The following is a 231,020-nucleotide window of genomic DNA, read 5'->3' as shown; positions in this document are numbered from 1 at the left end:
TTGTCACCATCTATTTCTTGATCTTTGACTGTGGAGATGCCAGATTCAAGTCGGCGCAAAAATAATGATGTTTCTGTAGGTGACAATTCTATAAATAACTTAATTGGCGATAGTCTGTATAAACATGTTGTATATTGACGCGACGCGAAATTACTTCGAGCACGGGAAAATATTTTCTCGACTGAAATAGTGATCAATTGAAGGCACGTCATTGGGATGCTACAGTCTCGTTCTGTGGTGGGATCTTCGAGCTGATGTTTAGTGTGGCAGAGAACACGTGACGTTATTTATCGCATATCAAAGAAATGAATCCGAGTGAAATATTTGGTTTGCCGAGAGAACACGTGGCAGGATCTCGCGTTAAGCTGGCATACATGTATATTCAAAGTTGATGATGTTTGGTTTTGGTCTGAAGTTATAGAACTCACAGCATTATTGTGAATGATATAGAAAGAGTAAGTCTCTTGCTAGATGGTTTTAAAAAAACGTGCGCATTTAAGCTTATAGTATAGTGTCTTTTTTTGCAAGTCTGGACGAGAAGTATTCTGGTCCTAAAACTACGCACACTATCAATATCGGTCCCTTTGGCATCTGTTTTAATTTACCGTCCCTAAGATCGGGTTGTGGGGATTCTGTTGGGATGTTGTTGACTTTAAACCTAAAGTCTAACGACAAATATATCAATATCTAATATTGAGATATCCCCTTTTTGATGAGCCAGTCAGCGAATAGGTTTTGTACCATTATGTAGAAACAGTATGTCGGTCATTTCCTGACTGAGCTTCGTTCTCCTTGAAATCATTATTTTTAATTATAAGACCGTCCATCGAACGACTGGAGACATTATTAAGGCTCTAGTTTAAGATCACGTCGATTTACTAGTGGTTTAACCAATGTAATATTTTATGCAATCAACTTTGAGTTAACAACTTAGCTCTTGCTAAAACCTCTTTCAGCAGCGGTGATTGTGTCTGCTTAATGTAAAGAAGTTCCAAAGTCACATCAATCCACGAAAGTTACTTTCATGATCGATCAAATGATTTCATGCTTTCTGTATCTTACATCTGCATGAAACGTACGTGCATCCCTGTGTGATCAGTCAAGGGATGTAACGCTGATACGAATGGCAAGATTTCATGACGTTATCTCACGACGTGAGTGAGTTTAGTTTTACGCCGCACTCAGCAATAATCCAGCTATATGGCGGTGGTCTGTAAGTAATCGAGTCTGGACTAGACAATCCAGTGATCAACAACATGAGCATCGATCTGCGCAATTGGGAACCGATGACATGTGTCAACCAAGTCAGCGAGCCTGACCACCCGATCCCGTTAGTCGTCGCCTCCTACCACAAGCATAGTCACCTTTTAAGGCAAGTATGGGTTGTTGAAGGCCTTTTCTACCCCGGACCTTCACGGGTCTCTCGGGACGTGTCAGCGTAACATGAATGACTGAGTATAGTTTACACCGCACTCATCAATATCCCAACTATAGCGACGATCTGTAAGTAATCATGTAGGGACCAGTTATCAACAGTGTAAGCGTCGATCGGTGCAACTGGGAACCGATAACACGAGTCAACCAAGTCAGCGAGCCTGACCACCCGATCCCGCCTCTTACGACAAGCATGGGTTACTGAAGGCAATATTTTAACCCGGACCCCAAACCATTAAAGGCCAAACATAAAAAAACAACCAGCGAATTTGTCGACCTGCAGGTGCAAAACTTTAATTTCGACGTCAGCGGACTCGTTGACTTCCATCTGGACGCTGGGGAAGAAATCGTAATTCATAGCTGAACCGCACTCTCCGACAGTTTCAGAGTCTTTGACTCGGCAATGTTGGACCATATCTTCATTGTCCTCGATGCAGGTATCTCAATACAAGGACGTATACCGCTCTACTGGATCTAATTCCTGCCTCTCGCAGACTGTTCCTGATTGTTTGGTCCCATCCCCTCCATCAGCCACATGTCCTGCGGTCATGGCGGCAGTTATTATATACATAGATGAACACCCGTATGTAGTGATCATGTGGAGGACAGTTGCCGCCACTTGTTCTTAAGGCGACCGCCAAGCATTTTTTTCGTGTAAGTCCGAGAGGTTGCAAAGTTTCATATTTAGATAGTATTGAGGACTTTTCCAGACTTTTTAGCAACAATCTGTATGCCCCTGGTCTTCTGTGACGCCTTGGTTGAACTGAGGCGGTTATTCCGACCGCACAAACAATATATGATGTTCTGGTGTTTTAATGAACAGCTTCTACAATTTAGTACAATCTCCAAGACGTCCTACAGCGACGGCGCAATTGAGCGTGTTCTGTCTCTGCATTCTGTCTCTGACGTTTTGACTTTTCATTCTGAGTGTTACGACATGTGATAGTCACAACGTTCCCGTCAATGTGCTCCTTTGAACTGCTTTTCTGTTATATACTGTACAAAAGTAGTTTAGGGACATTTGTAGATTTTGAAATTATGAATAATGATGTATTTATTCACTGCCATGCTTACAAAATATCAGCCATAAAAATACCAATATCCCTAACTTATTTTGTCCAGTATATTTTTGCGCCGCCTATATACATGTAAACCCCACTGCACATAGCGAAAACGTATGTGCTTTATGGCAACACTTCTACCAAGGGCGAGATAATAACCGTTTTAGCAAGTAACGTACATATGACTGATATCGTAAATCAGAAATATTGTGGTTGTATTAATTCTTTCATGGATACATAAAATCGGTATAAGAAGTTTTTGTGTTTCTTTGTTTGAAGAATATATGTTCGTAGTTACCGTTTATGAACGTGAACGACTTTTCTTATAACCAATCCGCTTCTCGAAAGTCAAAATGATCAGTCTACTGACACATATATTTCAGAGTGAGTGAATGAATTGTCTTTGTGTTCTGGTGCCAAGGGCACGATCCGTGATGACATGATGACAGGTCGGCGATTGTATACGTAATGGAACCCGGAGTATTGGACTCTTACTAACATCAGCTGTGCATTATTCCCTAGAAAAAAGAATATACCATCGACAATCCTAAAAGTGATTGTCCCATCTTACGTTCATTTTGGTTAATTTTGTTTACGAATGTAACTCAATTTTCGTTGTTGTGAACATCGTTTCAGTAGCACCTGGACGCGACAGGATGACAGCCTAATGTGATGCCAGCCGTTTATCATCTTGACGAAGCCTACGCGCACGGTATGTTACCGACAAACCTAAAAGAAGGGAAATCGGGATTTGAATCCACAACAATCGGCTTCTAGCACACCGTCCGAGGCGACAGAGCCGCCAGTGTACCCTCATCGTGTTATTAAGCTGACAAATGGCAACAAACAAACTTTATGATCCAGAAACTTAACTACAAAAGCAAACCGTGACCCGCTCTAAATGCCATGGAATAACAATAACGAATTTAAACAAACCAGCTGCGATAGAGACGCTTAACTGCCTCTTTAATGCATGTGCCATGGTTCATGTTTTGTCCCTTTCTCATGTGTTGACCCAAGAGGTGGCACTGTCACATCTCCGGAAACAAAGACAAGAGCATCGCATCTCAGTCACTCTCTTTAACGGAAGATGATGGCCTTGAATTGATTATTTGGGCCCCGATGTCCTACGCCGAGCAGATCTGGCAACACAGCTCATTATGAACTGGTGCTGTTATTATCTCTGCCCTTGTAAAGCTGTGATTCTGACGTCTTGCGGCAAAGAAAGCAACTGCCTTGTGCGCTCTCAAATCAAGGGGGTGAAAATTCCCTATTCAAATTTAAAGTGGACGTAAAATCGACGAAGGAGTGGGTCTTTGTTCTCAAGTAGTGTATTTTTTAATTGCAGTCGAGAACCCAGCAACGGAATTTAATAAGGAGACATTTTTTACAAGCATCTAGAACACTGGCTAACGAGATATGCGTCAATTGATGGCGTTATTTCCAATCCCTTAGCGTTTACTTTGTCAGTCTGATACAGAGTTGTGTAGTGAGCAAGTGGGTATGGCAGATTTAATAGTAATGAATGTCAGGATATATACATACACACCTGGTTCTCTATATCATTCATTCCCAAATTCTTTAAGTGCCAGTTGTTATTCCTTCGGGACAATCTCAGAAGTAATGTTGTTGTGGAACTTGTCCCAAGGTACACACTTAGCCTGGTGTTGTCCGAATCAGCCCAGGGGCCCACTCCGGGTCTTACAGCATGTCTAAAGCAACGAATGCTTGTCGTAAGAGGCGACGAGCGGGACTAGGTGTCATCGTATTCCAACTGCGACATTGGGTATTTTCACCATGCATTTCACCGCCTGCTCAAATGTGAACCAGTAAAATGAGAATATTTCTAAGTAAAGGAATAGGTTCGTCAAAACTTAGATTTCATAATAACATTTACTATCACGAGTATCCCAAATCTTATCTATGTTTCCATATCTATGTTTCCATATCTATGTTTCCATATCTATGTTTCCATATCTATGTTTCCATAACGTCATAAATCCTATCAATCTTTCCATTGAAAGTATCAATGTGTTAGTATCCTGAATCAGTTACTCCTGTTATTTCCGATTTTAGTGTCCCGAATCATATATCTGTGTATGACGTGTCTTCAAGCGTTCCCTGATTCACGAACTGTCAATTCACAGGATCAAATGTGGAAACAGGTCGACACTTAAAGATGTCAGAAATAGATGTTGGGTTCTGAAATGTTGATCGATTATAAACTTCATACATCAGTCAGTTTAACTACCCAATCAAAGACTTGTCAGATATATGTGGTAGGTTCTCAGATGTCCGATTAAAGAATTATCAGAGAACGTCAACTAGACCACGGGCCAATCCGATTCTTCAGTGTAGGACATCACCACCAACCGTGTAAGTGGAAAGAACGTGTGTGCAAGTGTTCAAGAAGCAGATGTAGGTAAATTCTCCTCCGACGTTCCAGGGTGAGGTTGTACACAGCTTCCTTAGCTCTAAGGTGATCGTAACTCTATACCTAAACACAAACTTACGGTGGCATAGCGCTAAGGTGATCGTAACTCCCATACCGTCACACAGACTTAGGATAGGCGTAGCGCTAAGAGTGATCGTAACTCCTATACTATCACATAGATTTACAACAGGCGTAGCGGTAAGTTGATCATAATTCTCATACCTGATAACAGACTTTCGATAGGCGTAGCGCTAGGGTAATCGCAACTCCCATATCTCTGACGTGTCGCTGTGGTGATCGTAACTCCCACACCATCACACTGACTTACGACAGCCCTAGCGCTATGGTAATCGTAACTCCATTACCATCACACACTGACTTACGACAGACGTAGCGCTATGGTGATCGTAACTCCATTACCATCACACTGACTTACGACAGACCTAGCGCTATGGTAATCGTAACTCCATTACCATCACACACTGACTTACGACAGACGTAGCGCTATGGTGATCGTAACTCTCATCAATAACATAACCTTACTACAGGCATAGTTGGCCTTGTACAACGGCACCCTGCAGGTCGTCCAGTCAAAACGCAGGGGAAAAATGTTCGACACCCATTGTGTCGGTTGCCATGTTACACTGCACCGGGGACTAGGTAATTATGAACGGGTTATCACGTAGTTAAGTAGTATATCATTGTTGATAAATGGGTCAGCGATGTTACATATAAACAGCCAGGGGAAGGAAAGTATTGTTACATGTTAATTGTACTAAGATCCATTAGACTGCAGTTGACTGCAAGTTACTATATTTACACTAGAGCTGAGTAATCAAAAGTAAACCTGGCTGGGAGGTTCGAGATCAGTCGGATTAGTCCAATTTAGGAAAACAAAATTCCAGAAGGATGTAATACATAAAGGGAACCTTCGTTGTACAACTAACCTGGATTTGACAAAAAATGTACAAACTTCATACTGAACTGAACTACTTTACAGGTGAGGACAAAACAATAACCGTAAGAACTAATTCACCACTGTATATCTATTTTTTGCATGTTCATTTCTAGCCTCTCCTGATATGGGTAGATGCTATCTTGTGTGCGACACTTTACCTGGTATCCATGGAGACCAAGGAAACTAGAACTCTGATATTACACTGGTCAGCTTAACGAGAAATACAGATCAACTGGGGGCATATCTTGTAAAGTCTTCTCCGTAATAAAGTGTGACAAACATTCTAACTAAAATAGATTCAAATAAATACCTCGAGCTCCTGATAACTATCAGTGTTGAAACGCGTTACCATTGAGAACCATATCGATTTCTAAGTTCTAAGTTACCTGGAGGAATTTCAATCGCTGATGAAAAACATTATTGAATCAATACATGAAACATTGCTGCCATATTTCAAAGTGATCATTGCCCAAAGACATTTCTGTGTACGTTCTTCGGTGAATGGTAGAACACTCTCCACAGTGTCATGTTGGACACCTTGAAGGGAATAGGGATTATCAAATTCACATGTTTCACAAGCTATGCTGAGAAACTCTCGCTTGGCTCGCAATGTCCCATCCCGCATCCTTTCCTCTGCCCCAGGCTTTACAGTACAGCTTAAAAAGGCAAGACTACTCACAGAGGAAATTGGCAAAATTATCCCTTTCATATTATGTCCTAAATAGAAATGCGTAATGACTCTGCAATTGGTTGGCATGGCAACCGAACTAAAATTTGATTGTCTGTGCCACGGCGCATAGTAATCATATCACTCTTTTCAATTTATTTCCTCTCAGAACAAAAGAATTATACTGGTTACAACCAAAATCTGGAATCGTTTTTTTTTTGTTTAAAAATTACGAAAAGGTCATGAGAGGTGTTCCGCATTAAAGACTAGTTGTCTGGGAGGTGTGACTAACACGAAACTGTCAGATCAAATTTGTGTGCGTTAATTCGCGTCAGAAACTGTTATAATTACCCGCTAAAAAGACCTTCTTGCTTCTATAAATACAATCAGGTTGTTCAAACCTCAAAAGCGTGGATATGAATATCATTTTAGACTAGAACCTAAGAATGGTATTGAAAGGCAACCATTTACTTTAGAATTGTTCTCACAATAACAATCAAAGTTCTGCTCCTATGAAGGCGGCTGTGAGCGACTGCAGCGTGAACGAACAATGGCTTGAGTGAAGCTGTCATGACACATAGTGACGTTGAGAGGGTTCACGTCTTTTAGCAGAATACGTTTCACAACGCAGTAGACCAGTATCTGTAGTGGTGAAGATGAAGAGTACTGCACTCTTCAAGTAAATAAAGAAAGGCATAAGCCATTTTTAGAATAATTTATTGCGTTGGTTTGAAAACAGTCCAGTTTCAAAGATGGAATGTAAACATTCATGCGTCGCCAGCACAACTTGACTTACAAGATGACATCAAACTCGGTACTCTGTATGGTAACCATAAGCAGCAAGTACTGGTCGGCACTGGCTCGATACCGTCTCGGCACATATACGCTGGGGCAGGTATCGCTTAGAAACGATGTTAGAAAGATATATACTTTTATAGATCCTACCCTAGTACTATGTAAAACCAAAGGATTGTGACGACGAAACCACCCCCTTCCTCAATCTAAATTAGATTTTACCACGTAAAATATTTTAATGCCCCGCCTAGGCTTCGAAATTAGGCCACGGATCGAAAGCCAAATGCTGTTCCCACAAAATGAGCCATAAATGGTCACAATCCCATCATTATTTCAAAAGGTGTACTCACCGACAACAGCTTATCCCGCAATTCCACGTCAAAATCATGTCAGCCAAAACTCACCTTTAAATTCTTTATTAATTCGAGCCACACTGACAGCACCTATGTTGGGCTAGATTCGACCGGCAGCAACATTCCACGGGTCTAAAAAGTTATTGCAACATCTACATATCATTTCCTTGAGAGTAAGTTGGCAGTTTGTTTCCAAAATCATCAGCAATCACACTCATCTTATCTCAAACCAGGGATGCGTTGCGCTGTCTCCACGACTATGACAATGCGTTGACGCAAGTGAGCAACCCGGATGTTGCGGTCTGGGCTTAGGTGGTAACTCTTGGATTCCCGCGCGATCTTGGGTGGAATTGGACTGCAGGAAACGACTCTAAAGGTGTAACAAAGTGCTCTGATGAACGTTAAAAGTTTGGGCAACTGCAGACTGCGACTCCCCTGCTTCAAGGCGGCCTATGGCGATGTTTCGATTTGCAACAATCGTGGCGTGATGACTTCCTCGTTTCCAGGCAAAACCGAATTACAACATTAAACACGACGTTTGCTTTGTTATACTGATCGACACTGCAAGAGTTACAGCCTACTTGCACGTGTATTTTGATTTGCATGTTTCCTTGATGACGCTTTGGTGAATATTTCTTAAAACGTTTAAAAAAAAGGGATAAGTTACAATTGCCGCATTTTTGTCTCTGACACTGTCTACAGTCATACAAAGGTGTTTCTAGCTTTGAAGAGTGTATGTGTTATTCTGGAATAATCAGTCAGACACAGGGATTTCCTATACTTCAGCACTATACGATATGTGTGCAGTTTCTTTAATGTACTACGATCAACTACGAAATAATTCGTGCAAATTTCCTCTTTAAAATAGAATGTTTACAATCATACGACGTGACGTTTTGGAAAGAAATAGTATATTTGTATCGTTTTTGACGCAGCTCAATGACTCAGATATCGTCAAAAGCACATATGCGTTTCTAGTTTTGAAGAGTGTATATGTTATTCAGGAATAATCAATCAGACACAGGGATTTCCTATACTTCAGCACTATACGATAAGTGTGCAGTTTCTCTAAGGTACTAGGATCAACTAACAAATAATTCGTGCAAATTTCCTCTTTAAAATTGAATGTTTCACCGTTAGGCTGCCATGGTCGACAACAGCAGCACTCATTTAGACACGGAGTTCAGTAAAGGCTACCTGTTTCATAGCGTTGTGAGTAATGCCACGTTTATATCTCTACCCACGAGCTGTGCAATTACATCCACCAGCACAATGTACCCCAACAAGCAAGATATCAGAATTACTGTCAGCAAAATGTTCACGGCCGTGTAAAGTCTCTGATCCAGTGTATGTACATATGTAACGAAATGTAACTGCTCAAGATTAATAAGCAGGCACAATGCACATATATAACTTAATTTGTTGTTTTCGTGTCTCCAGTTCTTGTGAACACATAGTAAAATGTAACTGCTCAAGGTTCACATGCACGTACAATACACATATTTGAGTTAATTGCCAGTTTTTTTGTATCCAGTTCTTGTGAACACATACTGAAATGTAACTGATAAAGTTTCATAAGCACGTACAATACACTGTTTGAGTTAATTTGCCATTTTCGTATAGCCAATTCTTGTGTACACGTATAATGAAATGTGACCGTACGGGCGAGCTGGCAAAAGACACAGACTAGTGATCCAGCGAGGTTTAAGTGTCAGGATCGAGTCTGCCTGTGACTGGGTGTATGAACCTTGGAGTCAACTTTGTGTGCAGACTCTTTCCATGTTGTCACAACCCCTAGTGTGCATTACACAACTCTGTGCACTTACAGAACCCACGAATCCGTTGGTATGTAACCAGATGGTGGCCACATGAATACGTGCAAACATCTAGTTGCGGGTACAGCAACGTGCAGTAAACTTGGACAAAGTACTGTGACTATGTGTCCCAGTCCACGCAGCACTAGTTGCGTGGACATGTTCGCTTTATACTTAATTATCCTAATTGTTCAGGGTTCATAAACACTTACGATACACATTAAAATTATATGAGCTAATTTGTCGTTTTCGTGTATATAGTTCTTGTGTATTCTGTTTATATGATATACATACTGCATGATGTGGTGTTAATTAATGCAATGTTTAGTGATTCTTTGTGGATAAATTTATGTTTTAACCAAGTCACCATTCCTGTTCCAGCATCATAAAACGTTAAATGTTCGAGAAATCCGGATATTGAAAACAACACTCAAGTCAGCCGTTGGTCGGCACAGTGTCTCCGGTGGAGAGGAGACTCCGGTCCGGTGGAGAGGAGACTCCGGTCAGATGGAGAGGAGACTCCGGTCAGGTGACTCCAGAGAGGAGACAAGACTCGTCCCGCTTGGTCATTAGACTAACGCAATGTATAACCTTGTCGCGGACTGCCCTGGGTGTGAATATCAATGACCAGTCCACCTGCAATAGCCAGTAGGTCTTAAACCAACAAGCATGCCAGTCACGTGTCTGACAAAGAGCCTACCAGCCACGTTGTATCGAACTGTACAGAGATAATGTTACTGCGTCACAAAGACTTAAAGACAAGATGGGCGGTGGTAGCCTAGTGGTTAAAGCGTTTGCCTGCCGTGATATTGCGACAATATTGCAAGAAGCGGCGTAAAATCATACTCAATCATTCAAGTGGACGTGTGAAATGTAGATAAACACGGGCAACAGAATCACGCACTGCTTTGTCTGCTAACATCTGAAAGGTACTCTCCTAGTATGGAGATCTACCTTCAGTTGTTGGCAATCTAACGCCTGTTTTTATATCGCAGTATCATTTATAGTTAAGATGAATATTTTAGATTTAAGTTTTAAATTTATATCTGTGATACTCTAGTTGTTTTACTGTCCTTCGCTGACAGGTTTTTAAAACCTACTTTCACTTGCTATAGATATATAATTTGATTTAGTCACAATATAGCTGAAACACTTGTGGTTACAATCTGAACCCTCTCACTGAAAGTACCTCTCAGTATAATGCTATTAAGGCAGATGCAATTTAATTACATCGATTTATCCCTAAAAGTCCTAGAAATCATATTCGATTTTTTTCAATAATTAATTGAAGGAGGATTTTCTTTAAAGACCAAGAGGAATCAAGCGATCAGAGAGAGAGAGAGAGAGAGAGAGAGAGAGAGAGAGAGAGAGAGAGAGAGAGAGAGAAACACTGTATTTGACATACATTTACATGTATCAGATAGCCTGATAAGACTGTGTCACATCACTTTTGAAATAAAGTTTTTACTTTGATTTCAGCAACCGCGCATGCACTGTTGGTGGAAATATCAGTATCCGTAATTAAAATGATTAAAAAGTTAAAAATTCAACTTTGTTCAAGTAATTATGTCGAGATAAATTTAGTTGCTCTCCAGTGGACTTTTAAGGACTTGGCTTTTGAGAGGAACATTTAATTTTTTTTTCATAAATATATGCATGAGACATCAACAAAGTGATTACAGTTTCATTAATATATTTATAGTTGGTGAGTGACTGTTTGCATGAGTTAGTGCGTGAGTCAGTGAGTCCAGTATTTTGGCTATTCATTTTAGAATCTTCGTTGGTTTTCAAACCCCCACAGAGAGTTATATAATCCGTTTATAGTGAGTTGTTTGGTTTCTTAACAACGAGGAAAGTTTTATGAAGAAACAACGCCTTTAATATCAGTTGTATATCCATAGAAAACACATCGCTGTTCAACACATCAACTTCTATATGCACTCACAGAAATGTCTGATTTTTATCAAGTGAGTGAGTGAGTTTAGTTTTACGCCGCACTCAGCAATATTCCACTATACGGCGGCGGTCTGTAAATAATCGACTGTGCACTAGACAATCAAGTGATCAACAACATGAGCATGTGTCAACCAAGTTAGCGAGCCTGACAACCCGATCCCGTTAGTCACCTGTTACGACAAGCATTGTCGCCTTTTATGGCAAGTTTGGGTTGCTAAAGGCCTATTCTAACCCGGGTAGACCTTCATGGGTCGATTTGTATCAAGTACAATTGTTCGTTCTGTATGTTTTTTTGTATCAGTGACGGTAGGGCTGAGACGGGTCCAAAGTTTCAACCCGGGTACCCCACCCCCGATACCCTACTCTACCCCAGTTCCCGTTATGTTAATTCCTGACATCAAATTTCTCAAAGAAATGGCAATATATTAGTCATCTCGAAGGTTACAATTTCGAGTTTTCCAATATCTTAATCATGTATCTTATTCAAAACGGTGACTGCATGGTCACATCTAACGCGTCAAAGACAAAACAACTTCACAATCATAGAAGAATAAGATGGTACTTTAATCTACAAGTCTCATGATCATAACGGGTCCCAGGTCTCTGGCATACCCATCCAAGGAGTGAGTGAGTTTGGTTTTACGCCGCTTTTAGCAATACACGTATTCCAGCGATATCACGGCGGGGGACACCAGAAAATGGGCCTAACACATTGTACCCATGTGGGGAATGGAACCCGGGTCTTCGGTGTGACGAGCCAACGCTTTTACCACTAGGCTACCCCACCGCTCGCTCCCTCACTCCGTGTGGAGGGACATTCCATATACAGTACAGACTGAGGCTACAGACGTGAAAAATGATACAGAACATGTACAGCTGACAACGCCATTACTGACATCATTGGGAAAACAACATTTTATTTTGACAATGTTATTTACGAGTGACCCGCGGCTGGAGTAAGTGATATTTTACTGCCGCTTGTTTGGGAGGTGCATCTTCTTTGTGATACCCACCTGCCTACTTTGTAATGTTATAAAACACTTATAAATATATTTGGTAACTGAAAATAGATGGCATTCATGTCACCATACGAACCTGTCACTGATAACTTTATATATGCATTTCTAGTAATTACCGCCATTCACAATAAAGGGACGTAACTCTACTAGGCTTAAGTGTATGAAGGATTTTATGTGTTTGTGAGGTTGGGTCACAGAGGTGCAGAAGTCGGATTGCCTTTCCTAGGACAGAAAACCTTTGGGTTGCAGATGACCAGTTCTGATCTTTACTCAGTGTGTATATACATGACACAGTGCTTATATTAGTGGCCCCGCCGTGACATTGCTGGAGTATTTCTAAAAGAGGCATAAAACTAAACTCATTCGCACACTCAATTGTAGGACCGTTTACTGAATAAGTCGTGGACGATAGTTCAGACATTCATTATGACGCTAGATCCATTTCGTTCCCATGTTTTTTCAGCGTGTGCTGATTGTATATGGTTTGGATATTATGTATTCAAGGATTCATTATTTGACAAAACGTGCCTTGCTCTCGCTGAAATTACGAACTGTGGGTTATTCGGAAACTCACTTATGTCAATAGCCTGAAATATTCGCTCGTTGCGATGATTATAACTGTGTTAGCTATTAGTCCTCACTCGAAGACACCAGCTCTGTCACAAAAATGGAGAAAATATCCATCCAATCGTGTAAACTCATCTTGTTTCACATCAATAACGTCATTACAAAGACGAGTAATGTTCCGTGTTTACATTGAAACCTCGTTAATCCAGACTATAATTTAACCGGGGGGTCAAATGCCCGGATTAACGAGAAATGGGGGAAATCGATATTTATTTGTATACAACAGTACATCGACATTCCGCTCCCTGAATATCTGTTTTTGAAAACCGGGATTTAACTGTGCACGACGCTTCCTGTAATCTAAAGATATTTTACGATGACATCTCTACCCAATAATTGCATTAAATAATCATTCAAACGTAAAAGGTCTGGTATAAAGATATACCTAATTGTAAACGTAAACGAACCTTTGTACACATTTGAGAGGGGTTATCTAGACACCGAGCACTTTTGCTTGCAGCATCCTGAAGCACGGTTTCTTAAACTGGATATCCCGACTTGGTGGCGATCCGCAACCACGCAACACGAGGACCAGCTCCCAACGGCATCGTGGCAAAGCACGCAGTTCTGTTAACTGTGTTTATCTTATCTGCAGGATTTGATTGCAGACTGTTGCAGAACTTGTCAGACCTTAGCACAGCAACTATCAATTTTCAGAACAGATTTGTATTTTTCTCTTTGGCAAAAAGCACGCATGACGTAGGCCTGCCACCCACCTGTCGGACGTGTCTTGGGGGCCGTATCAAAGAAAAAAGTGCTGCAGTTTTTGTCGGTAAGAATGAAAATCAGTTTCTGTGGCAACTCTATGCTTCGATTGATTTTTACCGCAACGAGAATTGATCTTTTAAAATGGATTAAGAGAAAATAAATATGTCCAGCGTAGAGTCATTTTGGCGAGTCTATGTAACACTTTAACGCAAGGAGCTATGTTACAGCTCAGTGTATTTCGCACGATATTGCTGATGAACGAGCTAATGGTCCAAATAAAGCAAACGCTTGCCCAGACAGCCCCCGACTTGTCAAAACCGGGCAAATTCTACATCTTGGACTGTCAACTGGACTGACAACAGTGACGACCATGTTGTACAGAAAGTAGTGTGTTTATCATGTTAACGGACAGTATGATGAAAGAGAGCTCCTAGACTTAATTCATTTTGAAACATCAGTAATATAGATTTCCCAGTATGTGTTAGACTTTGGATGTATTTGTATAAATGTATTTATTTAAATTCCATTAAACGCTATCAAACCCAGAACACCCTTAACATCATTGACAAAAAGTGATGGTCCATCTGCCATGATGTAACTCACCGACATGACTGACACTCAGCTTTCTCTGGACCATGGTTGTGTCTCAGAGCCCACACTGTTGTCTCCCCTTAGCTGAATTCTTCAAAGGTCACAAATGCGTAGGATGCAGACAACAGCTGTTTTTTTTCTGGGGTGAGGAAGCGTGTGCACGTTAAAAGTATTATTCCAGACCCGGGATCGCGGTACTCAGCTGAACGCGACAGGTGCTGGCCTGCTGGGTGGGGGGTTGAGTGATGATTGCTGTAACAGTGAGTTGAGTTTGTGGATGGGTGGTGAGTGAGTGAGTTGCACATCGTAAGTTTGTGGGTGGGTGGTGGGTGAGTGAGTAAGTTTGTGGGTGGGTAGGGAGTGAGCGAGCTTATAGACCTTGTTGCGCATCGTGAGTGAGTGAGGTTTTGGATGGGTGGGTGAGAGTGAGCTTAAAGACCTTGTTGCACATAGTAAGCTTATACACCTTGTTGCACATAGTGAGTGTGTGAGTGATTGAGTGGGTGGAAAGGGTGGGGGTGTATGAGTGTGAGTTAGAACAATGCACAGGCACGTACAGAGAGAGAGAGAGGGAGAGAGAGAGAGAGGGGGGGGAGGGAGGGAGAGAGAGAGAGAGAGAGACTGTCACTGTGTGCCTGCCACCCTCTCCGTTGTCTTTCATGTAGTGTCTGCCTGGAGTCCCGAAGTGTATATTGTGGCTGGTAAACATTAGACTGTTTATGTGTTTTCCATAGTAACAGATAACAAAACCTGTAACATTCAGGTTACAGGTAACGTCAAATGTTATAGGTAACATCAAAAGTAATCGAAGTGTGTGGAATCTGGGTCTTCGCCGTGATAAGGGAGCACTTCAAGCACTAATCTAGCCCCACCGAACAGGGTAACATCCAAGGTAACAGGTAACATTCAGATAACAGGTAACATTCAGATAACAGGTAACATTCAGATAACAGGTAACAGACAACAACAAAGGTAACAACTGAGTGGGTTTGGTTTTACGCCGTTTTAGCAATATTCCAGCAATATCACGGCGGGGGACACCAGAAAATGGACTTCACACATTGTAGCCATGTGGGGAATCGAACTCGGGTCTTCGGCGTGAGGAGCGAACGCTTTAGCTACTAGACTACGAAGGTAGCAAGTCACCTTGAGGCAACAGCTAGCAAGATAAGAGGTAATATCCAGGTAACAGGTAAAATCACAGGTAAGGTAATTAACAGATTACATAAAAGGTGAAAGGAAAGATCTAAGGTAACTGTAAACAGCCAAGTAACGTGCTGCCAATAACATATGCTGTGAATGACAAGCTAAAACACGTGTGCTGTTATCATGACACTTGTACATCCATGCAGAACAAGAAAGAAACAAACACTCAAACAAACAAAAGCAAGAACTCGTTAATGAGGACGATGACGGGGAGTGATGGGGCCACGTACCTAAGGATGAATGCTGCCGCCCAAACAATATAGTCCGGAATGTGTGGGGTCCGGAATGGAAGGGTTTGGACTGATGATATTTCCTGACGTTGCATGTGAATATGAGTCAACAGACTGACATATTGATGTATTGAATAGCACTTCCTTGTCAACAGTGCCATCACGCAAGCGTACACTCATCACTTTTGTCCAATGGAAATGGCAGAAAACATGTGAACATCAAGTAATATAATACTCAGTTCTTCCGTTAGGGTGCAGTGCCTGTCAGTCCATCAGGGGATTAATGTCGACCAGGTTTCAAAATAATTCAAGGGAATGCAATGTGTTTGTGAAACAAACATAGTTCCTCTTACAACTTCCAGGTACCTGATCTGTTTGTGTATATTCATATGTTCAACAGTGGGAGACAGGGTTCGATTCTGGGAGTGTGGGAAACGCAACTCAAGCGTCTAACGCCGTGATTGTTCGTTAATATTGCGTTGCGGCGTTAAAACAATACTCGACAAATTATTATGCATTTATCTGTTGTTTTATGCCGCACTATCAATATCGACACTGTGTCCGGACCAGGTAAACGAAGATAATTAAACCTTAAATGACGGGCAAAAAAATGTTTACATACATCTTTGATAATGTAAGGTAAGTAATGTTCAGATAAGGAATGTTTGGATAGCGTTTGTAATTAATAATACACATGCAGTTATAAAGTGTATAGTTTCTTTTGCACTTCAGTGTTAAACATGCCCAGATATGTTAAACATAACATAACAGTATATTCATCTATTTTCAGCAACTGTTTTGTATTTGTAATGTTAGCCACAGTCGGGGCCTCAGATAGGATCTTGGAGCGACGTGGTGCCACTTCCTTTCACCTCGATCACCAGGCAGACATTGTCGCCATATTGACACTGACAGGAAGGGGAAATAGCTAGGCCGCGTGTGTCCGTCCTCGGTCAGATGGTCAGGTTGTTTCAGCTGGACTATGTCGGATGTTGAACTATCTGACTACGTGCAGCACTTCCTCGGCGTTTCCGATACATGCACGTGCAGGCCAAACAACGACCGAAATAACTGAAACATAAATACACCTGTACTTGAAAATGTCACTACTGAGATGTAGCTGCGGCAGCTGGTATTTGCAACATTCTCTCCCGTATCTGCAGCAGGGAGCGCGCTCGGCACACAGAGTCGCCGGATGGCATGTTGGGTTAAACACAACTGTACAGGAGGCATACTGAGGTGTAGGGTAGTGTCAGATCGGTTGTCAGGTGTGGTCAAACGCCGGGAAGATAGAGTCAGACAAAGGGGTAAACCATGGAGGTTGAACATATTCAGTACTAGTGCCATATCGATTATCTAGTGTATTGTATCCCATATCTGTTGTGATAGATACCCTGGGTCCATTTACAGTTACAGCTCAATTCAAGCTTGAAAATTCATCAAATTTCTCCAGTGACTGACAGAAATCTCAGATTGAGATTCTGACGTCTCTTTCCACAGTGAAGTTTGGGTGGAGAAGGTTCGAGAGTATTTATCAGAATAGAATGTCAATACCAGACGCTGGATAACCGAGGTTGATGAAGATTAAACGTTAGTTGTACAGATAACATCACCCGTATGCATCGTTGAGTGTAGATATGGCATGTAGAGTAGAAGCCGCGGACAAACGTGGGGATAGGATATTTGTGATTGCACTTTCTGAGTACAGATTCTAGCACTGTTAAGGTCGCGGTGGCTGAGCAGGTTAGGCGACTGATTTAGTTGACTCTCAATTAGGTACTTGACTTTGAGGGAGTGGGTTCAAATCCCGGATGGGACACAACACAAATAAAGGACTGGAATCTGTACTTCACTAAGAAAGTGTAATAACAAATATGATATATGTTATATCCTAAACGTCATGGAAACTGGTTATTATAAAAATATAAGTGATCGTACAGAGTATGTTTTGATTATAACCCTCATATACATGTGACGTACAAAATATATACCCAAACACGAAGTGGTGCACTGGTGCCGACATTTTCCACTTTGGTAGATCCCAGCAGCACCAGTATCATGCCAAAAATTCATGAAGCTGGATTCAAACCAAAGATTTTTCAGATTCCCAAGAGCTCCACCTCCATAGTAGGCAGTTATTACATTACCCCCGGGGTGTAGTGCTAAGACCTGTGAAGGTCCGGGGTAGAATAGGCCTTCAGCAACCCATACTTGCTAAAAGGCAACTACGCTTGTCGTAAAAGGCGACTAACGGGATCAGGTGGTCAGGTTCGTCGTCAGTTGGTTGACACATGTCATAGGTTCCCAGTTGCGAAGATCGAGGTTCATGTTGTTGATCATTGGATTGTCTGGTCCTGACTCGATTATTTACAGATCGCCGCCATATAGCTGGAATATTGCTGGGTGCGGCGTAAACCTACACACACTCACGCATAGTGCTAAAGATGGGGTGTATATGGTGGTTGAATATATTGTAGAGAAATAGGTCAATATATTAAATATTATTATGTAGTCGTTTTATATGCACGATAAAACAGGTTATAATGGCGGAATTAGAGGTAGAGTGTAACGGGTCAATGTGACAGATACCAATCGTTTAATATCACGATCGGATATATAGGTTTAAATGGAGTGAGTATCGTTTTACACCGCTTTTAGTAATATTTCATTAATATCACGGAGTGGGACTCCAGAAATACACGTATTGTACCCATGTGGGGAACTGAACCCGGATCTTCGGCCTGACGAGCGGATGCCTTAACCATTAGGCTACCCCACCGCCCCCTTAAGAAGGCTGTGAGACATATGGGCAAAAGTGTGGGTAATATATACAGGAATAAAGTTTTTACCGGTTGTGTACGATTAATATGACGGCTCGGTATATATGGTAGACGCTGTGTTTGTATAATTATATACGGTAGAAAGATATACAGTGGAAGCTGTCTAAACCGGCACTCGTTGGGACTGAATACACAATCAGTTTAGACAGTGTGCTAGATTACAGAGCTGATGACAAATGTAAAAGTCACGGATGGGACTGTGATTTCATGCCGGTGTTGACAGCTTGCTGGATTGGACAGATGCCGATTTTGAGAGCTTCCACTGTATACAGGACAAGCGTTAAATGAGCTAGTTGAAGTGGGGTAGACGTGTGACGGCATGAAGCGATCTATCGAAAATACGGGATGATTGGACACATCGTTGAAGTTGAAATAGGGGCATAGATATGCTCTGTAGACGTTGATGTCGGAGTTTAAGCTGACTTTACGAGGGGGTGGGGGTGAAGATTTTAGCGATATGGACGATACTACGCAGAAGTCGGGTATAAGAGATACATTTTACAAGCATAAAGGTTCGTCTGAACAGGTAGAAGGATAACGCTAAGTGTTGATATATCGAGATCATAATAAGTGCATACGCCTCATCGCTTACCATGGAATGTGAAAATGTTACGTGCGGGTCAATGACAGGTCACGATCATGAGAGCCGGAGATGCCGGAGATAATTTGTCTAATTGTAAGAGCATGCAGTGAGTTGGTTACTCTAGGCAATAGGCCAGCTATCGCTCGCCCACCTGTGATTAGGCCAGGCAACCCACTGATTAATATTTCAGGCTGCCGCGTATGAGTGAGTGAGTGAGTGAGTGAGTGAGTGAGTGAGTGAGTGAGTGAGTGAGTGAGTGAGTGAGTGAGTGAGTGAGTGAGTGAGTGAGTGAGTGAGTGAGTGAGTGAGTGAGTGAGTGAGTGTAGCAATGCCCCAAGGTATCTATGATGTAAATCAAACACGGAACTTCCATCACTATGGGTGGAGACTTAACTACTGACCCCGGGGGTGGGGCGGGGGTGTAGGGGTGCGCACTCACCTTTGTAAAGTAATTTTGACAGTTTGTTATTGATCATTGACACTCCGGAGAAAAATGAAGTGTGCATCCCCCCATCCCCCAACCCTTCACACACACACACACACACACACACACACACACACACACACACACACACACACACACACACACACACACACACACACACACACACACACACACACACACACACACACACACACACACACACACACACACACACACACACGTACGTCACCATAATGTGCACCCCACCTTTCTCAAAAAGATGTCTCCGCCCCTGATTACTCGCATCTTGAGATTTGGTCAAACTGGAGATGACAACGGGATGAAAGTGTATTGTAGTCAGCGCGATCGACCCATTTCCTATACTTCCGGTCTGGTTGTCATGGTTTCTTTTGTCAAAGCTATAGATATACAGACCGACCCACGTACCCTATTTAATGTGACACGTCTGTTCAAATGTTTCCCTTCACGTACGATGCACTGGATTACTGCCGCCCTTAACGGGTATAGAAGACTGTGTTAAGTATGTGCAAACAGCACAGAGCACTGAGTCGGGTCGGTATCATCCTCATCAAGGTCATGGAGCCATTACTTGAGATGCATAAGTCACGTAATTTCGATTTTCGGCATGTTAGACTTATCTGTGTAACGTTTATCATTTATAGGGAGCGTTGACGGGACTATGGCAAAACAACATGTATCGAATAATCAAATGACGAAAATAGTCACATTATATGAGCATAAACAGCACGTGTAATCCTGAGACGGGAGCGTGAGTTTTGAGTGGATCGCGTAGGAGGGTGTTAACAATAAACCATTACATGTGACAGATTGGTGATATGGCACCATGGCCAACTTCCCACTGTTATATCGATCTCCTTCACATGTAATAAGATATATCTTCCCCATGGACATTCTTCCAACGGGAAGCAACACCCCAGGAAATATTATGCAGCAGAAACTGTTCACTGAAATAGTATTTCCACGGCGAGTTTCTGAAACATTTTTCCTGCGGAAACTAATTGTCCCGGAGACATGAATCACTTGCATGCATACTTTAGAATGTCTATATTTATCGACCGGTGGATTATCGGAAATTGTAATGGGAAAGTCCCCATTCTCATAAAGAGCCTGTGTTACGTCATCAAGCTGTTAAGGTCACAGTGACCTATCAGTAACCGATTCCATCTCTACATTAAAGTTTGGTTGTTGTATAAATCAACACTATTCCATCTTTATGACGACAGCTTGTAAATAATCGTCTCTGAAGCAGATAATCAGGTGATTGATTTGCTGCACGCCAATCTCCTCCGTCGGGATACGATGACGTTTTATCAGCCAGGTCATCAACTCTGATCAAAATGAATTTGGTCGCTTCTTACGACCATGGGCTTGTTGGAGACAAATTTCAACCCAGGACACGTCAACACGTTATAATGCACGTCGACAGGGCATTTGGACAATTCTAAACATGGGGACCAAATATATAGCACAGATCGTGGGGTTGTATGTGCCCAGAATTTAATTTGTCTTCCCATACGTGCCATTATTTCTAGGAGAGTGAAATGTGGAAGTGCTAGTCTGTCGTACAGACCCTGAAGTAAATATATCCAAGAAAGCCCACGCAAGTCTAGAAAATGTGGCAAGTCTAGATTTCCTTAGCTTCTGAAAATGAAGAAAGTCTCAGGGCTCCATTTTATTGTATTATTTTTTTTCACTATGAACGTGTTTTCAGTAAAATATGTTCATTTCAGAGACTAGTTGTTAGTCTATGGAAGTGCCTGTACAACTAACAACTCAAAGACTTCCAGTCACGTTAGGCAATAGTTAACCAAATAACCTCGATCTTCATGGGTCTTTATTTCTACAAAAACGCCATGTGCTTGCATCGAAAACCCATTTCGGTGTAATTTTAATTATCACAAAAGCCTGGCACGAACTGTTTGCGTGATGGACTGTGTTAATATGGGTGTCTCTTATCCGTGTGAAATCTTTATTTCATCCAGCGCCGTTATATCACGTACTTGGACACTGGTCAGCCGTGGGGTTATGAGACCTGCAACGGTCACCTGGCGTGACCGCGGAGCGCGTCCTTTGATCTCATTGTCTGATTTATGGTGTAAGATAAGACGGGTTCATGTTACCTAGGGTCATTCACTTAACGCCGACAAGGTACACGGGCAGGGATAGAGCTGTCGGGGTCGTGTTTCAAGGGGGTGGGGTAGAGGGGGCTTAATTTGATCTATCCCCTCATTGATCAATCTGGTTATAAAACTAAGGAGTTTATGCACTGACTGTAGCCTGACTGGGAAAGGTGCAAAGCTGTTAAGCCAGGAAGATCCAGTCATGACGTAACACCAATACCGTTAATTGATCGCAGATACTGGATTGTGAGCTACCACCATCATTCAATGACCGAACTTTGACACAACTATAAGGTTCTATAACAATGTAGGCGTGAACCTTGTCCGCAACGTGCGACTGATTATCCAGAATCATAAGTGTGACTTTTAATATATCATCAAATGTCATTACTTTACTCAGTCACACTTTTCTCCCATTACGTAAATATATCTTCCAGTCCAAAGCAAATCTGCAACGTTTTGGCAAGCCTAGAGTTCTTCAGTATCTAGGGTTCTCAAGTCCCCTTTCTAACTTATATTCAAGATATTTAACAAAAGCTATTCTCAAAATGTTTCATTTCGGAAACAAATACCATGACGGTAACAACGTTTGCCGATTCGGTTTGGGTCCATCAAGGATTATCAGCGTCTTCTTTTCTTCCTAGTTCCATGGAGACAGGAGGTGTATGATCATGGATTCTAACGTTCTTTTGTTGTTCCATCGCGCGTCTTAGCTTCTGTATAAATAGATATTCCAGCACAAACACGAGTAGTGGCACCAATATCATCAGTGGTACGGATTTACGGAATAAATACCGGTTACTTTCGGCAGCGACTGCTTATACATGTTGGTTACCCCTTCTCCCCATAACTTTGAGTGAGTTTAGTTTTATGCCGCACTCAGCAATATTCCAACTATATGGCGGCGGTCTGTAAATAATCGAGTCTGGACCAGACAATCCAGTGATCAACAACATGAGCATCGATCTGGGAACCGATGACATGTCAACGAAGTCAGCGAGCCTTACCACCCGATCCCGTTAGTCACCTCTTACGACAAGCATAGTCGCCTTTTATGGCAAGTATGGGTTGCTGAAGGCTTATTCTACCCTGGGACCTTCACCGGTACCCCACAACATTCCTCCCAATGATAATAAATAGTTTTACGCCGCATTTAGGCATATTCCAACCACATCATCGTAGCGGAGAACCGAGAGGTGATGAGTGGAATCAAACTTGTGCCCTCGGCTTGACGAGCGAATGCTTTAACCACTAGGCCACCGTGTACTCCAACTAGGACAAACTACTTGCAACATATGTCATATTTGGGATTTCACTTTCTTAGTAAAGTACAAATTCTAGCACTTTTGGGGTTGAGTCCCATCCGGGATTCGAACCTGCACCCTCAGAGTCAGGCACCTAATCGCCGGCACACAAAGTCAGCCGCCTAGCCCGCTCAGCCACCGCGACTTCCAAATCCTTGCACTTGTTAATATCCCGGATAGAGAATAACAGTGTACTGTAAATCGGAAGCAACTGATACTGCTCTTAACAACTGCGTATGATATGCGCAAATGAATACCCAGTCTTAACCAAGAAATATAACAAAGACGAATGGGTTGAAAAACATATCGGTAGTTTGTATTCCGATATAAAAGGATAAATTATCGTATTGCATGTCTTGGTCCGTTGTTACTACACATCGACTGACAACAGCTGTAACTTCGTATGTACCCACTTAAAATAGAAATAAACGAGACAAAAGAAAGGATTTCCCATAAGACTGTGTGACAATGGTAGCGTTATATGTGGACACGTGGAGGGCATGTCCTCACTTAAAATGACGTATCCATGGCGACATGATGTGGGGATGCAGCTCCTTATCTTGAGCTGTAACCAATGTCCCCAAGTTTGGTCACGTGAGGCACTGACGTCACCCTACTCAACGTCATGCTGCTAACGTTACCGGCATCCCAACATGGCGGCTTGTGTCGTTTGAGTTACCGACGTCCTCAGGCGATTTTAAAAATGCTTATTCTTCAACACATAAACATTAACAAGCAAACTCTGTACATTCAATGTATTAGCACCATCAAGGTTTATCAGTGCGCTAAATAAATTTTGATTGTATTCACGCGGAAGACTACTAATACGATGGGAGTGATCGTCAAGCAATCTACCTGCCGCCATGTCGTGACGCTGGTAACGCACATATGTCTATAGTAACGCACGTTACCGGCATCAGCTTAGGTACAGTGTGACATGCAACATGTGCGACATGCTGCGCTTACCTTTTCGCCAACACCTGGTGTCTGTCAGCACCCTATCTGTTATCACGTCGTGGCATTGTTAGACCCATATAACAGCCTGTCATGCTAAATAAGAGTAGTATTGATCATGGAAGTGTTCAAGTCCTATATTATATATGTTAACTTTTCGAAGATTCATGTGAAGGACGAGATATGGCACTAAAAGGACACTGAATATTTTTATTGCATTTTCCGGCTGTATACGTAAGTTTATCAATATGACACCACGATGCATACTTTCACCAGACGCACTGTACCGTGTCATGTTCTTATGTCTGATTACTCCCATCCTACCGCCCTCGTCACATTTGCCCTAGAAATATTTAATTATTTCTTATATGCAGCTAATGATTTTAAAGAATGATAATGAACTTTAATACAAAATGGAACTGAAAACATATAGGCGTGATTGTTATAGTTGATTATCATTCTTTAAAATCATTAGGCTGCATAAGAAATAATTAAATATTTCTAGGGTACATTTGTTTCAAAAGTGACGAGGGCGGTAGGGCTTTGTCAAAACGTTTTGATAAAATAAAGTGACGAGGGAGGCACACATTTATATTTTTCTCTCTCAGAAATACAGTTTTGGACGTTTTAGCAAGTGTTAAAGAGTTTTAGATTCAGTCACATTCGTACTTACAGACACTCATTCTTATAGTGGAAAAATGGATGATCGGGACGCGGCAAAGTCAAAATTGTTTTTAAATTGTAATAAAAAACTGTTACGCGCACAAATAAAAGTGACGCGCCGATGCCCGAGAAACATTTCACTGTTTTTGTTTAACCTTACATTATTCGCTTCGTTTAGGATGAGCAAAGTATGTTTTCTGTTAATTTCGAATACAACTTTCGATCGACAATTGAGGTATCTTAGCGCCAAAATGTTATCTATGGTTAAACGATGCATTATCCTTATGACAACACAACAATACAATACATTACAATACAACTAGATACAACCTCACAGATTACATCTCCTTCTCAAATATTCAGTGAGGTTGAGATTCTTGGCACGTTCCCATCCCCTTTCGACAATGATACAAGAAAGGGCATCGAAATGTCATACACATGAAATAAAGAACTAGTAATCCATAAAATTTGTTCGATATAGCTTTACAGGTTCACTATGAGAACATTCATTATAACTTAACATCTATGGAAAACAACAATCTAAACCTATGGTGTATACATGATTAGTTTCTGTACCCCACAACAAAGAGTGACAAGTGAGACAATAGAGAGCCCAGAACGTCATTAACTAGCGACTATCTACACCGCCCACTGTCAAGGTCAACACAGCCACGGAGGTCATCGTAACGCTGGGGAACGTCAAGCAGAAATTGTATAACTCGCCCGGCACAAATTACAAAACCAATATTTACTTATCTGAGGGCGACTGCATGCCAGATTTCCACATTCCTTCCTTCCATCTGAATTCTTTATCTCAGAAAACAAAGATTAGCTGACTCAACATTATTTAAGGATTATCTTATGACGTTGACTATGAAGCCGGTTGCTTCACCAGAGGGAAGGCCAGCTGTCGGTTGTCTGTTGTGAGGAGGCACTTGATCACCTGGGACACGGTACCTGTACGATGATGATCTACTGGCGCACCCACAACACTGTATCTGTACCAAGATGAGGTACAGAATTATCTTGGACAGGGTATCTGTACCAAGATGAGATACTGGATTATATGGAAGACTATGCTGTATTATATGGAAAACTATGTGAAAGAAAGATCACGTGAAAGATCAAGGGGCCGACGCGCTATCCATACCTAGGCATGGTATAAGCTTGTCGAAAGGGGCGACTAACGGGATCGGGTGGTCAGGTTCGCTGACTTGGTTGACACATGTCATCGGTTCCCAGTTACGCAGGTGGATGCTGTTGATCACTGGATTGTCTGGCCAAGATTATATACAGCTGGAATATTGCTGAGTGCGGCGTAAACGCGTATACTCACCTGCTCACTTACTCAGATAAATTGTTTATATACTTAGTTGTTATTTAGGAACACCTGCTTTTGATAAAAGTGTCATAATATTGTTAGTTTTCAAAAAGCAGCCCGATCTATGCTAGGGAGCATAGCTTGTGTCGAAATGGACTGATATATCTAATAATAATCTGCAATATATGTATCTATACCTGATAGGTAATATCTGACCAGTTTCCCCTCTGTGGTGGTAGTCGTGATAGGCCAAGTACATACAGTCAGTGTTGCACCAGCATATGTGTCAGTTGCGTGATGCAGTATGTTATAACGTCAGCTCTCCGTTTTATATCACTTTTATGTCACACCAGTTGTATTTCACCTGTACAACAACTGTCCCCGGGGTGTGTCATGGATGTATCGCTTAGCAGTGCTCATTGCAGCAGTGGAGCACTTTTTATAGATGGACAGCTTTATTGCAGTAGATCTGTGCAGATTCCATCACCGCTATCAAGCAAATGATAACGGCGTTAGGATCTACACCCAAACGTCGCATCTGGTGCAATAAAGAATTGGTCCATCCATAAAAAGTGCTCTTCATCATATCAGCTTCTAAATACCACTTAAAGATGTCTATTACAATGACCCGTGAAGGTCCCAGGGTAGGAGAGGCCTGCAGCAACCCATACTTGCCATAAAAGGCAACTACGTTTGTCGTAAAAGGCGACTAACGGGATCGGGTGGTCAGGTTCGTTGAGTTGGTTGACACATGTCATAGTTCCCAGTTGCGAAGATCGAGGTTCATGTTGTTGATCACTGAATTGTCTGGTCCTGACTCGATTATTTACAGATCGCCGCCATATAGCTGGAATATTGCTGAGTGCGGCGTAAAACTAAACGCACTCACTCGCGTTTATTACAGTACGTGAATGAGATGAGTTTAACGGCGCTACTTTCAAAGCTGATCATGACGTCGTAGTTATAGCAGTGTCCATCAACTAACACGTCAACAGATACACTGCAATGGGCATTACGCCAAATTGAATTTTAGTCCATAAATCGAAATGAAATATGGCCGCACCCACTCCAGGACTATTGTTTCCTTATGAGCTCATTGTAGCACTGGTATGGACACGTGTTGCTGAAAGACGTCGCTAATTTCATATTATTGCCTACTCTTTGTGTGTATAAATGATTTAACAATCAGAACGCGAAGTTATATTTGTTGACGTTATATTGATACAGGGTGAGTGCAATATACTTTGTTTATAAGGCTATGATATCCATTTCTTGTGTTCCCCGTCGTGATATTGCTGGAATTTTGCTAAAAGCGGCGTAAAACTGATCTCAACATAATAGGTTGCGTTTTTTTGGCCCATAATGCAGAACGAACTGCCAACTGTCAGTTCTGACAACACTTTTGTGAAGCCATTATCAACAGTTGGGAGAAGAGCGGTATCTGTTTGGTATGGATGTCCTGGTGAAGAACCTCGCCGGGTGACATCTTCAGCCTCCTTCAAACAGCACAACAGTGACCGTAAGTCACTAAGGTGACCTTAGTGCAATGTTAAAAAATGGGACTTAGGTTGACCTTAGTAAAGATTGTTTCGTGGAAGGAGTCCCAGGTCGTGAGGTCGAACATATGGACGCCTCCACTGTGGCCCCGGGTTCATCAGCACCAACGTACGTGACAGACCACTCAGACTTTCCTCCCATCAAGATGACTCACCATGATGTAATTGTGTGCACGCAACCCACCCACTCACCTGCAGGGTATGTTGTGCTGCCATGAGTGAGTTTATATTCACGGCTACGGTGCTTTTACCAATATTACATCAGTATCTGGGGACACCAGAAATGGGAACAGAACCAGGACCTTTGACGTGACGAGCGAAAGCTTTAACACGTTCTAGCAGACCTGGTCGAGTGCTTTGCAACAATGGATGTTTTCCTGAACGAAATGGTGTATTTGTTGTTTAACGTTAGTACTATTCCGCATACATGACCACGATGAAATAATCTAGTTAGGTAGCAGACAAACCGGTGATCGATGCTATGACCTACGTGGTCGATATTATGAGCATCCGGTCATGATCACAAGTTTGATAACCCACCGTCAAAGGTGTGACCATGCTTGACCACCCCAATCATTGTGTCGCCTCTTACGGCATACATAGATATATATATATATAGAAGGGGCGGATCTGCATCCATAGATTGGTGGGGAGTATTGGCAGACACACGCAGAAGGGGCGTATTGGCATATATAGGTGGAGGGGTGTGGATTGGCATACAGAGGCAGAAGGCGTGTATTGGGATATATAGGTGGAGGGGTATGGATTGGCATACAGAGGCAGAAGAGGTGTATTGGCATATATAGGTAAAGGGGTGCGGATTGGCATACAGAGGCAGGAGAGGTGTATTGGCATATATAGTTAGAGGGGTGCGGATTGGCATACAGAGGCAGAAGGGGTGTATTGGGATATATAGGTAAAGGGGTGTGGATTGGCATACAGAGGCAGGAGAGGTGTATTGGCATATATAGGTAAAGGGGTGCGGATTGGCATACAGAGGCAGAAGAGGTGTATTGGCATATATAGGTAGAGGGGTGCGGATTGGCATACAGAGGCAGAAGGGGTGTATTGGCATATATAGGTAGAGGGGTGTGGATTGGCATACAGAGGCAGGAGAGGTGTATTGGCATATATAGGTAAAGGGGTGCGGATTGGCATACAGAGACAGAAGAGGTGTATTGGCATATATAGGTAGAGGGGTGCGGATTGGCATACAGAGGCAGAAGGGGTGTATTGGCATATATAGGTAGAGGGGTGTGGATTGGCATACAGAGGCAGGAGAGGTGTATTGGCATATATAGGTAAAGGGGTGCGGATTGGCATACAGAGGCAGAAGAGGTGTATTGACATATATAGGTAGAGGGGTGCGGATTGGCAGAAGAGGTGTATTGGCACACATAGGTAAAGGGGTGCGGATTGGCATACAGAGGCAGAAGGGGTGTATTGGCATATAAAGGCACACAGGTTGGAGAAAACGTGTTTGCACTCAGAATCCGAGAAAGCACGGGATCAAACCGATAAGCGACAGAGAGGAAACGTGGCCAACTGCTCTGAATCACTGGTGCCAAACTAATCGCAAAATGGGCAAGAGGTATATCTGGTAACGGATATCTCACGGATAGATTTTAGTTTTTCATGAATATTACCAACATGATCTGAACACTTCGTCCCCCCAAAAACCGATTGGGTAGCCTAATAGTTAAGTCGTTCACTCGTCACCCCGTGAACCCGGGTTCGATTCCCCATATGGGTACAAAGTGTGAAGCCCATTTCTGGTGTCCATATATGTGTAAGATAACGGATCGTCCACGTACATACAGTGTGATATTACATCAGATCGACTGACAGAGAGGCTGCGAACACTTTGACATCAATTATATGGCAAACAAACGTATGTCTGGCTATACGTCCACGTGCCGTTTGCCGATATGTTTCGGTCGGAATAATTTAGCTTCACTGTTGAAAGACAGAACAGCTGCCATACTGTGGAATTAACATACAAGGTGATATAAGATTACCCAGCCTTGGACACTGACTCTAAGTAACGGGTATTCAATGGTCATGCATTTGATACGAGTGTCAGTGTTGTATTCAATGGTCATATATTTTATGCGGGTATCAGTGTTGTATTCAATGGTCATGCATTTTATACGGATGTCAGTGTTGTATTCAATGGTCATGCATGTTATACGGGTATCATTGTTGTATTCAGTGGTCATGCATTTTATCCGGGTATCAGTGTTGTTTTCAATGGTCATGCATTTTATACGGGTGTCAGTGTTGTATTCAATGGTCATGCATTTTATACGGGTATCAGTGTTGTATTCAATGGTAATGCATTTTATACGGGTATCAGTGTTGTATTCAGTGGTCATGCATTTGATACGGGTATCAGTGTTGTATTCAATGGTCATGCAATTGATACGGGTATCAGTGTTGTATTCAATGGTCATGCATTTGATACGGGTATCCGTGTTGTATTCAGTGGTCATGCATTTTATCCGGGTATCAGTGTTGTTTTCAATGGTCATGCATTTTATACGGGTGTCAGTGTTGTATTCAATGATCATGCATGTTATACGGGTATCATTGTTGTATTCAGTGGTCATGCATTTTATCCGGGTATCAGTGTTGTTTTCAATGGTCATGCATTTTATACGGGTGTCAGTGTTGTATTCAATGGTAATGCATTTTATACGGGTATCAGTGTTGTATTCAATGGTAATGCATTTTATACGGGTATCAGTGTTGTATTCAGTGGTCATGCATTTGATACGGGTATCCGTGTTCTATCTGACCCCTTGATTGAGTCATGTGTGTTTTCAGTCTACTCACGTTTTGATGGCGGTGTCGTAATGTATCAAAATCCAGATTTCAAGTGTATGCTACCTCTTGCCTGGCAGATGACATCCTAGTCGAAAACCCAAGGTTGATAACATGAGCAACTATTAAGGGCATTGAATTGCAGTGGTTGGCTACATTTGGAGAAGAGAGTCTTATGGATGTCGGGTTCTTTTTTCACGAGGAATACGTTTCGGAGTATAATGGTTACATTTGGTCGGGTCTTTTCTGACTCAGATTCTAATTACATGTACAGTTGAAAGTTAAAACGTTCTAGCTGTTACATCGAGAACGGGTGATGTAAATTAGTTTCTGGCGTTGTTAGTGCGTATGCATGAAGATAGCAAGGAATTCGATAAGCATGGATCAATGCAGACAAACGACCCTTGAATATTTCCCTGTTCTCGAGGGGGTCACTTACCCCATGAAGTCACCCTACAATGGCAGCCCCATGGGGCTAATTACCTAGTTCAACTTGAACTGACCTGGTCACAATGGGTCGTTAATTAAGTCTTATGGTCAGCTAATCTATGTGCAGGCATGGCCGCCGTAACCAAGGAGAGCACGTGGCTGACCGGTACAAGTAGAGTGGCCAGACTCGCATCACGGCTCGTGAACAACGGGATATATTCACCCAGCTGACACCGCGATAGAAGCTTCAAGGGTAGATATTGCATTTATTACCCTACCGTGCGTTATTTAAAGTGGTCGTCACGTGCATGAATTCTTGAGACTGTGTTGTTCTTCCTGTCTTACATCCGTGTTGATTCTGATAGAATTCATAGGCAAGGCCGTGATTTATTAAACCGGGTGCATGCGCATGTTAGTTGAATGTGTTTTAGTTTCAAGAATAGCGTCAGTGTGTGTTGGTGTGTGTGTGTGTGTGTGCGTGCGTGCGTGTGTGTGTGTGGGCGTGCGTGCGCACGTGCACGTGTGCTTGTGACCACAACACCAAATGGGTCCAATGCCATGATATGAATATGGGGCAAGTGAACGTGCCCCAGCCGTGGTCTCCGTTCTCACATGTACGAGATCTGTGAGAACGTTGCTGTTCATTAGGGCTGGGACGGGTGCCCGTCTCAACACCCGGGCCTGTTGTGATCAGACCCGTGAAGACCCGTGCAGATCGATGCTCATGATGTTATTCACTGGATTGTCTGGTCCACAATCGATTATTTACAGACCGGCGCCTCATAGCTGGAATATTGGTGAATGCGTTGTGATCACACACCCGTTGTGATGTCAAAAATAGGTTAATCAGTGAACTATAGTATTATTTCATGAGTTAAAGTGTGGGTTGTCTATGTGTCGGTGGACATAATTTACAATCACTTCTCTTGAAAATAATGAATGGATATAAGACATTGGAAAACTCGAAATTTTAGTTTCCGAGCTGAATAATATATTGCCATTTCTTGCAAATTGATATCAGGAAATAACCTAACGGGTATCAGGATAGGGTAGGGTAATAGGGGCTGGGGTCCCTGGATAGAAAATATGGACCCGCCCCAGCCCTTCTGATCAATGCTGCGTTCAAATAAATTTCATTGTTGTTCCTTGCGCAACGAACGCGTGAAAAAATGATACCTAAAATGGGATTAATATTGTTTCAGATTTGGCAATAGAATATTAGCGTAACATATGACTCTACGACATCACTATTCGCGGTCATAATATTGTGCACTTAACTGCATTTCCGAAGGTAGCATTCAGACGTTGGCCCAACGTTGGCAAACTGTGGGGCAAAACCATGCATTGCCAACTTTGTGTCAAAGTTTGAATACCACCTGGGACAGTGCATAAAATATAGCCCGTCCTACCGTCCTTGGCGGTCTACATTTGTGAAGGATGGCCATTTGGACGGGGGAAATGTTTGACTTGGTTTGAAAGAAGAGTTCTAGTTTGGGGGACTGGCTGTCTTTGTTCAGGACTGGCCACTTTTTGGTGCAGCCTGTCATTTATTATTAGACACGTTGTAAACATATTTGACTATTTTCTTAGAATGCATTGCACATTCATTGTGCGCGAGGATTCAAAGTAAGACCACGCTTTTTCTGTTCAAATTAAACGTGTAGTTAATCTGAAATCATGAAATCAAACCACGAAATTTCATCGTCATTTACGTCTTAACTATATTATTTCAAAACGATCGACCGAACGAGTGAAGTACCGGTGAATTAAATAGACTGGGCTCAGTACTTGTAACAATGAAATAAGTGCATGGAATCCATTGGTTTCACTTGGATATGATGCGTCTTTCTTTCTTTGTCGCAGGTCAACAAAATGTTTGGTTGTCGTGACCTCATGAATGAAGTTCTGTCTTGATTGTTGACGATAGGATATGAGAGTTACCCCCCTTCCTTACTCTTCTGCCCATGCGTCAGCTCTGCATTGATGTATTGCAGAAGAGAGGAAGGTTGGATGTACGGATCGTCTGTCGCGAGCTCGATCTTTGCCTTAAGTAAGTACATAGACTAACTCTTGATTAGTAAAGGTCACGACCAAAGGCTTTAGTTGACCGAGATGTAGTCATTAGCTGGTTTCACTGGGGTGTAAATCCGAGTAGAGGTTTTCAAGGGCGGATCGAGATCCGCTCAGCTGTTTTAGCCCCGCTGTTTGTTGCCGAGTTCGTTGGTTCGCTGGAGTTGAATCGGACAAAAATTCGATAAGATGACGTTGGTTATCATAATAATCTATGCGAGAATTCCGTAGACTGTTACATCATTGTTCTGTAATGGACGTAAAGACAGACGCTAAGTACTCTTTACGTCGAACCTCGCAAATCCGAACTGTTCGAGTAATGTAAAATCCCTTTCATTAGAGAATGTTATGAAGTTACCCTAAGACTGACCTGCTACACGGACAGTAAAGAATTTATTGACCAGCTCATACGACTGGCCTCGCACGAAGAAAAAACAGTATTACCCTCATGTTGAAATATATTTTGTTGACAGCATAACTCCAGCATACTACCAGTCATGTCATTATGTTGACACCATCTGTCAATTTGAGATTAGTGCGTTTTGACATACTCTCTTCATAGAGCTCATATGACTGTTTTAAATTCGTTGAAACTGTTGAATGACTAGGTATTCAGCATGTAGGTTGATGGTCATATGGGAATAGATGTGTCCTATTTTTCAAGTGTCATGTGATATATCAGATCATTTTGGTTATAAATAGATTTCATTGTTTGGCTTTGCCCGTGTACAACATGCACTGATGTTCTGTAGAGTTAGTGGTAAAAGTATTCTTTAACCATATACAAGGATCGTTTAATGTATCTGTTACGTGATATTATTTCCATGGTTGTGGCAGTTTTCAGAGATAGAAACTCTCAGGCCTGAACTTGAATGTATATCACATAACAAACTGCTTAAGCTTCCATAGTTAGACAGTCAGCTGAGGCATACCCACACCTCACTTTTTGGTGTGGGAATCTACTGAGTGGATTTCCTGTAAATGTGCAAATTCCATGGACACATGTCCTAGCTATGAAGGCTGGCATTTATAGCAATTAGCATACTGGTGTATATTACATTATATCACTGTGCCTGTTATTTACCACCTCCTGTGGTGACTGGCCAACCATTAACTTGAAGTGAAGTAGTTAGGGCTATTGCTTACTGATAACTTATCTCATTGATCTGGTCATACAATTTCATGGACATGTACAACTTAGATTTATGAGAGGGCTTAAATTACACTCTGCGCCAACAATTTTTCCAAACAGCACCAACCTTGAGCTGGACATAAGTTTCAGTAGATGTTAGTGTTATATGAACTGTTATCAGGTGAGCTGATTAGACCACATTGGATTAGTGGTGGAAGTCTTTGATTTATTAAACAGGTTGCCAAATAACATCTTGTTTTGCTATTTCAAACTCATATTTTCGAGCAAATTGAAGGTGTAACCATTCGTTTGTCTAGATCATTTAATCATATCGGCAGCAATTTATCTTTGCAGTAGCCAGAATACAGTTCCCTAATGATAGCAGTATGTGCAGGACTTTGGAATTTCAGCTAGTTTGATGAGGTTTTTCAAAGGTTACTTCATTCATATGCCTATATTGCTGTATCATGACTTTTGAACCCAGGTGATTCCCCATTGACATGGGAGTAGGGAAAAGTTTGTTTCTATTGTTACTAGTTGATTGTGTGGGATGTTACTGCTGATATCAACCAACTCACATGGCAAGTAGCTAACAGTTTGGTTGTAACCTACTGGTTGGTTGTGTTACTGTAACTGGTATGTGGGATGTTACTGTTGATATCATCCCACTGACATGACAAGTAGTTAACAGTTTGGTTGTCAGACTTAATGGTTGGTTGTGTTATTGTAATTGATATGTGGAATGTTACTGTTGATATCAACCAACTGACATGGCAAGTAGCTAACAGTTTGGTTGTGACTTACTGGGAGGTGGTGTAATTGTAACTGTTATGTGAAATGTTACCGTTGATATCAACCAACTGACATGGCAAGTAGTTAACAGTTTGGTTGTGACTTACTGGGAGGTGGTGTAATTCTAACTGTTATGTGAAATGTTACCGTTGATATCAACCAACTGACATGGCAAGTAGCTAACAGTTTGGTTGTGACTTACTGGGAGGTGGTGTAATTGTAACCGATATGTGGGATGTTACTGTTGATATCATCCAACTGACATGGCAAGTAGTGAACAGTTTGGTTGTCAGACTTAATGGTTGGTTGTGTTACTGTAACTGATGTCTTGGGTGTTGCTTTCCAATTTGTCATTTACTTGTTGATGAAGAGCTGAAAGTGTGCATGGTGAGGATTGATTCAAATGCGGATGTAGTGATTTGGCATCAGTGACTGGTATATTGTAGAACTATTATGGAGTGCTAGCTTGAAATGAAGTTTTGTAATTATTACTCTTTGAGCTTTCAGTAAGACAAAAGCTATGTCAATGCTGTCGTGTCCTTATTACCTTAGGCTGGGATTTATGTAGAAACAACTTTCAGACTGTGTAGTCATAACTTATACCTTTTTGAATAATATGCCTGCGAGATGAGTTTTTGTTATTTTACATTGGTGTCCTTCTCTAAGCTATTACAGACCATGATGAAACTAATATCCTATACTTGTATTTTCCTTATATCTGAATCCCAATATATTGCTTGTATTGGTAATAATTAACAACAGATTTTTGTATGAATTATTACTCCATGATATCAGTGTCAGCCTTTTCTTCATTAAGTATTGATAATAACTAATAATTGATTTTTTTACCATTGATTTTCTCCAATAATAAACATGCTAAATATATAATGTCCATGCTAGACTGTAATCAACATGATCAATCTCCATTATTAGTGGAAACAGATTTCACTGAGCCTTAAATGACAACAGTGAAGACAATTATGCATAAGGGACTCTGATTATCAATGACACCAGGTGTTCTGTGAAAGCATGTGCATATCGTACTCTACCCTAAATAATTCATTTTCCATAAAGTAATGTGTTGATTAAAACACAGTACTACAGCTGGACAGGGAATGCCTCCACTCCTGACAATATCCCATCCTGTCACCCACAAAACTATCTACAAAATATCAATTATATATAGGGGATTTACCCCCTGTATTTTATGGTCTCATACTCCTAATTTTCAGGGAACCTGGACTACAAGATGGGGATACCAGACACTTAACTGTTATTATTACACTATGTTTGAATATTGTTGCAGTTCAGTTACTGTTATTGTATTGTGTGTCATGATCACCACTGTAATTAAACTTCAAATCATATCATAACACCGCTAGTAGCAGACTCAGTGATAACTTCTTGTTACTTGAAATATATTTATAAAAAAAGTATGAGGACTTTTTCTGCGTCACAGTGGATGCGCTAATCTATTTTGTCGCATCTGTTGTCAATATTTCTGAGTATAGGATGCAAGAATTTGTTTCCAGTAAATCCCTGTATAAACTCACAATTATGGGACTTATTGTTCATAATTGAAGCCCCTTCATCAAGCAGTGCTAATTAGCAATCACTGAGTTTAGTAAAGCTTGTTATTATGCTAGTAGGTCAGTTGGCTGTCAGTGTCTGGTTGGCAAGTCAGTTGCTATGTTCCATGGGAATGGCTAGAGCATTCATTGATTTTCCCAGCCTTTTTGTTCTGATGCTCATGATTGATACAGTTAAGTAAATAAATTAGCTGTAGTATTGAAATATTTATATTTGATCTTATTTGGCTTTTTAAGGGAGATTAGTAGTTGGTGTCGCAGTACCTGAACGACTTTACTTTCCATACTGCCAAGCCCTCTCTGTAATGCTAAAGTTCTAGATGAAGCAAGTGTAGATTTCCTTAAGTACTGATAAATTTCTGAATCTCTGGTCTACCTGGGGCTCCTTTTCAATATGTATGGGTTTGTTTGTTTCTATAAAAAGTGTGTTTATCAAGAGACTAAGTTAGTCATGGAGATTTGTTTAAATGGATGTATTTAAGTTTGAAATAAGATATTTGGTGCAGTGTTTGGAGAAAGTCATGACAGGGAAATAGGTCTCGTCCAAGTTACAGATATAGGGATGCAATCCAAGGTGAAGTATGGCTTTCCTTGGTCTCCATAGGTCAAAAACTTTAAAGTGAGTGAGTTAAGTTTTGTGATGGTTTTGGCAATATTCCAGCTATATCACTGTGGGTGACAACAGAAATGGGCCCCACGCATTGTACCATTGTGGGGAATCAAATTCATGTCTTCAGTGTGCACCATGTCGAGCCAACACTTGAACCACTATTCTGACCCAGCTTTAAAGTCACAATGAAGGTCAGTTTGAGAAAAGTATGTTTCTTTGTTTAAAACTGACATTTTTGACAAGTCCCTATTTTCACTTTATTTCAGTTGTATTTTAACATGATATTTTCCTCATTGCCAGAAAAGGTCTGCTACATTTTGGCCATCTGCCTTAGGATGGAAATGGTAGTCAGTTGGGCCAGCAGGTCTTTATTAACATTTAAAAGCTACAATGCCACACCACCCTTCTCTTGAAATAAAATCATTCATTTGTGTCAGTAATACAATCAACCCTCAGGGAATCTTCCATATAATTTATTCCCCAAACAATTATGGATTTAGATTACAGTATTAAATTAAAAAGTTTGATTTAATTAACGCGATGTTGCTTTACATCAACTCTCTGGCCTTCTACATTATTTAAGTGAACCCCATAGAGTTATGTCCCTTTGAGCGCTCTTTATGAATATCCTACACACAACCTGTGATTGAAACCAGTTTGGGAAACACTGATACTGTGTCATTTTTCAGATTTTGATGCAAATTCTTGTGTCCTATACACATAAAATTTGACTGTGGCTGCAGTGAAATTTATCAGTGCATTCACAAGTACGCCGACAAAGTCCAAATACTTTTGTAAAAATTCCAATCAAGTAACTGTAAGTTATCACTGAGTTTGATACTAGCTGGGTTATGGTATTACAGCAATTTCATTGTTGAAACAATTAATATGTTGCTTGATACACAAAACAATATAAATATTAATGATAATGTTTAAGTGTCTGGGACCCCTATTTTGTTGTCCAGGACCCCTATTTTGTTGTCCAGGACCCCTATTTTGTTGTCCAGGACCCCTGGAAATTATAAGCACGCTTCCCAGGAACCCTCAAATACAGGACTCAAATTAGATCCCTGTTGATTGCAATTTGTTACTTTTCATACATGGCCAGTGTCCTCTGTATGGAATCTGTGTGCCTTGAAGTTTTGATTATCGAATTCAGGCAAGTGTTAAGAGAAAGTCTTTTGTTGCATCAGTATGAAGATATCGTGAGTGCATATGTCCCAGATATATAAAATATAGGCCAAAATATTGTCGGAAATGTGTGACATTGTGCCTTCTCCGAAACCATAAGTAGAATTGGAGCTGTGTTACTGGCATTGGGACAATTTCATCTCCAGTTTGCTGCATGCTAGGCTGCAAAATGGCCTCAGGACTTTCTGTGGTATCTCTGTACTTCAGACAGTGCTAATGTGAGAATCTACAGGCAGATTCACATGAACTTCTAAATAATATTCTAAAGGTACTAGTCATTATTGACTGGTTACTCTTCCTTTATAAAATTAATGACTGTAAGTGTCCATATATGGGTAAATGATTTGTGAAGGAAACCAACAATTCAGTATTCTATTCATACCTTATAAAGGCATTCATCCAGTTGCAGACTGTCAAGTAATTGCAGTTATGGAATGTGATCTTTTTTTATTTCCAATCAAATCTTTTCACATGCAGATTTCAGGAAAATATGATATAAAGTGAAAACTGATTAAAATTGGTGATTCAAGGATGAAATCCCACCGATTCCAAAGCCAACAGCCATTAAGTCTGTTTGCCATGTAATGTTTATCACAACAAGTGTAGAGGAGTGATATTTTTCATATCATAATCTTGTGCATTGACAGTAACTTATTGAATATGAATGGAAGTTAATGTAACTAAGGTTACAGACTGGTGTTGTCTGTTGTTACAATGACTCTCTGCTTCAAATGCATAGGTCCTCTGTGTCCACATTGACTAGTCAGTTCAATTGCATTCACATTGACTGTCCTGAAGTACCTCTAAGGCATTACCCATGTACTAGGTACACTGAGGTAAATTACATTGACTAGACAGCCAATATCCTGAGGAGTATTACATTTGACTAGCGGGCCAGTACACTGAAGTGTATTACAGTGCTAGACAGCCAATACACTGAGGTGTATTACATTGCTAGCCAGCCAATACCCTGAGGAGTATTACATTTGACTAGCCAGCCAATACACTGACGTGTATTACAGTGCTAGCCAGCCAATACACTGAGGTATATTTACATTGACTACCAAGCCAATACACAGAGGTGTATTACATTGACTAACCAGCCAATACACTGAGGTGTATTACATTGCTAGCTAGCCAATACACTGACGTGTATTACATTGCTAGCCAGCCAATACACTGAGGTGCATTACATTGCTATCCAGCCAGGTATATGACGTATATTTACATTGACTAGCCAGCCAATACACTAAGGTGTATTTCATTGTGAGCTAGCCAATACAATGAGGTGTATTATATTGCTAGCCAGCCAATACCCTGAGGTGTATTACATTGTTATCCAGCCAGGTATATGACATATATTTACATTGACTAGCCAACCAATACACTAAGGTGTATTACATTGTTAGCTAGCCAATACACTGACGTGTATTACATTGACTAGCCAGCCAATACACTGAGGTGTATTACATTGCTAGCTAGCCAATACACTGACGTGTATTACATTGCTAGCCAGCCAATACACTGAGGTGCATTACATTGCTATCCAGCCAGGTATATGACGTATGTTTACATTGACTAACCAGCCAATACACTAAGGTATATTACATTGTTAGCTAGCCAATACAGTGAGGTGTATTATATTGCTAGCCATCCAAATACCCTGAGGTGTATTACATTGTTATCCAACCAGGTATATGACGTATATTTACATTGACTAGCCAGCCAATACACTAAGGTGTATTACATTGACTAGCTAGCCAATACACTCACGTGTATTACATTGCTAGCCAGCCAATACACTGAGTGTATTTACATTGACTAGGCAGCCAATACACTAAGGTGTATTACATTGAGTGGCCAGCCAATACACTAAGATGTATTACATTGACTAGCTAGCCAATACAGAGTTTATTACATTGTTAGCAAGCCAATACACTGAGGCATGTTACATTTGACTAGCCAGCCAATACACAGAGGTGTATTTACATTGACTAGCCATCCAATACACTGTGATGGAACTGCATTGAATACCCTTGGTGAGATCTTGGATCTTGTATTGTGTGGACAGTGACTGAAGAACTAGTGTTTCATCCTGACAAACTTCTGGACCTTACACTACAGAGTGCCCATGTTTACTCTGGGCTACCATGGCGGTTGTCTGGACAGTGGATGTGGCCATTCTGTTCCGTGTTGAAAATGACACACTGCTAAGTCATGTTCTGCTTACAACACAAACCCTGAATCAGCAACACTGCCAAATACCCAGGATCCCAGGGGAGAACTTCACAGATTTGGGGTTTGTTTAGGGCATTGTTGGGATATCCTCTGAAGAGACCAAAGTATTTATTGCTATGAGGAAATCCCTGACAACACTGTGACTAATTTGATCTTGGTTCCCACTAGGAGTACAAGGATAAGAGGCTTTTCTGTAAGAGATACTGACTGGGTTCACAATAAAAGTATTTGCACGATCAGTGCGACTGGACTGAAGCCAGCTTTGGCTGTTAAGACACTGTGGAATTCCATTGATATGTGTCCTGAAGTATCCATTCTCAGACCATAACCAACACACAAACAAAACGATATTCATGGGTTGGTGGATATAGGTTAGAAATGGCTTTCTTTCATCATATTAACTGAGATGAGTCTGTTAACCGTTAAAGAATAATTCCTGATATGACTATTATGAGAACATCATCTTAAGTCTGATGTCATTTTGTTCACAAAACCAATTGTTCTGACAATAATTTTGCACTGGTCCATGAACAACAACTTCATAAGTTTGTTTATTTTGTTTGTAACTACTTTTCAGCACAATTGGGGCAGGGGGGTAGACTAGTGATTAAAGCATTCACTTGTCATGCCAGAGATGCATGTCTGATTTCCCTTATGGGCACAGGGTGTGTCAAACCCATTTCTGGTATCTCCCACCATGACAGATTTGGAAGGAATATTGCTAAAAAGCTGTGTAAACTATCCTCACTCACTCATCGCTTAAGTTTCAGTGATAAACTATTGATGACACAGAGTTCATATTGTTAATTATAAATACTTTCTATCACAAGCAACACAAATGAACTTCATGACATCTGAAACTAAAAATTGTACTTTTTCATGGAAGACGTTATTTTGTTGTGAAGTCCGACAAGGGAGAGGGCTGTTCCCCCCTCTGTTGTACACAACGCTGATTGCCTCATGGTTTTACTTTGAAGATAGCTTGTTGAGGATGTGATGATTGACAGCCTCAGACTGGGTACTTGAAGTAATTCTGTGAGAGGATTCCATCTTGTTTCAGACACTTGCATGACCTATTTCCTAATCAGTGTGATGCTAATGTTAGCACACCTCACTTGTTACAGATGTTTGTTCAAGGATTTCATTATCTGGCATGTATTCTTTCATTCATCACTGTAGACTTGTAACGGACAGCAAATAATGCAGGGTGTTACTGAATTCCGATTTATAGGATGCAGAAAAACATAAAGTACATCGATACAGACACACAATAATGCCCATTGTACCAAATTTGTGATGATTAATGTTTATTTTTTTATAATTAAGGTGATTATTTTATCGTTAATTTGATTTAGTAGATAACACCAAATAATTTATGGAATGTGAATTCCTGTGTTGTATGTGCATAAAAATTTACAATGGAGACAACATTATTTATTAGCATGTACACAAGGATGCAGAAAAAGTCCAGATTATACTTTTTATTAAAATTCCATCTAAGAAACAATAAGTTATCACCAAGTCTGCTACTAACAGGGTTATGGTATCATTTGCAATTAAACTGCTGTAACAGATGTGATGATCACACAATACAGCAGGGGTTAAAAAATCACATCGCCTGACACCCGAGACAAGTCAGTTTTCATTTCGGGCAATCAAATAACGGTATCTTACTTGTCCGTGTACTGATACATGATTTCCACTTATGGTTTCAAATTTGCAAATAATCTTGGATTTCATTTCATATCTGCTCATAATGAAGCTATTAAAGTTAGCACTAATAATAAAGTAGAGCTAGTACAGAGTGAAATTATCACTCTTCAGTAAATAGTCCAGTAAACATTAACATCACGCATTGTGTCATAAAATCAGGGTAAGTGGATAATTAGTCAGGACAAGTGACTTTCTTGAAGTCACTTGCCCAGTGGCAAGTAGCTTTTCGAAATAATTTTGAACCACTGTACAATAACAGTAACAGTAGCCCCCATTTTGTAGTACTACTAGGACCCCTGAAAAGTGAACCTTAAATACAGGACTCAAAAGTAAATCCCCGAAGACCATTTCATCACTTTGCAAAACCCTCATAGGACCACAGAAATTTCTAGCTCCTCTGGGGTTGAAGGGCAAAGTAAGCCCCTGAAATAATGGTTTGTTACCAGTATAGCAGTGAAAGGTGGAGGAGATGTACAGTCAAATGATAGTAATACTGTTAATAGGAGACGGTCTCGGACATGGGAGTGTGTCTCTGGAAAGGTTGTCTTGTAAGTTTGCTTGATCAGAAATAATGATTTGTTCAGGCTCAACATTTGTCAAAGGCTGAAGGACCAGCCAATAAAGTTCAAGAAAGGCAAGGAGATCACAGCTGACCAATTAGAAAGTGACTGTTTTGTTTGAATTTAGTGATAATATTTTTCTTATTTTTACTTATGTTATTGTCATATTCGCATTTTATTTTGATTACTCTTTTTTCCTAAAGTCAAAATATCTGATTTGTTGGTGGAATGGTGCAAAACTGAAAACTGAAATATGTTTTTTTAATTTGACAATGTTTTCAGTGAAATGCATTTCAGTATGCAGAACCTTAAAACATTATAGTGTAACACCGTTATAGGCAACAAATTTTGAACTCTTTTTAAAATTTGGAAATTTATCAACATATGTTGCTGACTTGGGGTTGAAAGTCAAAATACTATGACATCATTGAAAGAAATAACAGTCTAAGGTTTCTGGTGGGAAGACGGCACAATCAAGAAGATGGTTGTATGTTCACTGTAATGTAGAGATTGATAAGACAGTTGGTAAATGTAGATTCTGACATTCCAAACAATTATTGATTGTCAGTATCTCTAACTGATAAAGCAATTCCATATGTAAAGTTGCCTCTCCCAGTGTTCAGATGGTTCACCATTTGCATAAACAAGTTGTAATTAGCCAGCTGTGTGTGTGGCTCATGTAGATCTATGTTGTAGTCAGTAGTACGTCAAGTACCGTGTCATCACAGTGTTGGTGGTCTTCACTGTCACCAGCTGTTGCTTCAAGTTGTTTGTAAACAATATTCAGGGGAAACATATCAAATGATAAGTGTTTTATGGTCTGTGTTCATGATTAACCAGGGTCTGTGTTCATCATAAACTGGGGTGTGTGTTCATGATAAAAACAGGGTGTGATATTGTCCGGGTCTGTGTTCATGATAAGCTAGGTTCTGCAGGCACAAAACACGCTTAAAGGCACAATGTTACATATTTGCGACATTATTTTGACCTGTATTATATATGTTGGGCCACATGCACACTCTTAAGCCTCAGTTGATGTAATAAAAGACTTATGATCCCTTACGTCATGCATGTAATTGATAATTGAAACTTTGAAGTGAACAGTTTCCAAACGGAGAACACAAAAATTCTCCGTACATCGAAAACTGTGACGCATAGTCTTGCTGATATTTGCCAAACATGTTTCAATCACAAATTCTGCATAGGATATTCGTAAAGAGCCCTTCAAGAGGCTTAACTCTACGGCGTTCACTTGAAATAATGTTTGGACAGCAGAGGACATGAGAATGGAGTTTTTGCAACTTTTCATTTGATATTGTAATCTAAATATGTAAATTATTTAGGGAATTCACTATATGGTAGCTTCCCTGAGGGCTGATAGGCAGTATTACTGAGAGAAATGCATTATTCATTTTTAGAAAAGTATTGCGTTTTCTATACTTGTGCCTTTAACCACAGTGTTTCAACAAAGCTCCACAGTCATCATTAGTTTTAAACATTTCACTGACTTTTGAAACATCCATCATATATGTCAGAATAATGACAAATAGGTGCATGATGGCAGCAGGCGAAGTTAGTCAATAAAACCTAAATGATTCTACAGGACAGTCAGTGTAAATAGAATCTTTTTCAACTGACTATCGCCACCATTATTCTGACTGATTTTAAACAGAGTATGTTTTGAAGGTGGCAGTAGTTGTCCATTGATGGACAGCTGCCAGAGAGTGTTAAAGGGAAGATGATAGGATTACTTTTTCATCCCGGGCTCCACTGTATTTGTTCCGAGGGCGGGTTGAAGCCGGCTTTGTGGTGGCCAGTCGGGTGGGTTGACAGAGTGCGATGACCACAGTGCTATCCCTGGTCACTGATAGCCTTGTGTCAGTACCAGTTGCGTCTCTTTGTTCCTGTCCACTGGCTGACCGATAAATGCTTTGATTAACCCATCTCATTGTGACACTTCAGCGTGGTGAGTGACATGTGACAGGTTTGTGAGACAGTTTGTTTTTTCTGTATGACTGTAAATATGATCACAAGACTTTATGGCTATATAATCTCTGTATATACTCCCTTTGTAATATGTTTCTTCACATTGATTCGTCACAGCTTGATAACAGTATTAGCAGGGATAGGGAGAGGCAGGGGCCATGAACCATTTTGCACATTGAAATTAAAAATGGTCCAATAAGATTTTGAAGTTTACCATAGATACAAGGGCAGTAGCCCATTTTAAATTCAGAAAATGGCTAATAAAGCTGTAAATTGCCCATTGCAAGGTTCTCTATCCCAGTACCTCTGTTGACATCTACACAGTATAGCAAAGAAAGAGAATCACTTCCACAAACAGTCTTTAATCATGATCATGAATGTACTGTATTCTGTAAGAATTAACAATTCTTAACGCTTTCTATAAACAGTCTCATCATGTAAGAAACAATCTCCAAGATATGTCATATTTATAAATTCTAAATACATTTTATGGGTTACCATAGTTTCATCTCTCCTCATGATGCACTATATATATATGTGGAATGTTTCTGGGTATATGTGTATCTTTGTACCTCATGGTATGAGTTCACTCATCACGCCAAAGACCCACATTCAATTCCCCACATGGGTACAATGTGTGAAGCCCATTTTCTGGTGTCCCCCACCATGATGTTGCTGGAATATTGCTAAAAGTGGTGTTAAAGCTAAACTCGCTCACTCACTATATTTGTAGTGTACAGAATATTGCCACTGTTCTTTATGTAATGCTATGCAATAAATATCTTTTATCTTTTATACACCCATGTGATAAAGAAGCTGATATAGATGTGTTTTCCCCTAGTTGACTGTACAAAATTCTGAATGCTGCTTAAAGAACTTGCATTGATTCTGTCTGCTAGATGGCAGTGAGACATTTCAAGATTTCACAAACTATTGATATGACATTCTTTGTCATTGCTAAGTGACACTGTTGACATTATGGCTAGTGATGAGTCAGTGTTATGATTGGATCAACTGATCCGGAAATCATATAAAACTAAGCAACAGGTTTTCATATTGGTCTGATATCAGTGGCTGTGTTTAGATTCTCTTCAATTAATACCAACATGACAGATGACTGCTTCATTAAAAAGTCATAAAATCTAGTTAGTACGCAATAATTTGCCATGAATCCTTCAAACATCTACGTCTTTCAGTAAAATTTGTGAATAATTATGACACTCGTCTTTCCAGCAGAACCTTTCCTGTTTACAGTGCTAAAATGTTTTCTTTGACAACAAATGTTTGTGATTTGATGTTGGATGAGGTTAGTGTGAATTGAGATGTGTAACCATGGTAACTGGTGTTGCATGTATTACCTGTCTGTACACTATATGCAACTGCTTTGATCAACATGGTCAGTAGGTTGTGTGTTGTGTTACATGGACATGGGTGATTACAGTGATTACACAAAGATACTGCAGCCATCAAAGACTTGTGTAGAATAAGAACCCTGCTCATGGACATTATGACTTGTTATCTTGGGAGGGTCTCAATATAAGCTTGCCCTTCCCCTTGTTTAAGGATGTGAGTCAGTAGAGATTAGCAATAATTTTGGAAGCCATTTTGGCTGAGTGGGTTAGGTTCTTGACTTTGAGTGCTGGCGATTTAAGGTGCTTGTCTATCACAGTGTGGGTTCAAATCCTAGATGGGACTCAACCCAACAAACAAGAGAAACTGTACTTTTCTGCAGAAGTGTAATTACAAATGTAACATGTTACATCTGACCACTTTCTATCTGGAATTTTGTATTCAATAATGTTAACATTTTTTTACCTTCTTGAGAGAAGTTAAATTTGTTAAGTTTACACCTGATTACTTACTTAATGTTTTTTATTTACTGGCTTTTCATAAGTGGACCAAGTCGCAACATCAGACTCATATGCATGTAACACATTCAGCCTCTTGCCATCCTCCTGTTCTTGGCAGCTGGAGCAGCCAATACTCAGGTTGCCCTCCTACCTAGAGGTTAACACACCTAGAGAGTTCCTTCGTACAATGACTTGTATTTTATCTGTTACAGAACTGCATGCTAAGTATGTTTTGGCAGGAGTGTTTCTGCATACAGTGAGTTTTTATTTTATCTGTAACAGGTCTTCATGTTGGGCATTGCATTTTAAGTCTAATTCTAACCAACTCCACATGTTTGTGGAACTTCATTTATCTATGAAAGATAAGCCTTTTCACAGATACAAATATCATGGGGTTGTTATTTATGCACCATTGTAAAGTGTTAGGGAAAAGGTGGCAAGAATACTTCATGGAGCAAATGAGCAATATCAAGGGCAGTCATTTTTGAAGTTAAGAGTCACATAATATTTTCTTACAGGGATACAACTAAACCATTATCTAGCTTGAATGGGGTGGTTATGCAGTTGGATAGTCACACCAAATGTGTGAAGCCCGTTCCTGGTGTTCCCTGCTGTGATATTGATGGAATATTGCTAAAAGTGGCATAATAGACTCACTCACTCCCTCTGGTCGGAGTGGTGACAACCTGTATGGCCATGTCTTTCCAAGACTGACTGATAGTCACTAACCTTAGGATGCCTTTAACATTAATCACAACAAAACATAAGTTCGGGGGCCTAGGTTTTCGAAGTTCTCTTAGCGCTAAGAAAGTCGTAAGCGCCATACATTAACTTACGACTCTTTTAGCTGTAACAGAGCTTTGAGAATCAGGCTCACGACAGCTTGCTGGTGCTAGTGAAAATAAGTCTCACAAAGAAAAAAGGTAATTATTTCTAAAGCTGAATATGTTTTGGTCTAGTCGTACAGTTTTTGCGCTCTTAAAAAAGGTATACCAGCCAACAAGTGCTTGCTGTGCACAGGTTTCAAGCTGAGCATAAAAGATACAGCCTGTCTACATACGCCAGTGTTTGTATTACCAAGGTTCTTTTGTGGTCAGGCATTCATTTGTCAAGAGTATGTCACAATGTCCTCATTGTATTTCATGTTTTTAAGGCTGTTTGGACACACAGTCCTTGTCTCCCATGTTTGCCTCAGTATAAGGTTCTGTAACCATATCCGCTCAGTGTTGACTGTTCTCTGTTTGCAAGCTGTGATCCTGACAACAAATCTCAGGGAATAAACTAAATGGATAATGGTGATTGGTTGGCTGTAATGAGCTATGGCAATGTTGCCCCACCTCATGTAATATTACACTGGTTGATGGAATGTAAGATGTAACCAGAGTGGTTTGGATTATCTGCTTAATCATATTCATTGTGTTATGGTTGATGATAAATAATATGGTAATTGAAGAAAGATGCTGTTTGGTAAGAGACCAGGATCATTGTTTTTTGATAAACTTTGTTAATATCTTTGTTAGAACTAATTATGGTCTGAGTGGTTGTGATGACAGGGTCATGATGCCTTTGTAATATCTCACTGAAGGCTTGTTCCTGCTATTTGAAACCAAATAGTAACATGATTCTTGCATTCCTAATACTTTTTAAAACACTTGACATCAGCAAAGAGTGTGTTTGTTATTTATGATAATACATGGGTATGCAAGTTGTAACACAAGGGTCTTTATTGACCAACTGATGATTGCACTTCAGTATTTACATAACTGTGTGTGGTGATTTACAGTATCAGTCTGCAGTTTACCTCTTCCACTTAGACAGTTTTTATTACTCAAAGATTAAGAATACCATGTTTAGCTGTTGTGTAAAGTAGGTTGAAATGAGTTGTACATGTTTTCTCCTAGATTCAGATTTCATGCTAAGTAGAAAACTCAAGAGAAAAGTGATTTCTAAAGTGTAAAAAACATACTTTTTCTTAGTCTGCAACTAGACAAGCCTTCAAACGTGGCATTTCTTACCCTTTCTTATGCAAAGAAGCAAAGGTCCATTAAAACGAAACCCAACACATAGATTCATCAGTACATACGTGATCAGTCTTTGGAAACTTCTGGCAGTGCATGACACATTGTCATCATAGTGTGCTGCAATGATATGGAGCCAGGGATTTGAGCCAGTGATGTCCGAATGTTCTAATCATATATTCCAGCATTTTATTTCTTCAGATATGCACACACAGTGGTTTCTGTGTCCTACGTTTTTATACGTTTTCAGTAATCTCATCATTTTCTAATGCTTATGAGTGATTGTTTGTGTCAGATGTTCTGCATCGTTCAGTTTGCAATATGTTTACTAGCCATGTTTTCCACTGTAAATGAGGATACATTAATTTACAAATGTTTTGATGATTGTGTTTGAATTGAACCGTTATCCCATTCCTAACTCTCAGTATTGTGCGAAGGTGTCATTTAATGATTGGTACAGTGTAATACTAAAAGCAGTAAATTTATAGTGTTCTTAGATTGAGATCCTGCAACAGCAAACATCCAGTAGCCAAGTTCCATGTAAACACACAGTGTTTGCCTGGATCTGTTTCATGAACTGATAGTTAAAGAGGCATCATACTTCCTGGTCACTACGGTGTCGTTAACGTGTCTGGTTAAAGGGACAGTTTGTGAGTAAGTGAGTTATTTAGTGTCTCATCAGCAATATTTCAGCCATGTTGTGCTGAGCACAATATAGTTTATATCGATATGAAAATCAATAACGTTAGAATGTAAAAACCTGTCATAGAAGGACAGTAAAAATACCATCACATAGTATCACAGTTATATAAATGTAAAACTAGTACACTATTGTAAAATGAAATCACTATAGACAATTCGATATAAAAATGGGCTATTAATCACCAACATCCGAAGGTAGATCACCAGACTAGGGACCAAGGGGACTTATAAGGACAGTTTGTCTACAGTTCTGTGTTTATCAGTCAGTGAGAAGATGTCTCACCTAGACATCACATTTTGAGGCATGCATAATTCAGTTCTAACATCAAAAGAAAAGAGGTCAGTGCAGAGGTCACAGTGCAGAATAGACTAGGTTCAGTCTTGTGTTTTCTAGTAGGAAAACTGAATGTAAATCCAGTTTGTTTTTCTTATAGGTGAATTACAAAATGCCAGTTACCAGCTTCATTGGATTAGAAGACAATTTTCATTGAAGCCCAGATAACAATGTAAACCTGGCCTGTGTCATCATGAATTCATTTACTGTCCTTAGCCCAGAGTTCCTTGTGGCCTTGACGCCTCTGTTGCATCCGTGTGTCGTCCATTGTTGCTTAAAATTCTTCATCTTGTTTCATTTTGGACGTGTCGACACATTTAGATTAAGGCATACCTTGAAACATTTGTAACTTTAATTTATAAAATAACCTAATGCAGGAAAAAATTGTTTCCTATGGTATTTTTATCCTTTCAGAATAAGTATGTTTGTTTACAAACAAGAGATATGTCAGCTTGTGTGATAGGCCTGCAGCGACAATGGTGGTCACTGGAGCAGAAATGTCTCTCATGGAATAAGGCGAGCAGGGTAGAATAAGCTTGGGATGCGTATGCCATTGTTTACAAACAATGCTTCAGAGCGGTTGACTGTGCTGTCCTTTTAAAACCATCACCAACTTGCAAGCAAGATGGAAATGTATTCACTGCCAGTCTGTCATCATCACTGCAAGATGGCATCAGGAGGCTGAAGATAGTGTTAAAGATTAATAACTGTGAGTGCATTAAACAAGTGTGACAACTTGAAACAATCAACATTATTCTCAGGGAGTCTCCCTTGGTAAAGTGAATGCCTACATTATATATAATGCTCAGTTATGTTGATGCCACTATGGACTGTACACGTTAGTGTGAACACCTCAGTCATTCAGACCAACTTACAAGCATAGAACAACCAAACAATTGAATAGTTAAAGACCAAATAGAGACTGCATGATCTTTTTGATGTGCCCTGGAAGATCTGGGATAGAAGAGGTCTTCAGCAACCAATACTTGCGACAAAAGGCATCTATGCTTGTCGTAAGGGGCGACTAATGGGATCGGGTGGTTAGAGGCTCTCTCAGACTTGGTTGAAACATGTCTTCAGTTCCCAATTGTGCAGATCAGTGCTGTTGATCACTGGATTGTCTTGTCCAAACTGGATTATTTATTGACTGCCGGCATGTAGCTGGAATATTGCGAAGAGCTGCATAGAATTAAACTCACTCACACACATCTTCTTTGATGAGCTTTTTTGAAACGAATAAGGCCAGATAATGTAGAAACAAGTTTTTGGACAGACTGCTTAAGATGTCTCTGTATCATCATCTAGAGTGAGTGAGTGAGTTAAGTAACACCTGGTTGCTATTGAAGAATGTCACAGTGTCTTTATGGTGCAGCATATGAAATAAGGCCTGTCCAATCACCTGAGATGGGACAGATTTTTGATGGATGGTCTAAACGTATTGCTTGCCAGCCTGACGGTCTGGCAAAAATTTTAGATGTTCCATTCACCTAGGTAAATTGACCACACGTTGGTGTATGGTCTGGTTAATCCTTTCTGTGCAGATAACATTTTTGAAGATACCAGCTCTGATTGGGTTTTCTGTGTATTTCATACAGTGTTTTTACCAGTATCCCAGGAATGTCATTTCATGCGACATGACACATTCCACTCATATAGGGAACCGAAACCCTGTTCTTCAGCATGACGAGCAAACACTGACTTTAAATAAAGGCGGAAGTTTAAGAACAGTGTGTGTGGAAACAATGACTCATCTCTTTAATGCTGCTGCTGCTGAACTGCATGTATATCATTAAGTCGGGCCACTTGAGATGAGTGGAGCAGCCCGGACCTGGCCTGGTCTGCAAACCATGTGCAAGCCATGTGTGTAACAAGAGATTAATAACTGAGATTAAAGTGGAGTATAAGTCTGTCATACTCACACCTCTGTTAATCTATCAGTATACCTATACAGTTTACCCATGGAAGTGTCACAACACTGACAGAAACACCTCGGGTAGTGAAGTAGAACATATCTTGTATTGGATTAAGGAAATGGAAAGTAAAGTGTATGCACATTTGCGGCAACGGCTGAAATAGAATTGCTTTTTAGGATTAAGATATATGTGTGTTGCGTCCAGTTGACACTTGGTACAAATTATTTCCTTCCATTTTCAAGTTCAGCTTGTATATAATGAAACATTTGCATGCATTATTTGAGGAAATTATTGCAAGTAAGTTAAACTGAAACCTGCAAAAGGACGCAACCGCTATGTGCACCAGTGACAAGAACTTCTTGAGCCATCTCAAACTCTTTCCACCTCCTGGATCAAGTTGCAGGCTAGTTCCTCTCCCACCATCCTCGATATCTCCAGGGCATACATTCCGATACGTCTTCACTATACCCTGGGTGCATCTACAGTCAGCTGTGTATGCAGGGAAGTTGAGCTGTAACCAATCACAACTCACTTTTGCTTTTTGAATTATCTAACCGATTAAACTTGGCAACACAAACCATCCAAGGTCCTCTAGAAGAAGTAGGAGTTCTTGCATTTTTGAAGTTTCGGACAAGTCAATTCGCTTGTATGATTTCCCCTTCGCAGATGCGACCACTATCTTTGTTGACTCTGGCAAGTTTGGTTGTAATGGCGGCTAAGCTGATTGGCTACTGTGAGAATGCAGAGCCAGTAAAATTATAAGATAAAATTATTGGACCGACTCGTACATGCATCCAGGGCATTGTAGAGATTTAATTGGAACTTATACACTGGAGATATCAAGGATGCTCTTACAGTCCATGAATAGCATTATTTTCCCTAAAGTCTAGATTTCCCCAGAACCTCCTACCTCATTAGGGCTCCTTTTCAGTTTGAATGTGTTTGTATGTAATAGCGAAAACAATAGAGAAAATATTCAGGGACTAACTGTTAATCTCGTGACAGACTTATGATACTGTTAGGAGGAAGTGGAACTCCAAGTAGGTCAATGAGCTCAACTGCTGGTATGATCAGATCATGTTTACCTGGTGGATTGACCTACAGCTCACCTGTCCCAAGTTCCATGCTTGACTGCCTGCTGACTGACTGCCACATGTGTTTCACTGACTCCTATGCAGATGGCTGTTCATACGGAAGCGACATTACCTGGAGGGCTGTCCAAATCTGTTCGAAGCTCAAGAGAGTTTTAGATAGGATATTTTGTCTAGAGCATGTGATTCAGTGTTTTGATAAGCATATGAATGGAATGTTGTTTGTGACCAGTATGCTGGCTGAATGTGATGTGCAGGTATGTAAACATTGCAGGTATGTAAACATTGCAGGTGTGTAAACGTTGGAGGTATGTTAATAATCAGGTGGAGGGACTCCATAGTCCTTATTGTCTGTGTTCCTTGTGTGAAACAGAAAAATGTGGACGTTAGGCTAATCAGTAACATTATCAGTGATTTTTATCATCAATTTTGAGTTCAGTTACAAAATCAGTTGTGTCAGCATCTTATATTGATCAAATGTACAAAGGACTGTCTGTGTCTAGTTCCTACCCAATTAAGCACTAGTCAAGGGAACCTTTATGAAAAAAATGAACTAATTTTGCCATTGATTCAGGTGTGTTTCATTAAGAAGGTCTGCTTTGTATAGACATGATTCTGCAGGAAATAAGTGCTTGATGAGGAATCAGTTTTTTTTGTATATTTATGCATGAAATAAAACATAGTAGCTTGTTATTTGTAATTATAGGAAAGATTATTTGTGTTTTGGGCTATTTGTCTCAGCAGGTATCTAGGTAATTTCAAATATTCCATTTTATCATGTTTACTGAGTTAAAATTGGAAGCTAAAAATACTCAGAAAATCAATGTGTGTAAAAGATCCAGCTCTTTCTGCAATGAAATTAACGGTCAGATCGACAGCCGTGTACCTAAAAATCAATGACTTTCTTGACTCATATCTGGAATCATTGGAATAAATATCCTCAGGGTCTCCTTACGATCGTCTTTCTCAATCCAGTCATGAGCTTGTAGAGTCGGAGCATTAGTAAACATAATGGACATTTCCAGATCATCAGTGTTAGCTGTCGACATGATTTTCTGCATTTTGGTTTTATTATTTTTTATGGCTTGATTATTGGTTATTCCTCAGCGTTTTTCAGTTTTCCACCACCACGCCCAGATGGTCGTGGTTGTTGAATTGGCTGGGCTTTGTAACATGTATGAATCAGGGCAGATTGCGTGCATGCGTAATGGTCAGAGTGACACAATGTACCACTGCAGAGACTGTCCCTGTTCTCGGACATCATTTTGATCCGGAATGTCTTGTGGTATATGAGGTATGAGAGGTAGTTGGACAGGAACTTGGTATCCGACGATAGTTGACATGTTGCACCTACCATTGTGTGTGTACAGTCTGTGTTATGGGACTTGTTGGTTCAGGAAAGTGATAGATTGTCGTCAAATGTGTTGACTTTCTGCAGGTTTTTATTAGGACATACAAAATTTACGACTCTACTTATGATCAAGTTGATTGACTTACTTGCATACAGTATACTACCTTTGCTGTGTGGAAAGTGTGCATTGGATGTTCAGGGAGTCCATTACAAAACTAAGACCTATCCTAGACTGAGAGGGTTCCCAGGACGATACTGATCTTAGACTGATGGGGACCCAGGACAAGACCTGTCCCAGACAGAGAGGGGACCCAAGCCAAGACTAATTCCAAACTGAGACTAGTGAGAGGGGACCCAGCACACGGCTAATCCCAGACTGAGAAGGGACTCAGGACAATACTGATCTTCGAGTTTTGGAGACCGAGGACAATACTGATCTTAGACTAATCGAGACACGGAATAAGACTAATCCCAGACATAAGGGGAGACTGTATGTAAAGACTAATTCCAGACTGAGAGGCCGGAACCATCACAAGGCTAATCTTCGACAGAGAGGGGACCAATCACAGTACAGGACTAATCTTAGACAGGCAGGGGACCCATCACAAGACCAATACAATACTAAACAAATAAAAATACTTACATCATGTTGAGATTTTACTGGAGGATATGTTACATCACGTCAGTTGTCAGCTGATGCTGCTTTGTAACACCTGGTTGATATTGAAGAATGTCACAGTGTCTTTATGGTGCAGACAGATGCCCATGATATCAATCACTGGATTGTCTTATTCAGATTACATTGTTTACAGACTGTCAACATGTTATCTGCATATGTTGTTTGCTGAATGTGACCTTAGACATCAGAGAGACACACAGACATACAAGCAAACATTAGAGAATCTTTGAGAAGACTTGAAGTTGCTTCTGATTGTGGTATCTATCGCCAACGCATGTGGCTGTTGGTCTCAAATTTCGTATGTCATTAAAGGACTCTGTGATTGTTGCAATAACGATGTATGTGTATTGATATCGTCCACAATATATTGCTCATGTTCTTTAATCATCATTTTAATAACAGTACAATTTGGCCCATCCATCACCTTTCCCACACATTTTTGACATGTAGGACTTTGTTTACTGTGGTTATTGCCAGTATGGTTGTATGTAGAAACATTACATACAGAAGTGGCTGGTGTAGTGTATCACAGGAGTCCAATTCTAATCTCACATTTCACCACTCCAATTTGAATTGTGACGTGGAGATTGTGTCAACAAGAGGAAAATTTTTAACATTGCAATTTACAGTCAAAGTCCCATTTTCAAATTTTGTTATTGGAAATGTAATAGTAATGCCAATAGCCTGTCTTCATTAATATCAGCCTGTGCTGAATGGCTGCCTATTGAAGTGAGGTAAATTTGTCATTTATTGAGGACACCTGTGTTTTATAGGGATAACTTGTTCTTATTATTTGTAACGTTATAATTTAACTGATTATTGCCTAGTTAAAGAGACTTATGCAAGTTGACATGCTCCGTCATGAAACACAGGCATTATTTCTTTTCACTTTCAGCTTTCATCAAATTTTCCATTGTTTTCTGTACATTTATAACATGTTATTTTTGTGATTTCACTTTCATAGTAATGTACAGATTGTAGTATTTTTGTTTTGATTAGTCCTATCCAGGATTCGAAACCATGCCTCAGTCAGGCACCTAATCCCTAGCATATTAAAAAAGTTTAATCCCAATTAAAATGTACGCTATGACTGTCCACTTTCGAAATGGCTTTGTGTATTCATTTCTCAACATTTTTCCTTTTCACCTGCAGCTTGTATCAGTTTTTCATTGTTTTCCTGTACATTATACCTTTTCACCTGCAGCATGCAGAAGAGCTGGGATCGCATCTCATGGTGAGGTGTAAGACAAGGTGTCTTCTAGGGACAGTGAAGACCAGAGTCAGTCACAGCAGTACAAGGAAACAGGGAAGGTGAGGAGGAGGTGAGTGAGTTTAGTTTTATGCCGCACTCAGCAATATTCCAGCTATATGGCGGCAGTCTGTTAATAATCAACCCTGGACTAGACAGTCCAGTGATCAACAGCATGAGCATCAATCTGCGCCATTGGGAACCAATTACACTTGTCAACCAAGTCAGCAGTATGATACTTAGTTCCAGAAGAAAAGTGATAAAATGAATTGAAAAATATGTAATCCTAATGGCCTAGAACAGTGGTATAGACAGATAATCAGAGGTCTTACCAACATAATACTACTATTGATTTTCCGTCCTGTAAATATCGAAACACATTCACTTATGTTGTGCAGGTTTCTCTATCAGCAAAATGGAGGTGGATGTGTAGTTGAGGAGGTTGTTTACATTGTATTTCTTAATTCTGGGTTTCAAGGGCAAATGTCATTAATTTTTTTGTAATGCATAATTTTGTCTATTCAAGCACATAATTACAACAATCGAACAAATGTTATCACATTTTAGATTTTACTTAAAAATGATCAAATGCACAGAGGCACAATTATATGCTGGATACAGTGGTAAAATGCTTCTGAATTTAGAATGACTCACTTTAAACCTTTGCAGTTTTGCTAAGTAATTAATTGTTTTCAAGTTTGTCAGATAAGGGCACTTGGCCATTGGGGATCCTAAATAAGTCTGTGATTTTACCTAAGTGAAGAAGGCCTGGAGCCTGCATCAGACTTTCCACCCACGTCCAGATGACTCATTGTGATATATGTAGTTTCATTAAAACAAGCTCTCCCTCCCTACAACAAGGGGTAGCTTTGGTTTACAGGAGCAGTTGATGATCAATCAATTACAATCAAAGCTTTCTATCTAAGTGAAACCCTTCTTATAAATAGCATTGATTCAAGTAACCAAGCACAAGTTATTTGTCACAATAGTTAGCAGAACACAATGGTGTGAAGCCGTTCTTGTTATTAGAGGGACAGGAGAAAGCTCAGTGGTTAAGGCATTTGCTCATCATACCTAAGATCCAGGTTTGATTCTGTGTTTGGCTCCCTGTGTGTGAAGCTCATATCTGTTGTCCCATGTTGCAGTATTGCTAAAATATCAGCACATGCAACCAAAAAATCAAACATAATTAAAACAGATTTATCACTTATTCATGACATATAATATACATTGCTGCTTTTAAAAAAACAAATAAACACAATTATAAGAATAGAATCACGATTCAAAAGTGCAATATTTTGTACTTGGGCTTACTTCCCCCGAAAAGAAGACCTAGGGAGACCGAACCCAGTCATAGCGGGTGGATATGCACTCAAGTGTAACGAAGGCTTCCGATGGGCTGTTTCATTTTGCTGAGATGCTGAGGGTTCATTGTGTGTACAGAAAGATGATCTGTTTGATGGGCAGTTTAGAAGTATAGCCAGTCACAAGAAAGTAAGAATCTTCATGGATAACAACTTCTTTTTGTGTACTTGATGCATCGTTTCAGTATGGATTCATATACTGTTGTCAAACAAAATCATATACATGAAAAGAAGTCGTTATCTATGAAGAATGTATGTAGAGATGTTGGGTTTGGAAAATACATGTTCTCGGAATTTGCGCTCGATCCAATAAAAAATCATGTCAGTAGAGATGGTAAACTACTGCGTGGCTGGAATCATTCGTTCAAGTACAAAGCAGGACTTTAAACTGACAAGAGTTTGCACCAGTTTCCGTCAGATCCAGTCATCTGAAAAAAATGAATGTAGTTTGTTTGCAACCCACAGACATAAAAACATGTCATGTGTATCGCACGTGCCTACTTACATAATGTGGCAGACACGGGACTCGGGTGCACGAGTCATAAATCAACTTATTTTCTTTATGTCGTATATTCTGATAGGTGTTAAGTTCAAATTGTACATGGTCAATGATTGAAGCTGTGTATTGCATGTTGTCTTTAGCAGACAGGCAGACAGACATATAGGTGTCAATACACCAGACACTGAGCTTTCTCTGTGACAGAGACTGCTTACAACAATCAACAAGTTGTTTTACAAGTTGTTTTACGTATTTACTTGTTTGTGTACACAACCAAGATTAGACTACTGCTCACGACCTCAGACGCTGGGCATGCATACTGTTTCAAGCCCTGCGAACCTATTCACTATGCATGTGTTATGGACGCAGCGCAGCACAGCTGTTGAAACCAGTTTTCCCACCAGCGCTGGGGGGAATTTAGTGAAACGTTTGAACTCCGATTTCGCTGGCTTTTTTTTCATCGCGTTTTTTTTCAACTTTATAGGTTGAATTGGCATTTTTTATGATTTGTTTCGGTAAGTGTATACCGAAAGGCACCAGAATGTGCAAAGTTGTGTTTTACGTTGCATGTGACCTTTAAACTAACATTAAACTGCATTAAACTAACCATGCTCGCTCAATTGTTTTTAACATTAAACAAAAATGATAGGAAATTTGATTGTGGAAAATGTGATTGGTTCTTGATTGAATGAGTGAGTGAGTGAATTTAGTTTTATGCTACTCTCAACAATGTTCTAGCTATATGGCGGTGCTCTGTAAATAATCAAGTCTGGACAAGACAATCCAGTGATCAACAGCATGAACATCAATCTATGCATTTGGGATATGTTGACATGTGTCAACCAAGTTAGTGAGTCTGACCACCTGTTCCTGCTAGTTGCCTCTTATGACAAGTGTTGGTTACTGAACACCAATTCTATCCCAGATTTTTACTGAAACAGAAGTTACCCACTGAATTGGACCAGCTCATAACAACCCTAGGTTTAGGCTGCAACAGAGTCCTCACACAGGGAGATTAGTGGTCAGGTATGATAAGTCCTATACTTATGTGTCAGTCTCAGTAACACATCATGGATTCTGTGTCCTGAAAGATCATGCCCAGTTGACTATTGGAAACCATTAGACCGATTCAGTTCATATTTTGAATGAATGTTCGCTGAATGAACTCTATCCTCAGGTCAACATGGTCCCACCATAAGAGACACTTGTTGTCCATACAGACACATATTCATAAGCTTCACCTCTGAGATGTAGTTAATGAAGGATATGTGTTGTGCAGTGGGGATGTCTTTCAGTTTGCCGTGACCTTGTGAATAGAGCTGATTTAGAGCTGCTAGCATTTAGCAGCTGATTGTTCCCTTTAGAAAAGCTAGTGCTTTGAACTGATCTTCCTTGTAGAGATTCTTTGCAGAGTAGATACTCTGTTACACATACATGTCTCTCAGTAGGGATTCTGGATCTTAGCATTTTCACAGTACCTCATACTTGTTTTCTAGTAGAGATTCTGGATCTTAGCAGCTTGTGAGTACCTCATCGCCTCGTTGTTGGATTCTGGATCTTAGCAGTTTGTCAATACCATAAATCTTAGTGTTATGAATGTGCCCAAATTGCATCTTCATTCATTTTAAATGAAAGTAAGTTGCACACAGTAAAGTTGGATCTGGAATGAAACTCAGATTTGGTTTATGCTGAAAGTGGATTGCCATGATTGTCCAGTGAACGTCCGTCCATGTTTGAGTCCTGTGAAGGTTAGTCAAGCTGCTGAAGATGGGGACTTGCCTCTACCCATGCCACTCATAACACTATGGGGCTGTGTGATGTATTTTGTTAAGAAGTGCAATCTGTGCAGCTACAAATAAACACTGCTTGTGAAGATCCAGGTTTAGAATTTGTCTTTAGCTGCCCATGCCTGTTGTAAGAGGCGACTAACAGGACTGTGTTATCACTGACTTGGATGACACATGTCATCATATCCCAGTCATGTAGATCGATGCTCATGATGTTAAGTACAGCCATAGTGCTGGAGTATTGCTGCGTTAAACAGCAAACACATGCAAATTGTTTTCATGGTCCTTCATGTCTGATCTGTCTGAAGGTCATGTGAAGGTACTGTCCCAATTGTTTCATGATGCACGAAATGTTGCCAGTTCTGTAACTTGACGCTTCACTGACATAATCATTCTACATACTGGTGTTCATGGGGAAATGTATAGCAGCTGGCATGGATCTAGTCATGTGGTTAATGTCACTTGCAACTGTCAATGTGTCTAGCTATGTGAACTTAAGGATTTAATAAAGAAGTACCCCATGTGATTGCCCTTGTGGGTTAGTACATAGTCCGTATCTCCCTGAGGTCTAGTATCCAGTGCATATCTCATTGTGGGTTAACACCCAGTGCATATCTATCTCCCTGAGGTCAAGTACCCAGTGCATATCTCACGGCGGGCAAGTGCCCAGTGCATATCTCCCTGAGGGCCAGTACCCAGTGCATATTTCCCTGAGGGCCAATACCCAGTGCATATCTCCCTGAGGGCAAGTGCCCAGTGCGTATCTCACTGAGGGCCAGTGCCCAGTGCGTATCTCACTGAGGGCCAACAGTGCATCTCCATGCAGTCATATTACTGGGACATTGAAGCCCTCAGATTTCTGGTGTCCCCCACAGTCATATTTCTGGAAAGGTGGCTTAAAACTCAAACACAAACATTCAAGAGCATATGTTGCCCATACGTATATCCCGGTGGCAGAGAAAGATCCAGTATTAAGAAATTTGTTTGTGATTTATGAGGAATCAGGATCCTGTCTTTCATCATTTCTATAATAAGCACTAATTAAGTAAGTATGTAAGTGTGAAGGTGAGCTACAACATGGTTGTGTATTTCACACCAGACCGAATGCAAGGAACATTATCATCTCACACCAGGCACTAAGTGATATTATATCTGCCACATGTGAACTTTGATAGCTTGGTATATTGGTAAACATTTGCGGCATAATTAGGCTATCTGTGTGTAAATATCCATGTTTATATCATTTACCATCTTCTTGGATAAGTTGTTATCAACATTTTGGCTAACTGCTCTTGTATGCCTCTCAGGCCATCATTCTGGTGCTGGCTGGCAAGTTGATAATGGCTCGCAGGAGTCCATACTGTCTGCTGTAGCAACTTGTTTAGCAGAATGTTACAAGTCGAGGTGACGTGGGTCACTTAGTCTAGTGCTGATCATGAATGTAAGTACAATTAACTGCTGATATATTAATCAGTATTCAATCCATGTTTGATTCCAACACAGAGAGCACATCAATCCTCAGATATGGATGCCTCTATCAATAATTCTTTCCTTCAGTAACCGTCTTTCACCTGTGTATAATATGATGGAAGTCTGATGGATTTCTTGTCAATCTGACTTGCAGATGTAAGACAGTGGGACCAGATGGCTGTTTGATATAATAAGAAAATGAAGCGTTTAGTTTGTCAAAATTGATACCAGCTCTGTTGTGAATATTAACTGTGTCAACCCTGCCAGCTTGTGGCATGTTTGGACAGTGACTGGTGACCAGTATGATCTGTGGGAAGTGAGATTGTTTGCTTGAACATGTTGGTTTTTGGGTCCCTGGTCAAGTCAATCCAAGTCACACCTCAAAATGTTAAAGGATGGTACTTCGTGTTGCCCAGCCTGGTGCTGAATATGACCTGAAAGAACGACTTTTTGTTTGAAGGTATTTTACTGACTGGGTCTTGATATCCATGTTAAACTTTAACATCTGGTGGGATAACAGTTACACTGACATTATTCAAAATGCAAGCAAGCCTCAAATTCATACACACAATAGGACTCTCAAAGCCACTCACAGACAGATAGATGTAGACACAGACAGACTTGCTCCTGTTTGCTCCAGACTTGATCAGTGTTCACGAATAGCGTCTGACCCTCTGACAAATCTGGCAGATTCGCCAGTGGTCAGGTAGAAATCACCAACCCGCCAGCCCCAGAGTCTGACTCAATAATTTACAATGTCTTTGTGTGAAGTTGTTATTTGTGGCATGTGACACTTGTTTGCTGTTTATAAATGTTATGTTTGTTATCATATAATGTTAATAATTTCAATGCCAGTTATAAGAAATGTTAAATCTGAAATGTTTGTTTAACTTATTTCTGTGGGTCCTGTGAATTTTCGAGGGGTCAGACAGACATCTGAAACTTACAGGACCCAGTGTCCTCTTACTTTGAAAAACCATCATAAACACTGCTTGATTATTTAGAAACTGACACCATGTAGCTTGCATATTGCTGAGTGGAGCCTAAAACTAACTCACTCAATGACCTTTTGGAATTGATATTTCAGAGTTCAATGTTTCTGTCCACAGCTTGTGGTTCCAGTCTGTGTTCATACTGTACTTGTTCCTACCAGACCACCTGCATTCCTGTTGTTACTAGCCTAATGGTTGAAGTGTTTGCTTGTCACACTAAAGACCTGGGTTTGGTTCCGGACTGGTTGTGATGTATACAGCCCATTCTTCATGTTATACTTTCCCTGGTGCTATATGACTGGAATATTGTTTAGGGTTGAATAAAGCCACCTTTCATTGGGCACTAAAACATGGTTATCAGCTCAACACTTTTCATTGAAAAGGACAAAGATTTGGTTGAGATTTCCCATCTGTAAGAGCCCTCTCCCAAAATATTAACCTGATCAGAATTATGTGCTAACACAGTGGAACCATTTATATAGACAAGGAAAATGCAAACTGAGAGATGAAGCAGGGTTTTACGTATACATAAAACTACTGACTCAGTGTAAGTGTAAATGGCATTGGTTTACAATATGGTTTTACATATACAGAAAACTAGACTAAGTGTGATTGCCATGCTTATTGACATAGTGAAACAAGTGTACATTTTCACTGTAGTGTTAATTGGTATTGGACAGTTTGTTTGTTCCAGGGCTTTAGATTGGCGTACATACATTATAAATACTCGTGGGCTATAACGGTGGTAGGGCTGTCCTTGGCTGGTGTCAGTAATATAGGGCCCAAGGATCCATAATCCGTTATGAGAGCAGTAACAGTATACTTTTGTTGCTATATGATATGTCTAAATATGGTAGTGATATGAATCTTGGATACCTAGCACTGAATGCCATGATAAGCAGCTTTATTCCATTATCCCCATGACAAGAGCTCATTAAAGACTGATTTTGTAGTCTTGACCTAAAACAACAGGAAGACTTTTGGATATGCTGACATGAAACAGTTCCATGTTACAACTGCAGACATGCTGATACAGCAGTTTACAGTAATTAGTCACTTATTAGAATTGAACAAGTTAGAGGCCATCAATATTTTTTCTGAATATTTTGATAAAATTGAGTGTTCATTGTACCAAAAAGCACCACCCAAATATTCATTCAAACTTTATTTAATAGTATGTAGTCTTTTTACCCATTTTACTAAATGAAACGTGTCCTTTGTAATTGCACCTATGGACTGAGTTATTGGCAGTCATCTAAGTAGTCTCTGATATCATGTACTTCTGTTGAGATGGTGGGGAAGCTGTTTAAGCAGTGTCAGTCTTCCCATTCAAGACCTTGGATTCCCCTCATGGTGGTCCCGGACTCCACAAATATTACTGGACTCAAACTGAACAAGTAATACTCTGCCATTCACCACGTATGTGTTTAAGAACCAAGATCAGAACTGCGCTAGGTGCTCGTTATTGATAGTTAGGGACACTAGTTATGGATCCCTCAGAAAACAAACTCTGTTTCCAAGGAACATGAGTAGTGTAGAAAAATACTTCTGCTGTTGGGGATATATCATTTTCAAATGGATCACATATCCTATGTGCTGGTATCATTCCTAAACACTGGCTGATAATAACTGAGTGATCTAGCTCTGTTGGTTATTGGGTGATGAATTCATTCACTTCTAGTGTACTGCGTGTTCTGTACCAGCTTGATAACTTGTTATAGTGTACTAAGACAGGTTGACTGGACAGGTTGTGTAACATGACTAATGGTTGATGTGTTCATGCTTAGATGCTTCCACTGGTGCGTGTTTTAAAATTTACAGGGCAACATGATATGGCTGGAATATTGCTCACTGCTGTGTTGAACAACCTGTCTCTGACTCAACATTAGTGTTATGTGATGTCTATTTTGTGTTTTGCTTGTTTGTCTGCAGTATGACAGATATCTGTATGTAAATGAGTCTGGACCGAACAATCCACTGATGGACATCATTAGCCATCAGTGAAGTCTGACCAAGCCTGTCCACCTGATTAAGTTACCTTTCTCTATTGACTAGCAGGGGAATGAAGACCATTTCTAACCTGGATCCTGACAGCCATCCATTTTGTGGAAGTGGAGGAGGATACACTGACATCTGCTGTGACCTTCAGCTTCCCCTGGGTAATCAGGGATACTATACATCCCAGACTGGTTGTAAAAGGCGACTTATTGGATCCATTGGTTAGGCTCACTGGCTCTGCTGATTGCCTGTCATTGTACATCATATTAATCACTGGTTTATGCAACCCAGCCCATTTTTGTATGACCACCATCATATTAAAATTCTCTGATGAAATATTTTCATAGCATTTGTCTGTTTCAAGCTGCACAGGGACTGGCTGTGTTGGAGGAGTATGTAATTTCCTAGCCAGGACAAGATAGATGGGTTGTTTACACCAAATATTGAAACACAATATTGCCAAGATATAACCTTGGACCATCAATAATATAGCTCATACCAAATCGATTCAGGCCTCTGATTCTACCCACCATAACACCCTGGTCGATGAGGTATATTTGTAAACTCAGTGTAAATTACACATAGATGATTTAATGCTGCATTAAAAAGCAGAGATGTAGAATATTAGCCATGTGATGACTGCACAATGCCTTTAGTTATCACAGACATACACGCAGCTCTGTGAGAGTAGGTGTTCAAACAGATCAATAACCCTACACCTCAACCAGCTCAGGGAGACTGACTGTCTTTAGTGTAATTGATTAGGTACTCAGGCATCCGGATGTGGTTCTTCAGTAGGTATGCTGCTTTCAGGAAAGGGAAAACTAAGCAGGCAACAGGCATTATGTATGGCGTTTGCTTGAGCTGATTGCTAGAGAGTTATCAGTCGCCATGAGAATTCAGGTATTTTATCAGTAGGTGTATGTGGTCTTGATTCTGTGAAGAAGGCTCTCAGATCTGGTGCTGCTAGCATGTTGTGGACATTGTGGAATTAGCTGATTCACAGGAAGACTTGTATCAACATTGTATACATGACACTGGTGTGTGAGCAGTGATGGGTGATGAATCGGACATGATCTGAGTGTACTCTTCACTGGACCTGTGTACTATCCTGGACATATGTTTTCTTGTACTGGATGTGTGTACTGTCATGCAGAACATGTGTACTCTTATATTGGGTGAGGTCATCGTTGACAGTGGTAGCAGGGGTGCTATGGACATGGTGAGTTACAGTGTCGTATTTGTGGTCAGGTTGACGGCAGTATTTGCTGTTATGGACATGGTGAGTTACAGTGTCGCATTTGTGGTCAGGCTGACAGCAGTATTTGTCATTATTCCAATGATGTGTCATGTTTTGGTAGTGTGTTTTATTCTTGATTCTTCAAGCTGTTACAATGTTGAGGTTGAATGTAGGCTATCCGTGTTTCTTTCACTCTTGACAGCACATAGTAATCACCAGTCATGAGCAAGAGTTGTTGATAGTCATTATGTATTTAACTCATTAACTGCCTCTCGCAAGTATACTTGTAGCATCAATTTTAGTCAAATTTACCATGACGAGTTATCTCTTAGCAGCATCAGTGGTATTTTAAAATAAGTTTCACATGCTTGCAAAATGGGCACAAGAAACAAAGTCTCCTGGCATTCTTTGTTACTGCCAGGAGACGATTACTTCAAAGTACCACTGATGTAGCTACGAGATAACTCATAGTAGGAAATTTAGAGCAGACATTGATACTACAAGTATATGCTTGGTGTCAGTCAATGCATTAAGTATTTGCAATAGGAAAACAGTACTAATACTACTACTGGTACATGATTAATATATGCATGTTTCAGTACAGATTATCCAATGAACAATGTATGGCTGGTTAACGTAAATTGCATAAAATCGTTATCGATTCATAATATATTTTTATTTGCACACTCCCTTTCTTAATGTACACATAATGAATTGAAATGAGTGAAGAGATTTAGAAACAGCCGCAAGTATATCTTTAGAATTTTGATAAATGTGAAACAGTGCTTGAACTCTCCTTCATGTGGCATCTTTGGAATGTCACATTTGAAGTGCTGTAGGGTGTGGTTCTGTTAATACATAATGACTGACATGATTGTGGTATTCATGGACACCACTGTTGTTCCTGATGATAGTGGACCAGTTATGAGTTAATCCTCAGTGGGGAGTCCAGGTGAGAATACTAGTCACCTGCAACCTCATGATAGGCTATAGTTGTTGTTTACTGGTAATCAGATGGATGGGGTGGTCTGGCTCTGTGACGTTGATTGCTGGTCCCATCATTAGACCCCATCATGGATTGTGTCAGTTATCTTGGTTAAAGTTTGAATTTCAGAAATTTTGTGTATGTGATTGTTTGATATTATTATTAAGACCACAGTATTGGGGATACTGTGGTGTATACATCATTAATAGCACTTGTCAGTCAAAATACTCAAGATGTCTGAATTTCAAACAAATATGTTAACTCGTGTTGAAGCTGTGACATAACTTTAAGCAGAAATGGCTAAATACAGCACTTCATCTGATTGAGTCAGAGCCACAGATAAATTTTTGGGTAATAGAGTTACTTATTTCTTTGTGTTCATCTCCAGTGGGTATTCTAATTTTCCTTTGAGTTATCAAATAAACTGTACTCAGCTCACTCAAACTCAAATGGGTATTTTGCTGTTTTCCATTAATTGCAAAAATGAAATATAATTTAAATGTTGGTTTACTTGTCGGTTATTTATATAGGATCAGTAAGATGAAAAACTATCAGAAAAACTACAAGTTACCAAGTTCATATGTTGAAATAGAAGGTCTTAATATACCACAGTTATTTGGTCTACCCTCCATGCTTTGTGTGTTTGCAAGTAAGATTAGATTGAGGATCCAGGTCTTGAGACCTCTGCTAGTCAACCAGGATCTTAGGTGTGAAAAGCAACCTCCTTAACCACTAGGCTTTCTCACGGCCTCATTAATAATGAGCATACATGTATTTCTAGAGTTATTTATACAACTATCGTAGCTGCAATGGGATCAAACCAACTTTAAGGCTTCATTATCGTATAGATAAATGTAACAGAAATGAATAAATTATTGCCAGCAATGTAATTTTTTGTAATTTTTATCCACACAGTGGCTCTTCAAACCAAGGGGAAGTAACTCTAACCTGAATTGTTTCCTTGCTGATCCAACACACAGGCAGTTTAAAATTCACCTGATAATGTTTTATTTCTCACTAATTGCAACTGCAATAATGTTAATGTCGTTGATACTATTGATATTGCTATTGGCATTTCAAAATTCCTATTGATATAGACCTGTTGGAGGGCTACCCTTTACAATATATTGTGGTCGTAATGCATAATATCGCACCAGCATATTTGAGTATACTTTAACAGCAGTTAATGGGCAGCTGATGTGCTCGGCTGTTGCTAGTGTAGTGGAACATGTTTGCAAGGTGGAAATGTATCAAGTTACAAAAGAAATCAATTTCTCAAGGGAAACAACCTCTGTCTAGCTGTTGTTTGGTGAAATACATTTACTTTCCAATGACACACAGTTTCAGCTATTGCATGACAGTGTCACACATATGATGTAGGATAGGGCCCGATGGAATTTGGGTTTAAAGCAGAAATATTATATTGTATTTTGTTGTCATGGCAATACATGATGTCAGTAATGTACATTTGGAATTTTTCATTTTGGTGAAATACCTTCGAATAATTACTTAGTTTGAACATAAATTGGCATAAATAATGTTCACGGTCTGTAACTGACAACACCTGCACTCTTTACACAGGGTAGGTTTAACACATCATTGATTTTTTTAATAAGTAAATTAATTGACTGGTTCTGCATGAGTTTTGATTGACATATCAACTGAAACCAGAATACTGAAATTCTTTACCTTGAAATATTAAAATATATTTCCAATTAAGGATCCCAAATATAGGATCCTTACAGCATACACACTGGTTTTATGACTGTTTCAGTTGAGTACATTTCTGATGCTATTCTGGAGTAGTTTTGGTATATAATAATGCACACACAATTTGACCTCAGTACTCCTTGCTTTTTACAAAATGAGGTGAAACATGAGTGTTCATGATGCATACCACAGCTGTGACCTGCACAATGAACAGTGTGAGTTGTAATTACAGCGTGTCAGCAATGACCACACAATAGCCAGTGGATCATATTTGCAGACTGAGTTACAAGGAAACCAAGATAAGGGCTCTGGTCAAGTGTATGACCATGTGTCCTCAGATTAGTGTTACTCAAGTGTATCAGTGTTAATGGGAAAGCTGTTGATATCCTAAAGCAATGTTGGCCATTCTAATTCTATAAGTAAATAATCACTGGTGAAATTGAATTCGCAAGGAGAACATAAACATATTTGTTGTAGGGGTATTCATGGGAACAGCTATTGAAACCCTGAGTCAATGCTGTTCAGTTTCATTGTAAAAGCGAATAATTGCTCCCACAAGAGAGATATTTCTCTGGATCAAAAAAGCAATGTCCTTCAAGTTTTTAGTTTGCCCTTTTTGCTAGGAGTTAATATAATTGATCAACTGGACGTCATGAGCAATTTGAATGATCACATTTTGGTTGTTAACGGACAATTTTTGCTGGAAATAGATATAACTGACCCACCTGAATGTGTGAGAATATGGGCACTCACATTTCTGGCTGTTAACAGTCAGATGTTGTGACTACCTGTTACAGACAGGTATTCACAAACTCTGCAGGGTATTTGCTTGTCTCACAAAAATGGGAGTTCCTCAGTTTTAGTTGTCAGGGTCCTAGATGACTGTATGAGGGTCCTATGAAGTAACAGTGTGGTACATTGTACCTTTTGTTAATTTCTCCAGACCTTGGAATAAACCATTGATTATGTTGACTGAAGGATGAAATGATGCAGGTAACTGCTCTGAAGGAAACCCAAAACTTACCTAAGTCATAGATACCTTGTGGGTACAGTGAATAATGTGTGCCCCTCAGGAAGCATTGAATTTTTTTCCTGCATCCCTTCTGTATATTTGTGCGTACTGGACCCACATTTGCATGTCACATAAACCTGTACTCTGCTGACCTGTGCCACAAATGTGTAGATGTCCCAGCAACAAATGCTGTAAGAAGTGACCTGAGTGACAGTCGGGACAGGGACTGTTTTGGTTGCATTTCATCTAAACTGCATGGTTTCAGTCACAGACTGATCATGACTACTGTTTGACTGATCACATTTCCTGGTGTCAGAGCTGTATATCGTGTCAGGACTGGTTTGTCTGGTCCAGACTTTGTGATTATGACTGATTATGATTTCTGTCTGAGTGATCACATTTCCTGGTGTCAGAGCTGTATATCATGTCAGAGCTGTATCATTGAAGTACTGGTTTTGTTTTCTCCAGACTTAGTGATTATTACCACTTGTGATTACTGTCTCTTACTGATTCCTTATCCTAGAGTCAGAAGACTCAGAAATGTATCAAGTTAGTACAGGTTGGTGTGGTCGAGACAATTATTTAAAGACTCACATGTCATATATATGGAAGATTTGCTGATTTTAGTGTTGAGCAACGAATAGAAGAACTCGTCATGATAGCTGACTGGTAAGAGAAAGGTGGTTTATCTGTGTATTTGTCAGAACTATGACAGAGAGATTTGTGTAAAGAGATTTGGACCAGACAAACCATTGATTACTTATTGTGCTTACCATTACTTTGGCTCTTTAGGGGTTAATTCCTGGCACCAAGCTGCCAGTTCTGGTCATCAGATTCCGATGGTAGTTTATCAACACAGTAATATCAGTTTTCTGCTTTGTCTATGACAGATTCTGTTATTTACAGAGAGTTGTCAAACAGATGGAAAGCATTTAGTGAGTCATTAAATAACATTAAATAAAAGCCAGTACCTTGTCTGAAATGTCTGTTTTCTCCCTTAGGTATGATGTCTTCTACCCTGGTGGAGACAGTTTCTATCAACTATGAAGACTTCAATGACAGTTTCCTCACCTGTGGCACGTGCCTGTGCATGTATGACTCTGTTGAACACAACCCTAAGCTCCTGCCCTGTTCTCACACTGTATGTAAAGGCTGCCTAGAACGTATTATAGCTGCGCAGACCCTGGACACAGGGTCCTTCAGATGTCCAATATGTCGAGAGACCATCACCCTGCCCCAGGGTGGTGTGGGGGCATTTCCAGCCAGCTTCTTGGTCAACCAGTTGCTTGATCTTATGGCAAGCCAGAGACGCGATGTCATACCAAAATGTTCAGTCCATTCCAACCAGGAGTTACTATTCTGTGAAACGTGTGATATTGTTTTCTGTGTGCGCTGTACGGAAGGAAACCATAACGGACGTGGTGCAAGTGAACATACTGTAATTCCATTTGCTATTGCTATAAAGAGAATGTCGGAGATACTTTTATACAAGGCACACCTGTGCATCAAGAACCTGAACAATGCATATGAGAATGTGTCCCAGGAACTGCGGAGACTGGAGTTGTCAGTTGACAAGACCCTTGACCAGATCAATAGGTCATTCCAGGATGTGATGGCCGTTGTTGATAAGCGTCGACATGAGTGCCTGCAGTGGGTCCGCAAAATCCGTGAGGAGAAGAAAAAGATCTTGAATGAACAGTTGGAACTCATTCAGCAGGAGAAGGAGAAGGTGCAGTTGGAGTGTGATGGTCTGCAGTACCAGGTGGAAGTACGCAACATTACCAAGAAGATTGGAGACCTTAACGAGAAACTGGATACGACAAGTACTCTGGCTGAACCTCGTGAAAACTCCTTTCTGAAATATGAGCACAAGCATAATGACGCACTCAAGGAAATTTCCAAAGCTGTTGCCACCTTTGGCAGGATTAAAGTCAGCACCACCTTCCCAGCACTGTCGTCAGCGAAGTTCAAAGAAGCTACGACACATCTTCGCTCAGGGGTCAAGATCATAACAGTGGATTACCATGGCAACCCCCGAACAGGTGGTAGCGATCCTGTGATAGCAGAAATGCGCACAGACAAAGGTGATCTTGTCGACACCAAGGTGACGGACAATGAGGATGGCACATATGGTATTCAGTTTATACCACCAAAATCTGGTAAACTGAAGCTCTGTGTCAGCATATTTAATCGGCCAATCAAAGATAGTCCATTTTCTATTGATGTCAGTGATCATATAAATCCATTGTGGAAATTCGGATCTCGTGGCACAGGGAACACAAATCTTGTTCAGCCTGTGAGAATCTCAGCAGATCAGACAGGAACAATATATGCTCTTGACACGGGTAACAGTCGGGTTACTGTTCTCAATGCTGAAGGTGAGTTCCTGCGACACATTGGACCAGCAGGTCTGGAGAACCAGAGTGCCACAGGTCTTTGTCTAATGCCAGACTCTAACCTTGCCGTCATCAACTGGAGAACAAAATGTGTGTCCATCCTTGGCAATGAAGGTGAACTAATTAAGAAGTTCACAGCACAGGAGTTTGTGGAACCAATTGACATTGCCGTCAACAGTAAGGGTAACATCATCGTGGCAGACAGTGGTGCTGGAAAGGTGTTTATCTTTGATCCATCCGGCATCCTTCTGACCACCTTTGGTAGTCGTGGTGACCGGGATGGACAATTCAAGCTGATATCATCAGTAGCAGTTGGCAAGTGTGATGAAATTCTAGTCACTGATCACAGAATCCAAATCTTCACTAAAGACGGTAAATTTTCCCGCCGATTGTCTGACTCTGGAAAGGGTCAGTACGGAGGCATAACAGTGGACGCAGGTGGCTACATCCTTGCCACCAAGACAGAGAAGGGGAAGAGTCTCGTCCATGTGTTGAATTCCAGTGGCAAGCTGCAGTTCTGTATCGACAGCATTGAGGACAAGTTGAAGCGGCCAAGTGGGCTGGCAACACTTCCCGACTTCCATGTCATTGTCGCTGATTTGGGCAATGACTGTGTTAAGAAGTATAGATACAAATAGGTAGGTCACTTTTTCCAGTGCGGGCAATCAGATGTTTCAGTTTGTGTTGCTTGGTTTTACATAATATAAAATATGTTGTTCAAAACAGAAGAAAAGATATATACACAGTAACATTATATAGGACAAGAATATGGATGGCACCTTCTTATTGCTGTGTAGCACAATGTGTTACCTCTTCAGGGGAATTTCATGTACAGTTAACATTGGCCTTTTATACCACATAGGTTACAAGCCATGATGTGGGCCTATCACTGAGACATAAAATTATCATATATATTATGGCGACTCAGATGGAATAAGAAATGCCTGTCCAAACGATTTTGTTGTTTTTAATCTATACCATGAATAAAAAGTTAAGCGCCACCCAGAATATTTTGCAAAAATATAGATTGGCACATAGGAAATTTTTCAGAAATAACAAACTATCATAATTTGGTTTTGTAATTTTAGTCTAAAAAACAAGGCTGTAATGGAAATCATCTTTCACTTTCAACAGGATGCATACGTATGTGGTCATATGATTGTCACTTTTAACAAGTGAAACCTAAATTTTAATAGTCTTTTGTTAGGGTTAAGAATTTACTGTGACAAACAATGTAAGAAATCCCTTGAGAACCAGCAAAACAGAACAAAGACAAGTCATAAACGTTCAAATTCTGTATTATTATGCAATGAGAGCAAGGTATACAAAGTCACAATTCAATAGTCACAATATCGATTTCAAATTCAATACAAGTGAGGCAAAATCTAAGGCAATGGGTCACAAAATATAATATAGTGAACTCACCAAAGTCTTAGTGCAAGAGAGAATGAACTATACAGAATTTAAACAGTGATCGGTCTGACAGCAGATAATGTAGATTCAGGCGTTGACAGATTTTGATGATCAAGTGTTGGCAGTGATGTATATCCTTCAGTTATGTGAATGTGTGTCACCCTCAAAACGGCAACCAGCCTTTTTATATATATACTCAGTCATTTCCCGAAAATTTCGGGCACTTACGACCATCGCCAACACTGTAGAAAGCCCTCAAATAAGTCTCCCGGAAGTAAACACAGAAAACTAAGAGCAGATAATTTCCGAAAAACCAGAATCCTAAAAGTGCTGAAAATCTATTAAACAAAATGTGACTCATCATATTTAATATTCAAAACACTAAACATTGTAACCCAATAATAATTATTACTGAATTAATAACAAAATATACAGAAAATACACACTCGTAATACTTTTACACAAGCACAAGAGGAATAGTTATTTTGATTGAAAAAGCATTGTGATCATATCAGATATGTAACCATATTTCCTTTAATTGTAAATACAAGTGATCATGGCATCCCTAAAACAGTTACCAGATGAACCTTCTCTAAATATTGATTGGACTTCCCAATTAGTTCAGCCTAACATTTCCACAGCTTCATGTTGTAGTTTTGAATAGGTTGGCGCTTAACTTTTTATTCTTGGTATATTTGGAGTCAAATCTGTAACTAATAAATACAAATGGTGACTCATTTTCATGTTGTTATTAGACATGTCACAAGAATTGGTTTAGAAATTATTTAAGTTAATACAGGTCAGACAATAATAAACGTATGAAACAATGCCACAGTAATATTTTGAAGCACTATTCAAGTCAGATGGCCATTGATACAGCAGGGATGGGTTGTGGAAAGAAATGTGCCTGGTCAAAGGGAGGTAACCCAGCTCAACTTAAATGGATCATTCATAGATTTGTAAGCTGTTGAAGAGTCGTAAAATCATTAAACCCTTCAAAATGCATGAAAATGATTTTAAACTAAATGTACCTTTTCCACTGTTTATTCAATTTAATATTCATTTGCATTTTTTTCAGATATATGCAGGGTCTCCAGGAGGAGATGAGTACCAAACCAAAGGAAAAACTTGTGTTAATATGAAGAAATTTAATATATTTGTGTTATATTGTGCGTATTCTTATTGATGTTTTAGAATGAGTTTTGTGAGTCAATCATTGTTGGCTAGAGATGCTGTAGTTCCGCAGAGAAAACGGTATGAGCTTGGACTCACAGCATGAAATTTCTGTGTGCGACTGCAGGAGACACTGTGACACTGTACCACAGGATGTAGGATATGTGCTACTACTGGCTGTACGATACATGCTACTACAGGCTGTAGGATACATGCTGCTACTAGCTGTAGGGTACATGCCGCAAACATGCTACTCGCTACATGACCATAGAAGCTGAACACACACAAGACTGCATGTGAAAGGAGTTTGATGTCAAGATTATTCACCAGTATAGAAACACACTTAGTGTCTGGGCTTCATAGTAGGTCCTGTAAGTTAGCATCACACAAGCTGGATAGACATGTCTTAGGTCATAGTGGGAATTTTTGCTGAATCAGTAAACCATGTCACGCAGAAATTGACATGTCAGGCTGAGTGTTCCACTGTTTTTCATGACGTCTTTGTACTCACCTGCATTTGTAACATTGGCAGAATTTTATGACTATTGTTTCACCATTAATGAAAACAGGTTTATTAGATAACTACATGTATTTCAGTGTCCAGCAAGTAGGAATGTAATGACCTCAGCAGTAACACAAGCAACAGTCACATTGGATATCCTAGCGTAAGGAGACATCACATTGATGCAGAGAAGCAGAGTGATAGTCATATGTACTTTGTAATGTTAGAATTAGTCCATATATATATATGGCCTGCAATGACACCTTCATGATGTATGACAGCCATGCAGCTTTACTGTCTTCAGTGTGTTCAAGTTTGTCCATAGATCAACAGTCTCTTAATACATAATATGTATTCAGTCATCTCTTGATCATTCTTAGGTTTCATACAGTTTTCAAAATGGAATAGTCTTTCAGTCTATCTGTTCCATCTTCTTGTCTAGAGATAATCATTCTTGAAATGGTACATGCCTGTAGTTGTCTAGAAACATTCTTCTTGCAATCATTAGATGAATGTATTGTACTGAATTCCTTTTCAACTTGTGTTCCCTGACTAACAGGTGGAACTGTCACACATCAAATAATAGAGTCACAGTACCAGTATGATCAGTGTATTTTGAAGAAGTGTTATGTTTTTTGTTTTTTTAAGGATATATCTTTTTTCTAATATCTCCCGAAGACTTCTTTACTTTTTCCTTCCAGTCTCTCTTACATCCAACTTGGCCCACAATACTACCTGCTCATGTTCATAATTTGATTCCAATGCTTTCATAAATAGAGCTATAAGACACTAAGGTAACAGTGATCATGGTGGGACCGGGTACCAACATGGAAGGGAAATATGATATACTGAATGATTAATGGTTTAGGTTGTATACATGTGTTGTTTTGAAGTTGAGTTTCAGCTCAAGATGTTTAGCTACGTGTATGTGGCTTGTAACTAGACTGTCAGACCCACGAGGGATGTGCATCCTGTGTGTGTCATATCATAAACACCTGATAGGGGATCAGACACATAAGGTGTCTGAATAACGGGGGGGTGTACATCGTCTCTCAGCTCTTCACCTTATAATGGTAAATAGATTGAACAGAGGATAATCCTTAATAAGGTTAATGAGATGATGCACATTCAGTACTAGGAAGGATACATAGAGTCAACTTCTTGTTAGTTAAGCTTCTTCCATCCTTCTGAGATTGCCCCCTCTGCAGGTGTCTCTGAGGAACCTTTAAGGACCAAACGTTATGCAATTGGTGTTGAGTTATGTACCTGAAGTGCTCCTTTAGCTTTGTTATAGTTTCGATATGCATGCATAATCCTAGATTTCATCCTGATGCTGGTTTGGGCTGAAGCTGTGTGTTATACTGTGGTATGTTCTTATGTCTGCATCCTCACACTGACATTGTGTACACTGGTTCAGTAGGCACTACCCATATAGATGTACACACCTGTTGTCACATGTAGAAGCGAGCACCTGCTGTCACATGTATCTGCAAACTCATGTAACAGCAAGCACCTGTTGTGACATGTAGCAGCAAACATCTGTTGTCACATGTAACAGCATGCACCTGTTGTGACATGTAGCAGCAAACATCTGTTGTCTCATGTAACAGCAAGCACCAGTTCTTGTCCTTTAATACTTCTGTAATAATCCTTATTTTGAAAGTTTTGTTTTGAGTATATACTACAACTCATGGAGATACAGTTATGGATAACATAATGAACTGGCATGTATATCCTTACTTATGTTTAGGTGCCATCTATAGATGATAAGACAACCCACAGCGATGTGACCATCCCAGAAATATTTTCACTGAACACATCTGTTAACATTTGCATTCATTGTTTCTATATTGTTCCTATACTTACTTTGATTAGTATATCTTTGTAAGATAATCTTTTGAAATATATATGCTGTGAGTGATTGATCATTGAAGTTTTTCATTTGCAGCCGATTTTAGTTTGACAGTGTATTAGTATTACACTAGAACCTGTTAACCATCTAGGTACTAGAGATATTGCACAGGGTGTGATTAGAGAAGTAACGATCAGGAATGTGTTCTGTTGGTTAATGACAGCAAGTCCAATGAGAATGACTAGAGTAAGGGTATCACGTGCAATGTTTTACTGTTCGCATTCAGTCTGGATGTCAGTCTGTGACATAATACCTGACCTTCCTGTTATATAAACTGTGCATACATTAACAGGCCTAACACACAGGCTTCTGGACATAAACATACAGTAAAGTTTACATGTAACAATAGGTTAAAGAAAATCATAAATGCTCATATTTGGTTAACCTGAACTTGATAAGTTCTTAGGCCAGATCAATTCTATTTCTTGTTTTACAGATTTTTGTTCTCAGAAAACCTCAAGACATGATGGAATACAAAAATAAGAAGAATCACCAGTCAAAAGAATTATTTCTTTCAAGTTGTAAAAGCATTTTACTTTTGACTTTTTATGAAGTGTACATGGGGAAAAAAACAATCTTAAAGTTTCATGTAAGTTTACATATCCTGGAAAATAAAAACATTAGAACCTTTCTTTTTTTAGGGGGGAAATTAATTCTTTTTTCTTTTCTTATTCTTAAAAAAATATGACCGGTGGATCTGTGAAACAAGAAAAGAAATTGGTCTGGAAATAGCAGTTTTTATTCATAAGTGTACATGTTCAGTGATCACCATTTGGTATGTCTTAGCTGTCTGTGAATTGGCCTTAAGTGATTGTCTTAACGATCACACTGTATTATGACTTAGAATTTTATCAGAGACAAGATCACATGAACAAATGTTGATGCCTGAAAAGCTTTTATATTTAAAGTTCCTTCTGTGATGTAGTTGCCTGTATGATGTATAGCTGGGCCGTCATGTATGTGTGCCATCTGTATGTACGTGTGCCATCTGCTAAGGATGTGCTGATGCAGATGACTGACTGGTTGAACAGGTGGGCACGCAAATTTTTGTTGAAGCTGGGCTCTTCATACAGCAAATATGCCATGGAGATTTAGGCCAAGAATTCCCACTAGTATTGGACTGAAGAATCACTTGTCTTTTACACTTTGACAAATGTTTTTGTCTTCACATGCTTTGAGGTTTTATTTCTATAGATATATGTAGCAAAATGAGCTATGGTTTACTGTCTTCTCATATTGAGAACTCTCATTGAAATCCAAATGTGTGTTATTTACAGCATGTCATCACTGTGCACCTTGATCCACTGTTACGTTCCTTGACATAAATCTCCAATCATTTGTATAAAAGCATGTGAACTAGATGGCCCCAATAGCTTTGAATGTTAGGTTGTGCAGGGACACGAGGTAGGGTAGTAGGTGATACTGTCAGAGAGGACAGGAAGGGACGGAAGGGATGACATTCAACCTGGTCCACTATTGGTGGTTTACTATGCATATGGTTAATGACAATCTTTCAACTGGTGATTTGTAGACCAGTCTGTTCTGGCAGAGGTAGTTTGGCAAGGTCGTAAACCAAGTGGGGATTTATGTAGGATTCTAAATTGTTTGTCAGTTCAGACACAAACAACGAAAGTTGTTATTTCTTTACTTATGAGGTCTTTTAACATCATGCTTTCAAATTCCATGAAAAGGATGATGCAAAACTAAGCACAAAGCCTTGATACTGGAAGAGATGGCACCTCAGCGAAGTCGGATATTAATAAAGACTGTGGTTCCATGAGTTAATGACCCTGGCTGACCTGACCGTGATCTCTCAGGCCTAGATAAATCCCTGACATGTTGGTAGAGTATATTTGGTGCCAGAACTGTGTATATTAATACCATTCTTTTGTCTACTTGGCATATTCAGGTAATGAACATCACATGACTTGTGTTACAGAATATGTTTTCAAATCATTGTTCAGTTAAAATGTTAAGACACGACCCAAACAAGTAATGGCTAGACAAGTAATCAGTTTTTATTTGAAACCATGTGTTGTTTTGTTACAATAGTTCAGTGAAAAATGTCCTTTGAACTGCCAGTACCCTACCTGTCTTGCTGACCAGCACAGTATTCTTGTAGGTTACAAACTATATATGTTTTATGTTGAATTTAGTTAAGGGCAGGTGCTTGCTACCTGTTGTTTCTTACACACTCATTTTATTAACGTGTATTTGTCCTACTTCCTTCAATTCATATTAGGGCGATTAAGTTGCATGGGCATTAGATTCAGCATTTATAGTGCTTAGTCAACATTAGCTTCAGGTAAGATACAGTGTAATGTAGATCCACAGTGTCATGTTTCACTCAACTTAACTCAACTCCTTCAAGTCCCAGAACAATTCAGTCTACGGCTGTAGCCAGACAGAGAATTGTATTGGTTTACATCTGATACTGGAACTATGATCAGCTCCACGATCTGAAACTGAAATCTGGATCCCTTACTATCACCTGGTTGTGATCACCTAGTCATGAGATCTGAGATTTGATCTGGTGATGATCCATGGTCCTTCAGTAAAGTAGCTGTCCTGAAACATTCACCAGCAAGTGTCTGTGGCCTGTCTCATGGTTAGGTTTCCTTCTTGTGACTCTAGGTCTAGATCCACAGAACATGTAACATTACAACCTGTCATAATTCTGTAGTTTATTGTAGGCTTATGAATGTTGTAGGGCTACAAACATCTTGTGGATAGGGACACTGGTTTCTCACATAAAACCCTTCTCTCACGCTGACTTCAGGAAATGTTTGTGATTACAGCAGTCTAAGTAAACTTAGTCTCTGTGTATTTCATTACACTCCACCACTGAGTCTAACAAAACCTAGTAGAAGTTCACGTCAGGTAACCTTTGGGTGACCAATGACCGTCCAATCAAACGTGAGACGGTTAAATACATTTAACCAATCAGACAACAGCAACTATTTAGGGATCAGAGGGACTTTCAAAATATTCAGGTCACAGACACTGATCTCTCCTCATACGAAAAGCCACATGTGACACAGATATTTGATCTGCAGTATATACGCTTTGGGGTTTCTGTTGAAATGGTTACCATTAGCTAACATTTCTGCAAGATGACATCCTTGAATATTGCCAAAAAAAACTAGTTTCAGCGACTGTTTACTCACCGTTGTCATGGCTGTATGTATGCCCTGGGTACGAACCTTTTCAATATAAAAAGTTCAAAAGGTATGTGCGAATGTCCATTTTTGGGATTTGGTAAGGTGTGTTCTGATTGGTCAGTCTCAAAGGTTACCTGATGTGACCTCCCATAAGGTCTTGTTAGACTCAGTGGTGGAGTGTAACGAAAAGTACTGAGGATAAGTTTACTTAGACTGTGATTTACAGTTTCATGTAAATTTAGAAAGATATTCCAGCTTTTATGAAAAAGAATCTTTTAATTTTTTTCTTGTGAGCATTATGAATAAAATGCTATTAGGCAGGAATGTTTTACTTATACATAAATTATGTACCAAGAGTATATTACAAATCCTACCTTGCCATCACTTTTATAGCAGTACTTAGTTATGCTAGAAAATTAAAAAACAAAATGTGATATAGTGGAGTTTCAAGTCATTATTCAGTTTGACTCTTCTCATCCTTGATTTGCAGGTCAAATTAAGTGCCATAGATTCCATTGTGTTTTCAGGAACTGACTACTTCGTGGTATGGTGAAGTCCAGCTGTTACTTGACCATTACATATCACCTATAGAATACAATGTCCACTATTTGCATAGTTGAATATTTGTCATTTGTACATTGTCTTTGAGATGATCCTATGTACAGCAGAACCCTGTTTATTTTATACAGTACCTGATCCAGTGTAAATATCTGGATAATGAGATCATTTCCTGGAAAAGTGGGTATTTATGTCAGTGCATCACAGGTTCTGCAGGACTGACAGGGTTTTGTTGTATTTTTGTGTATAACTTGTTTAGCTGTAGATGTGTTTCTTGTTAAAACAGAAGTATGCAGACTGTGTGTTAAGAGTTGTCTTTTCCTCTACAAAAACATCATGTCCATCAGTGATGTGCTCTATGGTTACAGTGGCATCTGTACACAGACTTACTGCCCTTGGCCTTCTCAGGCTTTTTTATTCTTTCCTAGTATGATTCCTAGTCTCTCAACACAGCAGACATTCCCCAGGATATTATCAATGAAATATGTGTCAGTCTGTGTTTGATTATCCACTCTAACGTGTAGATTCTGAATTGAGTATAAATAACTATTTAGAAAAGATGTTTTAAAGTTGAACAAAAAACATGACCAGCTTAGTGGTTTATAATTCCTAATTTTTTTGCAATAGTGTTTTAATGCTACTTCCTGCCCCTTTGGATTATGGGAAATAACCTTTCGACATGATAATCTGTCATAATGTTTTAAATGCATGAAAAGACAAGTACTGGCACACAATCTGACTCTTCTGTTTGGGAAGTGTTTTAATCAACTGAATGATGCAAAATTGTTTATATTTATCTGCATATATCTTTTGTGATGTAGATGATGCATGTGTTGTGTACATGTTTAATATACCAGATGTTTTAATGTAGGCACTGTCAGCATCCTTCTACAAGTGCTATCTGGGGGTATACTTGTCATAATCTGCACCAAGTAGCGTGTGAAATCTGCATGGGATTTGATGTTCACCGAGTAGGATTGTTTCCACCTGTTAGCCTATTTGATAGTCACATTGGTGATTTTTGTTGCTTTTCTTATCAAGATCTTACTGATGGACCTTTTAATCCTTTCCCAAATAAGAACCACACAACTTGATGACATTCATGCTTTTGACAAATGTGGACTGAAGCAGGAGACTGGAGAGGCTGTGTACATTCAAATGCAGCGTCATGTTGGATAGTTCTTGTATATACAACATTCTCTATACAGGTGACCTATTATAATTGCTAATTTTCTCATGATACCTTTTTATGAAGATATTCTAGTCTGCAGTATTAACTAGTCAAAAATCTGTTTTTCTTTTAATTGCAACAAATGTCTAATTCCTCAACAATGGGCTGTTTCTAAGCAATTTTGCTTGCTTTTCAGATCACAAGTTATAGCATTGGCACTGCGTCCTAATGTACCTTTGCGACCATCAGCACATAAGAATGTCCTATCAGTCAAATTCCCGCAGCATTTGCTCATACTAAAACATTATTCTGTGAGATGGGACATTTTGTGGACAGATAATGGTTTTCTTGCATGAAACTCAGCCCCAATGATCTAGCGCTAATGGTTCTTATGTTCCTAAATTGTTGAAAGATGCTAAGCTATGCACTCATCATTGCTTGCTTCCTTCGCCATGGCACCTCTTCAGTTCTCGGCTTCCATGTTCATGCTGGGTCCTTGTAGGTCTCCCTCCCACTGGTCCCTTCTCCAGCCCTTGTGGCTTTTTTCTACCCTTGAGGCCCTTCTGTGGCCCTTGCAGCCCTTCTCTAGGCCTTGTGCCAGTTTTGTTTTTCAAATTCCATGGAAACTAGGAGCAGGTAACTCTCATTACATTGCAACAGGTGTTCATATTGGCTGAATACAAAAGCAAAATTTTGAACAAGATATTTTGTGTCTTGATACGCAATTTTGGAAAATATTTTTTCCCGTGACATCTGGAGTATTATGCCAGTATACTTTATGTCATTTATGATTTTATAACAACTTTTGCCAAATATGTCAGTTTTTAGATTTACTAGGTCTGATTCCAAGGTGTGAAAAGTGTTTTACTGGATTGCATACTGCATGCTTGATTTTTAAGGACAATCTCTTTCTCAAATGATATGCACCAAATTCTGTGTCGTTTTAATGAAAACATTCTCAAGAAATAATATATGAGAAGAAATTATTCATATTATTTATGAATCAGTGGTTGCCAGCTTGCTGTCTGACAAAGATCTGATCATACCTGTCATTATTTAATGCTTTGTCCTTCATTGCCAATGTTGTTAATTTATTGAATACTACATTTTAATATAAGAATTAAAATCTTTTGTTCCATTGTATGTCTTTGTGTTTTTCTCATCATTCCAGGTCCCATGGTAAGAAAACTACACAGTGGCTTGCTGCTGCTGCTGCTGTTGATGAGGGCACACTAGATGGGTGGGTAGATGGGACAGGTTCTTGCTTGTAGGGATGTTTGAGATGGATGTTCAGGCTGAGAAGGGTGTTCTGGTTTTGATGTAGGTGCAGATCAGGTTCTGCTTGGAAGGTTTGTAGCACTAATGGGTGAGTTTAGGCTGGAAGACGTGTTCACACTCACTGGGGTGTCTATGCTCAGATGGGTGTTTAGGCTCCAGGGGATGTTCATCTTCAGATGGATGTTCAGGACCTGATGAGATGGTCAGTCTCAGAGCATCTTCTGTTTGTTGTATTCAGGTTAGAGAATTGAGAACTGATTTTTTGCATTACAGGACTCAATTTTTGCCAGTCTTATGAGATCTGCAAAATACTTCTAGTCTGTGCTATCATGTTCAGGACAATTTGGTGGTCTCTGACCAGCAGACTAGCATGAATTTGTGAAGACATAGGATCCCAAACTGTGCAGCTATTAGTAGTAGAATCACAAAGCAGAAACCTCATCACACCGGTTTTCAGATAAAACCCACTGTCATGAAAACACTGTATGGTGAAATGTGGCCAACGAAAAAAGAAACGAAAACCATGTTTTAAACCGCAGGGTCATCGTGGCAGCCCATGGGAACAACTACATAGCTTGTTGCCTAGGATTGTCTGGATTGTCTGAATCAAGTACGATTATCAAGCTGTTTTGCCATAACGATTTTATGGCCGAGAGTGGCAATAAATAACAGTTCCGTGGATGTTTCAGGTATCCATGCACACCATGTCTGACCATAGGAGCAAGAACCACTACCCCACCTCCCCGTATTTATAAAGAAATCCAATACATTATTAGTTATGATACACGAATAAGACAATTTCAACGAGGCATCATGAAATACGTATATTTGGTTCTGCGAAATACGTGTACAGGTGGCTGTTAATGTGAAATTCCGTTAAACCGGAAACCGACAATCTGGACAGAACTTAGTGACAAGTACTATATGACAGTGCTTACAATTTACAAATACACAAATCCAAAGCTATGATACTGTATAATGATCTGTAGATATTTGGCTACACAGTGAAGACAGTCCGGATACAGGAGGTTAGACAGTCCAGGAACGTCTGTTATGGTGACATTCACTTTCACACAAGATCGGGCTGGATGTTATCTAGTCTTACCCGAACATTGTATTGTCATCAGTGCGCAGTGTTCAAGAGTTTCTACTGACGTCCAAGAGTATGCAGCAATTAAACAAAATATATCCATGTAACAACTGTACACTATCTCCATCTTTTCTCACCTTGAGTATTGCCGCTGATCATATTAATGTGGTGTGGTTTCGTGAAAAACTCCGTATTTCTGTTATGCTCATAATGGTCTTCTAGTCCATGATAAAAAGGTACTGTGTGTCATTTCTTAGGTTTCTAAGCGTAAGAATCAATGATATTATTTAGCGTGGAAGAAAATTTGGATACAAGAATGTCTTGCATTTTGAGAGGTCCAGACAGCTAAATAAACTTAATAACGAAAATGTGTTCACGAGCAAACTAGGAGAAAGATGCCGTGCCAACCAATTTTAAAGAAGAAATGTGACAAACACGACTTGCCTTGGGGAAATCCTTCTCGACAATACTGAAGACATATTTGGTAAACTATATACTCTGGAGAATCTTATGTATGCCCAACATCTATAAGTCATGAAAAAAATTCGATTTCTCAATTAAAATCGTTACGATATGATGTGGAGCATACACACAACCAGGAACATTCCACACACCATTTACAAAATAAATTATATAATTTATAATATGTGTGGGACATCGATGATAAAAATTATGTTGTACAAGTTTTTGCATTGAAAAAATACATTTTATACGTGTAGATAAATATACCATTGGAGAATAGCGTTTCGATGGGTAAACATTGTTTCATTAAATATATCCTTATCATGGATCATCAATGATCAAATGGAGGTGTACTTTTTTTCAAGCAAACAAGCTGTTATACGAAACAAACATAAAGACCGTGGCCTATTTGTAAACTCCTCAGGAGAATACCACAGAAAGGTATCGTCATTTTATTTAGGAACGCGAAGGCAGCGTCTAATACTATTGTGTTTATGTCTTAGATAAACTTGTTCATTATATAAGGGATATATCGAGGATATTATATGAGTGTCCATGTTATACTATGTTTACGACATGAGTGCCTAAATGTTGGCATTTCTCGAGCGAGAGCAAGAGCGAGTGATATACCGATATTTAGGTACGAGTGTCGTAAACACAGTATGTTGTGGGCACGGATATAATATTCAAGCTAGCTATTTTCGAACGTTCGTAGCGCTACGAACTTCTTAATCCCATTCTGAAACATTGGCTACCATCAAAGTTAAGAATTCCTAGGGCTACGAACGTTTCGGGAATGAGGACCCTGTTCATCAAAGAACTTGCTAAATTGAGGAAAATAAACCCAAATCTACTTTCAAACATGGGCTGACTACCCGCCGTCGCCGCATGTAGAACGAATGTTCAGAGAAGAACCGTGACGCCATGGCATTGTTCATGACGCTTCGCCACCATGACAAAGTGATATTTTGCATCGTATGAAAAATATGTACTCCTCGTAGGTAATAATAACAATCGTGTAACACCATTTTTATTAAAAGAATTAATGATTAGATTCTAGACCTTTCGTCAGTCTATTTATATGAGTATGCTTATTCAAAAATATATAGAGGATACTAAACGGCCTTCCGTGTAATACGATTTTTATTAAAAGAATTAATGATTAGATTCTAGACCTTTCGTCAGTCTATTTATATGAGTATGCTTATTCAAAAATATATAGAGGATACTAAACGACCTTCCGTGTAATACCATTTTTATTAAAAGAATTAATGATTAGATTCTAGACCTTTCGTCAGTCTATTTATATGAGTATGCTTATTCAAAAATATATAGAGGATACTAAACGACCTTCCGTGTAATACCATTTTTATTAAAAGAATTAATGATTAGATTCTAGACCTTTCGTCAGTCTATTTATATGAGTATGCTTATTCAAAAATATATAGAGGATACTAAACGGCCTTCCGTGTAATACTATTTTTATTAAAAGAATTAATGATTAGATTCTAGACCTTTCGTCAGTCTATTTATATGAGTATGCTTATTCATAAATATATAGAGGATACTAAACGGCCTTCCGTGTAATACGATTTTTATTGAAAGAATTAATGATTAGATTCTAGACCTTTCGTCAGTCTATTTATTTGAGTATACTTATTCATAAATATATAGAGGATACTAAACGGCCTTCCGTGTAATACGATTTTTATTAAACGAATTAATGAATTGATTCTAGACCTTTCGTCAGTCTATTTATATGAGTATGCTTATTCAAAAATATATAGAGGATACTAAACGGCCTTCCGTGTAATACGATTTTTATTAAAAGAATTAATGATTAGATTCTAGACCTTTCGTCAGTCTATTTATATGAGCATGCTTATTCAAAAATATATAGAGGATACTAAACGGCCTTCCGTGTAATACCATTTTATTAAACGAATTAATGATTTGATTCTAGACCTTTCGTCAGTCTATTTATATGAGTATGCTTATTCAAAAATATATAGAGGATACTAAACGGCCTTCCGTGTAATACGATTTTTATTAAACGAATTAATGAATTGATTCTAGACCTTTCGTCAGTCTATTTATATGAGTATGCTTATTCATAAATATATAGAGGATACTAAACGGCCTTCCGTTTAATACTATTTTTATTAAAAGAATTAATGATTAGATTCTAGACCTTTCGTCAGTCTATTTATTTGAGTATGCTTATTCATAAATATATAGAGGATACTAAACGGCCTTCCGTGTAATACGATTTTTATTAAACGAATTAATGAATTGATTCTAGACCTTTCGTCAGTCTATTTATATGAGTATGCTTATTCATAAATATATAGAGGATACTAAATGACCTTCCGTGTAATACCATTTTTATTAAACGAATTAATGAATTGATTCTAGACCTTTCACGAGTTTTTTTATATGAGTATGCTTATTCAAAAATATATAAAAATATCCTTGATTTGTGAATTACTTTCATTTTAGGTATAAGTACATATACACGAAAATCACAACTAGAACATGAAATACATCTGTGAAGAAAACATACCATCGTTTCTCATCGGAGATTATTTATGTTGAATGTAAGTGAACAAGGTATGCCGTCCATCCTAAACAAAGTTTCGAAATTGAAAGACCAATGTTATCACAGTGCAATATAGATATTTGTGAGTTTCCTTATAGACATCTGTTTGATCCTCGTCCGTTGATAAATCAACTTTGCTGAGAAGACTATTTCACCTTACAACGGACTAGTATTGATGTGTGTTAATATTTCCAAGAAGAAAAAGCAACGAATCAACGTGTCACTATGACCTCAGATCACGTGATCTCAACAATGCCCAATAACACCGCCGTTATGGGAGTTACGGTTTTCAACGGTTTGGGCTACAAATGTTGACTTTAGAAAATATACTTTCTTCTACAATCTACGTGTTTTACATGATTTATAAATAATTGGATTTCATATTTTTACTGTATATCTCCTTTCAGCAACACATCGCCCCCTGTTGTGATCAACGTTTTGATCCATCTTGGTAATCAATAGGTACCATACCTGCTCTCCTCACTTCTGACTATTCGTGACAACAAATGCAAAGGGACTCTTTTTGTCTCGAAATCGATTGTTCTCACATGCGATGGGAAATAACATATCTGTACATATGCACATGCAGTTATACGCGTAAAGTACACATTTCTTCTCCACGACTAAGTACAGTTACTGGATTGAGCAGTCGTCGCCTATCTTTTTTCCATCTGAAAAAAAGTCCGCAAAAACATTACAAGTACATACAGTGAAACAAAGACAAGGAACAGACCATTGTTAAAGGTAAAATAATTTCAAATCATTATCGCGCTTTCGTAACAAAATGACTTTAAATAACTTATTACAGTGCAACATGCAACACTGTCCATCAGTTTAAGGGTAAATAGCATAAGAAGATCGGCCTCAACCTTAGAAGCACTTGTCTGATGTCAGTATTGTACAGCTTGCGTGATTTGGTCTGTGCCTCTGTGCATATGCAACTGGGAAATAACATGAGATAAGGTGATTTCTATAAGAATCGTACAAACAGACCCCAGACTTGCTACTGTGACTGAGACAGCCGGGTATTATTATAGGAGATTTATATAGCGCACATATCAATGCAACTAGTGCTTGCTCAAGGCGCTGGTAGTTTTTCCCTCTATCATTGGAGGCCAATCTCAACGTCACATCGTATTTTCAATCTCAACTCCCGAGGGAGTATACAAGGTATGTAACCGTATTCCCGGTATATCACTGCATGGCTGCTAATTCTGCTAACGTGGGAGAAAGGCCCGAAGTCATGCAGGTTGCGCACCTGAACGACGTTTGTGGGTTCCATTTTACATCACTTCAGCAGTATTTCAACAATATTACAGCAGACGACACCAGAAATTGGCTTCACACATTGCACCGATGCCGGCACCGGTCTTGGGCTTGACCAGCAAACGCTTTAACCACTAGGCTACCGCACTGCCCACAGTCCCACTGATTCAGTGCTGATACAAGGGCTTGACGTAATGTCTTAGGGCTGCACGGTACAATACGCTATTTAAACGATACGTATTGCAATATTGTTTCTGAGAATCGGTATATTGGGTAAAGAATAAATATGAAGTTTCTGTGATAATCTTTATAGTTTCAATTTACATAAATTTTTATCCATAGCAAATGTTTTCCTTTATCGTTCAATGTCAAGACTGCATATTGTAATACTATACGTTGTACAAAAAGGAAAATAGTGTCAATGACCATGCAACCTAATTTTGAGACTGCTGTTATCAGAAACATAACATATATGTTTAGGGACTTAGTTTAGGATGTAGAAAATAGGACAGACATGAACAATTAGTACCACACTCTGTCAAACACTTAAGGCAACAAATATGTCGCAATACGTATCGTGATACAGGTACCTGCATCGCAATATATTGCAATACAATTTTGTTGCCAACACACAGTCCTACAATATTTTCACCTGACTGACCGGCGAGAGATACTGGTGATACAGCGATGATGACCAATATGACATACTGGTGATAAAATTATGGTGACCATCGTGAGATACTGGTGATACAACGATGGTGACCATCGTGAGATACTGGTGATACAATGATGGTGGCCAGCGTGAGATACTGGTGATACAGTCTAAGTAAACTTAGGCTCAGCATTGTACAATGCACTGCTATACTGAGTCCACACTGAGTCTACTGAGTCTAACAAACCCCAGTAGTTGATCGACCTATGACCGTCCAATCAAGTGCGAGATAGCCGAGCGGATTTAACCAATCAGACAACGGCGACTTTTTAGGGCACAGCGGGATTCCGCCAATCCCAAATTCCCGACATTGACACTGATCTCTCATCAAACGTAAATCCGCATGAAACACATATATTTGACCTAGAGTATAATTATACAGTTAGCGTTTTGTTATGGCATGGTTACCATTAGGTAATATTTCCGAAAGTTGATATCCCTGAATATTGACCAACATGGTATTTTCAACGACTGTCTACTCAGTGTTGTGTCGAGCTCAGAGTACATCACTCTGAAGGGAACGTGCGGAAAATAGCTTTCAGAAACATTTGGAGTTTAAATTTTTTTCGAGGTAGAAGTTCAAAAGGTATGTGCGAATGTCAACTATCGTCATTTGGTAAACTGTGTTCTGATTGGCCAACTGAAAGGGTTCTGCTAGGGTTTGTTAGACTCAGTATAGCAGAGTAACGAATAATTCTGAGTCTAAGTTTACTTTGACCGCTGATGATAATGAGTATGATGTTCCAAAGTCCCCTCACCTTCTCCGACTCTTCTGTTGACGTCCCTGCCACAGATGCCACACTGACGCACAGACTTGCAGCAGCGCGGACAGGTGTCCTTGTGTCCACATGGCAGGTAGATAGCAGAGGCTCTCACGTTCTGACACTTGGAGCACAGCAACAATTGGCCACGGGAACTGGTGGGGCGTCCTGACTCTCTGGAGGTGTTAGTAATTCACGATGAATAAAAACAATCGCTGCAAGATATCATATTCGTGACACTCCGTACTGAAAAACCAAACTTCGCACAGATTGCAACCTAAGAACAATAAAAACATCATTGCTTTATAAAACTTGACATGAATTCCTGATCTTGCATACAATAATTCCTGCACGACTTGTGCAACCCACCTTGACTTTCGGAAAGACGCTACCGCCTCCTTTATCCTGTCACTCCGGCAAACATCGGATGGCGTCATGTTGTTATGGTTACGAATATCCGGGTTAGCTCTGTGTTCGATGAGGTAGGTGGCGATTCGCACTCTTGATTCCTCGTCCATGCGGGGAAGTTGACCAATGAGCAATCGCAGCTGGATGAACATAAAGTATTGTTATTGTCAATGTGAATGTGTCCCTTTCATAATGTCAGTATAGCACCCAGAGACGTTTAAGTGTTCAATGATGCTGCACGAAGCGAAACCCAGAGATGCTGCAGGAGAAGTCTGGGCAGTCTCTTCACATACAACCAGGACAGGAGGACAATGTGTTACCGATCCTTTAGATCAGTCGAAAACCAGACAATATATGAATGTTCCCTCTAAGGCAAATGTACGCATGATCACAGACACAATCATTCCTGCCTACCATCAGTCCTCCAGTCTGTCCCATCATTACGATATGGAGAGGGGTGTCGCCATCTTTGTCTTGGGCATTTACCTCGGCGCCTGAAAGACAAATTATACTTCAGACTATTACACGGCAGTTGACTGAATCTGCCTCTGTCGTTGTCAGATATGAAAACGTCTCTTACGCATATCACTAAAGGAGTGATTGCCTGTCGGTATAACGTTGAAGTGTAGGTAGTTATCTAGCCTGCCATGATACCTTCATCCTTGATATCTGCAGGTTATAAGTTCCGATGAATCTCCACTATACCCTGGATGCATCTACGGGTAAATTTATTACCTCCCTGGCTCCGCATTCTGACAGTAACCAGTCAGCTAAGCCGCCGTTACAACTGAGTTTGTCGGTGTCAACAAAGACAGCGGCCATAGCTGAGAAGGTTTGATCGCGGTGCGACTCAGATTTGGGGGAAATCATACAGACGGAATGATAGGTTCGAAACTTTAAAAATATGCATGCAAGAACTCCTACCTCTTTCAGTGAGAGAACCTCTGCGTGGTTTTGTTCCCAAGTTTAATCGGTTAGACAGTTTAAAAAGCGAAAGAGAGTTGTGATTGGTTCGCTCAACTTCCCAGCGTAGACACCTGACTGGATTAAAAGTCAGCCAAGGGAGGTAACAAGTTGATGCATCCAGGGTATAGTGAAGACTTATCGTAGAGTATGCCATGGAGATATTGAGGATGTGACACATTGGGTATGGTTTGAATTTCAGTGTTACTCGAAATAAGAGTTTTGGTTTGGAAGAACTGAACTCGTGTTCATTACATGCACCGTCGTAAAGTTGACGGTGTGCGTAGATGGATACGTCTCTCTGGTGTATAACGAGACCTCATGGTACAAGTTGGTGTCGAATAAGCTCACTTTCTCACTTATGTATATACACATATTCCTCACCATTGTCCACAAGGGTCCTGACAGGGTCGAAGTTGGCCTTCTGACAAGCCAGGTGTAGGGGTGTTTGTCGTAACCCGGTCGTTGCTCTCAAGTCAGCCTTGTACTGAGGACAAGAGGGTAGAGCTGCCTTATCAAGGCCACAACGGCCAAGGTCAAGGTTAAACTTTCAAAACGTATTTGTTGGAACTTCTCCAAATGTGATTTACTTCTACCCACACAGATTTTCCTTCAGATTTTTATTTGTATCACATACTTCCGTACTTTTCTGAGTGAACGGTGGTCTTGTGACGGTCAAGTCCAGGGTCATCACTATTTGATAGTGCTTCATAAATAGATGCTAATGATTTAGTTCTAAGAGTAAAATGTGTTTTCCTGCAGAGATGTGCGGGATAACTGTACTGTGGGACGTATTTCGATGGTTCTATAGCCGCAAGTTTGGTTACATATAGAGAGAAACCAAATCATTTTAGATAGTTGACGTTTCACTTACCCAAGACTCCACGCATCACCAATTAAGTCTAGAAGGTCATATTTTATTCATAGTCGTTTGTCAGATCCTATGAGAGTCTTGGCGCAGATAAGTGACATAAGATGTTTTGTTTGGTGTGTAAGGCCGCATTCAGCAATATTCCAGCTATATGGCGGCGGTCTGTAAATAATAGAGTCTGGATCAGACAGTCCAGTGATCAACAGCGTGGGCATCGATCTGGGCCCACTTGCACAAAGCAATCTTAGCGCTACGACTGTCTTACGCCTATGTTGAAGAATGTGAGTTACAATCATTGTAGCACTAAGATCGCTTTGTGCAAGTCAGCCCTGGGCAACTGGGATAAAATGACATGAGTCTACCAAGTCAACGAGCCTGACCACCCAATCCTGTTAGTCGCCTCTTACGACAAGTACTTCACGGGTCAATATAAGTAGGAGATGATGATAATAAGGCCTGTTATTGAATGTGCATTCGATGTTATTTACCTTGATGAGAACTTTGATGACATCTGTATTGTCATTGAACGCGGCCAGATGGAGAGCCGTCCAACCATCCTCTTTGGCAGCGTTTATAACCTGTCTGTTCTTCAGGATAATCTTCTCTACGATGCTGAAATACATATGACGAAATATGTCAGTGTACCTTCTGTTTTACCTGTTATCGTGCAAATTTGTTGTTAAATGTTGGTGTTGTGAGAAATATGAGAAACACTCCAGTCGCTTTGTACTGAGGGTTGAATGCGAATTTTTCTCATGCGAACACTCACTGAAGCGGGGTGTTTGTCGCGCACCTCAATCATACACCCAGTGGTCTGTTCTCATCAATAAGTTGCGCAGACTGTTGGGTAGTTAGGCAGTATTGTACTTATTCGTGTGAAACTAAAATGATATTGATTTGAAAACTATGGTTTTTTTAAGATTTAAAATGAATATTACACATTAGTTTGAAATCTACCACATTATCTCTGATAGTCAACTAACTGTTGCCATTTTTATAATATCATATTTATGAATACATACTTTCTGGGAATGCATTCTCTTACCTGCCTCCTGTACAATGTGGACAACAAAACACCTTCACTACCAAGCATTTACTCTGAGGTAAGCCTTTTGTCGACGTTCCCGGGGCTTTCTAGGTTAAACCTATTGTTGTACTATATTTTTAGACACATCATCACTTTGGGAGCGTTAATTGTAAGGTTGTTAGCAAGAAATCATGTGTTTTATTGCTATTTGTGATTGCTTGGTAAATGTTATTTTTAAAAGTGACATAGGGTCGTGTGTTGAAATGCAACACCCACCCTCCCTCAAAAGACCAACAAACATAACAAAAAAATCCCCCAAAAACATACCCCCCCCAAAAAAAAAGAAAAAAATAATAATAAAAAATAAATAATAATAAAATGAAAAATAAAAAATAAATTTAAATAAAATAAAAATAAAATAAAATAAAATAAAGAAGCAAAGCCAAAAACAAACAAAACAAAACAAAACAACAGCAACAGAAAACAAAACAAACAAAACAAAACAAGAACAAAAAAAACAACCCAACAACACCAAAACAAAACAAGAACAAAAATAGCGCAAACTGTTTTGAATTGATGTCTTTAACGCAGATAAACAGAATGAAACAAATGAAGAACGGTGTGTATTTTGTCAATATGCACAAGCAACAGAAATATTCTGACCACACTGTCACATCTATAAACGTCAGACAAACAGAAAATTAAAAGAATCGATACAATTGCTCAATGATATTTAAATTATATTAAGAATTGTATATTCCTTCCTCGTGGAGGACGACTTCCTCGTGTGCATTCAACAAGGTCTACAATGCTAAACTGTATGCATGTATTCGGCCTATGTGTTGTGCAGCATATGTATGTACTGCTTGACAAGTAATGCAACATATGTCATATTTGGGATTTCACTTTCTTGGTAAAGTACAAATTCTAGTACTTTTTCTGGTTGAGTCCAATCCGGGACTCGAACCCGCACCCTCAGAGTCAAGCACCTAATCGCCAGGCGGAGCAAGTGATTTGATAAAATGCACTTGGTTAAACCCATGCAATGCATGCTGACCGTGGCATGAAATCTATACCGGTACTGTTTATCACGTGTCTCGTAGTGCGATTTAGTTCAGCAAGACACCATCACGACAGGATTCGCACGAGGAAATTGAACTTTTAAATGTTTAGACGACAACCTGTTTCCCTCTTGTTTCATATGGAATGTTCTTGGGAGCGTTCCCATATATGCAAATTGGGGTCATTTGTCAGATCGTGGCTCATCTAAAACTTGTCAAACAGTACAAGCCAGTGATTGTATTGTTTCTGTCTTCAGCTAGGAAGTACATATGAATGCAAGGAAACAGTAACAGCTGAGGGACATGGCTAAACCGAGGTTAAACAAATGAACATCGGATACCGTTCATGCTCCCTCATCGCCGCCATGTGGATCGGCATGAATCCTTTAGCGTTTTTGATTCGGACGTCAACTCTTGGGGATGACAATATGGCGACCACCGCTTCCAGACTGCCTCTCTCTACCGCGTCATGGAGCGCTGTGTCTCCGCTCATATCCTGTAATATGGCAACAAAATTAGACATAGTCACAGCCACATCTGTTCATTACATCTTGATTTAATCCATATGATTCAACTGTACTTAGTGTGCACATGTTATCCAAGAAACCATAGGATTGCACACTTCATTATGCAGGCCCAAACCTCCATGCATATTGTTCCAGCGTCAAGTATACGCTCCTACGCTACATTACAGACTACGAGCTAATAAGCTATAAGTGTAGACAAACACCTTGGCATTGACGTCACAATTCTTGGCTATGAGCAGTGTCATGATCCTTGCTTGTCCGCTGTAGGCAGCAATGTGGATAGGAGATCGGCCTTTAGCGTTGGAGATGTTTACGTCGACTCCTGCGTTGATGAGGAACTCAGCGACAGCTTCGTTTGATCTGGTAACAGCACAAGTCACTATATACCATGAAACTATCATGAAACTACCCGCAATCAACTCTCTCTCTCTCTCTCTCACTCGCTCTGTGTGCATACACACACACACACACACACACACACACACACACACACACACACACACACACACACACACACACACACACACACACACATATATATATATATATATATATATATATGCATTCACTTTTGTAAGCAGTGCACTGTCATGTTGCAATTTGAACAAAAGTCAGTGGGCATGTCACACATGAGCCATGACATAACCTACTTGCAGAAAGCCAACACCAGGGCTGTGATATAACCTACTTGCGAATAGCCAACACCGGGGCTGTTATACAACCTACTTGCCAGTAACCAACACAAGGACTGTGATATAACCTACTTGCCAATAGCCAACACCAGGGCTGTGGTATGAGCTACTTGCCAGTAACCTACACAAGGACTGTGATATAACCTACTTGCCAATAGCCAACACCAGGGCTGTGATATGAGCTACTTGCCAGTAACCTACACAAGTACTGTGATATAACCTACTTGCTAATAGCCAACACCAGCGCTGTGTCCCCATCTTTGTCCCTGCTGTTTTTCTGAGCCCCGTGCTGGACGAGGAGCCTGGCGATGTCCAGTTTGTTCTCGTGAGCTGCCACCTGTAGAGGGGGGATGCCGTTGTGGGAGGTGTTCACCTAGTTGGGGATGATGAAGTGTCAGTTGCCAGTTTTAGAGTTACAGCAAGCCAGCATTGTGTGCTGATGACACGACTTAAGGTTACAAGTACATGTATGCGGATGTCCAGTACCCTGCTCATTTAGCCGGGGGTATCAAGTCATTACAATCACCCCTGATTAAAACAGCTGATTTAAGGCCGCATCGGAGCGAATGCTGCTATGTTTATCGTAAAATACCTATTTCATTTCCGTGTGATTAGGAAAAATAATATTAATGTACACGGTTACAATGGTATACACAGGTGCATTGCAATGATCACTTCAGTTACTATGACATGCATAGCTTGTTACTTCCTGTTTCGAAATGCATTATAATATTCCTACCAGATCGGAGTCCCTCTGGATGAGATTCCTCACAGCGCCGATATCACCTTCCACGATGGCTTTAAAGAATACGGCTGGCCCTGCAGCCTGCTCCCTGGCGTCTTTTAGAGCTTCTAACAGCGCCAAGCCAGCGATGAAGTTTCCGAATCCTCCCCCAAGTTCTGCAGAACAGTTGTTTACACCAGAGTGTCGACCTACTGACTTAGTATTATAAGTGGAAGCTGTCTAATCCGGCACTCGTTGGAACTGAAAAATGATCCGGTTTCGACAGCATGCCGGATTGTAGAGCTGATGATAAATGTAAAAGCCACGAACTCAACTTGAATTTTATGCCAGCGTTGACAACTTGCCGGATTGGACTGATGCCGGTTTTGACAGCTTCCACTGTATGTACATTATTTACGCCTTACGGATCATGGCAACCTCCATAAACTGCATTTCATAAACATACAAACAAATAAATATTTCATGTTAAATGTGCCATATGCAGAAACGTGCATTACTTACAGATTAACAGATCGCAATGTACAGGAATATTATAACTTTAATCCTGTTTGTTTGTCCTTTCTCGGGGATTGTTTCAAGTTAACTTCATGTCTGACGATTCGTCATATCTGATTGTTCATTGTAGTTCATATGACTAAACTAGTTCGGTTACGCTGACCTACGCTGTGATCTGGTGAACCAACATATATAGTATGAACTCTGATCAGAGCCAGATCAGAATTGATCTTCAGCACACCCATGTGATTCGACTAACGGATTCCGGTGGTCAGGCTCGCAAACTTGGATGACACATGTTATCGTATCCCAGTTGCGTAGATCGATGCTCATGCTGTTGATCACTGTATTGTCGGTTACTGGGTAATTAACGGTGTTAAACATGCGACCCACAAATCTGCAGTGTGACATCCTTATGTGACCTCCGTCCAAAGTCCGATAACTCTCATACAGCTTACCACATAAATGCTATCAGTGTTCGGTGAACGTTTGTTTTTTTTTGGCTTACGCAATCTTAAAAGTGCCTCATCGACACCAACATCATCATCGTCGTCATCGCTGCTGTCACCGTCATCATCATCATCTTCATCCTCGTCAACTTCTCCATCATCCAGTTTACAGCAGCATGGATTAAAGAGATACACTCTGGTACCAAATTTGACAGCAACGTCTCCATCAGAGTCGATCTTGACAATACGACCTCGCCGACCAAGCACCTGTCGGATGAATGTATAATACAATACATTAATCTCAGTTGTACAGTCCACAGTGTATATTGTATTACCTTCTTGTAATAGGCAATATTACACCACCTCAAGTCTCGATGCTTACATCTACTTAATTCAGTCAGTCCAAAAGACTATATCCATTCCTGTAAACTGAACTGTAATGATTGTTACACATCACAGACGACAAAATGGCGGTTTTAGTGACAACCAACTACATGGTCCATGTGGATATACTTAAGGTGTCTAGCACCGCCTTTAGAGGTAACTCCCTTATTCAAACTCCCTCCCTCACTCACTCACTCACTTATCCAATACCCACTCATTCACCCACTCACTCACTCGGCGTGTCCTTACCTTCTTCATGTCATCAAGCCATCCGCCATGATCCTCCTGGAGGTTCCTGGCCTTGTCTTCGTCATCAATGATCCTCACAACGTTGCCAAGAGACAGTTCCGGGACCTGCCACCAGACATGCACATGAGTTGGCGTTCTCAGTAACTGATGGCTGAATCGCCATTGCAGATATCACACACCTATAACTTGTAGAGGAGAACCATGTGCAAGTGTTGGACCCCAGCTAATGACAGTGTGACAGTGCAGTGAATCCAGGCCACCCGGCCCTACTGTGTGGTTGTGACCAACAGCTTCAGGTACGCAGGGAGACAGTTGCAAGCAGTGCCACTGTGGTCTTTGATCTGGTCTGTCTCACAGTGCATCACCCTATTTCCCCATACCACTTATTGCATTGACCCGTGAAGATCCAGGATTGAACTGGTCTTCAGCAACCCATGCTTGACGCAGGAGGCGGCTGACAGAATCGGGTGGTCAGGCTTGCTGACTTGGTTAACACATGTCACCGTATCCCAAGGTCGTAGATCGATGCTCATGCTATTGATCACTGGATTGTTTGGTCGAGACTCAATTATTCACAGACCACCGCCATGTTGATGGGATGTTCCTGAGTGCGGCGTAAAAATACTAACCTTGCTCGCTCGCTCACTCACTCACTCACTTTCTGCATTACTAGAGCCCTAAGTGAAGCAAATATTCCTGAGATTCTGAATCTTCTTACTTGGGTTTAAATTTTCCATTTAAAATGAATTAATTCTTTCTATACACATGTAATCAGAGACTAAGCAGTAGTCTATGTTTGGCATACTTTTCTGAGAGCACTTGGCACAATTCTCCACTTCTGACTGTCAAACTCCACAGTAGCATCCCCCGTCTGGGAGAATCCGCGCACCGTACCCGTCTTGCCAATAAGCTGCAAATAAACGAAATTTAACATTCCATATCTGTAATATTGCATGTACGGCAGAAATTATACTAGTCCGTGGCGTCAGGCAACTAACAGACACAATTTGTTCTCCTAAGTGTGTTGTACTGAAAGGGCAGGGCATGTTAACCCGTACCAAAAATGGTCTCGGTGATTCATTCTGACAATATCAACCGTTCGTTTATATGGGATCCGAGAGGGAACATAGCTGCAGTGTCGCACTCACAAAAAAAAAAAAAAAAAAAAAAAAATGCGACATAACGATACCGCGACAATGTCCCTTCTGGGGTTCCATATATTTGCCTCTTACTGTTTCGTAGGATAATGAAGACTGGCTTTTCTCTGGCTTTGACTCTTTAATTTATCTTGGTTCAGGAAAGGTTCACCATATTATACAGTCTAAGCCATTAGTAAGTACTGTGTATCTTGTTACAGTTTAGAATGACACGTGTCCTTAACACGTGTCTCTAACACGATACGTTATTTTGTTCCAATCTCGGCTTCTCATTAGGTATTCATCGAACGTTATCAATGGAAGCATATTAGTGTCAGTCTAAAGTTCTTTTATCATCTCTGTAGTTAACACAATGTTTGTTTTTAGGTGAATGTATCGGGATGTTCTCGGTCGACATTTTGGACCGCAGAACAACAGAGGGATTAAGAATCTAATTAAGCACCCCCTGGTACATATGCAACGATAGGTTTTCAACACGTACATGAAACGTCTCGGGGTAATCACGATGGAAAAACAGGAGTTTCTCTTACCCGTCAGATACTTTGACTCAAAAACCCAAACTGATTGTAACCCATGTTGATTTTATTATGATAGTATCTCGTTTAACAGTTATCTGATAACTTCAACCTGTTATCTTGCTGATTAAGTGAAACATTGCACATTTTGCTTTTGGTTAAAAAAAGTATCTGATATAGGCTATCAGGTGTCGAGACTTCCCTGATGTGGATACCGAAGTGGCTGAATGGGCTAGATTGCCGTCTTGGTGCCTCATGCTGAGATTCGGGGTTTAAATCCCGGATATGTTTCAACCCGCCACAGTGCTACTATTAGTACAAACACCTTTATGTGTAAGGTGGTCTCGAACTCCCGGTTGTCTCGTACTCCCGGTTGTCTCGAACTTCCGACAGTCTAGAACTTCTAGTTGTTTTGAACTTCCAGTAGTCTCGAACTTCCGATTGTTTCGAAGTAAAACATTCTGTTTCTTCTTTCATATTAATCATTTACATTTGTGTCGAACCCCGAGTTAATCGAAGTATTTTTGCAGTGAATAGGTAACTATCATGAACTGCACGTGCATTTCCCTTTATGACCCTGCCAACACTGCCGCTGTTACAGGTTATTGGCTCACTCCCTCTGCAAGCAGTCTGCGTTCTGCTGTTTATTTTGTTGACAGTTACACAGACAGATTCTTTTATACAAATGCATAAAGTCGGTGATTTACAATATGATTAGGTTGTCTGACAAACCATCCACTTGCAATTTTTTAGATCGATTGGATCATTTGATGAAGAGATATTTACAAAAAACCGAGTCCACATGCATATCATGCCAAACAATAGGACATTCTTAGAGCCATCCGTGGAAATTCAGAGTTATCTTTCCTTCATACTGGTGCTAGACTATTTTCATCTCCATGCCCGTTTGCGCTTACACGGGGCCCAGTCGTAAACATGGCCACAAGGAGTACGAGACGCCATCCGGCTTGCGGAATGACACGAGTATAATTACGAATGGAATGCCGACCTGTACACCAACTGCCTGCCCACCAGTGCACACTCCTCACACCGTCTGTCCATCACCTACCCGTGCCATGCCCGCCGACCAGCTCCCTGCAGCTTTCTGCAGCTCTTTCAGCGCCGCCTCGTCCAGTTCGATACACACCTTGTCCCCCTCCTTGATGCCAGAGTCTGTGTTGCTGATGGCACCGGTAAACGCCGCTGATGTTGCATCTGTTGAAAACGTTAGGCAATATTTGAACAAACAGATATATTCTACTTTCTGTACGCGGACACAATCCACCAGACAAATAATGAATTCCTGATTAATTGGATGAACTCTTCCGGAATACCTGGTACTTTAACAAAACTGTCAACACAATCAGGTCCAAACGTACGGTCCTGTAATGTCCAGCAATATCACAGCGAGTCCCCATCCGGAAATGGGCTTCACACATTGTATCCATGTGGTGATTCAAACCCGGGTCTACGGCATGACAAGCGAACGCTTTAACCAGTAGGCCACCCTACCGCCCCCAGACATGAACAATATTGATTATGCAGCTCCATAGAAGTGAAAGACATCCCCATTAATATTTAAATGACTCATGCTAATTTGCCACAGCCGTGAGTGTTACAACATGTCCCTTTCAGTCGAGGGTGTTCTTTCACATTTTCTAGTGGTATATACTAGTATTCCAGTCTGGTTGAGTCAGTTGTCCATGTATCCAAACAAGCATGGACGATCCCATTGCCTTACCCAGTAGTGGTAGGTGTTTTGGGTAATAGTCTGGTCCCGGAGCCTCCTCCGTGTACTTTAGGTCCACCAGGCCTTTGTACCCCAGGTGATGCGAGTTGGTATGTCCCGTTGCCCAGGCAACCTCCACAACACTGCGGGCCGAGAGAGTTGTCGGTGTGCTCAGTGACGTCACATGACCTTTACTTCCAGGTCCTCCTGAAGAGAACTGTTCTAGGTGAGTGATTGTGGTGGTAAGGGACACTTAGTGAGTGAGTGAGTGAGTGAGTGTGGTGTTACGGGCCTTTTAGTGAGTGAGTGATTGTGGTGTCAGGTGACTCTTAGTGAGTGATTGTGGTGTTAAGGGAGTCTTGGTGAGTGATTGTGGTGTTAAGGAACTCAGAGGGCCAACAAACCAGTGACCAACAGCATGAGCATCGATCTGCGCAGTTGGGAATGGATGACATGTGTCAACCAAGTCAGCGTACCTGACCACCCGATCTCGTTAGTCGCCTCTTTCGACAAGCATGCATATGAGTGATTGTGGTGTTAAGGGACTCTTAGTGAGTGAGTGTGGTGTTAAGGGACTCTTGGTGAGTGATTGTGGTGTTAAGGGACTCTTAGTGAGTGATTGTGGTGTTAAGGGACTCTTAGTGAGTGAGTGTGGTGTTAAGGGACTCTTAGTGAGTGAGTGTGCTGTTAAGGAACTCTTAGTGAGTGAGTGTGCTGTTAAGGGACTGGTATTGAGTGAGTGTGCTGTTAAGGGACTCTTAGTGAGTGAGTGTGGTGTTAAGGGACTCTTAGTGAGTGATTGTGGTGTTAAGGGACTCTTAGTGAGTGAGTGTGGTGTTAAGGGACTGGTATTGAGTGAGTGTGCTGTTAAGGGACTCTTAGTGAGTGATTGTGGTGTTAAGGGACTCTTAGTGAGTGATTGTGGTGTTAAGGGACTCTTAGTGAGTGAGTGTGGTGTTAAGGGACTGGTATTGAGTGAGTGTGCTGTTAAGGGACTCTTAGTGAGTGATTGTGGTGTTAAGGGACTCTTAGTGAGTGATTGTGGTGTTAAGGGACTCTTAGTGAGTGAGTGTGGTGTTAAGGGACTGGTATTGAGTGAGTGTGCTGTTAAGGGACTCTTAGTGAGTGTGGTGTTATGGGACTGTATTTAATACAGCTTAGGCCTACCCACTTTGGCACTGGAACCGGAAGTGAGCAACTATTTTACAAGGTCAAGTCCAGGGAATACATCTCGGATATCCATGGAAACACTCCTTAGATCCTAAACCCCAATACTGCAGTAATCCAGTTTATGAGTGGAAAGCTGAACTTAAAGTAAGGACATAAGGGTAAATATGTTCTGGGTGCCGTTGTACATTTTAGCGCTAGTGAGATCGTAACTCCCACACCATAGCATGTAGACTTACGACTGGCGTAGCGCTTAGGTCATTGTAACTCCCATATCATAGCATACCAGACTTGCGACTGGCGTGGCGCTGGGGAGATCGCAACTTCCATTCCACAGCATACAAACTTACAACTGGCGTAGCGCCAAAGTGATCGTAACTCCGATACCTTAACATACAGACCTACGACTGGCGTAGCGCTGAGGTGGTCGTAATTCTAATACTGTAACATAAGTTAATATCAATGTATGGCACTTACGACTATCTTAGAGCTAAGAGACCTTCGAAAATCTAGACCCACACTTACGACTGGAGTAGCGCTTATGCCATCGTAAACCTTATACCATACATACTTACGACTGGTGTAGCGCTAAGGTGATCGGAATCCCATACTATAACATACAGACTTTCGACTGGCGTAGTGCAATGGTGACCTTAACTTCCGTACCTTAATATAGATTTACACTGCACCCCGGTCATCAACTCTTATCTCCACTCTCGTTATGTTACAAAGGTTGGTATTGTGTGGTGTTTTCCGCTGTCTGTTAAAATCTGTTGAAATTCAACGAAGGGCCATAACATTGTGTAGTATTTTTTTTGTTTTGTATGGTGTCGCCACTGCTAATATATGTTTCACTACCTTCAGCCTTGTACAGCCATTGCAATTGTTAAGCAGCATTATTTTTATTGATGTCTCAATGTCAAGTCAAGTCAAAGGAGTTTATTTGTAACGAGCCCAAGGGCCCATACACAAGATATACCATATATATAGATCTAGAGCTGTTATTCAAAGTAGAAGTACAGCTTTGAGAAAATTCATTTATCAGCAGATTTTTAAACAACTGTACAAATGAAAATTCATCACGAACTAATCCAGATATACCCAAAGCCATGAGAAAACAGAGTATATTTTATGTACGATACCTAACTCTTTTTACCAATGTCATCAAAATATCTTAACATATTATACGCTTTCCTGGGCAGTCTATCATCGCTCATTCTTTTTGTTGCCGGGTATGTATCAGATTTTCATTTTCTTTGTTGTTCGATGCCACATTGAATTCTTTATCTAGTCGAGGTTCATGGCTGTGTTTGTCTGAGAAAAGGAATTTCCCCCAACAATGGTACAGCGAATGATGATAATAACATAAATGGCTGGAATGAATGAGTGAGTGAGTTAAGTTTTACGCCACTTTTAGCAATATTCCAGCAATATCACGGCGGGGGACACCAAAAAATGGGCTTCACACATTGTTCCCATGTGGGGAATCGAACACGGGTCTGCGGCGTGAAGAGCGAACGCGTGAACCACTAGGCTACCCCACCGCCCCTAAATGGCTGGAATATTGCCTCATACGGGGTAATCCTCACCTGTAGTGCTAAATATTTCACAACTTTATTAGTAATGGTGGGCACAGAAACAGTGGTAGCAGACTGTCACTGAGCGGAGCTTGAGCCTGTAAGTGACAGAGGTGTGGTGTGTGGTGTTAAGTGGCTCTTTATGAGTGGGTGTAGTGTTAAGTAACTCTTAGAGAGTGAGTGCTGAGGGACTCTTAGTGGGTGGTTGTGGTGTTGGGGTGTTGAGTGAGTGAGTGAGTGAGTGAGTAAGTGAGGTGTGGTTTGTGGTGTCAAGTGACTCATAGTGGGTGTGGTGTTAAGGGACTCATAGTGAACGAATGAGTGAGAGTGAGTGAGTGTCATTTAACTTCAAAACAACATTCGGCTATTATCACTACCGATACCCCAGTCCCAAATCTCGACGACATTACACAAAGCAATAAATCAATCACAAGCCCATAAAACATTTTGAAAGCTTCTGTGAGGACCTGTATGTTATAAGCGTGATCAGATGAGCGATACACGAGTTACCTCTGTTCCGTTCTGCACATATACTCTTAAAAAAGAAACGCATATGTCTCCCTACCGTCTTGGTTGTCAAATCTCCAGTCCTTGCCCCGAACCACTGTTGCCCCGGGGAAGATGCCCATAGCCCGGGCCTTCATACACTGGTTGCGTTTACCCACGGGCACTCTGTGGAAAATCACAAACATCTCAAATTACTTGCTATGAAAAGATTTAAAGTGATTGAACACACTGATTGTATTTCCCATTATCAACGGGGCAAACCTAAAACCTCGCACTATGTAGAATTACTTGTAACAGGACAGGCAGGTCGTGGGTTCGAACTACCCCCATGTGTGAAGCATGGTTTGTCTGTGCCATACTAATACGCGTCGAAATCGTCTGTGCGGGTTAGTTCATGAACTGCGGTATTATCCCGATACACTCATACAAATAGAATGACGTTCAGGTCACTTAACATATCAAAGGTGAAGGTTGAAGGATTCTGCCGTCCTGTCTTGACTATGTTATATGTCCTTCAGTAAGAGTGAGTGAGTTTAATCTTACGCTGCATTCAGCAATATTCCAGCTATATGGCAGCGGTCTGTAAATAATCGAGTCTGGACCAGACAATCCAGTGATCAACAGCATAAACATCGATCTCCGCAACTGGGAACCGATGACATTTGTCAACCAAGTCAGCGAGCCTGACCACCCGATCCTGTTAGTCGCCTCTTACGACAAGCATAGTGGCCTTTTATGACAAGCATGGGTTGTTGGAGCTCTATTTTATCCCGGACCTTCACAGGTTTCCTTCAGTGAGAGGGGCGGTGGATTAGCCTCGTGATTAAAGCGTTGGCTTTGATTCCATATATTGACACAACATGTGAAGCCATTTCTGGTGTCCCCGCAGTGATATCACTGGAACGTTGCTACAGCAAATCATACTAACTCACTCCTTCTCGACGCTATGTGGTACTTACGCCTGTGCGCCGACAGAGTCGATACGTAGAAATGGATGAGTCAGGTCGTGTTTGTCTGTGACGTAACACACGGAACAAAGGTCGACGTCATCACAAACTGAGCATTTCCAGCGGATACCCACAATGCCATTCTCTGTGCAGGCGTCACAGATCTTGGTGTGGCGGACACCTGCAATTAAAGAGGATTGACCAGTGGTGGTACATGACGAAAAAGATAAACACTTTTATGATGGCATTGATATCTTGGATAAGAAAATTCGCAGCTAATCATTTATACATACTACCCATCTAAAGTTTAGACACACTTAAAGCACTCAGTATAGTATACTCACTGTGTGTGTGCGCGTGTGCGTTCTTGCGTGTGTGTGCGTGCGTATTTGTCTGTACGGTTACCTCGAAGATGAATTTCTCCACAAACATGGGGTAACCAACTGCAAACCTTATGCGGATGAATTGCACGAGGATCATAAATTATATTGATGGAGAGCATGGACAATTATCTTCCGGCACGCCATGTGTTTCCTGTGTCTGTGTGTTTTTTTTGCGGTGGCCAAACCTATATTTTGATAGTATTGAGGGTTTGCCCTACATTCATGGTAATCTTCAGCAAAATTCATGGATGAGCCCTGGCTTCTTAAATAATGGGAGCTACGCCTCGATCGTGAAGGTGAACAGCTGCGCTTTGGTGTAAAGTTCGGTTGTGAATTCACCAAATTTCACTGAGTTTCCCTATTACTTAACTTCCGACAAAAATCTTTCCAACGTTACGAATGTCTTTTACAATAAATCAGTTCATATGTAAACAGTACCTTTAAAAAGCGTGGAACAATTTGCACAGTCTAGCTTAGAACAGTTGCCTGAAGAAAGAGGCTACATTTCCTCGACTGAGTCTAACCCTTTTGATAAGTAGCATATGAAACAAACAATTCACATTTAGAATCCGACAGTGTGGTACAAGTACCACATCCACTGACTGTCTCCATCCTTGTGAACGGACGTGTTAAACATGTTCCTGAAAATATGTTCCGGAAGTATTGTGTCGATGGTTTTATCAGTAACCGCCCGGAAATCGGTTTCCGGATTTATAATGTTCGCTGTACGGAAAGACACATCAATATGTGTGATAATGCAGGTGCTCACCAACAGTGGCGTTGTCAAAAATACGCAAGTCATGTTTTCCGTTTTGTCCAATTTTACAGTTGACCTCATTGCCATTATCCCACACAACCTTAGCAGTACTGTTACTTCCATACTGCACTACGGTGCCCACGTGACCATCTCCTCCATCCTGCTCCCCGTGCAGCCAGTCAGGACCTCGGATCACCCGGATACCAGCTGCCATTGGTCTGTTGTGAAATACAGTTACCAATCAGTGGTTGATAATTGCAAAATAGTGCTAAAAAGGTATGCAGCATCTTTGAATATTGTTTTAAAGAAAGAAAAGCATAAATATATTAATGAGACTGACGTTCAGTGATCGAGGAAAAAAACATACCTGCGCCTTGAGCAAGCACTAATTGCGTGGATATGTGCGCTACATATAAATATTTGATATATAGATGTCGCAGGCATAAAAATAGAGTTGAAGTAAAGCCACGTCAGTTCTGTTTATAGTAACAGCTATATTAATAGCATTCCAAGAACTATCATGAACCAGAATATTCAAACTGAGTTTTATTTGACCTCACCAACTAATCGGAAGTGAGTGGATTAGTTCGGATTATCTCCCTTTACTGAATCTTTAGTATCAACGCGAATATAAGATTCGGTCAGAGTAAAATGACCCAAGTAAAATGGTCACGAGTTATGTCTCTTTCATTCTCCCCATGGTGATGACAAACAACAGGAATGCAGTCTGAAGTATTGCAGTCACTGAACCACATCATTATGGTATGGAGTATAACCGGTTCCTGTCGTGTCCAAGGGAGGCAAGTCAGTAAACTGTCCATTCCATGGACTTTGAGCTGATTCAGCAGTGACGTATATATGATATATGTGTTACAATCAGTCATGTTGTGAAATGATTGAAACTTTTAGTCAGTTCATGAAATGACTGAAATCTCCCTGTGAAATGTGGCCCTGTGAATTACACCATCTGACTGAAATGGTTGTTCGTTGGTGATACTGGTTCTCGTATCGACCCCCGAGAATTCAACACTTCAGACACCATCAGTAAAGCCTCCCTACATCTAAGCACCAGTGTGAGTAAGTCAATATATTGTTTTAATGTCCTGTTTCATAATTATTTTAGTGAAGAAATCAAACCTTTGAGGCTCGGAAACGAACAAGACCACCCGTATTACCAAGACTACAGTCGTATGCATATAAAACCTACAGTGAATTCATACTCGAATCTGTCTCGGGTTACGATAACATACCTTTAGGTATGACGTTCTCATGTAGATGATTTACCTTAATAGGAACTTGGCACAAATAGATAATAACGATTGTAAGGACGCATAATTAATGGGTCGCATAACTAATGGGGTTCCACTACACCGCTTACCTGCACTAAACCGGAACTGAAATCAATAGCTAAGAAAACCATACGAAATAAGCATGTATAACCTGTGTGTCTTTACCGATCACTGGAGTGCAGGTTGAATGGTTACAAGATGTCTATGACCCGTGTATAGCACTAAAGTGTCTCTGTTCTGAGACTCCACATACCTTCTGGTTTGCACTGCTTACCATACCCTGCCCCTGTATCAGTTATTGACTACTGTGTGGCAGGTGCCCCAATCATCTTTTCGCTGACTGGAGCCTATTAATAGGATTTGCAGGACCTATTTTGATCCTGTGAACAATGTATTTTTGTCGTAACGACCTTGTTCTGACTGTGTAGTTTTAAGGACCGAATCGCTGCATGTTCTCGGGCGTCTTGTGCTACACCGTAATGTGGCTTTGCTATTAACCCCCAGTCCCCGGAATTGGGTGCAACGGTGCGCACTCCGCGGCCCTCTCTCCTTTCGTTCTGACAGATTTTTATGACCAATGAAAATGGGTTCAGATGAAGTGTGCGAAACAAACCCACAACCTCCGACAAAGGGGTTTCCTAAGCCGACAATGATGAATCAGGCGGCCACATTATATAACCACGGGGAGAGTGTTTCAGCGGGTTCGTAGACCCGACATTGATGAATTTTTTATTGTCATCAGCTTACAATCACCATTTACGTTGGATGTGAAATGCACAAATGCAAGTTCTAAACATAACCACAAAAACAGATAATCACATTTTTTTTCTTTAATTATGTCTAATAATAGCTTGAACAGAAATGGACCCGTTAAGGTCCCGGGGTAGAATAGGCCTTCAGCAACCCACGTTTGTCATAAAAGGCGACTGTGCTTGTCGTAAGAGGCGACTAACGGGTGGTCTGGCTCGCTGACTTGGTTGACACATGTCATCGGTTCCCAATTGTGCAGATCGATGCTCATGTTGTTGGTCACTGGATTGTCTGGTCCAAACCCGATTATTTACAGACCATCGCCATATAGCTGGAATATTGATGAGTTCGGCGTAAAACTAAACTCACTCACTTGAACAGAAATACATGAAGCTAACCATGTTTTTTGTATATCTGATATCCAGTCGTCAATGTCAACCAATTCTCAACGCTGCGTACAGCCATGCAGATATGGGGCAGCATTTCAGTACTCTCACGATGTGGGCATATGCTCATTCTATCAACCACTATAATGCAGGGAACACACTTAACGCTTTAGGGCACTGAGATGGGTTTTACGCCGCTCTTAGCAATATTCCAGCAAAATCACCACTGGGTACCTAGAAATGGGCTTCAGGCATTGTACCCATGTGGGGATTAGAACCCAGGTCTTCCACGTGACGCCTTAACCAACAGGCTACCCGAGCACCCCTTAGGTTTCCGTGACATATCTGTAACATTATTCACTGACTAAAGCAACACTCGTTCATTGATTCACCTGTGCATTCAGGTGAACGTGTCCTTGAAGAAGCTGGTAATTCAGGGTACTGAGACCAACAACAACAACACGAGTTCTCACACGTACACAGTATCTGTTCTTCTGTACTAAATGATCATAAATACGTTTATATCATGAAAAGGCTAATGAATAAAAACGTGACATGAAGTATATGTCACCTACGACACCATTTTTTAAAGTGAAAATTGAACAGTTCGTCCTCACTGGATTCTAACGATCAATGCGTAAGTATTGTTCATTAATCACCAACTTTAGAAAAAAGATGACACACTCCATGTTGATTTAACATGACTGTGTACTCACCTCTGAAGTAATATCCAAACGAATGATCAAAAGAGGCGATCAACGCTGAAGGTGACGGTTATGGACTGGACAGTGTTTGTGTTTCAACATTCAACAAATCATGCCCTTGATCAACTGGCAACATGTCAGGTCGAATCGCTGAAACCCTAGTTTCGTTTTAACAAGGAAGTATAAGACGATGTTCCCGGTCAAGGTACAAAGACATACCTATATCACACGACTCTAGGCAGTGTTGAAAGGTAGGTTTTTCAATGATCATATCCACGGTCCACATGTGATTGTAATAGTTTGTAATTGTTCCTTACACCAGCATATTGTTATTGTTGAGAAGTGCGCTAATTCCTTTCATACAAATCCTTTTTTATTCAACAGCGCTGGACGAATAATATTTGTTTCGCAGTTTGAAAAGTAATACTGTGCACATTAGATGACGTCATGGCTCTGCATGCTGTATCTGAATAGACGCAAGAATGCATTTTGTATGTCACACTCGAATACGTCCATCTCGACTCAAAATGCCATTTTAAACCACACTGGTAAAACACATGCTTTGTTTTAGTAACTGTAAGTAGTTGCATTGATTTCCTCTCCTACGGGGATTTCCTATCTCCTTTTCCCAGGGATTCAGTATAGTGGATACAAATATCATGTTATCATTGCGTGAAGCGTTCTTTATATATTTGCACTTCTTTCATAAGGATCGTTTCATAATTTTCTTCCCTTGTGTTAGGTGTCCCCCTACTGTGTGTCCCTCCACTGTGGATCAGGCAGATGTTAAAACAAGGGGATTAAGCTATAGTCTGTGCCAAGAACGAAAACACTTGTTCAGTTTCTAGTGTATTTGACCGTATTACATTTGAACAGAGTACAAGATATTTGAGTGAGTGAGTGAGTTTAGTTTTACGCTACACTCAGCAATATTCCCGCTATATGGCGGCGGTCTGTAAATAGTCGAGTCTGGACCAGACAATCCAGTGACCAACAACATGAGCATCGATCTGCGCAACTGGGAACCGATGACATGTGTCAACCAAGTCAGCGAGCCAGACCACCCGAGCCCGTTAGTCGCCTCTTACGACAAGCACAGTCGCTTTTTATAGCAAGCATGGGTTGCTGAAGCCCTATTCTACCCCGAGACCTTCACGGGTTTACATGATAATTGAACATTGGTACCTGCATTTAACTGATAACTTCATAGTTGTATATATTTCTGTATTCAGGATGTAATTTTTATGAGGCCACGATGTTGATGTTGATTGTTGCAGGACATCTTGCAGGACATCTTGCAGTACAGCATCTCCAGTCAATACGTGCACCCTTACTGGTACTTTTCCTTAATCGATGACCATCATAAATCAAATGTTCACCTCCTTGACCATTAGGTACGAACTGGATATTAACTTGAGTGTTAACCATGGCTGTGATACTGACTGAAGTCATTGCTTCCTTACATGTATCCCGGTTGGATTAAATATTGCAGATGGCCAATTTACTGTGACAGTTGATTTCGGCTCACCAATGAGCCTTGTGACTCGTGAACGGTATTCGCGCACCACCAGAAACCTACTATACCTAATCTGTTGTTTTACGCCTGACTGCTCTTTATTGTTTTTTAAAACAGTTCGCACTCTCTTTGATAGGCATTCTAGATGCTGAGTAGATGAAGAATGAGGACTATGATTTATGGATATACAACTTCTTTTATTCAGTGAGTGCGACGTTTCAACATAGATACTAATGTCGTTGTCAAGCAAATGGTACAGGGTAGGTGTTGGTGTAGGATGTTGTTGGTGAGGGTCAGGATGTTGTTGGTGAGGGTCAGGAAGTCTGAAGTGTCAAACGACAGCAGCTCTTCCTCTGTCGGTTGGGGCGAGAGTGATTTTAGGGTCCATTCTGAGTTGCCTCAGGATCTCCCTTTCTGCCTTGATTAAGTTATCATTAGCATTGGTTGGTTTATTTTTACACAGTATGTCCGCAATTTGGTGTCTGAGGTATTCTACCTTTCCACAAGGTGCTAGTTGTTGTAGGCCTTTCTCAACTTGGGCAATGAACAAACCATTGTTTTGGCGGAGGGTGGAAACAAATTTGAGGCCTTTGGACAGGGCTGTGAACTCTTGACTGGTCAGGCTTCTGCTGCTGAGGTTGATTGCCGTTCTCATGATGTAGTTATTTCTGGATGGTTTGCTCTTGGGTTTGGGAGGGGGCATCATCTTGGTAAGTTTGGTGATGTGATTTTTCTTGAGATTGGTATCCAGTCTTTGATTTGCGGCTGTCTGGAGGTTGCGTAGCTTGTTGAAGGTGTCAGTAGGGAGTGATGACCTGAGTTGTTCTTGGTGATGGGCTATGGAGTTGAGGGTTAGGGCTTTCATCTTACGGTGGTGCTGAATTCTTTCTTTGACAAGGAGGTGGGCGGCCTTTTGGAGGATTTTGTTGGTGAGGTGATCGGGCTTCTCAATTGGAGGCCTTTGGGAATGATGCGTAGGTCCCGGCATCTCATGAGAAAGATGAGGTGGTTTCTGGAGTGGATGGACTTCTTCTCAAGGTTCGCACTCTGCCAGTAAACCTTGTGTTATGGCACACAGCTTGTGTTTTCGTAACAAGTCAACACCTTTGTTACCCTACTTTTCGCAACGAAAAAGTCAAATCTGTAGGATTAGAATTCCCGGCTTTACATTCAGTCAACTCACACTAACCCCCGGACCTATTCCCATGGTTCTCGCAATTCAGTATACTTCGCACATACGATGACTGACACAACGCCTCGCACAACTGCATTCACAAGAACACACACTGTCACACACAACATACAGACACGCTCGCGCGAACACACACACTCACACTGACACACCCAATGACGCGCACGGTGACATGTGCATCAAGGATAACAGGCGCAGGTTGCTAGGATAGGAAGATGGAGTTTGCTCACTATTGAGAAGAGAGGGGGAGGGGTGCATTTTCATAACTAATTCGTTCAGTATTTGTCAAAAATGTATGGCGGCAGAATGAAGCAGCTAGGTAATTATTTCCTGTATGGCATTCACCCGTGAAGATCCGGGTTGTAATAGGTCTTCATTAACCTGTGTTTGTCGTAGGAGGCGACTAACGGGATCTGGTGGTCAGTTCGACTTGCTGTCCTTGTTGAACATGTCATCGTATCCTATACTAGGCACATGAAGTACTGTGTATGAAAAATATAACATCTAAATTCATCAAACCTGCGTAGACACATGACGATTTAAACTCAGAGATTAGTGACATGTACCCAAGATGCATGCACGTGCCACGTTTTATGACGTCAGTGGTTTCGTCCTGCCCTTGCGATCGTTCTAAAAATTAAACGGCTATTGAAACGCATAGCATGCCGCAACGTCATGAGGCCATTGGAATGGTCCGTGGGGGAATGTCTCAACGACAAGCGGCTGCACATTTCCACTGCCACCGGAACACCATCTCTGCACTGGTGAGACGCTACCAGAACACAAATAACGCCATCGATCGGCCATGTTCTGGATGTCCACGTATCACAACGCAAAGACAGGACAGAAGTTTAAAGGGGACCTATCTTGGCCACAGGCTTCAGACTGCAGTGATGACTGCCCGGACCATCCCAGTATTCACCCCAATACAGTTCGACAACTTTTACGTCATCACAGGATCAGACCACAACGTCCCGCCATACGACCTATCCTGACACAACGTCATCGACAAGCTCGCCGAATGTGGTGCCGAAACATATCCGCAGACCCTTGTTTTGGTGGAGAAATGTTGTTTTTAAAGATCAGTCCAGGTTTAGCATTTCTCACAGTGATGGGCATCAACGTGGCCATAGACGCGTGGGAGAACGTTATGCACAGGCCTGTGTCTTGGAGAGGAATCGCTTTGGTGGTGAATTCGTGATGATTTGGGGTGGAAAAACAACTCGCGAAAGAACTCCTTTGGTGATTGTTCATTGCAGCTTAACTGTTGTGGGCCACGGGGAAGGGACTCTTCGACCTGAGGCAATTCATTTTCTGCAACGGCATGGGTTAACATTCCAACAGGACAATGCCCACCCCCATACGGTATGGGTTGGTATGGATTTCTCGCAACACCACAACGTTGACTTACTTCCTTGGCCTGCAAATTCACCGGGTCTTTCCCCGACAGAGCATGTTTGGGACGAGATGGATCGATGTCTATGTCAATTTCCTCATCCACCAGATAACGTCCTTGACTTTTTAACACAGCCCTTCCTTGCACATTTGACAGGCTCTATGTGTGGTCGATACACTGCCCTTCTCAATGGCGATGGTGGACATACTCGTTATTGAGCTTGTGACATGTTTGACCCCTGTCCCGCTTGTGAACTCGTGACGTCATTATGATTGACTTTTCAATTGAAATTCTCCCGACTTGTTGTGGTCTCATGATCCCTCCATTACAGTTTATATGTAAGTTTGACATTGTTATCGTACTTATCAGTTGGGAATATATTTTGACAATGCACAGTTTCTTTATGTGTCTAGTATAACTGCGTAGATTGACGGCCATGCATTTAATCACCGGATTGTCTTGTTCAGTCTCGATCACGTACAGACCGCCGCCACATAGCCGAAATATTGCTGGGAGCGGCGTTACACAGCGAACAATCAATCAATCTCTATAATATCCCGGGTATTCACACTTCGTGTCCTACTTGTGTGTTCTTGGAATCCCGTTATAGATATGTCACTGCTATAAATAACACCGACGTGGCTACATGTGACGTCACGTGGTTTCGATTATACTTAACTCATACAGTGACTGCACGAAGGTAAACCTTTAAATTTACTTCAAATCAGGTCCACGTTTCCAGCTGAGTCTACACCGACTCGTTACACACGAGTGGGTTTCTGGTAATGAATATCTACTGTCAGATTATATCATGATATATGTGGTGAACAGAGAGACTTGTCATTGCGAGGATTAAAGATTTCTTTGAAAAATATACATAAAACTATTGAGAGGACCCCCGACTTGAAACCCTTCACAGTTTAAATATATTGTACTATGAAGCGTTTCAAGTCCAAGGTCATCTCAAAATATTTATATTTTTTTTAAAAAAGTGTTTAATCCTCGCAATGAAACTAGGGCCTGTGAACGCCAGAGGTTGAGCAGTCGCCACACATCATGTGTCCACGGGTCAGAACATACTTCCAGGACCGTAGGTAGACCGGGTAGTTGAATTCTTTTACAGATTACTTTTTGTGTGCATCAAAGAATTGATATACAACTCTTTTAAAGTGCATAGTTAGTGCCATCTTAAAGTAAAGTTAAAGCCCTGGTCTCCCGTGCTATCAGATATCGACATTTCGGGCACAATGCTAAAATGCTAGCTTTGCAAAAGGAGGGTTACTTCATTTTTACTGGGATGAGAAAACTGACAGAAGTATAAGTTAAATGCATAGTGAACTTGCGTAGCAGGAACAGACTATATAAGTTGTAGTTATGGGAGATACCAAAACCGGATGCAATGTACGGCTAACCCGGTGCAAACTACCGTTAGCTGGGATCTCGTCTAAGTACTTTGACACCAGCTGTTCAGAGTCACGGAAACTGCCCATGTATATGTCGTAAAACTGTCAAGCGTGGATGGTTATATTGCAACTGTCATGTTTCCACCAAGATGTGAATTGAATCGAAGCAGTGTGGTGCTTAAAGCTTTAGGTAATAGCGTCAAAGAATCAGGTTCAACAGATGGGTGCACTCGGTGTACAGTTTCCTGCGCGAGGGGCATATCTTTTTCGGCGTGTTTAAACCTGCTACAGGCATTTTTTATATAACATGGGCATTCCATTCAGACACCAAGATTCCGGACCTGTTTTAACATGTTATGATGACTGCTAGGCAGGGCAGCATGAAGTAACATGTGTTTGGTATGTCACAACTGGGGATCAAACCGCCTCTCCCCGGACAGGCGCTCTGTTTACTACACCACCAAGGATTAGTGTAGAAAGATCAAAATAGAATTCAGTGTCTGACGTTCGTTTCTTCTTCTGCGATACCTTCTCCCTTCATTGAATCACGTGCTGTTGACAATAATGAATTCGACATTTTTAAGTGGTGTTGCGTCTAGTTTTGTGCCGCTCTCACCTGGATTCCGTCGGTATCCCAGCGGTTGACATTACCTGCACTGTCAGGAAAGGAAGTAACTTGCACCAAATGCAATACATGACTCTATAGACGAGGCTCAATCTGTGATATTTTTATCGATTCAGAAATATAGTCAGACTCAGGTGTTTCAAACTTCGATTAAGCGGTTTGACTGTATGTGGATGTTTGTTTGAATGAAAAAAATTTATTAAATCAGACTGGCACACATTTTCATACAATGAGACGAGTTTACGGGTCAAATTCCTTTTTTGTATGTATGTTCATGAACATTTGGAAAGTCATTTGTGTGGTGAAACGAGTCCCATTTATCGTAGATAACCCAGTCAGTACTATTTCAACGTGAAATACCAAGGATACAGTACACATTGCTCCTGCCAGTTGTCCCACCAGCGTTCGAAATAATCGCCAGCCCGGAGGCCCAACGCTGGTCGTTATTGTATCAGACCGGCACTTCTGCAGGCTTGGGTATCTGCAGGCTTGGGTAGATTATCTGTCTTTCTTCACAACTGGAATCTTTCCCTTGTTTGTTTCCCTTTAATCAAGTTCAGGAATCATCCATAATTCATCACACAACGATAACTTACAGTTTCACTTTCTGGTACTTCAGCGCTATGCATGTCAAAACCACTCTTTCATAAATAAAACCGTCTCTTTGCGTCAGAGTATTCGCTAACTGATTTTGTAAAAAACAGAGTCGAAATGTGTACAGTGAAGTGGTTTTATTGGTTGGACTTTAAAAAAATGGGCCTGCAGATTTTATTCTGGGCCTGCAGATTTTAAAGCCTGAAGATAGCAGCAGACCCTGATGGCCAACCGGTATTTTAAACGCAGGTTGGAACCCCAGTCTAAGTAAACTTAGTCTCAGTGTATTTCGTTACACTACACCACTGAGTCTAACAAAACCTAGTAGAAGGTCGCGTCAGGTAACCTTTGAGCAATCAATGACAGTCCAGTCAAATGCGAGACGGTTAAATTGATTTAACCAATCTGACAACGGCTACTATTTAGGGATCGGAGGGACTTTCAAAATATTCAGGTCACCGACACTGATATCTCCACAAACAAAAATCAGCATATAACACAGTTATTTGACCTGCAGTATATACACTTTGGGGTTTCAGTTGACATGGTTACCATTAGCTGATATTTCCACAAGATAACATCCTTGAATATTGTCAAAACACTATTTTCAGCGACTGTTCACTCACCGTTGTCATGGCAGTACGTACGCCGTGTGCATCACCCGGAAGCGATCGTACGTTAAATAGCATTCGGAATCGTTCGGGTACGAACCTTTTCGAGATAAAAAGTTCATAAGGGATGTACGAATGTGCACTTTCGCGATTTGGTAAGCGGTGTTCTGATTGGTCAATCTCAAAGGTTACCTGACGCTACCTTCCATAATGTTTTGTAAGACTCAGTGGTGAAGTGTAACGAAAAGTACTGAGGATAAGTTTACTTAGATTGGTTGGAACCCCTGAGTCGTGGTGTACTTCCACTCCGTGTTTATGTTTGGTACTGTAGCTGAGGAAAACTTGCCAGAAGTGTGTGAACTATCACTGCTAAACCAGTTTATGGAATATGCCAAAAACCCAGCCAGGCATCAGGGCTGGTAACTTCAAAATGTTACCACGTGCAGGTAACTTCAAAATGTTACCATGTACAGGTAACTTCAAAATACCCTAGAAAAGGGAACATCTAAATTTTGTATCAGGCCATCGGGCTGGCTAACTTTAATTTAGATCGTTCGTCTAGTTAGCCCGTCTCCGGCGGTCGGACGGGACTTATTTCATACAGTGGTTAAATAGTGATGAAGCTATATTATTACGGATGGTTTCCAGGTTTCTGGAAACCAAGTCATTTTTGTAGTGTATCCGTTCTAAGCCGGATTTGTGCTGACGTCATGGGTATTTTCAACAGACCACATACACCTAAATGTTATTTCATTGCATCATCTCTAGTAGCTGTGGTTGATATATCGAAGTATTCCCCCGTTCAGTATAGCTTATTGGTGCATTGTTCAGTTGAGTAGTGTCCATTTGTCTTGACGGTGTAATCATGATGCTGAACACAGGACAGATGCTGTCATCAATGTTGTTTTATTTTACTGGTAGTCAGTAGTTTTAGAGTCCTCAAAAGTTGCGTCCCTAGGTAACGTCAGAAACCAATGACTGTAGATTCAAATCCCGATTATAATCTTTAATTTTTCCCTCGGCATATATATTCCTATTATCTGATTTGTCCAGATGCCGCATCCTTGTCCTGGTATACGCGTCGTGAGAGGACCCGGATGGAGCGGCAAGGACCAAGATGGCGGCGATGGTCATGTGGGTACTGTCCTGAATGTGGACTCGACCAAGGGTCGCGTGACAGTATTGTGGGACACTGGCAGAGAGTTTCAGTACAACGCAGGATACAATGACAAGTTTGATCTGCTTATATTTGACTCAGGACCAACAGGTGACTCGTAAATTCATGATTGAAATTTTGGGTTTTCAAATCGCTGATCTGTATGTGCAAAGGGATCGATATTTCCTCACCGAATGTTTGTTCATGAAGAGGAACATTTTGGACGACAATCCACCAACTGGCCTAAATATCATTGGATCCCGTTTCAGAAAGCTCTCGGAAGCCAAAGATCTCGTAACTTTTCTCGTAGCATTCGTTCCTCCAATACCGTAACACAGGTACGAATGCTACGAGAATAGTTACGAGATCTAAGACTTACGAGAGCTTGGTGAAACGGGGCCCTGTTTGGGTTTAACAGTTTGTTCCTCAGTTTAGACGCTTTTAACGATTTTACGAATTTAAATTGATAACAAAGGACAATTTGAATTTGGATTTTTTATTAAGATCGCAAACTTGTAAATTCCGTAAGTGGAAACACGTATGTTTATACTCACAAAATGGGGATATCATAGCGACCTCACCTTAGGAACTGTATCAGGTTGTACAGTGATGTACATTACTGTATTGGAGGACCGTAGACGGACACACTGTAAGCTCCATACGTGCACACCGTGCTAGGAGTTTCCATTCTTTACCATGACTCAGGTACTGATGTACAAGCTGAGGCTCATTCGTGACCAACTCGTGCTATTAAGGGGCAAGCCGAATAGTGACGAGTCTTCTTGGAGGTTACGGAAAGGGGCGAGTGGTGATGAATCACAGGATAGACTGGTACTCTGCCTATGCTACGCTCAGCATGCTGGTTACACTTGAAGTGCAGCGATAGCGCAGCGCGGAATAGGGCAGGGGAACCAGTCTAAATCACAGGCAAACTGTAGCGCAAATGGGTTGCTCAGCATAGAGAAAATGACCAATCTTCTTACATGCGAGCGAAGCGAGCAAAGGTTGGCAACGTACTTCATCGCTTCAGTTCGAAAAATAGTTTTCATGTCAAAATAAAATATCGCCACCATAAAAAGTATACACATGTTTCTTCGCGTGGTTGTGCTCTCACATTTCCAACCCCATGTTGAACAATTACTCACGTGAAATATTTTATATTCAACATTTTAAGCGCAACTCGTGGTAGATCAGACCGTTCTTCGCCTCCATTCCCCCTTCCAGCTTCCAACACCGAAGCCACACTTCACACACGGTGACTGCTTCCTGTTGTTTTGTAATATAATTATTCATCTGATGAATTTTCAGCTGTTCAACACAAGGGTGTCATTTGTGACAAGTGTTGGGAGGGCGATTTTGCAGGCATTCGTTGGAAGTGTTCCAAATGTACAGACTACGACCTTTGCACTTTGTGCTACATGGCAGACAGGCATGACGTCACACACGCTTTTCTGCGCATCCTCACAAGCACGTCGCCAGTGTAAGTTACTGTTAAAGGGATCTTTAACTGTCTAGGTTGTGCATATCTCATTCTACTGAGCATTTAACTATTGTCATTTCTGATTTTGAAAGGTTAACCAACGTCTTTGGTGGATAAGTTGAAGATCAAAACATACATCCCAAACGTTTAGCAGATTCTGAAGATCCATATATACGAATTACACAATTCGATTTTGTCAAATATAATACATTAATTTTAGCATTTAATCTTGGTGTGGAGTTGCTGAATCATTTTCCATAATCTCAGAGTAAGACTGGACAAAATGTTTCTCGGGCACATTTCTTTTTGAACCATGAGGCTGAAAATAAGGAAGACAAAAGTCTCATTAAACTGACTAACGTGGACTGGTTAAACGGACAGTTCCTGTTTAAATCATCAGGTAAAATGATACATCCCTGTGTAGTATGTACATCTCTATCTTGCAGAATGCAGGTTCCGCCAAGATCAGGCACGGCGCGAACCCAAGCTAAAGGCATGTTCAAGGGTGCCACCGTCATCCGGGGTCTTCACTGGCGATACGGTGACCAGGATGGTAAATAGCGACGTTTCTGAGGTTGTGTTAGATAGTTCCGTTTGGTCTATTTCTAGTTTATGATCCATCCTCAATCATAGGCAAACTGTAGCGCAAATGGGGTTGCGCAACATGTGGCGCTTAAAACTTTGAATAAAATATATTTCACGTGAGTAATTATTTCATATGGGATTGGAAATCTGAGAGCACAACCTAGTGAAGAAATGGGTGTGTACCTTTAATGGTGGCGATATTATATTTTTTGAACCGACGCGAGGGAAGTATGTTGCCGACTGAAGTTTTTGAACCGAAGCAAGGGAAGTATGTCGCTCGCATATAAGAAGACTGTTTATAGTCTCTGTTCTGCGCAACCCCTTTTGCGCCGCAGTGTGCCTGTGCCTCAAGACACAATCGAATGACTGGAAACACTGACATGATTGTGTAAGGAAACATGGAATGGACTGTTTGGCGACATAAGTGTATGGAAAGTTATCGTGAAGTTATCGGGATTGTGTTCTACCACTATCCAAGGTATTATCATACATCGTCTTTCTCCCCCACCACCAACTGCCCCTACTACTGCTGCTGTTACTGTTCCTGCTACTGCTACTACTACTGCTGCTGCTGTTGATGCTGCTACTACCCCTAACCGAGTTATTGTCAGAAATCGCCTTTCTCCTCTTCCTCTCCCCCTCCTCCTGCTACAGCTCCTACTACTCATACATTTACCACTATCCAAGGACTGGTATTATCATACATCGTCTTTCCACCTACTACTACTACTACTACTACTACTGCTGCTGCTGCTGCTGCTGCTGCTGCTGCTGCTGCTGCTGCTGCTGCTGCTACTGCTACTGCTACTGTTACTGTTACTGCGACTCGAGCTGCTGCTCTACTGCTACTGCTACTCCTGCTGCTCCTACTACTACTACTACTACTACTAGAACTACCACTACTGCTGCTACTATTATTACTACTGTTGCTACTGCGTCTGCTATTGCTGGGGATGGTACTACAACTATCGTCCCTTGTATCTCTGTTTCTGGTAGCTATCAACTGATTGTGATAAGGCATACACCACAAGATAAAGAAGTAGCCGAACCAATGTCACTACACTTCAGGTGGGGACGGAACGGTGGGCGAGATCGTCCAGTTGGACACCTTCCCTGGAGGCTTTGTCCGAGGAGCGGTCAATGTCCGGTGGTCAAAGTCTCAGAACAAGCTATGTAGCTACAGGGTAGGAGCGGATGGACAGGTTGCCCTTACTATGATCGACGAATCAGATGGATGGAAATACTACAAAGAACATTTACCCGTCCTGGGTGAGTATTCGGGCCAGAAATTCGATATTTATTCTTGAACTGATAACACACACACATGTTTCGCTCGTCCTTAAAGTGTTGACTATGAATTGTCTTATTTCACCAAAACGTGGATTTGCAACAAACTTGAAGAATCCATTTACTGATACCCCCTTTCATCACATGTTCGATATCGACGTTAGCACCTACGCTCAATCGTCGCTCTCATTGTAATAAAGAAGTCGTTCATCCATACATTACTATTCTATCTCAACCCATTCACTTGCCCTGAAGTCCTGTGCCTAGACTTTCGGAGCTCTCGTAGCGCTAAGATAGTCGTAAGTGCCATACTGTTACGAGTGTGTACTTTCTGTATATTTATGTTATTAATTCGGTAATAATTATTATTGGGTCACAATATTTCGTGTTTTGAATATTAAATATGATGGGTCACATTTCGTTTTAATATCTGGTCAACACTTGTAGCATTCTGGTTTTCCGGAATTTATCTGCTCCTAGTTTTCGATGTTTACTTCCGGGAGACTTATTCTGGGCATTCTAAAGTGTTGACGATGTTCATTTGTGCCCGAACTTTCGGGAAATGACTTTGTAAATATATATAAGGGCTGGTTGCCGTGTAGAGGGTGACACTCATACTCATTCACATTACTGCCAACGCTTGAAATCCTGTCAACGTCTGAATCTACATTATCTGCTGTCGCACCGATCGCTGTGTTGACATTCTGCCATAGCTGTTCTCTCTCACACCAAGACTTTGGTGAGTTTGCTATATTGTATATTGTGACCCATTGACTTAGATTTTGTTTCTCTTGAATTGTATCTGATATCTGCATTGTTATATTGACTTGTGACTTTGTGTATCTTGCTCTCGTTGCATAATAATAATAGAATTTGAACGTAAACAACTTGTCTTTCTACTGTTTTGCTGGTTTACAAGGGGATTTCTTAAACTGTTGTCACGGTAAATTCTTAACCGTAACAATACATTAACATTAACTTACGACCATCTTAGCGCTAAGAGAGCTTCGAAAATCTTGGCCCTGACCATGATGATAAGATAGGTTAGGATTATGGCGATTCCAGACGTACTGCATCCTGAGACTGTGCTCTTCCAAAAGGGGGATAAGGTTCGAGTCCATGTTGATCTGGAGACTTTCACCAACGTCCACAGGGATCACGTCGGCTACAGAGATGACATGAAGAGGGTATATATGTTGTCAGGATGCGCTGGCTCCTGTCATATTTTGTTTAATGTAACAATGCTTTGTGAATTGGATTCGTCTCCAGTTTGTCAACATACCATCAACTTTCTCAATTATGTGTGTCACTGGCTTTCCACCTTGAAAATGAGACTATATATGGACTAAATAGTAAACGTCCACATTTGTCCTGGTGAAATTGGTACTGTGATTACCTGTGCTTACCACTTCTGTTGAGGAGTGGCACCATAAGAACCTACTGCAATGAATATGGATGGCAATATTAATGAATCTTTAAATTCAGTTATCTCCCCTGTACACAGTGCCTGGATGACGTGGGTACAATTGTTCGCCCCTCCAAAGAAGGAAAGGCGTATGTTCGTGTGCAGTACGAAGATGAGGAGATATGGGCTGTGATGTCCAACTCCATCAGTAAGGTAATTCATATTTACACACTCAGTCTAACTAAGTTGTTTTGGGCCGCAGCCAGCTATAATGCCCAGACTATAGAGCCCGGACAGGCCATATCAGGACGAACAGTAACACACATCTCCATTCGTGACCAACTAGTGTATTTCCGGGACAAGCCGAATTGTGGTCTTCTTGGAGGTTATGGAAAGGGGCGAGTACTAGTGGTGACGAATAACACACCTCGAGAGGGCCACACTCAGGCAGATCATTCGTTGTACCCACCCGATCCTCTTAAGCAGCTTTTTGAGAAAGGAGGGATGCTTCATATTGAGAGAACCCGCCTATGCTTAGGCGTTCTTGTGGAGTGTGTACTGGATGGTCGGCGTCAGGAGGCGGGGCAGGCTTTAAAATGTCTAAATCTAGATCGAAAGTGTGCTTAATGACATACACTAGGAGCACAGATTTAGAGACTTAATTGTGAATGAATGATGTTAGGTGAAGAATTGTTTTGGTATTTGTCAGGTGCATTCATTTGAAGTTGGGGACATCGTGAGGATCACGTCCAATTACAACGCGGCGGTGCAGCTTCAGGTTGGGCATGGTGGCTGGACGGACCAGATGGAGGACGTATGTTCTTAGAGTTAAAATCCTAAGAAAACATTTTGTCGGTTTTACAGACCTGAGCAGATGCTGTTTGTGTTTAATCCTCACACTGACATGCAGTGAGTGAATTTAGTTCTACGCCGCTCTTAGCAATATTCCTGCAATGTCACGGCAGGGGACACCAGAAAATGTGCTTCACTCATTGTACCCATGTGGGGAATCGAACCCGGGTCCTCGGCGTGACAAGCGAATGCTTTAACCATTGAGTTACCCCACCACCCCATTGACATGCAGACTTTATATCAAACGCCCATATAAAGTTCAAATAGTATCATTTGTTTCAAATAGTCTTGTTTCAGATAAATTGAGGAGATATATGCTGAAACAGATGTAATCACGGATTGCAATATCACTAACACAAGTGTTGCTTATCATCATCAGAGCCTTGGCAAACAAGGGGAGGTAATTTCCATCGATAGTGATTGTGATCTGAAGGTCAAGGTCGACGGCCGGACCTGGGTCTTCAATCCAGTGATCTGTACCTTCCTGGACAAGAAAGCTCCAGTGGTCAGTCCGTCCAGCTCTGTCAGCGAAGCAACAACAACAGCGCAAACATCCTCTAAGCGGGCAACATCCACAGGTGGTGGAGGTATTATGACAGGGGAGATTCAACTTTACGCTACTGTGCAGTTTTATACTGTCTGTATTAGTAGAGTCTGGAACAGTCAAATCGATGGTCCATATCCCTGACAAACAATTGGCGGACTGACTGGGTATGGTTTTACAACCGCTTTTTGTTACTGTAATATACCAGCGACATCATGGCAGGGAACACCAGAAATGGGCTTCACACGTTGTCAGTTTATAGACATCGCGACATCTGTTTGGTTGGCTCTTGAAGTGCCATTCTGACCAAAGGGAAAAAATAAACACCTGACACACACAACACACAGACGCGCGCGCGCGCACGCACGCACACACACACAGACACACACACACACACACACAGACACAGACGCACACATACACATACATATGTTTGTGTTTCTTCAGACATAGGCGACCTCCTGGCCAAACTGCGAGTCTCCATGTCTCAAACGTCCTCCAAACAACTCATCGCAGCTGTCAGAGACGGGGATGGGGAAAGAGTCAAAGCACTCGTCCGGTCTCTGGACAAATCCAAGGTATCATCATATACCATCTTTCGTTTAACTCAAAATACTAGGGAATCCCAAGAAAACCAGTTACCTACCTCCTGCCTAATGAGTTCCTTAGCATGGTATGTTTATATCGATGCGGCTTAAAACACAACTCTGTCATTGATGTTTTAGATTGATGACGACACGGAGGGAGTGACTGCTTTGCACACGGCTTGCTTCTGGGGTCACCTGCAGATTGTGAGGTCACTTCTGAGTGCCGGAAGTGATAAGAATCGGGTCAGCAAAGATGGCAGTACTCCTCTGCACTATGCTGTGTCGAGGTGATACAATCGGAATGGCCACACTTATGTATCTGCTTGTAACGTTGTACAGGATGCCCATGTAACATGCGGGGGAGAAGGTGGGGTTCTGAGGTTTTCTGTTTCATTGAGGGAAAGGGGGTTTCTGCATGTGCTTGTTTAGCGAATGGATCAGATTATCCAGCGATTTATATGGATTTCAAGTGGACAATCAGCTGTTATACAGTGGAAGCTGCCAAAACCGGCATCTGACAATTCCGGCAAGGTGACAACACCAGCATAAAATCTCAATCGCGTCTGTGACTTGAACATTTATCATCAGCTCTACAATACGTCACGTTGTCTAGAGTGGATTTTTTCTTCATTCCCGATGAGTGCCGGTTTAGACAGCTGCCACTGTTCTTTTATCCGTGTCTGTCATCCAATAAATCAGATCAACGAAAGAGGAACTTGAGGTTTTTGGATCTTGACGAATGTGAGTGAACATGAAAAAAACCCTTCACGTATTGTAATAAAATTGTTTACACGCAAGTGCGCGTTCGTGTACGAACGCGCAGATATAAGATGTAACCCGCACAGTTGGGTGTGGGAAGGTGATCCTGTTCCCCATTCAGGTGTCTGGTGTATCTGAGCGAGGTAGCTACTTGTAAACACATATAACATGATTCACGACCTGACAAATGACCCCAATTTGCATACTTGGGAACGCCCCACAGAAACTTGAAACTAGAGGGAGACAAGTTGTCTGATAAATATCGAGAAGTTCATTTTCCCCGTGTGTTTCACGCATGAATTGTTATAGCACACTCGATTTGGGAACAGGTACAATCCCAACGAATTGACTCAACACAATATATCCATATCCATTTCACGAAGCAAATGACATTTTTCTGGGGTTTTTTAAAAAACAAAATTGCTGAATATCTAAAATGCTTGTCAATGCCCCAATCATCTATTTGTCTTCGTCTTTGTCTGCGGTGTTGTTTTAATGGGTAAAGTTGACTTTTCGTCTGCTAAATATTAAATAGATAATAACTACATATAGTTAATTGTGTTTCATTTAACTTTTTAATATGTTAAAAGTTATCTGTTACTGAATGGTGGTGGCTAAGGGGGAAATATTTTTATCCCATAATATTTTGTTCCTATTTCTCTGTACGGACTGATTTTCGTCCATAATTCCGCTAGTGATCGACCGAGAATACATGTCTTGGAAATTCATGTAACCGGTTCCAGAGAAATGGTTAGTATTCAAACAATATTTCCAAATTTCTGTCATATTTTTATTATGGTCACCAAAATTGTGTACAGAAAACTGAAAATACCTTTTGACATTGATAAGTCAGTGAGAAATATCTTTGTACACAAATTTGTCTGTATTTCTTTATTGCACGCAAGTATTGCAAACGCTTGGAAACAATGTCTTTACGTTCCATTAAAAGTTTACGGTTTGACTGCGTTTTTCGCCACCTAAACCGCATGTCTTTGAGATTTTTTTCAAAAACTTTCCTTAGAACCCTTGTAGTTCAACTGGCACTTTGCCATATCATACATCGTATCCAGAGTGGGTAGTTGTTTTTTTCACGCCATATAAACTTTGAACAAATTGACGGACTGCACACCGGTCGAAATCATCAAGTTTGTAACTGCAAGTTTTCAATTCGTTGTACCGCCTCTCTTGTCACAAATGCGTTTAGTGCGCAGGATCATCTAATATGTGTCTAGCAGTATATTGTCTGAGCTATGGACCAGTGTCTGAGCGGGTATGAGCGTCTCATTTGGATATCACAATCAATAAACACACGTGTCGTTTTAGAATGCAGTAATCTTTTATGGCATGTTTACAGTTACAATATACTGTAAGGTTATTTATTGAACACCGTTTATCGCCCGTTGCCACAGGGACCATACAGATGTAGTGGAAGCGCTGGTCAAAGCAAAGGCCGACCTTGACATAAAAAACAGCAAGGCCATGACCCCGCTACACCTGGCCGTGTTCAAGGAGGTTCCAAGTCCATCCTGTGCCACTATCCTTATCAAACATGGGAGTGATCCCAACACCCAGGTACACGGTGGGCTGAGTGCAAGAAGTAGTTTTCGGATCTATAAACCCAATGGAAGGGTTGCACAGCCATGGTTGATGTCAATCCTGTTCTCGATATAACTGGAAGGCGTAATATTATTTTTTATTTCTTGAAAAAGAAAACAGAAGTGGTTGTATTTGTTATTCGCAGATATGCTGCATGAAACTTGGGTATTCATGACTCTTGAATGACAATATTGTCCATCTCCTTATATATTATGTGATGAAAAATAACGTAGTTTACTAATGCCACGTTGTCTTGAATTCTCAGGACGAGGAGGGAGACACACCTCTCCATGACGCCATCACCAGTCAGGACAAGGACCTAGTGAAGGTCCTCCTTCAGAGTCGGAACATCAACCTCCAGCTGTGGAACACCCAGGGCCTCAATCCATTCCACCAGGCTTGCCTCAGTTTGTCTGGGGACATAGAGTAAGTGAGCTTAACGTATTGTGGCAACGTCTTTGATCTGGCTTGTCCATGTCTCCCTCAGAGCGTAGAGTAAGTTGGGGCGATGTAAGGACTAAGCGTCTTCCACAGGCTGTCATTTGTCCTTCTTGGAATATAAAATAATGACTGTTCTGGAGATGTGCCGAAAATGACCTTCAGAGCCGGAACATCAACCTCCAGCTGTGGAACACCCAGGGCCTCAACCCATTCCACCAGGGTTGCCTGGAGGTGTGTCGATAATGACACAATATGATTCTGTTGATGTCATATTGTGTGGAGACGATATGATCGTTTTGTTAGCAGACAAAAAACACCTATACATGTTTCTGTAACGAGTGAAACCTAACGGGGAGGATTTTCTCAGATTTCTCGTGATTATTGAGAATTATTGATTATTGATCATTGCTGCTACGTCATGCACAGAACCCAATAAGCTTTCACATGGAGTACCAAGCTGACTTCTATTTTCCAGAGTCCCTCGTCAGATGATTCAGAGGGACGCTGCTGTAGTGAACTCAACGATACGTCGGGGACAACTCTCTCCACTCCATATTGCTGTCTTGAATGAATTTGTCGGACTTGCCGGTCTTCTCATAAGTGTAAGATACATCTTCATTGGCGTGAATACCACTACATTTATTTTGCAGCGTGTCGGTTAAATGTAGAACTATATACTGACAAACAAACAGATCAAAGGATCAGAAAAAGGTAAACAAGAAGACATTGATCTTTGTTTACATACATGAATTTGCATCCGTTACAGTTTATCAGTGCATTTCCACTTGTATTGAAAATATCTGCGAACAATGCATATCAGAAAAATAACATTTTTTATATATATTATATCTGAAACTCAAGCATGTGCATGCTTTTACTTACAGGATTGTCTAGTCCAGACTGGAGTATTTACAGATCGTTGCCTGTAGCTGAAATATTGAGTCCGGCGTAAGACTTGACTCACTCACTTACTGAAACTCAAGCGTTCAGGGATAACAAAGTCAATGAATATCCTTGTCACTTATTCTCTTACACTACCGTAATCAAATTTCATAATTCCAGGCTAACGCCAAAGTGAATGCCCGTGACGAGAATGGTAAAGCTCCTCTTCACTTAGCGGTACATCGGGGAAACATGGAACTTGTGGAACTTCTCATTGAATCGAGTATGGTGTTGCATATAAATATACTTACATAAACATACAGAAATAGAAATGTGAATGAAGACACTATGAAACATGGTTGCATTATGTTGTGTATGTAGATGGCTGCAGTTACAAATATCACAGTTTACAGAAGTCCGTTTCGGATCATTTGGGAGCCCTCGTTATATTACCATTGTAAATCCACACTGATGGCAGTGTGATTATATGCCGTTATTGAGTCCTAGACAAGCCATCTCAAACAGTTATAGACAGGTGTATTTGCACTTCTACTGGGTGGTAGGTTAGTACAGTGCTTAAAGCGTACCAACCTCAGATCCGGTTTGATTCCCAATGTAAACAATGATTTCCAACTAAGTTTGGATTCCCGAAAATATTGAACCCCGCAATAAGTTTTGTTTTGCACGTAAGTTTTGATTTCCGACGTAAATATTGAATCCAAACGTTAGTTTTTATTCCCGAAACACGTTTTGATTAAGTAAGTACTGAAGTCCGACGTTAAGTACTGACTCTCATCGTAAGTATTGACTCTCATCGTAAGTATTGACTCTCGTCGTAAGTACTGAATTCTGACGAAAATATTGACTCTCATCGTAAGTATTGACTCTCAACGTAAGTATTGGATTCTGGCGAAAATATTGGCTCTCATCGTAAGTATTGACTCTCATCGTAAGTATTGACTCTCATCGTAAGTATTGACTCTCAACGTAAGTATTGGATTCTGGCGAAAATATTGTCTCCCATCGTAAGTATTGACTCTCAACGTAAGTACTGAATTCTGACGAAAATATTGACTCTGATCGTAAGTATTGACTCTCATCGTAAGTATTGGATTCTGGCGAAAGTATTGATTCATCGTAAATTTTGACTCTCAGCGTAAGTATTGGCTCATCGTAAGTATTGGCTCTTCGTAAGCATTGACTCTCAACATAAGTATTGACTCTCATCGAAAGTACTGATTCCCAATATACGTACGCTTGCAATGATGTGAGTTGTAGGTTAGGAAAAGAGGCAAACAACTGTGCGTGTCATTCAGATAACTGAGACTTCCCTATGTAGACGCCGACATAAACATCCGCGACAACGACGGAAACACACCACTGCACGCCGCCCACATGGACGATCAGATAGCTGGGTTGGTGAGTACAAGTTGTATTTCCATTTCCTAATGATTCAATACTGTGATGACACACTCATACCCACGAAGATCCGGCATTCAGAAGCCTCGGGGTCAGGCTCGCTGACTTAGTTGACTCATACCCAGATCGATGTTCATGAGGTCAATCACTGGTTTTGCTTTTCCATTTTCTATTATTTACAGACCACCGTCATATAGCTTGAATATGTATTAGTGATGCATACAACAATAAAATTGTATTCATTACAACATTTGGGGCGGTGGGCTAGCTTAGTTTCGGCCTTGTCCCGGGTTCGAGTCCCCACATGGGTATGATGTGAGAAACCTTTTTTCCGCGTTCCCTACCGTGATATTGTCGGAACATTGCTGAAAGCGACGTAACACCATACCCACTCATCCATTTACACTCCGTTGGTAACGGATATACGTAGCTCCACGAGTATTCTGTGCATAATCGGCGAAACCAATTGCTAAAGACCAGGTGCAGAGAAACAGCTAAAACTCACGTCTAACCCAATTCCCCTGTTACCTTGGCTATTGCTCTGCTATCCAAACCACCAATAGACCTTGTGTCAAAAAATATAATAAATCACACACTGACTTTCTACTGTAGAAATAATTGTCGCCGTCGTTGCAAACGTCACGCACCCAGCATGCCGTTGCTGATGTGACAGATAGATTGGAACGCTATGAGACTAATTTCTGTTGACGCACAGCCCAGATCCAACTTATAGAGTCGCGGCCTTGGCTTGAATTTAGTAGCATTACTCATTAAAAGATTGCGTCAAAGATAATTTTACTCAAGCCCAAACGATTCTCACAGAAACTCACAGAGATTGGTTGACTGGGTGGGTGCAGAGTTTGTTGGTCGTATGGACCATGTTTACTCAGTGTTAGAGGTGTGTTTTGGTTACGGTGGCGTTGAGGATGTCGGGATATTGTCATGGAAAAGCTGGACGTGATGCGGGTCCCACACATTATAACGTTGGTTGGTTTGTTGTTTAACGCCGTATTCAGCAATATCACGTCGTACTCAACAACATAACATCGTGCTCAGCAATGAAACGTGTTCCGCAGTATAACCGTACTCCTCAATATAACGTGGTACTAAGCAAGAAAACGTCGTAACCAGCAATATAACGTCGTAATCACCAATATAACATGGTACTTAGCAATATAACTTCGTAACCAGCAATATAACGTGGTACTAAGCAATAAAACGTCGTAACCAGCAATATAACGTGGTAATCACCAATATAACCTGATACTTAGCAATATAACGTGGTACTCAATAATATAACACATGACGCTATTTTTAAAGAGTGGATCACGTGATGAGGACGCGGCGGTTGCAATCCGATGCCACCTGGCGGAGAACGGAGGGATCGTCAATTTGAAGAATAACGACGGCAAGACGCCACTGGATCTCGTGAAAAACAAAGAAGTCCGAGTCATGCTAGAAAGGTAGAGCTCATAACTTCATATTTGCGGTCCAGTTGTTTATGGGGCCTTTAAATCATCGTATTTGTCCTACACGTGCAGCTAAAACCTTCCCCGCGGAATCAATAAGATCAATAAGGCATCCTGAAATAGGCAGGGGTGATTATATACCTTGAAACCAACGTGGAGATTTGCCTCCCTTTCTTTACAAGTATTCGCTAATTCTTCCCGTTTATTATCATTGGACAGTCCAGTCTTGGCCACAGGTGTCACTGAAATGCAAAACAGTACTGACCCGCTTGCTTTGACCACACCCACGTTTTGTGAGAATATATATTGTCGTCATCCATTTGTGTCAAGATCGTTTAGCTGAGAGTCAAAATCGGGTTTCAAATGACTTGCAGAAATACGACTAAAGAATTGGTAGGTGTCATGAGCGGTGCCAGAAAGTACACTCATCCATGATCATCTTCACATTAACTGTTTAATCGATTGCATGCGTTGGTAGTGCAGCGATTGGCAAAGCAGGTGGTTGGGGTACACCAAAGCATTCGACCTTGTAATGATGTATTGTACTGGAAACATTTCGAGTAGGGGGTCATCTCTAAAACAAAAAAGAAAGAAAATCCTCGTAAAGGCACGATGGACAGACCTGGAAGATGTGTCATCTTTCACGTATGAAAATACAGACCATGTCAGTCATACATATTTTTATGGTCGGTAACCTTGAATGTTTCAAAATTACTTTAAAAACCCGTGGAAAAAATAAGAACGGACAACACGAACATATCATTATTATCCCCAAAATAAAATTAATCACTGCCTTGGTCTCATCTGTATCCTCTACGCACTGATGTCTCTTTGAATATGTCCATTATGCCGAACAAGCAAATGCCACATGCTGTTTTAGCTAATTTTTGGGGTACTGGGGTGTTGGGGTAGTGCCTTTTAAGGTTATGGGTACGACCTTTGGGAATTGTCGATTCCAGGTTGCGCGAACTGCCTGCTTAATTTTAGATCAGGGTTATTAGGCGTGGAATACAACGAAGGAAGGTGACTAAAGACAGTTTCTCTTTTAAGAAGTTGCCCTTTATGATCTATGTGAATAATAATGATCGAACTATAGAGCTGGAAGCATAAGAGGAAACAAATGTAAATTTAACATACATGTATTTCTTTTTACAAATATTACACATAGCTTTAAAATCTGGTATCTGTATTTTGTCCGTGCTTATGAGAAAGGCTAAAGACTGTTCACTGACGTTACTGCTTGTTCAGCTTGACCTCAGCTAATCTACATATGCATGACCCGGGAGGTCAAATGGCACACACGGCAGGTCGAGGTAATTTCATTAAAATCAGGGAGCAGCGGCTGTTATTAATGTTGCGTTCGTGCGAAGCATGCGTACATCGGAAACATTAAACCATCTGTAGCTTGCTTTTTTAAAGAAGGTTAGGACATTGCTGGTGATTTATCGACACTGAGATGTCAAGAAACCTTGTCTCGGTTATTCGGACGTGTTGACAACCCGCTGACAAAGGTACACCCCTTCACAACAGTAGACCCAACCAGTTGTGACATGTTCACGCGATGCATTTGTATTCCCTTGATCAGGTCAAGCTGTAGTTTGTAACCACATTCATGTCCAACCCTCTGTTATGCATACATTGTAAAACGTATGTAAATGAATGTACAGTATGGTTCAAAATTATTGAGAATAGCTAAAGCATTTCATATTATTAAACGAGAACAAATCAGATAAAATTGAATGTATTGTGAAAGTGAACTGACCTTTTCATGTTGTGTAGGTAACAATTTAATATTTTATCAAGTCTCCTTGAGCTTCACGGCACAGTCTAAGACGGGTAGGCATACTTCCTATCAGAGAGGTTAGTGTTTCGTGAGTTATGCTGTCACAGTATCGGACCACTTCTCTCTTCATGTCTTCAATTTCTGTCAACCCCTTTTGATTCACACATTCCTTCATCATCCCCCAAATGTTCTCAATGGGATTAAGTCAGGACTATATGCAGGAAATGGTAATGCAGTCACATTTTTCTCCTGAAACCACTGCTTGGCATGTTTTGCGGTGTGTTTAGGATCATTATCTTGCTGCAAAATCCAGTCATTTCCATAAAACACATGTGCACTTGGAAGAAGAAAATTATCTAATATGTTAGTGTAGCGTTGACTTGTCAGATTGCCCTCAAACACACACAGCGGGGTCGTTCCTAATAAGGATATCCCTCCCCATACATGAAACTTTGGGCTGTATTTAGGTCGTTGATACAACGGTGCTGATGCAGACTTTGTCCATATTTTCACATTATTGGGATATACCCATATTGAGCTTTCATCAGTAAAAATCACATTTTCCCAGTCAAAGTTTTCATGTGCCAAACACCACTCAACACGCCTGTCTTTATGTTCTTGTTTCATGAGAGGAGAAGGAATTCCAGTCTTTTTCTCCCATCCAAGATCAATCAAATTTCTTCTAACTGTAGATTTTGATACATCTGTTGATCCCCTTTCTATCATTTCATACCTGATGTTGGAGATGCTTGCCCTTTGCTTTTTAGACGCTAAAATTCCCAGCCGGACGCGATGTGAGAAGTCCAATTTTCTGGGTCTCCCTGCTCCTTTCTGGTGCCCAAAATCCTTTCCCTCTTTAAAATTCTTCCTAATCCTATACACAGTAGAAAGAGGAGTTCCTGTTCTCTCTGCCAATGTATTTACATCATCAATTCCTTGATTACACAACTCAAAAATCAACCTTCTTTTATCTTCAGCAGACATTGTTGACAGTGCTGAGGAAAATGACGTCTGCTACAAATTCAGGGGAGGTAACTCTAATTGTACTATACTCAGTAGGCCAAGATGAGTTACCTCCCTTATACCATTACTTAGTTTTAAGTATCAGTGAATCAGTTGAGGTGTTAGGATAGCTCAAAGTAAGAAGAAACATTCTCAATAATTATGAACCAGACTATATATAAGCTCAGGGGCTTCAGTCGAAAAGAATCGCTTGCATGATTGACTCTTATAACGCTGAAACAAAATGTGTTCATGCATATAAGTAAACACAACAACATGATGTCTTACTGTTCGTCATCACAGGCTGGCCAGAAAACCAAGACCCATGTTGTCAAAGACAAGACAACCGCCCGCCCACTGGATCAACATGGGTACCGACACCATGAAGTTGGTTGCCGTCACAGCTTCTGACCCCACAACGGCCAATGAGCACCGGACAGTGACGAAACGGATGCAGGACACACTGTACAACAAAACTATTGTGTCTGTCCACCGTATCCAGAACATCAAGCTGTGGGAGCAGTATGCTGTGTGAGTTGTAGTTGTCATCCATGTTGGCTTCAAATTGTACTCTTGTTCATTTGACTCCATTCAGTTCAGTTTTGTCTAGATGTAGGTACAGCTCCATTAACTATAGGTACACCGCTCACAGCCTGGGCAATTTTTGACCTTTCATTTCTCACATCTGTTCACTGAGTGTCAGTTTTGTCCATTAGCTATATGTACACCGCTCACACCCTAAACAGTTTCTGTTCTTTAGCAATTCTCATTTCTGTTCATCATGCGTCAGTTTTGCCCAATAGCTATGGGTACGCCGCTCACACCCTAGGCAGTTTTTGTCCTTCTTTCGCGATCCTCACTTCTGTTCACCTTCTGTCAATTTTGTCCGTTAGCTGTAGGTACGACACTCACAACCTAGGCAGTTTCTGCCGTTCTTTGCCGATCCACATTTTTTAGATCTGACTAGGTGTCAAAGACGTGTGATCACGGCGAGGAAAGCTGTGATCATCTGCGATCTGCATAAGTTTGCTCTGATCACTATGACTGGTGTAGTTGTGATGACCTTGAGGATCGTGGCTGGGAAAGCATCTGAAATGAAATCCATATTTTTCGTAGCTGTTTGTCTAATTAAATCATCTTAAAATTCAGAGCCAAAGCTGGTATGGAGGAACAGTACGGCAAGGGGCAGGCAAATGAGCTGACTCTCTTCCATGGAACTACCCCCGATTCCGCCAAGCTCATCCCCATTCAAAACATAGACTTCCGTCTATCGGGACGTCGGGTTGGGGCGTTGTACGGACAGGGGGCGTATTTTGCAGTCGATGCCAAGTACTCCGACAACTACACGAAGGAGGACGATCGGAGACACCGTTTCATGTTCATGGCCAAGGTTCTGGTCGGGAGAACAAGGAAGGGGGCCAGAGACATGACACGCCCTCCCGTGTATGACTTGAGTGACAAGACCAAACTTGCTGACTCAACTTGCGATGACGAACTGAGACCCAGGGTCTATGTGATATTCACTGACAGACAGATTTATCCCGAATACCTTGTCGAATACGCATAATCCATCTAAATCAAGATCCTCTCAGTGGCCTACTTGTCGCACGTGTTCAATACCTTGGCCTTTCTTATCACTATGTGTTATCAATTTGCAGTCACAATACTATGACATCGCTACACTCTACGTCTAATTATAGGATCGTTTTCACAAATGTTCATATTTCAATGGAAACAAACGAAGAGTGTTTTTCATGATGATGAAACGAATCTCACCCTAGTGTCGTCTGACATTAAATATCTCAACACTCGTTAATGAATTTAAAAAAATACCTGTATCAGCACATGAAGATATATTTGATATCACGCGGGTGAGATTTTCTATGTATTACTGTCTTCGTATTGTCATACTGTTATTGCTTACTTGAAATACAAAATTCCTTGATAGATTGCAGTATGTTTGTAATAATAAACTAAACTCACTCACTCTGCAGTTCCTGTCGGGCATTGCTGAAGCAGGAGCAGTGAGCAGACGACAACAAAATTCAGGCGCGTAGCAAACCATTTTGATCATGTAAGCCCGAAAGTCTGCAAAATTTCAAAGTTTTACTTAGATTGTATTGAGTGCTTGCCCAGCCTTTCTAGCAACAAGCCCGGACTTTTTTCTTAAAATGGTAGCTAGGGTCAGGTGGTCAGGCTCACTGACTTGGTTGACACGAGTCATCGGTTCCCAATTGCGCAGATCGATGCTCATGTTGTTGGTCACTGGATTGTCTGGATTGTCCAGACTCGACTATTTACAGCTGGAGTATAGCTGTATGCGGCGTAAAACTAGACACACTCACTGTCTGGTACGCAGATCAACAGGGTCCACATATTGACCTCTCAAACAGGAAACCATGAACAGACACCAGGAGGATCAAGCAATCATCAAACCTAAAAACAAAACTAATAAAAAACAAAACTAATAAAAAAAAATATATAAAAATATTTACGAACTGATCCAACCAAGTGAAGCTCATGTTACCTGGAATGCAATTTATTCCTGGCACGGGTGTGTAGTAATTATTATGATGAGAATACGCAGCGCCGATGGTCCAACTGATCCTCGAATAGTCCGATGTGTGTCGGAATTCTCCCGTAAGCCATGTTGCTCATGCCATTGTCAGCCAACACAGTGTCACCTCTGCCTAGACGAACCCACCAGGGCCAACTTGCACATAGCAATCTTAGGGCTAACACTATCGTAAGCCTATGTTGGAGAATGGGAGTTACAATCATTGCAGCCCTAATTACAATCATTGTGCAAGTGACCCGTGAAGGTCCCGGAGTAGGATAGGCCTTCAGCAACCCATGCTTGCCATAAAAGGTGACTATGCTAACGGGATCGGGTGGTCAGACTCACTGACTTGGTTGACACATGTCATCGGTTCCCAATTGCGCAGATCGATGCTCATGTTGTTGGTCACTGGATTGTCTGGTCCAGACTCGAATATTTACAGACCGCCGCCATATAGCTGGAATATTGCTGAGTGCGGCGTAAAACTAAACTCACTCACTCACTTTGTACAAGTGGACCCCGTAGTACAGACCCTGAAGCAAATTTATCCAAGAAAGCCCATGCAAGTCTAGAATATGTGGCAAGTCTAGATTCCCCTAGCTTCTGGAAAATGGAGAAAGCCTCAGGGCTCCATTTCATTGTATTACTGTTTTTACTATGAACTTTTTTCAGGAAAATATGTTCATTTCAGAGACTAGTTGTTAGTCTCACCCACCAGGAACTTGAGAAAGTGTGGACCTTCAGCACTCTGGCCGGTTGAATAACTAAGATGTATCTTAAGGGAGTGCACTCCTAATGTAAGCCGAGAGGCACCAAGTACAACAAAGGCACCAGGTACAACTGGAGGACCAACAGCATGGTACAGAGGCGGTATATCGTAAGCGAGGTTCGAAAAGTTACCATGTTTTATGTTTTTTTAGCGACAAAAAGGCACAACATTCAGTTATATGATCAGTATTGTTATTGGTGGTAGCCTTGTTGTGTTGTATTGGGGAGGATGCTTACTATTCAATACATCTTGTTAGCAACAGTTTCATCAACGTGTTGAGTCACTTGTCATTATTAATGTGCGCGTTTTTTTCCAGCCAAACACATAATTGCACAACCATGAACAGCTGGAGGAGAGCGTTATGTAATTGTTCACCGATCTTGAGCACCAGTCCTCCTGGCGTAATGGCCCCTCCTGGGGTAATAATGACTGAATTTGCTCAGTTTTACTTCCAACGGCGATAAAGTGCGTGTCGCTTTTGGAGGTGTAATTGTCAGGTCAATGTAATTTTCACGCCCAACAGAGAAATACACTTTTTCGAATTGCTATGAGCAGTTAAATGGTATCATTTGAATTTCAAACAAGTTTTCAGATTTGTTATTAGATTATTTATGATTCCGCCATTTCTGATTCCAGCCTCGCCATGTATGACCACGTACGTTTGCAACACCTGCGAGGTTGTTTGAGAATGGAAAAACGTGTGCACTGTTAGATAGCGTTAGCTGTGAAAACCAACCCCGGCCTACGGTTATAATTGTGTGCTGGCGATTAGGTGCCTGACTCTGAGGGTGCGAGATCCCGGATGGACCTCAGCCAAAAAATTACTAGAATTTGTACTTTACTAAGAAAGTGATATCCCAAATATGAGACATGTTGCATTTAACCACTTTCTAAATGACATTGTGTAATCATCCGGTCATAATTATTTTAAAACTTCTGCATGATAAGTAGTTTGTATCTGTCTGGAGCATGGATGAAAGACACTTTTGTTATATCAGCTTGAAATACTATCCAGTTGCTTTTTTTTGTTGTTGTTCAGAAATCGCCATAAAAGGCGACTCAGCTTGTCGTAAGAGGCGACTAACGGGATCGGGTGGTCAGACTCGCTGACTTGGCTGACACATGTCATCGGTTCCCAATTGCGCAGATCGATGCTCATGTTGTTGATCACTGGATTGTCTGGTCCAGACTCGATTATTTACAGCTGGAGTATAGCTGTATGCGGCGTAAAACTAGACACACTCACTGTCTGGTACGCAGATCAACAGGGTCCATATAGCTGTAATATTGCTGAGTGCGGCGTAAAACTAAACTCACTCACTCAGAAATCGTGGCGCATGTATAAACAAACCAGTGGTTAATAATATGAGCAACAATGTTGAACATGACAACCCAGTCCAGTGAAGTCGACTCCTGGCTTGTTTGACATGCCTTCATGATTGTTTTAATTGACTTCGTTTTGTCCACAGTCAGTTTAATATGTTCTGTGGTTAATGTCCCTTTGACAATATTCCATGTTAATACATAATGTTTTAACAACAAATCCCCCTCACGTGTCTCTTTCCAAACCTATATTGATAACCTGAAGAGTGAGTGAGAGTGTATTCGGGTTTTTGTCTTGGCTAATAAATGAGCACTTGAGAATTTATTTAATTGTGAAGAATAACAAGCCAGTATTAAATATACAAGTGTGTTTCGAACGGACACGGTGAGGGGGTGTGACTTTACGCTCATTTAGCAATATAGCAGCAATATCACAATGGGGACACCAGAAGTGGGTTCACACATTGTACCCAAATGGGGAATCGAACCCGGGTGTTCGGTGCGACGAGCGAAAACTTCAAGCACTATGCTACCCTACGGTCATCGAACAGACATATCACCAGAGTGAGAGATATGGTAACCCGACATTGCCCCTGTAATATGTGTAGCGAACGTCGATTGTAAACTAAATAAAACATTCAATTTGAGAAACAAATTACCATATATGGTAATATATACTGAATATAGATGTGAAAATTCTAAATTTACATTATGATAAATATTTTGAAAATAAAAATTTTCTCGACGTAAAATGCATCTCTAACATTATGCAAAAGTAATTAGTTATTTGGCCTATCCCGAGTAGGTGATGTAAAACAGCTACTGACAGTTTATTCCCTGTATTCACGTGCATGCGTTACCGACAAGGCTGGTCTTTAATGTCACATCAATTGATGATGGTGATTAAAACAACGCCATGTGATTACTCAGGCTGGTCAGGCATACTCACGCATCGAAATGCCACGAGCGTCACGCGCAATCAACTTAAAAATATGTAATTAAATTGTATGTATATATACACCGGAGCGCTTTACTAACCAGAGGAGTAAAAAATCTCGTGGAACTCGCGCAGCAAGATGAGAGTCATTCTTATTGTGTTACTGGCTGTGGCAGGTAAGCGGGTTTTATTTATTTAATGTACATTTATGGGTGAGTGAATGAGTTTAGTTTTACGCCGCACTCAGCAATATTCCATGTATATGGTGGCGGTCTGTAAATAATCGAGTCTGGACAAGACAATCCAGTGATCAACAACATGAGCATCGATCTGCGCAATTGGGAACCGATGACATATGTCAACCAAGTCAGCGAGACTGACCACCCGATCCCGTTAGTCGCCTCTTACGACAAGTTGAGTGGCCTTTTATGGCAAGCATGGGTTGCTGAAAGCCTATTCTACCCCCGGACCTTCACGGGTCCGTTGCATGGTGTTCTTGCAGATCATGTTGATCATCGTAATACAACCACCTATACTTACTGTGGTGTAGGGACCCGTGGACTTTCAGTAACCCACGCTTGCCATAAAAGGCGACTATGCTTGTCGTAAGGGGCGACTAACGGGATCGGGTGGTCAGGCTCGCTGACTTGGTTGACACATGTCGTCGGTTCCCGATTGTGCAGATCGATCCTCATGTTGTTGGTCACTGGATTGTTTGGTCCAGACTCGATTATTTACAGACCGCCGCCACTATAGCTGGAATATTGCTGAGTATGGCGTAAAACTAAACTCACTCACTCACTACTGTGGTGTAGTGGACTATTTTTAAACATTATAAATCCATTTCCTTCATGCTGTTCTGTCATTCACTCCTCGTAGATGGGTGTTTACATCAGTGTGTAGTACCGTCTTTGGGACAAAATGTCCCATCGTGTATTAAGGTACGTGTATTCATATTATTTATATTGAGATGCCCTCCGCAGTGCAGTGGACACAGCACAAGCCCGATGGGCGGAATAGTTAGAGGTTTGATTCCGCGCACGAGTCACATAAGGGTAAGATTAAGACACAACAATAGTTGGCACATACTGGCCGCAGTATTACATACATAAGCAATTAGGACATTTCTAACATTACAAATATGCCGTCGACTGTAGTGAGGTGCCGTACAGTTGTCAGAAAACACATGATGTATGAAAATCCACAACAATACTACAGCACGACTTTCATTATTACCAGTCGGAACATCCCGATAATGCTTGCGTTTTTTTAATGTAGAGAAATACTCTGCTTGTACCGAGAAAACAAAAGCTTGAAATATTTACTACCTGATACGACCTCTTTAGTAGAAATGTCTGATCTTCAGGTGGAAGGGTGAGAGTCAGATTCTGTTTAGAGTGTACATTCCTGACAGCTAACTCATCCTCGTTGTTGCAGGGGTATTTGGGTCTTGTCCTTATGGCCATGAAGCTGTGTGGGAGGTTCAGAATTGCATGGAGCCGATGGAGAGGCTGGCGTACACAGGTGGAGATAATGTCGACTTCAGCACAGGCTGCAGGTACGTCTTCGCCGTTAATCGATAACGCCGGTTTAAACAATACCCAGTCTTGATTATCTTCAGATGGCCCCTTCAGGATTCTGGCAGTAATTGACCAAGTACTTGGCGTAAGAACCTAATAAAGACAGGGTGATTTGGTTATGCATGTCATCGCACCCTAATCGATGCTCATGATGTCAATCACTAAACGGTCTGCTACAAAATGCACCGTCATTCGGCTGGAGAAGCTTCCAACAGACCAAACTGTAGACAAGTAATTTGTATCATAACGCGTCATTGTACAGTAGGGGCTGTGGGATAGCCGAGCGGTTAAAGCGTTCGTTCTTCATGCCGAAGACCCGGGTTCGATCTCCCACATGGGTGCAAAACCCTTCCTATGCTTGGAAACCCGTTCTAAGGCGTCCGCCACGCACCTTGTAATGAATATGGACACTGTCATCATATTGCTCGAACATAGATCTCACCAGCATTTCCGTTGTAACTGATTCATTGTTTAGTTTAAAATACTGACATCAAACTGTTCTTCATTACTTGTTTATTTTCTGTAGAACACTGTGAGACCCATTTTCCGGTGTTCCCCCGCCGTGATATCGCTGGAATATTGCTAAAAGCGGCGTAAAACCAAACTCACTCACTGTAGAACACGTCTCTTTGAATTTCTTTCTAAGACGAAGGACTAATTAACATTTGTCTAAAAAGTGCAAAATGTAGACACTGGATTATAGATGCTTACTGCAAAACCTTGGACGACACAGGAGACAGTCTGGACAAGTAGATCATCAATGTTGGTGTTTACTTACATATCTGGAATGTTTGCATCAGGGAGAACGTGTAAATGTCTCCAGTACCTTGATATTACAGGGCAGCAATGACGATGATCAACTGTATGGACACACTGAAGCACAACTGCCGCCGTAACCCTCACATACAAAGTATTGTCGGCAACTTCCAGTATATGAGAAACCATCTATACAACATGTGTAAGTATATATGTATATAGGCCCGTTATATGTCACATTGCCATCTTGCCTAGCTAATGGTGGGAACGCAGCTACAATGGATACAATGCACCCCCGCCCTCAAACATACCCCACCCCCACCTCCACCCCCAGTTCTGTGTAGAGATGATTTGTCAGTTCAGTGGAAGAAATCTAAACCTCGAAAATGGTGAAAGTTCAATACATTATATATATAAATAAAAGTTCCATACATTTTATAAATAACGTGATTGGGCCTAGTTAACATGTTATTTGGGGGCAAATAATTTGCCAGTAAAGTACAGATTCTAGTTTTTAGTTTTGAAAAGTACTAAACGAGATTCGGACTCTCTCTTCACAGAGAAATTGTAATCCTAACATAACGTGTTCTGACTTTCTAAACAGCATTGTGTATTCATTGATATGTTTGAACTATCTACTGGTGTGTGTGTGTGTGTGTGTGTGTGTGTGTGAGAGAGAGAGAGAGAGAGAGAGAGAGAGAGAGAGAGACATAGGCTTTCTCCATGGCGTCTAGTCTACGGGGCTCGGTAACATGTTATCTGCTTGTCGTCATAATCATTGATTTGTCCTGGTCAGACTAGTCATGTTGCTGGGATATCGCTGATATTGCTAATACAACAGACAGCAATCCCAACCAGTTCCAGTCAATGAATTCAAGTGAATGCTCAGTAAATTTATATTTGAATACAGGTGTTGGTCGTAGGCGCTCACTCCCAGACAATACCAACGTCATCGATATCTTTAAACAACACATGCATCACATGAAACGGCGTCGTGCTGACAGCAAATGAACAACAAGGTGAGTTTTAGGGCTGAGACAGGTAACCTGGACACACGGAACGGGTTGGTAATCAGTTGGACAGGTTCTCACTGGGATACGGTGAAAACGGACCCCAGCGAAAATGAACCCCAAAAATCGAGAAAACGGCCACCGCGCATGAGAGAACGGCCTTCGAATCCAAACAAAACGGCCTCTGTGCCTAGACAAAACGGCCAACATAGATGCATAAAAAAGGAGATTATATGATTACATATATCCTAAATAATAGCGATTTACTACATTGCTGATAAGCTTTAAAAACTGATTGTTTTTAGTTTCGATCTCCACAGCGGTTTAACCTTTGAAGATTGATTGGATGTTTCGATAGTCACAATGAACAAAGCAGTTTCATTGATTGTTTGCTTTACAGGCAGAATTAGTTTATGATAGAGAAGAAAGATAATATAGTACTGTTTATATTGCCGAGCGGGTTAGTAGTACTAATTCAAACTTTAGTTCTTGTTTAGTGTAAAATATTTGAATATAATTTCTACTTTTAAAGCCAGAGACTACCCGAAAAGGGTATTTCACTATGGTACCCGTCTCAATACCCGGACCTGTTATGGTCATTTGACTGGTGGATTAAACAATGTTATGTGCTATTCTTTCATGATTAGAGGATTTTGTTGTCTTTGCTGATTTACACATAATTTACAGCCACCCTTTTAAAATAAAATAATTGGTTTCAGATATTTGAATTTTAGCCTGCGAGCTGAATAATATATTGCCATTTCTTGCAAATGTGTTGTCAGGAATTAACACACGAAATACCCGGGTGGGGTAGGGTAATAAGGGGTGGGGTACCCGGGTAGAAAATATGGACCCGTCCCAGCCCTAGTGACGTCAGATTATGATAATTTACAAAAATATCCATGAGCTGACGACCCGCCAGCATGTGATTGCTTATTGCGACACTGAGACTAACAAACGGCTGTGGTGCTTTAACAAACATAGTGTGTGATTCTTCCATGTTTACTTCCAGATGAGGGAACCCTGCTTGAGTGCTCAGTTATCGTGTAAATCACAAGAGAAGTTTATGGTTTTACAGAATAAATTTTTACACATACCGATTTTCGTATTGTGGTGTGTTACGTTGGGATTGTTGAGCATTACAGATGCAATGGATGAAGTTAATGCTCTGCTGACCTTCAAACCAGTGAAATAATGTGTGAGTGTGCTGGGGTTCATGTCCCTTTCTGCAATATTCCAGCTATATCACGGTGGGAGACACCTGAAATGTTGTACACATCATAAAGAAGAGATAGACATGAGAGTGGATTTAGGTCTCCAGAATCTGATACATGAAAGATGTTGGCTGTCCTACTCATACACAAACTGGTTGTCCCAGTGATACACAAAGAGTTTGTTCCACTCACATACAAACAGGTTGTTCCATTTACACACAAACTGTGTGATACGCACACACACACATACAAACAAATTGTTCCACTCACACAGATTGTACGACTCACGCGCACACCGAGAATTCTGCTCACACACAGTTTGTTACGCTCACACACAAACAGATTGTTAAACTTACACACACAGATTGTTCCACTCATACACAAACTCATTATTCCTCTCACGCGCAAAGTCATACTCACATACTCAGTGTTTCACTCACACACAAACTGAGTGTTCCAGTCACACACAAACATATTGTTCCATTCACACACAAACTGAGTGTTCCACATACACACTAACAGATTGTTCCACTCACAAATAGATTGTTTCACTCACACACAAACAGATCGTCGAACTCACACACAACTGTCTTTCCCACTCACACACAAACTATCTCCCTGACAGAGAAATTGCTGTCCCACCTAAAGTTTGACCGTGTGCAAGGACAACAATTTCCCATGACAACAACCACGTTGGTCACTTAACGTTCATGATGGGCAGCCACTGCAGACCTTGCACGTACGGACTGTGTTTACGACATAATGGCTAATGTCAGTCAGTAGTGCCTTACACCTGACGCCTGGGAAACTCGGCATCAAGGTCGCACATGACATACATTTACAATACTGCTAACATGCCATAGTCACATTGACTGGATGTAATGATTCTGGCAACCCAGTGTCATTTCATATTAAAAAAGGACACGGCGTAAAGACTAGCCTAGTTCTTGTTGAACTGCGAACAGGTGGGTTTTGGTTTGGTACCGAGAAAAAGTAAGTGAAAATATCGTGGAGTCTGTTTGTCTCTGTGTGGCATTACCATGTGCTTACTAATGTGTTAGTAACAGTAATTGTTTTGCTTATATGGCGTTCATATCCAGATACGTTGCCTGCTCAAGACTCTGAGTACGTTACTATCCCCGTTAAGAGGACACAATCCTACTTACCGATACGTTTTCAACCCCCCGGGATCATACAGGCATGCTGTCTGTGATGATCCTCACAGAATTATGTGTACTTTCAAAGGACGTGTATACCGCACAGTACTTGTGTCTACCTTTGTTAAGTATGTGTCCTATTTGATATAGGTATATGCAATTTTATCATTGTACAACATAATTACACATGTCTAGCCGCATGTCTATAAGACATGGGTCTTTAACATCTGGGTGTCTTGGAAGATGTTGACGTACTTTTTTCTCTCTCTCACTCTCTCTCTCTCTCCACCCAACACACACACACACACACACACACACACACTCACTCACACTGACCCATCCCCATGGATGCTACCTGTATCGTTAACTATTCCACCGGAAAAAGATACCAAGACGAAATGACTGATATCACAACACGTCAAACCTCCGTGGTTAAAAAGGAAGGTGAATTATAATAGCAGGTGTAAGGGCAACATGAACAGAATATGCATGGAAGTGTGTTGATCCGCGGTTCAGCGTCGCTTCAAATACTATACTAACGAGCTGAAAAGACGATACCAAGTCTAAATCATTAAGGAGGGGGTGTCAGAAGAAAATCACATGACATTTGCTTTTACCTTTCTTATATTGTTCCGAACATCTGAAGATATGATAACTGTGTATGTGCTCACAACTTTATTGCCCTCGGTGTTGCCTTGTTACACCCCAATCCTGGCGTCTGAGGTGCGGCAGTTATCGTTGCGGTGTTAAGCCCCAGCCTGAAGCATCAAACCCATGTCTATGAGGTTTCAGCTTAGTACAAGGGTGAAACAAATTGGCAGAGGTTGCTATATACCATGATCGGTGACTTAGTCACGGCAATGCTTCAGCCCCACCATGACGTCATAACAAGCACATCTAGAAATGCCGTCACTGATGACGTGTCCGCGTATCCAAGTGGCACTGGACGTTGACCATTACTTCAGTCATTGTTTTTTTCTGGTCCAGACAGTGAATGTTTTCAGTCTTACAGCTGGAATACCTGTGAGTGCGGAGTTAAGCCAAGAGCAGACCAACTCAGACAGTACAAGGTCACCATTATTGCACAGTTCTGCAGCAGGAGGATGCAGCTCCTGCTTTTGGTCGCACTAGTCCCATTGGTGGCTGGACACTTCCAATACACCGAATATCCCAGGTAGCACCACAGGAATCAATCTCAGACCTTCACTACTACGACACGAACTTTACCATGCATGTAATCGTTCCAGAAAGTATAACCTTTGTCCATCCAGTATGTAAAATGCATTTGGGAAGATTAGGAATATTGAGTGAATGAGCTTAGTTTTACGCCGCACTCAGCAACATTCCAGGAAAATGGCGGCGGTCTGTAAATTATCGAGAGATCAGGAATACTACTCATTAACCCCAAGGGAGTTGACGACTAGTCAGAACTTGTCCCATGGAACAGTTTATTACTGTGAAAGACTTCTTAATGATCGCTTCATTAGTCTCACTGATTGGTTGGAGCAGCGGGTATCGTTCCTGATCAAATATTGATTTGTCTGATCCAAACCCGAACCTGTACAGGTCACCGTCACACAAATGAATTTGTGTCTAAATACCCATTACCTGGAGTTTATCCCGTATTCGTCTTTGTTTACGGTAATATATGTATGAACGTTTCAGTGCTGGGGGTGACTTTGACGTGGATGAAGGAGGGTCTTCCATGGCAGATGAGGAAAACTACTGGCCTCCCGAGAGGAATCAGTATGACACAAGACGAGTGAAACAATCCATTCAGGGAGCTGGGCCTTTGTCTAGGTCACCATGGTTGATGTCCTTGGTCCGTGGTATTTCCACAAATCTCAATGGGATGCCCATGTTGAACTTGAAGTTGTCTGGCCAGGTCAACATTGCTCATACTGTGAAGAAAATAGGGATGTTTAGACCACCGTTTGGCAATCATGGCGGTTCTAGATGGATGAATCGGGGAATGGGTGGTCCGTTGGCCAAGGTCATTTGGTTTCACTACATGATGGACATTCACAAAAAGTTGGATGACTTGTTGGACGCCAGAAAGGACAAAATGGACGCACGTTACAACGACTACAATGCCGATGACAATGACGATGACAGCTACGAGGATGAGGATGACGACGAGGATGAGGATGACAGTGACGACTGGGAGGATACTCTGGACGATGAAGAGGACAGTCCGAAAGGAGAACGAATTAAGCCTTCCTCCTCCATCTGTCCCTTTTGGATCACAAAACAGTTTCTGAAACTCTGCAAGTGCTCAGTTATCAATAGGAAAATGCAAAGGTAACGATTTCTTGTATGTTGATACATGAGCTGTCCATTCTACAGGGGTTCAAATCTCTGGACAATAATTTTAAAAGTAAGAATCTAGACTTTTACAAAAGGGCGATCCACAAGCCACAAGCCATGAGCCACGAGCTTTGTCCTTCGTCTGATGTAAGCTGCACGCTCGTACGTCCGAGTATTCGTTTGCTTCACGCAAATCATGCCTTTGCATGAATCGTTAGTGAGAAATATCTGCGTATGTAATCCAAAGTGATAGCAGAACGTGATATCAGAACGTGATATCAGAACGTGATATCAGAAGCGTATTGACGATGATACCATGGGAGAATGATAGGCCGTCTTTAAATATTATAAGCCATTAGACATGCGAAGGTAGATATGAACCTAAATCCTACATAACCCGGAGTTCGAATCATCCATTGCACCAGTAGCCAGACTACACATACCATAAAGAAAAAAAGAAAGCTATTTACAAAATAAAAAATAGGGGATATTCCATTTTGCGAACATAATTAGCCCATGCCAATGCATATGAGAAAATGTAATTATATGTGTCTACACAGATGAAACATTTCTCATGGAATTGAATAAACTGACACATTTCCCTTAATGTCTCTTTATCACCCTTTTGCTTATTGTCTTCATCGTTACTTTTGCATTTTATCAATCTTGCAAATCCAATATCCCCTTCTCTCTTTCAATAGTATATGTTTCAAGTTTTGCAAGCTTTACGACAAATCGCAGTGATATAAATGTGTATTTACATGTTCTTTCTAGTGTGCTCGGGTACTCGCTACAGCCTCTCTCCGACGACCAAATGAAGGTGTTTAACAACACTCCTGGCTTAAAGGAATTAATGTCTGGTAACGCCCATGGTTTTATGACGGAAGTCAGGGGGTCAGGTCCTAATGGATACCGGAAGTTGTTCTTTGCTGGGATGATCACATCATTGTGTAGACAAGCCAAGTCCTTCGTCGGCTCCACTGACCAGCTCGAGGCTGTTGTGATGACCAAACCTGTCGCTACAGGTCAGTCTCGACATACTTCCCAAGGCTTTTCTGTGTATGGATCGCGGGGTTCTGCATCAGGCACACTGTAAGTGGTGAGTCCGAGGCTGCCAGTGTGGGCATTGTGATGTACATTCACGAAATAGTTGACTAAAGATAGGTCTAAACAGCTGCAACTGGACGTTTGTTCTGATTTTACTCAGCCATGCAATCAACAAGAATAACAATGCCAAACGTTTATGTTTTTTTATTTTGCTACTGTTCAACTCGGTGTAAGGTAACTCACTGCACATTATCCCACACGTGGGTACAATGTGTGAAGCCCATTTCAAGTGTCCCCCATCGTGATATTGCTGGAATAGCGCTAAATGCAGCGTAAAGCTAAACTCACTCTCATTTACCTACACATTAGGTGTCCTCCGGTGCATTTTCATCTCGAATATCTATTATACAGGAAATGAGTATACAATGTTCCCATGTGGGGAATCAAACCCTCCACCACTCCCCCGATCTCTGCAGGAGCCCTTCCCCACGAACAACCCAGAACATTGCGTGTGGGTGGTTTGTTGGTTTGAATTAGGAATATCATGTTCACTGTAGTCCTCCAAACATTACAATAATTGACATTCAGCAATATTCCAACCCCTATTTAGTCTGGACAAGACAATGAAGAGAGTGTCATCAGCTTTCATCTCTTCCTAGCTGCCTAGATGATGACAGTCACCGAGCGTGCTTGGTCGACAGGCTGACGACCTGTAGACCACCGTCATAAGTGAATGCTCAGCAAAGGAGCAGATAGATGATGGTGATGCTATAACTGAAGTGAGTGAGTGAGTGAGTCAGTAAGATATTCCAGCAATATCACGGCGAGGGACAAAAGAAATAGGATTCACGCATTGTACCAATGTGGGGAATCGAACCCGAGTCTTTGGCTTAACGAGTGAAGGTTTTAACTGCTAGGCTATCTCACAGTCTCTTAACACAAGGTAGATAATTCCGTCCAAGAGTATCGTCATGATGCTCTACCCCGTTGAGGAGCGGTGCAGCCAGCAATTACTTAATAAACCTGGGTGCCTATTCTCGAAAGTGTCCCAGCTAAGACAGATCCTAACTAGTTAGGACAGGCGTTATGACATCCTACTGTCAAGGTAAGACCCGTTCTCGAAACGATCTTATCCTTGTCCTGAGTTGAGTAACAGATCCTTGCTAGGATAGCGAGCTCTTCAGTAGATGAGACAGACAAAAAACCTTCACTAAGTTCACCTAAATATTATCTATAATTCAGTGCATGAAAAACTCATATGTAAGGGCAGCCACGATCCTGTTTACAAGAGAAATGGTGAGACTAGAAATCGAAGTAAAAGGTTTGAAGTAGTAAAATTCAGTTTTGGGTGGACGTACTTGATCTAGAAGAAATTGTAATCAACTATATTTATAATCAAAATTCATACATTGCATCCAGAAAAATAGAGTGAACTCTTACCCGAATAGATCTAAAGTATTTTATCAGATCTAAGTATTGTTACCAGTTAACATATTCGATATTTTCATCATATCAAATTCATTTATTAAACTAGGACATAACATTTGTAGTCAGATTTTGAAAGTCTGCCAAAAGGAGAATTAAGACGTGTAAGAAATATTTTCACTTGATTTTCTTAATAATCATCATGACTTGAACTTTCATTATACGTCATCTCACAAAGTGAAAATTCACTTAGGAAATAAACAGAAGTTACTTCCCTTATCGAGTTGGCCTTGACATTGACATTTCAGAGGAATGTGACAATAGGTAAGAATAAAAATACATATCGTTTGTAGATCTAAAGAATATGTGTATTGCAACAAGTAAGTCTTATTCACTACAGATAAATTTATGATATAAACTCAAAAAAGCTTCTTAACTCATAAAAACTGCGTGCTGTTGCAAATTCACCTGTAATAAAGTTTTCACAACGTCAACATTGGTGAACAAACAATCAAGTTCCACACCAAGCTGATTTCCACTGAGATGGACTTAGGAAAGGTCAGAACCTATCCTAGTATTTCTCCTTTGTTGGGATATCCTAGCGCTAGCATATTGTTTTGAGAATAAGGTAGGACACCAATCCTAGACCCTAGGATCAAAGTTAGAATATCCTAGGGCTAGGATCCTTTCGAGAATAGGGGCCCTGACCGTTGGTTAAGATCTGGGTCTTCGGTGTGACCAGTGGGCTACCCTAGGCTACTGGACTACTGCATGGTCGTAGTGGCTTGTAGCCTGGGCTTGTGGCGACTTTCGGTTCAGACACGTGTGATCGTAAACGTCATCCCCTGACTGGTGGAACATTGCACGGTCATATGTGCTGTCAAGGGTGACTTGTTGTTTCTCCTGCCTGCCTGTTGCTGTGTCATACATTTGGCCAGTGACGTCATGCACAACGGGATCCTCTCCTCCCACTGGTATGTAGTGATAGCCGGGATCAGCGTCGCATCTGAGAGCCTGGGACGTCTGTCTCTCCCGTCGTGGGGTGACGGCAGCGTACACAACATCCGGCTTCGTCCTCACGTCGCCAGATTCACGGTCGTCGCCAGCAACTGCGTCAAAAGTCCCCAAACGCAGTCGTTTCGTCTTGTTTCTGAAACCAGTCAGGATTCACTATGCATTTATCTGTTTATGCACAAACTTTCGTTATAAATGAATCATGAACATTCAACTTTTAAGAAAATTTTAGCAACATCGCCATGCTATTATCCGATTTGAGGAACGATACTAAAATATGGCCTGGCTGAATGAGTGGGTAATACTACCTTCACAGAAAAAACCCGAGCAATTCACAATTTAAAAAGTATGATTGTTTCTGATGTTTCTGATGTAACGACCCACTCATATACACTCGACCCTAATGACAGATTCGTAAAATAATCCATTCTGGACCAGACAATCCTTTGACTGATATGATGAGAATCAACCCACACAAATAAAATCAGATAACATGTATCCTCACAGTTCAGACATGCCCACGTTGCCCTAGACCAGTACTGTCTCGAAGGTAGTCAAGTGGTTAAAGCGTTCGCTCGTCATCCTGAACACTCGGATTCGATTTCTCACACGTGTTCAATGTGTGATGAAGCCCATTTCTGGTGTACCCCGCCGTGACATAGCTGGAATATTGCTAAAAGCGGGGTATAACTCTGCTCACTCACTTACTGTACCTCCTCGAACAATTACAACACGTCATTATGGGTTCGAATTCCTTTAAGTTACAAATCGATTATTTCCTTTGGTTCGTCAGCACCATGTCTGTTCTCGTGGGTTTAAGCAACATATTATGTCTGAGAACGGAAGCAAACACCATTGTGCGAAACGCGGCTGATGTCGGGAAGCGCACGTAAAAGCTCCACAGCAGCACCTCAGGATCTGCCGCATCCGTGACCAACTCGTGTTATTTCCGTGACAGGCCTAATACATCGTCTTGCAAGTTACGGAAAGGGGCGAGTGGTGACGAATGCTCCTGCTGTACCATTCGTCAGCACTCGTCCCTTTCGCAACCTTCTTTCGGCTTGTCATGTCAGAACGAGTTGTCATGAAAGCTGCCGAACCAAAAATTCGTAATTACTCGTGTCATTCCGGCATGCCGGAATAGGTCATGGAAAGGGACGGTACGAATGTCTTCTTGTAGGTCACGGAAAGAGACGAGTAGTTACGATGCCGCCGTACGTCGGATATTAGCGCAGGCGCAACAGACCGAAAGAACCAGGCTGTACAATGTTAACGGCAATGGACACCCAACTCGCCACAGACAATAGTAATAGCATTTGTGTTATCTCTTAGAACAATAACCAAACTTCTGTCGTTATTACCTTCGACACAGAATAATTACAACCCCGACTACGGTCAGGGCAGCTACAACAGCAACTCCGGAAGTGACGGGAATCACGACTGAAACATAACAGACGTTGACTCAGTTGAATAAGGCACATGCTTAGTGGTGACGCGGAGCGTCTTACAGTCACAAGAGTCGGATTATATGGGAAGCATGACCACTCAAATCAGTATATAAACGCAGTATTAGTTATCCTAAATCATCGGTGGCAACAGGTGCTGAGGGGGAGCCTCGTTAAAGCACCAGTTCGTCAAGCCGAAGACCCGGGCTCGAACTCACTCACTCATCAGTGGTACCGAAACAAACACGGGAATATGTGACGCAAATATCATCAAAGGAATAACTGTGGCAATGTCTGTGAGGATCAGATAAGGTCCCTTGAACTCATCTGCAGTGCATGGCGATGGGAATTGATCTAGGTAAATCCTGGGATCGGCACGTCCTCATTTCACTGGGTACCATTGATTAATTAAGGATCCATTTATTTAACTGTCATGGATATTTTGCCTTTTGATTCTGTTTCGGCAGACAATTCTGACAGACGTTTTGTTTGACGTTTCCAGCTTACTACAACTCGGAGATATGGTTGACTGGATACATGAGACCAGACATGTGACTGTGACTACAAACACTGATTTCAAAAAGGCAGTGGATATATCATCGAAATAGTATATCAAATTGATATGCAATTTGAAAATGATATTCTCCACCGTTCATAAAGTATGGCTGTGGGTGGGAGTAGGAAGTGATGATGAAAAAAATGCACCAAGCAGCCCCCACCGCTGACCCCGCCCTTCCCGTACCTGTAAACAAAACTGATGACCATACCTCCTTAGAATAAAATGGGTGACACAAGCACCTGTACACTCAAAATTCATCACCCACACTTACCCCTAGCAATAAGCTAGGAACGGCCCCTAAGAACAGAAATTGTGTCCTTACTGTTATCGGTGACAATCGAGGTTGTAGTTTGGACCGCTGGTTTGGTCGAGGTTCTGGCTGTAGCGTCTGTCATTGGCTTCGCTTGTACACTAATCTCTGATGCCCTCGTGGACGACGATGTTGGTGCCGATGTCACTTCTTTGGCTAGTGTTGCTGTTTCATTTTTGACAGTTGTTTGTGTCTTGGCTGGAGTTGTTTTCCGAGTGGTTGTAGATGTGATGGTAAAGGTGGGTGGGGATGTGGTAGTGGAGGTGGAAGGGGATGTGGTAGTGGAGGTGGATGGGGATGTGGTAGTGGAGGTAGATGGGGATGTGGTAGTGGAGGTGGATGGGGATGTGGTAGTGGAGGTAGGTGGGGATGTGGTTGTAGACGTTGGTATTTCCTGAACTGTTGCTGTTGTTCTCCGGTGTAGGGAATCTGCTGTAAGCGAAAAAGACGTGTTTGAAGTATATATAGCTTCTATCGTTAATTACCATCGTATCAACATTTTTCACAGATTTCTTCGTGCTGGAAAGTGGCAAAGAGGATGACCTCCCTAATTTTCCAACGGTAACGGACAGACATATCAATGTAGACTTTTTTTTATGAAACTTTGCTGTGACATTCACATTTACCATACTTACCTGAACTTGTGTGGCATATTGTGAAATGTTTTGTTGTACAGTCCGCGTAATTCCATGTTCCATAGTTATCTTCCGGGGGGCTTGTAATGACACAGTGCCCCCTTGGAGAGTTTTCACCTTCACCCAGTTCTCTGAAGAAATCAGGAAGCCCCAGGTTGTTTCCTAAAAACACAGTAATTGTTTGACGTTTGGTGCGAGATACAGATCTGAACTCTGTTTCATAAAGCTCTCGTAGCGCCACGACATCGCAAGTCAACGTTACAGTATAGGAGGTACGTAAGAATGCTACGAGGAAATTACGAGGTCTTAGCATTTCGAGGCCTTGACCTCGCGAAAGATTTGTGAAACGGGGCCCCGGTCTATACATTCTGTAATGCCGACCTCAACATGGAGTATCACAGACAAATTTATAAAAATCCCAAAAACAAAACCGTAAATTGTACATTTTTAAAGACCTTGGTCGGTTTTCAGTTGCTATCGTGTTATTGCTTACCTGATACCCATCTGTACTTATTGTCTTGTCGACGAAGACCTATCCATGCGTCTGAGGAAATCTTGGCTGTCAGTGTCAGATTGTCAACATGCCTCTGTGTTTCTACATCCTCTATCACAACAAGGGACCAGCCTTTACCCAGGGTTTCACAGAAGGTTTTCGACTCTTCCCACGTCCGGGCCACTCGAGACAGTAGGAAACAACCCTCGTCTCTGAATACTGCTGTTTCCGTATCAGGCCTGGGGAACGGTTTGCAAGACGTTGACTTGTCTGAAATAGACAGCACATGATTCTCTGAGTACAGTGTAACATATGGTAGCTGATTCGGTCGGAATCAGACAACACAATCATGATTCTCTGAGTACAATGTAACGTGGTGGGTGATTCGGTCAGAAAGAGACAGTACATGATTCTCTATACATGATTCTGAGTACAATGTGACATATGGTGGCTGATTCGGTCTGAAATAGACAGCACATGATTCTCTACGTATATGTACAAAGTAGCAGCTTTCGACTCTAATTATTTTAGTGAGCAATGGCTCAAACAGCGAGCTAACAGATAAACCCTTGACTACACCACGCCCCTCATGTACCATAACATATCTACATATCTGAAACTTACAGGAAGCAAGATACTGAATCACACTGGCAAACAAATATCTTCCGTTTAGAACTGCTGAGCTCTTTGTCAAGTGACAACTGAGGGTACACGTAGTTCATGCTACAGTTGATGGCACGGCGTGTTGACAGTCCATCCATGTATAATTTTACTCATTAATAAATGTTGTGTGGAAACTATCATATTTCGACATCTTACCACCGTCCATTATTAGGTATCTTTGTATATTTTACATTCATTTTCAGTTGTCTGAATCAACCCCAGTCTGAATGGAATCACAAGAAAACCGGGTTCAAACCAAAACACCCTAATACGGTAAGGTCAGTGACGTCATTCCATTATCCCATGAGGTAATTGTGACGTAGTGTGTATCTTGTTTTTGTTAGCAACGGAGAAATAGGTCTGCATTTTTCAGTATTTTTAGTCAATTCACGTCCCGTTGTGATCAGCTCAACCTATGTACAGCATCCAGAGTATACATAAAATACAAGATAGGACAGCGCGACTGACGGCACTGAGACCATGTAGCTTGAACTACCCCTCCTCGTGTAATGGACGATGTAAGATCCTTACCAGCTACAGATCCGTCCATCAACAGGAGTACCAAGATGGGGTAGAACGCAGATTGGTGAAAATACACGGATATCAGAGACATATTTCACCACCAGTAATGGCGACAGCAAGTGTCCCATTAGGAAGTAAAATGCGAAACAGTTCTAGCATTGTGAGCAACACATACATTATTTCTGAATCATAAGTGTGCGTGCTTCGCTTTGTCGTTCCGTTTGCTATTTCTGAATTCGAATACTGTATGTCACGACTTGAGATAACATCATCACAGGAGATATATTTTTGTTCACGATTTTCATCCATGAAATGACATTGGGAGGCCAAAGTGTAATATGGCCGAACGTGAACAAATCGCATGACATGAGAGTCAAAAAGATGAATCAACCATTAAAGTTTATGCCTTGTGACATCATATCGTGACGTCATAGCCAATTCCTGGCATATATATCGGTTACTATGACCCAATATGGCGACATTTGGTCGAATGCACGTCCCCACAAAATCAGGCCGACAAAATGTATCGATAACAAAATACTGTCTGACCCTGGTCCTATTTGTTATAGAAGGGTTACACTAGTGGGGGAGCCGACCAACATATCACAGTTGGACATAACAGCTAACAATCCACGCCAGCGTTCACAACCACATCTTCTAAAATATTCAACGCCCAACAACCGACATACCACGCTCACACCTATGCAAACATTACACTCTGTATCCTCCCCGACATCCACTTCCGCTCTCGCATCCACGCCAACAATTACCTTCACATATGTTATCTCCCAATTGACAGACACCCATTTGACAGACACCCATTTGACAGACACTTAGAGGGGAGGTTTATTAGGATAACACCTTCGATATAATAGAACGGTCCACTGTTTTGAGATTAGAGCCTGAAACGGTTTTATTACTGAGAAATCTGATTGTTTTTGGAATTAAGTGATGACCTGTTTTTACTTTCAATTACTGTCGAATATGAAAATGCTCCATTCATTTTAGATGTCTTTTGACAATCTTTATAGTATGATGATGCCGACTTCTGTCAGACGAGAACGTTATACCGAAAGTCACCAACAATCAAAATTGAAATTAATGTCTTCTTCTTGTGTTTTTATTTGGACTATTCCATTATAATATGTAGGTAGTAGCTAAGCTGTTCATTGAACCATGAATATTGTTTAAGGCAGACTGCCTGTCTGCGTAATGGGAGCACACCCCAACTACTACTATTCTCTGTCTCTCACACTCTCTTCCGTTGTATCATTCCCTCTCTCCTACTCTTCCGCTCTCCCTCCCTCCTCTCTCTGTCTCTCTGTCACTTTGTCACACACACTTACCACCCCACCCCCCACCCACACCCACACACACACATACACAAACACACCTCCACCCCTTCCTGTCACTCTTTCACTCACTCACTCCCGGTCACTCTCTCCCTCACTCTGTCACTCCCTCCCACTCTCCTCCCACTCCTACAGATCTATGGCCTAGCTGTACGCCAGTCACTCTGTATGATGACCTTCCGTGTGTATAGAAACTTCAGCGTTCCAGTTTATGTTTCCGGTTCATTGTTAAACCAGGAAGTAAATGATCGTTATTACACGATGCTCCACACGCACCGTGGTGGCTAGTTTGCAGTCGACTGGGCCATCCAAACAGGTGGTTGATATTAGCACGACTAACAGCCACAAATACAAGGTGTCTACCAAATCCCAAGGAAACTGAACATCTTACCGAATCCATTCGTCCAGCCTATTAGTCTAATACGATCCATGGAGCATGTGGCGCTGAGATTGTGGATGTGTTTCGCTTTTTTGTGCATTCAAGAAGCAGCATATTGTTATGCTTGACTACGAAAAAAATATTCGCTTTTAAAAACAGATATGTTGTTAGGAAACAATCGGAGAAGACCTCATCCGCCCATACAGTGACTCCACGTGTGACGAGTGGTACACAGATATAATAACCTACAGGGTGATTGTTAGACATGGTTTCTTTTCCCGGAATAACCACATTTGAGGCTTTTGTTTGCTACCAGGTTTTACTTTCTGTCAGTAAGACCTATTTCTCAGTTTTACTTTCTGTCAGTAAGACCTATTTCTCAGTTTTACTTTCTGTCAGTAAGACCTATTTCTCGGTTTTACTTTCTGTCAGTAAGACGTTTTTGCCAGTTTTACTCTCAGTAAGTATGACTTCTACCCAGCTTTAACTTTCTCTTATATCTATATTAACACCAACATTTAAGCTCTGAAGAGATGTGAATGTTTGAACTCATTTGAAAAATGTTCCAAGTTCATTTTCAATGTTCAAATGTTTTCCCAAGCAGGACTGGATCCGCATTTTGCAGATTACTTACCGCCGGGTCGACGTAATTGCAGGGGTTGAATTAATTATTATAATAGTTAAGCCTAGTGTCATTAAATTGATTTTACTAGCTCTTCAGTTATGATTTTATTACTTTTACTGGATATTTATATAGCGCACATACCCATGCAACTATTGCGCTGGTATTTGTTTCCCTCAATCATTGGATATCCGTCTCAGCGTCACATCGTATTTATCAATCTCAATTCCCTGGGGAGTATACAACTCTTGCTGCCACCAGCTCTCTCATCCTATGGAGGTAACCCATTCACAGCTGGGTGAACTGGGACACATAGTCACAGTACTTTGTCCAAATTTACTGCACGTTGCTGTACCCGCAACTAGACGTTTGCACGTATTCATGTGGCCACCATCTGGTCATATACCAACGGACTCGTGAGTTCTTTTAAGTCCACAGGGTTGTGTACTGTACACTAGGGGTTGTGACAACATGGAAAGAGTCTTCACACAAAGGTGACTGCATGGCGCTTTGTTCTTTTAAGTCCACAGGGTTGTGTACTGTACACTAGGGGTTGTGACAACATGGAAAGAGTCTTCACACAAAGGTGACTGCATGGCGCTTTGTTCTTTTAAGTCCACAGGGTTGTGTACTGTACACTAGGGGTTGTGACAACATGGAAAGAGTCTTCACACAAAGGTGACTGCATGGCGCTTTGTTCTTTTAAGTCCACAGGGTTGTGTACTGTACACTAGGGGTTGTGACAACATGGAAAGAGTCTTCACACAAAGGTGACTGCATGGCGCTTTAGCCAGCTCGCCCACCGCTCCCTGTTATGTAGTTTCATTACACGATCATCTAATTACCCATCATTGACAGTTTATATGTATAATAAAGCACTCCTCCTAGGTTATGGTTAGGAAAGTAAGCCCTCGATCTTACTTCGAGCAGAGACCATAACAAAAATAATTTTATGGTCCCTGCTTCGAGCGCTCTCGATCTTACTTCTCCCCACCCTCCGGTCCTGGGTCTTCCTTTCCCAACCATAACCCCGTAGTCGTGCTTTATCCTACATATAAACCCAGTTGTCTGGATATTTGCATGGGAAGGGGCCTTAATTTTGTGAGAATTAACAAGCATAATTAGGAAATACAAGCGACCATCCTCGGTACACCAAGATAGTTCACACACTTGATCAATTCACTCCCGTAGTGACGTCATCATCTCGTTTGTTTATTCCAGTAGCCTTGAGCAGACTTTTCTCATGTTGTAGTTTTCTAGTTTTAAAAAAAAAGACAAGTCCCAAATCACAAGAGACATTTAGATCAAAATATGAAATCTTTATTTAAAGCAGAGTCCATTGCAGGTCGGTGTATATAGCGTGTATTGACCAGCTGTGATGTACAGCATCGCTCACGGATGTTACTCCAACACTTCGTGTTCTTCAGGGCAAGGTCGTAAATAGGTCTCTACATCTCCACCCTTATTAAAACAAATAAATAAAACTTTAAGAAAATCGAAAAAATCCATTTCAAGTAAGACGATATTTTATTTTTCTGGTGTTTGATGGAGCACTGACTGAATCACACGACTGGCGTACATGGGTGAAAACAATAATATGTCAACAACGGTTTTCAGATGTTACGACTGAAACAAGGAGTTCATATTCTAAAAATAATACAACAGGGACCTGAGAAACATTATCCGGGCGTGAGACACACTGTTAGGGCATGAGACTGAGTCTGCTGTCGGGGCATGAGGCAAGCTGTGAGGGCGTGAGATACACTGTCGGGCATGAGACACACTGTTAGGGCATGAGACCGAGTCTGCTGTCGGGACATGAGGCACAGTCCACTGTCGGGGCTTGAAACACACTGTAAGGGCATGAGATACACTGTCGGGCTTGAGACACACTGTGAGGCATGAGACTGAGTCTTTTGTCGGGCTATGAGACACAGTCCACTGACGGGTCATGACAGACATTCCATTGTCGGGGCATGTGACACACTGTCGGGGCATGTGACACACTGTTAGGGCATGAGACACGCCCTCATCACTTTCAGGAGCAATGGTAGAAATTTCGTATAAGGATAACATATAGGGCGAACCATTGAACGCCCTAGATCCTATCACAGTCAACGAAAACAACCCCATCTCAGGGTGGGGCGCGAGTGTGTTACCTCTGTCCTTAATGTAATGTTGGAAACAAAAGCCGACACTTCAATACCACAACTGTCTCCTTTAGACATACCTGTACTTGCTGACCTGCATCTTCGTTCAGCAAAGCTTAAACAATAATACCAATATTAAAAAGGCTGTTATCTCAATCTTATGGTAATCACTAAGTTTTGAAATCAGGTACCAGATTTGAAGGTCCGAATCTTGGATTGAAATGTTTCGATGATTTTTAACTTGAAAATTCTTACAGAAGATGATCATCAAAACATTTCACTTAGTATATTGTGACAACACAGTCACTTTCAGTATCAAATGAAAGAAATACAAGGTCGTAATAATCAGCAAATCACCATTTTCTCAAGTTGTATACAAATTTAGAAACGTTTCTGATAGTCTTGGTTGATACAAACGTACAAGTTAAACAATGTTTACCTCGATTTGCACTACACTTCCATGCAATACAAACACCAACCACCATGACTAGCGCTGCAACCAGTGCCACAATGACAACGGATATGAGACTGAGACATATGCCACGTTGTGCTGTAGTTGTCGCAGACATGTCTGGAGGTTACAAGCCATAAAGAAGAATAGAAGAATGATAGGAATACAACACAAAGGTAAGGTGAAGGATAATCTGCCCCCCCCCCCCCCCCCTCTACACACACAGTTCGATGGTACCTGATACAAATACATGGGTGACACAAGCATCTGTACTCGCAACATTCACCACCCACACCCACGCCCACCACTAGCTACTGACTAGGAACGGTCCCTAAGATCGATCAGAAATTGTGTCCTTACTGTTATCGGTGACAATCACAGGACAAGTCAGGACACCTGGTTTGGTCGAGGTTCTGGCTGTAGAGTCTCTCATTGGCCTCTCTTGTATACTACTCTTTGATGCCCTCGTGGACGACGATGTTGGTGCTGATATCACTTCTTTGGCTAGTGTTGCTGTTGTTTGTGTCTTGGCTGGAGTTGTTCTTCGAGCGGTTGTAGATCTGGTTGGGGATGTGGTTGTAGATGTTGCTGTTTTCTGAACTGCTGTTGTTGTTCTCCGGTGTAGGGAACCTGTTGTAAGCAACAAAGACATCTTTGAAGTATATATTATAGCTTCTATCGTTAATTACCATCGTATCAACATTTTTCACAGATTTCTTCGTGCTGGAAAGTGGCAAAGAGGATGACCTCCCTAATTTTCCAACGGTAACAGACAGACATATCAATGTAGACTTTTTTTTATGAAACTTTGCTGTGACATTCACATTTACCATACTTACCTGAACTTGTGTGGCATATTGTGAAATGTTTTGTTGTACAGTCCGCGTAATTCCATGTTCCATAGTTATCTTCCGGGGGGCTTGTAATGACACAGTGCCCCCTTGGAGAGTTTTCACCTTCACCCAGTTCTCTGAAGAAATCAGGAAGCCCCAGGTTGTTTCCTAAAAACACAGTAATTGTTTGACGTTTGGTGCGAGATACAGATCTGAACTCTGTTTCATAAAGCTCTCGTAGCGCCACGACATCGCAAGTCAACGTTACAGTATAGGAGGTACGTAAGAATGCTACGAGGAAATTACGAGGTCTTAGCATTTCGAGGCCTTGACCTCGCGAAAGATTTGTGAAACGGGGCCCCGGTCTATATATTCTGTAATGCCGACCTCAACATGGCGTATCACAGACAAATTTATAAAAATCCCAAAAACAAAACCGTAAATTGTACATTTTTAAAGACCTTGGTCGGTTTTCAGTTGCTATCGTGTTATTGCTTACCTGATACCCATCTGTACTTATTGTCTTGTCGACGAAGACCTATCCATGCGTCTGAGGAAATCTTGGCTGTCAGTGTCAGATTGTCAACATGCCTCTGTGTTTCTACATCCTCTATCACAACAAGGGACCAGCCTTTACCCAGGGTTTCACAGAAGGTTTTCGACTCTTCCCACGTCCGGGCCACTCGAGACAGTAGGAAACAACCCTCGTCTCTGAATACTGCTGTTTCCGTATCAGGCCTGGGGAACGGTTTGCAAGACGTTGACTTGTCTGAAATAGACAGCACATGATTCTCTGAGTACAGTGTAACATATGGTAGCTGATTCGGTCGGAATCAGACAACACAATCATGATTCTCTGAGTACAATGTAACGTGGTGGGTGATTCGGTCAGAAAGAGACAGTACATGATTCTCTATACATGATTCTGAGTACAATGTGACATATGGTGGCTGATTCGGTCTGAAATAGACAGCACATGATTCTCTACGTATATGTACAAAGTAGCAGCTTTCGACTCTAATTATTTTAGTGAGCAATGGCTCAAACAGCGAGCTAACAGATAAACCCTTGACTACACCACGCCCCTCATGTACCATAACATATCTACATATCTGAAACTTACAGGAAGCAAGATACTGAATCACACTGGCAAACAAATATCTTCCGTTTAGAACTGCTGAGCTCTTTGTCAAGTGACAACTGAGGGTACACGTAGTTCATGCTACAGTTGATGGCACGGCGTGTTGACAGTCCATCCATGTATAATTTTACTCATTAATAAATGTTGTGTGGAAACTATCATATTTCGACATCTTACCACCGTCCATTATTAGGTATCTTTGTATATTTTACATTCATTTTCAGTTGTCTGAATCAACCCCAGTCTGAATGGAATCACAAGAAAACCGGGTTCAAACCAAAACACCCTAATACGGTAAGGTCAGTGACGTCATTCCATTATCCCATGAGGTAATTGTGACGTAGTGTGTATCTTGTTTTTGTTAGCAACGGAGAAATAGGTCTGCATTTTTCAGTATTTTTAGTCAATTCACGTCCCGTTGTGATCAGCTCAACCTATGTACAGCATCCAGAGTATACATAAAATACAAGATAGGACAGCGCGACTGACGGCACTGAGACCATGTAGCTTGAACTACCCCTCCTCGTGTAATGGACGATGTAAGATCCTTACCAGCTACAGATCCGTCCATCAACAGGAGTACCAAGATGGGGTAGAACGCAGATTGGTGAAAATACACGGATATCAGAGACATATTTCACCACCAGTAATGGCGACAGCAAGTGTCCCATTAGGAAGTAAAATGCGAAACAGTTCTAGCATTGTGAGCAACACATACATTATTTCTGAATCATAAGTGTGCGTGCTTCGCTTTGTCGTTCCGTTTGCTATTTCTGAATTCGAATACTGTATGTCACGACTTGAGATAACATCATCACAGGAGATATATTTTTGTTCACGATTTTCATCCATGAAATGACATTGGGAGGCCAAAGTGTAATATGGCCGAACGTGAACAAATCGCATGACATGAGAGTCAAAAAGATGAATCAACCATTAAAGTTTATGCCTTGTGACATCATATCGTGACGTCATAGCCAATTCCTGGCATATATATCGGTTACTATGACCCAATATGGCGACATTTGGTCGAATGCACGTCCCCACAAAATCAGGCCGACAAAATGTATCGATAACAAAATACTGTCTGACCCTGGTCCTATTTGTTATAGAAGGGTTACACTAGTGGGGGAGCCGACCAACATATCACAGTTGGACATAACAGCTAACAATCCACGCCAGCGTTCACAACCACATCTTCTAAAATATTCAACGCCCAACAACCGACATACCACGCTCACACCTATGCAAACATTACACTCTGTATCCTCCCCGACATCCACTTCCGCTCTCGCATCCACGCCAACAATTACCTTCACATATGTTATCTCCCAATTGACAGACACCCATTTGACAGACACCCATTTGACAGACACTTAGAGGGGAGGTTTATTAGGATAACACCTTCGATATAATAGAACGGTCCACTGTTTTGAGATTAGAGCCTGAAACGGTTTTATTACTGAGAAATCTGATTGTTTTTGGAATTAAGTGATGACCTGTTTTTACTTTCAATTACTGTCGAATATGAAAATGCTCCATTCATTTTAGATGTCTTTTGACAATCTTTATAGTATGATGATGCCGACTTCTGTCAGACGAGAACGTTATACCGAAAGTCACCAACAATCAAAATTGAAATTAATGTCTTCTTCTTGTGTTTTTATTTGGACTATTCCATTATAATATGTAGGTAGTAGCTAAGCTGTTCATTGAACCATGAATATTGTTTAAGGCAGACTGCCTGTCTGCGTAATGGGAGCACACCCCAACTACTACTATTCTCTGTCTCTCACACTCTCTTCCGTTGTATCATTCCCTCTCTCCTACTCTTCCGCTCTCCCTCCCTCCTCTCTCTGTCTCTCTGTCACTTTGTCACACACACTTACCACCCCACCCCCCACCCACACCCACACACACACATACACAAACACACCTCCACCCCTTCCTGTCACTCTTTCACTCACTCACTCCCGGTCACTCTCTCCCTCACTCTGTCACTCCCTCCCACTCTCCTCCCACTCCTACAGATCTATGGCCTAGCTGTACGCCAGTCACTCTGTATGATGACCTTCCGTGTGTATAGAAACTTCAGCGTTCCAGTTTATGTTTCCGGTTCATTGTTAAACCAGGAAGTAAATGATCGTTATTACACGATGCTCCACACGCACCGTGGTGGCTAGTTTGCAGTCGACTGGGCCATCCAAACAGGTGGTTGATATTAGCACGACTAACAGCCACAAATACAAGGTGTCTACCAAATCCCAAGGAAACTGAACATCTTACCGAATCCATTCGTCCAGCCTATTAGTCTAATACGATCCATGGAGCATGTGGCGCTGAGATTGTGGATGTGTTTCGCTTTTTTGTGCATTCAAGAAGCAGCATATTGTTATGCTTGACTACGAAAAAAATATTCGCTTTTAAAAACAGATATGTTGTTAGGAAACAATCGGAGAAGACCTCATCCGCCCATACAGTGACTCCACGTGTGACGAGTGGTACACAGATATAATAACCTACAGGGTGATTGTTAGACATGGTTTCTTTTCCCGGAATAACCACATTTGAGGCTTTTGTTTGCTACCAGGTTTTACTTTCTGTCAGTAAGACCTATTTCTCAGTTTTACTTTCTGTCAGTAAGACCTATTTCTCAGTTTTACTTTCTGTCAGTAAGACCTATTTCTCGGTTTTACTTTCTGTCAGTAAGACGTTTTTGCCAGTTTTACTCTCAGTAAGTATGACTTCTACCCAGCTTTAACTTTCTCTTATATCTATATTAACACCAACATTTAAGCTCTGAAGAGATGTGAATGTTTGAACTCATTTGAAAAATGTTCCAAGTTCATTTTCAATGTTCAAATGTTTTCCCAAGCAGGACTGGATCCGCATTTTGCAGATTACTTACCGCCGGGTCGACGTAATTGCAGGGGTTGAATTAATTATTATAATAGTTAAGCCTAGTGTCATTAAATTGATTTTACTAGCTCTTCAGTTATGATTTTATTACTTGTACTGGATATTTATATAGCGCACATACCCATGCAACTATTGCGCTGGTATTTGTTTCCCTCAATCATTGGATATCCGTCTCAGCGTCACATCGTATTTATCAATCTCAATTCCCTGGGGAGTATACAACTCTTGCTGCCACCAGCTCTCTCATCCTATGGAGGTAACCCATTCACAGCTGGGTGAACTGGGACACATAGTCACAGTACTTTGTCCAAATTTACTGCACGTTGCTGTACCCGCAACTAGACGTTTGCACGTATTCATGTGGCCACCATCTGGTCATATACCAACGGACTCGTGAGTTCTTTTAAGTCCACAGGGTTGTGTACTGTACACTAGGGGTTGTGACAACATGGAAAGAGTCTTCACACAAAGGTGACTGCATGGCGCTTTGTTCTTTTAAGTCCACAGGGTTGTGTACTGTACACTAGGGGTTGTGACAACATGGAAAGAGTCTTCACACAAAGGTGACTGCATGGCGCTTTGTTCTTTTAAGTCCACAGGGTTGTGTACTGTACACTAGGGGTTGTGACAACATGGAAAGAGTCTTCACACAAAGGTGACTGCATGGCGCTTTAGCCAGCTCGCCCACCGCTCCCTGTTATGTAGTTTCATTACACGATCATCTAATTACCCATCATTGACAGTTTATATGTATAATAAAGCACTCCTCCTAGGTTATGGTTAGGAAAGTAAGCCCTCGATCTTACTTCGAGCAGAGACCATAACAAAAATAATTTTATGGTCCCTGCTTCGAGCGCTCTCGATCTTACTTCTCCCCACCCTCCGGTCCTGGGTCTTCCTTTCCCAACCATAACCCCGTAGTCGTGCTTTATCCTACATATAAACCCAGTTGTCTGGATATTTGCATGGGAAGGGGCCTTAATTTTGTGAGAATTAACAAGCATAATTAGGAAATACAAGCGACCATCCTCGGTACACCAAGATAATTCACACACTTGATCAATTCACTCCCGTAGTGACGTCATCATCTCGTTTGTTTATTCCAGTAGCCTTGAGCAGACTTTTCTCATGTTGTAGTTTTCTAGTTTTAAAAAAAAAGACAAGTCCCAAATCACAAGAGACATTTAGATCAAAATATGAAATCTTTATTTAAAGCAGAGTCCATTGCAGGTCGGTGTATATAGCGTGTATTGACCAGCTGTGATGTACAGCATCGCTCACGGATGTTACTCCAACACTTCGTGTTCTTCAGGGCAAGGTCGTAAATAGGTCTCTACATCTCCACCCTTATTAAAACAAATAAATAAAACTTTAAGAAAATCGAAAAAATCCATTTCAAGTAAGACGATATTTTATTTTTCTGGTGTTTGATGGAGCACTGACTGAATCACACGACTGGCGTACATGGGTGAAAACAATAATATGTCAACAACGGTTTTCAGATGTTACGACTGAAACAAGGAAGTTCATATTCTAAAAATAATACAACAGGGACCTGAGAAACATTATCCGGGCGTGAGACACACTGTTAGGGCATGAGACTGAGTCTGCTGTCGGGGCATGAGGCAAGCTGTGAGGGCGTGAGATACACTGTCGGGCATGAGACACACTGTTAGGGCATGAGACCGAGTCTGCTGTCGGGACATGAGGCACAGTCCACTGTCGGGGCTTGAAACACACTGTGAGGGCATGAGATACACTGTCGGGCTTGAGACACACTGTGAGGCATGAGACTGAGTCTTTTGTCGGGCTATGAGACACAGTCCACTGACGGGTCATGACAGACATTCCATTGTCGGGGCATGTGACACACTGTCGGGGCATGTGACACACTGTTAGGGCATGAGACACGCCCTCATCACTTTCAGGAGCAATGGTAGAAATTTCGTATAAGGATAACATATAGGGCGAACCATTGAACGCCCTAGATCCTATCACAGTCAACGAAAACAACCCCATCTCAGGGTGGGGCGCGAGTGTGTTACCTCTGTCCCTAATGTAATGTTGGAAACAAAAGCCGACACTTCAATACCACAACTGTCTCCTTTAGACATACCTGTACTTGCTGACCTGCATCTTCGTTCAGCAAAGCTTAAACAATAATACCAATATTAAAAAGGCTGTTATCTCAATCTTATGGTAATCACTAAGTTTTGAAATCAGGTACCAGATTTGAAGGTCCGAATCTTGGATTGAAATGTTTCGATGATTTTTAACTTGAAAATTCTTACAGAAGATGATCATCAAAACATTTCACTTAGTATATTGTGACAACACAGTCACTTTCAGTATCAAATGAAAGAAATACAAGGTCGTAATAATCAGCAAATCACCATTTTCTCAAGTTGTATACAAATTTAGAAACGTTTCTGATAGTCTTGGTTGATACAAACGTACAAGTTAAACAATGTTTACCTCGATTTGCACTACACTTCCATGCAATACAAACACCAACCACCATGACTAGCGCTGCAACCAGTGCCACAATGACAACGGATATGAGACTGAGACATATGCCACGTTGTGCTGTAGTTGTCGCAGACATGTCTGGAGGTTACAAGCCATAAAGAAGAATAGAAGAATGATAGGAATACAACACAAAGGTAAGGTGAAGGATAATCTGCCCCCCCCCCCCCCCCCCCCTCTACACACACAGTTCGATGGTACCTGATACAAATACATGGGTGACACAAGCATCTGTACTCGCAACATTCACCACCCACACCCACGCCCACCACTAGCTACTGACTAGGAACGGTCCCTAAGATCGATCAGAAATTGTGTCCTTACTGTTATCGGTGACAATCACAGGACAAGTCAGGACACCTGGTTTGGTCGAGGTTCTGGCTGTAGAGTCTCTCATTGGCCTCTCTTGTATACTACTCTTTGATGCCCTCGTGGACGACGATGTTGGTGCTGATATCACTTCTTTGGCTAGTGTTGCTGTTGTTTGTGTCTTGGCTGGAGTTGTTCTTCGAGCGGTTGTAGATCTGGTTGGGGATGTGGTTGTAGATGTTGCTGTTTTCTGAACTGCTGTTGTTGTTCTCCGGTGTAGGGAACCTGTTGTAAGCAACAAAGACATCTTTGAAGTATATATTATAGCTTCTATCGTTAATTACCATCGTATCAACATTTTTCACAGATTTCTTCGTGCTGGAAAGTGGCAAAGAGGATGACCTCCCTAATTTTCCAACGGTAACAGACAGACATATCAATGTAGACTTTTTTTTATGAAACTTTGATGTGACATTCACATTTACCATACTTACCTGAATTTGTGTGGCATATTGTGAAATGTTTTGTTGTACAGTCCGCGTAATTCCATGTTCCATAGTTATCTTCCGGGGGGCTTGTAATGACACAGTGCCCCCTTGGACAGTTTTCACCTTCACCCAGTTCTCTGAAGAAATCAGGATGCCCCAGGTTGTTTCCTAAAAACACAGTAATTGTTTGACGTTTGGTGCCAGAAACAGATCTGAACTCTGTTTCATAAAGCTCCCGTAGCGCCACGACATCGCAAGTCAACGTTACTGTATAGGAGGTACATGAGAATGCTACGAGGAAATTACGAGGTCTTAGCATTTCGAGGCCTTGACCTCGCGAGAGATTTGTGAAGCGGGGCCCCGGTCTATACATTCTGTAATGCCGACTTCAACATGGCGTATCACAGACAAACTTATAAAAAACCCAAAAACAAAACCGTAAATTGTACATTTTATAAAGACCTTGGTCGGTTTTCAGTTGCTATCGTGTTATTGCTTACCTGATACCCATCTGTACTTATTGTCTTGTCGACGAAGACCTATCCATGCGTCTGAGGAAATCTTGGCTGTCAGTGTCAGATTGTCAACATGCCTCTGTGTTTCTACATCCTCTATCACAACAAGGGACCAGCCTTTACCCAGGGTTTCACAGAAGGTTTTCGACTCTTCCCACGTCCGGGCCACTCGAGACAGTAGGAAACAACCCTCGTCTCTGAATACTATTGTTTCCGTAACATCCCTGGAGAGCTGTTTGCAAGACGTCGACTTGTCTGAAATAGACAACATAAGATTGTCTGAGTACATTGTAACATATGGTAGCTGATTCGGTCTGAAATAGACAGCACATGATTCTCTGAGTATAATGTGACATATGGTGGCTGATTCCGTCTGAAATAGACGGCACATGATTCTCTGAGTACAATGTGACATGTGGTGGCAGATTCCGTCTGAAATAGACAGCACATGATTCTCTGAGTACAGTGTAACATATGGTGGCTGATTCGGCCAGAAATAGACAGCACATGATTCTCTGAGTACAGTGAAACATATGATAGCTAATTCGGTCTGAAATAGACAGCACATGATTCTCTGAGTACAATGTGATATATTGTGGCTGATTCGGTCAGAAGTAGACAGCACATGATTCTCTGAGTACAATGTGACATATGGTGGCTGATTCGGTTTAAAATAGACAGGTCATGATTCTCTGAGTACAATGTACTAGCTTTCGACTCTAATTCTTTGTTAGTAATGGCTCAAACACTTAGTCGGGTATATCAAGTGTTGTCAGCAACGAAGTATACGACGGGCGAACAGACATTCAGATTTAGAGACAGGTAGATAGACAGACAGACAGGCAGAGAGACAGAGGCTTTCGGTGTGGCGAGCTAACAGATACACATCTGACCACATCATGCTCCTCATGTACAACATATCTACATTAGTTTTCAAGCTGAAACTATTACAGGAAACAAGATACTGAATCACACTGAATCACAACAAATATCTTCCGTTGAGAACTGCTGAGCACATTGTCAAGTGACAACTGAGGGTACACGTAGTTCATGCTACAGTTGATGGCACGGCGTGTTGACAATTCATCCTTGTATACTCTTACTCACTAATAAATGTTGTGTGGAAACTATCATCTGTCGAAATTTTACCACCGTCCATTATTAGTTATCTCTGTATATTTTACATTATTACCACCATTTTACTATAAGCTGTCTGAATTAACCCCAGTCGTAAAACAAAGGTGTCCGATGAGTCTGTTAATTTTCTCTTATGCTCAGCGATGATAAACAGTAAGGTCCGTAGTTTAAAGACAATAGAGGGTCTCAAGATCAATAATGAAATTATGAAAGGGATGTATTTTTACTGACGATTCGGCACCTATACTTAAAAATACAACGTCGGTTTCCAATGCGATAAAGCTTCATAAATAGAAAATCGATTTACAGGAATAAATAGCAATGTGAATTAAACTGTCATTATGGCATTCGGTGAAGATGGGGAAGAAAAACATTCTACCGAGACTGGAGGGCTTAGTGAGGTTGAAAAATTTAAACATTTAGGAACAGTTTTAAAAAAACATGACATATTAGGATACTAGAGTAACATAAATTCAAACGTGGATAAACTATTAAAACGCCTTGACAACTGAAAACTTGGAAACCTAACTACTTATGGCAGAACTTTATTAACAAAATAAGAGGGAATCTCCAGGCTTATGTATCATTAACTTGTTTAATCATCCCTCAAGAGCACTTGAAAAAGATTAACAGACGTTTATTTAAGTTAACATGGAACAGGTCAGAAAACAGATGCTAAAAGATAAGAGTGAAGGGGAACAAACTCTTTAGACTTATTATTAATGGATAAATCACTTATACATGTATGGATTTCTAGGAATTTTAAGAAAAGTAGCTTTTGGAAATGTATTATTGAAAACATTTTCAATAAATTGAGTTCTCTGTAAGTTTTGCTACAATGCGCTTTTAATGTGAAAAAATGAAGTTCAGATTGTCCATATTTTATGAGAAGGTTTTACAGTGTTGGAAACGGCTGTTTTCCAAAGAAGAGAAGGATGCATACGATGCTGTTGTGTGAAATAACAAACAGATTTTATGTGATTTAATAAAGTCTCAGGAATATTGAATGTGAAAATGCAGGAATAATCTTTATAAGACAGTTAGTTGATGGACACGGCGTCCTTTAACCCAATCTAACTTAAATCTCAAATTTTACATTTTGACTTCTATAAGAGATTATATGAACATCATAAGAGATGCTGTTATGCTATTAAGAGATTTGTAGGTGAAAATGCTTACAACAAAATTCCTCCCGGCCCACGCTACCAGAGTACCCCTTAATTAACAGCATTCCTGTAAATGAGACACCAATAAAATCTAAGTTTTGGTACAGTTTGTTGCAACAGAAATCACTTAGGAAATCGCTTAGGACATCTCTTGATGTTGCAAAAGACAAAGGAGACCTCTTGTAGTTTACCGTTGGACGAGCTGGCTAAAGCGCCAGGCTAGTGATCCAGCGATCGAGCCCACCAGTGAGCGAGTGTAAAAACCTTGGAGTCACCTTTGTGTGCAGAATCTTTCCGTATTGTGACAACCCCTAATGTTTATATAAACCTCAGTGTTTGTAAGTGCAATGTGTCAAATACAATCCCAACGCTCAAAGCTTTTAAACGGAAATTTCTCAAACAGCTAAAAGTGATAAATCGTAGTACTCATAAATATGAAAGGATAATGTTAACCACTTACGGCTTTTTTTTAATATAAAAACTTGCATTCATAGTATGTTGTACGAAACTAGGTCCGTGGTGCAAGATAAAAGGATCCTTACCCGCTACAGATCCATGTCTCAACAGGAGCACCAAGATGGGGTACAACGCAGATTGGTGAAAATACACGGGTGTCATTGGCATGTTCCACCATTAGCTAAGACGACAGCAAATGTCCCATTAGGAAGGAATATGCGATTCAGTTCTAGCATTGTGAACAAAAGATAAATAATTTTTGAATCATCAGTGGGCGTGCCTCACTTTGTCGTTCCGTTTGCTATTTCTGAATTTGAGTGAGTGAGTTTAGTTTTACGCCGCACTCAGCAATATTCCACCTATATGGCGGCGGTCTGTGAATAATCGAGTCTGGACCAGACAATCCAGTTACCAACAACATGAGCATCGACCTGCGCAATTGGGAACCGATGACATGTGTCAAGCAAATCAGCGAGCCTGACCACCCGATCCCGTTAGTCGCCTCTTACGACAAGCATAGTCGCTGATTATTTTCAGACCGCTGCCATATAGCTGGAATATTACTGAGTACGGCGTAAAACTAAGCGCACCCACTATGTATTATAATATCCCCGTTTCGTCTATCTTTGACCTTTTATGGCAACTATGAACGCTGCAGGCGCTGTTTCAGATGTCCTGTTTAAAACTGTAGAGATTTCTCACCCACATCCGGAGTTAACCAAACGCAGGATCGGTAGGAAGACGAGGATGCCGACTTAACAGGGGACTATCTCGTGGTTTCGTGTCTTGTGCAGTTCCACACATGGGCGTAAGCCACGTGATATTTCCAGTCTACTTCCCAACTTGGTACTGTGCACCTGACATATCACGTGACTTTCTGGTCAAGCTGACCATTACCCGCGTCATGGTCCTGGTCTTCTTCGTTATCCCAACTAAAGTAAAGCCTGATATGTCTCCAGAGTAGACAATTTGACACAATGTACTGCTACGTGCACGCATGCTGGCTCACACACGCACACGCACACGCACACGCACACGCACACGCACACGCACGCGCGGTCACACGTGCATTTATACATGTGTGTGTGTGCGTGTGCGTGCGTGCGTGTGTGTGCGACAGGGAATGTGTGAAACCGAGTTCATGAATTGCCTAAAAGAATCATTGATCTCGTGAAATCGCTGCATGTGACCCCCCGCAATTTCATGCATTCCATCTTGTCCCAGTAAATGAATTTTGTGCACATAAACTCGGTACTCGGATTATAAATTTGGTGTTCTCTTTTTCAACAAAGGCTGGCAGGTGCTTCATGAAATTCAGTAATTTCACGTAATTCCTTGAAATGTTAGGAAATACACGAAATCCCTTAGAGTCACAGTGATTTCACGAAATCACGGATTATTTTAGGGATTACGTGAAGTTCCGTGTTTCACACGTTCCCGGTAGTGTATACACACACTTACATGCATGTGTATATACACACAAGGATATACGTGTATGTCTGTGTGCCTATGCATACTGTTTTGGTAAAAGATTATGCTTGGGTTGTTTTGAGTTAAATATTTTTTTGTGGGAACAGGTCAAAATGGCCACACGACAAAATGGCCACACTGACCCTAGTCAAAATGGCCACACAAAAAAGTCAAAATGGCCACACAAAAAAGTCAAAATGGCCATATATCTTTTTTTAAAAAAAATAACTATAAAAAATAATAAGATAACGTATGGCCATTTTGACTTTTTGGTGTGGCCATTTTGACTTTTTGGTGTAGCCATTTTGACTAGGGGTTTGTGGCCATTTTGCCCTTTTTGTGGCCATTTTGACTTGGAAGATTTGTGGCCATTTTGACATGTGGCCATTTTGACTAGGACCCTTTTTTGTTGTTTTAATTTATTCTAACACTCATGCGTTAAAATGCTTGACTGCATGATGGTCGTATGTTATATTTTGTACTTTCACACCTGAAAGCATTTCAGCGTGTCAACGTTAGAATGAAAAACCAAAACAATAGCAGAACTGATACATTTTACAAACCTTGAACACAGTTAAATGAGTTGAGTTTCCTGACTGTACTCAATAATGACACATCAAGGCTGAACGTCTCAAAATAAGGCTGATCACATGTTACACACTGGGTGACATTAAAACGCAAGGAACTGTTGTCAGTTAATGGAGAAAGTGTGGTTACCAAGATGTTTCGATGCTAGAATACAGCTCTCGTCACGCTGGGTAGTACATCTATATAATTTATGCATAAATTAATAACATAATTCCATGACCTGGTTCAAACTTCCTGCTCGGTTTGACATAACTGACTCACTCAGGATCTAACTAGAAGCATGCCGCTCAACAGGAAACTGTGTTTATTCAGGGATTATGTACAATCTGTTTGAGTCTTCCTGGTGGCCTCGCCAACACATCAGTCACTTGACGCTGGTCTGTATGTAAACGAGTGTGGACTAGACAGTCCAGTGATTGACATCTTTGCTAACTGATCAGTTGAAATACGATAACATATAATCAACACAGTAGGTGATCGATTATTTCAGTCTCGTCGTAAGACACAACCGAGTCTGCGAGCATGAGCACCCTATCTTGTTAGTTACCAAGAACAGCCTGCCGCAGACTAAGTGTCGCGGGGCATATGAGATAGTGACAGTTTACACAACAACACTTTACCGTATGTACCATCGATTGCATGTCGACTTACAAATTCATGAAATAAGTTAACCTCCCAATAATCTCGCACAACACAAGTCATATCATTGTCGATGGATATCACTAGATATGTCTCGTCAGCGCAACACAATTCATCATTAAACAACGAATAAACTCACACGTTTTATATTCTTTTATTCACTACAAATGAAAGACTTGTGGCTGTTCTTAGCGGAACGACAAAGTCATTCTCTAAAAACGCGTTGTTAATTAATACCGAGCAAAGTTGTCAAAAAGTCGTCTGCTTCACTCTCGCCCGCCAACAAAACCACAGACAGAATAAGGAACTCTCGAAGTTTCCCGACGTCAACAAAGACATGCCGAATCATTAGGTTGCCGTCAAATACTTCTAGGTGATGGTGTGACCACGCACAGATTTCCACGGTACCCCTCAGTTCGTGCTAAATATGTTGTTTGTGAGTGCGAAGCGAGCCTTGTGGAAGCCTGCGCGTATTACATCGGGCGGTTCGACACCTACCTCGATTCCAGGATAGGAGATGAGTTTGGAAACTCAACAATTCTTACTAGTTGTAGTAAATGATTGATAACCAAACGTATTTGCATGGAACAACTTGTAGCATGACGATTTCTTCCTCGGAAACGATCGAGGTTGTGGTCGAAATGACAATACTACTGTAAGTTGTATTATATTGACACCTACCTCGCTTCCATGAGTGAAATTACTATGTTCAAACAAATGTCATGCGGAATCCTATTGTCTACCAATCAAACACTTGTTTTACTACCAGTAGAAAGTAGTTTAGCTTTTGTAAATCGGTGAAAACAATCCTAAACAGCATTTATACTCGGACTGGCGGATGTTCGCGACAGGGCGCCGCCATATTTTTAAAATCGTGGCGTCACGGTCTAAGCTCAGTTTGAGAATCAGTTGTATTGTGATTTGTTTTCATTAAGTTAAATGATCAAAACTACTCCCTACTCGTCGTTATATATGTTTTTTAAATCAAGACCAAAAAGTTTTTGCCATGACACCGCTTGTAACAGAACGATAAATAACCACCATGACAACAGACGATTTGAAGAATCGTCTGTGAAAACAAGTTGTATCTCGGAAAGTAAGAAAGCAGGTGAAAAAAACTAAATATCAGTAGATTGTCAAAACATAAATCTTTCATTTTTCAAAACAGTTGTCACGATTGCAGTTTCAGACAAACCTATGAACAAGATAATCTACCTCGGAAATATACATGAATACTACAGCAACCTACATTTTCTCGCCGATGTGAGGAAATGGTCTAATAAAATTAACAGAAGTGGCCTCCAACAACCCTGTGACACTTCCTCTGTAATTGTCAGACGATTTGAGACAGAGGCCAGGAAGGGTCTGCCAGTAAATAAAACTGGCAAAATGGATCACCAGTAGTTAAAAGAGGCCATCCTCACAAATGTTTTGGTGATTAAGTATTGGAACTCTTTTGTCGGAGACTCACACAACAGTAGTCAACTCTTGGAAGAGATCGTCCAAAAATTCCTGAAAGTCAGGTCACATGCGATGGCAAGAAAACTGGAGAGAGCGGCATGTAAAACTTGAAAGCTAAGAGGGCGCCAAGGAAGGAGTCAAGATCTCATTGTGGTTCACTCGAGGACTAAAATACGACTTAAAACATTGCTTTGTTCCATTACTTTCTGTTTATGTGACAATTGTGATACAGCGTTCGAAATGTTGGCCAGCCCAGAGACCCAGCGCCATATCTGTCCCGCATTTTTTCTGATACCAGCAAGCCCTTTTGGCCTTCAGTAAGTTTTCTCTTATGTCTCTTCAAACAGAATCTGGCCCATAATTTGTTTTCTTTGTTAACGTTCATGAATCAGCTCTGATCCGTCATGTTACGGTAACTGACAGTTTCAGTTTCTAATATTTCAGTGCTCGACGCACATATATATAGGAATGTCAACACAGGTCTTTAACAAATGTAAACATCAGAGTGCGTCATACGCTTTGCTAATGGATTTTGTAGAAACTGTGAAACTCTTTACTTTGAAGTCTATTTTGTTTTTATTGGTTTGAGTTAACAAATGGGCCTGCATATTTCATTCAGGGCCTGCAGATTTTAAGGATTTCAGGTGACACCAGGCCCTGATGACCAAATGGCAAACTAAGGTACTACAAACACTGTTATGTTATGTATGTTTGGAATGATCTGTTAAACAATTAAAATGTCTCATTATGTTTCAAAGCTTTTCTGTTTGTGTTGAATACTTATGAGTTCCCCTTGCCTTTTCCTCTCAATTTCAAATTTTACAATAAATGAATTATAGGAAGAATTATACGTGAATAATGGAAGAATTAATGATACACCAGGGCCACCCTCCCCAAAAACTTTAAAGAACACAAAACTATCAGTAGAACATGACTTAACATCACTTGTCCTTTTTATTTAAAAATCTTCTTTGAGACATTTATTTTACACTATCATTTAATTCAGATATCCGGAATCCAAAAAATCCCAAAAGAATCCCCCAAAAGCAGAAAATTTAGATCTATCACAAAGTGTTGAAAAGGCTTTTCCAGTTTTGTCAAATGCTAAGATCTACAATAGTTCTAGAACTATAACATTAAAACATCACAGGCCTCCATTGTGTGTCAGATCAAGTATGTCATATCTCACGCTCCGCAAATACTAAAATTATTATTATTTTTTAAAAAAAAAATGATGAACACATCATTATTACAAGCAGACTACTTTCACCTAATGGTATATTTCCCTCATAAAAATTAGAGGTGTTTGTGAAAGAAGTTTTCAGAATAATAACTAGAAAATATTAATACTCAAATATTGCCTTGTAATACAGCGCCTTGTATTTTCATGATGGACCAGATCAGATCGGGGATATGTCACATTTTTCACACAAATCAAATACACCCTGCCAATTTTGTTTTGAATTATAAAATTATCATTATTACTTGCAAAAATTTTTCGTCAGATGGTATGCTCCCCGAATAAAAGTACTAAGCTGCCGCCATATTGACCCCACTGGTCACGTGACGAGCCCATCGAGGCATACGTCGAGGGTTCTTTCGAGGAGTGACTGCTCCCCTTGAAGAGTTTCCCCGATTCAGGTTATGTTCTATGATATAATGTACTGTGAAGCGTTTCAAATCGGGGGTCATCTCAAGATGTTCATATTAAAACAAAAATCTTTAATCCTCGCAATGACACGAGCGCATGTGATCAGTGGGCCACTCTGTGGAAGGTATATGGAACATAACCCTAGAGACTGTTTTCGTGGAGGTGGGATTAGTTTTCTTTAGGTTTAAGTGTTCGCTTGTCACGCTGAAGACCCGGGTTAGATTCCCCCCATGGGTGCAATGTGTGAAACCCATTTCTGGGGTCACCCGCCGTGATAGTTGCTGAAAAAAGCGGCGTAAAACTATATTCACCCACTCAGCTCAGACCGTTTTCAGTCATGTCATATGTCTCTTAATCCAACGCTAGTGGTGGTCAGATCCGATATTGACAGTGTTAATGTTACACTACCCGTCTTTTAGAGCGTAACCATCTATCTCATGTTGGGAGGCTTTATCAATGAATGTGTTATGTTAAAACATTAAACTTATGAATGAACAATTAATGTGTATAGTATTTTTCAATTAGATAACATTTACATCACTTTATATGTAAATCTATGTTACATTGTTAAATGGAATGCATAGCATGAAGAAAATCACACTTGAAAAATGATTCATCCAAAGCGGTGTTCGTCTTGTTCGTCTTGTTCGTCTTGTTCTTTTTTTTTTTTTTTTTTTTTGAATGTTCAGTTTATCAGTGGTGACAGTTCCGGTGCGCAATGAGAAATGCATACTCGACTTGTTTAGTAGGTTCCAGGTGCCCTCTTAATTGTTTTTAGTCAGATGTTGAGTCAGCTTATGTGGCTGCTGAAATGAATCTTGCATGTGTGCTCCATGACCAGGCCTCGGTGGATAATTAGTTTATTAAAAACAATTGTGTCCGTGTAAGTGTGTTCAGAATACTAACGTTTGTGGTAAATAAATGCTCCCTCGACGGATGTCATTTCTAGTGCAATAACCCCTCCCTGTCTACTTCCGTTCACTGGCACGAGAAGTTTGCCGGCATAATATTTGGGAGTTAAAAGTTGTCAAGTAGTAGATTTAGAATGGAAACTTGGGTCTCCGTTGCTGGATTAGGTGGAGGTGGTGTTCTCGCTGCAGCGTGTGCCTACAAAGTACTTAGGTGTGGTTTGTTTTGAAATTGACCACAAAAGCATGCCTGGTTATCGAATTTCCCGCCGCGGTGTCAAGTTCAGTGGTGGGGTCTCCACGAGACTGGTCACTGGGTTCTCGAATACGCTCTCTTACGGACTCTCAGTTCAACAGCTTCATGCCCTTATTTGCCCCCAAATTTCCAATATTTGCTGAAAATGTGAAGAATTTTTGCGAGTAGTACTGTGTGTACACTTTGTTTGCACGAGGAACTTTCAACTGCCCTAAGTTTGAAGCATATAGATACACTATGCTAACTTTACGTTTCCCCATATTTATGTTTAAGAAATGCAGAAAAAAACTATACTGCTGATCTACTGCATCTGGGCATTTACAATTTTCTATTTGTAATCTGCTCTTTAGAAAATGTGGGTTGTGGTGTAGCCCACAGGGGCTTGTAACGCTGAAAACTGCCATCAACATAAATATTGTCCCTAATGGGGTATTACTACTATGAAAAAGGGGTAGCCTTGGTGGTTAAAGCTTTTTCTTAGAAAGAGTTCTGCCCGTATCCCACTCTTTTTACATAGGATATTTCCACCTTCCCCTGTATAATATTCCAACACTGAAATAAGTTCATTGGTTGTTTTTTTACCGGTTCTTGTTTATTGAATGTATATTTAGAGTAAGGTATGCATGCCAGTTTGTAATTTAGCTTTTTGACTGGGGTTGGGCGTACAGGCAGAACTCTACCATTTGCTTGTCACCCTGAAGACCATGGTTCAGTGCCCAACAAGTGTACAATGTGTGAAGCCTACAGGGCGTGCAGTTTAATATGTGGCATGTCCACCATGTTTGGTGATACATACACATTGATGGCATACAGTTGTTAACTTCAAGATGGTTGCACGATATTGCCTGCCATTCTGCCTGGAGAGCTGCTTCAAGCTGGGCCAATTTGACTGATGCGGCGTCCCTGGCATACTCAGATGCTCAACTGAGGACCTGTCAGGGGACTTACAGGGCTTGTCCAATGTCTCCATGTCTTCTCCTCGGAGATCGGTCGGAAATTCTGGTCTGTTTATTCTAGTCAGTGGAGCCAAGATGGTATGCAAAATTTCGTCAGCAGATAACTAACCAGTCAAGTGTGCAGTAATGATGACCAGATCGAATTGTCTGTCATGTGATACAAACTGCCCCATACCATGACACTACCACCCCATACCATGACACTACCACCCCATACCATGACACTACCACCCCATACTGATCATGGTCAATAATTGCCGACAAGTGAAGGTCCTGGGGTAGAATAGGCCTTCAGCAAACCATACTTGCTATTAAAGGCAACTGTGCTTGTCATAAGAGGTGACTAATGGGATTGGATGGTCAGGCTCGCCGACATGGTTGACACATATCATCGGTTCCCAACTGCGCAGATGGATGCTCATGTTGTTGGTCACTGGATTGTCTGGTCCAGCCTCGATTATTTGCAGACTAATAGTAATGCGGCGTAATAGTTCTTTGCGATACTGCCTTGGGGACATTTTCAGCATGTGTTAATCTGAGTTGCATTAGTGATTGAGTTCCCCGATAGGTGGACAGTTTACCGTCAGTGTGCATGAGGATCATGTGCTGTCGTGTGGAATTTCCGTGTGATTAGATGTTGAGTTCAGCTGCAATGTCACGGTATTGCACACATCCTCCACAGTTTTTGCTGCATTCAAATTCTTAATTCCCTAATTTTTTGTCGGTAGTTCATACTGGCCTTTAGTTAAACAAAATATAGAACAGTGTAACCCATGCTTGTCAGATGGTGACACCAGCAGCTGCAACAGCTTCAGATAAATTTGAGTGAGGTTTAATTTGAGCAGGGTTTAAGCCACTTTTAGTAAATTGGCAGTGTACCAGAAATATCGTGGGGACTCCAGAGATTGACTTCACACAGTGCCCCTGTGTGGAGAAATGAACCTGGGCCTTGATAGAAATAACAATGGTTGTCTTTGATATTGTAGACAGTTCTATTACTTGTATTTATGAAATTGAGAATTATGGTTGTATTTAAAATAGTCACAGTACTGATAGAGAAGTAGAGCACATTAGCCATAAAGACAGCAAGGATAGATGTTTTCAGACAGTGAATACAAGTTTTACATATAGTATGATGGAAGTAAGTCGTACAATACACAAAACATGTCCTGTGACAGGTATACTGATAGTCGTTCCAATTCTCAGTTTGTCAGCTCTCTTGTTCATCAGTTCAGGTTTTCAATCTCCATTCTTTTTTGTTTTGCCAGACCACGCTTCCCAGTGCGTGTCAACTGCTGGTTCTGCAACTCCGACACGGTGGTGCCATATGGGAACCGTAACTGCTGGGACTGTCCGAGCTGTGATCAGTACAATGGCTTTGATAAAGTAGGTGACGAACAGTATATTTGTGTCTTTATCCTTATTGATCATTGGAATATAAACAATCTGATCTTGCAGATGTATCACAAAATATCTTTTTGTCCCCCATCACCACATACACACACATGAAAGTAGATTTGTTCAAAATTAATAATCCCTACTTCCCTTAAAATCGTCTTCACACCTGCCATCCCACCTGTGAAGATCAGGGCTAGGATTGACCTTAAGTCATCGTATCCCAATTACCTAAAGCTATGTTCATGCCGTTGATCCCTCATTTCTGATGTCCCATGCTGTGATATTGCTGGAATATTGCTATAAACTGTGTTAAACCAAAGTCACTCACTCACTGTTGACTCCTTGATTATCTGGTCTAGACTCGGGTATTTACAGACAATATAGCCATTGAACCCAGTTGACCTGTGAAGGTCCAGGGTAGAATAGTCCTTCAGCAACCCATGCTTGCGGTAAAAAGCGACTATGCTTGTCGTAAGAGGCGACTAATGGGATTGGGTGGTCAGGCTGGCTGACTGGGATGATTCATGCCATCGGTTCCCAGTTGTGCAGATCAATGCTTATGCTGTTGATCATGGCATTGTCTGGCCCAGACTTGATTATTTACAGACCATTGCCATATAGCTGGAATATTGTTGAGTGCAGCGTAAAACTAAAGTCCCTCGCTCACTCACTGACTCCAACCCAGCCAGTGAATCATTGAACTAACTCTGTTGTTGCAGACAGGGGACTACAACAAAGACATTCCTGCCCAGCACATGCTGGAACTGAATCATGGCATTGGTTGTCGCCCCGAGGAGTATCTTGGCAGCTCCTCAGCTCTCTGTAATGGATGTGAAGAGAACCAGCTCCTAAAGGTCAAACAGCTGGCCAGCTTTGTGCCCATGAATGAGGTAGGTGAGAGCCTAGTTTTGATGAAGATACATTGGCCAGCTCTGTGCTCATGAAGAAGGTATGTGAGAGTCTAGGGTTGGTTAGATACATTGGCCAGCTTTGTGCCCATGATTGAGGTAGGTGAGAGCCTAGTTTTGGGAACATACATTGACCAGCTTTGTGCACATGAATCAGGTATGTGTGAGTCTAGGGTTGGGAAGATTCATTGATATGGGGTAGTCAAATCCTCTGTTTCTGACACGGTGTTCATTGTGCTCATTTCCTCAGGATCAAGGTCATGTCTGTCACAATATAAAGATGTTTTATTGTGTGTCCTCGTGATGATTCTGGGCTGGGACACCGTCAGAGTCTTAGCTGAACTAAACCAACAGTCAGGTTCATTAAGTAATGACCTGCTGCACCATAGCTCAACAGGGTAGAGCGTCATGATGTCACTCTTAGATTGTATTATCTACATTGTGTGAAGGGACTGCGAGATAGCTAAGCAGTTAAGGCATTCCCTTGTTAAGCCAAAGAAACATTTTTTTTTCTGTATTGCATCTGAATACTCCCTCAACAAAGACCTGCATGTGGAAACAATGAAATGATGCTAAACTAGTCACCAGTCATGTATTGTGTGTCCAGGACAACTATGACGCTGAGATTGATGCCTACAAGGACCACCTGGAGAGGGTGTATGAACTCTGTGACCCCTGCAAGATGGTTGTGGAGCATGAGTTGATGAAGCAGGATGATGCTCTCCGGACCAAGCTAGACTCCAATACATCATCCACTTCCAGCACATCACAACAGTCTCCTTTGGTGGGTAGTTGAAAAGGCATCAGTTTGGTAAACAACAGTAAGTGTATTTGGCTGAGCCCTCAAAACCAGTCTTGTTTAGTCCAGTTGACCTGAGAGAAAGGCAGATGTGCTTGTCAGGTGTCTATCAGACAGATTTTTGGGACGCTAGTTCCTGCATTCTAAATGATTGAAAATTAACAATGGATGCAACAATATTTATTAGTGCGTCCACAGGAATGCAATATTACAACATGATATTTATTTGTCTGGGACACATGTAGCTCAGCTTCAACTTCAACCTGTGGTGCATTTGACATCAGCTTTAAAGCACTTGCATTTGTTGGTTGCACACTGTTTGCCACTCTTAGAACAGGTTGGAAAACCATTGAAACTGATTTTTAGTTAGTCTGCCAAATAAATCGACTAGTTCTTCAGTAATTTGTATATTGACTGACATTTTCAGGCAATGTGCAAATTGACTGAGTGAATCAGGCAGATGCACAGAATTTGGCTTTCAAAGTGAGTGAGTGAGTGAGTTTAGTTTTACGCCGCACTCAGCAATATTACAGCTATGTGGCGGCGGTCTGTAAATAATCGAGTCTGGACCAGACAATCCAGTGATCAACAACATGAGCATCGATCAATTGGGAACCGATGACATGTGTCAGCCAAGTCAGCGAGCCTGACCACCCGATCCCGTTAGTCGCCTCTTACGACAAGCTGAGTCGCCTTTTATGGCAAGCATGGGTTGCTGAAGGCCTATTCTACCCCGGAACCTTCACAGGTCTTGGCTTTCAAAGCATAGACAACATGTTGTGCTTTCCTCACTGATAAGTGGGTGTGGTTGATTGATGCTGTGTTTGTACCAACCAACCAATTCCATTTTTTGGCGATATTTGATTGTTTGAATGGCCTCTATGTGACATTTCCACCATAGACCATTCTGGATAGTTCTTTAACTGTACATTTCTTCAACATTTCTGGAATTGTTGAAGTGCCTGTGAAGGTGCGGGTTAGAATAGGTCTTCATGGGTTACTTGCAAGAGTCGAGACAAGTGAAGGTCCAGGGTAGAATAGCAAGCCATGCTTGCCATAAAAGGCAACTATGCTTGTCCTAAGAGGCTACTAATGGGATGAGGTTATCAGACTCGATGACTTCTTTGACATGTCATTAGTTCTTAGTTGTGCAGATCAATGCTCATGTTGTTGATCACTGGATTGTCTGGTTCAGACTCTATTGTTTACAGACTGCCGCCTTATAGCTGGAATGTTGCTGAGTGCGGCGTAAAACTAAACTCACTCACTGAATTGTTCAAGAGGATTGTTAAGACAGTAAGAGGATTGATTCACTAAATCTTCTAAATAAAGTAAGTGTTCCCTTATGGCATCAAAGATGACGGGTACATGTGTACGTCAAGGGGCATAACCCTGCTAGAACTAGGCAATTGTTTGATTAGAGGAACTCCAACTTACATTTATCACTGAATTTAACACAGCTCTCTTACATTTCTAGAAAGGCGTGTCGGATCTGTCCTCTCCAGCACACTGCACTGCGGGTGATCTCCTGGGTTTGACCTCTCTGGTGTGTTCGTGTTTGGTGCTGGCCTACAGCCTGGCCCAGTATGTGTGGCTGTCAGATGTGTGGCTTCTGCTGACCTTCGTAGAGATCATGCGGCCATATCAGCAGGCTGTCCATTACACTGGCCTCTGTCTGTGCCTCATGTCCAAGATACTTATTGGGAAGGACAGGTACGTAATTGCTGCTTGTCGTGACTACATAGAATTCTACCCTTGGTGATTCTGGTTAAGGACAGGTTCCTGGCTTCAGTGGACGAAATATGGCCTGTCTGACCACCCGAGACAGCTAACTTTTGCAAATGACCGGCCCAGTGGTCTGGTGAAAATTTTAGATAACATGTTCCATATATAGTCAAATCTGATCGTTATATACTTATTATATTAGTCTGCTCACAGCTACATTACCACTGGTCCACACATCGTTGCGGACCCATATTGTGAAGTACAATTGGCTGTTCTATCTTGTTAGTGGTCTTTTTGGTGTCCAAAGCCTACATGCAAATAGGAAATATTCTGAAATGAATCTTTTTCCATTTATAACCCCTATGAAATGTTATGTAAATTAGTCTTAAGGCTTTGTCTTGTCAATATGCTAACTCTGCTGTGACAGTCCTCACTCTCTCTGTGCTCAGATGTCTCATTCCAGAAGCCAGTCTTGCATGTTCTTTTCTTGTCCTTAGGTAATTTCTTCAGGGTTACCCCTAGACATTTATTTGGGCCTTGGGTTGATTCTCTGAATTTTTGTGAGGGAGTCGGAATAAAAAGTTTGCAAAGATAATCAATTTTTTACTAATGATTCCTTTTTCTTTCAGGTATATGCCTTTAAGTCTGAATTCTAAAGAGTTATCATTTGTACTTTCAAATCAGTTTGACATCAGAAATCAATTTAGTTACATTTATTGCCTGTAGCAGTGAATTATGTGGTTTTGATTAGTGATTTTATTGCATCAGAAGCAATGCTGTGTTTGTATTGTATGTGTATTTTCACTTTACATTGTGTCATATGCGCAGGTTTTCCGCATTAAGGGGAACCCTGTGTCTTCTGGGTTTATTACAGTGCTATCAATGTTTACTTTCTGTACACTTTTACTTGACTGATAACAGTGGATGATTTGCCGTGAGAAATCTATTTGATACTGACTTTAACACTTTCATATAAAAGGGGCAATTTGAATTTTGAGTCCTATCTTTGAACTGGTTACTGATTAGTGTTAGTTATGGTTTCCACGGTTACGATTCCTGTGTTTCAGACTGTTCCTCGTGGATGTTATGGTGAGCATCACCTGGATATTATGTGCGGCAGCCGTGACAAGGGACATAACTCTGTGGTCACCTGGGCTGGCTGTTGACTGCAAGGTACTGACGTTCTTGTTTGGTGTCAACTTGGTACTGTCTGTGGTCAGCTGTATTATCACTAGGAAGAGGACAAACGCCACAACACAGACATTCAGGAGGTGAGTTGTAGAACCAGTCTCGGTTAAATAGCCTTCTGTGCTTCCTGCGTCTGTCTCAAAAGTAGTGTTGTTGAGAACAGAAGCCTGGAAGAGTTTATGGCATTAAGGTTAGAACACCCTCACAGCTCTATGGAAGTGATGTAACAGGAGAGAACTTTCTCATGGGTCTGTAGAAATCTTGTAATCATGAAAGGGACAAATAGGGACTATTCCCTGTACCTTTGACAAGGCTTAATGTGTACATATTGGTCTATAGTAATTTTCAAAAGGTCGGGTTCAAACCCCCCTGAACAACCACGTCTTGGATCCAGTAATGTTGTCATTGGTTTTTGCTGTTAGATCAGTGTTTCAGGTTAGAGAGTGTATGCCGCGATGTGAATATTATTCCATCTGTCTAATCTGTATGCAGGCTTTCGCTGGACAAAAGCACAGGCAGCTATCAGAGTGAGACTGAAACGGTTGCCATATCCTCTGTCAGCACCAGTCGAAGGGCACGACCTGACCCTGAACCTGAGTCAGAGGTCAAGGAAGAGCAGTTGGATGACCTTGACCTTGAAATGGAAGCATTCTCCCTTGGGTCAAAACCGACTCAGATGAAGAGGAGTGATTCAGGTGGAGAAATCATAAGCTTGGCTTATTACCTACTTCTGGGAGAAGTCAACATTTTATGAATGCTTCCCTAGGAATGTTAACTCTTTTGTTATGTGACACTGTCTTGGACTCAGAATGTCCACAAGTGCACAGACATTATGGATATCTGCTTATTTATTGCATACACAACATTTCAGGACTTTCCCCTTGTCTATTCATCATTCACCAGCCAAAGGGGAAAGGAAAAGCCCAGCAACATTGTGTATATAACAAAGCTGACATCCACATTATTTTGTCTGATACCACAATCGGTTGTCACAGTGAGGTTAGTGTCTGGAAATAGGAAATACATTTTCTCCCTTTGCTTGTTTAAAATTGTAACAATTAATTGTGTTCAAAGAACATTTTGTAAATGATTCAGAAATTGCTATTGCTAAGCCAGGTTGCTAAATCTGGTGTTTGTTCTTACAGTACTAATATCAGTGTACCATTCCATAATAGTTTTAATGTCTCCGCATTGAGTATCAGTTTGCAACTAAGTACTAAGTACTGTAAGAAAGTCTAACATACATGCTTATTATAAAAATCCGTCAGTGCCTATTGGACAGTGCTGTAGTTAGGTGAAAGTTTGTGTGTTTGGTTAGTCGTATCTCTTTCATCTTATATCTTGGGGTGTCTGTCTTCAAGGCTGCCTGGATCCATATATTCCTTGTCACCAAATTTCACTCTCTGTTTCATGTTACCATAGACAAGCAGAATTTTTTCCATATCTCTGCTCATTCTTTCTTGGTTCTCCCTTCTCCTATTGATGGTTACTTTGAAACTTGAATTCCTTTGAAATGGGAAATCACTCACCCGTGAGTTACCTCCCTTGTTGCACGGAATCTGTTCCACAGGGCTTGAGGTGAGTGATTGAGAGATTGGTGAGAGCTGGGCTCAAGTCACAGTTTTGGCGGGATAAGGGAGGCAAGGGGTCAGTGATTTTACGTTTCTCCAGGGAACTAAGGGATTCAAGTTTCCATGTCAGCTGTTTTATGTGCTTTTCCAAGCACCTTTCTTGTCAGGTTGATGATCCGGGTTTACTTAGTGAAAATAGATGTGGTGCAGTATTTATGATGACGTGTGTATTAGTTTTACCATTGAGGACCACAGTAAGAGTTCATTGTCACTCGGTGTCACTATGTAATATGTTACATGACCTATATAGCACACACGGTATGAGCTCCGCATAATTTCAGCCAGACACACAGCTGGTTAGATGTAAAACATTCAGCCAAAACCTACCTGGCCATAAGGTAAAGTTTGACAGTCGATGTAGTTTATCATTCAGTTGGAATTCAACATATGTCATATTTGGGATTTCACTTCCTCAGTAAAGTACAAATTCTAGTACCTTTTTGGTTGAGTCCCATTCGGGATTCGAACCCGCACCCTCAGAGTCAGGCACCTAGTCGCCAGCACACAAAGTCAGCCACCTAACCCGCTCAGCCACCGCAACTTCCACTAAATTGAAAGTCGGACAACTGGTAGTCTAGACTGTGTACTTTGTTTACCCCTCTGATAAGTGTGAATTGGCACGGCTCCCACAACCGAAAGCTATGATTACACGATGCCATTTAGGAGGAAGTGATTTCCCACTGAGGAAGTGAAATCCCAAATATGACATATGTTGCATTTGACCACTTCCTAAATGGCATCGTGTAATCAGTTGGAATTCATTCATTTTTATGAGTGAATTGATAATGATCGATTACCCTGAATTTGATAAGTATCTTCATATACATCTCTAAATCTTAACCCAATCTGTCTTCGGCAGTCAGGCAAGCAGTTACTTCAAATGCTGTTGTAGAGTTCTGGATTGTGCACACCAGACACCTTAGGTTTGAATCGTGGTCTGTTGAGACCCGTGAAGGTCCCGGGGTAGAATAGGACTTCAGCAACTCTTGCTTGCCATAGAAGGCGACTCAGCTTGTCGTAAGAGGCGACTAACGGGATTGGGTGGTCAGGCTCGCTGACTTGCTTGACACATGTCATCGATTCCCAATTGCGCAGATGGATGCTCATGTTGTTGATCACTGGATTGTCTGGTCCAGACTCGATTATTTACAGACCGCCGCCATGTAGCTGGCATATTGCTGAGTGCGGCATAGAACTCAACTCACTCACTCACTCCTGGTCTTTTGCAGATGTATTTCCAGGTGTTTCAGCACAATACACATCCTCGTGGTTTTTTTAAGAGTAGAAGATCTTTGTGACTTTGGATATGTGTTCCACATTGAATCGACTTGCCATAGTATTGCCGGATTATTGTTCAAACTGGCATTGAAACCAATCTGAATCACAACCCCACCTGCAGATTTATTTCTGTAATAGAGAATGCAAAATAGAAAATGTGCATTAAAATATAAACATTCCTTCGGTTCAGGTATGTTTTCCATGACGGGTAGCCAGGCCAGCTTTACTTCATTGAGTGCCATCCCTCGTCCATTGCTGGGTCCATCAAGGCCGCTGATCAGCCCTGCTAGACTACGTGTGACGTCCTCCACACCCACAGGTAGGACAGTAACTCCCGGAGGTGTTGGGGTATGGTGGCTGCATGAGACAAGAGAAGGTCCTGGTAGAATAGGCCTTCAGCAGCCTATGCTTGCCATAAGAGGCAACTAACAGGATTGGGTGATGACGCTTGCTGACTTGTTTGGTATATGTCAGTTACCAGTTGTGCAGATCTATGCACATGCTGTTGATTACTGGATTGTCTGGTCCAGACTTGATTATTTACAAACTGCTGCCATATAGCTGGAATATTGCTCAGTGTGGCGTAAAGCTATGTAAACTCACTCACTCACTGGTTTTGCATGACATCCTCTAAGTGAGTAGCTCCGTGTGTGTGTGTGTGTGTCTGTCTGTGTCTGTGTCTGTCTGTGTGTGTCTCTTGAAATGACATAAAAGGTTCACGTGACACTTCTATTGTATTTAGTTTTATATGGCATTGACTGTGGACATTTTCTCATCAACACCCTCTTCATAAACCTTGTATTTGTGAGAACAATGGAATGATGTGGTGGTGTATGGTTCTGCTCACAGAGCACAGTCACAAATCAGTTGATAGCTGAAGTTGATCAATGTTGAGTGACGACTCCTTGGATGGGTGACACAGTTTGGTAGCTTGACTCCTGAGAGTTTCTAGGACTACAGACTTGTCCCACAAGGAAGCACAGAGGATACATGTGGTCTTACCTTGAAAAATGGGTACCAGGTGGGATAAGTCAAGTGACTTAACCAACAAGCAGCAGAGGTTATCGCGGTTAATAGTATTCTGCGTTATTGATTGTTAGAACTAGGAGCACTATGGTCACAATGCTTGTGTACTAGATGTTTAGATGGAGTAGGCTTGTTGCCAGTAGTCTCACCTATGAAATATGTGTCTTCAGTAATGTTTCATTCTGTTTCTGGTAGACATCTTTAATCAAACTACATCAAGTGGACCCATCCTTCACACGAACCCTGCCTTTGATTCAAGAAACCGACAGTCTCTGCAGTTTCCAAGGCTCCAGAATCAAGCCCGGAACAATCCCTTTCTGGAACAGAGTCTCACGACAGAGAGATTGTCTCTCTTCAACTCTCAAATCTCATCTAATACAGTATCACAACATCCGTGGCAGACAAAAAGGGACAGTGAGGCAAACTCTACAAGACAGTTTGATGTCAGTGTGTCTGAGCAGAGCACGTTACAAACCTCACCACTCAGGAACAGCTCTCTGTGGCAGCACGCCAAGTTTGGCCAGACTCACTTGTCCCCAGATAAACTGTCCCAGTGTAAATTCTCATCCAAAAAACCTGAGGCTTCTCCCAAGCAGAGCCTTCAGACAGACATTTGTAGAGGCTTGACCCGTCCAAGTACACCCATAAGGAAGTCGCTATGGCAACACAACATCATGCAGGAGTTGGACAATCAGATGACTGTCCCAGTGATAGAGAACAATGTGTTTCAGAGGACTTCTACAGGGCCAGTTGTGCCCAGTGCTACAAAAAAGAGCACGGAATCATGTATGTTGACGTCCAGCACATTGATGTCATCGCTGGATGATGACCACCTGAGGCGGAGACATGTGCAATCAGTTGAGGAGGATACTAGTCAGGTGAAGGAGAATTCCACCAAGTCATCTGATTGTCTGGTTGACAGCACTGTCATCATTAAACCCAGCAGGCCAAGCAGTGAGTATAGAAGCAAGATGTCATTGGTCGGGAACTGGGGGGAATAGTCTTCAGTGTTCCGCTGTTCAAAACAACCTTAGCTAAGATAACCTTAAACACTATGGTTAGAGTTACGATCACCTTAAGAAAAAGATGGACCCATTGCACAAAACAACCTTCGGGCAACCTTAACTCGGACTCCAACTTTAGTCGTACGCTTAACTAAGACTAAACTTTGCAGCGCAGGAGTAATGGAAGCGTCATTAGCTACCACATGAATTCAGCATGTCTGGTTTACTCGTTCTGTCTCTGTACACTCCTGCTTCCTCAAATGTGTCTTAATCTCGTATAGAATAAAAGCAGCCTCCAAATTTCCTTCCCAACCTTAGGGACGCTATGGTTGGGTCAGACCAACCTTAGTTATCAACCTTAACTTAAGGTTAAGCTTAGTTAAGGTGGTTTGGTGCAACAGGAGGCTAACCTTAGTAAAGGTCTAAGGTTGTAATGTATGACATTAGGTTGACCTTAAGAGATAAGGTTGTTTTGAACAACGGAGCACGAGACACTATGTTGTGATTTCACTGAGGTTGAATAGATTCCCTAGAATGTGCCGCTTCAGGCTGTCGATCCACGTCTTGTTGTCTAGCCGAACGACATATGAAGAAGCAGGTTAGAATTGGTCGTAAGCAACCCGTTTGTTGTAACAGGCGACTATTGGGGTGGGTTAGTCAGTTGTATTGACTCAGTAGAGTCATGTCATGGTATCAAAATTGTGTAGGTTGATGCTCATACTGTATATCACAGGATTATCATGTTCAGATTTGATTATTTACATACCACTGCAAAATAGCTGAAATGTTGAGTTTGTGTGGCATATAAATGAACTCTCACTGTATAGTCCAGACTCGGAGTAAAAGTTTTGTTACACCACTGATGATGTCATGCAGATGTAGTCTTTCATATGTGAACTAGACTTGGTACATCATATAGTTCCAATATCGTATATTGGTTTGGTTGATAAATGAATCTAACACACTGTGTAATCCGACAATTTTTCCATGTCCCAGTGAGTGAAGGATTCTACACTTTATGTTGTACCTATGTCTTTGTGATGCCTACCTTACTCTCCTTTACAGATCTGAAGATGCTGGGACTTGGCGCCATCCTGTTTGCTAGTGTTTTGGGAAATGCTGTTTTGGTAGTGTACTTGTGCAGCAAGAGTTAAAGGAAATAAAAGTGTACATTGAAATATGATTGCTGTTAGACAGCCCCTATTCTCTGCTGCTCAGGGTTGTTGGTTGGGTTGGAATGTGTACTTGTGCTGCAGGAGTTGAAGGAAACAGCAGTATAATTGTATCTTTTATAGCAGAGAACAGCAACCATTCTCTGCTGCTCAGTGTGGTTGGGCTGGGTGTACTTGTGTTGCAAGAGTTGAAGGAAACAGAAATATAACTGGATATTTGATAGCAGAAGGCAGCACCCTTTCTTTGCTGCTCAGGATGGTTGGCCTGGAATGGTGTACTTGTGTAGAAGAAGTGAAGGAAACAGCAGTATATATGGATATTTGACAGCAGAAGACAGGCACCCATTCCCTGCTGCTCAGGATGGTTGGGCTGGAATGGTGTACTTGTGTAGAAGTGAAGGAAACAACACGGTATATTGATATTTGATGAAATACTGTCTCTGCTACTTAGGATGGTGGTGCTTGAACATGGTGTACTGGTGTGGCAAGATTTGAAGGAAACCACAGTGTATATTGATATTTGATAGCAGAGAACAGCACCCATTCTCTTATGCTCAGAGTGGTTGGGCTGGAATTATTCTAGTCAATGTTCCTGACCATGTTCGACCAGAATGTTGGCTCTATTTTGAATAAACATATACTTAATGAGGGATACCTTCCTTAGGTCTTGATGTTAGGAAAAAGAGCTAGATGTTGTTTAAAACACAATTATTGACAATATTTCTAGCGACAACATAAACCAAATGGCAGACACATGTTTTGTTTTCTTCTCTATTATAATGTTGATCAGAACTAATCATGTTATTATTGTTTCGTTTTAACAGCGTTGATAAATTACTATTCTGATGACCATTCTGTTGATGATTCCTACTTTTCTCATTGGTCATTACCATGGCTACAAGACTGCATTTTTTGTCGGTTTGGTCTGTGTTCCTTAAATACGTCTTTAGTCAGATTAGTCATATGATTGATGTGAGAATATGTTCAGTCTTCACGCATGGCATGGGTCACACAGGCCTTAGTCAACCAATTAAAAAAGGTGTGACATTTGTTGACCCTATCACGTTGACAGTAGTTGTAATTTAAATTAACAGCAATACATTCAGTCTTCACACATGGTGTGCGTCACACTGACCTTTGGAAAACAGTTATGAAAGGTGTGACATTTGTTCACCTTATCACGCTGTCATTAATTGTAATTTTATTTTACAAGTAACGTTATTTTTTAAAATATCAATGCTATCACCATAAGAAAAGGTGTGAGGAATGAAGTATCATTTGAGATGTTGCTGTAGCAACCCAGAATTCTGTGATATTGCTGACAAGTTTGTGTCCTACATTCCTTTCCCTGACAAGACCTTGGTGTGGAGGTCACAGTGTTACCATTACTACATATTACTGGAAATAAGTTGAATTTTGAACACAAAAAAAGCAGCCTGTAGTAGTGGTATTTTGATCAAATGAAATAATCGAAGAAAGGTTGCACTGAGCAAACAGTAATCGAACATGCACGATTTTGTGACAACTGTTTTCAGTTTTGAAACACTTGAAAATGGAACATATCTTGAAGTTGTCAGGGACTTAGAAAACTTATCATAGTAAGTGAAAATGCTTGACTCAATATTTCTTGAAGACTCCAGGAACTTAAATGTAGCACAATGCATCATGTTACACATACTTGCAGTAATAACCTGATTTGGAAAATCCGAAAAATGACACTAATGATATTTTTTTATTGTTTGTTGTTAATGAAGCAATCGTCAATTGTGTGATTTCAACCAGTTCCCAAGACCTGAAGGGTGACCGGCTCTTCTATGTCTTACTCTTTGATCAATTTTTATTTTGACTAGTCAGGAAACGATATCGTATCGGTTTGTGTGAACTAACAGGAGAAAACGACTTTTGTCAGTGAAGATGTCAAATTTACAATTAAACATGAGACAAGATCATTTACATTATCAGTAGGGGATCGACTTATCTGTAGTAATATGTGGTGAATGTGTTGCTTTAGGCCAGTGTTTCCATGAACGAAAGGTCATAATGCAAAAGATCTTGTCATAAGGTTCTCTCATGGTGTTGTAAATCGCATTGGTTTCAAATGTCTGTAGATGTTATTTTTATATAAAATGAAAAATTTAATGCTAAATATGAGGTTCTCTCATGGTGTTGTAAATTGCATTGGTTTCAAATGTCTGTGGATGTTAATTGTTTTTTTTATATAAAATGAAAAATTTAATGCTAAATAGTTTTGATTAATGTGTGAAATGATCAAATGATTCTTAATTTGTATGGCTGAAATGCAACAGTAGTAGGTGGAAAATGTTTTCTTGCTGTGACCTGAAATCAGTCGCCATGAGAACTGTATCTACTGTAAAGGACACAGAGTTCTGATGTAAAATTATTTCATAAAAATACAATTAATACAAACAGAAGTTAAACATAATTTACCTTGAAATGTTTAACTGAGATCCAGTTAACTTAATCCATACCAATTTTGTAGAATATTACCAAATGATCAAAATGTAATATGTTTAACATTAAACTTTTTTGCAATAACAGGGTATGTCATATTGTAATTCCTAAGGCAGAGGCCATCTCAGGGAGTCCCGTTGTGAAAGAGAGATATCACTGTATTTGGCTTGGTTATTTTGTAATGTGCAAGAATGTATGTGAATTGTATTGTGTTTGAATCTGCAGGCATTGAAGGCCTCTGTTCTGCTGTGATCTTCATTCCAAGATTATCAAAATTCCCTTATTTACCAAAATCTTTGTATCATATCAGACCAAGGACCCGGGTTAGATTCCCAACATGGGTGCAATATGTGAAGCCCATTTGTGGTGTCCCCTGCTGTGATATTGCTGGAATATCGCTTAAAGCAGCATAAAACCATTCTAAGTCAGTGAATGTCATGTCAGTTTGGTTGGTGCCAAGGTGTTCTGGTTTTAAGAGTTTCTTTTCATTCATTGATTCTGACTCAAAATTGAAAGAGATGGAAACACATTTCATTAAAACTCACAGAGAGGCCTTTCTACCCAAGTGGGTCTGTTGTCTTGATTCAATAATATATTCTTCAAGATGAGTTAATAATAAAAGAAATCAGTTATTGACTTGACATTAAGACCAATTTTTGTATCCGCTTTGTTTTCATTTCTGATCCTCTCTGACTAAAAGCTATCACTTATCCTCCCTGATATGTTTTCAGGAGAAAAGTGCCTTCATAGTAAACCTTCACATTCCAAGATAACAAGGTCAGCAACAAAATAAATTCAGATTAATGGAGACATTCCTTGTTTGTCTTTAAAGGCGACACAAAACGAATAAAGTGATGAGATGTATTATCACTACTAGTCTGATCGGAACGTAGCATGTGAATAGATTTGTTTGAGTGTTTGAGTTGTATATTGTGAGTGTATTGACAAGGCAATTGTACATTTTGATGTTTTGTGATTGTCCACTTCGTCCAGATTTCTTACGTTTTCAGGAATCCCAAAAATAAAATGTATAAAAAATTCTTTGGTACAGCATAAATATGATTTATAATGGTGTGTCCCAAAAAATAAATGGCGTCTTATCTGTTTCTTGTTTTTGTGGGTGGTATGCGTCTTGATCACTAGGTTACGGGGTAGAATAGGCCTTCAGCAACCCATGCTTGCCGTAAGAGGCGACTAACGGGATCGGGTGGTCAGGCTTGCTGACTTGGTTGACACATGTCATCGGTTCCCAATTGCGCAGATCGATGCGCATGTTGTTGATCACTGGATTGTCTAGTACAGACTACATTATTTACAGACCGCCTCCATATAGCTGGAATATTGCTGAGTGTGGCGTAAAACTAAACTAACTCACTCGATCACTAGGTGGTCATTGATTTGGGGGAAATTCAGATGTAATGGCCCTCATTCTGCAGCTTCAAGAGGCCCAGAGCGCGTCTCGATGCCTTGTTTATGACATGCACTTAACCCTGGTGTGTACATCCACATTCTGCATGAATACAGCTACTATACATACAGACATACCATCATCAGGCTGTATACCTTTTGTCTTTTGTTTGACCCCCACACTCAGGCTTAATAGAGCTTTCTGGCTGTGGTCTGCAAATGTTGCAGCCTGGGCAAGACAATCCCGTGATCACCATCATGAGCATCGATCTGCGCAGATGGCGATACGATGACGTGTCAACGGAGTCCGTGGGTCTGACCACCCGATCCCGTTAGTCGCCTCTGAAGACAGCATGTATTTTTGAACACCAGCTGTAACCCAGGTCCAGTATTCGAACACGAGCAGGACTTGAAATTTTACCTTTGGAAAAACGTGTGAAATCATTTTGAAATCATGAATCACATCACACTTTAATGCCTTGATGACTGGAGACTGGGTATGTCCGACATCAGAATCAAGTTCTAGGGAACAAAACAATTCTCGTTTGGCATGTCCGATTTTGCAGAACACATGTCAAGATGGAAGGCTCTGGCTCACTCTGCCTGCGGTGCACGTGCAGGCGGTTGCAGTGTCTGTGGCTGAGAACGTCGGTAGCTCTGCTGTCTAGCCTAATTTTCATAACAGCGTATGTGCTGTACACAATAACTGTTAATAAATCGGATTTACGAAATCCATTGTTGTTAATGCTGAACTTACTGAATGTTACTTATTTCCATGAATCTGCTCATATTACGTGAATAACAAGTTAAGCGCCACCCACTTTTTTTTTCAAAAAGTTTGGTTGGAACATGTGAAACCCGATCTATTATAGTTTGGTTTAGTACTTTCAGTTTAGAAACAAAACCATAATGGAAATTATTTTTGCTTTCACCAGGATACATGCGCTTTTGGAAAACCTGCATTTTGTTTTCCTCAAAAAGATTACCTTCTTTTGAAAAGTGAAAATCAGTAATGACTTATATGGTCACGATTGTCACTTTTAACAACTGAAACCTAAATTTAATAGTCTTGTATAAGCTCAACATTAATAGTTATTTTGATTTAAAAAGCAGCGTCATCATATCTATAACAATATTTCCTTTAATTGTGAATTCAAGTGATCATGGCATCCCTACAACAGTTACCAGATGAACCTTCTCTAAATATGGATTGGTCCTCCCAAGATGTTCAGCCTAACATTTCCACAGCTTCATGTCGTAGTTTTGAATAGGCTGGCGCTTAACTTATTATTCTTGGTATAGAATTCACGACCCGTTAGTCACACAGATGTTCATTAGCGTGTTGGGTTAGTTCGGGTTGTATTGAACCCGTGAAGGTCCCGGGGTAGAATAGGTCTTCAGCAACCCATGCTTGCCATAAGAGGCGACTAACGGGATCGGGTGGTCAGGCTCGCTGACTTGGTTGACACATGTCATCGCTTCCCAATTGCGCAGATCGATGTTCATGCTGTTGATCACTGGATTGGATTGTTGGGTTGTCTGTTCACTGTTGTGAACACTGGGGTGTGTATCACGATAAAAGTAGTCTGTATCGTGTATAACGAATCTACACTGTGATGTTTACCTTCGTGTATCTGTACTTTGACAAATGGTTGTGAACAAGCTTTCGTGTATTTGTAACCAGTTTTGTCATGACTATCGTGACTATCATGTATCGTGATTTAGTGACTGTGGTACAAACTCGTTTATTCACTCAGGCCTTGTATTCGAGTTGGAAAAGTGACCTCTTGCCCAATCGTCACCACTCGTCCCTTTCCGTAACCTCCAAGAACGCTCGTCGCTATTCGGCTTGTCCCGGAATAACACGAGTTGGTCACGAATGCATCTTGCCAAGCGTGGTGATTCCCCAGTGTACTCGTGTCATTAATTTGTTGGATGAAGGTCGATGAAAAACTAAACATATAAATAAAATATGTTGTTCCACATGGGCAATGCAACTACTAGTATGCACAGGTGTGTTGTCGTTATGGATGACTGTGGCTGCAATGGATTACTGTTTTACGCTGTTATTCGTGAAAGAAATTCATTATTTAACCCAGATCAAATTTTCTCTACGTCAAACGTTATTCATATCATTGAACTTACAGAATCGGCAGAAAAAGTGGTTCCCTTTTCAAACTGCAACACGTTTGTTATGTGCCCATTGACTAATATCTGACAATGATGAAAAAATCATAGTGTTATTGCTACTATAAACTGAATTATCCTACCCCACCCACCCTCGGTTATCAAAAATGAGCTGTCCGTTGAGAAAGACAATAGCCCGCTGATTCCTCACGACCGGCATTAACAGTTCTTTTGTCAGTTGACGTTACAACGGGTGACGCCACGCTCCATAATGGCGTTATACATCTGGTTTCTAACAATGTTCGGTCAACAGCCAACAAAAGTTGTCCGAACTTGCAAATTAAATTTATGATAATGTTTTGTCTTTCCTATCGCAAATTCCATCAAGGGAGAGGGGGTAATGTGCCTAGAAACTTAGCGTTACCCCAATAGTGCAGGTTTGGGTGAATCATATACACGCTGATTATACGGTGGGAAATTTATAGTATTGACCAATAAGAACTCGTGTTACATACTAAACTGAATTAGAATATGAGATTCAGCCTCGTCTCAGACTGAAGATAGGAACGTCTGGCAAACACATATCTATAAAATAAAAAAAAAATTAAATAAATAAATAAATAAATAAAAATGCCCCGAGCCACTACTCCAGCAATAGGCTGTCTGTTACTATCAAAATTATATATGTTCAAAGATTATAAGCACCCGTGAAGGTTAGAATATTCACCTTCAGTAATCCATGTTTGTTGTAAGAGGCGACTAAACAGATCGATGACTTGTTGGACATATGGCATAGTTTCCCAATTGCGCAGATCGATGTTCATGCTGTTCATCACTGGATTGTCTGGTCCAGACTCGATTATTTAGTGACCGCCGCCATACGGCTGGAATAGTGCTGAGTGCGGCGTAAAACTAAACTCACTCACTAAGAGATTAAGCGTTAGCCTTCTCCTGCAGAGGTAGGAGATGGACTTCCGAGGACCGGATGTTGTGAATATTCAGCAAACAACTCAGTCTGTCCTACGCTCATGGTCAGAATCAGGCTCCCAGTGTAATACGGACAACTATTTATCTCCTTTCAACAAGCACTCCCCATGAGCGTTATATCCTTCATTTGCAAATATATTTTTTATGCTCGAGATCGCTTCAAGGCTATGCAACTACGTATGCTTGTGTTGCACCACCATCTTAGACCTCCTCATTAACAGAAATACGGTTCAAAATCACGTAAAATTTAATTCACTCACACACTGTCATCGCCATCTGCCACGAAGGAAACATGCTTTCAAATAAAACACAACTTCATTTATATATTTTTTAGATGAAATGATGTCTTTGAGTCACTGACAGCAACTGTTTCCATCATCGGCAACTCCGGGTCCTCCCCTACGTCCACCTCCAACTGGTTCACGGCCCAGGACTGCACCTCCCCCCGGGCCTGGGTGCCGAATACTATAGTTCCCAGTAGACAGAATCCCCCACAAACGTAAAAGACGTTCCGCCATTCAACCTGGGTTTTCTGTTAGGAGGAAAAGTACAGACTGAGCTGACAGACGTCTCCGTGTAGACAACAAGGTACAAACAACACTGGGTCCACAGTTTCGGTTATATGCAACCCCAGCCAGTTTTAATTATCCGATCAATAAAACAAGATTAATAAAACAGCATTCAATTTATTCAGCATTCATTTAAGTGGAATTCATTTTTGGCCTTGCATCGGACGTCGATAATGAATTCTCAGTAAAAACGGAACCATTCTAATTCTATACAGCTTAGAATAGAACTTGTGATATCACACACCAGTTCATTTGGACAATTTGCACATGCGCATGTACGTGTGTTTTCCATAAATCGGAAAAAGTATCAACTGGGTTTTATCTAAGTAGGAATTAAGCAAGGGAAGGCATTAATAATTCATAGATTTATAGCTGGGAGTTGTCTTTGGCAGAGAATTCAGTGATTTATATTGTGACAAATAAACCCCACATTCAGAGGAGGAATACAAGGTATGACCCACGGAGCCCTGAGACTTTCTCCATTTATTTAACTTGTGGAATCTAGACTTGCCCCATTTTCTAGCCTTGCGTGGGCTTTCATGGATATATTTGTTTCAACGTGTGGAAATCTAGACTTGCCCCATTTTCTAGCCTTGCGTGGGCTTTCTTGGATATATTTGTTTCAGCGTGTGGAAATCTAGACTTGCCCCATATTTTAGCTTTGCGTGTGCTTTCTTGGATATATTTGTTTCAGCGTGTGGAAATCTAAGCTTGCCCCATTTTCTAGACTTGCGTTGACGTTCTTGAATATATTTGCTTCTGGGTGTGGAAATCTAGACTGGACACCTTTCCTAGATTTGAGTGGACTCTCTTGGATGTATTTGTGTGCGGGCGTGTATGGCAGACTACGGATGACCCCAGGGGTTTGTTTGTATTTTGATCCGAGTGGGTAACGAATGTCCCACTTACGTTAGGGGTGAAAGCTCCAGCGACGAGCGGTGACACCATTCCTGGCACTGTGGAGACAGTGCTGGAGACACCAACCAGTATACCAGCATATCTGAAAACAGGAATCTTTCAGCTTTGTAACGGTTACGCAATGAGTCTGCTTTGTGCAGGGGAAAATAGAATCTCGTGTGGAGAAACGCAAAACTAGTGGGTCAGTGAATGTTCTTAAAGGGGCACTCATTCCGAGTGCGTTTATTGTTCTGGGACAGCAAACAGTTGCCCAGCCGCCAGAATCTCGTGTGGAGAAACGCAAAACTAGTGGGTCAGTGAATGTTCTTAAAGGGGCATTCATTCAGACCGTTTAATGTTTCGGGACAGCAAACAGTTGCCCAGCCGCAAGGTGGTTAGTCCCGTGACGGACCCGGGGGACTGCGCTACTGTCCACCTTATCAGACTTTCGCCAGCCTAAACAGTGGGACAGTAAGGACGGTGGATGTGCATCGGATGCCGTTATTTGAAAATATCCCCTGCAGTTCTAGTATTATTGTAAAAACATATCTCAGCAATTTAAGCTTTTTCGGATTAACTAATGCGTGGATGGTATGATGACTGATCCAGTTTGATTCTCCCTCTGTCTTTTCACCTCGACATCAATAATGTCATGGAACACCGTTGCGTCTATTGGCCTATGATATTTAAACCACATGTAAACTAAATCAACTTCACTTTGTCATTGCTTGAAAAATCTTAAACTTTACGTGGGTTACTAGGCATATACAGTTACTCGATTACCTCACGAAGGTTCCATGCAGCACATGTCGTGTCTGGAGTAGATTCTCAAGATAATAAATTAAGGTCTGATGTGGCAAATGTATCACATGCTACTCCTGGTATGATAAACAGGAACGGGTTTTATGGATACACAACTGCTTTACTGCAGTCGATGAAACGTTTCGGCGTAGACGCTAACGTCGCATCGATTGCAACAAAGAAGTTGTTCAGGCATAAAAACCGTTCCTGGGGCCCCTTTCACAAAACTCTCGTAAGCCTAAGGTCTCGTAACTTTTCTCGTAGCATTCGTACCTCTTATACTGTAACATAGGAAGTAGGAATGTTACGAGAAAAGTTACGAGACCTTAGGCTTACGAGAGTTTTGTGAAACGGGGCCCTGTTCATCACTAGTTTTAACGATGCATATTATTTTTGCATATCAGACTGTTAAAAGACACAAGACATGAAACAGGTTTCTTTGTCAGATGGAGATGAATGGCATGTCGTTCCTATATGTTGACATTGATGCATACCTTCCTCCATATTATTGCTATATATTTAGTCTGTTTTAATATAACATATTTTGTACGTTGTTTTCATTCCAACAGAATCCTGCAGAATCATTCTACTTCACCTTTTTAGTCTAGAAGTTCGATGAGAGAGACAATATACACTAGGTCGCACTTATGGCTTGTGTGTAAAATATGATTCAGTTTGACAATAAAATATCATGATACAGATTCACAAAAATAGAAAGTGTGCTTTTTGCGAAGTTCCCAAATGCATACAAATATGTTACTAAATTAATGGAGATTATAAGACGAAATATAAAGACGTACATTGACTCGCGTTTTTTTTAGTTCAAGCTATTATTATAGACTGCAAATGAATTTAAACATCGAATGGGCTTCATTTGTTATTACAATAATAACGATGTAAATATTATTTAATACAAAATATTTCATCTTTCATTGATCTACGACAGGATATACACATTATGCTTATACGACAAATTGTGTTTGCGGGTGGCGTAGCAAAGACAGCAACCCAGTCAAGAATTCTGGGGCATCACCCACGTACTCACGGGCGGGGGAGCTCGTGGGAGGGGAAACAAGGAGAAAAGCAACTACCAGCCCAGCACCCCCACCCCAAGAATCCTTTCAGTTAAGTCACAACAAGCTGGCTGCCGAGGATTTAGTGTAAGCCGGAACCATAATAGCCAGTCACCTACCTTGGTGCGAAGTCGACGAAGTTGACGAGGTACCCTGCCGTTGACATCCCCATAAACCAGTGCAATAGCAACATAGCGGCGTTCAGCATACACGAACCCAGTCCCTATCAGACACGCACCTGCACCCAGGAAGGCTGGAATTACAGAAAATCAAGAGATGGTAGCAAGTATATGCCTGATTTTGATGTCAAACTCAAGGCGCATCGAGCTGGGTGGACTGGAACACAGTACTTTGTCCATGTTTTAATGAATGTTGCTGTACCCGCAACTAGGTATTTGTGCGTATTCATGTGGCCACTGGTCATCTACCGACGGATTCATGGGTTCTTTTATGTGCACTGTACACCAGGGGTTGTGACAACACTGAAAGAAACTGGATACAAACTTAATTCCAAGGTTCTAACGCCCGGACACAAGTGGAGTCGACCTCGCTGGATTACCAGACTGGCGCTTGATCAACTCGCCCACTTAGCCCCGCATTAAAGGTATATTACTGACAAGCAAATATGCCTGTCTGAAATACCCATTTGTGACATTCCTGTGGTCAGTTCTCGTTGAGCGGACGTTAACAGTGGGATTTTCTCGTGAGATTTTTGTCAAGTGATTGTCCAGTCTTCACGACAAACAATTTTTATACCCTCTGTACAAAAATTGTTCGTGCATGGGTCGATAATCACAATTTTGCGAAACTTCGTGAATAACGCGTACAAATGTTTTTGGATGCATTTTGGCAATTGAAACATGATGGTTGCGTTCTACACAATCAACGTTCTTCAATAAATTTACTAGTTAGAACGCATGTTTGGGATTGCAGCAACAGTTTTCAGCTGTGTCCTTTCTTTTGCTCGTCAGTTTCTTTGCAGCATTCTAGATATTCTATAAGATCAATCAGCAATTTTGTTGTCTTTAGTATCGCCAAATATCACTATCCTGGAAAATATTTCATCTTGTAACTTCAAGTTGTTTTAAAGAACCTTTATAAATGTATAAGTGACACTGACCGATAGTTTGGAAGATCCTCCGTGTGGCCGTAGTGCTGAGGTATTTCCTTGACCGGAGGTAGTCGGCTAGCTGACCACAAACCACGGAAGACACGGCCTGGCTAGCAAACGCGATGGATGTCAGAAGCCCATTCTTGAACGACGAAGAAATACACAGTTTATTACATATTGTTTGACGCCGCACTCAGCAATAATCCTGCAGCACACCGACTTCCTGTTTATAATACAGTGATTGATATCATCGAATCTGATCGACACCTACGACTAACAAAGAGGTCGGTGAACGTAACCTCCAGGGCCCCGTTTCACAAAGCTCTCTTCAGCCTAAGATCTCGTAACTTTTCTCGTAGCATTCGCATCTCCTATGGTACAGTATAGGAGGCACAATGGCTACGAGAAAACTTACGAGATCTTAGGCTTACGAGAGGTTTGTGAAACGGGGCCCAGATCAGTGCCATTCTACGCGCAGTATGTGCTTTTCAAAAGCGAGTTCTAACCCGGGACTCAAACCGACGCTGGGACGTGAATAGTTTTATAAACCAATGAGGCCCGGCAGGGTGATGATGAACCAAGAAATCAATAGCCATTTTTTTTACCGATCACACACTCTGCATTGTTTCCTTGCACGTCAAAGGGACGCCATCTTTTTTAATCTGTGCGATCTACTCGACATGACCCATGTCGTCACTGGGTCCATCTTCTCCATTGATATATTTGTTTCGCATAACTCTCAACGCTTATACCACGGACCATGCTCGAGAGTTCTTCAAATGTACATTTCTTGAATTGTTGAAGTGTCCATGTAGATCCTGGTTAGAATTGATCTTCAGTATTGACATGCTTGTCCCGACTAACGGGATCGGGGGGTCAGGAAAGCTGACTTGGTTGACACATGTCATCGTATCCAAATTGCGTAGATTGATGCTCATGATGTTAATCACTGGGTTGCTGAGTGTGGAGAAAAACTAAACTCATATGAAACTATCTTATTCAGTAAAATGTTCTCATGTGCACCTGGACAAAAAGTCACAAAGCATCATCAATATTGATTCATAGATTTTGATGCAGATATTTTCTCTCATACATGTACATTATCTATTAATTACACAACGTTAATTTATATTAATATCATTATATTATTAAGTTAATTTGGTGTCAAACGTCTGTAGTGACAAGTGACAATATACGCACCTCGGCAATGTCGAAACTTAGCACTTCTTTCAGATAGGTCGGTGTGATGGTCGTCAGGGTATATGACGTCCAGTTGAAACACACTTGTGCGGTGAGACACGCCCACGTCGCTGGGGACGTCATCATTGCTACCCACGGCGTTGGAGGACTCTATGACAGAGGAGACGGCATCAACAGCGAGATACTATTTTACACATATCCAAATTGTTGAACTACGGAATGTGGTTCTATAGTTACGATGAACTATTTCCAAATTAATATTTTCCATGTATATCAGCGTGGCTAAATCTCTTGGTTGGTAATCCGAAATACTGCAAGTGTATCACGATCGAAATGTAATTACTCTCATCAGAGTTAGGCTGCAACTTGCGTTCTTTTAATAATCTATTAATACAGAGACTCAGTATTGTTATAAGGTGAAAATTGCAATCGTATACAAGAAACGATTTATACATCTATCATTGAGATTTGCGGTAAGTTCGGCATAGCACCAATGCTATTACTATTGGGTAATATATTAAGGGATGAAAAAGGGAATAAATGTCAAACAACACAACAGAATAGATTCGTCAAGTAGCAATTTAATCTGAGTCACTGATTAGAATTAAGGGAGATTTCCAATCACGAGGTACGACATGAGACCAGGGAATGATGTAACTTCTAACGAATCAGAGAGATTGTAGAGGGTCATGTGATAAGGGTGGAGCAGGCTCGAACACCTTAAAAAGATACCGTCAGCACTAAAAAGGTGCGAGGTGCGGTGCGGGTTGAAGAGACAGCAGAACGCTCACATCCCGAGAGCTTGCCCTACCCTGTCCAGGCCAAGACCAATTGTTATGAAGAGAGGGATCGAGTAAACCGATGTGAGTATAGAAACTTGTGTTGGGTTATTCATTGTATGCCTCAGTGCCAGTACATGAATGATATGTGCTAGTTCGGAATCCCGGTCGTCAGACCACTTGTTCCTAGATGTAGCCCCCGGACAGACCAAGCGAGTATGCCACCAGAACTGGCAGCACCCCCAATAAGGCAGAACGGTCGTCGTAACAGGTAACTGGTAAGAGGGTTTACTAACACCCAAATCCCAGTTACGACAGTATCATATTGATGGAATTAATTTTGCTATTACGCTGGTGAAGATCCGGGTACATTTGGTCTTTAACAACCCCTGCTTGTCGTAAGAGGATCGAGTGGTAAGGTTCGCTGACTTGGCTGACCCATGACATCGTATACCAATTGCATAGGTCGATGCTCACGATGTTGATCATCGGATTGGCTGGCTCAGAATCGATTATTTTCAGATCGCCGCTATGTAGGTGGAGTATAGCTGAGTGCGGCGTTAAACAATATCGAAGTTCTGCTACATGGACAGTGGGTGAGTGAGTTATACGCCGCACTCGGCAATCCCCCAACGATATGGCGGCGGTCTATAGTTGAGTCTGGATCAGACAATCCAGTGATCAACAGCATGAGTGATTCGCCCAGTTGGTATCCGATTACTTGTGTCAATCAAGGCAGCGAGCCGGACCACCAGATACCATTAGTTGCTCCTTACGACAAACATGGTTGTCTTTTGTCTCAAGCGTGGGTCGCTACTTCACTTCTGAACACTATTTGAATGATTGTTTTCACAGCGTTTACATAAATATAAACATTTATATATGAAAGAAAGGTGTATACGATTTGTTTTAACATACGTCTATCCATGCTTACCTTGATGCCTCTGTCCCCGATGCTCTTTGTAATATAGTTTTTCTCTTGCTGTGAGATACGAGGATGTTGAGACGGTGTGCTAGAGACTGTACAGAACCACACCCCACACCATATGACTGTTATTCCACCTACAGGGAGTATACATTTTATGTACGTGAACCACGCCCCAAGACAGTTATTCGACCAAGACGTAATATAAGGTGTATGTACGTGACGGAAGTGTGCACGTGATATTATTACATATGTACCTGAGTAAAAGGCTGCTGGTACAGATAGAATAAGCCATAATTATATAAGTTGCTCAAGAAAACTGTTGAATGAATAAGTAACGTTTTATGTCTCTCATTAAATTACCCACTGCAACCCTCTTCTTATCCCAGTTATTGGAAAGTAGGACATGTTTTGACGTTATCTAAACATGGTCACTGTTCTGCTGTTTCAAATCGGTGACCAATATCTCTCATAAGTCCTGTGGGAAAGTATACCGTGAATAAAAAGTTAAGCGCCACCTAGAATATTTTGCAAAAATATAGGTTGGCACATAGGAAATCTTTAAGAAAAACGAGCTGTCATAATTTGGTTTCGTACTATTAGTTTAAAAAATAAGGCCGTAATGGAAATTATCTTTTACTTTCAACAGGATACATGCGCCTTTGGAAAACATGTATTTTGTTTTCCTCTCAAAGGTTACCCTCTTTTGAAAAGTGAAAATCAGAGATGACTGTTATACGGTCACATAATTGTCACTTTTAACAAGTGAAACCTAAATTTAATAGTCTTGTATGAGCACAACGGGTATAGTTATTGTGGTTTAAAAAGCAGTGTCATCATATCTGTAGCAATCCTTTAATAGTACGAGTACATACAAATAATAGATGTGAAATTAGCAATGTAAGTGAACATAAACGCTTAGGTCTAACGTTTTTGGCAGATGGGAAATGGAATAAACATACTGACCAAAATGTTTTAAGATTATAAATTCAAATTGTTGCTAAGTAGGCACATTTTGAATATGCCTTCGAGAACTGGTATAGGTGTAATTTAGAACAGTCATCGAGACCAGGACAACTTCAACTGGGAGATGCCCGTATTGTTCGTGGTGTATGCACTACTAAAATATCTGTATTTTGAAATTGGGTCGGAAAATCATCAGTAAGTAGGGAAGGAGTGAATGAGTATATTTTTACGCCGCTTTTTAGCACAATTCCACCAATATCAAGGCGGGGACACTAGAAATGGGCTTCATACATTGTGTGGGGTATAGAGCTCGGGTCCTTGGCGTGGCAAGGCAACGCTTTAACCACTACCACTACTTTACGGCCCCGCGGGGAAACGACGTGTGATAAAATGAAATGTGGTAATGCACCTTCTTATCAGACAGATTTACTTCCTCATACTGTTCGTCACTCTACAACTTATGAAACTTAGAAACTCTAAAAAAAACCCCAGACCATTATAAGACTTAAACGCTCATGCCAATATTTCATCCCATCAACTATAGTATTATGGAACAGTGAGTGAGTGAGTTTAGTTTTAAGTCGCACTCACCAATATTCCAGCCATATGGCGGATATTATTATGGAATAATATTCCATTGGAAAAGCGAATGTTACCATCATAACAGACGATTCATTCATATTTTAGAAAAAAAACTATTCTCATGGCACCATCATACTTTTCTACAGATATCAGCAAAAACAATATTAATCATACTTGTTTAAGATATGATGTATGTGAATTGAATTTATTTCATGTTGAAATTAGATCAGTATCAAAATGTGAATATGGTCATATATGTGAAAATGTTCATCACTTCATGTTTGAGTATTTCCTATATAATGAACGCAGAATGAAAATGTTTAACTTTTTAAAAATACAAGTACATGCTTATACTTTAAATTTAGATTTATTATTAAGTGGCAGTAAGCACTTACCGCGTAGTCAAAATCATGCAATATTTAAATCAATTCTGCATTGCATGTCGATGACATAGCAAGCGGATTTTTTTAATGCTGTAAATATTTTCATATGTGTAAATAACTATCTCTGTACGTATGTCTCTACCATTTCTGCATTGTGCTTCTTTTCACAGTACATGTATCTTCCTATATTATCTATCATGTTGCATATACTCGGCAGATGGTTACCTAAGTTGGACCCTCTCTTCCTAAACCCATTTCTTCACTGAATAAAAAAAAAATATTTAAATAAAATATATCAGTGCAGAACATTTGTGTTCCCCGAGTCTGCCTGACTAAGTCTGCAAATATACATACAATCCTCTCTAACTCTAATTAGTACCTATTTGGGGACCCGTGCGTGATGATCGTGTAAAAGTAATAACTAAGAATGCAATACAATACTGTATACTCTATCTGAGCGTGGCGTCCATGTCAAACTACAGCATGGTAAATGGACAAGCGCAATAATACTGACATGAGTCTGGGCTAAACATAGAAAAGAATATTTTAACACCTATGATTTGTAACCTCCATAGTGTCGCTTATATTCTTGTAATGAATATGTTTCTATGATTATATTCATCTGAAGGGAGGCAATACACATTTATTTTAGATATGCACGTACTACGAACAATGACGAGCAGCAAGTGAATTTGGTGTCTGCAAATATCAAGTTTCAGTAAATTGTTCTTGCAGATCGATAAATCATGCGATTTCGTCGCTGAAAAACAAACATGAAACATGCTCAACGGACAGCTGCTTAGGTGGCAGGATATTGGTGAGGGACATGGTAGCTTGTCATTGAAATCTTGTACAAGAGTTGATGGTTGTCAATCATCGACAACCAGCCAGTTGGACAGAAATCATCACCAAATTAATGACACTAATCACAACACGTCATCCGTAGCGTGTTAAGTAGAGTGTTAAATAGTGGTTCCACGTATGGAGGGATACGACCTATTAGCCATTGCTGTCTTGGTGTCAAGCTCTGGAATTTAAGGTAACGGGAACGCGATGGGGAAATGTAGGACAGAAGCCCAGCATGTTTCGTTGCCGTGGCAATACTGCATACAGACAGCTGTAAAAATTCTGACAGAATGATGACATTTTTGTTTATGATATACAACTTGTGTATTCTGTATAGGCGACATTTAGAGACAGATTTTAATGTCGTTATCAAGCCTTAGAATCTACAGCTATGTCGAAACATCGCCTGTACAAAATAAAGAAATTGTAGATCCATGCAATGTTGTCATCATTCTTTATGTTCTTTAACTTTTACAATGTCAGTCAAACAAAGCTTCTGGCAGTTACATCAAGTCCACCTTGTTCTTTTTCAAGACCAAAGTCAAATCGTTTCTGTGGAAAACATGAAAAATATAAATGCCCCAAATCTGCAAGTAGCAAAAAGCACCAGTTCGATATCTGTTCGATACATCTTCTAGTCGTGTAGAAAGATATTGAACAGTTTTCGAAATGTGGCCCGTAAAAGAATCCAATCCCTCCCCTTTGGAGATTGAGTGAGAGAGTTAAATTTTTAAGTCACATCGACAATATTTCAGCTAAATCGTGACTAATACAAGTTGTGATTTCACAATAAATTCATAAAATTGTAAAATTGAATAACCTTGAGAGTAAGGCCGAACCGTTTCCATGGGAACCAATAACGGCAAATACCAAACCTCTACAAATAGCAACATTTTTTAATTTATGTCACATCGTTTCCATGGAAAAAATTAAATACACAACAATACGGAAATATCAACGTGAACCAATGTGCGATCTGCCAAGTTTTATCGATAGATACTGAGCATCCATTTTGAAACTAACTGCAAATTGTTTCCATGGAAATCCAGAAAAAGAAGAAATGCCAAAATCTGTAAAAAGTAAAAGGTACCAACGTTGGCTGTTTGACATACCATTTGTGTAGAAAAGCATAGAACGGTTTTTCAGTTATGCTTCGGAAACAAAATTATTATAGACTAACAGCTAATATCTGAAATGAACATATTTTACTGAAAGAACGTTCATAGTGAAAAAAATAACATAATGAAATGGAGCCCTGAGACTTTCTTCATTTTCAGAAGCTAAGGAAATCTAGACTTGCCACATTTTTCTAGACTTGCGTGGGCTTTCTTGAATATAATATATACTTCAGGGTCTGTACGACAGACTATAGACGGCTGTACATGCACACAAACGGACGGATGGACAGGCGGACGAGGCGTTGACTATATCTCCCGTATTACAGACCGGGGGATAATAAACTACAGTTTGATATAAAATATGGGGTGTGGCGATATCTTTGTCGATGGGTATAACATACATACACACACACGTCGTTTTCAACTGTAGTAATTGTCTACACCATCATTGTACTCATGTACATTTACATGTATCAGGGAGACTGTATAGAGTAGTTCTAGATTATCCGTGCATGTATGTACCATGCATCCAACCCAAGCGCATACGCCACTTCACGTCCCATTACTTTAAAGAGGAAACAACACAGATTCAAAAAAGACACTAAACGACAAAATTCTGAATGTTGGTATCGTAATACAGGTGTAGTTGTGTTTAATTGCAAAAGAATCAAATGTTATATATCACGTTTTGCTTAAATTGATCCTTCTCAATCTAACAAAATGAAATGACAAAAGAGCAGTTTACCTGTTATATAAAACATAGAGCCCCATCCATTGTCGAAACCGTACTTGCACAGATATCCAGACATCACGAACACAGCAATGCTCCCGATCTTTGGACCTGTAACAAAAACGCGGTTCAGCATAGAAGCCAGAAGGTCCACGGACACGTGAAGTATTGCTCAATGGTGCTACTGTCAATGGGCACCAATGTTCTGGGCCTCGTCATTTCATTTATATATTTTTTCTTGTTATCACACGCTGCCACAAGTCTGAAGAACGCAAAAATGGTAATAAGAATTAGAATAAATGAGAATAAAGAAATGAAGAACGTTTTTCGGATAATTTCGGTTTTATTATATTTTGTTTCTTTTCTTCCAACTGACCGACCCATGTTCAGAATTTCCTGGCTTCGTGAAACACAGAAAAATGACGTGGCTACGTGAAACGCATAGAAAATGACGCGCTAAAGGTGTCAGGGCCCACTTGTACAAAGCAGTCTTAGCACTACAATGATTGTAACTCCCATTCTCCAACATAGGCTTAAGATAGTTGTAGCGTTATGATTGCTTTGTGCAAGTGGGCCCAGGTCTCCAGGAATATTACCTGAAAAGGATACGGCTATCAGCTTTGTCCTCTCTAATGGCGGCGCCCATCTACCCCACAATGACTGCATAGTCAACATATACACACCCTGTTGACAGCAACAAAACACATTTACAGTCGTCAGTTACATTACAACAAACAAAGGATGTTCGTAATAAAACCCGAACAGACCTCTGACTGTGACCATTATCCTTATAATATTACCCGGGGTATCTCCATTATATTGAGATAAATACTTGACTTTTTTAACTATCTGAGTGAGTTCAGTTTTACGGCGCACTCAGCAATATTCCAGCTATATGGCGGCGGTCTGTGAATAATCGAATCTGGACCAGACAATCCAATGAGCATCGATGAGCATGCGTATCGATCTGCGCAGTTGGGAACAGATGGCGTGTCAACCAAGTCAGCGAGCCTGACCATCCGATCCCGTTAGTCGCCTCTCACGGCCAGCATAGTCGCCTTTTATGGCAAGCATGGGTTGCTGAAGACCGACTCTACCCTACTATTCTATTCCTCAGGGTCGAACACTCTGAACCTGCTTACGATACACACACACACACACACACACACACACACACACACACACACACACACACACACACACACACACACACACACACACACACACATATATATATATACACACATTTATATACTTATTGCAATGATGAATCTAGACAAGAAAAAATTTGAATCCCTAATCTGAAGAAAAAAATATTCAGGATCGGGATTCGAATCCCCAAATCCTGATTCCGTTTCTAACTTCATGTTGCTCTTAAACTGTGCACCTCTAACAATTGCCAGTTCATTGTCACTGTTCTAAAATTTATCAATTCACAGTGCACCTCAACCTCTCTGACTCTCTAATCTCATAATTTGTGTGACAGTTCTGCTTCCTAGTCTCTCTGTTGTAACTCGCCTAAAATACGTAGAATTTAACATCAAAACTTTCACAGAGGATTCAAGATGAAATACAGCAAACAGTATAAGCTTTAGAAGAGAAGCTGGGGGCCCAAAACATTTACCCTCTTTTATTGAAAATAAATTATATACAGAATCCTACACTGAAAGATGAAATACGTTAACCGAAATGTTAACCGAAACTGTCTACATTAACAAATAAAATTTCACAGAGCTGTTTACCTGAGAAATGCCAACAAGCGCCCGTAGTACGTACACAAGGTACTTCGTTGTCCGGGCTCCGATTGGAAGAAGCAGAGATGCTATGGAACCAATCAGCATCCCGAAAAACATGACGTATTTTCCTCCGTATCTTCCAACCAACCAGCCCCCTGGGATTTGTATCACTACGAAACCATAGAAATACGCGCTCAGCATTCCTGTTTGTTCGCTCTTGGACCAGAAGAACTCAGCGTGCTACGAAATGGAGCGTGAGTCTTGGTTTAAAAAGCATCATATGAACACACAAACTACCCAGCATTAACTGTACGAAGGACTAGATACAAAATTGCAGTTCGAAGATCTGATGATTTTCTGTCTCAGTTGTCAGAAAACGTAAACCATTGATTTAGTGAGTCGTATATATTATGGACACGATTCGGGTCTTGAATAAGAATCGTTGAGACCAGACAGGGCATATTTTGATACCTATCGAATTGCTATATGCATTAAACAATCAACTGTTTAAGACTCGAACTTTAATTCATATTTATATGAACATTTCCGATCTTTCATAACAAACTGAAAAAACATTTCTCCCAATTCTTAAATTCTAAGGGTACCTCATTGATTGCTAACGAACTGTTTGTATGGTTGCTAGCGTTGCTGGCGGTGTCGTTGACCATGCAGACGATAGCCATGCTGAGGTTTGATCGATTGGACTCTAACATGATTCCCCCGAAACAGCCCATCAGTGCCAAGACCCATCTTTGCAAACAACAGCTGGATCCTGTGTAGACGACACGCAAAGGATTCATTCTATCAATCACTTGATTCTACCAATCACTGAGATGCATTTTACTAATTTTAGCTCAATCGTCGTAATCATCGGATAAAGTACCACGGCCATAAATGACATATTGTAAGATGCCAAATATTTTTCTCCGTGCGAGCCATTTCGTCACTCTTTGAAAAAATATATTTATCATTACTTACCTAAACGTATTTTATATATTTCGGCTGCAGAGTCGTGAATTATGTCATGAATTCACCTTGGGTTGACAGACTGGTATGAACTCACCCTGGGTTGACAACTGTACCCACCTTGAAGCCTAGTCCCGTCCCCCACGGGTGCAGGTGCTTGTTGCGTGTCGGTCGCTGGAATCATCTGTTCAGCCTTGGTGAAGGCTCCATTACTGCAGCTCCCACGTTCCATCTCTCACAAAGAACCGCAAAACGGGACAGTCAGATCTGACAATAAAAATTATGTGATCATTTATGTTTCCCATCCTCAATAAGGATTATCTATTTAATAGTGTTAACACGATCAAGAAGTCCCTTCACAATGTGATGTAAATGACACGAGTAGCAGATGTTACCAGGTGCTACCAAAGAGGCAGCAGTCGATGACACGATCATGTGGTCCCTTCACAATGTGATGTAAATGACACGAGTGGATGGTGCTACCAGAAGGACAGGACGTCTTCACGACGTGTTCTGAGTTACATGGGGGCAAGTGCTGCTGGTAGCAGTGACACGCTTACGACTTTAAGGAGCAGTCTAGTCGCTGAAGATCTGTCATCCACCCATACAGTTTTGAACGCTGTTTTGTGTGTTTCGCCCTTCGGAATGTGAATACTAGAGTTGGTTTTCACATGTCAAGCAGTTGTTGCTTTTCATAGGAATGTGAAGCTGACCCGACCGGCTGTACGGACGTACACTCGCATAATACAGTATGGGGTTGCGTCCATAGATATGTCACAGTGTTAAAGCGTGATACATCAGTGGCTTTCAGTGGTGAAAACACTAAGAGTAACAGTGCACTGTATTGCAGCGTTATTCATAAGTCCTACATGCATATCGGCTACAAGGATGAGTAACTTACTGATTTGTTCTACTCGGTAATCAGGACAAACTAGCAGCTGCCGTTTACCAATGTCTAACACGGGATCATTAAAATTAGTCACACTGATTTGATACGTATTAGCACAAGCTTTCAACACACGTTGACTGAAATAGGTCACAATGATTTGGTAAGTATCAGTACTGGTGTTCAAGACAACATCGAAAAAATAGAATGAAATGATATTAAGTATTAACAATTCCGCACGAGATCACTAACATAAGTCACAATGGTTTGACAAGCATCAGCACGTTTGTTCACTTGTATCTTGTGGTCTGGATCCGTCAATTTGAACTTGAAGGTGTCTGAACCACTGATGTTCAGAGCCGCTAATACCAACTGTTTGCTCCAGTCTCTAAAGCAACATGTCATGGTTTACAGTATCGAAAGCGTGCAGAGAGGTCTACAGACCTAAGAGAACTGTTTCCCGATTGTCCAGTGAATTCATGATGCCATTTTAGACACACAGTAGTGCAGTCTTGCTATAGCAGACTGGACTTCACGGGTACCCACTGAGTGGGTGAAGTGAGACAATGTGGAAACTAGGTTTCTCCACTGGGGATCGAATCCGGACTTTTCTTCTCCAAGTCTGTTATGATTAAGATGCTTCCTGAGACGTATGGAGACAATTCTTTCCAAAACTTCAGCAAGAAATGGGAGACTGGAGACTGGGCAAAAGTTGCTCAGCAGTGTTTCGTCTAATGTCACTTTTAGGAGAGGAGTAACAAGTATTCTTTTGGAGGATGTAGGAACAGTTCCTGAGTTGAGAGAACAGTATACGATGTCAATAGTACTAACCAGGGAATCTCCTCAGTTCTTCAGCAAAGTTGTTGGTAGCACGCCTAAGACACAGAGTTTACTTGTTGTCACCACAATGTCGATCTCTGTGACTGTAACACGTCTGAAGACTTCCAGTGTTTGACCTTGGAACTGTGGATCGTACTGTAGACGTGTTACACTTGGTTCACTAGTACAGCCCGCTTGAGTCAGATGAATTGCGATGTTTACCATTGAACAAAATTGCCACATAAATATAAATACTACACATGTTTATCGTTTACTTATACCCAACAGCTTTCTTATATTTGAATATTTTCCGACCTCCACCAAAAAAGTTGTTTAAGAAAGTATCATCATTGAAAACGCAAAAGTTAGCTGTCGCGGCGGGGTGAGTTTCCCTCAACCGAAGTCAGTGCATGAAGTGCGTGCGTTTCTAGGCTGAGCAAATTGCAGCACGTCTAACAACACTCCTCGGAAAAGACATACCATTTGTTTGGTCAGACAGATGTGATGCCACCTTTCATTCACTGAAACAATCACTTGTTTCAAAACCAGTCTTAAAATATCCCGACTTTTCAAAACCCCTTCTCTTCACGACAGACGCCATGCAATCAGTTATATTCTTGGTCAGCGTGACGAGAAGAATCGTGAATATGTAGCTTCTGGCGGACGAGGTTTGCGAAATAGCGAAAAGAAATGGAGTATCTCGGAACGAGAATGTCTCGCAGTCGTAGATGGAATCAAACATCATCATGTCCATTTTGCTTCACAGTCACTTCGCGGTCATAACAAATCACATTGAAATGATTAAACACCTGTACTGGCACACACGGTCATCTTGCCCTCTGGTCCATACAATTAGCAGGATACCAGAGCTCAGATCCAGATGTTCTCTAATATATTCCATACTTACACAACAGTGCACCTCCATCAACAACGTTGCTATGCGTGTGATTCTCGAAGCACAGGATTATATGACATTGTGTTGTATAAGGATGACAGAACAGAACGTCTGATCATACAACTAATAGTGCCAAAATCGCTGCGCGATTACATACTGACAAGCTTACAAGAGTCCCTAATGGCAAGTCATCAGGGTGTAGAATGCACATATCAACTGGTCCTTTATCTCTCCTTTTGGCCGGCAATGTACAATGATATCAAAACTAAATCGTGGATTGAATGTCGTAAAAACGAATGTACTTCCGATACCTACCCGCAGTGTATTCTCATGGTTACACCTTGATATTGTAGGCTTTCGTAGGATGTCAACAACATCGTGACAAACTGTTCAATAATTTAGATGAATCATGCGAAGTCGCCAAACAGAATATTCTGAAAGCTCAAAAAGTCTATGAGGAATACTATGACAGGAACGCATCCGATGTTGCATTTGACTTTGTACAGAAAGTCTTGTTACATGATCGGAAGGTACCAGTTGGTCTTAGTTCAAAATTTAACAGAAAGTGCAAAGGTCCATACTTTATCACTCGACAATGTCCCAACAACACTTACTCGACAATGTCCCAACAACACTTACTCGACAAGGTCCCAACAACACTTACTCGACAAGGTCCCAACAACACTTACTCGACAAGGTCCCAACAATACTTACTCGACAATGTCCCAACAACACTTACTCGACAATGTCCCAACAACACTTACTTGTTACGGCACTGTGAGTCCAGAATGATCGTCAGTCAACTTGTACAATGATCCTTCAAAGCGCCCCACTAACCCTTCTAATGATCGGCCAGTTGTGGCACAATAGCTGTGTCCTACTGCTGACTCACGGCTGAAACTCAGATCCTTTTTTGTTACACTTGCTCTCATCTCACGTTCGGTCAAGGTTCAAATGATTAATTTGGATTACTGACGCGACCTGGTCAGGATGACCCGTCCCGATGTTGGTGTATATTCCGGTTGTTTATCTGCTTATTATGGCTTGTCGGTATCCTGAAGTGCGACACGTAGTCAATGTCGCATCAGCTGAATAAAGAAGTTCTTCATCCAAAACGTTTACGCTTATATCTTAATATAGCTGCCACCTTTGATATTACGTTCTTCATATATAAGCACTTAGGAAGCAATATTCTGATAAATGTTCCATTAGCACACTCAAAACTGTGTAAATATTTCTATATGAGCATCAAAGGCAACAAAAACTATGTATACTGTATTTAGTCATTTTAACTAAATCGGGGCATAAGCTCAAATAGTAGCAACTGTTCTCGCGATTAACACAAAATAATCCATATTTGTAAAATAAAAAAAATGGGGTAAATACTTCTGATGACTACATCTTTCACCCAACAAAAGATTGTGATTGTCTAGTATTCCCTTTTAATTTGGAATGAACGCGTCACAATTTAATTTTGGACTCACAAAAGTCCAGAAACTCTCGACACTGTGGCCACTCTCTCACAAGGGATATGACAAAAATAAACATGCAGTTGTTATGAATATGTGCTAAGGATGAAAAACTTTAAAAAACAATTTTCGAAAACTCAAAATTTAAACTCGCGAGCAAGCGAGTTTCAATTTTGAGTGAACAGTGGCCCATGGGCAGGCCCATGGGCGAGAGTGTTTAATTTCGTCCAGAATAAATGTTTTGGAGGTTGTAAATGAATGAAGAAATGTTAATAAGTATCATGACACAAATTTCAGCTCGGTGTGACTTGACTCCACCAACTGACAGAGATTTTTATAAAATCTCGCCCATGGGTGAAAAACATATTGGCCCATGGACGAGAATATTTACTTTCACTGGAATACATGTTTTTTTCCACGTTTTGCAGTTTTTAAATACCTGAAGGTCTATTTATTAGTGTCGTGACACGAAATTCAGCTTATTTTGACTTAATTCTGCCAATTTAGAGCAATGTTTTAAAACCATCTCGCCCATGGGTGAGAATATTTACATTTACTCAAATTACATTTTCCCCATGTTTTTGAGGATGTAAATGGATGTTCATAAGTATCATAATACAATTTTCAACTCATTTTTACTTAATTCCGTTAATTTAGAGCGATTTTAAAAAATCTCGCCCATGGGCCAAAATGTTTTCGCGTTTTACTCCAAATATATCTTTTCACATGTTTTGGAGGATGTAAATGAATGAAAGTACATTTATGAGCATCATGACAGAAATTTCAACTCAGTTTGACTTAATTCCGCTAACTGAGAGCGATTTTAAAAACTCTCGCCCATGGGCGAGAATATTTACTTTTGGAGGATGTAAATGAATGAAAGTGGCGTTATGAGTATCATGACACAAAATTCAACTGATTTTGATTTAATTTTGCGAATTCAGGGCATTTTCAAAAATATGCGAGAATAATTACTTTTACTCAAACTACATCTTTTCCTGTGGTTTGGAGGTTGTAATGAATGAGGATATATTTATAAGTATCATGGCACAAAATTCAACTCATTTTGACTTAATTCCGCTAACTACAAAAATCTGCACTTCCACTCCAAATACATACTTATGTAAACCACTTACTACTGTGCACCACACAACTACAATCCAATCTGAAAATATTCTTGATGACTTTGTCAGTTTACCTAGCGTTATTACTTTCGGCAGTGGTCTTCGATTAACTGCCATAACTTATAATCTTACTGGTGTTCAAATGCAGAAAACCAATTTCCCGATCCGGTACGTGACATTCCACTCTGAGGTATCCTTCATAAAGCTTTTTGCTAGATCGGTTCATCCGGGTCAATCATTTGAGGAACCGAACTCAAGCAGCCAGTCATGTGTTGTCTTCATGTGTCAAGGGGTGTAGTGTCCATCGATACCATTAGACGTCTCAGGGTTGCTGGAACCCATTGCCGACGGCCATTTGTGGGACTAGTGGGACCAATTTTGACACGTCAACAACGCCAGCGACGTTTACAGCCGTCGCACAGCAAGGGTGTCAATGGATCATCTGGCTCAGAACAACATTAACGTTCTTCCATGGCCGCCAATTTTCCACGAATATGGCTCTCATTAAACATTCTGGGACGAAATTGGACGTTGGACTGCTGCAGGTAGACAACCACTCACACTTGCACAGTTGGAACAGACTGGTGTTTGAGTGGGGCTTGTCTCATCATGCTTTCAGACTCCACTGAACACAATGACGCGATGCTGCACGGTCTGTGTGCAAGCTCAGATGTGGCTACACGCGCTGGAAAAGGCACTGTCACTTTTCCCGTTCAGGGCTATCTCAGTTGACGGACTGTGATTTATAAACTTGACAAAAAGCCTTCTTATGCTGTTCAGTATATTACTAATTACAGTCTGTCTCTGCTGGTCAATACTGTGCTTATCTTCTCTTGCGTCATGATCGCACCGCATAATATACTTATCAATCAAGTTCTGCTTATCATGACAACCAAGCCCGGCTCCACAATCAGTCTTAAGGGAATGATCTCATAAGATAGTTATAATTATTTGTTCGCTTTTACTTAGACGGTTGCCTATCTAATACCCTTGTTTCATGTAGTATGCCTGGGACAAGAGAGGTATTGGCACGGCTGCACTTCAGAATGTGTTCCAAGAAATGACAGTGTGTTTCTTCATGGGTTGATGTGCCCTCCAAGTTTCTTTATGTGACATTGTGGGTACATCAACCCATGGACCCCGTGGGACCAGTGAACGACGTATTTATCTTACCGAACACTCCAGTGTTAATCTTGGACTGTTCGAAGCATGGGTATCGAATCGTACACTTCAACCAACCCTTGTGAATCAAACGATTCGGAATTCTTGCTGTTTTTCCCCTCAGGCATTGTCTTAATAAGCCGCCGCGGTGTAATTAATTCTCCAGGTCACCTTCTTAATGTTCACAGGGACTACATTTGAACTGTTGTCAAAATTATTGGTTAGAAAGCGGCAAATGTTTTCGTAGCCATCGGTAGATTTTGTGCATGAAACAAGGAAAACAAAATTATCTCCCTTTTAACTATCTGCATTCACTAAACATCGGTAATTTCCGTGCATCGTGCGTGATTCAATGTTATTCGAGATAAAGAAGTACTACCACGAAGTACGGAACGAGTTGCTATTGGCAGCGGGGTACATTGCAATGTACGTCACTTGTAAGTGGGGTACACTGAAAATAATAGAACAGTCAGAATCGGAAATCGGAATGCGACACTTAAGTACAGGGTAAGATTATATAATGTACGTATGTACTCGCCGGGGAGGCTGAGCTACGTTGATCTCCCTGGAGTCTAGGGATGACCGTCTGATGACCCGGGAGGGTTAGCGGCGACGGATATCCTGGGAAAATGAGTTCTGACCCTGGAAATAAACGGAATAAGCTACACCCCTGCGTTGCCGTATTTTTAAACCATGACCGACCCAGCCAAATCAGTTTTCCGTGTCCACAGCTCCCTTTGCGATTCGAGACCCGTGAAGTTCCGGGGTAGAATAGGCATTCAGCAACCCATGCTTGCCATAAAAGGTGACTATGCTTGTCGTAAGAGGCGACTAACTGGATCGGGTGGTAGGCTCGCTGACTTGGTTGGCACTTGTCATCGATTCCCACTTGCGCAGATCGATGCACCAGATCTTGATCACCTTATTGTCTGGTCCAGACTCGATTATTTACAGACAGCCGTCATATAGCTGGAATATTGCTGAGTGCAGCGTAAAACTCAACTCAACTCACTCAGTCACTGAGATTCGATATCTTCACTACGGGCGATAAATCCCCTGGTGACCACCATGGAAGGACAAATTGGGTCTGCTTTCACGTGTACCAGAGTCTACGCTTAGCAATCTGACAGATAACAACCTACCAGCAGATTCCAAAAGGCCTATAGCCTAACCCCATTCAGCACGTGTGCAAGAACGTATCCTTTTTAAGCTGCGACTTCAAACAGATAACTGAACAGTGAACGACAGAAAAAATGCATATGCATTCTCCACATCCCATGGATAGAGCGACTTGCACGTGTAAATCATTAACATCAAATGGCAGGTGGATTTCCATAATTCAAAATTGGAATAATTCCACTGTTTGTAACAGAAAGTATCGGGCGCTAAAGAACGTATCAATGACATTTCAACGGCCTGATGTGTTTTGTTTTCCATATTTCATAAGAAAAATTTGCAAAACTTTCAGTTGCATATATTTAAAAGAAAAAAAGAACATTTAACAACTTTTTAGAAAACTAATGTGTTACCAATAGCTTCATTACGCCTCATTAACGACGCCGAGTAGCATGTATTAAATGCGTGAGATGTCACATATATGGCGATTTCCACTAACATTAAATGCACATGTGAGTGTCTGCGTCCGTCTCTCTCTCTCTCTCTCTCTCTGTCTCTCTCTCTCTCTCTCTCTCTCTCTCTCTCTCTCTGTGTGTGCAAAAGCTGGTCCACTGCTATGTTGAGGTCCAGCACGGATAACACACCTTGGTGACAATTTCTGTAACATCGCATCTTTACTAGAAACATTCCCCTGTCTGTGGTAGAGATCAGTATTAAATCTGTCTTTGGTGATCATTCCTGATGCACGTGTACTTACGATTCCCAAACACACGGCATTTCTAGAATATCCATTCTAGTAAACTTTATTTTATCTCGCACACAAACATCGCTTTCTGATTGGCTTAGCGCTCGTCTATTAAATTTCAATGAACCCAGCTTACAAGCGAGTAACATTTTCAGTGTACCTCGCTGGGAATGCCGAACTCATTTGGTACTTCGTGGTAGTAATTCTTTATCTCGAATGGCACTGGATCACGTGATGCACGGAAATTACCGATGTTTTTGCGTATGCTAATCAATAGAATTAATCAAGAATGCTAATCAAGGTAGACAACTCTAAATCTGTTTTTTCTGCAAAATATCGCGAAGGCTACAAAAGGTTGTGTACCGGGACCCTGGGTTGATGATTATTTATGTTCCCTGTTCCCGAACCTATGTTCCCCTTGAGACCACTGGCCACCTTATTATAAAAAGACCAGTGTACTATATCGCACCTTTTGTTATGTTGTATTTCTCATCTTACCCACATGAAAGGCATTTGTCACCAACACTCCGATGAAATTTCCCCTTTCGCCAGTGTTTGCAAACTTATCACGAAGGCTTTAAAAAACGCAACAAAAGCCTCTCCCCATTAAAAAGAAACGTAATGTAATATTTACGCACTGTAGATGTACGCCTCTGTGCAGTGAGGCATACCACGATGGAGTTGCAGCTGTTACGTCGTCGTTGTCACCTCCATCATTACAATGCTGATATACCTGTCAGTTTGCTGCAGCAGCTGTTGGCCTGGCTGCCATTCCAAGCACATAGTTCGTGGAATAATCACGGCTCTTGTACAGTTGATACCTATACAAGCTTGTCGTATAATGAAAATATGTTGATGACGTTTCTAGATGGAAATGAAACATCTAAAGTATTGGATCAGTTCTGACAGTGTCCCATTGAACATGTCATGGAAAATCAATGGTAACAGTGGTGCGTCGATGTCAAAATCCACCCTTCACTCGTGCTGCTCATACGGACGAGATCTGGGTCAGGATGACCCGTCCCACTGTTGGGATAGCAATCCCTATTGTACCCGTCCCGCTGTTGGGTAAGCGATCCACACTGTACCCGTCCCTTTGTTGGGTAAGCGATCACCATTGGGAAAGACTTCCGTCCGTATCATTTAACATTGGGGAAAACGATCTTGGAGGGTCGTTTTCAAAAGTTAGATATGCGTTCAAGTGAGTTAAGATAAAATTAAAAAAAAAACGTTAAAAACTCATTATTATCAGATGAGGAATATACATTCAGGTGATATGATTTAACTAGAATGAAATTTCAGGGAGGATACGGGTGGAAGTCCACCCCAATGGTACCCGTCCCGGTTGTTTATCTTCTTACTATAGCAAGCTGAAGCGAGATACTTTACTTAACTTACTACTGGTGTCTTGTTACCGTAAACAGACCCGTGAAGGTCCCGGGGTAGAATAGGCCTTCAGCAACCCATGCTTGCCATAAAAGACGACTATGCTTGTCGTAAGAGGCGACTAACGGGATCGGGTGGCCAGGCTCGCTGACTTGGTTGACACATGTCATTGTTTCCCAATTGCGCAGATCGATGCTCACGTTGCTGATCACTGGATTGTAAGGTCGAGACTCGATTATTTACAGAGCGCAGCCAAATAGCTGGAATATTGCTGAGTGCGGCGTAAAACTTAACTCGCTCCCTCATCGTAAACATGAAAACGTTTATGCATCCATTGAACTATGTCAGTATACTTGCACATACTTACTTGACAACAAAACATGTATGTCAGATTATTTGAACAAAGACGTTGTTCATCCATAAAGTTTCCGCTTATATCTAAATATAGCTGTCCAAAGTACACGTGTATTGTCATCCATGTTCACATTAGTCATAAGGATTATGAAATCTTAGTTTCAATTTTAAATCAACTCAACTTTAGAATTTCCTAGGCCGCTTTAAAAGAGTCGTGTTTCTGGCACTATCTATGGTCTACAGCTCGAAGGCTGTTCATGTTTAAACAAGCTATAATCATATTGTAATATATGATCGCGTATCATATGCATAATACGTAAAGACCTCAAGCAAACACACGGGCCCGTCCGGCCCCTTCTGTGAAGCCCCGAGGCCGTGACCCGAAAGAATACCTTCCACAGCATCACCGGTCAAAGTCAGTGTCAAGGTCAAGGTCAAAGCGTTCGGGCTTTATTGGCAGGTGACATATCAGTAAGCAGTTCATAGACGCAGTGAATATTCTTTAGTGAATTTGGCATATCAATGCAATTTATCGCGTTGTTTACTGACAGTAGTAAAGCTTGACAGTAGTGGTGTTCCAGTCACGCAAAAAAATACCCCAAAGCAGCGGAACAATTGTAAATGCTCTACCAATCGATGACGCTTACTGATTAATATCTGCGTGTTTAGTGTTAATATTCTATAAACAGGTTATCGTGTTGGCGTGTAGGACTGAAATACCACACCAAATAGAAGCCTGATACATAGCTGCGATGAAAAGGTTATTTGGTAAATCAGTAGGCATGCATACTAATGAGAAGTTACTGATTCACGTTCCACAGTCAATATCGCTTTGTGTTTATCCCGATCACTTACCTTACATCGTGGCCATGCCCGTGGCTTGTCGCTGTTGGCTAAGTAGGTCACGCAGTCATCAATGTTTATATGGTAGATATTCACAGACGTGTGCACACGACGGCGTTGACGAGCTTAGATTGAAACACTGCACAGTTGCGTGAAACCAGCAGCGCGTATTCCCTCTATTGATAGCGTGGATGGGACAAGAGTTGCAGTGCACACCTTGTGTGTATTTGCAGAAACTCTATATTCTATATTATATACCAAAGTAAACCCAGCCTTTATCAATGGATATCGTCACGAGACACTAACGGTAAATCCGCGACGTACGCGGGTGAACCACGTGAAGTCGGCGCGATAAAAGGTGAGAGCAGTGCGTGTTCTGCTTGCTCGACTAAACATCCCACAATGTATACGGAGACTCAACCTCGGATGAAACTTTTGTTGAAGTTGTGCGTGCTTGCGTGATTGCGTGCCTGCGTGAACGAACGCATTCCCTATTATTTTACCTGCACAGTCTATTTTAAATATATATTATCATCAACAACAGTCATACGTTATTCATTGAGCTGTACTTGAAATACATCTAGATTAGGCTTGACTCCTTCTAATGTTTACATATAATATAATGTACACGTACTTGTGTATAAGAGCCTAACGCTGCCGCTTTTGTAGCATAAAATTGTTTCTTCCAGCGACAGTTCTCTTTGTTTCGAGTATTTTTCTGTTACGTCGAGTACTTTCCCGTAACTTTAATTTAATTCAAAATTGAAACTAACATTTCAGAATACTGTTATCGTAAATACTTATGGCTGCTGTAACGATGGGTGATAACACATGTGCACTGTTGACAGCTATATTTAGATATAAACGGAAACTTTATGGATGAACAACGTCTTTATTCAGGCAAAGGAAAACCGTAGCGCAAATGGAGTTGCACAGCATAGAGAATATGAGTAGTCTCCATACATGCGAGCAAATGTTGGCAACCTCCTTCCCTCGCTCCGGTTCCAAAAAAAATTTTCATGTCAAAATAAAATATCGCCACCATCAAAGGTACACTCCCACTTCCTCACTAAGTTGTGCTCTCAAATTTCCTACCCCATTATTAATAATTACTCACGTGAAATATGTTTTAACATTTTAAGCTCCACTCGTGGTATTCAGATCGTTCCTCGCCTCCATTACCCCTGCCAGCTTCCGGTTGAACGGAGTGAAGGGACAAGAATAAACAGAAATTAAAAAGAAATACCACATTGCCTAATTTTATCATGAACCCGTTGGAGTTTGTTTGTCTTAAGTGTCGTCGTCATTGTTAGATCTTTCGTAACATTTATTCAACAACAGAAACACTTCAGACGTAGTGGGTGTATGAAGCTGGGGAGGTAACTCTTTTTATATTACATACGGAATAATAACCCGTTTCTTCACTGCGTTGAACCGGAAGCTGGCAGGGGTAATAGAGGCGAGGAACGATCTGACGTACCACGAGGTGTACTTAAAATGTTGAGAAAAAAAACAGATTTCACGTGAGTAATGATTAAATATGGGGTAGGAAATCTGAGAGCACAACCTAATGAGAAAATGGGAGTGTACCTTTGATGGTGGCGATATTTTATTTTGACGTGAAAAATATTTGTTGAACCGATGGGAGGGAAGTGCGTTGCCAACCTTTGCTCGCTTCGCTCGCATATAAGCAGACGCGTCATTTTCTCTATGGTAATACAAAAGTATAGAAAATTTCAGACTTCTCAGAGTTGTACTTTGCTGATTCTGAGGAGATTTCTTGCACCTTTTGTCACGGCAAATTTTCAACCGTAACAAAATCTTGTTGTGTTATCAATGTTGTAGACTCTCCCAGGTGACGAGCGTATAATACAAATTCAGTATCCGGAGTGGAACATTAGGGGTGTAAACCTCTAAGCGAATGTGCGTAGGGTATACGTACATCGGCCTTTTCTTTACACAGTGTTTACCAATCTTATCGTTGTACAAGGTGTAAGCTCTCGGCCACTTGCCTCTTTCGCATCCTTCTTAGCTTTGCTGTGAATCTAAGGAGTGCTGTCTCTATTATGGATGTAAGCATCTAAAAATACGTAGAGTATTTCGACGTAGAGTATCCCAGGGTGTTTAGTCCGACCAACCCAAACCAGTGTTAGTCACATTTACTCAGGACAGGCCAATGTGTCTCATGCATCTACCTATGTTCCTGCGATATTATGACGTAGAGTATCTCAGGGTGTTTAGTCCGAGCAACCAAAACCAGTGTTAGTGAAATTTACTCACATGTCCATCCGACAAATGGTTCTAAATGCAAATTTCAAGAAACGAGCAGTGCTGCGATCAAGGAAGATGTCAATCTGGACTGACCTGTCTGTTTCGCTGAAAAGGTACCGAGGTAAGCTGGCGAGCCAGGTCAATATCAGACGCGGATTCAGGAACGTGGTACCGAGGGGATAGACTTGACCCTGCAGTTCAGAAGGAACAACACCGATTCCTGGAATCATGGGAAACATTGGTTTGGAGGACTCACTGAGGAGTGAAACTTTAAGGATACAAACCCCTAACGCCTCTACTACACTGGATTTTGGTCTGTTCTCTATCTACAAGTTCTGTTGTCATTACTCTCCCAAGTTACTAATGTGTAAATTTCAGTATTTCAGGGGTGGAAAACTAAGTACATCCCCCAAGGGTATGTATGGTGGTATGACCCCCCGCCTGCCCTATTTTCATCAACCTCGGTATGCATTAAGGGCTAAAAGTCTATGCAATGCCTCCGTATAATGTAACGAACTATTTATGTACTGTCCTTCCAATTACTTTAAATGTGATATATTATTTCTATCATACGGTGGGACATTGTTACAGTGACGTCAAGGATGTTCATGCCTAACATCTATATATAATGATGACTGGTGGCATGTCGAAAGCATAACAACACTTCCTCATACGAGAGGACAATGCAATACATACTATACCCGTGTAAAATACGCGCAAAATACTTGCTTGTTTGTCCATAAATATTTGGGTTCTTTAATATAATCATTAACAAACCTAAGTGGAATCGAAATACTCTTAACGTTTTCATATCTACAAACAAACCTAGCAGTAGATGTTATGCGTCAGATTGAACAATGATGGCTACATAGCAAGCTATAGTGACGTATGATGGACACATCCTTCAAAGCCATCGCGCGCACTGACCGTCTATTGTCTGGCGACCGTAGTTGCATGGCCGGACAAGATATAGTTATGTAACAGTACAGCAGAGACGCATCGCCAGTCGCGATTTAAATTGAAGACAATGTATCGTTCATTCATTAACTTTCAATCAAAGTCAAACATAGGAGGACGATTACTATAAAAGTCAAGCATCTTCACTGGTCAGTACACAACACCACTGACAGTAAACTGCTTGACTGTAATCGTTCCTCTTCTTCTTATTAAGGTATACTCAAGTTCCCAAACACGAGCCAAAAGCTTGATTATATAATATACCGCTTTTCTATGGTTCCACAGGACAACCTCGTCTTTTTTACTTTTCATATTTTTTAATGAGGGATGAATGAAAAGCACTCTTTTTATTTCACGCCTCTGTTTGGACGTAACATAAGATAAGCTTCCATTTCATCAATACGATTAGGGTGGATTCGTTGGCTCCAACAGAAATCCACACTGTTTTTGTTTTATATTTTGCTATTATTTTTTTACGAAACGTTAAAAAACATTTCAATCATAACGTTATCAATTTACGCTTTACACGTTTCAACTGGTCAATTTATTATATTCCTTTCAGAAAAATGAAAAAAAAGAATATCCGCTAGCAGTAGGGACTAAGCCGACAAAAATAAAAGGAAGGAAAGTATGCCGATAGGGCGAAAGTACAATGCATGTGTTATCTGCCTTCAGGATATCCATGTCACGAAGGAAGATAAAAACATCATGAGGAACGAATGGGGATTGAAACGGATTGCTGGCCACTATATATCAATTTCTAGGGTTCGTTGCAATTTTCCTTTCGATAATGTTGAAACAACCTTCACAAATTTATCAAGGATGAAAATCGGAATTACATTATTGCTGACCTGAGTATAGATGGCAGTAAATTGACTCTTGTCAATATTTACGGACAGAACACAGATAACCCTGCTTTCTACACTTCAGATTTTTCAAATATTGATGAGATAAAATTATTAATAATGAATCTTTAGCTTTCTTGGAACTTGGTATTAAACCCTGAATCAGACGTAGAGAACCCTAAGCACATAAACAATCCCAAAGTCAGAGGACTGCTGATCGAAAGCATTAGCGAGAATTAGATAAGGATGAAGGGGAAAAAAAGATAATAAAAATGAAAAAAACATTAAAAAAAAATTTTTCTTGTACACCTCCGCAAAAAACGAAAATCGATGCGCGACCTGTCATGCAATTGAAGTCACTACGTACCTATCACATTTACTTGTGTCAACTCACGCACTTGCATAACGTGTGGAGCTCTTGGACGCATTCACATATCACAAATCAAAATCCTCTGTAATACATACATAAACAAGACCGTGAATCATGTTTAATTCTTCCGTTTGTTAAACCAAACCAGTTTCACCATTCGCTATCTTTTCATTACAGACACCCAAATCGGTTTCCTCACATATATCTATTTTCGGTTTTGCACACATTAATGTACGGTATAATGAGTGGGTGTTCTTCAGCCAATCACATGATGTATATTAAGTATTCGTAACTATTCGTCTCTTTCCGTGACCTACAAGAAGACGCTTTCCGGAATGACACGAGTAGTTACGGCGACGTTCGTAGTTTCTTCAGCTTGATGATTGGTCACCACCACGTTTCATACTAAAAATAGCCTGGCACACCAAGAGTATACTTCAGAATGCGGTAACAGCACAAAAGGTGCTGTCACATAATCCTTAGTTGTAATTATACATATTTTACATTGATAGACCTGCAATAAACAATGCTAGATCATATTCTCTTGATAAAAGTAACAGTTCCAGATGCAATATTTTCCCGATCACTATATCAGATGCCGGAAATCACTGACAGATCGTGTTGGGGGTACCTGTGCACAACTGACTGCTATTTCCAGCTCGGTATACGAGACAAATACACACTTTAACTTTTCCCTGCTACAAACTGGCTTTTTTCCTAATAATTAGGCTTATCAAGTGTAATATCAGTATATGTATAGGTATGTAGAAAATCTCACAGTTGTTTCATCCAATGGCATCGCTTCTTATTCATTGTAAGCTAATACGGGCAATTTCATTGTTTTGAATTACACGATAAAGAAGCAACGCGTGTTTAGTTAGAAGAAGTTCATAAACATGACTGACGGTGCGAAAACCAGCACACTTAGTGAATTCTTCAGTGTCTTGGGAAAACGAACGACGAAACGACGTCTTAATATTGGCTCAGAAGTTCAACAAAATTGTGCTGAATCTGTTAGCCGTGGCGATGCTGTTAGACTTACTGGGAATGAAGCCGAATGCGAACGTGTGACCGCTGATACGATTACTACAGAAGCAGCAAGTCTGATAATACTGAACACGAAAATACCACAGAAATGGACATTTCTACAGTGCAGAAACGCAAAACTCATGCAACATTTCAAGATTCGTGGAAGAACAATTACACGTGGTTGGACATGGACACCAAAGGAGATATGAAATGTACGTCTTGCATGCGCAATGGTGACAAAATCCATTTACAAGCAGACAGGGATGAACAAATTTCAGAACTAGTACACTCACAAGACGTGCAGAATCTAAGCAACTTTTAGAAGCAGCGCAAGACATTTTGTGTAGACAGTATTATATTCAGACTGAAAAGAAAAGTCATTAGTGACCGCAATGAGGACAGCTTATTATATTGCTACACGAAACATTCCAATAATGAACTATCCTTCTTTATTGGAATTACAGGAGGAAAATGGTGTTAATCTGAGTGGCTTGACAGTTGGTGAAAATGCTACATATTCATCACGTGCAGCAGCTGATGAATGTATTCAAGTGTTTGCAGAATTTATACAGAAGAGAACTGATGAAAAGATTAACGAAAGTGACTTCATTTCCATTATGACAGCGGCAGAACAAAAGGTTTATTTGAGAACATAACAGATTACAAGTTTGTATGCTGCATGTGTCTGATGATGGACATCATCTCGTCTTTAGCATGACAGTGTAGAAGCAAGACCTTGATATATCACCTGTTCGGCCAGCTATTGATGGTATCTTTTCTGCAGTAGACCAGACATTGAGTACTAAGAGCTACTATCAGCAGTTACTTCACACATCCCATATGAAAAAGGATGTAAACATGAAACAGGTCACGGAGTAAAAGTCAATGTGTCAAAAGAGAAGCACAAAAAGCATTTGAAAGCACAAGAGCTTCCTTCCTCAAATCTCTCCAGGACCAATTTAGCAGAAGGTTCCCTAAAAAGGATCTGAAGGTTGCCACTTCATTTCAAGTCCTAGGTCTGAGACCACTATCA

The 231,020-nt window shown here is 41.0% G+C and overlaps 8 protein-coding genes and 2 pseudogenes across 16 annotated transcripts; 5 read left to right on the top strand and 5 right to left on the bottom strand.

Moving 5' to 3' along the window:
• The first annotated feature begins 32,883 nt into the window (after positions 1–32,883).
• On the top strand, positions 32,884–82,462 carry LOC137268074 (tripartite motif-containing protein 2-like). 2 transcript variants are annotated; one of them, XM_067802579.1, is made up of 4 exons: positions 32,884–32,962; positions 55,936–56,042; positions 70,039–72,071; positions 73,925–82,462. In XM_067802579.1, the coding sequence occupies exon 3, from the start codon at positions 70,041–70,043 to the stop codon at positions 72,069–72,071; it is 2,031 nt and encodes a 676-aa protein (XP_067658680.1). In that variant the 5' UTR covers positions 32,884–32,962; positions 55,936–56,042; positions 70,039–70,040; the 3' UTR covers positions 73,925–82,462. The 2 variants fall into 2 exon arrangements, with proteins under 2 accessions (XP_067658680.1, XP_067658679.1); XM_067802578.1 differs by lacking the exons at positions 32,884–32,962; positions 55,936–56,042 and adding an exon at positions 65,231–65,312.
• A 4,810-nt stretch (positions 82,463–87,272) lies between these two features.
• LOC137268303 (E3 ubiquitin-protein ligase MIB2-like) lies at positions 87,273–109,419 on the bottom strand. Of its 2 annotated transcripts, XM_067802853.1 has the most exons (19): positions 109,243–109,419; positions 106,114–106,319; positions 104,974–105,142; positions 104,073–104,179; positions 100,776–100,970; positions 100,104–100,249; positions 98,168–98,272; positions 97,363–97,467; positions 96,789–96,996; positions 95,780–95,940; positions 95,265–95,413; positions 94,552–94,708; positions 94,163–94,317; positions 92,222–92,345; positions 91,247–91,349; positions 90,314–90,393; positions 89,861–90,039; positions 89,489–89,667; positions 87,273–87,423 (listed from the first exon to the last, which is right to left on the bottom strand). In XM_067802853.1, the coding sequence occupies exons 2-19, from the start codon at positions 106,313–106,315 to the stop codon at positions 87,386–87,388; spliced, it is 2,562 nt and encodes an 853-aa protein (XP_067658954.1). In that variant the 5' UTR covers positions 106,316–106,319; positions 109,243–109,419; the 3' UTR covers positions 87,273–87,385. The 2 variants fall into 2 exon arrangements, with proteins under 2 accessions (XP_067658954.1, XP_067658955.1); XM_067802854.1 differs by lacking the exons at positions 106,114–106,319; positions 109,243–109,419 and adding an exon at positions 105,306–105,411.
• A 10-nt stretch (positions 109,420–109,429) lies between these two features.
• On the top strand, positions 109,430–136,290 carry LOC137268301 (E3 ubiquitin-protein ligase MIB2-like). Of its 3 annotated transcripts, none has more exons than XM_067802850.1 (19): positions 109,430–109,481; positions 117,621–117,834; positions 119,032–119,203; positions 119,650–119,756; positions 120,857–121,057; positions 122,141–122,262; positions 122,580–122,693; positions 123,190–123,294; positions 123,712–123,919; positions 124,324–124,454; positions 124,602–124,750; positions 126,632–126,794; positions 127,084–127,244; positions 127,735–127,861; positions 128,322–128,424; positions 129,481–129,560; positions 130,881–131,023; positions 134,118–134,345; positions 134,964–135,800. In XM_067802850.1, the coding sequence occupies exons 2-19, from the start codon at positions 117,621–117,623 to the stop codon at positions 135,379–135,381; spliced, it is 2,946 nt and encodes a 981-aa protein (XP_067658951.1). In that variant the 5' UTR covers positions 109,430–109,481; the 3' UTR covers positions 135,382–135,800. The 3 variants fall into 3 exon arrangements, with proteins under 3 accessions (XP_067658951.1, XP_067658953.1, XP_067658952.1); XM_067802852.1 differs by having other exon boundaries at positions 119,086–119,203; positions 134,964–135,798; XM_067802851.1 differs by lacking the exon at positions 109,430–109,481 and adding an exon at positions 113,989–114,034 and having other exon boundaries at positions 134,964–136,290.
• Positions 136,291–139,519: 3,229 nt separating this feature from the next.
• On the top strand, positions 139,520–143,847 carry LOC137268666 (uncharacterized). Of its 2 annotated transcripts, none has more exons than XM_067803255.1 (5): positions 139,520–139,579; positions 140,841–140,961; positions 141,823–141,941; positions 142,650–142,754; positions 143,761–143,847. In XM_067803255.1, the coding sequence occupies exons 1-4, from the start codon at positions 139,543–139,545 to the stop codon at positions 142,748–142,750; spliced, it is 378 nt and encodes a 125-aa protein (XP_067659356.1). In that variant the 5' UTR covers positions 139,520–139,542; the 3' UTR covers positions 142,751–142,754; positions 143,761–143,847. The 2 variants fall into 2 exon arrangements, with proteins under 2 accessions (XP_067659356.1, XP_067659355.1); XM_067803254.1 differs by having other exon boundaries at positions 142,650–142,758; positions 143,762–143,847.
• A 2,376-nt stretch (positions 143,848–146,223) lies between these two features.
• LOC137267764 (uncharacterized) lies at positions 146,224–148,523 on the top strand (annotated as a pseudogene).
• Positions 148,524–148,663: 140 nt separating this feature from the next.
• On the bottom strand, positions 148,664–155,688 carry LOC137268246 (uncharacterized). 2 transcript variants are annotated; one of them, XM_067802784.1, is made up of 6 exons: positions 155,550–155,688; positions 154,356–154,625; positions 153,863–154,024; positions 153,240–153,659; positions 152,275–152,353; positions 148,664–151,049 (listed from the first exon to the last, which is right to left on the bottom strand). In XM_067802784.1, the coding sequence occupies exons 1-6, from the start codon at positions 155,629–155,631 to the stop codon at positions 150,656–150,658; spliced, it is 1,407 nt and encodes a 468-aa protein (XP_067658885.1). In that variant the 5' UTR covers positions 155,632–155,688; the 3' UTR covers positions 148,664–150,655. The 2 variants fall into 2 exon arrangements, with proteins under 2 accessions (XP_067658885.1, XP_067658884.1); XM_067802783.1 differs by having other exon boundaries at positions 153,854–154,024; positions 155,550–155,668.
• Positions 155,689–159,191: 3,503 nt separating this feature from the next.
• Positions 159,192–163,165, bottom strand: LOC137268420 (snaclec A12-like). Of its 3 annotated transcripts, XM_067802986.1 has the most exons (7): positions 163,021–163,165; positions 161,827–162,096; positions 161,334–161,495; positions 160,855–161,124; positions 160,483–160,614; positions 160,124–160,158; positions 159,192–159,354 (listed from the first exon to the last, which is right to left on the bottom strand). In XM_067802986.1, the coding sequence occupies exons 1-7, from the start codon at positions 163,100–163,102 to the stop codon at positions 159,295–159,297; spliced, it is 1,011 nt and encodes a 336-aa protein (XP_067659087.1). In that variant the 5' UTR covers positions 163,103–163,165; the 3' UTR covers positions 159,192–159,294. The 3 variants fall into 3 exon arrangements, with proteins under 3 accessions (XP_067659087.1, XP_067659088.1, XP_067659089.1); XM_067802987.1 differs by lacking the exon at positions 160,483–160,614 and having other exon boundaries at positions 163,021–163,134; XM_067802988.1 differs by lacking the exons at positions 160,124–160,158; positions 160,483–160,614 and having other exon boundaries at positions 163,021–163,134.
• A 3,393-nt stretch (positions 163,166–166,558) lies between these two features.
• Positions 166,559–170,277, bottom strand: LOC137267762 (uncharacterized). Its single transcript, XM_067802209.1, has 7 exons — positions 170,199–170,277; positions 169,211–169,480; positions 168,717–168,878; positions 168,238–168,507; positions 167,863–167,994; positions 167,504–167,538; positions 166,559–166,733 (listed from the first exon to the last, which is right to left on the bottom strand). Exons 1-7 carry the CDS (start codon positions 170,275–170,277, stop codon positions 166,674–166,676), a joined length of 1,008 nt encoding a protein of 335 aa, XP_067658310.1. The 3' UTR covers positions 166,559–166,673.
• Positions 170,278–178,734: 8,457 nt separating this feature from the next.
• On the top strand, positions 178,735–195,618 carry LOC137267600 (transmembrane protein 201-like). The gene is made up of 10 exons (XM_067802090.1): positions 178,735–178,915; positions 181,182–181,299; positions 182,031–182,201; positions 182,827–183,003; positions 184,496–184,731; positions 185,811–186,014; positions 186,424–186,626; positions 189,031–189,159; positions 190,062–190,820; positions 191,936–195,618. The coding sequence occupies exons 1-10, from the start codon at positions 178,839–178,841 to the stop codon at positions 192,022–192,024; spliced, it is 2,163 nt and encodes a 720-aa protein (XP_067658191.1). The 5' UTR covers positions 178,735–178,838; the 3' UTR covers positions 192,025–195,618.
• Positions 195,619–199,264: 3,646 nt separating this feature from the next.
• On the bottom strand, positions 199,265–224,595 carry LOC137267926 (uncharacterized transporter slc-17.2-like; annotated as a pseudogene).
• Between the last annotated feature and the right edge of the window lie 6,425 nt (positions 224,596–231,020).

Source organism: Haliotis asinina, chromosome 16 (assembly GCF_037392515.1).
Source record: "Haliotis asinina isolate JCU_RB_2024 chromosome 16, JCU_Hal_asi_v2, whole genome shotgun sequence".
NCBI lineage: Eukaryota > Metazoa > Mollusca > Gastropoda > Lepetellida > Haliotidae > Haliotis > Haliotis asinina.
Note: the sequence above shows the minus strand (reverse complement) of the source record. Positions and strands in the feature narration are given on the sequence as shown.

What these genes read in the sequence shown, in the direction of transcription:
- LOC137268074 (XM_067802579.1), top strand. Translation starts at nt 70,041, where the DNA reads ATGATGTCTTCTACCCTGGTGGAGACAGTTTCTATCAACTATGAAGAC.
- LOC137268303 (XM_067802853.1), bottom strand. Translation starts at nt 106,315, where the DNA reads ATGGCAGCTGGTATCCGGGTGATCCGAGGTCCTGACTGGCTGCACGGG. An exon ending in GAGATTTGACAACCAAGACG is followed by an intron (nt 100,971 to 104,072) that starts GTAGGGAGACAT and finishes AGTTCTCTTCAG; the next exon opens with GAGGACCTGGAAGTAAAGGT. An exon ending in GACAGACTGGAGGACTGATG is followed by an intron (nt 90,040 to 90,313) that starts GTAGGCAGGAAT and finishes ATGTTCATCCAG; the next exon opens with CTGCGATTGCTCATTGGTCA.
- LOC137268301 (XM_067802851.1), top strand. Translation starts at nt 117,621, where the DNA reads ATGCCGCATCCTTGTCCTGGTATACGCGTCGTGAGAGGACCCGGATGG. An exon ending in CTCACAAGCACGTCGCCAGT is followed by an intron (nt 119,204 to 119,649) that starts GTAAGTTACTGT and finishes TCTATCTTGCAG; the next exon opens with AATGCAGGTTCCGCCAAGAT. An exon ending in TGTCCAACTCCATCAGTAAG is followed by an intron (nt 122,694 to 123,189) that starts GTAATTCATATT and finishes GGTATTTGTCAG; the next exon opens with GTGCATTCATTTGAAGTTGG.
- LOC137268666 (XM_067803255.1), top strand. Translation starts at nt 139,543, where the DNA reads ATGAGAGTCATTCTTATTGTGTTACTGGCTGTGGCAG. An exon ending in TGTGTTACTGGCTGTGGCAG is followed by an intron (nt 139,580 to 140,840) that starts GTAAGCGGGTTT and finishes TCGTTGTTGCAG; the next exon opens with GGGTATTTGGGTCTTGTCCT. An exon ending in AAACCATCTATACAACATGT is followed by an intron (nt 141,942 to 142,649) that starts GTAAGTATATAT and finishes ATTTGAATACAG; the next exon opens with GTGTTGGTCGTAGGCGCTCA.
- LOC137268246 (XM_067802783.1), bottom strand. Translation starts at nt 155,631, where the DNA reads ATGTCTCTGATATCCGTGTATTTTCACCAATCTGCGTTCTACCCCATC. An exon ending in CACAAGTTCAGGTAAGTATG is followed by an intron (nt 153,660 to 153,853) that starts GTAAATGTGAAT and finishes TTTCGCTTACAG; the next exon opens with CAGATTCCCTACACCGGAGA. An exon ending in GTAATTATTCTGTGTCGAAG is followed by an intron (nt 151,050 to 152,274) that starts GTAATAACGACA and finishes GACTGGTTTCAG; the next exon opens with AAACAAGACGAAACGACTGC.
- LOC137268420 (XM_067802986.1), bottom strand. Translation starts at nt 163,102, where the DNA reads ATGTCTCTGATATCCGTGTATTTTCACCAATCTGCGTTCTACCCCATC. An exon ending in AATATGCCACACAAGTTCAG is followed by an intron (nt 161,125 to 161,333) that starts GTAAGTATGGTA and finishes TGCTTACAACAG; the next exon opens with GTTCCCTACACCGGAGAACA. An exon ending in GAAGTGTAGTGCAAATCGAG is followed by an intron (nt 160,159 to 160,482) that starts GTAAACATTGTT and finishes TTATTGTTTAAG; the next exon opens with CTTTGCTGAACGAAGATGCA.
- LOC137267762 (XM_067802209.1), bottom strand. Translation starts at nt 170,277, where the DNA reads ATGAACTACGTGTACCCTCAGTTGTCACTTGACAATGTGCTCAGCAGT. An exon ending in GATATTTGTTGTGATTCAGT is followed by an intron (nt 169,481 to 170,198) that starts GTGATTCAGTAT and finishes TGTCTATTTCAG; the next exon opens with ACAAGTCGACGTCTTGCAAA. An exon ending in AATATGCCACACAAATTCAG is followed by an intron (nt 168,508 to 168,716) that starts GTAAGTATGGTA and finishes TGCTTACAACAG; the next exon opens with GTTCCCTACACCGGAGAACA.
- LOC137267600 (XM_067802090.1), top strand. Translation starts at nt 178,839, where the DNA reads ATGGAAACTTGGGTCTCCGTTGCTGGATTAGGTGGAGGTGGTGTTCTC. An exon ending in ATACTTATTGGGAAGGACAG is followed by an intron (nt 184,732 to 185,810) that starts GTACGTAATTGC and finishes CCTGTGTTTCAG; the next exon opens with ACTGTTCCTCGTGGATGTTA. An exon ending in GATGAAGAGGAGTGATTCAG is followed by an intron (nt 186,627 to 189,030) that starts GTGGAGAAATCA and finishes CCTTCGGTTCAG; the next exon opens with GTATGTTTTCCATGACGGGT.